Source organism: Spermophilus citellus (assembly GCF_964194105.1).
Source record: "Spermophilus citellus genome assembly, chromosome: X".
NCBI classification, from domain to species: Eukaryota; Metazoa; Chordata; class Mammalia; order Rodentia; family Sciuridae; genus Spermophilus; species Spermophilus citellus.
This window is the reverse complement of record NC_138190.1, coordinates 148,297,310-148,584,384: the sequence shown is the minus strand read 5'-3', so window position 1 is coordinate 148,584,384 and position 287,075 is coordinate 148,297,310. Positions and strand designations below refer to the sequence as shown.

Here is a 287,075-nt window from a genome sequence, read left to right as displayed (position 1 = left end):
TAGACCGAGGAGAGGGATAGTTGGGTCAAATGGTGGTTCCATTCCCAGTTTTCCAAAGAATCTCCAACCTGCTTTCCATATTGGCTGCACCGATTTGCAGTCCCACCAGCAGTGTATGAGTGTGCCTTTTTCCCCACATCCTCACCAACATTATTGTTGTTTGTCTTCATAAGAGCTGCAATTCTGACTGGAGTGAGATGAAGTCTTAGAGTAGTTTTGATTTGTATTTCTATAATTGTGAGAGATGATGAACATTTTTTCATATATTTTTTAATTGATTGTATGTCCTCTTCTGATAAGTGTCTGTTCAGGTCCTTGGCCCATTGGTTGATTGTTTGTTATTTTGGTGCTTAGCTTTTTGAGTTCTTTATATATCCAAGAGATTAGAGCTCTATCTGATGAGAGGGGTAAAAATTTGCTCCCAAGATGTAAACTCTCTATTTAACTCACAGATTGTTTCTTTTGTGGAGAAGAAACTTTTTAGTTTGAATCCATCCCATTTATTGATTCTTGGTTTTAATTCTTGCACTGTAGGAGTCTTATTAAGGATGTTGGGGCCTAATTCCACATGATGAAGATTAGGGCCTACTTTTTCTTCTATTAGACACAGAGTCTCTGGTTTAATTCCTAGGTCCTTGATCCACTTTGAGTTGAGTTTTGTGCATGGTGAGAGATAGAGGTTTAATTCCATTTTGTTGCATATGGATTTCCAGTTTTCCCAGCACTGTTTGTTGAAGAGGCTATCTTTTCTCCAATGCATTTTTTGGCATCTTTGTCTAATATAAGATAATTGTAATTTTGTGGGTTAGTCTCTGTGTCCTCTATTTTGTACCATTGGTCTACCATTCTGTTTTGGTGACAATACCATGCTTTTTTTGTTACTATTGCTCTGTAGTATAGTTTAAGGTCTGGTATAATGATGCCACCTGCTTCACTCTTCCTGCTAAGGATTGATTTAGCTATTCTGGGTCTCTTATTTTTCCAGATGAATTTCATGATTGCTTTTTCTATTTCTATGAGAAATGCCACTGGGATTTTGATTTTGAAATTGCATTAAATCTGTATAGTGTTCTTGGTAGTATGGTCATTTTGATAATATTAATTCTGCCTATCCAAGAGCAAGATAGATCTTTCCATCTTCTAAGGTCTTCTTTGATTTCTTTCTTCAGGGTTCTGTAGTTTTCATTGTATATTCTTTCACCTCTTTCATTAAGTTGATTCCCAAGAATCTTATTTTATTTTTTTTTTTGAGGCTATTGTAAATGGGGTAGTTTTCTTCATTTCCTTCTCAGAGGATTTCTCACTGATGTATAGAAATGCCTTTGATTTATGGGTGTTGATTTTATATCCTGCTATTTTGCTAAATTCATTTACTAGTTCTAGAGTTTTCTGGTGGAGCATTTTGGGTCTTCTAGGTATAGAATCATATCTTCAGTAAATAGTGCTAACTTAAGTTCTTCTTTTCCTATACAAATCCCTTTAATTTCTTTCATCTAATTTTTCTGGCCAGTGTTTCAAGATCTATGTTAAACAGAAGTGTGAAAGAGAGTATCCCTGCCTTGTTCCAGGTTTTAGAGGGCATGCTTTCAATTTTTCTCCATTTAAAATGATGTTGGCTTGGACTGCGGAAGCAAGCAGGGGTTTCCATCCTTGTATCAAATAAAGTAGACTTCACACCAAAGTTAATCAAAAGGAATAAAGAGGGACATTACATACTGCTCAAGGAAACCAGACACCAACAAGACATAAAAATCATAAATATATATGCCCCAAACAATGGTGTAGCTATGTTCATCAAACAAACTCTTCTCAAGTTCAAGAGTCAAATTGACCACCACACAATAATCTTGGGTGACTTTAACACCTCTCTCACCACTGGACAGATCTTCCAAACAAAAGTTGAATAAGGAATCTATAGAACTCAACAATACAATCAATAACATAGAATTAATGGAAATATATAGAATATTTCAACCTGCATCAAGCGGATACACTTTCTTCTCAGCAGCACATGGATCCTTCTCTAAAATAGACCATATACTATTCCACAAAGCAACTGTTAGCAAATATAAAAAAGTACAGATACTACCATGCATTTTATCAGATCATAATGGAATGAAATTGGAAATCAACAACAAAATAAAGAATAAAAATTTCTGCATCACATGGAGACTAAACAATATGCTACTGAATGAATAATGGGTTGCAGAAGACATCAAGGAGGAGATTAAAAGTTCTTAGAGGTAAATGAAAACTCAGACACAACATATCAAAATCTCTGGGACACTATGAAAGCAGTTATAAGAGGAAAGTTCATTGCATAGAGATCATTCCTTAAAAGAAGAAAAAGTCAACAAATAAATGACCTCACACTACATCTCAGAGCCCTAGAAGAAGAAGAACAAATCAACAGCAAAAGCAGGAGAAGACAAGAAATAATTAAAATTAGAGCTGAAATCAATGAAATCGAAACAAAAGAAACAATTGAAAAAGTAGACAAAACAAAAAATAAATAAATAAAATTGACAGACCCTTAGCTACGCTAATGAAGAGAAGGAAAGAGAGAACTCAAATTATCAGCATCCGTGATGAAAAAGGTAATATCACAACAGACACTACAGAAATAGAGGATAATCAGAAATTGTTTTGAAAACTTATACTCTAATAAATAGAAGACAGTGAAGGCATTGATAAATTCCTTAGTCATACGATCTCCCCAGATTGAGTCAGGAAGATACACACAATTTAAACAGACCAATATCAAGTGAGGAAATAGAAGAAGCCAACAAAAGACTATCAACCAAGAAAAGCCCAGGACCAGATGGATACACAGCCGAGTCCTACAAGACCTTTAAAGAAGAACTAGTACCAATACTCTCCAATTTATTTCATGAAATAGAAAAAGAGGCAGCACTTCCAAACTCATTCTATGAGGCCAATATCACCCTGATTCCTAAACTAGACAAGATACTTCAAAGAAAGAAAACTTCAGACCAATATCTCTAATCTATGCAAAAATTCTCAATGAAAATCTGACAAATCAAATACAAAAACATATCAAAAAGATTGTGCACCATGATCAAGTGGGATTCATCCCAGGGATGCAAGGTTGGTTCAACATACGGAAATCAATAAATGTAATTCATCACATCAATAGACTTAAAGATAAGAATCATATGACCGGGCTGAGGTTGTGGCTCATTGGTAGAGCACTCACCTAGCATGTTCGAGGCCCTGGGTTTGATCCTCATCACCACATAAAATAAATAAATAAAATAAAGTTATTGTGTCCAACTACAACTAAAAAAATAAATATTAAAAATGGTGGGGTTTTCATGATTATGTACAATTATAATGTACCAATAAAATATTACAGAAAAAGAAAAAAAAGAATCCTATGATCATCTCAATAGATGTAGAAAAAGCATTTGACAAAATACAGCACCCCTTCATGTTCAAAACATTAGAAAAACTAGGGATAACAGGAACTTACCTCAACATTATAAAGGACTAATATCTTAAACACAAATATTTCTCAGTTTACTATGTGGTTATTTACCCCATAAGATTGTTTCTTCTTGTGATTACTTGGCTGAGTGGGAGATGTGGCTCTCTGTCACTGCTTGATATCATCAGAGACTATCGTACCATGTATCACTAGCCTGGGGAAATACAAAAATTCTAAATTTGAAGTAGCTTCTATTGAATTAATATCACTTTCACTCCATTATAAAAAGTAAAAATATCATAAGTCAAACTATAATAAGTTGGGGATCATCTCCATATAAGGAGCTCTCAAAACTCAACCACTAAAAAAAAAAGAATAAGAATTGAAATAGAAAGTGAGCAAAAGACATGAAGGGTACTTTCACCAAAGATGATATACAAATAACAAATAAAAACATGAAAATATGTTCAATATCATTAGTTATCAGGGAAATGTAAATTAAAAACACACTAAAATGTTAGTATAGACCCTTCAGAAAAGCTGAAATTTAAAAATATACAACACAAAACACTAGAAAAATTGCATAAAAATTGATGGTGAGAATATAAAATGATACAGTTACTCTGAAAGAGAGCTTGGAAGTTTCTCACAAGATTAAACATTAAACTATAACATAACCCAGCAAGTGTACTTAGGCATTTATGCCAAAAAATCAAAGCTTGCAATCCCTCAAAAAAACTGTACATGAATGTTTACATAAGCTTTATTTACAATAGCACAATCCTAAAAACTACTCAAATATTCAATAGGTGAATGATTAGATAAACTTTGATAAATACCATGGAGTATCATTCAACAATAAAAATATAATCAATATAACTATTGATGCACATAATTTAGATTGACCTCAAGGGTATTGAGAAAAAGGTCAATTTCAAAAGGCTACGATTCCATTAACATAACATTCTTAAAATGACAAAGTTATATAAAAGGAGAACAGATTAACTGTTGCCAGGTATTAGGGGAAGATAAAGGATGGGAAATAGGAGGGCTATATGAGAAAACTTGCAATAATGGAAATGTCCTGTAGGTTAATTGTGGTAATCATCATATGAAATTACACCTATGACAATATTTAATAAAACTATATATATTACAATCTGAATGTATTCTGTAGATTGTACCAATGTCAATGTCAATATTCTAGATTGATATTATAGTAAAATTATAAAATTTTATCATTGGGAGGAACCTCATGAATTATACATGAGATTTTTCTGCATTTTTGCAACTTGATATGAATTCATAATTATTTCAAAATAAAAACCTAAAACCAAAAATTTTGCTAGAAACCTCAACATATGCACAGCTTTCTTGTCTCTCCTTCCTCCACAGACTTAAGCTGCCTCAGGTATCCTGAACTCTGATCTTTGCCTGCTCAACTGAATGATCCTTGGAGGGTTAATTTTTTGGTTTCTCTTCTCCTGGGGATGATAGTCATGTGCTAACTATTGTTCAATATTTGCAAGTTTCTTTTTTACAGATATGTATATTTTATTTATTTTTTTATATATACATGAGAGTAGAGTGTATAATATGTATTTGACATATTATGCCTACATGGAGTATAACTCATTCTAATTAGGATCCCATTCTTGTGGTTGTACATGATGTGGAGTTTCACTGTGATGTATTCATATATGAACATAGGGAAGTTATGTCCAATGCATTCTACTGTCTTTCCTACTCCCACTCCCCCTCCCTTCCCTTCATTCCTCTTTGTCTAATCCAATGAACTTTTATTCTTCACTCCCCGTTATTGTGTGTTAGCATCCACATATCAGAGAGAGCATTCAGCCTTTGGTTGTTTGGGACTGGTTTATTTCACTTAGCATGATAGTCTCCAGATCCAAACATTTACTGGCAAAAGTCATAAAGTCATTCTTCTTTATGGCTGAGTAATATTCCATTGCATATATTATACCCAAGTCATATATATATATATATATATATATATATATATATATATATATATCTTACATTTCCTTATCCATTCATCTATTGAAGGGTATCTAGGTTGGTTCCATACTTTAGCTATTGTGAGTTGAGCTGCTATAAATATTAATGTGGCTGAGTCACTGAAGTATGCTGATTTTAAATCCTTTAAGTATACACCCCAAGGAGAGAGAAAAGTGGATCAAATGGTGATTCCATTCCATGTTTTCTGAGGAATCTATATATTGCTTTTCAGCGCAGTTTTTACTAATTTGCAGTCCCACTAGCAATGTATGAGTGAACCTTTTTCTCCACATCCTCACCAATATTTATTGTCACTTGTATTCTTGATAATTGCCAAGAAATGATAGAGTCTTGATGGGATTTGAATTCTTGATTTTGACCATTCTTACAGAATGACTATACTTTGTCCTTTAAAAGTTTTCACTCCTTCTTGAGTTCTGTGAGACAACTCACACTTTTTATCTTTTAATAAATCTTTGTCCATCAGTAGATGTGGAAACTTTTGTATGACTTAGATAATGTTGTGAAAGTTTTAGCATTTATTTGTTTACTAGATAGCATAATTGTCACAGAGCAAAGACATAGCCAAATTCATTATAACACTCTGTCCAGAAAGTTTATTCTTAATTTGAATCATCATTCTTTTCTTTCCTTCATTTTTAAAATATCTTTGTTTATTTATTTTTTATGTGGTGCTGAGAATTGAACCCAGTGCCTCACATGTACAAGGGAAACACTCTGCCACTGAGCCACAACCCAGCCCTTTCTTTCCTTCATTTTTAACTCTTTAAAATATCACTAGCAATTGGTTCTGTTAAATTAAGTTTGATATAAAGCTGTTTTCATATGTAATATACTGTAAAATAACTAATACATAAACAAACAGCAACCTGAGAGTATACTCTTGTGGCAAGTACCCAAGTCATAGCCAATCACAGTAGCTAAGCTTCAGCCAAACACAGGGTACAAAAAGCTCAGATATGTCCAAATTACACAAACACATATCAGTCTATTTTCATGTGTCAGTTCCATATTGTGTCTATAATTACTGCCTGCCCAGGTTGCTGGATAGAACTCTCTGAACCTCTTCTGGTTCAAGATGTTGCCTAATTCACAAACTGTTTCTTTATTCAAATAAAGTACATGTAATTTGTCTAAAGTTTTTTTTTAACAGATTGACATGAGAAGTAGGATCCAAAGTGGACCTCTAGCAACAGCCACAGATACACAGCACCAGGGGCAAAAAGTAACTAAGTGAAGTTATCATAACTAAGTGAGGGCTCATTTAGTCCATAGATCTCTCACAGTGACTGGGGTCATGGATGAGATCCCTCTTGAATTCAAGCTCTACAGACTTGTGTTTCGAACTCTCCAACTATATTTAAGCAATTTTTACTGGACTGAGTCCAGAATTGGATTGGATCCAATAATTAAGTGGACTGGATCCAATTAGAGGCCTCAGATAGGCACCTTTTGAAAGTGTGTTTCACTTTTCAGGGGACAAGAGTCAGAGCAAGATGGTGGAATAAGACCTTCCAGCAATCATCTCCTCACAGAAATATCAATTAGAATAGCTATTTATACACAAAAGTACTTTAACAAGAGCTAAGGAGATCTGTGAGAGATATTAGTACCTGGTTTTAGCAAAGTTATATGAAAAGATGCATTGAAAAAGGCAGGAAGGAAAGAGTTGCCAATGTCATCGGTCTCTCAACTTCAAGCAGTACAGCATGGAGAAAGATGCCTCACATTTGAAAACAGAAGAGAGAAAATTAGACTTTGAATCCAGTACAAGGCTTGCCTCAATGAAACCCAGTATTAGGAAGAGCCCCATGGCATCTACCCCGACACCTGTGTCCCTGAACAGAGCCTCTTCACCTGAATTGGCCTTGGAGGCCAAAATACTTCCTTCCCCAACCATGGGCAGCACAGCATTGAGAAAGACTGCACCTACGGGGCAGGGGGCGGGGATCAGGGGAGGGTGGAGGCAGGGACAGGGAGGTAGGACAGGGAAGTAAGCAAAGATACTGCCTTGGAACTCAGTGCCAGGGTTAACACATGAATTTCAACACTGAATAGAACCAAATAGCCCCTGTCTCCTGGTCATTGTTTGTGGATGGAGCCTCTGAACCTGGTCCACCACTATATGGAGGCCCACAGCCCCAGTGGACTTGTATTTACAGCCCATATCATGTGCTAGCTGCAGAGGACTTGCTCCATGAATAGATCACAGCAGGGGCTAGGCCATAGCAGTGTGGAACTTGGCTCTGCCCCTGTGCTATGCTTAGTGGGCACCAGGTGTGATCTAGTATTGTGGCAGTGGTGGTGGCTGTGGGACTGCCAACCCCATTTATCCTTTAATCCTAGGCATCACAACACCGGGAAATTGTCCACTTGGGGAAAGAAAAGTAGGCATATGTCACTTTGGAGCAGAGGGCTAGACACTACCTAGTCCAGTGCTGTGCAGGATTCTGTGGTGCCTGACCACAGGACAGTTAACTGTGGATGAGAGATCTGGGTCCATCCCATGCCCAGAAGGAAGCTCACAGGAGCACAGTACCCTTTTTATACACCTCCATAGTCCTTCCTGAACAGAATTTAACTGCAAATTCTTAAGGAACTTGGCCCATGGGGCGCACTCTAGTGGTGAAACAGTGGCAATACATCAACAATGACCTCACTGAGAATTTGGACTTTAGGGCACCATCTAGTAGTGCTAAAGTAGTGGCAGAAACCACAAGGTTAGAGAAAATTATAGAGTGCTTAGAATTTCTGGAAGGAAGACACATACAAAGCCAGTTATGAAGAATGAAATAAATACTTAATCCTTTGATTTGCAGATGTTGTCATACATCAACAAGCATCAAAAACTTTCAAGAAACCATGATCTCTCTGAACAGACAAAATAAGGCACCAAAATTGGACCATATGGCAACCAACTGTGCAAATTCGCAGAGAATTCAAAATAGGTTCTAAACTAAAAGTAGATAATATATGCTCAAAAAATTGCACTACTGGGTATATATCAAAAGGAAATGAGCCAGGCATGGTGGCACATGCCTATAATCTCAGTGGCTTGGGAGGCTGAGGCAGGAGGATCACGAGTTCAAAGCCAGTCTCTCCAAAGGTGAGGCCCTAAGCAACTGAGTAAGACCCTGTCTCTAAATAAAATACAAAATAGGGCTGGGATGTGGCTCAGTGGTTGAGTTCCCAAGTTCAATCCCTGGTACCTCACCCCCAAAAAAGGAAATGAAATCAGTACAACAAAGAGTTAATTGCACTCTCATGTGTATTGTAGCACTATCCACACCTAGCTAAGTTATAAAATCAACTGAGGTGTCCATCAGTTGATAATGCACATGGAATAGATGGATAAATAAGGTATGGTATACATGCACAGTAGAATACTACTTAACATAAGAAAACATAGGGCTAGGGTTGTGGCTCAGCAGCAGAGCACTCGCCTAGCATGCGCAGGGCCCTGAGTTCGATCCTCAGCACCACATAAAAATAAATGAATGGAATAAAGTTATTGTGTCCAACTACAACTAAGAAATAAATATTTAAAAAAAAAAAAGCATAGAATCCTGTTATTTTTAACAACATGGCTGGAACTGGAAGACATTATGTTAAGTGAAATAAAAACCAACACAAAAAGACAAATGCAACATGATCTCACTTATAGGTGGAATCTAAAGAAGTTGCTATCATAGAAATCAAAAGTAGAATATTAGCTTCCAAAGTCTGGGGAGAATAAGAGAGGAATGGGGAGAGGTTGGTCAATGAGTACTAACTTACAGTTATAGATAGGATAAGTAAATTCTAGAGTGCTTTTGCATAACCAGATAACTGTAGATAATGGTAGTGTATTGTATAGTTCAAAAAGCTAGAAGAAATGAATTTGAGTGTTTTCACCACAAAGAAATAATAAATATTTGAAGAAATAGAAATTCTGAATTTTATCACTGCACAATGTATACATTCAGGGAAACATCATATAGTACCTCATAAATATGTATAATTTTATATGTGAATTTAACAATGAAAAAGAAATACACTTCTCCAAATCTAAGAAATTTGGTGCTCTACTTTCTAGGATACTGGATAATTTCATGTACAAAAACCATGTGCCCAGAATCTATGCACTTTAGGAAAAATGGGTCAACCTTACTAACAACAACTTAAGATTCACAGTGGCTAAAGTGGAAAACTTTTAACCTTGATCAAATTTTTCACTTGCAAGGTACATTAGAAAAGAAAAAATCCAAAATGATTCAAAAGCAAAGGAATGTGTTTTTATTGGTACACAAGGCTTCCAAAAGACTAAATGAATCCAAAATTGCCTAAGACTCCTAACAAAAGGCAAACAGATTCATATCTTTACAGATAAATGCTACAAGAAACGAGATGGCTTCCTTGTACATATTTTAAACCAAAGCCAACAGGCCCCAAACTGAATAATCCTGGGACATAAGATCACTTTCTTTATTGTAAATAGCCAGATTATTGAAAAAGAAGTTGTCCATTTTTACACCAGCCATTTGATGGACCCATTTCTTTTGGCCTAGACTAGTTCCATAATAGAGGAAGCCCCTGAAGGCTTCACTCCAGGGTCAATAATCAACAAATCCTTCAGAGAAAAAAAAAAGATTTCTGTGGTAAGGATTTAAAATCATCAAGTCTGAAAGGTTCTCATGGCTGAACTGTCCAATTGACATCTGGACCATTTTCAGAAAAACATTTGTAATAATGAGTCACTTATGTTTTCTTCATTCAATCCTGATTCTCCCATGAGAATCTCTGTCTACTTCTCAAACTCCTGCTGATTATATACTCTGTGTACTCTGTCCACCTCTTTCTTGTTGTCATGAATTTTGTTATACACCAAAACTCTCTTTCTTGAGAAAACCCCAATTAATTGTTTTGTTATTCAATCTTGAAAAGAAACAAAAATGGATGAACCAGTCTCTGACTATAATACAAGTTTAAAAGTGGCCATGATGAGTCCAGGAGTACATTTGGTACATGGCAAAAATGTTAGAATACTAGCTGTACGATCTATTTCGGTCTATATGTTTATGTATGCCTATATTTATGATATATGGGTGATATTACATAACTCCTCATGATTTTGCCAAATTGTTGTAAGACTTCTATTAAATTCATTTGAAGAAAATACCCTTATGTAATTATTCTCTCAGAAAAAAAACAGGATTAACCCAAATACTTTTCAACTTCATATGACTTGTATAATCTTTGGTAAATAAGAATATTATCGATTGTATTAAAATAGAGATAGCTTCAGAGTTCTTAGCATTAAATATGATGACAATATGACCAGCCACCCGTCTTACCTATGTTTACTAGTAAAATAAGCTTATATTATCTCTATATTAAAAAAAGTCAACAAAAAAAGATGGTGACTAGCTGTTTAATATCTCATCTTTACAAACAATCAAAGAATAATTATTAAAAATATGTATGTTAAATATATGTAAAATATTTCCTTCCTATATCAGAAGGTTTTAACATTTTTATCATTAGGAATGTAAATTTGAGGTTGAGAGAAATCTCTACAAACAATAATTTAATTCTTAGATGTAGCCAACACAGAAAAAATCTGTAAGAATAGAGATAAAGTTTTATCTCCTCTACAGTTTCTTGTCATAGGGAAACTAAACACATTTGGGACTATTGGCAAACATATTCTGTACCATTCCGACAAACTATACCATGAGAAAGCACATGCTTCTAGAAATTGATTCATAGATTTGCCAATGTATGGATTGGTTGTGTTATGGACAGTTCACAATAATTTCCTTCCCCTAGTGTTCACTGGAAATTAAGGCCACTTGGGGTTAAGAATTTTAATTAATATATGTTACTAAAATTATTAGAAATATTAAGGTAAATGGCTTTCTATGCAAGCAAACAAGAAAGATAAGATGTGATTTTGGTAAGGAAAAGCTATAAGGTATGAGAATGTTTTGTGAAAAGAAAAAGAGTATTTTTTTTTTTTTTTGCCCTGAAGTCAGATGACTGGTTATTCTTAAATGGGAAGAAAAGTTAAGAACAAAAATCGAATAGATGAACAAGATTCATAAGATTTATGGAAGAAAAGTAAATCTGGTTACCACCCTTTCACCATGCTATAAAGGAACCATAAAAACGGGAAGTTTCCCACTGTACCAAGTTCAGGAGCTATGCAAACAGCAGGTGTACAACTTTAACTGATCTTTACTCAAACACCACTAGGTGGCCCTCTTTTCCAGCCGCCAGTGGCCTACGTTGGGTCTTTGGAGAATTTGCCCGCTCTCTCTGTTCTGCCTCTTCCTTGATTCAGATCTATTTGGTCTGGCTCACTCCAAGTAGCTCTCCCGAAAAGTTTCCATACCTCCCATATTCAGAAGCCAAAGCATTTGGTAGTTGAAATTCATGCCAAACTTGAAACAGATGAAACCAAGTTAGTTTCCACTGAAGAAAGCTTCCAGTGGGGTTCCTGAAGGCTCACTATTGGTGGTAGTAGTATGCCAGCTGCATGGAATTTGAAGATAACCCATAAGTTTGGGGAAAATATTGAATTCTGTAGTGAACTAGCCAATCCAGGAATTTACACAGGTGGAGGCTACTCTCCAAAAGGTGGATGAGAACATTCATGTTCAACAAAAACATTTAGACGAACACCATGGAGCTTTAGATTTCCTCCTGCTTATGGTGGAGGCATGTGCATGCTGCTAAATAGAACTGCATGTTGCACTTAACTTTCCCCTGATTTTACCAAAAAGGTACCGGAAGGCTGAGAGTGTAGCTCAGTGATAGAGTGCTTGCTTACAATGTGAGGCCCTGGATTCTGATTCAATCTTCAGCACCACAAATATAAAAGAAGGTGGCAGAACCAGGTATGGTGCCTGTATTCCCAATTACCCTGAAGGCTAAGATGGGAGGATAACTGGAGTCCCGGTGTCAAATATGAGCCTGGGCAACAATGAGATGGGACCCCTTTAAAAAATAATGATACAAAAATTAAAAGGGTGGCTAATATGGCTGTCTCCCTAGATACAGTCACTGAATACAGTAAGAAATTTCTGAGGGTAAGGGAAAACATAATATGTTCTCAGATGACAGTTACCTGGCAGGTTACTTCACAGCGAACTGAACAAAGACTATAGACAATTGAACTAAAATACTGTCAAACTGTATTTATTGCCTGAACTTTAAATTTTTTTTATTTTGGTCATTTTGTTCATTTCATTTGACACTCCTATTAAGGAGTATACTTCAGTTTCTCCTGATACTCTTCATAAAAGTCTCCTTTGTGTGTGATACTTCCTCAAGGAGTCCTAAATGCTCATATTGCAGTCACCCTTCATACATTTAACTGGTCTCATTATAATTAGAATAATAAAATGATGAATAAAGCATAATAATCCAAATAATTTGAGATTGTGAACTGTGAATTCCATACTGACAATAAACAAGTCCCATCATAATGGCAATAGAAAGTGGTATCAGTGCCCAAGATTTTGGTCGATCTCTCAAAATTGAAAGGCTGACCAAAAGAGAAAGAAATTGCTAAATTAAATTAAATTTGTCCTAAAGCTATCTCTGTGCTTACTGAAGTGTAATGTAACTTAATATGTAAACAAACTATAACCTAATTTGAGAATAAAGTCATTCCTCCATCTCCACAGTTTTGCTTTCCATGGTTTCAGTTAACTGCAGTCAACTGTGATCCAAAAATGTAAAATGAGAAATTCCAAAACCAAACAATTTTATTACAGTATGCCATTATAATAGTTCTATTTATTGTTAATTATTCTTGTTAGTAGTTGAATGTGCCCACATTTATAAATTAAACTTTATCATAGGTGTATATGTATAGAAAAATAGTAGCATATATAAGGTTTGATGCTATCTGTGGTTTCAGGCATCTACTGAAAACTGCTCAGACATGTTTAAATAACACAGGCAACAAGCCTATCCAATCCGGCTCTTTTATGTCAGTTCCATTTTCTGTCTATAAATACTGCCTGCCCATGTAGAGCTTTCTCAGCCTCTTCTAATTCTGAGGGTTGCCTGATTCATGAATCGTTCTTTGTTCAAATAAACTCTTCTAAATTCAACTTGTCTAATATTTTTCTTTTAATCATTTTTAAGGACAATTTTTGATGAATGAAAATCAAGATCATAATTAATTCAGAATTTTAACCACTCTTTAAGACCTCTTAAATCTATAGACAGGATTAGAGAGCATTAAAGTTTCAATAAGATGCTGATAAAACTACGATGTAGGTGTTAACAAAAGATGATGGCTCTCACATAATCCAATACAGAATTCCATGCAAGACATGGCTATTATTTAGCCTAGAGTGAAAGTTGGCAAATTATAGTCCCTAGCCAAATCCTTCTTCATGTTTGCTTTTGCAAATAAACTTATTGGAACACTTCCATATACATTCATTTATGTATTGTCTGTGATCTATGACTGCTTTTGCTATATGAAGGTAGAATTACTCAGCTGTAGACAGAGACTATATGTGTCTCATAAAGATCAAAATATTTATTATCTGACACATTACAGAAAAAAAAAATTACCAACCCCTTACTGGAGTATTAGCAGTGCTGGAAGTGTTAAACGAATGAGCATATTATATTTTGGAAACAAAATAGGAATAATCTTGGTGTGTCTTAGAAGAAACAGTAGTGTGGCAGGAACATAAAATATACCATATTTATTGCTTTTTCTATTTTATTTCCTAGCACATTTGTATATACCTTTTTATTCAGCCATTAATTCATTCATTCCACAAATATTGAAGTTCCACTCTGTACCAGACATTGTGTGAGCTGCTACACACATACAAACACACACACTCACATACGCATGTGCACACATACGCATACTCATCATCATCATCATAATGGATACCAAGAAGTAAATGCATACAATGCTTAGTTACTAACAATAAGTGCTAACTAAAATTGAGTAATAAATGGAGGGCAACTAATGCAAAAAGGGAAACAAACTTTTGTTACACTACCCATTTGGTATTTATCTGAAATTGCATGTCACTTTCCTCAAATTGTAAGTGAACCACATTTTTCATGGTTGCTCATACCTCTTCTTCAATCACTAAAATAACGCTATCATTATAGCAGCTACTAGTCACTCATATACTGTATTCAAGACATGTCCAGGTGCTTTACATATTATCATCACAATCATGTGAGATAGATACTACTGTTATATCCGTTTGTGGAATAAGAAACTGAGAATCAGTGATGTTCTTTATCTGAAGTTTCATAGATACTCCATCAAGTAGAAGTCAGGAAAACTATCTTTTTCTTCCTCCTCTGCTCTGCCTTGCTGCTGTATGGTATCATCCACCAAAGGTATCACTACCATTGTTATTATCAACCAATATCTAGGCCAAAGTCTTCTGTCTAGAGCATTAGTGGTAGAGTACAGGGTATTGTTTCTTTAAGCTCTTAGTATAGTTTATTATACACATCAACTATATAGGACCAACAAACAAATTTTGTGAAAGAGCTCTTTGTAGGTTTTATTTGTGCTTTCCTTATAGCTTCTGACCTATGTCTAGGGCAGAAGATTACCTATCTTAGCTCTGAAAGTTAACTTGTTGTGTAATGCTGGTGAAATTGCTTAACCTATCTGTGCCTTAGTTGCCTTATTGTTAAGGTAGGGATAAAAATATTATCTGCTTTAAATATTTGTAATGAAACACTTAGCCTGATGTTTGCCATGTAGTGCAGGTTTAATAAATACTGGTTCCTATTATTTAAGGCAACTGTCTTCTTTTAACTCATAAACAAGCATGTTTTGACTATCAACTTCTTGTCTCTTTCTCTCTACTTTGCTGATTTCACCTTACTTTTATTGATTTCATTTGCTCTAATGGCTACTGTCATGCTCTTTCCTGTTACTGGACTTTGGATCATGCTGTTCCCTCTGCTTAGAATGTTCTTCCTTTTCCTATTTGCCTGGCCAAGTCCTGTTTGTTCTTTAAACATAAGGGCATAGAATATATCTAGGTTTTATTTATCATTTTATACCCAGAGTTTAGTACAATGTCCTGCATTCACTAATGTTTGCTCTGGGATGAATACAATGCAGACTAAATGTAGCCTGTCAACTTATTCAGTTTGTACTGTTAATATATATTGTGTCTATAGTTTTGTTTGTCTACTCACTGGTTCTAGGCAATTCTCAACAAAGATTCATCAAAGCATAGACACATGATCTGTTTGGAAAAGAAATATAAGCAGTACAAGTTTTCTGCTCTGAAGAAGTTACTGCTTCACTGGAGGACAGAGATGTAAAAGGAGAAATTACCATCCAGAATTAGTCATATACATGAGGTCTATACTAGATCCATTGGGCATATTGGACACATGGAAAAGGAGAATATAAAGTAACTTTGAAAAGACAGTGAAAGAACCATAGAGAAGGTAATCTCTCAATTGAGTAAGAAGTGATATCAGCTTCCTAAATAAATGTGGGTAGAGCTTCCATGGAGGAATGAATTCCAGGATAGAAGTGTGGAGTATTATTAAAAGGCTCTTTGGAGTGGAGACTTTTTCTTCTGTATATCTTTTTTTTTTTTAAGAAACTGGTGTCTATTTTAACTTGTACAAGACATTTCCTTTCTTACTTTTTGTCCTTAGACCAATATTCTTCATCTCTAATAGTATGATAATGTATAATACTCCAGAATCGCTTACTTTTCAATGTATATGCATTGAATTTTCTTCTTTTTTTTTCAGTATTTTTCCTCTGTCCTGTATTTTTATTGAAGATATTATTTCACTACACTTTTTAGTCTTTCCTTCTAATATGTACTGTTCTTAAATTTTTAAAAATTTTTTTGGTGTACCTTTATTTTATTCATTTATTTTTATGTGGTGCTTTGGATAGAACTCAGTGCCTCACACATGCTAGGCAAGTGGTCCTTGCCTGGCTACAACCGCAGCCCCGGTTCTTAAATTTTTACTTGCGTAAAGTGTTTATTCTTAATGTTTGTTCCCCTCTAGTGTTCACTGTATTTAGCATCGTATCTGAACTTGGATTGAAACTATTCAAGTTAACTCACAGGAGTGCAGCAATGACTGGTTGTGAAGTAGGCAAGTTCAAGAAAGTGGCCAAAGGGTGATGGAAGAATTTTAGTGCTAGTTCAGTTCAATAAGAAGCACCGTGAGGGGCTGGGGATGTAGCTCAGTTGGTAGAGTGCCTTGCATGCACAAGGCCCTGGGTTCAATCCCCAGCACTAGAAACGGCAGGCAGGCAGGCAGGCGACCTAAGTTTGACAGCCGCAGTAGCGTTGCGGTTTGTGTGTTCTCCTTCCCGAAACTATGCCCCCAAATCTATTCAATGAAGGCAATTGAGTAGCGCGTCCAGGCCCAGGCCCAATCCCTCTGGATGTAGGTCTTTAAGGCGCCTCTGCAGCGGGTTAGTTAAGCGGCGCGCAGACACAGCACCCGCCGGAAGGAGTGAGGCGGAGCCTCAAGGCTCTCAGCAAGGCCCGAGCGGACTGGGGGAGGGGAGCGCGGGCCACAATCTGGGGGGGGAGCAAACGGCCTTGCAACTGTGCATTCCAAGGCCCTCCTTGTTTGCATTTCTACCCATTCTGCGGAGTTGGGAGTCGCGACCTCCAGCACAGGTAGGTCCAGCCGCGTGGGTCGGAAAAGGGGTATCTTTGGCTGCGGGTTTGCCTAGGCTCTGGCTTTGGAGCCTGGTGCAGTGGGCCGCGGCGGCTCTCCCCTGCTGCTCCACCTCAGAGTGGTGGTACTCACCTTAACTCTGGTGGAAGAGAAGGACACTCCCGCCTTGCCTTCAGGGCTGGCGTCACAGTTTGTGCCAGTTGCGCGACAGACTATCAGCGTGGGGCTAAATGGGCCTAGCGCTCGGGAAGAGCTGCAACAACTGGAGCGAGCTGGCGTTGGGACTGACGCTTTGCGTACATTGTTTTCAACCTCAGTCAAACCTTGCAGCCCTGGATCTGTCACTCACTTGGTGTCTAGACTTCAGCAAGTCCCTACCTCTCCGTACCTCACTTGCCCTTCCCTTGCAATAGAAGGAGAAACTCAACTTTTGCAAGACCTTCCAGCGCTGCCTTCTTTAGTGCTCATATCAATTAATGTTCTCTGCCCAGATTTTACCCTTTGTCTGTCCCTCCAAAACAAGGTTGCCTAAGGGGTGGCCCAGTAGGGTATTGGGGAAGTTACCTGAGAAGTTCACTGTTCGGAAAACAACCCTGAAGAGCCCTTTAATAATACTGGAAACGGAATTCATGTTATGCATAATTTGAATGTCAACTCTGAATAAGCTCTTCTGGATGTTTTACCTTTTAGGATTTTAGCTACGTGATTGCATACTATTATATGTCGTATATTACATTGCTAGCAAAACTTTCTTGAAACAGTTGAGTGAGTTAACTCCCTAAGTAAGCACTGAAAGAAAACCTTGAGCTCTCAGATTTAGAAATACTTCCATAATCCCCTCATACAAAACTCTCTTACAATTGCTTCTTTTTAAAAATATTTTTAGTTGTAAATAAACACACAGTATCTTTATTTATATTTTTATGTGATGCTGAGGATCAAACCCAGGGCCTCACACATGAGAGGCATGCACTTTACCACTGAGCTACGACCCAGCTGTACAATTGCTTCTTAACTTGATATTATACACAGTTGATTTTACATTCGTTAACTGTAAAAACATACAAGAAATATAAATACTATAGATCAACATCCTGATGTCAACTTTCAATTCTTCCTCATAAGGAGCAGGTTTGATAATCATAGTGGAAACTATTAATTATGCAAAATACTTTTCACAACAACTACAAAAATATACTAATTTATCTATCACATGCTTAAAAATATACTTTGCATCATAATCAGTAAGATGAAAGAAATGCACAGTGGACTGGTAGAGTCTGGGGGCTTCTTTAGTATGCCCCTCCCATTTCTTCATTTCTTGGCAGTGTAAACTGACACCAATCACTTCCTCGTTTTGGTGTATGTACCAAGAATGATAAGTATTTCTGCATTTGTGCTTGTCAACTCTGAGAAGGCAGTAAAATATCCAAACCAATAACTCCATGTTTAAGATGTTTCTGACAGCTGTATTTTCTATCTGCCAAAGCTGGGGGGGTGGTGAGTTAATAAACTCTTTGGTGGATGCTTGGAGCCAAACCAAACAGATCAACTGACTGGCTACCGCTGTGACCCTCTGTCTACAAGGCCAAATGTCCCTCATGCTCATATGGTCTGGGCATGAACCTGCCATTGAACCACACATAAATTTGTGGGATAAGACTCTTGGGGAAGCCCAGCCTGTGCCACACATGCAGGTTCTAGCAAGGAGGACCTGATATATAGTGAATGTTTTTCTGGGTGAGGGAGAGGCCTGATAATTTCTCAAACGGTCTGATGGAAATCGTGCAGGACATCTGTTGACCAGCCTTCAGGGTGAGTTTAGGACTGGCCATTTGGCAAGAATGGGTGACTGCTTGGTTTAGCCATGTTTTTTATTCTGCTCATCTATTTTTACCCTATTCATCATACCCTATTTGTTTACTCCAAAGACAATCAACAAATGTCTGCTCTGTGCCAGGAATGAAACTTCAAGCATACTCAGTATTAGGCATCTTCATTCACCTTCACTGTCTATATGTAATCAGTATAAAATCTTGTCACTTCCACATGCTGAATATTTTTCAAATCTATCTGTTTCCCCACCCCACTACTCCAAATTTCAAACCAGCAATATTATTTTTAAAGTTTTAAATTTTAAAATACAAAATCACTGCTTCACTCTCAGACCTCAGAAGAAAACCACTTACCCAATCACAGTCAGTAGTGCCACAACAGACGGTAGCCTAAGGAGCTCTGCATGGTCTCTCACAAATCATCAAAGAGATGACCTGTTTTTTTCTTTGCTTCCTAGGATGTTCTTAGTTTTTTTTTTTTCTTTTTTTCCCTTTTGGTACCAGGGATTGAACTCAGGGGCACTTGACCACTGAGCCACATCCCCAGCTCTATTTTGTATTTTATTTAGAGACAGGATCTCACTGAGTTGCTTAGGGCCTCATCTTTGCTGAGGCTGGCTTTGAACTCAAGATGCTCCTAGTCAGCCTCCCAAGCCACTGGGATTAGAGGCGTACACCACTGCCCCCGGCTCAATTTTTTCTGAGATATCTTTTACATACCATAAAATTGGCCTGTTTTGACTGTACACTTCAAGGATTCTTAGCAAACTTATCAAGAGGTGTAGCCATCATTAAAATCTGACTTTAGACATTTCCATCAACTGAATGATATCTCATTTTCGTACTTGTAAGCCATCCTGTGACTACCAGCAGAACCAGGCAACCCCTAAGCTACTTTGTCTCTATGGATTTACCTATTACAGTCATTTCACATGACAGGAATCATAGAATGAGTGGCCTTTTGTGTCTGTGTTCTTATTCTTCTCATAGTGTTTCCAGGGCTCATCCTTATTGTAACATGAATCAGTACTTAATTCATTTTCATGACTGAATCATATTCCATGGTATGGAGAAGCCTCATTTTTATAGTTTCTTTTAATTAGTGCATGTTTTAGTCAGTTTTTTCGCTGCTGTGACCTAAAGACCTGACAAGAACAATTGTAGAGAAGGAAATGTTTATTTGGTACCCATGGTTTTAGAGGTCTCATCCATAATGTGGAGTCCAATTGCTGTGGACCTGAGGAGAGGCAGATGATGGCAGAAGGAAGTGGAGTTGGAAAGCACCTCAGGACATAGAAATCAGGAAATCAGAGGGACCTCCACTCACCAGGGACAAACAATATAGACCCCAAAGGCTCACTCTCAGGGATCTACCTCCACCTGCCTACAGTTACTACCCAGTTAATCCTTCTCAGTGGATTATGTCATTGATTAGATCACAACTCTCATAATCTGATCATTTTACCTCTGAACATTCTTTTGTTTTACAGCTTTTGGGGGACAGTGCATATCTAAATCATAACAGTGCATATGGATATACATAAAGGTCAGGTTCACTGTGGTGTATTCATATCTATATACATAGGAAAGTTTGGTCAGATTCATTCTACCATTCTTCTCTTTTCCCATTCTTCCCTCCTCCCCCTCAACTCCCTCTACTCCACTGATCTCTTTTCTGTTTTCTTGGAATTTCCCCCAACTTTTTATTCCTTTTTGCCCCCTTATTTTGGTCAAGCTTCTGTATCTCAGAGAAAACATTCAACCCATGACTTTCTGGATTTGGCTTATTTCGCTTAGCTGATGCTCTCCAGTTCTATCCATGTATCAGCAAATGACCCAGCCATCTGCTTCTTGGTATATTCCAAAAGATTGAAAATCAGCACACTATAGTGATGCAGCCACACAATTCTTTAATTGTATGATTCTTTAATGTTTAATTATGTTCAAGAATAATATAATTCTTCTGTATGGCTGAGTAAAACTCCATTGTGTATCCATACCACATTTTGCGTATTCATTCATGTGCTAATGGGTACCTGGGCTGCTTCCATAGCTTGGCTACTGTGAATTGTGCTGCTATAAACATTGGTATGGTTGCATCATTATATATGCTGATTTTAAATCTTTTGAATATATACCAAGGGGCAGAGTAGCTAGGTCATTTGATGATTCCATTCCTAGTCATTTAGGAATGGAATAGAACCCAGGGGCACATAACCACTGAGCCACGTCCCAAGCCATATATATATATATTATTTAGAGACAGAGTTTTACTGAGTTACTTTGAGCCTCGCTAAGTTGCTAAAGCTGGCTTTGAACTTGTGATCATCCTGCCTCAGCCTTCCAAGCTGCTAGGATTACAGGAGTGTGCTATCACACCTGGCCATTTTTAAAATCTTTTGAGGAATCTCCATAATGCTTTCCAGAGTGTTTGTACTAATTTGCCATCTCACACACTATGTAAGAATGTACCTTTTCCCCACATCCTTGCAAATGTTTATTATTATTTGTATTCTTTTTTAATATTTATTTTTTAGTTGTAGTTGGACACAATACCTTTATTTTATCTATTTATTTATATGTGGTACTGAGGATCGAACCCAGGGCCTCGCAAGTGATAGATGAGTGCTCTACTGCTGAGCCACAACCTCAGCCCTATTATTTGTATTCTTGGTAATTGCCATTCTGACTGGAGTAAGATGAAATCTCAGTGTAGTTTTGCTTTGCGTTTCCCTAATTGCTAGAGATACTGAACATTTTTTCATGTTTTTATTTGCCACCCATATTTCTTATTTTGAGAAGTATCTGTTTAGTTCTTTTGCCATTTATTAACTGGATTATTTGTTTTTTGGTATTAAGTTTTTTGAGTTCTTTATATAGTCTGAATATTAATCTCCTATCTGAGGAGCAGGTGGCAAAGATCTCCTGTAGGCTCTCTCTTCGTGCTATTAATCATTTCCTTTGCTATACAGAAGCTTTTTAATTTTATGTTGTCCCACTTATTGATTCTTGGTTTTATTTCTTGAACTTTAGGAGTCTTGTTAAAGAAGTCAATGCCTGCACCACTATGTTGCAGTGTTTGATCTACATTTTCTTCTAGTAGTTGCAGAGTTTCTGGTCTAATCCTAGGCCTTTGATTCACTGAATTGACTTTCTTGCCAGGTGAGTGGGGTAGAGGGGAGAAATCTAGTTGCATTCTTGTACATATGGATATCCAGTTTTCCCAACACCATTTGTTAAAAAAGCTTGTCATATCACCAACATGTTTTTGGCACCTTTGGCGTTTTTCTCTGCCTTCTGTTCTGTCCCATTGGTCTTCATGTCTGTTTTGGTGCCAATACCATGCTGTTTTTGTTATTATAGCTCTGTAGTATAATTTGAGGACCAGTGTTATGATACCTCCAGCATTGCTCTTCTTGCTCAGTATTACTTTACCTATTCTGTATCTCTTATTCTTCCAAATAAATTTTAGAACTGCTTTTTTTCTAGTTCTGTGAATAATGTCATTGGTATATAATGGGGATTGCATTGAATCTGTATAATGCTTTTGGGAACATGACCATTTTAACAATATTAATTATGCCTATGCAAGAACATGGGAGGTTTTTCCATCTTCTGGGTTCTTCAATTTCTTTCTTTGATGTTCTATAGTTTTCATTGTAGAGGTCTTTCCCAAGATGTTCTTTTTGTGTTTTGTTTTTTTTTGTGTGTGTGTGGGGGGGCATTATGAATGGGGTAGTTATCCTAATTTCTTTTTCAGGAGATTCATTATTTAAGTATAGGAACACAAATGATTTATGTATGTTGATCTTATATCCTGCTACTTGACTGAATTTATTTTTCTGCTCCAGCAATCTTCTGGTGGAGTTTTGGGGGTCTTATAAATACAAGATAGTGTCATTGGCAAATATAGTTTGACTTCTTCTTTTCCTATTTGTATCCCTTTAATTTTCTCTCTTTGATTGCTCTGGCTAGAGTTTCAATGGCTATGTTGAATAGGATTGGTGAGAGTGGACATCCTTCTCTTATTCCTGATTTTAGAGGAAATGCTTCAGTTTTTCTCCATTCAGTATGATGTTAGATTTGAGTTTATCATATATAGGCTTTACAATGTTCAGGTAAGTTTCTTCTCTTCCTAGTTTTAAGAATGAATGAGTACTGGACTTTCTCAAATATCTTCTCTGTATCTATTGAAATTATCATGTGATTCTTGTCCTTAGCTCTATTTATGTGGTGAATTACATTTATTGATTTCCATATATTGAACCAACTGAATCCCTGGGATGAACCCCGCTTGATCATGGTGTACTATCTTCTTTAATTTTGTTTTGAATGTAGTTTACCAATATTTTATTAAGAATTTCTACATCTAATTTTGGATATTCCTCTGATGTTTTCTTTCTTTGATGTGTTTTTGTCTGGTTTTGGTATCATGGTGATACTGGCTTCATAGAATGAATTTGGCAGTGTTCGCTCCTTTTCTATTTCATGGAATAATTTGAGAAGGACTGGTGTGTGTGTGTTCTTCTTAAAGGTCTGGTAGAACTTGACTAAGAATCCATCAAGTCCTGGACTTTTCTTGTTGGAAGGATTTTGATAGCTGCTTCAATTTTATTACTTCATATTAATCTGTTTATGTTTTCTATTTCATGATTCAGTTTGGATAGCTCATATGTCTGAAGGAATTTGTCAATATCTTCAAGATTTTTTAGCTTATTGGTATATAGCTTTTCAAAATAGTTTCTAATGATCCTCTGGATTTCATAGTGTCTGTAGTGATATCTAATTTTGTTAATTTGGTTTTTCTCTTTCTTTTGGTTAGTTTGGCTAAAGATTTATCAATATTTTAAAAAATATTTTTAGTTGTAGATGGACACAATACCTTTATTTATTTATTTTTTTAATGTGGTGCTGAGGATCGAACCCAGAGCTTCACACATGGAAGGCAAGTGATCTACTGCTGAGCAACAACCCCAGCCCAAGGTTTATCAATATCATTTATCCTTTCAAAGAACCAACTCTTTGTTGCATTAATCCTTTGTATTGTTTTTTTATCCTCAATTTCATCTCCAATCTTAATTATATCCCATCTTATACTGATTTGAGTAGTAGTTTGTTCTTTTGTTGCAATGTTAGATTATTTATTAAATAACTTTCTACTTTCTTAATGTAGGAACTTAATGCTATAAACTTTAATCTTAGAACTACCTTTATACTGTCCCAGAGGTTTTGATATGTTGTATCTCTATTTTATGAGATGTTTCTTCTATGAAACATTCTTCATTCAAAACTGCATTATTTAATCTTCGGGTATTAGAGTGGCTTCTGGTTTTTGTATTGCCCTTGATTTCTAAATTCATTCCATTATGATCTGCTAGGATGCAAGGAATCATTTATGTTTTTTGTATTTGCTAAAATTTGCTTTGTTCCACAAAATATGATTCATTTCAGAGAATTTTCCATGTGCTCTTGAGATGAAAGTGAATTCAGTTTTTGATGAATGAAATAATTCTATAGAAGTCTGGCAAGTCCATGTGATTAATAGTATTTTTTAGCTCTGTAGAATCTTTATTCGGTGTATATCTGAATAACCTATCTAGAGGTGAGGGGGTATGTTGAAATCACCCAATATTGTGGTATTGTTAGACTACATTTTTTAAAATCCACTACATGTTAGACTAAATTTTTTTAAATCAGTGGACAGACATGTAGATTGTTTTTTATCTTTTCATTGTTGTGAATAAGACTACTATAAACATTTGTGTATGAATTTTGGGGATGGACATTTGTTTTCAGTTCTCTTGGGTAGATAACTAGTAATACAATTGCTTGGTCATTTTATAATTAATATTTTGCTAAACCATTTTCTAAAGGATAGTACTATTTTATATTCATTTACATGAGCCATCAGCAATGTCTGTGGTTCTAAATTTTCCATATCCTCATCAATCCTTGTTATTTTCCCTTTAAAAACATTGTAGCCATTTCCCTAATGACTAATGGAACACATTTCCATGTGCTTTCTTGACATTTGTATATGTTCTTCAGAGAAATTTCTACTTAATATTTTGCCCATTTTTAAATTGGGCTATTTGTCTCATTATTGAAATGTAATTTGTATACAAGTAATTGATCACAGATGGCTTGTCTTTTCATTGTCCCGTTCTTATCTTTAGAAGAGCAAAGGTTTTGAATTTTTATAAATTCAATTTTTTATAAATTCAATACAAATTTCCAATTTATGATTTTTTTCCTTTTGCATATTGTATTTCTTTTTTCATTTTCTTTTCTTTTTTCCTTTCCTTTCCTTTTATTTTCTTTTTGGTATTTTATCTAAGAAATCTTTGCCTAATCTGAGATAAGGAGGGTTTTCTCCTAAAATTTTTATAGTTTTACTGTTTCTGATCCATTTTTAGTTACTTTTACATATGGTAAGTTAAGCGTCTTAATTTGTTGTTTTGCATTTGGATATTGGATATCCAATTTTTCCATCACCATTTGTTGAAATATTCTTTTTGGTGTTGAATTGACCTGGAACTTTTTTGAAAACTAGTGTACCATAAATATAAGGATTTATATGTAAACTCACATTATCTGGGCTATTCTGAGTTCTTTACATTTCCATATAAATATTAGGGTCAACTTCTGAATTTCAATACATAATCCTGCTTTGACTTTTTTTTTGAGAGAGAGAGAGAGAAGAGAGAGAATTTTTTTAATATTTATTTTTCAGTTTTCAGTGGACACAACATCTTTATTTTATTTGTATGTGGTGCTGAGGTTCGAACCCAGTGCCCTGCGCATGCCAGGCGAGAGCACTACTGCTTGAGCCACATCCCCAGCCCCTGCTTTGATTTTGATGGAGATCACCTTGAATATATATATTAATCATGGGAAATCTGCCATTTTTAAAACATTGAATTTTTTGATCCATGAATGTGAAATGTCTCTCTTTATTTACATCTTTAATTGCCCTCAGCAGTGTTTCATATTTTTCAATGTAAAAAGGATTTCACTTTTTTATAAAATGTATTCATGTTTTATTCTTTTTGATGCTATTGTGAATTATCTTCATAATATCACTTTCTGATTTTTCTTTCCAAGTATATAGAAGAACAAATGACTTTTTGGGGGGTGAATACTGGGGATTGAACTCATGGAGGAGCTCTACCACTGAGTCACACCCCCAGCCCTTTTTATTTTATTTTTTAATTATGAGACAGGGTCTCACTAAGTTGTTTAGGGTCTCACTAAGTTGCTGAGGCTGGCCTTGAACTTGGGATCTCTTGCCTCAGTCTCCTGAGCCAGTGAGACAAATGATCTTTGTGTATTGATTTTATATTATCCTATACTATTGTTGAGTAGAATTATTAGTGTGTATCTGTTTATGCATATATGCTGTATTTCTTAGAATTTTTCTCATACAGGATTAATTAAAGACAGTTTTGCTTTTTACCCCCATCTGGATAACTTTTCTTTTTCTTGCCTACTTCCTCCAGCTAGAATATCCAGTACACTCTTGGATATAAGTAGCAAGAGTGAGCATCTTTGTTTTATTCCTGATCTTAGTGTAAAGCATTCATACTTTCATCATTAAATATGATATTGGCTGTGTGGTTTTTGTTGATATTCTTTATTAGGTTAATGAAATTTTTTTAATCATGAATGGATGTAGGATCTTGTCAGATATTTATTTTTTCTGCCTCTATTGAAATGATCATGTAGTAATATAATATGAGGTATTACATTGATTTTGACATATCAAATCAATATTTCATTCCTGGAATCAATCCTACTTGGTCATGGTGTATAATTCTTTTCTGTTTCATACTGGTGGATTTGATTTTCTATCATTTGAGTATTTTTGCTTATTCATAAGAAATATAGGATTATAGTTTTCTTATGAGGTATTTGTCTTATTTGATGATAGGCACTAACCTATAAAATGAGTTGGAGATAGTTTTGTTTTCAGATGCATTCATTATTATTATCAGTAGTAGTTGTAATAGTAGTAGTAGTAGTAGTAGTAGTAGTAGTAGTAGTATATCTTTTTGATGAATTGGCACTTCCATTCTCATAAAATGTCCTTACTCTAGTAACATTTTTTCTTAAAATCTATTTTGTCTGATATTAGATATCAGTCTAGCCACTCCAGTTGTATTATGGTTGTACTTTGTACATTTTTATCCTTTTATTCTTTTAAAAATATTTTTTACTTGTAGGTGGACACAATACCTTTATTTATTTATTTTTTGTAGTGCTGAGGATCGAACCCAGCTCCTCACACATGCCAAGGAAGTGCTCTATCAGTGAGCCACATGCAACCCCAGCCCTCCTTTTATTCTTTTTATCCACTTATGTCTTCATATATGAAGTAATTCTTGATTGACAGTTTGAGTTTTTACTTTCAGCATTTTTTCATTCTACTGCCTTCCAGCCTCCCCAATAATGTGTGGTTGCTTATGCCTCTACTTAGTTTTTTAATTGTTTTGTTTTTCTTACCTTTATTTTTAATGCCAACTTCCTAGGGAACACCCCTAGGCCATACCATGGTGATCTTCCAGTGATTGTTCAGATATTGTGCTTAACATATCTACGTGTGGATTGGGACACACATTCAACATTCAGAAAAATTAAGAATTCTATCCTGGCTATTACACTGCCTATATAACACCTCACATTTGGCCAGGGACTAGAAAATAACTGAAATAATTTCCAATTTCTCCTGAACTTGTGTAAAAACATGCAGAACTCCAGGAATATGTGGGGCCTTATCAAAGCCTAATATAGCTTTCTCGTTATATAGCTTTCTCTGTTAAATTTTTGGCTGGTCTCTCACTTGCTTCAAACAATACTCCAACTTCTGGCAGCCATGACATTTGTCTTCCCCCATTGATTGCTACAAGAATGCTATAGTTTTGACAAATGGGCATTTTTTCCCCTCAGAACTCAAAAAACAGGTCAGCTGCATTCACTCTTGGTCCTTATGGCTTCCATGGAATGGAGCTAGGGGTAAGGTAGGAGATCAGAGTGGAGTTCATTTTAACTGCTATGTAATATTCCATTGTAGCAACAAACTGCAATTTATCTACTCTCCATTTGACATTATGCTTATTTTTTTTGCCATTGCTGCAGTGTCTCTACATGAGAACTGTCTTCAAGTTAAATCCTATAAGACCCAATTCTTCCTCTTCATAATAAATATTTTAAACCAACTTCTTTACAAACCAGAAGTGAAATACATAGATAATTAATGCAAACTACCTGTACATATAATCTTAAAATATGAGCACAATGCCTTAACTATAATTAAAAGAAAAAGTAAATATGATTTACAATAAAATAACAGACTTGCATATATTAATACTGGAGCATGACAACTTGAAGTAGCCAAATGTTTACAACTATACATAGATTACAATGAATAAAACTGCTGCAAATACATGCTTGTCTCACAGTTATCACTGGTGATAATTTTCTAAAATAATGAATAATTTTAGATAAAATTTTTAATTTTGGGGGGGATTGAACTCAGAGCACTTAACCACTGAGCCACATTCCCAGACCTATTTTGTATTTTATTTAGAAACAGGGTCTCACTGAGTTGCTTAGGGCCTCGCTTTTTTACTGAGACTTACTTTGAATTCACAATCCTCCTGTCTCAGCCTCCTGAGCCACTGGAATTACAGGTGTGTGCCACCGCTCCTAGCAAGATACATTTTTTAACAAAAGAAAACACATATTTCTCTCAGTGTACTTGATACATACATTCAAATGCACATTAAATGTGTGCAAAATATCATACTTACATGTAAAAAGGAAGTTATGTTCTGGATTCTAATAATTATAAACATGGTTTTCATCTGTACACATATTCAAGGCAATATTTTTAAAAATAGGCATGATTCTCCATTGTCTGGGACTGTCCCAAGCATTTCAGGATGCCTAAAACCCTGAACCCACTAAATGTCAATAATGCTCCTGCACTCATTGTAATCACCCACTTACCCATTCCTATACATTTCCAACATAATTGTAAAGGTGGCAAGACCTCCAATAAGAACCTAGCATAGAAGTAGTATTACAACGCAAAAGTGCATGCATATCTTCAATTCTGGTAGATGAAAAACGCCAAAATGTTTTTCAAAATAACTGTACCAACTTTTGTCTTATCATCAATATATAATGGTAACTCTTAATATTTTAGTGTTAAATATGTTTGCTATTTTTTTCTCTACCCTTCAACAGGCTAATATAATTTCATTCTATACATGATTACCTAAAAGCATTTTACAAACATTTTTATCAGTGAATTATAATTACATAATAGTTGGTTTCATCATTACATATTCGTACATGCACACAGCATAATTTGGTCAATTTTATTCCCTAGTACCTCCTGTTTCCCTCCTCTCTTCCCTCCCCCATACCCTTTTTCTACTCTATTCATCTCTGTTCTATTTATATGAGATCTTTTTTTCCCCTTTCTTCTTTCTGGTTTCCCCATATGAGAGAAAACATACAACCCTTGACTTTCTGAGTTTGACCTCTTTTGCTTAACATCCATTTTCCTGCAAATGACATATAATTTCACACTTCATTATGGCTGAGGAAAATTCCATTGTGTATATATAGCACATTTTCTTTTTTTTTAAGAGAGAGAGAGAATTTTTTAATATTTATTTTTTAGTTTTTGGCGGACACAACATCTTTGTTTGTATGTGGTGCTGAGGATGGAACCTGGGCCACACACATGCCAGGCGAGCGCGCTACCACTTGAGCCACATCCCCAGCCCCTACAACATTTTCTTTATCCATTCATCTACTGACAGGCACCTGGGCTGGTTCCATAATGTGGCTATTGTGAATTGTGCTGCTGTAAACATAGGTATGTTTATATCACTGTAGTATGCTGATTTTAGTTCTTTTGAATAAATACCAAGGAGTGGGACAGCTGGGTCATATGGCAATTCCATTCCTAGACTTTTGCAGAATCTCCATACTGCTTTCCAGAGTGGTTGTACTAATTTAAAGTCCCACCAATGGTGTATAAGTATTTGTTTTCCCCTACATCCTCATCAGCATTCATTATCATTTGTATTCTTGATAACTGCCATTCTAACTGGAATGAGATGAAATAATATACTGTATGATTTGCATTTCCCTTATTGCTAAGGATGTTGAACAGTTTTTCATTTGTTGACCATTTGTATTGTTATTTTGAGAAATGTCTATTTAGTTCGTTTGCCTATTTATTGATTAGGTTATTTGCTGTTTGATGTTAATTTTTTGAGTTCTTTATTGGCATTGCATTGCATCTGTATAACCATTTGGTAGTATAACCATTTTGATATTAATTCTGACTATTTGTGAACAAGGGAGGTCTTTCCATATTCTAGTGTCTTCTTCAATTTCTTTCTTCAGTGTACTGTACTTTTTATTGAAGAGATCTTTCACCTGCTTGGTTAGATTTGTTTCTAGGTATTTTATTTTTTAAGGCTACTGTGAATGGGATTGTTTTCTTGATTTTTTCAGTAGATTCACTATTGTTACATAAGAAAGCTATTGATTTTGTATTTTGATTTGTATCCTTGAAATTTGCTGAATATTTTTTACTAGCTCTAGAAGTCGTCCAATGGAGTTTTTAAAAATCTTCTAACTATTGAATCATGTTATTAGCAAACAGCAATAATTTGGCTTCTTCCTTTCTAATTTCTATCCCTTTTATTTTCTTCTCTTGCTTAATTTTTCTGTCTAAAATTTCTTTTTTTTTAAGAGAGAGTGAGAGAGGAGAGAGAGAGAGAGAGAGAAAGAGAGAGAGAGAGAGAGAGAGAATTTTTTTTTAATATTTATTTTTTAGTTCTCGGCGGACACAACATCTTTGTTGGTATGTGGTGCTGAGGATCGAACCCGGGCCGCACGCATCCCAGGCGAGCGCGCTAACCGCTTGAGCCACATCCCCAGCCCATAAATTTTCAAATACTATATTGAATAGGAGTGCTGAGAGTGGACATCTTTGTGTTGTTTCTGATTTTAGAGGAAATGCTTTCAGTTTTTCTCCAAGAATCATGATGTTGCATTTGGGCTTGTCATATATAGCCTTTATAGTGTTGAGGAAAGTTCCTTCTATTCCTAGTTTCTTCAGAGTTTATAAATCATGAATTGGTGCTGAATTAATTTTCCACATATATGAATAATACCCCAGTGAATCTCAATATCATATACATCCACAAGAATGGGGTCCTAATTAGAATAAGCTATATTCCATGTTTGTATAACCATATCAAAATAGATTCTACTGTCATGTATAACTAAAAAGAATGAATAAAAGTTTTTTAAAAACTAAACTGAGATTTTATCTCACTCCAGTCAGAATGGCAATTATTAAGAATACAAGCAACAATAAGTGTTCGTGAGGATATGGGGAAAGAGGTACACTCATACATTGCTGGTAGGACTGCAAATTGGTGCAACCATTCTGGAAAGCACTTTGAAGATTCCTTGGAAAACTGGGAATGAAACCACCATTTGACCCAGCTATCCCACTCTTCAGTTTATACCCACAGGACTTAAAATCAGCATACTACAAGAGACACAGCCACATCAATGTTTATAGCAGTTCAGCTCACAATGGGAAAGCTATAGAACTAACCTAGGTGCCCTTCAACAGATAAATAAAGAAAATGTGATACACAAAAGATTATTAATCAGCCCATAAAAATTAAATTATGGAATTTGCCAATAAATGGATAGAACAGGAGATTATCATGCTAAGTCAAATAAGCCAGACCCCCCAAAATCAAAGGTCTAATGTTTTCTCTGAGATGTGGAAGCTAACCCACAATAAGGTAGGTGGGAAGAATAGAAATTCAGTAGATTACACAAAGGGAATGAAGGGAAGGAAAGGAGGGATAGGAAAAGGAAAGCGAATGGAATGAATCTGACATAACTTTCCTATGTACACATATGAATACACCACAGTGAATCTCCACATCATGTACATCTGAAAGATTGGGGTCCTCATTAGAATAAGATATATTACATGCTTGTGTAATTATATCAAAATGGATTCTACTGTCATGTATAACTAAAAAGAACCAATAAAAAATAATAAAGACAATTTATCTTGCAAAATAAATAAATAACATTATTCCTAATATCTTTTTATTATATGTTTAATATCTATAGAGCATCCAATTATATTCCCTCTTTAATTGCTTAGGAAAAACATTAATTTTTGTGCCTTTATTGTTTTTCTCTTGGTTAGTCTTGCCAGAGGTGCACTGATTAAATAAAGGAAGAAACCTGTGAAAAGACTAATCAAGAAAAAAAGATAAAGGCACAAAGAATGAACGTGTGTTTCTTCCACCATGTTTTTTTTTTTCATGCTTTTCAAAAGATTTTCTGATTTCTGAGCTTGTAAGCATTTAAGGATGTAGGTAGCAACTAAAGCATATAAACTACATGTTTTTCTACTTGCTATCTTTTAAATAGATATTTGATACAAACATAAGACTATCTGATAGGTATATATCAGCTATGAAGCATACTCACATAAAAAACACATATGGATCTAAAACCCAATTCAAGAACTGTATGATGCCACTATTTTGAAACGTGTAAAAAGTTTATAGCTGGGGCTGAAGTTGTGGCTCAGAGGTAGAGTGCTTGTCTGACATGCGTGAGGCACTGGGTTCAATCCTCAGCACCACATAAATAAATAAAGATATATTTTTTAAAAAGTCTATAGCCTAACCTTGTCAACAGTATTTTAGTTTATCTTAATTATTCTTCATTTGTTATGTGCACTAACTTCTTTATGTCCACTAGGTAAGCACATTAACTATTTTTATATCTGTTTTTGTATTTAACATTTTCTTCTTATGTCCAATTACTGAGATATGTTTGTTAAATTCATCCCTATGATAGTGGGCTTATTAATTTTTCCTTGTAGCTATGCCAGTTTTTGCTTAATATATTTTGAAGCTATGTTGTTAGGTGCATAAAATTCATTTTTTAAATATTGTTCTCTGATGAAAAATCCTTTCATCATTATGCAATGATTATCTTTATTTCTGATAATGCTCTTTGCCTTAGAATCCATTTGTTCCCTATAAAATATAGCTACCCATATTTCTTTTGGTTAGTTTTTGGTGGGTTTGTAATTTCCTTTCTCACTACTTAACAGTTCTTTGTTTTATTGTTAATGTCATTTGTAGACAGTGAATAGATTTTTTAAAAGTAAGTCTATATATCATATAATTCAGCAATCATGCTCCTTGATATTTCCTCAGATGAGTTCAAGACATGAACACAAAAACATGCACATAGAAATTTATATCAGCTTTATTTATAATTGCCAATACATGGAAGCAACCAAGATGTCTTTCAATAAGTGAATGAATAAATAAGGTAGAGTGTAGTGGTACCCCCTCCTCCACAAAAAGTCTTAACTGGGCCTCTCCAGAAATCTTCACCATGGCTGATTTTAGAACTGTCAACAAAAGAGTCTCTACAAAAGAGTTCAGTGTAGATAAACTTCCTATTTTCGTGTTGCCCTGTTTTACTTGGCCACTGGCCGGGAAGATACCAGCATTCCAGGTGCTGGACACCCTCTTACTAGTTTTTCACAAACATGTATCCTGTGTAGTACTTTGTAGAAATGCGTAATCAAAGCCTCTGGCCTTGAGCTGGGCTTCATAGAGAGGTCTACATTTTTAAGATAAGTTACCAATTGGGCTCCATGGTAACAGCTGGCAGGGAGAGGAAAGAAAGGGGAGAAGACGCTCTCCCCTTCTTAGGTGCTGTCCTTGAAGAGTTAACTTACCCAGAACAGTGAAAGAAAAAGCTGCTTTTATGTGAACTTCTGCAGACTGTGAACTTCTGAGCTCCTCCCCTTACATGCTGGGTATAAAACTTTGAAACTCCCTGAACTCGGGGTTCATGGGATTGGTTGATTACAGCAAAGGCTGTACCCTCTGAACCTGGCTGCAGCCAAATAAAACTGTTTCCTGCTGTCTTTGGTGCCTTGCCTTGTCTGTTTCCACAACAATAGTACATCCAGACAACAGAGTATTATTATTCAATGCTAAAAAAGAAATAAGTTATCAAGTCATGAAAAAACATGGAGGAACCTTAAATTCATATTACTAAGGGAAGGGAGCTAATCTGAAAAGGCTACATACTTATGATTCCAAATTATATGACATTTTGAAAAAGGCAAAACTGTGGAGACAGTAAGTGGTCTCCAGGGGAAAGATGGGTATGGATGGATGAATATGCAGAGCACAGGTTATTTTTAGGGCAGTGAAACTATTCTTGATAGTACTGTTCTATGATTACTCAAATGATGGATACTGTCATTTTACATTTATCAAAACTTACAGAATATACACCAAGAGTGAACCCTAATGTAAAATATGGACTTTGGGTTATAATAATCTGTCAGTGAAGGTTCAGTAATTTTAACAAAGGTAACACTCTTGATGGGTATATGGGAACTTTGTATACTTTATGCTTGATATTGTCGTGAACCTAAGTTCTAAAATATAAAGTCTGAAATATAGTTCTTTTCAGTAAAGGAAAAACAAAACCTGAGGGAAGCCTGAGAATCCATCACCAACCAGAGGAGCCCAATGAACATGATGTCCAAATGTAATGTAGTATCCTGAATGTGATTCTGAAACAGAAAATGGACATTATGTAAAAGCTAAAGACATCTAAATAAAGTGTGGAATTTGTAATGTATCAATATTGATTTTTTGATTGTGACAAATGTATCATGTTAAAATAAGATAATAATAGGGGAAACAGTATATGGTATATGAGAATTTTTTACTATCTTCACAATTTTTCTATGAATCTAAAATTGTTCTAAAACAAAAATTTTATTTAGAAATCTAAAATAAAAATTAAGTTTATATAGAAAATGTCAGTTTTCTCTTAAGATGTCTAGAATTCCCAAATTTGGTAAGATCACAGTTACAAAGAAAATATACAAAAATTAATTGTATTTATATGTAGTAGCAATAAAAATTGGAAATAGAAGTTATTTATGCACCATTTAAAATAGCAAAATGAAAATGAAATGCTTAGGGATGAATTTAACAAAGAATTTGCAGTACCTTTACACTGAAAACTATAAGACCTCCCTGAGAGAATCCAAATGGTCTAAATGATGGAGAGATGCACTGCATTCATGAATCAGAAGTCTTAGTATTGTTGAGATGTGTTTTCCCCAATTGATCAGTAGATCCAATGCAATACTCATTAATGTCTTAGCAGCCTTTTTGTAGAAATTAACAAATCAATATTAAATTTTCTATAGAAAACAAAAGGAACTAAAACAATTTTGAAAAATGAGAACAAAGTTGAAGGGGTTTAAGTGTCAAATCCATTTTGAGTTGATTCTTGTATAAGGGGTAAGATAATGGTCCAGTTTTATTCTTCTGTATGCCAATATACATTTTTCCCAGCATCACTAATTAAAGAGAATGTCCTCTTCCTGGTGAGCATTCTTTGCATGTTCATTGAAAAATCACTTAACATAGCATGTGTGGGTTTATTTCTATGTTCTGTATCCTATTCCACTGGTTGATGTGTCTGTTTTTATGACAGTGCCATGCTGTTAAATTATTACAGCTTTGTAATGTATCTTGAAATCAGGGAGGGTGATGCCTCTTGAATTGTTCTTTTTGCTCAAGTTTGCTTTAGCTATTCAGGATCTTTCATGGTTCCATGTGAATTGCTTTTTGTTTGTTTGTGTTTGTTTTTGTTTTTTTGTATTTCTGTGAACATTGAAAGTTTGATAAGGATTGCATGATCTTTTAAAGAGGAAAAAAAGCTGAAGAGATGTCCTGTGTGATTTCAAGATACACTGTAAAATTATAGTAATCAACAACACAGTGTAGTTTTAATGTAAGGGTAAACATATAAGTCAGTGGGTCAGAATATAGTCCAAACATTATCTGAAACTATAGGGTCAACTGATTTTCATCAAAAGCGTCATGGTAATTTCAATGAGGTAAAATACATATTTTCAATAAATAGTACTGGAATGACTGGATATCAGTGTGGAAAGGAAAAAGAAACCCATGAACTTCAGCATTTGTATCACATCGTAGGATGAAATACAACCTCTAAATCTGTAAAGTTTCTGGAAGTTTGGGTTTGATGAAGATTTCTTTTTTTTTTTATGTTGGAAAAAAGAAAGTATATTTAGAATTAGACAGCTGGACTTTGTTTAGATGATCCCAATTTTGTTGGCAACGTCCAAAGCATCATAATCAGGAGCCAGTCGAACATATGCCTTTTTCTCTCCATCAGGCCTGATCAGGGTGTTAACCTTGGCCACATCGATGTCATAGAGCTTCTTTACAGCTTGTTTGATCTGGTGTTTGTTTGCCTTGACATCCACAATAAACACAAGTGTGTTGTTGTCTTCAATCTTCTTCATGGCTGACTCAGTGGTCAGAGGGAATTTGATGATGGCATAGTGGTCAAGCTTGTTTCTCCTGGGGGCGCTCTTCCGAGGATATTTGGGCTGCCTCCGGAGCCTCAATGTCTTGGGTCGACGGAAGGTAGGTGACGTGCGGATCTTCTTCTTTTTATGACTGTGGACACCCTTCAACACTGCTTTCTTGGCTTTCAAAGCTTTTGCTTTGGCTTCAGCTTTGGGAGGGGCAGGAGCTTCCTTCTTAGCTTTCGGCGCCATCTTGGTGAAAAGGCAGAAGAGGATTTCTTAGGACACAAAGAACAAAAACCAAAAAAGAAAGAAATGAAGTTATAAAATAGACCTCATAATAATGTTAAAATTTGCTTTTTGATAGATACAGTTAAGAAAAGGCAAGCCACAGACTAGGAGGTTATATATATATGAACTCAGGCCATTTTTGCATTTTTGGTTTTTTGATTATTTCCAATTTTCTGTCTATGTGTAAACATGTTTTCTCTTGTGTAATTATAGCAAAACAAAATTGCTGATTTACATGGTAATTTCAGGTTTAACTTTAAAATGAATATATAGTGAAATTATTAAATCCTGTTAAGTAACATAATTACACTTGTCCACTTGGGGAAAGAAAAGTAGGCATATGTCACTTTGGAGCAGAGGGCTAGACACTACCTAGTCCAGTGCTGTGCAGGATTCTGTGGTGCCTGACCACAGGACAGTTAACTGTGGATGAGAGATCTGGGTCCATCCCATGCCCAGAAGGAAGCTCACAGGAGCACAGTACCCTTTTTATACACCTCCATAGTCCTTCCTGAACAGAATTTAACTGCAAATTCTTAAGGAACTTGGCCCATGGGGCGCACTCTAGTGGTGAAACAGTGGCAATACATCAACAATGACCTCACTGAGAATTTGGACTTTAGGGCACCATCTAGTAGTGCTAAAGTAGTGGCAGAAACCACAAGGTTAGAGAAAATTATAGAGTGCTTAGAATTTCTGGAAGGAAGACACATACAAAGCCAGTTATGAAGAATGAAATAAATACTTAATCCTTTGATTTGCAGATGTTGTCATACATCAACAAGCATCAAAAACTTTCAAGAAACCATGATCTCTCTGAACAGACAAAATAAGGCACCAAAATTGGACCATATGGCAACCAACTGTGCAAATTCGCAGAGAATTCAAAATAGGTTCTAAACTAAAAGTAGATAATATATGCTCAAAAAATTGCACTACTGGGTATATATCAAAAGGAAATGAGCCAGGCATGGTGGCACATGCCTATAATCTCAGTGGCTTGGGAGGCTGAGGCAGGAGGATCACGAGTTCAAAGCCAGTCTCTCCAAAGGTGAGGCCCTAAGCAACTGAGTAAGACCCTGTCTCTAAATAAAATACAAAATAGGGCTGGGATGTGGCTCAGTGGTTGAGTTCCCAAGTTCAATCCCTGGTACCTCACCCCCAAAAAAGGAAATGAAATCAGTACAACAAAGAGTTAATTGCACTCTCATGTGTATTGTAGCACTATCCACACCTAGCTAAGTTATAAAATCAACTGAGGTGTCCATCAGTTGATAATGCACATGGAATAGATGGATAAATAAGGTATGGTATACATGCACAGTAGAATACTACTTAACATAAGAAAACATAGGGCTAGGGTTGTGGCTCAGCAGCAGAGCACTCGCCTAGCATGCGCAGGGCCCTGAGTTCGATCCTCAGCACCACATAAAAATAAATGAATGGAATAAAGTTATTGTGTCCAACTACAACTAAGAAATAAATATTTTAAAAAAAAAAAGCATAGAATCCTGTTATTTTTAACAACATGGCTGGAACTGGAAGACATTATGTTAAGTGAAATAAAAACCAACACAAAAAGACAAATGCAACATGATCTCACTTATAGGTGGAATCTAAAGAAGTTGCTATCATAGAAATCAAAAGTAGAATATTAGCTTCCAAAGTCTGGGGAGAATAAGAGAGGAATGGGGAGAGGTTGGTCAATGAGTACTAACTTACAGTTATAGATAGGATAAGTAAATTCTAGAGTGCTTTTGCATAACCAGATAACTGTAGATAATGGTAGTGTATTGTATAGTTCAAAAAGCTAGAAGAAATGAATTTGAGTGTTTTCACCACAAAGAAATAATAAATATTTGAAGAAATAGAAATTCTGAATTTTATCACTGCACAATGTATACATTCAGGGAAACATCATATAGTACCTCATAAATATGTATAATTTTATATGTGAATTTAACAATGAAAAAGAAATACACTTCTCCAAATCTAAGAAATTTGGTGCTCTACTTTCTAGGATACTGGATAATTTCATGTACAAAAACCATGTGCCCAGAATCTATGCACTTTAGGAAAAATGGGTCAACCTTACTAACAACAACTTAAGATTCACAGTGGCTAAAGTGGAAAACTTTTAACCTTGATCAAATTTTTCACTTGCAAGGTACATTAGAAAAGAAAAAATCCAAAATGATTCAAAAGCAAAGGAATGTGTTTTTATTGGTACACAAGGCTTCCAAAAGACTAAATGAATCCAAAATTGCCTAAGACTCCTAACAAAAGGCAAACAGATTCATATCTTTACAGATAAATGCTACAAGAAACGAGATGGCTTCCTTGTACATATTTTAAACCAAAGCCAACAGGCCCCAAACTGAATAATCCTGGGACATAAGATCACTTTCTTTATTGTAAATAGCCAGATTATTGAAAAAGAAGTTGTCCATTTTTACACCAGCCATTTGATGGACCCATTTCTTTTGGCCTAGACTAGTTCCATAATAGAGGAAGCCCCTGAAGGCTTCACTCCAGGGTCAATAATCAACAAATCCTTCAGAGAAAAAAAAAAGATTTCTGTGGTAAGGATTTAAAATCATCAAGTCTGAAAGGTTCTCATGGCTGAACTGTCCAATTGACATCTGGACCATTTTCAGAAAAACATTTGTAATAATGAGTCACTTATGTTTTCTTCATTCAATCCTGATTCTCCCATGAGAATCTCTGTCTACTTCTCAAACTCCTGCTGATTATATACTCTGTGTACTCTGTCCACCTCTTTCTTGTTGTCATGAATTTTGTTATACACCAAAACTCTCTTTCTTGAGAAAACCCCAATTAATTGTTTTGTTATTCAATCTTGAAAAGAAACAAAAATGGATGAACCAGTCTCTGACTATAATACAAGTTTAAAAGTGGCCATGATGAGTCCAGGAGTACATTTGGTACATGGCAAAAATGTTAGAATACTAGCTGTACGATCTATTTCGGTCTATATGTTTATGTATGCCTATATTTATGATATATGGGTGATATTACATAACTCCTCATGATTTTGCCAAATTGTTGTAAGACTTCTATTAAATTCATTTGAAGAAAATACCCTTATGTAATTATTCTCTCAGAAAAAAAACAGGATTAACCCAAATACTTTTCAACTTCATATGACTTGTATAATCTTTGGTAAATAAGAATATTATCGATTGTATTAAAATAGAGATAGCTTCAGAGTTCTTAGCATTAAATATGATGACAATATGACCAGCCACCCGTCTTACCTATGTTTACTAGTAAAATAAGCTTATATTATCTCTATATTAAAAAAAGTCAACAAAAAAAGATGGTGACTAGCTGTTTAATATCTCATCTTTACAAACAATCAAAGAATAATTATTAAAAATATGTATGTTAAATATATGTAAAATATTTCCTTCCTATATCAGAAGGTTTTAACATTTTTATCATTAGGAATGTAAATTTGAGGTTGAGAGAAATCTCTACAAACAATAATTTAATTCTTAGATGTAGCCAACACAGAAAAAATCTGTAAGAATAGAGATAAAGTTTTATCTCCTCTACAGTTTCTTGTCATAGGGAAACTAAACACATTTGGGACTATTGGCAAACATATTCTGTACCATTCCGACAAACTATACCATGAGAAAGCACATGCTTCTAGAAATTGATTCATAGATTTGCCAATGTATGGATTGGTTGTGTTATGGACAGTTCACAATAATTTCCTTCCCCTAGTGTTCACTGGAAATTAAGGCCACTTGGGGTTAAGAATTTTAATTAATATATGTTACTAAAATTATTAGAAATATTAAGGTAAATGGCTTTCTATGCAAGCAAACAAGAAAGATAAGATGTGATTTTGGTAAGGAAAAGCTATAAGGTATGAGAATGTTTTGTGAAAAGAAAAAGAGTATTTTTTTTTTTTTTTGCCCTGAAGTCAGATGACTGGTTATTCTTAAATGGGAAGAAAAGTTAAGAACAAAAATCGAATAGATGAACAAGATTCATAAGATTTATGGAAGAAAAGTAAATCTGGTTACCACCCTTTCACCATGCTATAAAGGAACCATAAAAACGGGAAGTTTCCCACTGTACCAAGTTCAGGAGCTATGCAAACAGCAGGTGTACAACTTTAACTGATCTTTACTCAAACACCACTAGGTGGCCCTCTTTTCCAGCCGCCAGTGGCCTACGTTGGGTCTTTGGAGAATTTGCCCGCTCTCTCTGTTCTGCCTCTTCCTTGATTCAGATCTATTTGGTCTGGCTCACTCCAAGTAGCTCTCCCGAAAAGTTTCCATACCTCCCATATTCAGAAGCCAAAGCATTTGGTAGTTGAAATTCATGCCAAACTTGAAACAGATGAAACCAAGTTAGTTTCCACTGAAGAAAGCTTCCAGTGGGGTTCCTGAAGGCTCACTATTGGTGGTAGTAGTATGCCAGCTGCATGGAATTTGAAGATAACCCATAAGTTTGGGGAAAATATTGAATTCTGTAGTGAACTAGCCAATCCAGGAATTTACACAGGTGGAGGCTACTCTCCAAAAGGTGGATGAGAACATTCATGTTCAACAAAAACATTTAGACGAACACCATGGAGCTTTAGATTTCCTCCTGCTTATGGTGGAGGCATGTGCATGCTGCTAAATAGAACTGCATGTTGCACTTAACTTTCCCCTGATTTTACCAAAAAGGTACCGGAAGGCTGAGAGTGTAGCTCAGTGATAGAGTGCTTGCTTACAATGTGAGGCCCTGGATTCTGATTCAATCTTCAGCACCACAAATATAAAAGAAGGTGGCAGAACCAGGTATGGTGCCTGTATTCCCAATTACCCTGAAGGCTAAGATGGGAGGATAACTGGAGTCCCGGTGTCAAATATGAGCCTGGGCAACAATGAGATGGGACCCCTTTAAAAAATAATGATACAAAAATTAAAAGGGTGGCTAATATGGCTGTCTCCCTAGATACAGTCACTGAATACAGTAAGAAATTTCTGAGGGTAAGGGAAAACATAATATGTTCTCAGATGACAGTTACCTGGCAGGTTACTTCACAGCGAACTGAACAAAGACTATAGACAATTGAACTAAAATACTGTCAAACTGTATTTATTGCCTGAACTTTAAATTTTTTTTATTTTGGTCATTTTGTTCATTTCATTTGACACTCCTATTAAGGAGTATACTTCAGTTTCTCCTGATACTCTTCATAAAAGTCTCCTTTGTGTGTGATACTTCCTCAAGGAGTCCTAAATGCTCATATTGCAGTCACCCTTCATACATTTAACTGGTCTCATTATAATTAGAATAATAAAATGATGAATAAAGCATAATAATCCAAATAATTTGAGATTGTGAACTGTGAATTCCATACTGACAATAAACAAGTCCCATCATAATGGCAATAGAAAGTGGTATCAGTGCCCAAGATTTTGGTCGATCTCTCAAAATTGAAAGGCTGACCAAAAGAGAAAGAAATTGCTAAATTAAATTAAATTTGTCCTAAAGCTATCTCTGTGCTTACTGAAGTGTAATGTAACTTAATATGTAAACAAACTATAACCTAATTTGAGAATAAAGTCATTCCTCCATCTCCACAGTTTTGCTTTCCATGGTTTCAGTTAACTGCAGTCAACTGTGATCCAAAAATGTAAAATGAGAAATTCCAAAACCAAACAATTTTATTACAGTATGCCATTATAATAGTTCTATTTATTGTTAATTATTCTTGTTAGTAGTTGAATGTGCCCACATTTATAAATTAAACTTTATCATAGGTGTATATGTATAGAAAAATAGTAGCATATATAAGGTTTGATGCTATCTGTGGTTTCAGGCATCTACTGAAAACTGCTCAGACATGTTTAAATAACACAGGCAACAAGCCTATCCAATCCGGCTCTTTTATGTCAGTTCCATTTTCTGTCTATAAATACTGCCTGCCCATGTAGAGCTTTCTCAGCCTCTTCTAATTCTGAGGGTTGCCTGATTCATGAATCGTTCTTTGTTCAAATAAACTCTTCTAAATTCAACTTGTCTAATATTTTTCTTTTAATCATTTTTAAGGACAATTTTTGATGAATGAAAATCAAGATCATAATTAATTCAGAATTTTAACCACTCTTTAAGACCTCTTAAATCTATAGACAGGATTAGAGAGCATTAAAGTTTCAATAAGATGCTGATAAAACTACGATGTAGGTGTTAACAAAAGATGATGGCTCTCACATAATCCAATACAGAATTCCATGCAAGACATGGCTATTATTTAGCCTAGAGTGAAAGTTGGCAAATTATAGTCCCTAGCCAAATCCTTCTTCATGTTTGCTTTTGCAAATAAACTTATTGGAACACTTCCATATACATTCATTTATGTATTGTCTGTGATCTATGACTGCTTTTGCTATATGAAGGTAGAATTACTCAGCTGTAGACAGAGACTATATGTGTCTCATAAAGATCAAAATATTTATTATCTGACACATTACAGAAAAAAAAAATTACCAACCCCTTACTGGAGTATTAGCAGTGCTGGAAGTGTTAAACGAATGAGCATATTATATTTTGGAAACAAAATAGGAATAATCTTGGTGTGTCTTAGAAGAAACAGTAGTGTGGCAGGAACATAAAATATACCATATTTATTGCTTTTTCTATTTTATTTCCTAGCACATTTGTATATACCTTTTTATTCAGCCATTAATTCATTCATTCCACAAATATTGAAGTTCCACTCTGTACCAGACATTGTGTGAGCTGCTACACACATACAAACACACACACTCACATACGCATGTGCACACATACGCATACTCATCATCATCATCATAATGGATACCAAGAAGTAAATGCATACAATGCTTAGTTACTAACAATAAGTGCTAACTAAAATTGAGTAATAAATGGAGGGCAACTAATGCAAAAAGGGAAACAAACTTTTGTTACACTACCCATTTGGTATTTATCTGAAATTGCATGTCACTTTCCTCAAATTGTAAGTGAACCACATTTTTCATGGTTGCTCATACCTCTTCTTCAATCACTAAAATAACGCTATCATTATAGCAGCTACTAGTCACTCATATACTGTATTCAAGACATGTCCAGGTGCTTTACATATTATCATCACAATCATGTGAGATAGATACTACTGTTATATCCGTTTGTGGAATAAGAAACTGAGAATCAGTGATGTTCTTTATCTGAAGTTTCATAGATACTCCATCAAGTAGAAGTCAGGAAAACTATCTTTTTCTTCCTCCTCTGCTCTGCCTTGCTGCTGTATGGTATCATCCACCAAAGGTATCACTACCATTGTTATTATCAACCAATATCTAGGCCAAAGTCTTCTGTCTAGAGCATTAGTGGTAGAGTACAGGGTATTGTTTCTTTAAGCTCTTAGTATAGTTTATTATACACATCAACTATATAGGACCAACAAACAAATTTTGTGAAAGAGCTCTTTGTAGGTTTTATTTGTGCTTTCCTTATAGCTTCTGACCTATGTCTAGGGCAGAAGATTACCTATCTTAGCTCTGAAAGTTAACTTGTTGTGTAATGCTGGTGAAATTGCTTAACCTATCTGTGCCTTAGTTGCCTTATTGTTAAGGTAGGGATAAAAATATTATCTGCTTTAAATATTTGTAATGAAACACTTAGCCTGATGTTTGCCATGTAGTGCAGGTTTAATAAATACTGGTTCCTATTATTTAAGGCAACTGTCTTCTTTTAACTCATAAACAAGCATGTTTTGACTATCAACTTCTTGTCTCTTTCTCTCTACTTTGCTGATTTCACCTTACTTTTATTGATTTCATTTGCTCTAATGGCTACTGTCATGCTCTTTCCTGTTACTGGACTTTGGATCATGCTGTTCCCTCTGCTTAGAATGTTCTTCCTTTTCCTATTTGCCTGGCCAAGTCCTGTTTGTTCTTTAAACATAAGGGCATAGAATATATCTAGGTTTTATTTATCATTTTATACCCAGAGTTTAGTACAATGTCCTGCATTCACTAATGTTTGCTCTGGGATGAATACAATGCAGACTAAATGTAGCCTGTCAACTTATTCAGTTTGTACTGTTAATATATATTGTGTCTATAGTTTTGTTTGTCTACTCACTGGTTCTAGGCAATTCTCAACAAAGATTCATCAAAGCATAGACACATGATCTGTTTGGAAAAGAAATATAAGCAGTACAAGTTTTCTGCTCTGAAGAAGTTACTGCTTCACTGGAGGACAGAGATGTAAAAGGAGAAATTACCATCCAGAATTAGTCATATACATGAGGTCTATACTAGATCCATTGGGCATATTGGACACATGGAAAAGGAGAATATAAAGTAACTTTGAAAAGACAGTGAAAGAACCATAGAGAAGGTAATCTCTCAATTGAGTAAGAAGTGATATCAGCTTCCTAAATAAATGTGGGTAGAGCTTCCATGGAGGAATGAATTCCAGGATAGAAGTGTGGAGTATTATTAAAAGGCTCTTTGGAGTGGAGACTTTTTCTTCTGTATATCTTTTTTTTTTTTAAGAAACTGGTGTCTATTTTAACTTGTACAAGACATTTCCTTTCTTACTTTTTGTCCTTAGACCAATATTCTTCATCTCTAATAGTATGATAATGTATAATACTCCAGAATCGCTTACTTTTCAATGTATATGCATTGAATTTTCTTCTTTTTTTTTCAGTATTTTTCCTCTGTCCTGTATTTTTATTGAAGATATTATTTCACTACACTTTTTAGTCTTTCCTTCTAATATGTACTGTTCTTAAATTTTTAAAAATTTTTTTGGTGTACCTTTATTTTATTCATTTATTTTTATGTGGTGCTTTGGATAGAACTCAGTGCCTCACACATGCTAGGCAAGTGGTCCTTGCCTGGCTACAACCGCAGCCCCGGTTCTTAAATTTTTACTTGCGTAAAGTGTTTATTCTTAATGTTTGTTCCCCTCTAGTGTTCACTGTATTTAGCATCGTATCTGAACTTGGATTGAAACTATTCAAGTTAACTCACAGGAGTGCAGCAATGACTGGTTGTGAAGTAGGCAAGTTCAAGAAAGTGGCCAAAGGGTGATGGAAGAATTTTAGTGCTAGTTCAGTTCAATAAGAAGCACCGTGAGGGGCTGGGGATGTAGCTCAGTTGGTAGAGTGCCTTGCATGCACAAGGCCCTGGGTTCAATCCCCAGCACTAGAAACGGCAGGCAGGCAGGCAGGCGACCTAAGTTTGACAGCCGCAGTAGCGTTGCGGTTTGTGTGTTCTCCTTCCCGAAACTATGCCCCCAAATCTATTCAATGAAGGCAATTGAGTAGCGCGTCCAGGCCCAGGCCCAATCCCTCTGGATGTAGGTCTTTAAGGCGCCTCTGCAGCGGGTTAGTTAAGCGGCGCGCAGACACAGCACCCGCCGGAAGGAGTGAGGCGGAGCCTCAAGGCTCTCAGCAAGGCCCGAGCGGACTGGGGGAGGGGAGCGCGGGCCACAATCTGGGGGGGGAGCAAACGGCCTTGCAACTGTGCATTCCAAGGCCCTCCTTGTTTGCATTTCTACCCATTCTGCGGAGTTGGGAGTCGCGACCTCCAGCACAGGTAGGTCCAGCCGCGTGGGTCGGAAAAGGGGTATCTTTGGCTGCGGGTTTGCCTAGGCTCTGGCTTTGGAGCCTGGTGCAGTGGGCCGCGGCGGCTCTCCCCTGCTGCTCCACCTCAGAGTGGTGGTACTCACCTTAACTCTGGTGGAAGAGAAGGACACTCCCGCCTTGCCTTCAGGGCTGGCGTCACAGTTTGTGCCAGTTGCGCGACAGACTATCAGCGTGGGGCTAAATGGGCCTAGCGCTCGGGAAGAGCTGCAACAACTGGAGCGAGCTGGCGTTGGGACTGACGCTTTGCGTACATTGTTTTCAACCTCAGTCAAACCTTGCAGCCCTGGATCTGTCACTCACTTGGTGTCTAGACTTCAGCAAGTCCCTACCTCTCCGTACCTCACTTGCCCTTCCCTTGCAATAGAAGGAGAAACTCAACTTTTGCAAGACCTTCCAGCGCTGCCTTCTTTAGTGCTCATATCAATTAATGTTCTCTGCCCAGATTTTACCCTTTGTCTGTCCCTCCAAAACAAGGTTGCCTAAGGGGTGGCCCAGTAGGGTATTGGGGAAGTTACCTGAGAAGTTCACTGTTCGGAAAACAACCCTGAAGAGCCCTTTAATAATACTGGAAACGGAATTCATGTTATGCATAATTTGAATGTCAACTCTGAATAAGCTCTTCTGGATGTTTTACCTTTTAGGATTTTAGCTACGTGATTGCATACTATTATATGTCGTATATTACATTGCTAGCAAAACTTTCTTGAAACAGTTGAGTGAGTTAACTCCCTAAGTAAGCACTGAAAGAAAACCTTGAGCTCTCAGATTTAGAAATACTTCCATAATCCCCTCATACAAAACTCTCTTACAATTGCTTCTTTTTAAAAATATTTTTAGTTGTAAATAAACACACAGTATCTTTATTTATATTTTTATGTGATGCTGAGGATCAAACCCAGGGCCTCACACATGAGAGGCATGCACTTTACCACTGAGCTACGACCCAGCTGTACAATTGCTTCTTAACTTGATATTATACACAGTTGATTTTACATTCGTTAACTGTAAAAACATACAAGAAATATAAATACTATAGATCAACATCCTGATGTCAACTTTCAATTCTTCCTCATAAGGAGCAGGTTTGATAATCATAGTGGAAACTATTAATTATGCAAAATACTTTTCACAACAACTACAAAAATATACTAATTTATCTATCACATGCTTAAAAATATACTTTGCATCATAATCAGTAAGATGAAAGAAATGCACAGTGGACTGGTAGAGTCTGGGGGCTTCTTTAGTATGCCCCTCCCATTTCTTCATTTCTTGGCAGTGTAAACTGACACCAATCACTTCCTCGTTTTGGTGTATGTACCAAGAATGATAAGTATTTCTGCATTTGTGCTTGTCAACTCTGAGAAGGCAGTAAAATATCCAAACCAATAACTCCATGTTTAAGATGTTTCTGACAGCTGTATTTTCTATCTGCCAAAGCTGGGGGGGTGGTGAGTTAATAAACTCTTTGGTGGATGCTTGGAGCCAAACCAAACAGATCAACTGACTGGCTACCGCTGTGACCCTCTGTCTACAAGGCCAAATGTCCCTCATGCTCATATGGTCTGGGCATGAACCTGCCATTGAACCACACATAAATTTGTGGGATAAGACTCTTGGGGAAGCCCAGCCTGTGCCACACATGCAGGTTCTAGCAAGGAGGACCTGATATATAGTGAATGTTTTTCTGGGTGAGGGAGAGGCCTGATAATTTCTCAAACGGTCTGATGGAAATCGTGCAGGACATCTGTTGACCAGCCTTCAGGGTGAGTTTAGGACTGGCCATTTGGCAAGAATGGGTGACTGCTTGGTTTAGCCATGTTTTTTATTCTGCTCATCTATTTTTACCCTATTCATCATACCCTATTTGTTTACTCCAAAGACAATCAACAAATGTCTGCTCTGTGCCAGGAATGAAACTTCAAGCATACTCAGTATTAGGCATCTTCATTCACCTTCACTGTCTATATGTAATCAGTATAAAATCTTGTCACTTCCACATGCTGAATATTTTTCAAATCTATCTGTTTCCCCACCCCACTACTCCAAATTTCAAACCAGCAATATTATTTTTAAAGTTTTAAATTTTAAAATACAAAATCACTGCTTCACTCTCAGACCTCAGAAGAAAACCACTTACCCAATCACAGTCAGTAGTGCCACAACAGACGGTAGCCTAAGGAGCTCTGCATGGTCTCTCACAAATCATCAAAGAGATGACCTGTTTTTTTCTTTGCTTCCTAGGATGTTCTTAGTTTTTTTTTTTTCTTTTTTTCCCTTTTGGTACCAGGGATTGAACTCAGGGGCACTTGACCACTGAGCCACATCCCCAGCTCTATTTTGTATTTTATTTAGAGACAGGATCTCACTGAGTTGCTTAGGGCCTCATCTTTGCTGAGGCTGGCTTTGAACTCAAGATGCTCCTAGTCAGCCTCCCAAGCCACTGGGATTAGAGGCGTACACCACTGCCCCCGGCTCAATTTTTTCTGAGATATCTTTTACATACCATAAAATTGGCCTGTTTTGACTGTACACTTCAAGGATTCTTAGCAAACTTATCAAGAGGTGTAGCCATCATTAAAATCTGACTTTAGACATTTCCATCAACTGAATGATATCTCATTTTCGTACTTGTAAGCCATCCTGTGACTACCAGCAGAACCAGGCAACCCCTAAGCTACTTTGTCTCTATGGATTTACCTATTACAGTCATTTCACATGACAGGAATCATAGAATGAGTGGCCTTTTGTGTCTGTGTTCTTATTCTTCTCATAGTGTTTCCAGGGCTCATCCTTATTGTAACATGAATCAGTACTTAATTCATTTTCATGACTGAATCATATTCCATGGTATGGAGAAGCCTCATTTTTATAGTTTCTTTTAATTAGTGCATGTTTTAGTCAGTTTTTTCGCTGCTGTGACCTAAAGACCTGACAAGAACAATTGTAGAGAAGGAAATGTTTATTTGGTACCCATGGTTTTAGAGGTCTCATCCATAATGTGGAGTCCAATTGCTGTGGACCTGAGGAGAGGCAGATGATGGCAGAAGGAAGTGGAGTTGGAAAGCACCTCAGGACATAGAAATCAGGAAATCAGAGGGACCTCCACTCACCAGGGACAAACAATATAGACCCCAAAGGCTCACTCTCAGGGATCTACCTCCACCTGCCTACAGTTACTACCCAGTTAATCCTTCTCAGTGGATTATGTCATTGATTAGATCACAACTCTCATAATCTGATCATTTTACCTCTGAACATTCTTTTGTTTTACAGCTTTTGGGGGACAGTGCATATCTAAATCATAACAGTGCATATGGATATACATAAAGGTCAGGTTCACTGTGGTGTATTCATATCTATATACATAGGAAAGTTTGGTCAGATTCATTCTACCATTCTTCTCTTTTCCCATTCTTCCCTCCTCCCCCTCAACTCCCTCTACTCCACTGATCTCTTTTCTGTTTTCTTGGAATTTCCCCCAACTTTTTATTCCTTTTTGCCCCCTTATTTTGGTCAAGCTTCTGTATCTCAGAGAAAACATTCAACCCATGACTTTCTGGATTTGGCTTATTTCGCTTAGCTGATGCTCTCCAGTTCTATCCATGTATCAGCAAATGACCCAGCCATCTGCTTCTTGGTATATTCCAAAAGATTGAAAATCAGCACACTATAGTGATGCAGCCACACAATTCTTTAATTGTATGATTCTTTAATGTTTAATTATGTTCAAGAATAATATAATTCTTCTGTATGGCTGAGTAAAACTCCATTGTGTATCCATACCACATTTTGCGTATTCATTCATGTGCTAATGGGTACCTGGGCTGCTTCCATAGCTTGGCTACTGTGAATTGTGCTGCTATAAACATTGGTATGGTTGCATCATTATATATGCTGATTTTAAATCTTTTGAATATATACCAAGGGGCAGAGTAGCTAGGTCATTTGATGATTCCATTCCTAGTCATTTAGGAATGGAATAGAACCCAGGGGCACATAACCACTGAGCCACGTCCCAAGCCATATATATATATATTATTTAGAGACAGAGTTTTACTGAGTTACTTTGAGCCTCGCTAAGTTGCTAAAGCTGGCTTTGAACTTGTGATCATCCTGCCTCAGCCTTCCAAGCTGCTAGGATTACAGGAGTGTGCTATCACACCTGGCCATTTTTAAAATCTTTTGAGGAATCTCCATAATGCTTTCCAGAGTGTTTGTACTAATTTGCCATCTCACACACTATGTAAGAATGTACCTTTTCCCCACATCCTTGCAAATGTTTATTATTATTTGTATTCTTTTTTAATATTTATTTTTTAGTTGTAGTTGGACACAATACCTTTATTTTATCTATTTATTTATATGTGGTACTGAGGATCGAACCCAGGGCCTCGCAAGTGATAGATGAGTGCTCTACTGCTGAGCCACAACCTCAGCCCTATTATTTGTATTCTTGGTAATTGCCATTCTGACTGGAGTAAGATGAAATCTCAGTGTAGTTTTGCTTTGCGTTTCCCTAATTGCTAGAGATACTGAACATTTTTTCATGTTTTTATTTGCCACCCATATTTCTTATTTTGAGAAGTATCTGTTTAGTTCTTTTGCCATTTATTAACTGGATTATTTGTTTTTTGGTATTAAGTTTTTTGAGTTCTTTATATAGTCTGAATATTAATCTCCTATCTGAGGAGCAGGTGGCAAAGATCTCCTGTAGGCTCTCTCTTCGTGCTATTAATCATTTCCTTTGCTATACAGAAGCTTTTTAATTTTATGTTGTCCCACTTATTGATTCTTGGTTTTATTTCTTGAACTTTAGGAGTCTTGTTAAAGAAGTCAATGCCTGCACCACTATGTTGCAGTGTTTGATCTACATTTTCTTCTAGTAGTTGCAGAGTTTCTGGTCTAATCCTAGGCCTTTGATTCACTGAATTGACTTTCTTGCCAGGTGAGTGGGGTAGAGGGGAGAAATCTAGTTGCATTCTTGTACATATGGATATCCAGTTTTCCCAACACCATTTGTTAAAAAAGCTTGTCATATCACCAACATGTTTTTGGCACCTTTGGCGTTTTTCTCTGCCTTCTGTTCTGTCCCATTGGTCTTCATGTCTGTTTTGGTGCCAATACCATGCTGTTTTTGTTATTATAGCTCTGTAGTATAATTTGAGGACCAGTGTTATGATACCTCCAGCATTGCTCTTCTTGCTCAGTATTACTTTACCTATTCTGTATCTCTTATTCTTCCAAATAAATTTTAGAACTGCTTTTTTTCTAGTTCTGTGAATAATGTCATTGGTATATAATGGGGATTGCATTGAATCTGTATAATGCTTTTGGGAACATGACCATTTTAACAATATTAATTATGCCTATGCAAGAACATGGGAGGTTTTTCCATCTTCTGGGTTCTTCAATTTCTTTCTTTGATGTTCTATAGTTTTCATTGTAGAGGTCTTTCCCAAGATGTTCTTTTTGTGTTTTGTTTTTTTTTGTGTGTGTGTGGGGGGGCATTATGAATGGGGTAGTTATCCTAATTTCTTTTTCAGGAGATTCATTATTTAAGTATAGGAACACAAATGATTTATGTATGTTGATCTTATATCCTGCTACTTGACTGAATTTATTTTTCTGCTCCAGCAATCTTCTGGTGGAGTTTTGGGGGTCTTATAAATACAAGATAGTGTCATTGGCAAATATAGTTTGACTTCTTCTTTTCCTATTTGTATCCCTTTAATTTTCTCTCTTTGATTGCTCTGGCTAGAGTTTCAATGGCTATGTTGAATAGGATTGGTGAGAGTGGACATCCTTCTCTTATTCCTGATTTTAGAGGAAATGCTTCAGTTTTTCTCCATTCAGTATGATGTTAGATTTGAGTTTATCATATATAGGCTTTACAATGTTCAGGTAAGTTTCTTCTCTTCCTAGTTTTAAGAATGAATGAGTACTGGACTTTCTCAAATATCTTCTCTGTATCTATTGAAATTATCATGTGATTCTTGTCCTTAGCTCTATTTATGTGGTGAATTACATTTATTGATTTCCATATATTGAACCAACTGAATCCCTGGGATGAACCCCGCTTGATCATGGTGTACTATCTTCTTTAATTTTGTTTTGAATGTAGTTTACCAATATTTTATTAAGAATTTCTACATCTAATTTTGGATATTCCTCTGATGTTTTCTTTCTTTGATGTGTTTTTGTCTGGTTTTGGTATCATGGTGATACTGGCTTCATAGAATGAATTTGGCAGTGTTCGCTCCTTTTCTATTTCATGGAATAATTTGAGAAGGACTGGTGTGTGTGTGTTCTTCTTAAAGGTCTGGTAGAACTTGACTAAGAATCCATCAAGTCCTGGACTTTTCTTGTTGGAAGGATTTTGATAGCTGCTTCAATTTTATTACTTCATATTAATCTGTTTATGTTTTCTATTTCATGATTCAGTTTGGATAGCTCATATGTCTGAAGGAATTTGTCAATATCTTCAAGATTTTTTAGCTTATTGGTATATAGCTTTTCAAAATAGTTTCTAATGATCCTCTGGATTTCATAGTGTCTGTAGTGATATCTAATTTTGTTAATTTGGTTTTTCTCTTTCTTTTGGTTAGTTTGGCTAAAGATTTATCAATATTTTAAAAAATATTTTTAGTTGTAGATGGACACAATACCTTTATTTATTTATTTTTTTAATGTGGTGCTGAGGATCGAACCCAGAGCTTCACACATGGAAGGCAAGTGATCTACTGCTGAGCAACAACCCCAGCCCAAGGTTTATCAATATCATTTATCCTTTCAAAGAACCAACTCTTTGTTGCATTAATCCTTTGTATTGTTTTTTTATCCTCAATTTCATCTCCAATCTTAATTATATCCCATCTTATACTGATTTGAGTAGTAGTTTGTTCTTTTGTTGCAATGTTAGATTATTTATTAAATAACTTTCTACTTTCTTAATGTAGGAACTTAATGCTATAAACTTTAATCTTAGAACTACCTTTATACTGTCCCAGAGGTTTTGATATGTTGTATCTCTATTTTATGAGATGTTTCTTCTATGAAACATTCTTCATTCAAAACTGCATTATTTAATCTTCGGGTATTAGAGTGGCTTCTGGTTTTTGTATTGCCCTTGATTTCTAAATTCATTCCATTATGATCTGCTAGGATGCAAGGAATCATTTATGTTTTTTGTATTTGCTAAAATTTGCTTTGTTCCACAAAATATGATTCATTTCAGAGAATTTTCCATGTGCTCTTGAGATGAAAGTGAATTCAGTTTTTGATGAATGAAATAATTCTATAGAAGTCTGGCAAGTCCATGTGATTAATAGTATTTTTTAGCTCTGTAGAATCTTTATTCGGTGTATATCTGAATAACCTATCTAGAGGTGAGGGGGTATGTTGAAATCACCCAATATTGTGGTATTGTTAGACTACATTTTTTAAAATCCACTACATGTTAGACTAAATTTTTTTAAATCAGTGGACAGACATGTAGATTGTTTTTTATCTTTTCATTGTTGTGAATAAGACTACTATAAACATTTGTGTATGAATTTTGGGGATGGACATTTGTTTTCAGTTCTCTTGGGTAGATAACTAGTAATACAATTGCTTGGTCATTTTATAATTAATATTTTGCTAAACCATTTTCTAAAGGATAGTACTATTTTATATTCATTTACATGAGCCATCAGCAATGTCTGTGGTTCTAAATTTTCCATATCCTCATCAATCCTTGTTATTTTCCCTTTAAAAACATTGTAGCCATTTCCCTAATGACTAATGGAACACATTTCCATGTGCTTTCTTGACATTTGTATATGTTCTTCAGAGAAATTTCTACTTAATATTTTGCCCATTTTTAAATTGGGCTATTTGTCTCATTATTGAAATGTAATTTGTATACAAGTAATTGATCACAGATGGCTTGTCTTTTCATTGTCCCGTTCTTATCTTTAGAAGAGCAAAGGTTTTGAATTTTTATAAATTCAATTTTTTATAAATTCAATACAAATTTCCAATTTATGATTTTTTTCCTTTTGCATATTGTATTTCTTTTTTCATTTTCTTTTCTTTTTTCCTTTCCTTTCCTTTTATTTTCTTTTTGGTATTTTATCTAAGAAATCTTTGCCTAATCTGAGATAAGGAGGGTTTTCTCCTAAAATTTTTATAGTTTTACTGTTTCTGATCCATTTTTAGTTACTTTTACATATGGTAAGTTAAGCGTCTTAATTTGTTGTTTTGCATTTGGATATTGGATATCCAATTTTTCCATCACCATTTGTTGAAATATTCTTTTTGGTGTTGAATTGACCTGGAACTTTTTTGAAAACTAGTGTACCATAAATATAAGGATTTATATGTAAACTCACATTATCTGGGCTATTCTGAGTTCTTTACATTTCCATATAAATATTAGGGTCAACTTCTGAATTTCAATACATAATCCTGCTTTGACTTTTTTTTTGAGAGAGAGAGAGAGAAGAGAGAGAATTTTTTTAATATTTATTTTTCAGTTTTCAGTGGACACAACATCTTTATTTTATTTGTATGTGGTGCTGAGGTTCGAACCCAGTGCCCTGCGCATGCCAGGCGAGAGCACTACTGCTTGAGCCACATCCCCAGCCCCTGCTTTGATTTTGATGGAGATCACCTTGAATATATATATTAATCATGGGAAATCTGCCATTTTTAAAACATTGAATTTTTTGATCCATGAATGTGAAATGTCTCTCTTTATTTACATCTTTAATTGCCCTCAGCAGTGTTTCATATTTTTCAATGTAAAAAGGATTTCACTTTTTTATAAAATGTATTCATGTTTTATTCTTTTTGATGCTATTGTGAATTATCTTCATAATATCACTTTCTGATTTTTCTTTCCAAGTATATAGAAGAACAAATGACTTTTTGGGGGGTGAATACTGGGGATTGAACTCATGGAGGAGCTCTACCACTGAGTCACACCCCCAGCCCTTTTTATTTTATTTTTTAATTATGAGACAGGGTCTCACTAAGTTGTTTAGGGTCTCACTAAGTTGCTGAGGCTGGCCTTGAACTTGGGATCTCTTGCCTCAGTCTCCTGAGCCAGTGAGACAAATGATCTTTGTGTATTGATTTTATATTATCCTATACTATTGTTGAGTAGAATTATTAGTGTGTATCTGTTTATGCATATATGCTGTATTTCTTAGAATTTTTCTCATACAGGATTAATTAAAGACAGTTTTGCTTTTTACCCCCATCTGGATAACTTTTCTTTTTCTTGCCTACTTCCTCCAGCTAGAATATCCAGTACACTCTTGGATATAAGTAGCAAGAGTGAGCATCTTTGTTTTATTCCTGATCTTAGTGTAAAGCATTCATACTTTCATCATTAAATATGATATTGGCTGTGTGGTTTTTGTTGATATTCTTTATTAGGTTAATGAAATTTTTTTAATCATGAATGGATGTAGGATCTTGTCAGATATTTATTTTTTCTGCCTCTATTGAAATGATCATGTAGTAATATAATATGAGGTATTACATTGATTTTGACATATCAAATCAATATTTCATTCCTGGAATCAATCCTACTTGGTCATGGTGTATAATTCTTTTCTGTTTCATACTGGTGGATTTGATTTTCTATCATTTGAGTATTTTTGCTTATTCATAAGAAATATAGGATTATAGTTTTCTTATGAGGTATTTGTCTTATTTGATGATAGGCACTAACCTATAAAATGAGTTGGAGATAGTTTTGTTTTCAGATGCATTCATTATTATTATCAGTAGTAGTTGTAATAGTAGTAGTAGTAGTAGTAGTAGTAGTAGTAGTAGTAGTATATCTTTTTGATGAATTGGCACTTCCATTCTCATAAAATGTCCTTACTCTAGTAACATTTTTTCTTAAAATCTATTTTGTCTGATATTAGATATCAGTCTAGCCACTCCAGTTGTATTATGGTTGTACTTTGTACATTTTTATCCTTTTATTCTTTTAAAAATATTTTTTACTTGTAGGTGGACACAATACCTTTATTTATTTATTTTTTGTAGTGCTGAGGATCGAACCCAGCTCCTCACACATGCCAAGGAAGTGCTCTATCAGTGAGCCACATGCAACCCCAGCCCTCCTTTTATTCTTTTTATCCACTTATGTCTTCATATATGAAGTAATTCTTGATTGACAGTTTGAGTTTTTACTTTCAGCATTTTTTCATTCTACTGCCTTCCAGCCTCCCCAATAATGTGTGGTTGCTTATGCCTCTACTTAGTTTTTTAATTGTTTTGTTTTTCTTACCTTTATTTTTAATGCCAACTTCCTAGGGAACACCCCTAGGCCATACCATGGTGATCTTCCAGTGATTGTTCAGATATTGTGCTTAACATATCTACGTGTGGATTGGGACACACATTCAACATTCAGAAAAATTAAGAATTCTATCCTGGCTATTACACTGCCTATATAACACCTCACATTTGGCCAGGGACTAGAAAATAACTGAAATAATTTCCAATTTCTCCTGAACTTGTGTAAAAACATGCAGAACTCCAGGAATATGTGGGGCCTTATCAAAGCCTAATATAGCTTTCTCGTTATATAGCTTTCTCTGTTAAATTTTTGGCTGGTCTCTCACTTGCTTCAAACAATACTCCAACTTCTGGCAGCCATGACATTTGTCTTCCCCCATTGATTGCTACAAGAATGCTATAGTTTTGACAAATGGGCATTTTTTCCCCTCAGAACTCAAAAAACAGGTCAGCTGCATTCACTCTTGGTCCTTATGGCTTCCATGGAATGGAGCTAGGGGTAAGGTAGGAGATCAGAGTGGAGTTCATTTTAACTGCTATGTAATATTCCATTGTAGCAACAAACTGCAATTTATCTACTCTCCATTTGACATTATGCTTATTTTTTTTGCCATTGCTGCAGTGTCTCTACATGAGAACTGTCTTCAAGTTAAATCCTATAAGACCCAATTCTTCCTCTTCATAATAAATATTTTAAACCAACTTCTTTACAAACCAGAAGTGAAATACATAGATAATTAATGCAAACTACCTGTACATATAATCTTAAAATATGAGCACAATGCCTTAACTATAATTAAAAGAAAAAGTAAATATGATTTACAATAAAATAACAGACTTGCATATATTAATACTGGAGCATGACAACTTGAAGTAGCCAAATGTTTACAACTATACATAGATTACAATGAATAAAACTGCTGCAAATACATGCTTGTCTCACAGTTATCACTGGTGATAATTTTCTAAAATAATGAATAATTTTAGATAAAATTTTTAATTTTGGGGGGGATTGAACTCAGAGCACTTAACCACTGAGCCACATTCCCAGACCTATTTTGTATTTTATTTAGAAACAGGGTCTCACTGAGTTGCTTAGGGCCTCGCTTTTTTACTGAGACTTACTTTGAATTCACAATCCTCCTGTCTCAGCCTCCTGAGCCACTGGAATTACAGGTGTGTGCCACCGCTCCTAGCAAGATACATTTTTTAACAAAAGAAAACACATATTTCTCTCAGTGTACTTGATACATACATTCAAATGCACATTAAATGTGTGCAAAATATCATACTTACATGTAAAAAGGAAGTTATGTTCTGGATTCTAATAATTATAAACATGGTTTTCATCTGTACACATATTCAAGGCAATATTTTTAAAAATAGGCATGATTCTCCATTGTCTGGGACTGTCCCAAGCATTTCAGGATGCCTAAAACCCTGAACCCACTAAATGTCAATAATGCTCCTGCACTCATTGTAATCACCCACTTACCCATTCCTATACATTTCCAACATAATTGTAAAGGTGGCAAGACCTCCAATAAGAACCTAGCATAGAAGTAGTATTACAACGCAAAAGTGCATGCATATCTTCAATTCTGGTAGATGAAAAACGCCAAAATGTTTTTCAAAATAACTGTACCAACTTTTGTCTTATCATCAATATATAATGGTAACTCTTAATATTTTAGTGTTAAATATGTTTGCTATTTTTTTCTCTACCCTTCAACAGGCTAATATAATTTCATTCTATACATGATTACCTAAAAGCATTTTACAAACATTTTTATCAGTGAATTATAATTACATAATAGTTGGTTTCATCATTACATATTCGTACATGCACACAGCATAATTTGGTCAATTTTATTCCCTAGTACCTCCTGTTTCCCTCCTCTCTTCCCTCCCCCATACCCTTTTTCTACTCTATTCATCTCTGTTCTATTTATATGAGATCTTTTTTTCCCCTTTCTTCTTTCTGGTTTCCCCATATGAGAGAAAACATACAACCCTTGACTTTCTGAGTTTGACCTCTTTTGCTTAACATCCATTTTCCTGCAAATGACATATAATTTCACACTTCATTATGGCTGAGGAAAATTCCATTGTGTATATATAGCACATTTTCTTTTTTTTTAAGAGAGAGAGAGAATTTTTTAATATTTATTTTTTAGTTTTTGGCGGACACAACATCTTTGTTTGTATGTGGTGCTGAGGATGGAACCTGGGCCACACACATGCCAGGCGAGCGCGCTACCACTTGAGCCACATCCCCAGCCCCTACAACATTTTCTTTATCCATTCATCTACTGACAGGCACCTGGGCTGGTTCCATAATGTGGCTATTGTGAATTGTGCTGCTGTAAACATAGGTATGTTTATATCACTGTAGTATGCTGATTTTAGTTCTTTTGAATAAATACCAAGGAGTGGGACAGCTGGGTCATATGGCAATTCCATTCCTAGACTTTTGCAGAATCTCCATACTGCTTTCCAGAGTGGTTGTACTAATTTAAAGTCCCACCAATGGTGTATAAGTATTTGTTTTCCCCTACATCCTCATCAGCATTCATTATCATTTGTATTCTTGATAACTGCCATTCTAACTGGAATGAGATGAAATAATATACTGTATGATTTGCATTTCCCTTATTGCTAAGGATGTTGAACAGTTTTTCATTTGTTGACCATTTGTATTGTTATTTTGAGAAATGTCTATTTAGTTCGTTTGCCTATTTATTGATTAGGTTATTTGCTGTTTGATGTTAATTTTTTGAGTTCTTTATTGGCATTGCATTGCATCTGTATAACCATTTGGTAGTATAACCATTTTGATATTAATTCTGACTATTTGTGAACAAGGGAGGTCTTTCCATATTCTAGTGTCTTCTTCAATTTCTTTCTTCAGTGTACTGTACTTTTTATTGAAGAGATCTTTCACCTGCTTGGTTAGATTTGTTTCTAGGTATTTTATTTTTTAAGGCTACTGTGAATGGGATTGTTTTCTTGATTTTTTCAGTAGATTCACTATTGTTACATAAGAAAGCTATTGATTTTGTATTTTGATTTGTATCCTTGAAATTTGCTGAATATTTTTTACTAGCTCTAGAAGTCGTCCAATGGAGTTTTTAAAAATCTTCTAACTATTGAATCATGTTATTAGCAAACAGCAATAATTTGGCTTCTTCCTTTCTAATTTCTATCCCTTTTATTTTCTTCTCTTGCTTAATTTTTCTGTCTAAAATTTCTTTTTTTTTAAGAGAGAGTGAGAGAGGAGAGAGAGAGAGAGAGAGAAAGAGAGAGAGAGAGAGAGAGAGAATTTTTTTTTAATATTTATTTTTTAGTTCTCGGCGGACACAACATCTTTGTTGGTATGTGGTGCTGAGGATCGAACCCGGGCCGCACGCATCCCAGGCGAGCGCGCTAACCGCTTGAGCCACATCCCCAGCCCATAAATTTTCAAATACTATATTGAATAGGAGTGCTGAGAGTGGACATCTTTGTGTTGTTTCTGATTTTAGAGGAAATGCTTTCAGTTTTTCTCCAAGAATCATGATGTTGCATTTGGGCTTGTCATATATAGCCTTTATAGTGTTGAGGAAAGTTCCTTCTATTCCTAGTTTCTTCAGAGTTTATAAATCATGAATTGGTGCTGAATTAATTTTCCACATATATGAATAATACCCCAGTGAATCTCAATATCATATACATCCACAAGAATGGGGTCCTAATTAGAATAAGCTATATTCCATGTTTGTATAACCATATCAAAATAGATTCTACTGTCATGTATAACTAAAAAGAATGAATAAAAGTTTTTTAAAAACTAAACTGAGATTTTATCTCACTCCAGTCAGAATGGCAATTATTAAGAATACAAGCAACAATAAGTGTTCGTGAGGATATGGGGAAAGAGGTACACTCATACATTGCTGGTAGGACTGCAAATTGGTGCAACCATTCTGGAAAGCACTTTGAAGATTCCTTGGAAAACTGGGAATGAAACCACCATTTGACCCAGCTATCCCACTCTTCAGTTTATACCCACAGGACTTAAAATCAGCATACTACAAGAGACACAGCCACATCAATGTTTATAGCAGTTCAGCTCACAATGGGAAAGCTATAGAACTAACCTAGGTGCCCTTCAACAGATAAATAAAGAAAATGTGATACACAAAAGATTATTAATCAGCCCATAAAAATTAAATTATGGAATTTGCCAATAAATGGATAGAACAGGAGATTATCATGCTAAGTCAAATAAGCCAGACCCCCCAAAATCAAAGGTCTAATGTTTTCTCTGAGATGTGGAAGCTAACCCACAATAAGGTAGGTGGGAAGAATAGAAATTCAGTAGATTACACAAAGGGAATGAAGGGAAGGAAAGGAGGGATAGGAAAAGGAAAGCGAATGGAATGAATCTGACATAACTTTCCTATGTACACATATGAATACACCACAGTGAATCTCCACATCATGTACATCTGAAAGATTGGGGTCCTCATTAGAATAAGATATATTACATGCTTGTGTAATTATATCAAAATGGATTCTACTGTCATGTATAACTAAAAAGAACCAATAAAAAATAATAAAGACAATTTATCTTGCAAAATAAATAAATAACATTATTCCTAATATCTTTTTATTATATGTTTAATATCTATAGAGCATCCAATTATATTCCCTCTTTAATTGCTTAGGAAAAACATTAATTTTTGTGCCTTTATTGTTTTTCTCTTGGTTAGTCTTGCCAGAGGTGCACTGATTAAATAAAGGAAGAAACCTGTGAAAAGACTAATCAAGAAAAAAAGATAAAGGCACAAAGAATGAACGTGTGTTTCTTCCACCATGTTTTTTTTTTTCATGCTTTTCAAAAGATTTTCTGATTTCTGAGCTTGTAAGCATTTAAGGATGTAGGTAGCAACTAAAGCATATAAACTACATGTTTTTCTACTTGCTATCTTTTAAATAGATATTTGATACAAACATAAGACTATCTGATAGGTATATATCAGCTATGAAGCATACTCACATAAAAAACACATATGGATCTAAAACCCAATTCAAGAACTGTATGATGCCACTATTTTGAAACGTGTAAAAAGTTTATAGCTGGGGCTGAAGTTGTGGCTCAGAGGTAGAGTGCTTGTCTGACATGCGTGAGGCACTGGGTTCAATCCTCAGCACCACATAAATAAATAAAGATATATTTTTTAAAAAGTCTATAGCCTAACCTTGTCAACAGTATTTTAGTTTATCTTAATTATTCTTCATTTGTTATGTGCACTAACTTCTTTATGTCCACTAGGTAAGCACATTAACTATTTTTATATCTGTTTTTGTATTTAACATTTTCTTCTTATGTCCAATTACTGAGATATGTTTGTTAAATTCATCCCTATGATAGTGGGCTTATTAATTTTTCCTTGTAGCTATGCCAGTTTTTGCTTAATATATTTTGAAGCTATGTTGTTAGGTGCATAAAATTCATTTTTTAAATATTGTTCTCTGATGAAAAATCCTTTCATCATTATGCAATGATTATCTTTATTTCTGATAATGCTCTTTGCCTTAGAATCCATTTGTTCCCTATAAAATATAGCTACCCATATTTCTTTTGGTTAGTTTTTGGTGGGTTTGTAATTTCCTTTCTCACTACTTAACAGTTCTTTGTTTTATTGTTAATGTCATTTGTAGACAGTGAATAGATTTTTTAAAAGTAAGTCTATATATCATATAATTCAGCAATCATGCTCCTTGATATTTCCTCAGATGAGTTCAAGACATGAACACAAAAACATGCACATAGAAATTTATATCAGCTTTATTTATAATTGCCAATACATGGAAGCAACCAAGATGTCTTTCAATAAGTGAATGAATAAATAAGGTAGAGTGTAGTGGTACCCCCTCCTCCACAAAAAGTCTTAACTGGGCCTCTCCAGAAATCTTCACCATGGCTGATTTTAGAACTGTCAACAAAAGAGTCTCTACAAAAGAGTTCAGTGTAGATAAACTTCCTATTTTCGTGTTGCCCTGTTTTACTTGGCCACTGGCCGGGAAGATACCAGCATTCCAGGTGCTGGACACCCTCTTACTAGTTTTTCACAAACATGTATCCTGTGTAGTACTTTGTAGAAATGCGTAATCAAAGCCTCTGGCCTTGAGCTGGGCTTCATAGAGAGGTCTACATTTTTAAGATAAGTTACCAATTGGGCTCCATGGTAACAGCTGGCAGGGAGAGGAAAGAAAGGGGAGAAGACGCTCTCCCCTTCTTAGGTGCTGTCCTTGAAGAGTTAACTTACCCAGAACAGTGAAAGAAAAAGCTGCTTTTATGTGAACTTCTGCAGACTGTGAACTTCTGAGCTCCTCCCCTTACATGCTGGGTATAAAACTTTGAAACTCCCTGAACTCGGGGTTCATGGGATTGGTTGATTACAGCAAAGGCTGTACCCTCTGAACCTGGCTGCAGCCAAATAAAACTGTTTCCTGCTGTCTTTGGTGCCTTGCCTTGTCTGTTTCCACAACAATAGTACATCCAGACAACAGAGTATTATTATTCAATGCTAAAAAAGAAATAAGTTATCAAGTCATGAAAAAACATGGAGGAACCTTAAATTCATATTACTAAGGGAAGGGAGCTAATCTGAAAAGGCTACATACTTATGATTCCAAATTATATGACATTTTGAAAAAGGCAAAACTGTGGAGACAGTAAGTGGTCTCCAGGGGAAAGATGGGTATGGATGGATGAATATGCAGAGCACAGGTTATTTTTAGGGCAGTGAAACTATTCTTGATAGTACTGTTCTATGATTACTCAAATGATGGATACTGTCATTTTACATTTATCAAAACTTACAGAATATACACCAAGAGTGAACCCTAATGTAAAATATGGACTTTGGGTTATAATAATCTGTCAGTGAAGGTTCAGTAATTTTAACAAAGGTAACACTCTTGATGGGTATATGGGAACTTTGTATACTTTATGCTTGATATTGTCGTGAACCTAAGTTCTAAAATATAAAGTCTGAAATATAGTTCTTTTCAGTAAAGGAAAAACAAAACCTGAGGGAAGCCTGAGAATCCATCACCAACCAGAGGAGCCCAATGAACATGATGTCCAAATGTAATGTAGTATCCTGAATGTGATTCTGAAACAGAAAATGGACATTATGTAAAAGCTAAAGACATCTAAATAAAGTGTGGAATTTGTAATGTATCAATATTGATTTTTTGATTGTGACAAATGTATCATGTTAAAATAAGATAATAATAGGGGAAACAGTATATGGTATATGAGAATTTTTTACTATCTTCACAATTTTTCTATGAATCTAAAATTGTTCTAAAACAAAAATTTTATTTAGAAATCTAAAATAAAAATTAAGTTTATATAGAAAATGTCAGTTTTCTCTTAAGATGTCTAGAATTCCCAAATTTGGTAAGATCACAGTTACAAAGAAAATATACAAAAATTAATTGTATTTATATGTAGTAGCAATAAAAATTGGAAATAGAAGTTATTTATGCACCATTTAAAATAGCAAAATGAAAATGAAATGCTTAGGGATGAATTTAACAAAGAATTTGCAGTACCTTTACACTGAAAACTATAAGACCTCCCTGAGAGAATCCAAATGGTCTAAATGATGGAGAGATGCACTGCATTCATGAATCAGAAGTCTTAGTATTGTTGAGATGTGTTTTCCCCAATTGATCAGTAGATCCAATGCAATACTCATTAATGTCTTAGCAGCCTTTTTGTAGAAATTAACAAATCAATATTAAATTTTCTATAGAAAACAAAAGGAACTAAAACAATTTTGAAAAATGAGAACAAAGTTGAAGGGGTTTAAGTGTCAAATCCATTTTGAGTTGATTCTTGTATAAGGGGTAAGATAATGGTCCAGTTTTATTCTTCTGTATGCCAATATACATTTTTCCCAGCATCACTAATTAAAGAGAATGTCCTCTTCCTGGTGAGCATTCTTTGCATGTTCATTGAAAAATCACTTAACATAGCATGTGTGGGTTTATTTCTATGTTCTGTATCCTATTCCACTGGTTGATGTGTCTGTTTTTATGACAGTGCCATGCTGTTAAATTATTACAGCTTTGTAATGTATCTTGAAATCAGGGAGGGTGATGCCTCTTGAATTGTTCTTTTTGCTCAAGTTTGCTTTAGCTATTCAGGATCTTTCATGGTTCCATGTGAATTGCTTTTTGTTTGTTTGTGTTTGTTTTTGTTTTTTTGTATTTCTGTGAACATTGAAAGTTTGATAAGGATTGCATGATCTTTTAAAGAGGAAAAAAAGCTGAAGAGATGTCCTGTGTGATTTCAAGATACACTGTAAAATTATAGTAATCAACAACACAGTGTAGTTTTAATGTAAGGGTAAACATATAAGTCAGTGGGTCAGAATATAGTCCAAACATTATCTGAAACTATAGGGTCAACTGATTTTCATCAAAAGCGTCATGGTAATTTCAATGAGGTAAAATACATATTTTCAATAAATAGTACTGGAATGACTGGATATCAGTGTGGAAAGGAAAAAGAAACCCATGAACTTCAGCATTTGTATCACATCGTAGGATGAAATACAACCTCTAAATCTGTAAAGTTTCTGGAAGTTTGGGTTTGATGAAGATTTCTTTTTTTTTTTATGTTGGAAAAAAGAAAGTATATTTAGAATTAGACAGCTGGACTTTGTTTAGATGATCCCAATTTTGTTGGCAACGTCCAAAGCATCATAATCAGGAGCCAGTCGAACATATGCCTTTTTCTCTCCATCAGGCCTGATCAGGGTGTTAACCTTGGCCACATCGATGTCATAGAGCTTCTTTACAGCTTGTTTGATCTGGTGTTTGTTTGCCTTGACATCCACAATAAACACAAGTGTGTTGTTGTCTTCAATCTTCTTCATGGCTGACTCAGTGGTCAGAGGGAATTTGATGATGGCATAGTGGTCAAGCTTGTTTCTCCTGGGGGCGCTCTTCCGAGGATATTTGGGCTGCCTCCGGAGCCTCAATGTCTTGGGTCGACGGAAGGTAGGTGACGTGCGGATCTTCTTCTTTTTATGACTGTGGACACCCTTCAACACTGCTTTCTTGGCTTTCAAAGCTTTTGCTTTGGCTTCAGCTTTGGGAGGGGCAGGAGCTTCCTTCTTAGCTTTCGGCGCCATCTTGGTGAAAAGGCAGAAGAGGATTTCTTAGGACACAAAGAACAAAAACCAAAAAAGAAAGAAATGAAGTTATAAAATAGACCTCATAATAATGTTAAAATTTGCTTTTTGATAGATACAGTTAAGAAAAGGCAAGCCACAGACTAGGAGGTTATATATATATGAACTCAGGCCATTTTTGCATTTTTGGTTTTTTGATTATTTCCAATTTTCTGTCTATGTGTAAACATGTTTTCTCTTGTGTAATTATAGCAAAACAAAATTGCTGATTTACATGGTAATTTCAGGTTTAACTTTAAAATGAATATATAGTGAAATTATTAAATCCTGTTAAGTAACATAATTACACCTCACATACTCAGCATTTTATATGGTAAGATCATTTAAGATATAATGCATTAGAAATTTCACCATAATGTACAATAGATCTTTTGACCTTATTTCACCTAATTGAAATTTTGTATCCTTTGACTAGCATCTCCCAAATTCTCCTGCCCCCAGCATCTGATAGCCCCATTATACTCTTTTTTTGTATGAATCCCACTTTTTAAAAAATATTTATTTTCTAGTTGTAGTTGGACACAATACCTTTATTTCACTTATTTATTTTTATATGGTGCTAAGGATGGAATGCAGGATCCTGCATATGCGAGGTGAGCGCTCTACTGCTGAGCCACAACCCCAGCCCATGAATTCCACTTTTTTTACACTGCACATATAAGTGCGATCATACAGTAATTTTCTTTCCATGCTGGCATATTTTACTTACTATAATACATACAGATGTTTCACCTCCCTGGTTAAATTATCTTTTAAGTCTTTTTACATTATTGTAAATAAGATTGTTTTCTTGATTTCTTTTCCAGATAGTTTGCTGTTAACATATAAAAATGCTTACTTTTGCATTTTGATTTTTTTCCCTACAACTTCCTATATTTATTAGTACTAATAGTTTTTTGGTGAAGCCTTTAGGTTTTCTATATGAAAGATCATGTTATCTGCAGAGACAGTTTTACTTCATCCTTTTCAATGTGGATACATTTTATTCCTGTCTCTTGCTTAATTGTTCTGTCTAGGATGTCCCATACTGTATTGAGTAGAAGTGGGCATAACAGTGGGCATATTTGTCTTGTTCCTGATCTTAGAGGAAAAGCTTTCAGCTTTTCACCATTAGGTATGTTGGTAGATGTGAGTTTGTCACATATGGCCTTTGTTATGTTGCTGTTCATTCCTCTTTTTTAAATATTTATTTTTTAGTTGTAATTGAACACAATACCTTTATTTTATTTTATTTTTTATGTGGTGCTGAGGATTGAACCCAGGGCCTCGCACATGCTAGATTAAAGTGCTCTACAGCTGAGCCACAACCCCAGCCCCATCTTATTTCTAATTTGTTGTGAGTTTTTTTTAATTATGAAAAGATGTTGAATCTTGTTAAATGCCTTTTCTGCAATCTATTGGAATGATCATCTGATTTTTAAAATATTTTTTAGACATAGATGGTCACAACACCTTTATTTCATTTATTTTTATGTGGTGCTGAGGATTGAACCCAGTGCTTCTCATGTGTGAGGCAAGCACTCTACCACTGAGTCACAACCCCAGCCCAACACATAATTTTTATCCTTCATTCTTAATGTAGTCTATCACATTCATTAATTTGTGTATATTGAAACATTCTTGCATCCCAGGGATAAATCTCTCTTGATCAAGTGTATATTTCTTTTAAGGCATCATTTAATTTGGTTTGCTAGTATTTTGCTGAGAACTTTTGTATCTATATTCATCAAGAATATTTGCCTGTAATTTTCTTGGCCTATAGTGTCCTTATCTGGCCTCGATAACAAGGGATTGCTGGCCTCATAAAAAGTGTTTGGAAGCTTTCCTTCCATTTTTTGAAGTTTAAGAATTTTTTTTTTTTAGGACTGGTATTATACTTTAAGTATTTGGTAGAATACTTAAGCAGTTATACTTTAAGCAGTTAAAACACAGGATCCTGGACTTTTCTTTGATAGAAGACTTTTATTACTGATTGAATCACCTTATTTGTTATCAGTCTGTTCAGATTTTCTATTTATTCATTGTTTATTCTTGGTAGGCTGTCTGTTTGTATGAATTTGTCCATTTCTTCTAGATTATCAAAATTTTTGGAATTCAATTGTTCCTAGTAGTTTCTTATGTTCCATTATACTTCTGTGGTATCATTCAAAATGACTTCTCATTTATTTCTCATAAATCTGAATCTTCTTTTTTCTTAGACTGTTGATTTTTGTTTGTCTTTTCAAGAAACAAATTCTTGATTTATCTTTTTATTTCACTTATTTCTGCTCTTTATTTTTTCCCTTCCTTATACTAAGTTTGGGCTTTGTTTAGTTCCTTGATGTATGACATTAGGTTATTTATATGCTATCTTCTTCTTTCTTGATAAAAGCATTTATTTTAAACTTTCCTAGAACTGCTTTTTGTGAGTTTTGTAAGTTTTGGTATGTTGTGTTTCCTTTCCTTTTTTTTCCTTCCTTCCTTTTTCAGTGTGTGTGTGTGTGTGTGTGTGTGTGTGTGTGTGTGTCCGCGCGCGTGTGCACCTCTGCATATGCTGGGGAAAGAACCAGGAGTGCTCTACCACTAAGTTACATCTCAGACCATGTTTCCATTTTCATTTGTCTCGAGCTGTTTTTAAATTTCCATTTTGATTTCTTCTCTGATCCATTGGTTATTGAGAAGCATGTTTACTTTCCATGTTTGTGATCCTTTAACATTTCCTTTCTATATCTATGTTCTCCAATGCTGGATGCATATATTTACAAATTTTATATCCTCTTGGGATAACTGACCCCTTTATCATTATATAATGATCTTTTCTGTCTCTTGTTGAAGTCTGTTTGATACCCTTGCTTTTTCAGTTTTTAATAGAATTTATTTTTTCATTCCTTTGCTTTTAATCTATGAATGTCCTTAAAGGCAAATTGAGTCTCTAGTAGGAAGAATACAATTGGATCTTTTAATTAGTCCATTCAGTTACTCTGTGTCTTCTGATTAGAGAATTTAATCCATTTACAATGAAAAAAAAATTAGGTAAAGACTACTTCCGCTTTGCAATTTTTGGTTGTTTTTTATATGCTATATTTCTAAATTTGTGTTCCTTCAATCAAATAATCTCTATTCATCTGTCTTCAAACTGGTTGACTGAAAATTTCTTTCTCTCTTGCTATCTTCCTATATGATTTGGTAATTTTTCTAGCAGAATGCTCTGACTCCTTTCTTTTTATGTTTTGTTCATCTGTTATAGATATTTTGCTTTGTCATTTCCACGAAGGTTACATAAAACATTTTTTAATATTATTTTTAGTTGTAGTTGGACAAAATACTTTTATTTTATTTATTTATTTTTATGTGGTGCTGAGGATCGAACCCAGGACCTTGCACATGCTACACGACTATTCTACTGCTGAGCCAAACTGCAGCCCCTTACACAAAACATTTTATACAAGATTCTTTCAAGCTGATAACTAATTAGCTTTGATCATATAACAGTAATTCCATAGTTTTACTTTCTCCTCACATTTTTTTGTTTTGATAGAAATATTTATTAGATTTTATAATCTATATTCCTTGAAATTTTATTTTGGTTATTGTTATTTTTAATAGTTATGTCTCATCATTTGTTGAAATAAAATTGCTTTACACACTACCACTGCAGTCCTAGAGTACTTTGGATATAACTGTATATACCATTGAGTTTTGTGCTTTTGTTATTAATTACCAGGCTTTTTAAAAAAAACATTTTTATTAGTTGTTGATGGATCTTTTATTTATTTATATGCGGTGCTGAGGATCAAATCCAGTGCCTCACATGTGCTAGGCAAGCGCTGAGCCACAACCTCAGCCCCTAGTTAGCAGGCTTTTATTTCAACACATAGAACTCTTTAGTAATTCCTAGTTGTGATAAACTCCATTAACTTTTGTTTTTCTGGGAAAGTTTGCATGTCTCCTTCTGTGGCTCTTTTAAATTATCTCAATTCTTTTTCCTTTTTATTTTTCTGATCAGATCATCTCTTTCATTTATCTTCAAACTTTTTGATTCATTCTTCCCAGATAAAATCTTTCATGTGGTCTCCCTAGTGAATTGTTCATTCCAGCTATTATGTTTTTCAACTTTAGAGTTCCCATATGATTCTTTTTTTATAATTTCTGTCTCTTTTTATTGATATTATCTATGTGATAACTTGTTGCAGTCATACATTAAACATGGGTTCTTTAACTCTTTGAACATATTTTAACATATGAGCCCTACACAAAAAGTCTTTATTGACTAATTCTTCTCCTCACATATGGATCACACATTCTTTTTGTTTGTCTCATTTTAAAATGAAAACTGGACACTTTAGATAATATTATCTCTATTTCACCATACCTAAGAGCTCAGTTAATGGTTGGTCAGAGATCATGATTGAAATTTTAAAACAACAAAGGTAGTCTGCTACTCTTTACCAATGCATCTGCATGTGAGACAGGAAACACATTGAAAATTCAAGCTATTTATAACCCTGTCCTAGCTCTTACTTTTCTGGGTGGAAAATGCCTTACATTGTCTCAGAGTTAAGTACATATCTGCAACCTTTTTTGACTTCTACTAAGCACAGTTTTTCACAGACATATAGTCTGGCAGATCCCCAGGAATATGTGAGAGCATTTAAGGCCTACTTTGGTTGTCTTATTCTCTGAATATCCCTGTTAAATTTCTTGGTGGTTTTAACTTCCAGGGACCAGTATCAAAACCATAGACTAGCTATGCTATTGGCTGTCTCAGTTGTTTACCACTGAGATTGCTGTTATTTTAAAAAGTGCCACTAGATATGGGCTATATTGTGTTTTGCTGAAAATCATGGCAACACCCTCCATTAATGGAGATTTCAATCCTTAGAGCTTCTACTGTGCATTTAGAATTGTCATGCCATGGATCTGGTAGGAATTAGGAAAACCCCAAGTTAAAATCCCACAGATTCCTACTATTCTTAATCAAGTTTCAGTAGTTTTTATTGAATTAATGCTTCTTGATTTGTTTTATGATTTTAGTTAATTTCCAGAGTCATGAAGGGATTGTTTCTGACAACTTTATCCATTTTATTTTCATTTTTTGGGAAGCAGTTTTACTGAACTCTTCACTAAGCCTTTCCAAAGTCCTTGTATATTTATTTTAAGCAATTATTTTGAATGATTTATTTTTTACAATTGGATAGTTTGTTTTGTATTGTATTTTAAGCTAAAACTTAGGACATTTGGGATTTCACATTCTTAGTTTGATTCTTGTGTTGCACAAAAAGTAAAGGCAAATTTGTATTTATTTCAATTCCTAATGCAAACTTTCAGATCAAATTTAACTGCCAGTCATTCAGGAAGTAAAATGCCTTTCAAGAGAGGCTGTTTTCTCTCTTTGAAAAGATTGAAGTTGGCCCTTATGTGATTGCCTACTGACTGGCATTTCCAGCTGTACCCATTCAGGCATTTCTGATTATTCTGTAACCAATGATTATTGGATCTTGATTTAATTTAATTACCACAAAATATATGACACTTTTGGAGTTACAAAGAAGTTTATTCTTTGAATTCATGGAGTTTACAGACTAGCTAAAGAGGCAAAACTTATATAATTGAATCAATTGGGGCAAAATTTCAAATCAAGACAATACTAGAATGTTTGGTTCAAATAATATGTACCATTGTCCATCAAGAAAGACAAAAATCTGTGTAATTCACAAGACATGAGGTAGGATTTTTTAATAATAGAATTTGAAGTAATATTTTAAAAATTAATAGAGATTTTATAAAGAGAGAAGACAGCATTCCAAGGTCAAGTATAATCAACACCATGGTCAGGATCATTGGTATCTTATAAGTAGAACCTAATCTGTCAGCTTGATACCTCAACTCATGAAAGAGAGAGTCCTGGCACATAACTAGCTAAGTATGGAGAAATCATGAACATTATCTCTCATTTGATTCTCTCAGAAACCAGCTTTAGCAAAGTTATTAGTTTCACCTGTTGTACTGTTGTACTTCAGCCGATTTATCCTTCATAATGAACAGTCATTGTAACCTTTTATTTCTTGTGACCACAATTCTACCTTCCCATATTAGGAAATCCTCTTTGGACTACGTCTGATGGTTTCTTTCCTTATTTTAGCAGTGCTCTTAACCTTTCTTTTTAGACACTGGTAGAAATCCTCCTTGGATTTTTATACTTGCCTCTCAAAAAAAAAATCTATCCTTGAAACAACAATTCTGGTGTCACCATGGTCTGCCCTTCAAAGAGACAATACTGTCGCAGTTGACAACACATCTGTCATGTGTGACCTGAGAAAATATACTGCTTTTGTTTTAAGTATACTAACTTATCAACCTACTGACAGAGTGCAAGAATATAATTGCTAACCTTGAATTCAGCTTGTTCTACTTAAGCTTTCTAGAAGCACATTATATGCACACAGGCCTGATAAAGACACTAAACATATACTATTACTTCTATTAGAACATTTTTTCTAGCTACTTATCATAGCTTCCAAGATTCAAAATTGTCCCTGGGCAGCAGGCTAAAGCATTCATGGTACTCTTCATTTATACTCCATTTTATCCCACAACACCTACACATTTTAGAGAGGGATCTCTCCAACAAAGCAGTGTAAGAGGGATGCCCAGATGGGTAATAAGGTTCTGTTCCCATACTCTGATTACACTCAGCAGTCAAATGTCACTCCAGAGTGCAAGTATGTTATCCCCACTCTAAAGCCAGCCTCTTAAGGGTGTAGGGGCACCCCCTCCAGTGATAACTATGGTCAGTATATTTCATGCAGAAGCAATGGTAGACCAACACCTGTACTTAACAGAGCCTAGTAAGCATTGAGAAAAACCTGACTTGGTACCCAAAGATGGAATATATGATTGAGATGTGTTTGTGCAAATTCTGACAAACTAAGTGCAAGCCAAATTTTTCTGCCTGTATCATGATGCCACCCCAGTGTTCCTCTGGTCTTTGTAAGAAGTCTCTTTAAGACCTTTGGTGGCACTGTATCTGACACGTTGTCCTATGGCACTTAGAAACAAGGTTCATGCACTTGAAACCAAGGAAAGATCAGGAAACCAAAAGGACAGCCATGCCTACTCTTGACTGCAGACAACCCTTATTTGGCATAAATTTTTCCTCAAACTATGCTGACCTGATTTCCAGTACCCACAAGCCATATTCACTATGTAGATACATTGATGAAATGATCATCCATGTCCTGCATGACATTATTTATTATCTATCACCAAGGGTTACAGTTGTCACTGCTTTTCAGACCCCCAATTTTAAACTCCTGTTTCTTTCATAGCAGACTCTTAACTCTAAAGCATATGTAACAGTGATGATTCTTCTTTCAAGTAAAATATGTCTGAAATGCTCCACTTAGTTATTATCATCTATTTCTGTTTTTCAACTTCATTATCTATTCTCCTATAATGCTTGTAGATAGTTGGCTTTAACTCACACCTTTTCTTTTTGGATTGTTCTTTTTGATATTTCATACTATGAAACCACCTTTCTATTCTGATCATGAATTTCAAATCCACCTTGGCTAAAGCTTTTCATGTTCTAACCTGGTACTTTAAACCCTACTACATAGATGCTATTGGTGATCAATTTTGGACTACCTCAGAATATGAATACACACACATATACACTAACACATTGATGGTGAAGTATATATTAGTGACTAGGGCAGAGGTTGTTAACTGTCCATATTTCAGCTGAATATAACTTGAAATGATGTGTTTTTGGTCCATAGTGTGTTGGCCAATACCAGAAAAGTGTTGAATTTAGTTCTTGTGGTGCCCACCACAAAATGCCTCTAAAATCTCCAACTGAAGGCAATATTACTGACCAAGGGCCCAGCTGCTAATGTTCTGTAATCATTGTTTTCCTGTCAAGGCCTGTGGGCTGCTTTCAATCAACTACTGAATGATCATGGCAAGAATTCTAATGAAGGTCCATTCCCTGGAGACCCAGATTCTTCTAATGGCAACCTTGTCTTGAAGACACTTAAACAGAATTGCAGTCTAAATCTTTCTTCCTTCCCTCTCTTCTCCACAGGGATGGGACCTGTATCATCATGTGACAGCTCCCCCAGTCTTTTCAGACTCACTGTATTTCTTATTCACATGTATTTTTCACCAGTAAATTACTTGCACATCTACTCCTATCATGACATCGTCTTTTTAAGAGGACTTGAGCTGATGCATTTGTAAACATTACAATTTGAAAGACTTCATGTATAATCTGTATATCTCTCTCCTCTCCAGCTTATTATTGCCAGTTAGGTCTTGTGTTGCCAGATCTTCAGTTCACCCTCTCTCCACAACCCATTCTCTCTCATACTCAACTTACTTATGCTACTTGCCCAGCCCCTTTTGGCATTTAATTTTGTGATCTTGATATAAAGGGACATTTTTTAATTCATATAATCTAATATATTATTTTTCTAGTTATTATGCTGGCAGTGGTCAGGAAAAATGGCATAAACCCTGCTCTTAGAGCTTTTGTTCAATAAGGCCTACATTAGCCAAATAATCACAGAAATTAATACAATGTAAATATGTAGTTATAAATTATAATAAGTATATTAAAGGAAAGGAAAAGGGATCCAGGAGAAATTAACAAGGATATTGATCTTTTCTTTTTCCTGTATCTACACTGATTACCTGGGTAGATTCATCCAGTCTGATGACTTTAAATACCAAGTATGGGACAACTCCCAAATTTCTATCTCCAGCTTATATCTCTTCCCTGAGCTCAAGACTCAAATATCCAGCTACCTCTCTAATATTTCCACTTAGAAGTCTAATAGATATCACAAATCTAACATCATAATTCATCCTTTTCCTGCAAAGTTACAGTATTCCCCGTCACAATTCCCCTTGACAATTACAACCTTTCACTTCTCAGTCCAAATATCTTGGACCATCATTCATTCTTATTCTCCCATCCTATATCCAGTTAATCAGCAAATCTTGTCTGTACCTTCAAAACTATGAAGACTCTTACTCCACTCCACCATCTTCACTGACACCACCCTAGGTAAGCCACTGCCATTTTTTTTTCTGCAGTAACTGTGATATCTCATAGCCTACTAATAGGTCTCCTTCCTTATTTTCTTGGCCCTTTTACAGTTTATTCTTAATAAAATAGCCAGAACAATCCATTTAAAATGTGTCATAGGGATGCTTCTTTTCTTTTTAAACCCTACAATGATCCATCACTTCTATCAGAGTGAAAAATGAAATTTGTATATATTAGCTTATAAGACCCTACATAATATGATCCACCCATACCCACCTTTCTGATTTTATCTCCTATACACTTGGCTTACTGTGTCCCAGCCATACTTATTCTTTGCTGTTCTTTGGCCACAACAGACATGATTGCACCTTACAGCCTTTACATCTAAGGCCTACTTTACCCAGATGTCATGACTAACTTCCCTCTTGATCAAATTTCATGTTTCTCAATAAGGCTTATCTTATAAGACTGCCATGGGTAAAAGTCCAACTTCCGGTGTACTTTTTTATCCCACTGCTTTTTTTTCATAGCTTTTATCACTCTCTAATATACTGTATAATTTACATATTCTGTTTATCTTTAATTATTAACCATCTCCCTCCAGAAGATAAGCTTTATGAAAGCAGAACTTTGTATCTACCTTGTCCATTGATATATTCTAAGTGCTAAGAAAGTGCCTGTCACAAAGTAGACAATCAATAAATGTTTATTAAATTGGTCAATTAATTAATACTTCATAATTTATTTTAAAATCCAATTTAATTTTAACTAATACATTAAAATACAAAAATTGTCAATCTGTTAATCAATGAGCTATTAACAGTGTGTGTGTGTGTGTGTGTGTGTGTGTTTTGGTACTGGGGATTGAACCCAGCAGCACTTTACCACTGAGCCACACCCCAACCCTTTTTATTTTTTTTATTTATCACTGAGTTACTTGGGGCCTTGCTAAGTTGCTGAGGTTGTCTTTGAATTTGCCATCCCAAACTGCTGGGATTACATCCATGTGCCACTGTGCTTAGCATCCAGGTGATATTTTGATACATGAATACATTGTGTAATCAGATGAGAAATATATATCTCCTCAAACAGTTAGCTAATAAAATTGTCAGAGAAAGTTTCTCAATGAATTGATATTTAATCTGAGACCTAGAGCATGAGTGGAAATAATGAGAGTAAGAGCAAAGTAGGTAGAGGAGATAATATATGTGATGGTCATGAGGTGGTGTGGCAAAGATAAATGGGCCCAATTATGTAAAGCCTTGCCTTGAGTGCCATTGTAAAGAGATGACAAACTTTCGCCTACCCTCAAAGAGCTCACAGCAAATGGCAAATGAAAAAATAATTATACAGACTATTACTGTAAATGTTGTGAGTGTACTACTAATAAAGATATGTACAGAGAGACCTGTAAAAATACTAACTATTCCTAAGACTGCTGAGAATATGTTATGAAGAAGGTGACATTTGAGCTAGGTCTCAGGCAGGAGAGTGACATGATGAAAGTGTTTTAAGAAGATTAATCTGGCAATAATATGGAAAATGGATTCCAATATGGGTGGACTAGATGTGAGAAACCATCTAGTTTATGGCAATAGTCCAGGTATGAGGTGATGAAGGATCTATAGGAATGGAAAGAGAAGGACAAATCTGAAAGACATTTGGAAGGAAAAATTGACAGGAGCTAAATGGACTCTTGGCTTTAAGCCTCTCAGGAGGTAATGCTTCTTCCTAAGTAATAACCATGAAAATATTCAGATTGACCTATTATGTAATTGCCTACTCTGACTAGAATTTCTAGCTATGGCTGTTCTCCAAAAGTTTCTGCTATTGTGATTGATACTTGTTGGACCTTAATTTACATTAAGATGGCTTTAGACTCTAAAGGTTGGGAAGCTCTCAAAAACATAATTTTGACTATGAAACAGCAAATCATACTATTAAAGGAAAAAAGGAAAATCATAGGGTTACATGGGAAGTTTTACAATGAGCTCATAGTTCCTCTTTAAAAATTATAATACATTAAAGATAAAAAGAAGGGCACAAAAGCAAGGATAAACATTAACAGGTGGGTGGCATGTGCCTAAAGGATTAGTATTTGGAAGGCCCAGAATTATTTGGGCTTGTAGAAATGCATATTTGTAAGATAAGAATACAATATCTATAATCTGTTGTCAGAGAAAGTACTTATCTCCTGGCATGGGTAAATTATAGCTCAGATGATACTATTGAACTGTACTCAAGTGATCAAGGGGATTGAGTAAAAATAAGAGAGGAATTTTATAACTGGATTTAATGTAAATATTATTACCACTTCTAACAAAAAAGAAGGGGAATTGTCAATCTATTAATCAATGAGCTAAAATTATCCTGGGTTAACTTATAGAACAGATCCTCAAATAAGTGAGTACTTAGAAAATTGAAAAGTTATCAATAAAATCATTCAACACAAATCTAATTTTATTTTTGATAACTAAGAGACAGTTGATGGAAATATGACAGACACAGTATATATGTTAAATGGATGAAATTTCAGCAAAACTTTTAACAAGTCTTTTCTGTGTAACAGAATATGGATTTCATTATTAATCTAGTTTTGTATTAATTAATTAAATTACTATATTCAAAGATTAACAGAATATAGGCAAGGAAGAATTTTTGATGATCTGCTAGAAAGCCTACCTTTTATTACTTAAGTGAAGATTTAGAGCAGACATCAGTTAAGTTTTAAGGAGGCTAAGAAGCTAAAAGAAGAGTAATTAAATCCAATTCTCACAAACATTTATGGAGTTCTACTAACTACTAGGAACCATGCTAGATGTTAGAGCACAAAATGAATGAGATATGTAGGTCTTCCTATTGAGGAATACCAAGTATTATTGGGGAAAAGACATATAAATGTATAATTTCAGCATAATGTATTAAGAAAAAAGAGAATGGGGCTAGGGTTGTGGCTCCGTGGTAGAGCGCTTGCCAAGCATGTGTGAAGCCCTGGGTTTGATTCTCAGCACCACATATAAATAAATAAATTAAATAAAGGTCCATCAACATCTAAAAATATATTTTAAAAAAGAAAAAAAGACATAACTAGAGTATTTTGAGAAAACAAAAGAAAGGTCTGAGTTTTTATGGAAGACTTCTTAGATGAAATGGTATCTAAGATGATTCTTGAAATATGAACAAAAGAGCCTCCAGTCTGAGGCAACAGAGAATGTTAATATAAGTTTCTTTAAACCAAGAAAGACCATGATTAATCTGACAGTAAACAATAAAGTATAAGATGGTAAATAGCAGGAAGTGGAGTTACAGGGTGCTCAGGAATAGGTAGTGTAACATAACTTATAAAACAAAGACATTGGATCATACCCGAAGGAGCTACATATGTGTCTATTTTGGTTCACTCTTCCTACACTGTGCAAAATGGTTTGAAGGGAAGGCAAAAGTGGATATGAATAAATCAGTTAGGATGCTATTTTTTTAATATTTTAATCTTTATTTTTTAGTTCTCGGCGGACACAACATCTTTGTTTGTATGTGGTGCTGAGGATCGAACCCGGGCCGCACGCATGCCAGGCGAGCGCGCCACCGCCTGAGCCACATCCCCAGCCCCTAGGACGCTATTTTAGTCTTTGAATGAGAAATAAGGATGGGCCTAGACAGGAATGGTGACAATTAGAGATATAATGCAGCATGTCGAGATTGAGATTCATTTATCAGATAAAAGGTGTTATGACTTGATAAATGGCAATCAAGAAGAAATGTTAAAAGTAAGGTATCAAGTCTGAAATACTGATTTCTGGGTTATATGCCTCGCTGAATGGTACTTGAGTTGATTTTTCTACAGAGCAAGTGGTAGTGACTTAGTTTCACTCTTCTGCATGTGGATCTTCAGTTTTGCCAGCACCATTTGTTAAAAAGGTTGTCTTTTCTCCAAGATACATTTTTAATAACTTGTCAAAGATCTGATGGCTGTATCTATGTGTATTTGTCTCTGTGTTTTCTATTATATTCCATTGGTCTTCATGTCTCTTTTAATGCCAATAGTATGCTGTTTTGTTATTATAGCTCTGTAGTATAATTTGAGATCAGGTATTATGATGTCTTCACTATTACTCTTATTGTTTCAATATTGTTTTGGCTATTCTGGGCCTTTTTATTCTTCCATATGAATTTTGAGATTTTTTTCCAATTCTGTGAAGAAAGTCATTGATATTTTTATTGGGTTACATTAACTCTGTAGATCATTTTTAGTAATATGGCCATTTTCACAATATTAATTCTGCCTATCCATGAATGTGAAAGATATTTCTATCATCTAAGATCTTCAATTTCTTTAGCATTCTAAAATTGTTTTGATAGAGGTCTTTCACCTCTTTGGTTAGATTTATTCCCAGGTAGGTTTTCTTTTGTTTTGAGGCCATCATAAACTGTCTTCCTGATTTCTTTCTCACTATAATAATTATTAGTATACAGAAAAACTACTGATTTTTGTATATTGAGTCTGTGTCCTGCTAACTTGATTGATTTATCAGCTCTAGAAGTCGTCTTGTGAAGCTTCTAGGATCTTATAAATGTAGGATCATATCATTTGCAAATAGAGACAATTAGACTTCTTTCTATCCCTATTTCTATTCCTTTCATTTTTTTTTCTCTTTCCTAATTGCTCTGGCTAAATTTTCAAGTACACTGAATAAGAATACTGAAAGTGGACATCTTTTTCTTCTTCCTGATTTTAGAGAAAATGCTTTTTCCCCCTTTCAGTATGATGTTGGCTTTGAGTTTGTCTTATATAGCTTTTAGAGTGTTGAAGTAAGTTCATTCTATTCCTAGTTTCTACAATTTTTTTTTATCATGACTTGGTGCTGAATTTTGTTTTAGGCTTTTTCTGCATCTATTGAGATGATCATGTGATTTCTGTCCTTGATTCTATTTGTGTGGTGAATCATTTAATGATTAAGGTATGTTGAACCATTTTTGCATCACTTGAATGAAACCAACTTGATCATGATATGCAATCTCCTTAATGTGTTGCTGAATATGATTTGCTAATATTTTATTGAAGGGTTTTTCCATCCATGTTCATCAAGGATATTGGTCTATAGTTGTCTTTCCTGAGTGTGTACTTATCTGGTTTTAGTGTCAGTGTGATACTGATATAATGAGTTTAGAGCAGTATCTCCTACTGATTTGTACTTCAGAGAATAATTTGAGAAACACTGGCATTAATTCTTCTTTAAAGGTTTGGTAGAATTCATCTGAGAACCCATCTCTTCCTGGGCTTTTTTTTCCCCATTGGAATGCTTTTTATTACTTCTTCAATCTCATTGCCTGTTATTATCTATTTAAGTTTTCTGTATCCTCACTGTTCAGTTTTGGTAGGTTGTATGTGTCCAGAATTTTGTCAATTCCTTCTAGATTTTGCAATTTACTATAAATGTAAGTTTTCAAACTACTCCTTTATGATCCTGTGTATTTCAGTGATGTCTGTTGTGTTACACCTTTTTCATCTGTGTTGTTGTTATTATTTTTTTAAATTTTGGTCTTTTCTCATTTTGTTTTGCTTATTTTGACTAAGGACTTATCAGTCTTGTTTACCTTTTCTGAGAACCAACTTTTGTTTCATTTATCCTTTTACTTTTTTTTCATTTTCATTAATTTTGGCTCTGATCTTTATTATTTATTTCTTTCTACTGATTTTGATATTGGTTTGTTCTTGTTTTTCTAAGGCCTCAAAACATATAATCAGGTTATTTATTTGGGATCTTTCTTTTTTTTTTAATGTAGGCACTCACAGCTTTAAACTTTCCTACTAGAACCACCTTTGTTGTGTCCTACAGATTCTGGTATGTTGTATTTCTATAATTGTTTTATTTCTTAAATGTCTCCCCTGATTTCTTCTATAATACACTCATTATCCAAAACTGTATTGTTTAATCTCCATGTGTTTATATAGTTTCTGCAATTTTTCTTAGTGTTGATTTCTAATTTCTAATCTTACTGCATTATGATCTGTAAGATGCAAAGAATTATATCAACTTCTTTGTATTTTCTGAGACATGTTTTCTGGCCTAAAATATGGTCAATTTTGGAGAAATTTCCATGACCCGCTGAGAAGAAAGTGAATATGTGTGTTATTGGAAGAAATATTCTCTCTTTCTCTCTCTCTCTTTCGTGTGTGTGTGTGTGTGTGTGTGTGTGTGTGTGTGTGTGTGTTAGGTCCATTTTATTTATAATGTGCTTTAGGTCTGAAGAGTCTTTACTGAGTTTATATCTGGATGGCCATGACCATTGGTGAGAAAGTTGTGTTGAAATCCCTCAGAATTATTGTATTGTGGTATATCCAAGTCTTTAGGTTGAATAGTGTTTATGTAATTAGGTAATGTTTATGTAATTTATGATTGGGCCATAAATATTTACTATCATTATATCTTCTTGTTATAGGTATAAAGTGACCTTTTGTCTCTTCTGATTAATTTCGACTTAAAGTCTGCTTTGTCAGTTGTAAGAGTATCTCCTTCTGCTTATTTTCAGGCTCCATTGACATGGTGTATCAATTTCCATTCTTTCACTTTCAGCTGGTGGCTGTCTTTGCCTGTAAGTGGGTCTTCTTTTTTAATCCAATCTGTCAGTGTTTTTTTTTTAATTGGAGAATTGAGACCATTTATGTTTGGACATATGCAGAGGTTATTGCTTCTTGCCATTTTTTTTCTAATGTTTGATTTGAACTTAATTCGCATTTGCTTAGCTACTCTTCTCATGAGTTACACTTTCATGAATTCTGTTGGTTGTTTTAATCTTCTTCACTGTACAGGATTTCTTTAAGTATTTTCTGCAATGCTGGCTTAGTTGTCATGAATTCTTTGAGTTTATGATTATTTTGGAAACTTTTTATTTCTTCTTTGATCTTGAAGATATGTTTGTTGGACATAGCATTCTTGCTTGGCAATCTTTCAGGGCTTGAAATACATTGTTCCAATCCCTCCTGAATTTAAGGGTTCTGCTGAGCAATTTGCTGTTATTATGATTGGTTTTCTTCTGTAGGTGACCTGATATTTCTCTCTTGCAGCTTTTTAAAAATTTCCCTGGAACTGGATTTCTGGCATTTTGACTATAATGTGTCATGGAGAGGTTGTTTTCTGGTCTTGTGTATTTGGAGTTCTAAATGCCTCCAGTATCTGTATGTCCATCTCATTCCCAACATTTGGGTTTTTTTCTATTATTCCACTGAATTGTTTATCAATGCCATTAGCTCATACCTTCTTAAATACCTATGAACCTTAAATTAGGTCTCTTGATGCTGTTCCAGAGTTCTTGGATATTCTGATTGTGTTTTCTTGCTTTTTTCTTAGATACTATCTGAATGTTCCAGAATGTCCACCTTGTCTTCAGACTCTGAGTTTCTGTCTTCTATTTGATCTAATCTATTAAAAAGACTTTCACCTTAGTTTTATTTTACTTACTGTGACTTTCATTCCCAAAGTATCTGACTGGTTCTTTTTTTTTTTCTGAATCTCAATTTCTTTATTGAAATGTTCTCTCATATCCTATATTTCTCCCTTAGTCCATTCTTTAGATCTTGTTTTAATTCATTGATCATGTTAACAATCAACTTTTGAAATTCTTTGCCCCTCATTTCATTCACTTCATTATCTCTGGATTTAGTCTTTGGAGGGATATAAACTTTTTAAAAATATTTTATTAGTTATTGATGGACCTTTATTTATTTGTTAACATGTGGTGCTGAGAATCGAACCCAGTGCCTCACACATGTGAGGCAAGCACTCTACCACTGAGCCACAATCCAAGCCCCGGGATATATATAGACATCTTGTTGGCTTGTTTCCTCATGTTTTCTGAGGTCCTATGTCTTTGCATCGGTTAAGGTCGCTTCCTCTTCCTCTATTATGTGAGAGTTTTAGTGAGCAGTTTCTTTATAATAAGCCCTGGGCTGGGGATAGATCTTAAAGTCAGCACATCCTAATTGGCATATTTAAAGTGTTAAGTTTAACCACTAGTGCCACTTTGAGACAGAGTTACCTCCAGTAACTATGGTAATTTAAGTGCAAACCATTTGTCAACATACATTTAAAACTTAATATATTTAAAAATTGCTAATGATCTCTACAACTCTACTAATAAGTGAGAAAAGTGAGTGAAAATAATTCAGACTAGGCTAAAAAGTTAAGTATCAATGATAGTGTAATTAATGCTAATTTTTATTGGAAAAGATGGTAAAAAGAAAGAAAGGGAAAGTGGGGAGACAAAGGAAAACTGAGAGGAGAAAGAAGGAAGGGAAGGGAATAAAGATGAAAAGGAAAAGATGTATCATTAATAATGCCAATTAATTAAAAATACACATAAAATTAATTGGAACCATGAAACAAAACAAATAATGAGGGAAGACACAATAAAACAGTTGACACAAGACAGCTAATGCAATGACAATCATAAAAAGATTCAGTTTTCACCATGCTGAAATATTTAAAATGGAGACATTTCTTTTACATACTCTCATAGTTACAAAAATATGTATGGGTTTGCCCTTGTAGTATTTGGAACTTTGGCTAAGGTGACTCATGGAAGAGGTATAGGGCAGCCTGGAAACGGGTATGGGGTTGCTGTCAAAAGCTGATGCTCAGGGTGGCAGTCTTGGCATGGGTTTGGGGCAAGCAAATGGGCCACAACATTTTTCTGGGTGGCAGCAGGAAGCTGGGTTATGGGTTGGTGGTTTCCAGTGGCAGAGATGTGCTCCACTCCCTAGGCTCTGTTCTCCTTGGGAGAGATGCTCAGAGAAGGCCCAGAAGGAGTGTGCACTGCTCCCTAGGAGACACATTCCTGGAAATGTCATGCTGTGTTCCACTGTACTCACAGTGCAGATGCTGGGAGTCAGGGGCTTGGCACCCTTTAGCTCCTAACCATTCAACTCTCCAGGCCCTTTCCCTTTTTCCCTTTGTTACCCCTCCTGCCCTGATGATGTAGGTGCTATAGGGTTAGCAAACTATTTCCTGTTTTCTGTTCCAGTAACTAATTTCTTAGTCCCTTCAAATCTCTGACCTTCAGATGTTGTGAATCAGTGCATTTCCACCCACCTCTCTGACCAGGTGTTTTCTCACTGCTTTGATTCCAATCTGCAAAGAAGTTGAGATCTGCAGTCTACCTCATATCCACCATGTTGTCTGTTTTAGATGATACCTATTGGTAGGAGGTTGAAAAACAAGAGACATTGGAAAAAATAAATGGAAGCAAATATCAGCAAGGGCCTTTCACTACTGTCTCCCATGCTCTCACACACAGAATCTCAATAAATTTAACATTAGCCCCCAATTTAATAGCCTGTTGTTTCAGAATACTTCTAAGTCATTAGTAAATTCTGTTGTCTTTAGCTGTGACATTCCTGTATGTGATTAGTTTCACCCCAAAATAAAATTCAGTGCATTCATCAGCAATATATACACACAAGCATCCATACATATACACAAATCCACTCAAAATAATCATTTTGAGTTTATTTTACTCTATATTTCTGGGACCATCAGGAAGTTTCACATCAGGAACCACACAGACTTTCTGCAGTTACATGGCTTCCTCCCTCTTTTCCACAGGCCAGATTAATTCTTTTTAAGATACTATGCATTTCAGAATTTCTCTTTTGTCTAATCTGTAGTTGAGATTATTAAATTGATTTTTTCCATAGTCATATCCATACTGTTATTCCTGTGGCCTCGTAAAAGTTATTTTATGTTGTTACTAAAACTCTCTTGTTATTATCCAATCTTCTAGGATGTGGTACCACAGGTTGTCCCACCTACAAAGCAGGCTCCAGAATTTGCTGAAGGGAGGAATCACATGTCAAGCCCTTCAACAGCCTAATTTCAAAAGTTTATTTCCAATAGCCATCCATTGGCACCATACAGCCTCCAAATCTCTGAATTGTGTTTGGCAGCAACTTGAAGATCATTTTGGTAAGATATGTTTGGGGACACTTTTTTGAAAGTGTGATAAAAAATAACATATACCATATTAATCATTTAATTGTACAGTTCAGTAGAGTTAGTATATTCATTTTGTTGTACAGTGCCAGATATTTTTTGTGTGGTCTGAAAATATTTTCTGTAGATTTGAAGGGACTTATAGATATTGATTTCCAAGATTATCGTGGAAGTTGCAAGTAGGACAAAAATATCACAGAGAAACAGTGAAACCCCAACCCACCTAAGGGTAGGGAACTCTGCCCTGCTCCAGCCAAACACTGTCTCCCTATATGGCCAAAGGAAAAACAAAGCCTTAATATAATACAGGGGAAAGGGTCTTAAAGACAGACTAGAAATGTTACATCCACGGATAGTATTAGGGATGGGGTGGGGGCTTCACCAGTGAACAGTTTCCTAGGGCTGTTGCAACAAATTAAACAAAGAGAGTGCTTTAAAACAACAGAAGTTTTTTTCTCTCACATTCTGGAGGTGATAAATATTAAAGTGAGGTGTTGGTGGTGCTGTACTACGTCTAAAGGCTCTAGGAAAGAATCCTTCTTTATCCCTTTCTAGTTTATCTTAGTTGCCAGCAGTTCTTCACATTGCTTTGCTTGTGGCAGCATCATTTCATCTCTGCCTTTATCTCCATATTTTCTCTTCCATGTCTTCAAATCTCTCTCCTTATTTAGAAAACCAGTCATTGGATTTAGAGCCCACCTTAATCCATTGTGACTGCATTTTAAGTTGATTAGATCTACAACAACACTATAGATGCTCTTTGATTTACAATAGGGTCACATTCTGATAAACCTATCATAAGTTGAAAACATCATAAATTGAAATGAATTTAATACATATAACCTACTATAATTAATATCTACTTGCAGCACACTGAAGAGTATTACTGTTTCCTGTTATGATCATGTGACTGATGGGAAGGTATAAACAGCATTGAGAGAGTATTGTACCACATATAGCTATGCCAGGAAAATACCAAAATTAAAATTTAAAAAAAATAGTTTCTGTTGAATGCATATACCTTTTCTACCATCATCATATCAAAAAGTCATAAGTCAGACCACTGTAAGTCATGGACTATCAGTATTACTCATGTTCACAAGTATCGGATTTAGAACTTCAACATACATTTCTTGAGGTTACAGTTCAATCCAAACCACCCTGGAAGACAGAAAAAAAATATTTATCAAATGCTTTGCTCCCAAAGTGCAGGCCCACTGTACACCCTAAAGACTGAAACTTAATCCAAAGATTACAGAATATTTTCCTTCTCCATAGACTACCACAAACTAGTAAGCTTCTAGTTAAAATAACAGTGAAATACAGCAAGGAGATCTTCAATAGACAAATTATATCTGAGCTGTAGCACAAACGGAAGGGCCAAAACCAAGAGGGCAGAAGAAAATAGGATCACTAGATGAATTTCATCCTCTGGTAACAATAGAGAAAACAAGTGGCAAACACAGCCCGACTCCTCACCAGATTAATAAACTCGTGATAATGTCCTATTTATCTCAGTATCTACTATTTAAACAGCATAAATGACTTTTAGTAATTACAGAATTACAAACCATGCTAAGGTCAGAAATAACACATTTGGAACAGACAAAGCAACATCAGAACAAGTCTTACATGTGACACTGCTGTTGAAATTATCAGTCAGAATTTTAGGATGTTTTCTATTTCTGTGAAGAATGTCAATGGATTTTGAAAGGAACTGTGTTGAATCTGAAGATCACTTTGAGTACTATGGACATTTTAACAATATTTTTAAAGTCTATGAACCAGGGTATCTTTGCATTTATTTCTGTCTTCTTCAATTTTTTTCATAAATGTTATATAGTTTATGTGTACAGATCTTTGACTTCATTGTTTAAATTTATTCATAAGTATTTTATTTTTGTGGCAATTTTGGATAAGATTGCTTTCATGATTTCTTTCTCAGCAAATTCATGATTGATATATAGAAAAGCTACTGATTTTTGTATGTTGATTTTGTATCCTGCAACCTTACTGAATCCCTTATTAGTTCTGTTATTTTGGTGGAGTCTTTCTGGGTTTCTGTATAAAGTCATGATTTTTTTTTTCTTGCTTGATTACTCTTGAATAGAAATGATAGGAGGAAATATCCTTTTATTATTTCTGATCTTAGAGGAAAAGCTTTCAACCTAACTCACCTAATAGCCAAAGCAATCTTGACAAGCAAGACAAATCTAGAGATATCATATTACCTAATTTCAAAATACATTGCAAAGCTACAGTAATCAAAACAGCATGATATTGTTGTAAAAACAGACACATTGGCCAATGAAACAGAGAGCCTACAAGAATACCTACACATTCATAGTCAATTGATTTTTGACAAAGGTGCTGAGAACATATAATGGGAAAACTGAAGAGATGGAGAAGACAGGTGCAGTAGTATATACCTGTAATCCCAGCTACTTAGGAGGCTGAGGTAGGAGGACTGCAAGTTCAAGGGCAGCCTGACCAACTTAGCAAGACTCTGTCACAAAGTAAAAAATAAAAAGGGATAGGTATGTAGCTCAGTGGTAAAGCATCCCTAAGTTCAATCCCCACATATCACACACCACAAAAAGTTAAGGGATGGAGACAGAAACACCATGCAAAGGCTGACAAAAAAAAAATAGTAATAGTCATATTAACTTTAGATAAAGCAATCTTAACAAAGAAGATTATTTAGGATAAAGAGGCACATTACATAGCAATAAAGGGGTCACATCTCCAAGAGAACATGTAGAACCTGAAAACAGACCATCAAAATAATGAAGCAAAAAAATCATAGAAATAAAGAAAAACACAATTGTAGTTAAAGAATTCCCTTCTTTCTCAGTAACTGATAAATTAAGCAGGTAGAAAATCAGTAGGAGTAAGATAACCTGAACAGCACTGTCAGCCAACTTGACCTAACTGACATTTATAGAACAATCCATCCAACAACAGCAGAATACATATTGTTCTGAAGTGCACATGAAATATCCACCAAGGTTTGCCACATTCTTTTTTTTTATTACTTTTATTTTTTTCTTTTTTTATTGGTTGTTCAAAACATTACAAAGCTCTTGACATATCATATTTCATACATTAGATTCAAGTGGGTTATGAACGCCCAATTTTACCCCAAATGCAGATTACAGAATCATGTCAGTTACACATCCACAATTTTACATAATGCCCTATTAGTAACTGTTGTATTCTGCTGCCTTTCCTATCCCCTACTATCCCCCCTCCCCTCCCCTCCCATCTTCTCTCTCTACCCCATCTACTGTAATTCATTTCTCTCCTTGTTTATTTTCCCATTCCCCTCACAACCTCTTATATGTAATTTTGTATAGCAATGAGGGTCTCCCTTCATTTCCATGCAATTTCCCTTTTCTCTCCCTTTCCCTCCCATCTCATGTCTCTGTTTAATGTTAATCTTTTCTTTCTGCTCTTCCTCCCTGCTCTGTTCATAGTTGCTCTCATTATATCAAAGAAGACATTTGGTATTTGTTTTTTAGGGATTGGCTAGCTTCACTAAACATAATCTGCTCTAGTGCCATCCATTTCCCTGCAAATTCTATGATTTTGTCATTTTTTATTGCTGCATAGTACTCCATTGTGTATAGATGCCACATTTTTTTTATCCATTCATCTATTGAAGGGCATCTGGGTTGGTTCCACAGTCTAGCTATTGTGAATTGTGCTGCTATGAACATCGATGTGGCAGTATCCCTGTAGCATGCTCTTTTAAGGTCTTCAGGGAATAGTCCGAGAAGGGCAATAGCAGGGTCAAATGGTGGTTCCATTCCCAGCTTCCCCAGGAATCTCCAAACTGCTTTCCAAATTGGCCGCACCAATTTGCAGTCCCACCAGCAATGTACAAGTGTACCCTTTTCTCCACATCCTCGCCAGCACTTGTTGTTGTTTGACTTCCTAATGGCTGCCAATCTTACTGGAGTGAGATGGTATCTTAGGGTGGTTTTGATTTGCATTTCTCTGACTGCTAGAGATGGTGAGCATTTTTTCATGTACTTGTTGATTGATTGTATGTCCTCTTCTGAGAAGTGTCTGTTCAGGTCCTTGGCCCATTTGTTGATTGGGTTATTTGTTATCTTATTGTCTAATTTTTTTGAGTTCTTTGTATACTCTGGATATTAGGGCTCTATCTGAAGTGTGAGGAGTAAAAATTTGTTCCCAGGATGTAGGCTCCCTATTTACCTCTCTTATTGTTTCTCTTGCTGAGAAAAAACTTTTAAGTTTAATTAAGTCCCATTTGTTGATTCTTGTTATTAATTCTTGTGCTATGGGTGTCCTATTAAGGAATTTGGAGCCCGACCCCACAATATGTAGATCGGAGCCAACTTTTTCTTCTATCAGACGCAGAGTTTCTGATTTGATATCAAGCTCCTTGATCCATTTTGAGTTAACTTTTGTGCATGGCGAGAGAAAGGGATTCAGTTTCATTTTGTTGCATATGGATTTCCAGTTTTCCCAACACCATTTGTTGAAGATGCTATCCTTCCTCCATTGCATGCTTTTAGCCCCTTTATCAAATATAAGATAGTTGTAACTTTGTGGATTAGTCTCTGTGTCCTCTATTCTATACCATTGGTCCACCCGCCTGTTTTGGTACCAGTACCATGCTGTTTTTGTCACTATTGCTCTGTAATATAGTTTGAAATCTGGTATCGCTATACCGCCTGATTCACACTTCCTGCTTAGCATTGTTTTTGCTATTCTGGGTCTTTTATTTTTCCATATGAATTTCATGATTGCTTTCTCTATTTCTACAAGAAATGCCATTGGGATTTTGATTGGCATTGCATTAAACCTATAGAGAACTTTTGGTAATATCGCCATTTTGATGATGTTAGTTCTGCCTATCCATGAACAGGGTATATTTTTCCATCTTCTAAGATCTTCTTCTACTTCTCTCTTTAGGGTTCTGTAGTTTTCATTGTATAAATCTTTCACGTCTTTTGTTAGGTTGATTCCCAAGTATTTTATTTTTTTTCAGGATATTGTGAATGGAGTGTTTTTCCTCATTTTCGTTTCAGAAGTTTTGTCGCTGATATACAGAAATGCCTTTGATTTATGCATGTTGATTTTATATCCTGCCACTTTGCTGAATTCATTTATTAGTTCTAGTAGTTTCTTTGTAGACCCTTTTAGGTCTTCTAGGTATAGAATCATGTCATCTGCAAATAGTGATAATTTAAGTTCTTCTTTTCCTATTTTTATGCCTTTAATTTCTTTCGTCTAATTGCTCTGGCCAGTGTTTCAAGAACTATATTGAATAGAATTGGAGATAGAGGGCATCCCTGTCTTGTTCCAGATTTTAGAGGGAATGCCTTCAACTTTTCTCCATTCAGAATGATGCTGGCCTGAGGCTTAGCATAGATAGCTTTTACAATGTCAAGGTAAGTTCCTGTTATCCCTAGTTTTTCTAATGTTTTGAACATAAAGGGATGCTGTACTTTGTCGAATGCTTTCTCTGCGTCTATCGAGATGATCATATGGTTCTTATCTTTAAGTCTATTGATGTGGTGAATAACATTTATTGATTTCCATATAATGAACCATCCTTGCATCCCAGGGATGAATCCTACTTGATCATGGTGCACAATTTTTTTGATGTGTTTTTGTATTCGATTCGCCAGAATTTTATTGAGGATTTTTGCATCTAGGTTCATTAGAGATATTGGTCTGTAGTTTTCTTTCTTTGAGGTGTCTTTGTCTGGTTTCGGAATCAGGGTGATGTTGGCCTCATAGAATGAATTTGGAAGAGCTCCCTCTTTTTCTATTTCCTGAAATAACTTGAAAAGTATTGGTATTAATTCTTCTTTAAAGGTTTTGTAAAACTCCGCTGTATACCCATCCGTTCCTGGGCTTTTCTTGGTTGGTAGTCTTTTGATGGCTTCTTCAATTTCATCCATTGATATTGGTCTGTTCAAATTGTGTGTATCCTCCTGACTCAGTCTGGGCAAATCATATGACTTAAGAAATTTATCGATGTCTTCACTATCCTCTATTTTATTGGAATATAGGTTTTCAAAATAATTTCTAATTGTCTTCTGTATTTCTGTAGCATCTGTTGTGATATTGCCTTTTTCATCCTGTATGTTAGTAATTTGAGTTCTCTCTCCTCTTCGTTAGCATGGCTAAAGGTCTGTCGATCTTATTTATTTTTTCGAAGAACCAACTTTTAGTTAATTTTTTCAATAGTTTCTTTTGTTTCAATTTCGTTGATTTCCGCTCTGATTTTAATTATTTCTTGCCTTCTGCTACATTTGCTGTTGTTTTGCTCTTCCTTTTCTAGGGCTTTGAGATGAAGTGTGAGCTCATTTATTTGTTGTTTTTTTCTTTTTTTGAGGAATGACCACCAGGCAATGAATTTTCCTCTTAAAACTGCTTTCATTGTGTCCCATTGATTCCGATATGTTGTGTCTGTATTTTCATTTATCTCTAAGAATTTTTTTATTTCCTCCTTTATGTCTTCTGTAACCCATTGATCATTCAGTAACATATTGTTCATTTTCCATGTGATGTAGGATTTTTCCTTCCTTCCTTTGTCATTGATTTCCAGTTTCATTCCATTATGATCAGATAAAATGCGTGGTATTATCTCCACCCCTTTATATTTACTGAGGGTTGCCCTATGGCATAATATATGGTCTATTTTTGAGAAGGATCCATGTGCTGCTGAGAAAAAAGTATATCCACTTGATGATGGTTGATATATTCTATATATGTCAGTTAAGTCTAGGTTATTGATTGTGATATTGAGTTCTATAGTTTCTTTATTCAACTTTCGTTTGTAGGATCTGTCCAATGGTGAGAGAGGTGTGTTGAAGTCACCCATAATTATTGTGTTGTGGTCTATTTGATTCTTGAACTTGAGGAGAATTTGTTTTATGAATGTCACAGCACCATTATTTGGTGCATAAATATTGATAATTGTTATGTCTTGTTGGTGAATGGTTCCTTTTAACAGTATATAATGTCCTTCTTTATCCCTTTTGATTAACTTAGTCTTGAAGTCGATTTTATTCGATATGAGGATGGCCACCCCTGCTTGCTTACGAGGACCGTGTGCGTGGTATATTTTTTCCCATCCTTTCACCTTCAGCCTGTGTATGTCTTTTCCAATCAAATGTGTCTCCTGGAGGCAGCATATTGTTGGATTTGTTTTTTTAATCCATGATACCAGCCTATGTCGCTTTATTGGAGAGTTTAAGCCATTAACATTCAGAGTTACTATTGATATATGGTTTGTACTTCCAGCCATGTTTGATTGTTTATCCTTTTTTAAAAAAATTTAGTTTGTTTCTCCATGATTATCTTTCCCCTCGCCCTCTGTCTTTACCGAGGCACTTCCCACTGATGGTTTTGGTTATTGTTTTTTTCATTTCTTCCTCGTGTAGTGTTTTGCTCAAAATGCTTTGCAATGCTGGTTTTCTGGCTGCAAATTCTTTTAACTTTTGTTTATCGTGAAAGATTTTTATTTCGTTGTCATACCTGAAGCTTAATGTTGCTGGATACAGAATTCTTGGTTGGCATCCATTGTCTTTCAGTGTTTGAAATACATTGTTCCATGACCTTCTTGCTTTCAGTGTCTGTGATGAAAAATCTGTTGTTAACCTTATTGGTTTACCCCTGAATGTAATCTGTCTCCTTTCTCTTGTAGCTTTTAATATTTTCTCTTTGTTCTGTATATTGGATATCTTCATAACAATGTGTCTTGGCGTTGGTCTACTGTGATTTTGTGTGCTCGGTGTCCTGTATGCATCTTCAATTTGTATATCTGTTTCCTTTTTTATTTCTGGAAAGTTTTCTGTAATTATTTCATTCAGCAGGTTACTCATTCCCTTGGTTTGAATTTCTGTACCTTCTTCTATCCCGATGACTCGTAAGTTTGGTTTTTTTATGTTATCCCATAACTCTTGGATGTTTTTCTCGTGATTTTTTACCAGCCTTCTGAGTTGGCTAGACTCTTCAAGATGATATATTTTGTCTTCATTATCTGACGTTCTGGCTTCTACTTGCTCCACTCTGTTAGTGATACTCTCAATTGAGTTTTTAATTTGGTTTATCGTTTCCTTCATTTCTAGAATTATTGTTTGATTATTTTTTATAATCTCTATCTCCTGATAAAGATGCTTAACTTCTTCTTTTATCTGTTTATGAAATTCATTCTCAATGTGTTCTTTCGCTGCTTGAATTTGCTGTCTTGTATCCTCTTTAAGGTTCCATTCCATCTGTCTAAGGTGTTCCTTGAGTTCTTTATATGACCATTTTTCTGATGACTCTAGGTCCTCCTGAATATTTAGGCTGTCCTGCATTGTTTGTACTCCTTTTCTTCCTTGTTTTTTGAAGCTGCTCATGTTGCTTCTTGTTCTGTTTGACTGCTGAGTTACTGTTTACTCCTATAAATTTATTTGATGCTTGGGAGGAAAGGTATTAGAAGGGAAGGGAAGAAGTCACTAAAGAGAATGAGAGTAAGCAGGTAGAATTCAAGGAAGGGGGGATAAGATAATTGAAAAGAAATGAAAAGACAAAAGAAGAAAAAAATAGGAAATAAAAAAAGAAAAAAAAATTTTTTTAAAAATAATTAAAAAAATTAAAATTAAAATTAGAAGAAAAAAAATTTTTAAAAATTGTAAAAAAAATTTAAAAAAAAACAAGAAAGAAAAATGAAAATGAAAGTAAAAACCCAAATCAAAAAAAAAAAGAGAAAAAAAAAAACTAATAAATGCAGTCTTAGAGTTTGATTAACTTCTCTTCCAGTAGGTGGCGCTGTGCCCACCAGGCCAAGTTTCTCCTGTCAATACGCGGGAACCAATCACTGTGCAGCAGCTCCTCCCAGACTGGGCGAGTCTCCAACCCTGAGTGCCTAGGGCCTCCTCTTGTGTCTAGTCACTTTCCACTTTTCCTCTAGCCAGGCCCCTCTCACGGGTGCCGCTCACCACAATACTGGCTACACGCCAGGTCTGGGAGCCCTGTTTTCATGAACGACTGGGCACACTCTCCCTGTTTGCCATTCCCTCAGACCCTAAGTTTGTAGAGCTTGGGGCTGAGAATCCTCAGCGAATTTTACTTGCCCTCCGGTAGTCACGCCCACGGTAGCTGGTGCAAGAGACCTCAGCTGTCAGCCCTGGTGGGAGCGGTAGTTCCGCGCCGCGGGTCCCGCACCACCTCTGATTCCCTCGGGCTGGCTATCGCGCTCACGGGAGAGCTGGGAGAGGCCCTTACGGGAGAGCTGGGAGGGGCCCTTAAGGTTTCCCCGATGTGTGGAGAGGGAAGGCTAGGGAATTACACACCTGTCGCCGCAGGTTTCAATGAAGTTATCTCCTCCGCCGCAGTCTGATGACGTCAGTTCTCTGCCATGGTGGTGTCTCTTGCAAATGGCGACAGTTCGTTTCCCTTTGCCAGGCGACCAATGCAACGGGTGGGTCCTTACTGTCTCTCCCAAGCCCCATTTCAAACCTGTGGCCACTACCTATGAAGGCTGGGTAGGCATTTACCTCCGTAGGATCAGAAGGGCTGACCAGTTGTTTCAGCCGGATGGATTAGTGCTGAGTCACAGCTGTTTGTCTGCGGAAGCAGGCAAACGGGAGCTTGAATTCAGCCGATCCGGGCTCAGTGTGTGTTCTCTTTTTATTACTTTTAGTTATTATTTTTTATTATTTATTTATATGTGGTACTCAGAATTGAACCCAGGGCCTCACACATGCTAGGCAAGCACTCTACCACTGAGCCACAACCCCAGCCCAGGTTTGCCACATTCTAAGTCAGAAAACAAAGCCCAGAAAAATTGAAAGAATCTAAAAACATACAGAGTATGTACTCTAAACACAATGTAGTCAACCTAGAAATCAATAACAGAAAAATAGAAATGTCCCAAATATTTGGAAATCAAGCTATAAGCTTCTAAATAACACATGAGTAAACAGTCTCAAGGAATAATAAAATATTTTGAAATAAATGAAAATGAATATACAACTTACCAAAATTTGTAGGAAGCAGCTGAAGCAGCAGTTAGAAAGAGATATGTGGCAATAAATGCACTTATAAGAAAAGAGAAATGGCTGAAATGAATGACCTAAGCTACTATCTTAGGAAACAAGATAAGGAATAGCAAATTAATTTAAAGCAAAGAGAAGGAATGAAATGATGAAAATTAGACCAAGAATCAATGACATTAAAAACAGAAAAAATAAAACAAGAAAATAAATGAACCCAACACAAATTTATTTGAAAGAAATCAATAAAATTGATAAACCTCTAACCAGGTTAACCAAGGAAAGAAGGAAGAAAAAACAAATTATCAACATTAAGAATGTTCACCATTGATCCTAAGGACATTAAAACTATAGTATAGCAAATACTACAAAAAATTCTATGCTCACAAATTTGTCAACTTAAAGGGATCCCTTCCTCCAAATACACTACAAAGTGGACTGAATTGTGTCACCAGAAAATTTATATGTTGAAGCCCTAACCTTCCCATGGGACTGTATTGGTTGAAATAGGATCTTTAAAGGAGATGATTAAGATTAAATGAGCTCAGAATAATGTGCTATAAAACACACAAACTATCAAAACTTATTTTAGGAGAAATAAATAACTTGAAAAGTGCTATATATATATTTCAGATTGAATTAGTACTCAAAATATTCAAGAAATGGAAAATCAGACTCAGATGGTTTCATTGGCAAACATTTAAGGATGAAATATCACTCATTCTATACATTCTCTTCCAGAAAATAAAAATAAATGACTTGTTTTATTTTACCATCATTACCCTAATAAAATCCAGACAAGACAGTGAATGACACTCATACATTGCTGGTGGGACTGCAAATTGGTGCAACCACTCTGGAAAGCAGTATGGAGATTCCTTGGAAAACTTGGAATGGAACCACCATTTGACCCAGCTATCCTCTCCTCGGACTATATCCAAAGGACTTAAAAACAGCATGTTACAGTGACGCAGCCACATCAATGTTCACAGCAGCACAATTCACAATAGCTAAATTGTACAACCAAACTATATGCCCTTTGGTAGATAAATGGATAAAGAAACTGTGGTATATATACACAATGAAATAATATTCAGCATTAAAAGAGAATAAAATCATGACATTTGCAAGTAAATAGATAGATTTGGAAAACATTATACTAAATAAGTAGGCTAATCCCAAAAAACCAAAGGCCGAATGTTTTCTCTGATAAGTGGATGCTAATCTATAATGTGGGGGGGAGCATAGGCGGAATGGAGGAACTTTGGATAGGGCAAAGGGGAGGGAAGGGAAGGAGGGGGCATGGGGGTAGGAAAGATGGTGGAATGAGATGGACATCATTACCGTAGGAACATGTATGAAGACACAAATGGTGTGACTCTACTTTGTGTACAACCAGAGACATGAAAAATTGTGCTCTATATGTGTACTATGGATTGAAATGCATTCTCCTGTCTTGTGTAACAAATAAGAATAAATATTTTTTTAAAAAAAAGGACAGTGAAAGAAAAGGAAACTACAGGCTGGTATTTGTCAACATACACTCAAAAATCCTTGTCAGAATATTAACCAATTGAATCCAACAATAATACATCAAGACCAGGTACAGTCTGTTCTAGGAATGCAAGGATGATTCAACATTTTTTAAAAACTAGCTTATCCACATTGCAAAGAATGCACTTAATTCTTTATAAAATGGTGGATAGGCCATACCATTAATATTCTTCATAACATGCTTTCCCATTCTTTGCAATATGGCTGAGCTTAGAATTTTCCAAATACTTAAGTTCTGTTTCCTTTTTCTTAACGATTTTTTCTTCTACTCATTTGTCTCATTTTCTGTTTTACTGTAAGCAGTCAGAAGGAACCAACTGCTTCTTTAATGCTTTGCTTAGAAATATCCTCAGCTAAATATCCAATTTTGTTGCTTTAAACCTCTGCCTTCCACAACAATTCAGCTAAGTTTTTTCTCTTCATAAAAAGGATCATTTAGGGGGCTGTGGTTGTGGCTCAACAGTAGAGCACTTGCCTAGCATGTGCGAGGCTCTGGGTTCAATCCTCAGCACCACATAAAAATAAATAAATAAAATAAAGGTATTGTGTCCAACTTCAATTAAAAAATAATTTAAAAAAAAAAAGAGGATCATTTAGCCAGGCACGGTGGAGCATGCTTGTAACCTCAGTGACTTGGGAGGCTGAGGCAGGAGGATCATGAGTTCAAAGCCAGCCTCAGTAAAAGCAAGGCACTAAGCAACTCAGTGAGACCCTGTCTCTAAATAAAATACAAAATAGGGCTGGGGATATGGCTCAGTGGTCGAGTGCCCCTGAGTTCAATCCCCAGTACCAAAAAAAAGGAGGGGGATCATTTTTTTTTGCATTGTCCAATAAATAGCATGTTCCTCTTTTCTGAGACCTCATTAGAATGACCTTTAGCTTCCATGCTGTCAACATTGTTTATGTTTATTTACATATTCTCTAAGAAAATGGAGATTTTCTCTCAAGCTCTTCTCTTTTTCCTTTCTGAGCCATCTCTAGAATAACTCTGGTAATTTTGGCATTTTCTAGTATGTACTTCTATAGTCATTCAGCCTCACCTATTACCCAGTTCTACAGACACTTTCATATTAGGTAATTGTTATAGTAGCACCCTACTTCTCAATACCAATTTTCATGTTAGGCAAGGTTCTACAGAGAAACAGAACAGAACCAATTGAGAATATATAAACAGAGATAGTTGTATATAATTGGCTCACTCAGTTATGGAGGCTAAGAAGTATCACAGTCTTCCATTTGCAAACTAGAGACCCAGGAAAGCTGGTGATATGGTTTCAGTTCAGTCTGAAGGCCTGAGAATCAGAACCAGTGGTCAAGCTAAGATCAGGAGAACAATGTCTCAAATCAAACAGACAGAAAAGGGAGAATTCTCCCTTCCTCTGCCTATTAATTCTGTTCAGACCCTCATTTCATTGTATAATGACTATCCACATTAGGGAGGGCACTCTTTGTAAGAGTAAAGTATTGAATCAAATACTAATCACTTCTAGAAACACAGTTACAGACATACTTAGAATTAATGTTTATCCAGATACCTGAGAACCTGGCCCAGGCATGTTGACTCAAATATTAACCATTACAGACACACAATTTTGCTTATCATTCTCACTTGGGCTCTAGGTCAAGAATTCCAACTTTAGGACCCCATAAAATAAATAATCCTATTCCATAACAGCAGTGTACAGAATCTCAATTAACTTCAATATTGAGATTTTTAAGCATGCAATTAAGATATATCTAGAAGGCACAGATGCCTTTATAAGGTATAAGTATCATCACAGACAAAGTGACTCAAAGACCAACTGTTAGCCCATAACCAAGTGATGATGCCCCAATGGTCCACTACTCTACATGTCTCCTATAAAGCCCAAAGCTGTTAGAAAAGAAAGGCATTTTCCAAAAGCAATAATTTGCCTTTTATCTGTATGCCTTACTTAAGCAATTTTGTGTAATATTATTCTCAAGAGAGTTTGTGTTTCCTACATTTTTTTTCTGCCCATCAGTCTTACTTCTGTGTGTGTGTTGCTACAACACACACATACACACATAATGTGTAGCAACTGTAAGTGCTTGTAGCAACTGAGTTCTGACCTCCTTAAGGAGATTATTGCTATGTTTTTATTTGTTTACTGACTTGCCTGGAATAATTCTGTGGAGTCTGCATCTCCGGCAGTGTGTAGTAACTGATCTCTGATCCAGATTTTATTTTTACTTTTTAGTTTTAACTGTAACTTCCTGGGTCTTGTTCTGGGGTCTTCATAAATCAGTGTTTCTTAGCTCGATATGATTTTCTCCATCCTTCCCACAGGGAACTGTTGGCAATGTATAGACATTTTGGTTGTCAAAAATGGAGAGGAAGATGCTACTGACATCTAGTGGATAGAAATCAGGGATTCTACTAAGCAGTCTATAATGCACAGGGTGGTGCCCTGTGATAAAATATATATATATATATTATATATATATATATATATATATATATATATATATATATATCTGCCTTGATATTCGCAATGCTGAGATTGAGAATTCTTTCAATAGCTTAGTGGCCAGACAACTATGGCTTAGCAATCATGCTTAGAAACCTTAATTCAATCATGTCTCTCCATTTGCCAACGGCTGTAGGTGTAGCTTGAGACTCACATTCAAAATTCATCCTGTCTACAAGTCTGCCCTGGTTTTTACTTTCTGCTACTCCATTATCTCCTTTGTGCATATATAAAGCTTCATTTTCTCCCAGGGACATGTAGATAAATAGAAGCATTTCCAGTCTCTCTTTAGTGTGCACACAGCCCTGCATGGGTACACAGGCTTTCAAATAGCAAGGGTGTATGGAAGCTGGTTCAAGGTCTTTTATAGTTGTCTCATTCTCTTGATCCACTTGTTAGATTTTCCCCTCTTCTAGTTTTTTGCTTGCCTCAACTAGTATGCCTTCCCAGATTGTTTTCAGCAACATCCAGGGCATGGTTGGTTTGTTTGTTTTCCATTCTGTTCCAAATCAAGTTAATCCCTTTGGCAGTAAAGCCACTGATTTTTCTTGAATTGCCTGTCCTTGTAGAACTGCTGTTGATGGAGCTGGTGCTAGGATACAGAGTAGGAACACCCCAGGCTAAAACATACCACATTCCCGCTGTTCTTACCCAAGGTTCAGTGGTTCTTCTCAAATAAATGCTTTCTCTAAAAATAAATTTTAATGTGTATATTTAAAGTATGTAACATGGTATTATGAGATCCATATAGATAGTTAAAAGGTCATCAATTTGAAGTAAATTAGCATATCTGGTCATGTCAAATAGTTACCGATGTTGTCTATCTGTGGAAAGAGCAGCTAAAATCTACTCATTTAGCAAACTCCAAAATACAATACATTATTGTTAGCTAAATCCTCATGTTGTACAGATTTCTAGACTTGTTCATCATACTTACGTGCTACTTTATATCCTTTGTCATCCATCTCCCATTTCCTTCTTCCACCCCACCCATCTTAACCACTGTTTTATTCTCTATATATTTTATTTTTTTATATTCCACATAGAAGTGAGATCATTACATATTTCCTTCTGTGCTAGCTTGTTTTACTTGGCATTATGTCCTCCAGATTCATCCATATTGTAGCAAATGGCAGGATCTCCTTTTTAAGGCTGAAAAATATTCCACAATTTTTTTTACCCATTTGCCATCAACAAGCACTTAAGTCATTCCCATATCATTGCTATTGTAAATAGTGCTACAATGAACATGGAAATACAGATATCTTTACAAGGTGGTGATTTCACCTCCTTTGAGTATATACCCAGAATGCAAAAGAATGAAATAAGACTTTTTAACTTGCATTATACACAAAAATCAACTCAAAATGGGTAAAAGACCTAAACATACACCTTGAAGCTATAAACTCCTAGAAGAAAACGTAGGGGGAAAGCTCCTTGATGTTGTCCTTGGAAATGATATTTTGAATACCATACCAAAAGTTCACACTACAAAAGCAAGAATAAGGCTGGATGTTGTGACATATGTCTGTAATCCCAGAGACTTGGGAGGCTGAGGCAAGAGGATCACAAGTTCAAACCAGCTGCAGCAACTTAGCAAGGTCCTAAGCAACTTACTGGGACCCTGTCTCAAAATAAAATAAAAAATATAAAAAGTGCTGGGGATGTGACTCAGTGGTTAAGTATCTCTGGGTTCAATCCCTGGTGTCAAAAAAATTTTTTTTTAAAGCTGGAATAAGTAAATTTGAGTAATTAAACTAAAAAGCTTCTGCACAAAGAGAAAAATCAAAATAAAAAGGCAACATACATACTGGGGAAAATATTTGTAAAGCACATATCAGATAAGGGGGTAGTATCCACAATGTATAAAAAACTTACCACAACTCCATTGCAACAAAATATATAGCCCTATTAAAGCATGTGCAAAGAATCTGAATAGACATTTCCCCAAAAAAGGCATACAAATGACCAACAGGCATATAAAAAGATGATCAACATCAATAATCATCAGGGAAATGCAAATCAAAACTACACTGAAGTACTAACACCCATTAGGATAGCTATTATGAAAAACACAAGAGATAACAAATGCTGGTGAGGATATGGAGAAAGAATTGTTGGTGGGAATATAAATTACTACAGTCATTACAGAGAACAGTTCCTCAAAATATTAGTACTATAATAAATGCTTATTAATTTATTGTATGCCTTTGGACAATTTCCAGAATCCTACAATGATTGTTTTGACAGATTTGTCCAGTTTTATTATTGCTTTTTTGGGGGAGAAAACTTGCCAGACTTCTCACCCTGACTTTCCAGGAGCCACATCTCCAGATTCCCAAAATTATAATTTATTTTCTTTTTCTTTCTTTCTTTCTTTCTTTCTTTCTTTCTTTCTTTCTTTCTTTCTTTCTTTCTTTCTTTCTTTCCTTTTAATTAGGTATATAAGACAGTAGAATGCATTTTGATTCATTGTACACAATTGCAGCACAACTTTACATTTCTCTGGAAGTGTAACAATATCCATCTCATTCCACCATCTTTCCTACTCCCATTCCCTAATCCCACCCCTTCTTCCCCTTTGCCCAATCAAAGTTGCTCCATTTTTCCCATGCCTCCCCATTATGAATCAGCATCCATTTATCAGAGAAAACATTCAGCCTTTGATTTGGGGGGATTAGCTTTACTTCACTTAGCATGATATTCTCCAACTCCATCCATTTACCTGAAAATGCCATGATTTTATTCTCTTTTAATGCTGATATCACAGTTTCTTTATCCATTCATCTACTGAAGGACATCTGAGTTGGTTCCACAGTTTAGCTATGGTGAATTAAGCTTCTACAAATATTGATGTGGCTGCGTTACTAGTATGATATTTTTAAGTAAGTCCTTTGGGTATAGTCTAAGGAGTGGGATAGCTGGGTCAAATGCTGGTTCCATTCCCAAGTTTTCTGAAGTATCTTTATACTGCTTTCCTAAGTGGTAGCACCAATTTGCAGTCTCGCTAGCAATGTATGAGTGTGCCTTTTCCCCGCATCCTTGCCAACACTTATTATTGCTTATATTCTTGATAATTGCTATTCTGACAGGAGTGAGATGAAATCTTTAAGTAGTTTTGATTTGCATTTCTCTAATTGCTAGAGATAATGAACATTTTTTAATATATTTGTAGATCAATTTTATATCTTCTTCTGAGAAGTGTCTGTTCAGTTCTTTGGCCCATTTATTGATTGGGTTATTTGGGGTTTTTTGGTGTTAAGTTTTTTGAGATCTTTATATATCCTAGAGATTAGTGCTGTATCTGAGGTACATGTGGTAAATATATATTGTCTCCCATTCTGTAGGCTCTCCCTTCATGTTACTGATTGTTTTCTTTGCTGAGAAGAATCTTTTTAGTTTGAATCCATCCCATTTATTGATTTTTTTTTAAAGAGAGAGTGAGAGAGGAGGGAGAGAGAGAGAGAGAGAGAGAGAGAGAGAGAGAGAGAGAGAGAGAGAGAATTTTTAATATTTATTTTTTAGTTCTCGGCGGACACAACATCCTTGTTGGTGTGTGGTGCTGAGGATCGAACCCGGGCCGCACGCATGCCAGGCGAGTGCGCTACCGCTTGAGCCACATCCCCAGCCCCCATTTATTGATTCTTAATCTTACTTCTTGCACTTTAGGAATCTTGTTAAGGAAGTCATGTCCTAATTTGACATGATGAAGATTTGGTCCTACTTTTTCTTCTATTTACGCACAGGGTCTCTGTTCTAGTGCCTAGGTCCTTGATCCACTTTGAGTTGAGTTTTGTGCAGGGTGAGAGATAGGGGTTTAATTCCATTTTGCTACATATGGATTTCCAGTTTTCCCAGCAATTTTCTCCAATGTATGTTTTTGGTGCCTATGTGTAGTATGAGATAACTGTATTTATGTGGGTTTGTCTCTGTGCCAAGACTATAATTTGAAAAACAGTAGTGTAGTTGTATATGAGGCTGAACAACTCATGTTCATGTCCTAACTGTACTACCTAATTATTATATTATTTTAAAAGTTACTGAACATCTCTAACCTTTAATCTCCTTGTCTTTAAAATGAGAATAATAATATAATGAAAGTCAGTGTGAGCAGTAAAGGTATTATCCCACTGTTGTAAAATGCCACTTCTTTCATGTATCATATTTTAATGTATATGTGAGTCTACTTTGGGATTCTATTCTATTCCCTTGATCTATGCATTTATTTTGTAATGATATCAGACTTCTAAAGTTTTGGTTTTATAATCTGGTATCTCATCCAATCTCCTTTTTCAAAATTATTGCTTTGTTACTTCTCAATATGAATTTTGAAATTATCTCATTCAGTACATGAAAATTTCTACTAGACTATGGATTAGAATTACTTGTAATTTGTGGGAGAATTTATTTCTTTTCATTATTGAAATTGCCCATCTGTGAGCACTGCATGTCTTCATTTAGGTTTACTTCAAATCCTTCAGGGAAATTTTATAAGATTTCTCTATAATATTCCTCCATATTTTTTATTCCCACTTTATCATTTTTATTTCTTTTATAAACTTGATTTCATTTTTATTTACTTTTTAATTGAGCAAATTGGTACATAGTAAAGTCTTTGATTTTTTGAAATTTTAACCTTGGTATTACTTCAAACTAACAGAAACGTTGCTAAACTTGTTCAAGTATCTCTTTTATACCCTCTACATATTTGGCCATATTTCTGGGCTTTTTGTATTCTTCCATTGTTTTACCTATTTCTATACCAACATAACACTATGTTAATTATGGAAATTCTGTAGTATATTTTAATAACTTGGCAAGGAGTTAATCTCCTCCTTATTACTCATTTGTTTCTTTGGAGAAGTCTTTTCGAAGGAAGGTTTTTAGCTACTGATTTTGTTTAGCTTCCCTAAATAAATACTTCTGATAAATGTGATCTTTTTCTTAGAATTGCAATATGCTGACACTGTGATGCGCTTTGATTATGTCTGGCTTCGAGACCACTGCCGCTCAGCATCTTGCTACAACTCTAAGACTCACCAGCGCAGCCTGGACACTGCCAGTGTGGATTTATGTATCAAGCCAAAGATCATTCGTCAGGAAGAGACCACACTCTTTTTCACTTGTAAGTGGTGAGGAAACCTCCTTGGAATATTCTTTTTAAAAATAATTATTTTTATTGTTGTATTATAATTATACATAATAGTGGGATTCATTTTGACATATTATATGTATATAACATAATTTGATCAGTCTCATTTCCCAGTATCTTCCCTTTCCCTCCACTCCACCCTCCTTCTTGATCTTCTTCTACTCTGTTGGTCTTCCTTCTATGTTCTTGAGATCCCCCTTTATATTCCTTTCACCCTTCTCTCCCTCTGGCCTCCAATATGAGAGAAAACATTTGACCCTTGACTTTCTGAGTCTGGTTTATTTCACTTTAAACAATGTTCTCCAGTTCCATCTATTTACCAGCAAATGATATCATTTCATTCTTTTTTGTAGCTGAGTAAAACTCCATTGTGTATATACACACCACAATTTCTTTATTCATTTGTCTGTATATGGACATACGGGCTGATTCCATAAGTTGGCAACTGAACTGTGCTGCTATAAACATTGGTATGCATGTATCACTATAGTATGCTGATTTTAGTTTTTTTGGACTGGGATAGCTGGGTCATGTGGTGGTTCCATTCCTCGTCTTTTGGCGAATCCCCATACTGACTTTCAAAATGATTTGTAGTCTCACCAACAGTTTATAAGTGTACCTTTTCCTCCACATCCTCACCAGCATTTGTTATTTGTATTCTTGATGACTGCCATTCTAACTTGGGTGAGATGAAATTGTAATTTCACTGTAGTGTGGTTTTTATTTGCATTGCCCTGATTGTTAAGGATGTTGAACACTTTTAAATATATTTGTTGGCCATTTGTATTTTTTCTTTTGAGAAATGTCTTTTTAGTTTATTTTCCTATTTATTGATTTGTTCATTTATCTTGTGGAATTAAATTTTAAGTTCTTTATATGATCTTGATATTAATCCCTGTCAGAAGAGCAGCTGTCAAAGGTTTTCACCCATTCATTAGGCTCTCTATTCATGATCTTGTTTCCTTTGCTGTGCAGAAGCTTTTTAATGTGATGCCTGTTCTAGTTTGGATGTGAGGTGTTCCTCAAAAGCTCCTGTGTTAATGAAGGAATATTTGGAGCTAAAATGATTGGATTATGAGAGCTATAACCTTAGTCTGTCCTAGTTTGAATGAACCGACTAGGTGGTAACAACTTCAGGCAGATGGGCTACAGCTAGAGGAGGTGGAAGGGTGCATCTTTCCTGTGTCCCCTTCCCACCTCTCTTTCTACTACCTGACCTCACCATGAGCTGAAAATTTTTTCTTTGATGGGGACTTATCCCATGTTGTACTGCTTCACTTTGGGCCCAGAGCAATGGAATTAGCCATTTATAGACTGAGACCTCTGCAACCCTAGCTCTGAATAAACTTTTGCTCCTCTAACTTTTCTTGTCAGGTCTTACGGTCACAGCAACAAAAGTTGACTACACAGAAATTGGTACCAGTACTTGGAGTGGTGCTGCTGCTGTGACTAACCTAACCATGTGGTTCAAAAGTCTTTGGAGCTGGTTTGTAGGAGGAATTTTGAAGTTTAGAGGTGCAAGTTAGAAAATCTTTAGAATGGTATAAGCAGAGCTTAATCAGTGATTCTGCTGGGAGCTCAGAAGACCAGAATGGCAATAGGAATGTGGGCTATGCTTATGAGGTTTCAGAGGGAAGTGAAGATTCTGTTGGAAATTGGACTATAGGCCATTTGTGTTATCTTCTGGGAAGGAACTTGGCTACATTTTTCCATATCCTCAGACTTTATGTGAGGTTGAATTTAAAGGTAATGGACTAATTAATCCAGTGAAAATAATTTCAAGGCAATGCATTATTTGATCAGTGGTATGGATGGTTTGGATATTGTTGATAGCTTTTAGCCAGGTTTACTGTGAGAATTTGGAGAGAAAACAGAGCTAAAGGATTTTAAAAACTTGCAGTTAGACCATAAAATATTTATAAAATGGACCCAGGAAAGTGTCCTTGTTAAAGAGATTACAGATCTTAAATTGATACAGAGTACTTTGGACAGAGATAATAGAAAAGATGCCTTGAGGGCATCTCACAAATTTTCAAAATCACACCTACTATAAGCTCCAGTGTACAAAAGAGAAAATCCCTTTGAGAAGACATCAGGGCACATCTGGTTTCACAGTGGGACTTAGGAAGTTCTTTTACCATTCTGATCCACAAAGGTACTTAGAAGTCATTGCAGCCAGGATTCCAGGGGTCCTGGTATTGTGCAAACTTGCAGTAGACAACATGTCATCCATGTGGTGCTGGTTCTGCAGGAATGTAAGATGCTATAGAGTTAAGGTATCATGGAGGTTTCCACCAAGATTTCAAAAGAAAGCCTGGGAGGCCAGACACAGTGCAGCAGGATCAGAGTCCCTGTAGGTTGCCCCTCAGAGGACCATGCATGAGCTGTGAAAGTGAGGACAAAGCTGGAATGGAGACCCCAGTAATTAAGAGATGCCAACTGTGTGGACTGTCAACCAAGAAAAGCTGCTAACTGTGGAGACAGCCAGGCTAAAAGAGATACCAGAGGTACTTCAACCAGCAAGGCCAAAAAGTTAGGGCTACCCAACCTCTTTGGAGAGCACATCTCAGTCTTGTGTCCTAAATATTGTATGCAAAGTTTCAGGCAGAGTTCTGGATCTTTTTTTCTATTTTTGTAAAGAATGTCATTGGTATTTTGATAGGGATTGCATTTAATATGTATATTGTTTCACATAATATAGACATTTTAACAAAATTATTTATTCCAATCCATGAACATGGAATAAAGCAGGAAGAATCACTTCCTTAAATAAAACTACAGAAATCAAAGCACATGTATGAAGACTCAAATTGGGTGTCAACATACTTTATATACAAACAGAGATATGAAAAATTGTGGTATATATATGTAATAAGAATTGTAATGCGGGGCTGGGGTTGTGGCTCAGTGGTAAAGCGCTTGCCTAGCATGTGTGAGGCACTGGGTTCAATTCTCAGCACCGCATATAAATAAATAAATAAAACAAAGGTCCATCAACATCTAAGAAAATTTTAAAAAAAGAATTGTAATGCAAAAAAAAAAAGTACATGAGTACATGTATAAAGGTATGAATTAGCATGAACATACTTTATATACAAAGATATGAAAAAATATGCTCTATATGTGTAATAAGAATTGTAATGCATTCTGCTGTCATGTATTTAAAAAATAAAATCAATAAAACTAAAAAAAATAAAAAGAAAAAAGAAAAAACAAGAATTCCAAATCAGAAACACTTCTGGTCCCCAGGTATTTCAGATAAAGGATACTCAACACTAAATGACCTTTTCACCATCTGTAAAATAAAGATTAGTCCCATCTACCTCAAATATTCTGAGTTTGTAAGGTGGGAAATGGAGATTGGGAACAAGGGGAGACAGTGCAGAGTAGACTAACAACCTACTGGGATTATCATTCTTTGATGACTTAATAAATGTTCCAAAGGTCCTTTACTATGTAGCTAGAATTCCATAAACTTATTTGCCTTCTGGGAAGGTCTATTTGTTTATTCATTAATGTATTCATGCATACTACTCCACCCCAAAATATTTCTATCTGAAACACATTATAGCTGCTCATTTTACTTTGGTTTGATAAACAGTGCAATACTAGGTAATTGGTTGCTAAAAATTAACATCCTGCGCTAAGAGATATAGCTCAGTTGGTAGACTGCTTGCCATGCACAAGGCCCTGGATTCAATACCCTTGATAGAGTGCTTGCCATGCACAAGGATCTGGGTTCAATCCCCAGCACCATAAAAAAGAATTAATATCATTAACTAGTAAATTATTGGCAGTATTTAAAACTATTATTGTAATGTCTTTTTTCCCTAAAAGGGCCAGATGGTCATGTGACTAGATACGAATTGGATTGGCTAATGAAAAATAGCTATGAAGGACAGAAACAAAAGGTTATCCAGCCTAGAATATTATGGAATGCTGAAATCTACCAGCAAGCCCATGTTCCATCTATAGATTTCCAGAGTTTCTTAGAAACCAATGAGGGACTGAAGAACTTTCTACAAAACTTTCTGCTCTATGGAATTGCATTTGTAGAAAATGTTCCTGCCACTCAAGAACACACAGAGAAGTTGGCAGAAAGGATCAGCTTAATCAGGTAATTTATTAGTTTCCTGAAATCCACAATAATTAATTTCCAGAGTATGAACACTAATAAAAATATAAATGGTCTGGTCACCCTTGTTTTGAGTCCAGAATATTTTGTGTCCTGAATAAGGGGACTCCCACTTGCAGTGATTTACTTAAGGACTAGATATCTAATCTCTAAAGACACTTATGTGGTAAATATAATGAAGACTTTCAAATCACTGGAATAGTTTCTTGCCCTCTAGTCCTCAAAGTGATAGTTATCATTGTACACTAGAAAGAAAAATGTGAATAAAAAGAACTTGCTAGTAGTTTAAGTTCTACCATCAAGTACTTATATGACCATAGGCAAATTCATTCCAAAACACATAAATACCCTCTCATGTCCCCCACCATCCTCTGTTTTAACTTCTGTTCAAAATCAGTTTGAGCAACATGGTATCACAAGATAATCCAGTTTTGACCTTCTGTGATTCCTAGGGCTTGATTTAGAGATTGATTGTTAAAACACTATATAGCATTTAACCAGCACAATAATAACATCTATTATTTTAGTAATTCTTTTTTTTTAAAGAGAGAGAGAGAATTTTTTAATATTTATTTTTCAGTTTTCGGTGGACACAACATCTTTATTTTATTTTTATGTGGTGCTGAGGATTGAACCCAGCGCCCCGCGCATGCCAAGCAATTGCGTTACTGCTTGAGCCACATCCTCAGCCCAGTAATTCTTTTTTTTTAATATATTTTTAGTTGTAGTTGGACACAATATCTTTTATTTTTATGTGGTGCTGAGGATCGAACCCAGTGCCTCACACGTGCGAGGCGGGCGCTCTACCACTGAACTACAGCCCCAGCCCAATAGTAATTTTTATAATTGCATGCTTTATCTTCTTCTCTACTGTTGAGGCACCTGATGCTAAGATATATTGACTCGCCTGGGATTGCTCTGATACTAAGCAATAAAGCTAGGGTTTAAATACCTCAGGTTTCCTGATCCTAAATACAGTGATCTTTTCATTTCCCTTCTACATTTCTACCTGACATAGAGAATGATCTTACATAGTATTAAATGTGATATAAACCTACTTCATTATAATTAATACTCCTCTTTTATTTGATAAGACCCAGATGTAGTTCATTGCGTAGTAAATAATGCTGGATCATTTGCCTTATGCTAGTAGAACATAAATCAATAGCATTTATGAGCTATTCATTTGGAAACAGTTTGAGAACTTTCGAGTAAAAGAAACTATTCAGGTAAGCAGTAAATTGAGAAGGCTTTAGAACTTTTATAATCAAAAGGAAAAACATTTCCTGATGAGACTTGGAGAGTTTAGATAATGATGAACTCTGAGTGCTGAAGAATTAAAGTGACCTTTATTCATATCTGAGCCTACTAAGAAAATAATTACAAAAATCAAAATCTGTGATACATCCCTCAGAGAGAAATACAACACAAACAATATAGCATGTCTCACTAAATACTGATAACAAATTATCCTTTTTTTCCTTATTCCTCCATGATCAAAAGATCACTTCTACATCATATGAAGAATATGGAAACTCTTCAGTCAACCTTGAAAACTGAATTATCCAAGATATTAGAAAATTAACACTATTATTGAAAACTAAGAATATTAATAAAACACAACATTTATAAAAATTAACTTAAATAAATCACTTCTAGAAGCAGCTACATCTTCTTTTTCTATGAAAGGAAGGTAAGCACAGGGAATAACCTTGAATATGAAGGCTATTAAAAGTAGGCAGATAAACAAAGTGGATGACTCTCTAAGCTTTCAGAGTACATTATACTTCCACAGTTTCTCCTTCAACTTCCTAGAATATAAATCAGTGACAGAATTGTCAAGACTGGTGATGTATTTAACTGTCAATCTCACCTCATGGATGGCAATTTTGAACCAAAAATCATATTATTATTTGTGAGTAAAGTATTGGAAACAGTTTTAAAGACAAATAGAAAAATTTCAAATAGCTAATAAGTCTTCTTTTATTTCATTTCACAGAGAAACCATCTATGGGAGGATGTGGTATTTCACTTCAGACTTCTCGAGAGGTGACACTGCATACACCAAGCTAGCTCTGGATCGGCACACTGACACTACCTATTTTCAAGAGCCCTGTGGGTAGGTGTATTTAATTCTTACACAGTAGGATCTTTGATATCTGATGGTCTTAAGTAATTTCTTAATCATTTTCTATTCTATTTTAACCACCATCACATCTACTGCCTCGAATTTGCATAGCTTTCTTTCTCTTTCCATGGAAATAATCATTTTGAAATACACTAGCTTAGTCTTCTTTAGACTCATAGGAATAAAATTTTAGAGATTGCAATTCTACCTTATCACACAAATAGAGTCCTAATTTTGTTAAATTTATATTTTTAGTCAAAATAATTATAAATTATCAAAAAAGTATTGGCTAACCATTAGTTTTGTAATTTGTACAATTCTCTTGAATTCAAATCATGTTACAAGGGATCAGTCCTGTAAACAGTGATGTTTTGAGGATAGTATTAAGAAGAATTTGAATCTGCACTTGATCTTAATCAAGAGTTTAGGAAGCAATAAGAATTTGAACCTGATTTACAAGTCGGAGAGGATGAATGGCTAACAGTTTTTCCACATCAAATCAGTAGCTATTGAGACAAAGATGATAAATAGCATACTTAACTTTCCTACCATTTGCTACTTACTAGAGTCAACTCTGTGGTTTGTTATTTTGATATTATTTATCTTGCTTCTGCATTAGATGAACCTGAGACACAAAGGTATTTGTAAAGTGAGTATACATGTGACTTTATAATGATAGCATGAGAGGGTGATACTATTCAACTGATTATGGTTACATTGATTTGCTTTAAGGGTTTGAAAGTTGAAAATGTTTGGTTCAGGGAAAGAAGAATAAATCATCTTTTAGACATTCTGATCATTGTTATAAATATATCAAGAGACCAACAGCCCTGCATCTTCATTCTAGGAGATGTATAAGGAAGAAAGAGGAGTTGGAATGAGAAGCAGTTAGGCAGGGATTGAGATTCTAATACCGACTAACTCTTCCCTCTATGACTAACACCAGTAATAAGCAATTGTTTGTGCCTTTAATTTTACCTTTTTCAATTATCAGCAAAGATGAAGTAAATTAGCAATGTAGTAATGGTGGATAAGAGGTAAGGCTATGGTACTGACCAAACCTGGGTTTGCATACCAGCTTAAATATGTATCATTAGCTTTGTGATTGTACATAAGTAAGTTAATATCTCTATGTTTCAGTAATAAAACTTATCCATTAGTATTGCTAAGAGATTATATTTTATAATTAATTTAAAGCATTTAGCATACTTGTCAACATGTTAAGTGTTCAATAGATTAATTAGCTATTATCAATCAATCAATCAATCAATAATCAGTATCTTTGGTCATGCTTTGTCTCTGTCTTGAATGCTCTCTCCTCACTTCAATCTCATTCCAATAAAATTCTTCAATAAATAAATTTGCTATTATCATTATCATTTTAGTCATATTGTTATCATCTTTATCATTTGCATTGTTACATGCCTTGTCCTTTCTAAAGCTTATCTTTGCTCTGGATATCACTCTCTCCAGCATCCTTGAGAATTTCTCTTTCTTCAATCATAGCCTTTCCATACCTACTGACTTCTTCCTGATATCTTCTCTTCTTAAATATCCCTGCTTTTCTGGTCTTCCTCATGTGTATCTGACCATTTTTCCTCAGCCTCCTTTGCTGGCTGATTTTCCAGTATTCATACCCTAAATATTATTGTTCTTCAAGGATTTCTCTTTGTCCCTTTTTTCTTACTTGAAATGATCTCTCCAAATGACTTCTTTCATCTTCTTGCCTTTGTCACCTACAGACTACACAGTCTACCTCTGTTTACCTCTACTCTCGCCTTTAACTGGATACTAAATATTCCTGACCTATATGTTTCACAGAACGTTCAACATGGCAAGAACTGATATTTCTTATTTTAATTGTACTTCTGTTCATTTTCACTTTATTTTATTCTCTCCATTTTTCTTATTTTGCTTTGCAGTTTACTTTTTCTTATTTTTACCTATTTAATTATCATTGATTTTATTTCCCCTCATTAATTTGAAAATTCTACTTAGTGTAATAGTCACTTTCCCTTTCCCTGTTAAATGTTCAACCGAACTTCTTCAACCCTTCATACCTCCTCATTATCATGCAATTGTACATCTGCTTGCACTCTCTGTCTTAGTAAATACCATTATGATCTTGAAAGCTGCACAAGTGATAAACTAGGAGTCATTCTGTATTCTTGGTTGTCCTTCATCCTCCAAATGTTTTCCAAGTTTTTGTCATCTGCTTCCTGCCAGTCCATTTTTCATACCATCATCATAATGGTCTTTTAAAAATATTTTTAGTTGTAAATTGACATGATAACTTTATTTTATTTATCTATTTCTATGTGGTGCTGAGGATTGAACCCAGTGCCTCACACATGGGAGGCAAGTACTGTACCACTGAGCCACAACCCTAGCCCCATAATAGTCTTTTTAAAATGTTGATATGACCATAGAATTTCATAGCTTAAAATCACTCTGTTTCTCTGTTTGCCAATAGGAGCTTCTTACTATCTTTGTTGAATATACTTTGTTACTTTACATCAATATCTTTGTTCATGCTTTCTCTTTATCTGGAATGCTCTCTTTACTTCAATCTTATTCCGTATAATTCTTCCTCATTTTTAAGCCTAAGCAAACTCATCCATTTACTCCTTTCAAACATTTCATTGTACAATACTCCACTAAAGTAAATAATTATTTTTGATGGGTCTTGTATTTTATCATATACAACTTTAGTATAGTGTATTACTCATGCTTGTATTGTTATCAATATATCAAGATATATAGAGGCTTCAATATATGTTAGATATATTTAAAAGAAATCTGTAGCAACATTGTTTCACAACTCATTAATGATTAATATTACAAAAAAGTACAACTGGATGTGATGAAAAAACAACTAGGAATTCTGATTTCTTTCTTCAGGAAAAGAAAATGACACAAATGGGCTCAGTTATCATTTCTTATATAATGTTCTAGAATTTTGATGTGTTCTCTTCTATCCCACTGAATAGAAGAATTTTCTTTTCTCTCCTTAGCATTCAAGTATTTCACTGTCTTAAGCATGAAGGAACAGGTGGCAGGACACTGTTAGTAGATGGATTCTATGCAGCAGAACAGGTACTTCAAAAGGCACCTGAGCAATTTGAACTCCTCAGCAAAGTGCCATTGAAGCATGAATATATTGAAAATGTTGGAGAATGCCACAACCACATGATTGGAGTTGGGCCTGTCTTAAATATCTACCCATGGAATAAAGAACTTTATTTGATCAGGTGAGTACCAAATAACTATTCTCCAGTGTAATATATTTACCAAATATCAATGTTACAATGTAATGATAATTCCTAAATTCTTTCTATCTGCCATATTTTAATATCATTCTTCTATAGCTTTTCATTATACAACAATTTATATTCTTGTTATAATTCCCATGTAATAATAAAAAAGCCAACAGCATTTTGGGAAGGGGCAGGTATTAAAGGCTGAATTTTAAAAATGAAAATATCTATTGAAATAAAAAGTATCCCACTCATTTAATTGACCTCAGTAACCATGCAGATAGGGTACCCAAAGCCACGATGACAACATTTTTGTCTCTAGCCCAGATTTATGAAAGATCCTAACCAAAGTATCCAATTGTCTTCTGGATATCACCACTTAGGTATCTTGTAGAATCATAAATATGTCATATTCAAAACCGAACTCATCATCTCCATTCATTTTAATCCTTCCCTTCCACTTATTTCACACATTTCATTAAATGGCACCACCATCCACCAAGCTGCATAAACCAGAAGACAAAAGTCACCTTTAGTTTTTCCCTCTCCTTCACAGTATACAACCATCATCAACTCTGCCTCCTATTTTTTTCTCAAACATCCACTGTTTTGTATCCACAATGCCATGTTTTCTTGTGGGGCCACTGTTATCACTCTTCTATACCACTGCTAAAGTCTTGACTGGTCTCCTTGCTTCCACATGAGTTGCCTTCTATTAATTATTTGATCTATAACTAAAACAATTTTTCTAAAATATAACACTTATCTTTTCATTCCTGTGTTAAGTTCTGCTATTTCTCCTCAGTATCTTTCAGAGAAATACCAGGGTCATCCTCATGACTTATAGCGTTCTACATCATCTGATGCTTTTTTACTCTTTTAACATCATGCCATACAAGTCAGGTTTTACACATGTATTCTTCCCTGTGTATAGGTTTCTGTAGCCAATTATTTTCCATCTTACAACAAAGGTTTTTCTTATTCTGTTATACATTTGAATTGCCCTTCTTATCTTACGTATTACAAGCTAACTTCTATTGTGCATTAATTCACTTTACTCAACAAATATTTCTTGAGCATCTACCAAGACACAGGCACAATTCTTAACCCCAGACATGCAACTGTGATCAAAACACACAAAAACTGTGGCCCTCATAAACTTCTAATTCTTATAGCAGATAATTAATAAGTAAGCAAATATATGGTATATCCAATAATAAAGAATGTATAGAGTGCAAAGGCAAGGTCTGGGGACAAACTCAGTGGTAGAATGCTTTCCTACTATGTGCAAAGCCTTGGATTTAATCTCTAGTGGTGAAAAAAAATTCTTAGACTACAGAGGCAGTGTGGAGATAACTACAAAACTTGATACACATGACAAAGAGTACAGACTTGGTCATCAGAAAAACTTATGTGAAATGTTTTGTTTATTCAAATAACGTAATTCAAATCAAATAATTAAATAATATTTTTTTCTTATTACACATATACAGCACATATTTTCATATCTCTGGTTATATATAAAGTATGTCTTTTCAATGGCATGCTTATCCTGTATTCATCAGTTTCTAATTGCAATAATAACACCAGAAAAATTTTTTAAAAAAAAGTTGTTTCCCCTGCCTTTTGTCCTGGATTACAGAAGGAGCTATATTGATAATAATTCATTTTTTATCTTAAATACCTCTAGGAAATTCTCCCTCAATCATTTCTTGTGTACACACTGAGTAAAACAGTGAGTAGTTCTCAATAGTTTTTTACAACATTATTAATATTTTCAAACTTACAGAAAGGTTAAAAACATTTAATAGTGAAAAACCATATACCTACCACTTACATCCCACAATCAAGATATTACTATGCTAATTTTATCAACTGTCTCTCCATTTAGCCATTCGTCTATTCATCAATGTTAATCACATTAATGCATCTTAAAGTATGTTGCACATATGAGTACATATACCCCTAAGATACTTTAACATTTATATCAATTAGAGTTCAATATTTGTATACAATTTTGAGTTAAAATCTCTATGCAGTGATGGTTAAAATGTTAAGTATATACTTAAGACTGAAAGATGCATAAACCTATGTGACCCAAACTACTATCAATACATAAAATAATTTATCAGCTGGGCACAGAGGTACACACCTATAATCCCAGGAGCTAGAGAGGCTGAAGCACAAGGACGTTGACTTAAAAACCAGCTACAGCTAATCAACTCAGTGAGACCCTGTCTCTAAATAAAATATAAAATAGGGCTGGGGATGGGGCTCAGTAGTCAAGTGCCCCTGAGTTCAATCCCCCATGCCCCCCACAAAAAAACTTGAAATAATATATCACTACAGGAAGTACCTATACACTCCTTCTCAGTCAAACCCTGCACATATACATAAGGAAACCACAGTTTAACCATTTCACGATCATATATTAGTATTGCCTCTTCTGAACTAAATTGAATATTTGTGAATAAACATCTGATCTGTTTCCAGTCTGGTGATATTATGAATAAAAACTGCTATAAACAAACATCATGAAAAACTGATTTTGTGAATATATATTTTCAGTTCACTCAAGATAATTAATTACCTGGGAGTGGAACTGGTGGGTTACAGAACCTACAAGTGTTTCATTTCATAAGCAATTGCAACAAGTTTTACCAAAGCAGCTTTACCGTGTTACCACTGTCCCCAACAATGTATGAGAATTGTATCTGCTCCATGTCCTTGCCAATACTTGATGTTCTCAGCCTTTCAATTTCAGCCCTTATGAGGGGTACCTTCTTGGGGTATTGATTTGAATTTCTCTTGGTGACTAATGACGTTGAGCATCTTTTCATGTACTTATTGGCCACTCAAACATCTTTTTTTCCCAATTCTTTATTTTTAAATTGACAAATAGAAATTGTAAATATTGGTCATGTACAACGTGTTGTTTTGAAATGTGTTTACATTGTACAATGGCTAGATTGAGCTCACTGACAGATGCATTACCTCCCATAGTTATCATTTTCCTGTGGTGAGAATATGTAAAATCTACACTCATAGCAATTTTCAAATATGTAATACATTGGTGTTAGCTACACTTCCCATGTTACACAATAGAACTCCTCAGCGTCTTCCAGTCTCACTCAGATTTTGCATTCTTTGATCAACGTCTCTCCAAACCCTGCCCCTAAGCTTCTATTGCCATCTCCCACCTACTTTTATGAGTTAAAACATTTTTAGATTCCATGTATAAGTGAGATCATGTGGTATTTGTCTTTCTGTGCTGGCTTGTTTCACATAATGTTTTTCAGCAGTTCCATCCATGTTGTGTCAAGTGTAGAATTTCATTTGTGTGTGTGCGTGTGTGTGTGTGTGTGTGTGTGTGTGTGTGTGTGTGTGTGTGTCTGAATAGCATTCCATTGTGGATATGTACCATGTTTTCTTTATCCATTCATCCATTCTTTGGTATCCAGCTTGACTCCATATCTAAGCTACTGTGAGCAATTCAACAATAGACAAGAGCATACAGGTATCTCTTTGGTATGCTAATATCATCTCCTTTGGAAATATAACCAGAAGTGGGATAGCTGGATCATAGGGTAGATTTGTTTTTAATTTTTAGAGGAATCTCCATATTGTTCTACATAATTGCTGTAAATAATTTACACCAGCCAACAGTAATATAGAGGTTCCTTTTTTTTTCCCCCCTGTGGTACTGAGGATTGAACCCAGGGCCTTGCACATGCTAGACAAGCGCTCTATCATTGAGCCACAACCCCAGCCCAGGAGTCCCTTTCTCTGCATGTCCTCACCAGCATTTGTCCCCTTTTGTCTTTTTGCTAATAGCCATTCTAACTGGAGCAAGATGGTATCTCACTGTGGTTTTGATTTTCACTTCCCTGATGATTAGTGGTGCTAAGCCTTTCCTATACCTGTTGGCCATTTGTGTATCTTCCTTTGAGGAATGTCCATGCAGGTCTATTACCCATTCTTTAATCCATTACTTGCTGTTTTGCTAATGAGTTGTTTGAGTTCCTTATATATTATGGGTATTAACCCTTTGTCAGGTATATAGTTTGCAAATATTTTTTTCTCCATTCTGTAGGTTGTCTCTTTACTCTGTTGATTGTTTCCCTTGCTGCCTGTACTTTTCTTTGATACATGATTTTTAAAAATTATTGATTCAATCTCAATGCTCATTATTGATCTCTTCAGGTTTTTTATTTATTCATGATCAAATCTTGGTAAGGTGTGTGTGTCCAGGAATTTACCAATTGGTTCCAGATTATCAAATTTCTGGCATATAATTGTTCATAATACTTGCTAATATAAATCCTTTGTATTTCTTCGGTGTCAGTTCTAATTTCTCCTGTTTCATCTCTAACTTTATTTGAGTCTTCTTTTTCCCTAATTAGTCCAGCTGAGAGCTTGCCAATTTTGTTTACCTTGTCAGAGAATCAGCTCTTCATTTTGTTGATCTTTTGTAATTTTATCTCTATTTCATTTATTCCTGCTCTGATCTTTATTATTTCTATCCTTTTACTAATTTTGGGTTTGTCTTGTTTTTCTAGTTCTTTGAGGTGTGTGATAGGTCATTTGTATGAGGTCTTTTCTGCTTTTCTAAAAAAAAAAATTAGTTGTAGATGGACACAATACCTTTATTTTATCCACTTATTTTTTACGTGGTGCTGAGAATCGAACCCAGTGCCTCACATGTGCTAAGGGGCTGCTTCACCACTGAGCCCCAGCCCCAGCCCCAGACCACCTTTCTGATTTTTTGATGTAGGTGTCAACTGCAATACACTTCTCTCTTAGTAGTGCTTTTGTCATATCTCATAGATTTTGGTATTTGTGTTTCCATTTTTATTTCTTTGAAGAAATTTTAAAATTTCCTTTTTAATTCCTTCCTTGACCCATTGGTTGTTCAGGAGTGAGTCGTTTAATTTCTGTGTTTGTACAGTTTCCAAAGTCTTCCTTGTTATTGGTTTCTAATTTTGTTGCCCTGTAATCAGAAAAGATGCTTGATATGATATCAATGTTTCAGCAGTACAGGGTGCCCCATGTCCAGGTTTGTCCCAAATCCACAGTTGGTTTGTTGTCTGTCATGAACTTGCAGAGTGTCTGAGAAGAATAGTCTGAACTTGCTAGCATCCACCTGTGACAAAGTTAGGCTCACATACCTCATTCACATTCACTGTACTTTGTTAAAGTACCATGTGATTCTGCCAGGATTTGGGCCTCACTGTGAAGTCAATAACCCCAGGCTCCTATGCCAAAACTTGGCACCTACCTCCCTTTTCTTTCCCCCAGCAGACAATTACTCTCTCCATGTTGTGCTTCCTGGGGTTGAGGGAGGAAAGGGTGGACAGTCCCATGCTCACCAACGCTACAATGCTGGATAACATCTGGAGCCCACAACCTGCTGAGACCAACCCAACATTGGGGTAGGACCAAGACTCACTCTGCTATGCGCTTTCTACTGCTGTGGCATACTCATGGCCCAAGACCACTGCAACAGGTCACAGGTGATGTTGGCCAAAATAGAGGTCTGATTAGTAGGGGCTGAGTCTACGCTGGCATTGGGGTGGGTCCAGAGGCTCTGTTTTCAGGCAGTGGCCTGGGGGTGGATGCTCTTAGGATCTTCTCAGTGTCGGTTTCACAAGCCTGGCACTGAGTTCCAAGACACGGTCCTGTGCTCCCTTTCCTGCCCTGTCTTTCAGAGGAAGTGGTTTTGCTTCTCACTCTGCTGCCCAAGGTTGGGGTAGTGTTGGTGGGGCAGTCCCTTGGATGTCCAAGCTGATCCTAAGCTGGACCACACTTGGGTTATTTTAGTCAGCTTTTTCACTGCTGTGACTAAAGGGCCCAACAAGAACAACTGTAGAAGAGGAAAAGTTTATTTGGGGGCTCACGGTTTCAGAGGTCTTAGTCGACAGAAGGCCGGCTGCATTCCCCGGGGCTCAAGGTGAGGTAAGGCATCATGGCAGAAGAGAGTGGGAGAGGGAAGCAGCTCACATGGTGATCAGGAAGCAGAGAGAGAGAGAGTCCACTCTCCAGATACAAAATATATACCCCACAGCTATACCTCAATTCCCGCCTCCTCCAGCCTCACCCTACCACTTCAGTTACCACTCAGTTAATCCGGATCAGGGGATTAATTCACTGGTTGGGTTAAGGTTCTCACAACCCAACCATTTCTCCTCTGAACCTTCGTGCACTGTCTCACACCTGAGCTTTTGGGAGACACCTCACTTCCAAACCAAAACATGGGTCTTTCAGATGCAGGGATCTGCACTGTTTAAGGGGTGCAACAACTATCATGCCACAGATGACAGTGATGTGGGCTGAAACGAGTTTGTCCCGAAGATGCCAGGGTTCCGGTCTAGAGCTCCATCTGAGAGCTCTGGCCTGGGTATAGGAGGCCTCTGTTTTCTCCCTGGTGCTGGGTCTCATGGCTGTGGACCAGCCACTGAGTTCAAAGTCTTGTGCTAGTTGCTCTGTCCTGTTCTCCAGGAGGTGGAGTCTTGGTACTTTTTCTGCTGCCTAAGGCTGGAGGAGCGGTAGTGGAAACAATCCCTTGGCCTCTTTGGCTAACCCAATTCCAGCAACTCAGTTTATGGGGACTGCTAGCCTTGGGACAGGAATCATGGGGCTCTGCCAGGTTTCACCTTGGCAGGACTAGTAGTAGGTTTCAAGTCTAAGATCTGGACTTAAGTCCCTCTCCCTCCTCCAAGTGGGAGGCTTCTCTCCCTATGTTGCACTGTTTGAAGTTGGGGTAGGAGTGATGCAGGCAACTCTTTCCTTCCTGCCTTCTTTGACACATCTTCTTATAACTAAACCTAGCACTGTGGTTTTATGGTGTCTCAGCTGGCTTCCTTAGCTCTTGTGAAGGTAGTTTGGTGCATAAACAGCTGTTTAAATTTGTGGCTCCTTTAGGGAGATGATCACTGGACATCTTACTCAGCTACCAACCTTGCACTCCTGGCATAAGCCCTACTTGCATATATTAACACGCGCACACGCACACAACATGTGCGCGCACACACACACACGTTGTATATTGATGGTGTCAGTCCAGTTAGGAGATACGTACTACACGGTAACTTAAACAGGGAATATTAATATAAAGAATTGGGGGTGCTGAGGTTGTGGCTCAGCGGTAGAGCGCTCGCCTAGCACTTGCGAGGCCCTGGGTTCGATCCTCAGCACCACATAAAAATAAATAAATAAATAAATAAATAAATACACGCATTATGTCAAACTACAACTAAAAAATAAATATTTTTTAAAAAGGGGGCTGGGGATGTGCCTCAAGCGGTAACGGGCTCGCCTGGCATACACGGGGCGCTGGGTTCGACCCTCAGCACCACATAAAAATAAAATAAAGATGTTGTGTCCACCGAAAACTGAAAAATAAATATTAAAATAAAATTCTCTCTCTTCTCTTTATTTATTTGTTTTTTAGGTGTAGATGGACACAACACATTGCCTTTATTTTTATGTGGTGCTGAGGATCGAACCCGGGTCCTGCCCGTGCTAGGTGAGCGCTCTACCGCTGAGCCACAATCCCAGCCCCGTCTCTCTTCTCTCTCTCTCCCTCCCTCTCTTTAAAAAATGGGGGGGGGGGCTGGGGATGTGGCTCAAGTGGTAGCGTGCTCACCTAGCATGTGTGAGGGGCACTGGGTTCAATTCTTAGCACCCCATAAAAATTAAAAAAAGATATTGTGTCCACCTAAAACTAAAAAAAATATATTAAAAAAAAGAATTGGGAACTGTGGCAAAATAGTGAGTGTGCAAAATAGAAATAGTGAGCACAAAAGGAAAATCAGTATAGTGCCCTAGGGCTGAGGCCAAATAGGTAAGGAAGGATAAACCTGGATAAACTTGGAAGGGGTTCAGACCTTCAAGAATGAGTGGCGTGCTTCAGCCACCTGGTAGCAGAGCCGTTTCCTTGTTTGGCCAGGCCGAATCTGACCTGGAGTTTCTGAGCAAACAACAGACCACCCTCTGGAACGGAGGGAGGGAGGCAGGCAATTAGCAACTGATAGCCTGAGTGCGTCATGGAAGTCCGGGTGTCCATGAGAGCAGGAAGACTTCAGAGCACATGGGTTGCACGAGGTGGGTGTGAGGAGTGAGAACTTGCAGAAAGAATGTCTTCTCAGTGTGTATCACTGCAGATGTAGGAGGCTAGTGTGCAGGTCAAGAAGGGGCTTGCCCAGAGAGTCTGAGCAGGTAAGGTTACACACAGCAGTTGTAGATAGGCAGCTGCATGCAGGATATGATGTGGGCTCTGGTTTATCATGTCAAGAGGCCTATGGAAAGGTTATCACCACACTGAAGCTACAAAGTGGCAGAGGGACCAAATTCTGACTGAGAGGCTGAAGTTGCCTCTACCAGACGTCTTCACACTCACAGTACAGAACCCAGCCAGGGCCAGAAACAGCAGGAAAAGGTCTTCCTCTTTCAGCATCCTTGCGGCACTCTCTTCAGAGAAAGCTTAACATTGTGCTTACTATAAAGGAAGGGGGATTCTTATATATCAAGAGCATACAGAAAGGTACATTGGGAACTGAGAGGCAATGAATTGGTAACTTGACGTATACATAGCTGGTTTGAGTTTAATAAGTGATAACTTCACATCCAGATTCCAGGGGATATTGGTCTCCAGTTTTCTTATAATGAGTTTTGTCACATTTTGGTATCATCCTGACCTGGCAAAATTCAGTTTCCCAAAGAGTTTGTGCAATAATGCTGCATTCTTAAATTGTAAGGGTGCTCCATCTGATTACAGTGCCCATCATCTTTTGTTTATACCATAATTCTCAAATATTTGTTAGAGTTTACCAGGGAAATTCTCTAAAAATGGAGTTTACTTCTGGGGAGAGTTTTGGATATTAAATTTAACCTTTCTTCATCTATAGAGAGCTAGTAAGATTTTTGTTTTACCTTTAGTTGGTGGCTCTTTCCAGAAATTTGTACATTTTATCTAAGTTTTCAAATTTGTAGTCATAAATTCATTCATGATATTTTTCTTATTATTTTCACATCTATAGATTCTTTAGTAATTCCAGATTCTTTATATTGGTAAATCTCACTCTATGTTTTTCTTTTTCCTGTTCAGACTAAGAATTTTTCAATTTGTTTGGTCACTTCAAATAGCCATCTTTTTGTTCTAATCCATCAAATACATCTTCTATTCAATCACTGAGCTCTCTTTACTTGGAAAATATATCAACTAATAAGAGGGATGGCTTTTTGTATCAAATAAATTATTGCTTTGTTTTCTTTCCCTCACTCCCAGGCCTCTATTGCCTCACATCAAAACAGGAAAAAGAAAAGAAAAGTTACACAATAATATGATGGCATCACTTTGTGCAAAAGCCCAGGAATAGTCTTATTTTAATCAAAAGAACATTACACAGCTATTTGCTAGTTTGTAATAGACTTTACTGGATGCTTCCTGCTAGTGGCCTTAGAAAACAACATCATCTAATATAAAAAGTTTAATACTAGATTCCATGTGGCCTTGAGCAAATCACAGAGCTTTGTCACTATTTTTTCTTATTTATAAAGTAAGATAATAATAGCTGTACTACTTGCCTCATAGGAATATAACATAGAGGGTCAATAAGATATTACATATGAAAATGTTCATAAACTATATATCTCCGTTTGAAGCCAAGAGATTGCAGTTGTGATCCATTAAAAAAGTTATCTTTAGGAAAAAATGTACACAGAAATTACATTGGATTTCTGTTCTCAGGTACAAACAATGAGTCAAACTATTAGGGAAACCTGATTTTAAAACCTCTCTGCTACTTATGAGCCCTGTGGCACATTTAATTTAACTTTCAAGTTTCCTTGCATGTAAAAGGAAGTTAATGACACCTTCCCTTCTGAAATGTCAAAAGGAGTGAATGAAATATTTGTGGAAGTACCTAGCACAGCACTGGAAGCTTCTGGAAGTAAAAATGGGGGATCAAGACTCTGGTGGAGACTATGCTTCCACACCCTATTCTCCCTCTGGGCATAGCTCTTCCAAGCCTGGGAGGAAGCACTGTTACATTCTTTCATTTGATTTTCATAGTATCCCTATGGGATCCACTAAGCAGGTGTTACTATGCTCATTTTACATATGAGAAAACTAAGAATACTGGCTTTGATTGTGCTCTGTACTAAAACCAATAAACACTGTCTGATACCCAAGAAGAGAACCATTGGATGTTTATTTCTCTTTGCAAAGAACATCTTTGGCAGTGTCTGCTAAAGCTGAGCATACCCATACTTATGACCCAGAAATTCCATTCTTAAGATTATATCAAACAGAAGTGAATATAGATGTTCACCAAAAGACAATGGAATAGAATGTTCAAAGCAGTAGTATTTGTAGTGCTTCCAAACTGGAAATTACTCAAATATTCACCAACAGTACAATGGATAAATAAATTGTGCTGTGCTCACAAAATCAAATGCTATACAGCACCAAGGATGAATAAACGACTGCTGAACAATGCTGTCCTTTAATATTAAATGAAAGAAACAAGACACAAAAGACTAGATATGTAGAAATGTGTGAAGATGCATGTAGAAACATATAGATGTCAATGTGTGTGTAGTAGATATGATGATTCCATTTATATAAAGTTTTGTTTTTCATAAACAGCAAATACTTATCTTTGGCAACAGAAGTTGGGATAGTAGTTACCCTTGGGTAGGAGAAAGAGTGTGACTGGAGAGGGCCATGAGGAAAGGTTATGGGCTTCTAGTTAATTACTTATTTATATGGATGGTAGCGATAGAGATATGATCCCATCATGAAATTCATCATTATTTGTCTGCTTTTGTGTGTTTGTGTGTGTGTGTGTGTGTGTGTGTATGTGTGTGTATTATACTTCAATAAAAAGTTAATTTGCCTTAGCCAAAACAGAAATCCATTATCTCAGCTAGGGTTTTCCACTGGCTTCCCATGGTGCTCACAAAAAATCCAAAGTCCTTACTGTGGCCTGCATGGTTACACATCATCTGACCCCTGGCAATTTCCTTTGTATCACTTCCTCCACTGTTATTCCCCTTGCTTACTCACCACCAGCCATGTGACCTTCTTGCTGATCTGCAAACACAATAAAATGCCTTTCCACCCCAAGGCTTTGTACTTGCTATTCCCTCTGCCTGGAATGTTCTTCCCTTAGCTGGTTGAATTGCTGGTCTCTCATCATTCAGGTACCAGCTCCAATGTCACTTCAAAAAATCCTTCACTCAGCACTCCATCTGAAATAGATTTCCCAGGCATGCTTAAACATATAACACCAATTTTTCTTCCTACCATCTGCAACTAGCTGAAATTATTTATATATTTATTTCTAGTTTATCGTTTATCTTCCTCGAGAGAACATAAGGGGATCATGTCTGCCATGTTCATCATTGTGTGTTTAGTGCCTAACACACTTTCTAGCTTGTAGCACATGCTCATATAAATGTTAGTATTTAATGAATTAATTAAGATCTTTGGGTGAACTGTCCAGTAGCTACTATAGCTGGCATCTCTCTCACAAAGGGAGACACATGAGAAGTTATAAGTCATTGAAAAGAAAGCTTTGTTAATACAGCCTACCATGCCTATCTCAGCTTGACGAGGGGCAAGCTCAAATCTTTCCCCAATGCTTCCATGAGCTTTGACCAATAAGGACGTACTCTATGAAATATGCTTTAGATAAAACATCATATCTTAAGATGGGGAAAAACCAACTGGAACTTAACTTCTATCCCCTATCCCCAGGTTCTCCAGAGAGAAACAAAATATGATCAGCAGGCAGAAGAGCTCCTCTCTCCAATCCTGTGCATCTAAGAGAATGTTGACATATTGTCAGCTCATCTGCAGAACAAGTAGTGAATGCAGAGAAAACCATTATATAAAGTAGTTCAATAAACAACAGATGTCTTTATTGTGTGTTTGAGATCTTTCTTTCTCACAATTCCACGTTAGGTACAACAACTATGACCGAGCTGTCATCAATACTGTGCCTTATGATGTCGTTCATCGTTGGTATACAGCACACCGGACTCTAACAATTGAGTTGAGGAGACCTGAGAATGAGCTTTGGGTCAAACTAAAGCCTGGGAGGGTATGTCCTAAACTCTAAAGATATCAAATAAGCTTGTTACACAGAAGCAGTGAAGAAAGCCAGGCATGGTGGCACAAACCTGTAATCCCAGTGACTCTGGAGGCTGAGGCAGGAGGACTGTAAGTTCAAGGCCAGCCTCAGGAAGTTAGTGAGACCCTGTCTCAAAAATTTAAAAACTGGTGGGCTAGGGTTTAGCACAGTGGTAGAGTGCTTGCCTAGCATGTGTGAGGCACTGAATTCAATCCTCAGCACCACATAAAAATAAGTAAAACAAAGGTAAAAAAAAAATCCTTTAAAAAAATGAAAAGGGCTGGGGATGGAGCTCAGTGGTAAAGCAGCCCGGGTTCAATCCCTAGTACCAAAAAAATTTAAAAAATGGAAATAAAAATAAACAAATCAATCAATAATGGTACTTGTTTAGTATGTGTCGTGTTGTTGCAAAGGAAACAGAGGGGGGAAAAAAAAGTCCTAGGTGCTGGCTGTGGTCCTGCCACTCACTCACTGAATGACCTGGGAGCAGGCCCCACCCCATCTCTGACATCTGTGACTCTATGTGAATGACGATGGGTTTTAACTGCATGATCCCTGAGTCCCTCCACCTTCATGATTCCATTTTTTTTCATCTTTATTTCCTCTGGATGGAGAATATCTTCATAAAACATAATAAAATAGCTTAACCCTTTGAGAAAGTATAGAGTGAGAAGTAGAAAAGAAAACGAAAGAATCGAATTACATGATTTGCTTTGAAAAGAGGACAATTATTCAAGAAACACAAACCCCTCAAGTGCAGAGCCCATTTATTACCTACTATTGCCTTTGCAACTTCCATTTATCCTGCTACAGGGTTACACCCGTCTGGGCTTCCAAAAGTCTGCTTAATTTAAAAATAAAAATATCGCACAAAATATAACCATAGAACCACCTAACGCTTTGTTTTTTAAATGATCTCTTCTGATTTAGGGTTCTTTGGGTTTACGCTTGTTCTGATGATGTTTTCTCTTTTTATTCATTCACAGGTCCTATTTATAGACAACTGGAGAGTCCTACATGGCAGGGAATCCTTCACTGGCTACCGCCAACTGTGTGGCTGCTACTTAACAAGAGATGATGTCTTAAATACTGCTCGTCGCTTGGGGCTCCAGGCTTAAATTTGACAGCATTGGGATTAAGAACATACCTGCCACCTTGGCTACCAGAATTTCATATCAGCAGAATAATATTGTGTGAAAATCTACTTCATATTGTCTCTCTATCCCATCCCATGAAACAGAAGCGGCCCCTTTCTCTAGCATGGGAACATGTTACAGAGAGGGGGGCTTCTGTCAACCATCTAGTGGGATAGATCTTTCCCCCAAGCTATAACATGAGCTCACATTTTCTAAACCTTTTTAGATAATTTTGGTAACTATACTTCAGAAACATAGAGAATTCCTTTGATTCTCCATATTGAAATCAAAGCAATACTGAGTAGGTAAATTTTCCTTCTGACTAGGACAGTTAGAATGAAATCCATTCTAGAAATAACACTGATAAATCAACAATTCACCTAAATTTTGGTCTTAATATCCACAAGGGAGAACATGTGGTACTTGTTTTTCTATCTGATCCACTTCCCTTAACATAATGTCCTCTAATCCCATCTATTTTTATACGAATGATAGGATTCTTTTATGACTGGATAGTATTCCATTGCACATATGTATGGCATTCCCTTTACCCATTCATCTGTTCATGGGCATCTAGGTTGATTCCATATCTTGGCTATTGTGAATAATGCAGCAATAAACGAGACCATGCTAGGATCTCTTTGGTGTGCTCATAATAATTTCCTTTGGATACATGCCCAGAAGTGAGGTAGCTGCATCATATGGGAGATCTACCTTTAATTGCGTAAAGATCCTCCATACCGTCTTTCATAATCACTGTACCAACTTACATTTCCATCAGCAATGTATGAGAGTTCCTTTTCCTCCACATCCTCACCAACATTTGTTTTTTTTCTTTTTCTTTGACAACTGACCTCTTAGAGGGGTCAGGCGTAGCGCTGCCTGGCATTTCTGATATGATTGGTGTTGCTCAGCATATTTTCACATCTCTGTTGGCCATCTGAATGTCTTCCTTTGAGTCACATTGACCTAGGTCTATTGCCCTTTTTTTTTAAGAGAGAGAGAGAGAATTTTTTAAAAATATTTATTTATTTATTTATTTAAGTTTTCGGTGGACACAACATCTTTGTTTGTATGTGGTGCTGAGGATCGAACCTGGGCCACACGCATGACAGGCGAGCGCGCTACCGCTTGAGCCACATCCCCAGCCCTATTGCCCATTTTTAATCAGGTTATTTGTTTTGGGGCAACCGAGTTATTGGGGTTCTTTATATATGATGGATATCAACCCCATGCCACGTGTATTGTTTGGAAATAATCACTTCTCCCGCTCAGTAGGTTGTCTCTTTACTCAAGAGGGTTTACTCTGCTCTTCAGAAAGAAGCACCTTAACACCCTGAAAAACTATTGAGGATCCCAAAGAGTTTTGGAGTTTAGGTTGTATCTACTGATAATAATTATCTTAGATATTGAGAGTCAGAAATATTTAAAATTCAAGAATACAGAAGCACACATCCCTCAGCTATCAGAGACAACATCACATGTCATGTCACCTCTGTAAAAGATGAGATGATGGGAGTGAAAAAAGAAAGTATCACCTTACTGTTATTGTAAAATAGTTTCATCCCTGTATTGCTACAGTATGACAAATACAATTCTTTAGGGTAAATACTGAGGAGCGCGGATTAGCTGGATGCCATTCCTCCAAACTCAGAAAGTCAAGGTTCATATGTTTTCTCTCATGTCAAAGCTAGAAAGGAGAAAAGGAAAAGGAATGGTGGCGGAGATATCTCATGAAAGTTAAAGGGAGACAGTAGAGAAGAGGAAAGGTACCAGAAGGAGAGGAGGAGGGGAGGGAAAGGACAATACTGGGCAACAATACTGGCCAAATTATGTTGTTGTATTGTGTCCATGTATGAATATGTAATGAATCCTACCATTATATATAATGTACCAGTAAAAATGTGGAAAAACAGTTTTATCCCACAGACCCACTAAAAGGGCTTCAGAAACTCCCAAGAATCTTTGCTGGCGGGGAGGGAGCATACTAGAGATTGAACCCAGGGGTGCTTAACCACGGAACCACATCCCCAGCCCTTTTTATTTTGAAACAAGGTCTAAGTTGCTTAGGGCCTCACTAAGTTGCTGAGGCTTGCTTTGAATTATCGATCCTTCTGCTTCAGCCCCCAAGTCACTGGGATTACCCAGCCCCCCAAGACTCTTTAGACCATACTTTGAGAACCAATGGGCTAGATGATTGGTTCCTTGGGACAGCCCTTTACATGGGCCTATGGATTGAAGGGTTTGGCTGAAACCCCAGATTTTGCTTTGTAGTGTCCTAGAACTGTAGACATTGTAGGAATTGTTTGGTAACCCAAGCTCAGTGATAACCTGGGAACTGAATTCAAATATAGTGTTTTAATTTCTTTGAAGAATCATCTCTATCTAACTCACCTCTGAAGAACTTAAACTCCTAAGTCACAACAGTTCTTGTGGAGCAAACCCGTCACTTTGGTAGTTATATGGGGGAAATTTGTAGGGTTTTCAGAGACTGCTGAGGTTCCACATGATAATATTCCCTCCCTCCCCCGCCACCCCCCCCTCCACCACCATCACTAACAAACTTGTATTTTGGCAATTTGGTGGCATTTTAGGAGGTAATGTGTTTTCCTCCATTTATGATATTTTTCCTTCTCTTAAAATATTATGTTAATGGCCAAGATGTGACTGGGTCATATTTAATGCTTTCTTTCCTTTATTTCTTGAATGACTGATGTGTGAAAGTGGGATGGGTGGGGAATGTATGGGGCTTCTGTTCCCGTGGCTTTCACTGAAAATGAAGCTGTACAATAACCACATTGAGCACTGCAGAATGATGAAAGAACATGTAGGCCAGGGTGCACCCTACAGAAAAAAATATATATATTATTAAGAAATATAGGAGTCATAAAGGAAAGAAAACTTACAGAGAATAGAGCCTAATATGAATTTTTCAGTGAGTTCCCAGGAAACACTTGGTAGTCTATGCATTATTTTATTGATCCATCCAGTGCTCCAACATGTGTTCTCAAAATATTTCTGCATTTTATTTTTACCATGAATCTTTAGGAGTCTTCCCTGAAATCTTTATTCCTGTCAGGTCAAAGGATTGAGAATTAATTTGGGGTCTTAAAGAGTTCTCTTTGCTATTATGCACTCCTCTAAAATACGTCGCCATTAGTCTTCCCCAGGACATTTGCCTTTTTTGAAGTTTTGTATAAATTAGCCTTGAAGATTACACCATAACTGAGGTTAGCACTGATTTATGACAAGTGAAGGACATACTCATGGGTCTGTAAAGACAAGGACAAAAATTTCAACTCACCGCCCTTACTAAAGGACTCCCCTTACCTTGACTCTCCTGAATTATTAATGAAATAGTTCACTACCACACCCTCCTTTTCCTAAATGTTTAATCAGTCCTTCTCAATGATGTGCTCCCTTCAGAGGAAGAAAGGGAGGAAGGGAATTATTGGACTGCTGATCATGTATTGAAACATGGTTGAAAAGTTTCCATGTGGGGTGTTCCCTTCCCACTCCTATTCCAGGTGTTTCTGAATATATAAGCCTGGGCCTGTGTCTACCAAGCTCACTGTAGACTCACTTTTACCTTTCTTCTCTGGTGGGATGGGATCAATAGTGTCAGGAGCACAGCACCTAACATGGTGCCTTACAAAGAGTAGTTTCATAATACAGATTTGTTGGGAGAGGAAGAAATGAATGAGTCCTTTTCAGACAAACTCATCAGAAATTACCTCATTTCTCTGTATGTCCTTTTCTGTTTGGCAGCTGACTGGCACCAAATTTTGTTTGCCTTTGTCTACAATGGCCAACCCTCTCAGAGTGCCTGGGACTGAGGAGTTTCCTGTACTGTACAACTTTCCCCATCTTAAAATTGGAAAAGTCCCACACAAACCCAGGACTCTTGGTCAGTCACCTTGCCTTCTTGCTGGGAGCTATTTATTTTTCTTTAGTTTTCATCACTGGTTTCCCTTTCTTTGTAAGTGTTTATAGATCACAGACTGTGGAGTCCGTGGTGAGAAGGAAAAAAGAATGTATGAACTATGGTGTGCTGTGGAGGTTCCCAACGTGTGGTCCCCAGACCAGCAGCATCAGCATCATTTGACAATTTCTTTAGAAATGCAACTGTTCACATCCCACCCTGACCTACTAAATCAGGAACTCTGGGAGTGGAGACCACCACTTTGTTTGAGCAAGCCCTCCAGGGGATTCTGATGCACACCAAAGTTTGAGAACTACTTGAAGGGAAGAGGCCTGTTGCTGAATTTCTAAGCCCAGTTCTGGCACTAAATGACTTGAGGCATGCCCTTCTATTTTGAACTTCAGTTTGTTCTTCTGTGAAGTGAAAGCCTTGGACTAGGCAGCATCTAAAGGTTCTGCCATTCTGTAGTTATGCGACTTCAGTCATTTTGTCTGGCTTTTCATTGCTTAAGTTCTCTCATACAGGTACAGAACAGAAAATACCTACCTCATAGAGTTTTTTAAACAACTTTGTGGTTATTATACTAAGATGTTCACAGCACACATTGTTGCCCAACAATAACAGCTATCTCTTACATAGTGCTGTCTATGTGCTGGACACTGTTCTAAGTGCTCTTAATCTCCACAACAACCCTGTCACCATTTTACAGATGGAAACAACAACAAAAAAAATAGAGGCAAAGAGAGATTAAGTGGCTTACCCAAGGTCACAAGGCTAAAATAAGTGTCAGCCTTTAAATTAGAAACCTGAAGACAGTGGCTCCAGCGACAGTTCTTTTAACTAATCTGCCATATTGCTCAATAGATTTTGTTAACTCCCTCACCCTTTCCATGCTTACAGTCTAACCAACCATTCATAGACAATAATCATCATTCCCACTTTCACAGTTCTTCCAGCAAGATCTTGAAAGAACCATGAGCATATATAGATTAGTTTTGCAAGTAGTTTGAAAAAAAAAAAAAAACACAAAGACCTCAAAAACATTTTCTAGAAACATTGTCTGTGTCCTCATCCCCACACACCTTTAGCTCGTCAGAGCCAAAGACCCTGGCAGAGTTTGGTAGATGTTCTTTTTTGTTGTTGTCATTGTTGTTCAGACTTATAGCCAGGGGTTGGCAAGTTTGTGGGTAGCCACATTCTAGTCCTTGGCTTTACACAGTGAATGTGGCTTTTGCCCTCCATCTTGCTCAGAGTACTTTCGGACCACTATTCCTTGTAGGAGCTTAACTTCTGTCCACCATGCTTTGCTTCCAGACAAGCAAGCCTGACACTTCAATATGGAGACAAGCATCTGATCACATTCGTGTGTTTTTGTCTTGGCCATGCCTTTTTGAGTTTACTTTGTTAAATTCAGTATATCACTGCCAAGTGTTCCATAGCATGAACTAATTGTACCATCTTGGATGAGAAGTCAATGGAAATCTTTCCCATGTGGATTTTACTCTTCCCCGATTTCCTGAGTCGAGTTCGCAAACTACAGAGTGCACTATCTGTTTTTGTGCCAGGCAATAATGCAGTATAAAGTCTTAGCTTGATTAATGGAATCCAACCTTCCTTTCTAGAAAAAAAAAAAATTGGGCATCTTTTGCAATTGTGATAAATCATCTTAAGCCATGTTGGTGTATAGCATACAGATTTGTAGTAGTGTTCTAACTTACTTTCTGTGTGGGTAGATAAACACGGTCATTTATCCTGTGCACAACAGAGGATCACAAGTGTGGATGCTGTGTAAACTTGTGAAGTTAGTAAAGGTTTTCTCTGCTAGATCCATCTTTATCCACAGTTTACCCATTGGGTGGTGGGCACTCTCTCCAATTCAGGTATTTAGTATACATTTGGATTATGCTTTCTAGCTCCCTCTCTGATGCCTTGACTCAGGCAGGATAGTGTTATAAGAAGAACACAGACTTCAGAATGACCTGGGCTTAAATTCCATCTTATTAGCCTGACGAATTTTGGGAAATCAGCTTTCCTTCCCTGAGGCACTGTTTCTTCATATGCAATGTCAACTACCTAAAAAGGGGATGGGTACAAAAAAATTAAAAGCCGTGATGCAGAATGAACTGAGATCTTGGGTAGAAAGCATCCACCAGAGTGAGCAGCACATAATTTACAGTCAGTACACACTAGCCGTTTATCACTGTTGCCAATATCATTACTTGGGAAAAGAGGAGAGATTGGGGCTAGCCTATGAAATCAACAGCCTTCTTAGAAGCAGCAAAGTTAGGAGACTCAGAACTGGAAAGGTGCAGGAAAATGCTAGGGGTCATGAAGTGCAGGTCTACTGACAAGGTATCTGACCTTTAAGGCCTGAGGGTTTATGGATAGGAAGTTGTTTGGGGGCTTGGGTGATCTGGGGATTCAGAGATGAAACAGAAGAATGGTCAGAGAGCCTGATGAGACAAATTAGGTCTGCAGAGTTTTAGGAAGAGTGGCTTGGGAAACAGGTGTGGAAAATGAATGAAATAGGCAGGTGGACACCCATGTCCATGGTGATGTATATGTGGGACCCATAGTTCTACATATAGCTTAATTGCCTCTCAGAACCCTCTTCATTTGAGAGGCTTCATTGACTCTCAGAACCCCCACTGAAACTACTATAAAATGATTTTTGAAAGGATTAGAGGAACAGGATTTGGAGGATATGATGGGGAGAACAGGAAAGGAAGCAGCAACTAAAGTTGGAATGCTGAAAAGCACGTGGATGACTAGCAGTTGACGTAGCAGATCCAAGAAGACCACAAAGTAGGAATCCTGAGACCTTAGTGGGAAAAGCCAAAAGCCAACGTGTATCATCACCTGCCCCCAAGGATCTTCAAAAACTGCCACAGGTAACTTTGGAAGTGGAGGTGAAGGTGGCTAGGCACCAAAATAATGAGTGTTTCTGTAAACTGGTTTAAGACATAAATTCATTCCCAAATCCCCTCTAGCAGCCAAAGCCAGTGAGGGGCTGGCCTCTCCCTTCCCAGAGAGAAATCTGGAGTGCCGTTCTCCGGAGAGTGTAAAGGAAAGAGCCTCTGGACTAGAAATTCCTAAACCTGGTTGAGGGCTGGGTTCTCATATTGAAAACAGGGGGCTTAAGTGGATGCATGCATCCTGAAAGCTGTGAACCTCCAGTCTTCTTCCCTGACTCTACCCCTAAAATCTGGCATCTGAAAGAGTCTTCTGTGGGCCATCTGACCAACCCAATAGAAAATATCTAAGGACAGTGACACTGAAGATTACCCAGTAAAAGGTCCAGCCAGGTTACTCTATCATGAGATGCATGGTTTATAATGTGAGGGACAGGCGAAGGAAGACACCCATCCAGTTGAGGGCACTTACTTTTAGACCAGAGCATGTTAGTTACTGCAAGGAAGGGAGTCAGACAGAGAAGAGGAAGCGAGTAGATACCCTGGCGAGAGGAGGTCATTGAATGAGTGAATGAGGTAGCTGGGGAGGCAGGGTGCACTAGAATCCAGAGCGGGAGTAGAAGAGACAGCCTGAGACAAGACAAAGAACCTTTATCCCCCACTAGGATAGGATGAAAATAGTGAGATTTGGTTGAAAACTGAGTTTAATCCATTATTATTTTGCAACTTGAATATCCATGGCGTCGTGCTAAGTAGTATTCATTCATCCATCCACTCATTCACACGATATATTTCTTTCTTTTTTTTTTTTTTTTTTTTGGAGCAACTACTGTGTTCCAAGCACTGTGCACAGTGCTGGAGATACCAAGAAGAATCAAAGTTCCAGGCCTCATGGAGGTTACAGTCATAGGGCACAAGCAGACTCACAACATTGGGAGATAAGTGCTTTGAAAACTGAGTAATAGGGGCTGTGGGGACACAGACAAGGGATGTGAGAGACTACAGGGAATTAAACAGGTATGGAAATCCCTTCAAAACAAGACAGATTGCTCTGTGAGTTCAAGGGTAGGGAGATCTCATCCAGCAGGGCTAATCTGCAAAGGTATCATAGGCTAGGTGGCCTTTGAGGTGAAATTAAGAGGATTCCTTGGGTTTCTCTCAACTTGCAGTGATATTGGGGTTAGGGTGTCCTCCAAGATGTGGAAACACATGCAAAGATCCAGAGACAGGAAATCGCAAGAGGATGTGTTTGGAAAAGAGGGAGAGGCCCTGGTTGAGCACAGAGAATGCCATGGCAAATACTGGATGGTGCAGTTGAGAAGCAGGAATAGGGTGAGATGCAAAAATGTCATTGAGGCAACATCACAAAATGCAACAGTGTTGAACTAATGAGTGGTATAAAGAACACCAGACTGGTATTAGAAACCTGCTTACATTCTAGGCCCAGCTCTGCCACAAAATTGCCCTAGGTATGGTACGTGGCAACACAAGTAATGTCTGAACCTTTGTTTCTTCATCTGTCAACTGGTACTAAGAATACCTTCCCTGCCTATTTCATGGTGTTATTAAGAGTCTATGAGTCAGTGAACATGAAAACGGACCTTTTAACAAATCTTTAAAGCAGTGGTACACACATGTAAAGGGTTATTATTGAGGAAATGCAATGTGCTGGGGACACTTTGGCAACTGAATAACCAGGGTGCGGGGGCGAGCCTACTGAAATATTCTCCTATGAGAATTTTAACAGGCTTTTGAATGTAGTTGTTAGGGCTGGGGATATAGCTCAGCTGGTAGAGTGCTTGCTTTGCATGCACCACAAAGCCCTGGGTTCTAATCCCCAGTACCACACACACACACACACACACACACACACACACACACGCACACACACAAAAGACAAATGTAGTTGTAAGGTAACATGGTGAGTGACTCAACTCCTGATCATTTGGATCGTCCATACATCAAATTCACACAGAATGAAAGTAGATTTGCCCTATCTGGTAGCCCACCTATGAGGACCATAAAGCAGTAGCTATTCTTTTAGAAACATATCAGCTTAACAGGAAAGACAAAAATGGACAAGTTTCCAGTTGTTCTTCGTTTGCACAATCAAAATTCACTGACCACTCTGCTGAGTACTGAAGGCAGGGCACAGTAGGGGAGAGACATACAATTTCTGCCTTCAAGCAGATCTCCTTCTGCCATGGGAGGCAGGCATATTAACAGTCAGTGTCAATAGCAGGTAAGCACAAGGGGTCTGTGATAACTCAGAACAAGGGTACCTAAACCAGTGTTTTGCAGCTGAGTTTATATGAAGTAATATGAAGTAATACCATTCCTCTGGCTTTACAGGTGAGGAAACAGACTCCAGAGAACAAGTGGCAGAGGCAGTACTTTAACCTGGGCCTTTGAACTCTTGGTCCAGGGCTTTTTCTTCCTCACCACAGCTGCCTGTTTTGCTTTGTAAGTATGTTTAGGCCTAATGCAATGGCAGAAGATAATGTTCTTTTGTGTGTCCCTGCACGTCCTAGACTGCTCACTCCTTTCCAAGAGATGGATAGGAAACTGGGGGCTGGAGTACCTCCATGTGTCCAAAATGTTGTATTTCAGACATCTTTTTAAAAAGTAATGGGCTGAGGTTGTGGCTCAGTGGTAGAATGCTTGCCTAGCACACGTGAGGCACTGGGTTCCATCCCAGCACCACATAAAAAAACTAAATAAACAAAGTAAATGTATTGTGACCATCTACAACTAATTTTTTTTTAAAGTAATGAAAGTTTTCACAATATAAGTTCCTGTTGAAAGTTCCTCAAGAACCCAGGAGTGTGTGCTTCGTGTGTGTGTGTGTGTGTGTGTGTGTGCGTGTGTGCACATGCTCACCTGTACACAGGTGCGTATGCATCAGAGTTTGGAGCAGGGACGGTTGGGAACATTGGCTCCTACATTTTCAACAAGCCTGTGTGGAGAGAAAATGGAAGGTGAGTCCCAACAAAACTGGCAGAAGACGACAGATGAAAACCAGTCAGAGCAGAGATCTCAGGAGACACCAGGAGAGTGGTGTCTTCTGCCCATATCTACTGCTTCACTGGCAGTTCCATACAAAGTATACATAGGGAAAGTGGTTTTCCTTCACCATACTCCTCTTATGGGAATTTTATGGGAATTCCCAGGTGTTGTGTGGGTCATTAGAGGAAAAAGGAATGATTTCTATTTCTGGAAATATTGCAGACTACATAGTCTGAAATCCCTCCTTGCTACAAAACACCTAGAAAACCCAGATAACTGATGGTCCATTGTTGCCAAAAGTGACATCCCATGAATATCTGGGAGCCTCCTTCCATTTCAACACTAAGGCAACTGAAAAAAATGAAGGGACCATACTTACTCCTAAGCTATCCTCCATCCATTTCTTTGGACCCTATCATTCTTCAGCTCTTGTATCCACTGGTTCACTTGACCATTTACTGAGCACGGACTGTATATCAGGCATTGGTTGTATTTAATGAATACAAAGTTGAAGGGCATGGTCCTTACACTCAAATATCTCAGGGTGTTGGGCAGGGGCTCTTAACCAGAGCTGTACCTCAGAATCACTGGAGAAGGTTTGCAATAATGCATTCGCCTGTCCTTCCCACCTCCCTCAAGATTAGAATTTCATTCTGGAGGGAAACAAATGACCTGAAATTCTTTCTGTGTTGAACTCTTAAAACCTGGAGTCTGAACAGAATCTAAAGCTTTACATGGCCCTCTATAGAAATACGAAGGGAAGGGGGCTGGAGCTGTAGCTTAGTGGTAGAGCACTTGCCTAGCATGTGTGAGGCACTGGGTTTGATTTTCAGCACCACATAAAAATAAATAAAATAAAGCACCACTAACAACTAAAAATATATATATAAAAAATGAAAAAAAAAAAAACAAAAAATGAAATACAAAGGGAAGGAGAATTTCCTCCAGACAAGATAGATGCTCAAGCTCAGGGGAAGGAGCCCAAGAGGTGAGATCTCTTCAGCAGCAATATCAAGAAATGGGTAGATTTGAGAGGCATTTTGCAGGTTGAGTCGAAGGGACTTGGTGCCTGCTTAACTGTGAGAGAGGGGTTGAAGGAGAGGAAGATGTCAAAGTGACTCTTGGGTTACTGATGTGAAAAACTGGGCACAACGTGCTTAAACAGGGAATATTAGAAGACGACAGAACTTGGAGAGAAGATGATATTTTTGGTCGTGGATGTGTCTGAGCAGAAAGCCTTAGCTGGGCATGATGTGTTCTTCAATCTCCTCTACCACAGGCAATGTGCCATGCTGGTCAATACTGGGAGGAATATGTCTAAGAATTCCCCATGAGCTCCTAGTACAAATCCAGATCATTTTTTTACCCCCAATCCCTCCGCCAAAATTGCTCTTGCCCAAGGCCCCTAGCAGCCCTTACACAGTGACTCACAGTGACTATGTCTTAATGTTTGTCATTCACAAACTCAGCAAATGTTCCTGAGTTTGTCACTTCTTGCTCAGTTCTCCTTCTGAACATTTGCTCCCTTCTCCTTCTGGTTCAATTCTCTCCCAGATCTGTCTCTCATTCTCACTCTTGATCTCACTCTCTCCTCTTTTCCTGTGAAGACACTCCTCCAGTCTCCTTCCAACTAGTTTCTTCTTTTGCCTGTCCCTTAAAGGAAGTTGTCCTTGATTCCCTTATGTGTCCTTTAACACTCCCTACATGATCTGAACTGCATCCATGGCCTCAAGAACTACCCTGATGACTCCCAAATCTATATTTCCAGTCCTGATCTCACTCCTTCATCTCCACCTGGTTATCCCACAGGTGTCTCCAATTTCATATATTCCAAACCATACTCACCTTCCAACCAATACCTGCAAGTTCTCCTTCACCCCTTATCTCCAATAATGGCTCCAAAGTCCACAATCACCACACTCTACCCTCAGGCAGTCATTCCAGAGCTTCAGCCACGGCAGCCACCGCCAATGCCACCGCCGCGCTGCAGCTGCCGGGTGCAGCCGCCGTGGCCGCCACTGCCTCCTCCTCCTCCTCCTCCTCCTCCTCCTCCACCCCCCCCAACCCCTTTCCCTGCCAACCCATGCCCTACTTTTCTTCTAGGCTAATTTCTACTCATTCTTTAATTTCTCCAGGAACATTTCCCAACCCCACAAGTCTGTATGAGGTACTCCTTCCATGTGTTCCCACAGCATTTGAACTTACCTTCACATAGCACTCACCGCAGTATAGTGTTGTAATTGTCAAGTTCCATGTCTATATCTTCTGCTAGTCTGTAAGAAGGAATGTGATCCATATTTGCTCATTGGAATTTCCTCAATTCCTAACACAGTCCCAGGCATACAGCAGGTACTCAGTGCATATCTGTTGAAGGAATGAGAAATGAATCATCATGTCTCCAGCTAGGTTCACCATTATGAGAAATATGTAGTAAAGTACCTATTATGTGCATTTTAGTACCTAAACTTTTCTTTAAAAAACTGAATCTGTCCCCTGGTCTTATCTACCAATGCCATCATCCTAGTTGAGATATATATTATTTCCTGACTGGGATACTACAGCAACTTCAATCTCAATCCTCTTTGCTCTGTTCTGCACACAGCTACCACAATGATCTTTCTAGAAGCAAATCAGTTCATGTCACTACCAAGATTAGATTAGTTGGTTCACTATAACCTATAGGACATTCCAAGACCTGAGCATGGCAAAACAGAGCCTCCATGACCTGGCTCCTATCAACCTCTTCTCCAGCTACATCAACCGCCACTGGCCCACCAGCACTTACTCTCCAGCCTTAAGGAACTAATTGCTGCTCCCCCCAATCCCGCCAAATGCCTTGGCTTCTCATCATGCTACAAATTCCTTCACACACACACTTTGTCTCCAAGTAGCTTACCTGATTCACTCCTATTCTTTCAACAAAATGTTCATTGACTATTTATTATACATCATGACCAAGTACCATCTAACCCACAAATATAAGGTTGGCTCAACATATAAAAAAATCGATTTATGTAGGATGGCATATTAACAGAACGGGGGGGGGGGGAGGCGGGGAGGGGTTCAACCATCATCTTAATCACACAGAAAAAGGATCATCTGACAAAAATCCAATGCACTTTCACAAAAATAAATTCAATAAAGTAGAAGTACAAGGAAACTTCCTCATCCTGGTACAGTGCATCTATGAAAAACCCAGATATATAGAAACACTAAAGCATCCACCAAAATGTGTGTTGGGGAAGGGACTAAACTGAACCCTATTTGAATATCCAATAAGTGGGCTCAGCAAAGTTACAGGATCCAAGATCAACATGCAAAAATCAGTTGCATTTCTATACACTGGCAGCTAACAAACTGAAAAGGAGGTTAAGAAAATAATTCCTGGGCTGGGGATGAGGCTCAAGCGGTAGCATGCTCGCCTGGCATGCGTGCGGCCCGGGTTCGATCCTCAGCACCACATGCAAACAAAGATGTTGTGTCCGCTGAAAACTAAAAATAAATAAATATTAAAATTCTCTCTCCTCCCCCCCCCCTCTAAAAAAAAAAGAAAAGAATTCCTTTTATGATAGCATCAGAAAGAATAAAATTCTGAGGAATAAATTTAACAAACACGTGTAAGACGTGTACTCTGAAAACTATAAGACATTGCTGAAAGTTATTAAGAAGACCTAGATAAATGTAAAGTATTCCATGGTGATGGGCTGGGACACTTAGTGTTGATAAGGTGGCCATAATCTCCAAGGCAATATACAGATTCAGGGTGAAGCCTGGTGGAATCCAACCTGCCTTCTTTGTAAAAAACTGACAAGCTGATCCTAAAATTCATGTGGAAATACTGAGGACCTGGATGCCTCAAACATGCTCAAAACAGAAGAACAAATTCGGAGCACTCACACTTCTCAACTTCAAAACTTACCAGAGAGTTACAGTAATACAAAAATCGTGGTATTAGCATCATAATAGACATATATGTTCATGTTATAGAACTTAAAAGTCAGAAACAAACCCACATATTTATGTATAGTTGATTTTAAGTAAGGGTGACAGGCACACGTAGTGGGAAAAAAATAATCCCTTCAACAAATGATTCTGGGATGATTGTACAGACACGTGAAAAAGAATGAACATGGACCCCTGTGTCACACCATATAAAATACTAACTCAAAATGGATGGATCACAGATCTAAATGTAAGGACTAAAACTTTTTTAAACTCTCTCTCTCTTGAGTTAGTTCAACAGGATTTATTTGTACAGAATACCCTTGGCCTCAGTTCCCATCCTTGATAAGAATGGTGCTTTTTAAAATATCTTTGTTTATTCATTTTTATGTGGTGCTGAGGACCGAACCCAGTGCCCTACACGGGCAAGGCAAGCACTCTGCCACTGAGCCACAACCCTGGCCCATCTCTTTTAAACTCTTAGGGGAAAAACAAAACAAAACAAAACAAAAAACCATAGATGTAAATCTCTGTGAACCTTGGATTAGGCAACAGTTCCTTCACCATGACACCAAAAGCACAACCACAAAAGCATTTTCTTTTTGCAAATTGGACTTCATCCAAATGGAAATCTTTTGGACACCAAAGGACTCTTATGTAGAGAGTGAAAGGACAACCTGCAGAATGGGGAAAATATTTACAAATCACATAACATATCTGAAAAGGGTCGGGTTTCCACAATACACAAAGAACTCTATAGCAAAATGGCATTCAACCCAATTTCTAAAAATCGGCAAAGAGCTTAAATGGACATTCCTACAAAGCAAATGCACAAAGGGCCAAGAAACTCAGGGAAAAATGCGCAACATCATTAGCCATTTGGGAAATGCAAATCAAAAGGACCATGAAGAAGCACTTCACACCCGCTTGGATGGTTATTATACAGAAAACAAAGCAAAGAGAAAACAGCAAGTTTTCAAATAGAGGATGTTCAGAAATTAGGATGCTGACACACTGATGTTGGGAATGCTGCTGTGGAAATCAGTTTGGCAGTTAGTCAATAAGTTCAGCATTGAATTACCATATGGCCCAGGAATCCCACTCCTAGATATAGACACCAAAGAATTCTAAACAGGTGTTCAAACAAAAACCCAAACAGGAATGCTCATGGAAGTACTATTCACAATTGCCAAAAGGTGTACGTCATCACCTGTCCATCAACTGATGAGTGGATACACAAAATGTGGTGTATGCATACAATGGAGTATTATTCAGGTGTGAAAAGGTACAAAGTGCTGATTCGTGCTGCAACGTGGATGAACCCTCATGCTAAGCGAATGCAGTCAGACACGAAAGGTCACACATTTAACTCTGATTGCACGTATAGTTTCCGTCCAGCATAGGCAATTCTCTATGGTAAGAAAGCACGTTAGTGGCTGCCAGGGGCCCTCAGGAGCAATGTGTGTGTGTGTGTGTGTGCGCGCGCACGCGCGCGCAGGTGTGCACACGCAAGAGCAAGGGGGGGTGGGGGGAGGGGAAGACAGCTTAAGGGGTACCGGGTGTTTCTGGGGGGCGGTGTAAGTTTCTTGGAAGTAGATGGTCCTGGCGGTGGTACAGCACTGTGATGGGACATACTTGACGCCTCTGACTCGCACCCCCCAGTCCTCCTCTTCTTCCCTAGACTGCTCCCCTCCAGCAGAAAGTGAGAGCTCCTGTGCCAAGATGGGAGGGCCCTGGCCAGTGAGGAGGCTAGGAGGCCAGGAGGCCTGGAGGCCATCTGGCCGCCCCGTCTAGGCCTAGGCCCAGGCCCAGGCCCAGGCCCAGGCCCACACACTGCGGACCAGCCGGGGAGTGCTGACATCACCAGAGCGCGTCATCGCCGACCAATGAGGGGGCAGCCGAGGGTCGCTAGGATACGGGGCCCTGGAGCACTGGACCCAGACTACCTGCCGCACCCACTGAGCACCCACCGTTGGCGTCCTAACCGGCATCACATCGAGCCAGGCAAAGCCCAGTCCAGCTGAGCTGAGCAGAGGGAGCCCAGTCCAGCCGAGTCAAGCTGAGCAGAGCAGAGCTGAGCAGAGCTGAGCAGAGGGAGCCCAGTCCACCTGAGCTGAGCCCAGCATGCCAAGGCAGAGGAGCCGTGGAGGAGGAGGAGGAGGAGGAGGAGGAGGAGGAGGAGGAGGAGGAGGAGTAACAGGAGGAGGAGGAGCAGGAGCAGCAGCAACAGGAGGAGGAGGAGGAGGAGGAGCAGCAGCAACAGCAGGAGGAGGAGGAGCAGGAGCAGCAGCAACAGGAGGAGGAGGAGGAGGGTCGTCGTCGGGGTCATCCCGTCCCCGGAGGCAGGCCCGCTCCCGCACCGCCCGAGCCGAGCTGACCTTCTCCGTGAGCCAGGTGGAGCGCCGTCTGCGGGAGGGCCGCTATGCCCAGCGCCTGAGTTGGTCTGCGTCCGTGTTCCTTGCCGCCACCCTCGAGTGCCTGACGGCCAAGGTGCTGGAGCTGGCGGGCAACGAGGCCCACCACAGCGCCAGGAGGCGCATCACCCCAGAGCTCCTGGACATGGCCGTCCACAACAATGCACTGCTCAGCGGTCTCTTCGGGACTACGACCATCTCCCAGGTCGCCCAGCCCCAGCGCTAGCTGCTGTTGCTGGCTCGGGGGGCCCTCACCCAAACACCGGCCCACCTGTCCACCAGGCCCCAGGCCCCCTCGCTCTCGGGCCAGCCTTGCCCGGCCGGGCTTGTGCCTTCAGCCAGCCCTTTCATTAAAGCGTTTCAAGAAACCCTCCGCCTGCCTCAGTCACTTTGTGTTTGGGGGGGGGGGGGGTCTCCAGGCCTCTGGAGTTGGGGAGACAGCCAGGCCAGGCGCTGGGAGTGCTGCGGGGTGGGCTTCAGGCCTGTGGTGTTAGGTACCTGGGATGGCAGGAGGAGTAAAGGGAGGAAGAGGAGAGAGAGGGGGAGGGAGGAAGGGGGGGGAGAGAGAGAGAGAGAGAGAGAGAGAGAGAGAAAGAAGAAGAAGAAGGAGGAGGAGGAGGAGGAGGAGGAACAGGCGGCAGCAGCGGAGGCCTTCTTCCTGGGGGTGGGAGGGGCAGTGCAGGGGGTGACCCTGGGTGGCAAGGGCAGGCCAGCGTGGGCATTGTGGGGTGGGCGTCGAGGTACAGAAGATGCTTCCCCATGGCCCTGAATGACTCAGGGCCTGCCTGCTTGCCTGCCTGCCTGCCTGACTGCCTGACTGCCTGCCTGCCCACCCACCCAAGTCGCCAGAAAGGGGGTGGCCACGACACTAGGGCCGTGGGTCGTGACAGGACCCATGTCTGAAGGCGACCGGCCGCAGTGGGGTGGACAGGTGGCCACAGTGGCGGGGCTGGGCGCCCACGGGGCAAGGAGCTTCGACGGCAAGATGGAGACGTGAGGGGGGAGCATCCAGGGAGGAAAAAAAACAAACAGGGAACTCGGGTCAAGCAGGGTCATGGATTGAGCTTTGGTCACGTTCAGATGGAGAAGCTGCTAGGCGCCCTTAGCAACCGAGGGCCACTAGCTGCAACCTAGCAACAGCTGGCGCCTGCAGAGGCCCCACAAGCCCAGGGACCCCGCCTTGGTGCAGAGGCCCTCGTCTGGACCGCCCCATAATCCGTCATTGGTGTAAGTACATCGCGGGCAGCCGGCCGGCCCCGCCCCGCCCCGCCGCCACTATTTGCATATGCCCGGACCGGGGACTCGGCATTTGCCTGGGGGGGGGGCTACGGGAGGACAGGCCCCGCCCCCTCGCCCTCGATTTGCGGGAGCAGCTCCCCGGATGGCCAGGCCACGCCTGCCCGGGACCCTCGATTTGCGTAGGAACCCGGCGCCAGGCCAAGCCCCGCCTCCTGGCCCGCGCTTCGCAAAGGCAGCTGGCTTCACGCCTCTCCCGGTCGCGTCGGTTACTGAAACCAGCCCCGGACCCGCCCGCGTCCCTGATTGGCATACGCGCCTCCCAGCCAGGCCCTGCCTCTCACCTTTGCACATCACCAGGGCGACGGGGGACTGCGGGGGCGCCGCAGCCAGACGTGTGCTTCGAGGCGCGCGGTCGCGGTAGGCCGCTGCAGGCCGCTGCAGCGTGACGCACGGCACGTCGCGGCCCGCCGGCGGCGTGGCCGGGACCTTTGCCCACGTAGGCGTGTCCGCAAGTTGTAGTATCCCGGCCCCGCCCCTCCATGCTTGGTTGGTTTGAGCAACTAATGGCGGGTTCAGGATGTAGGGTTTGCAAAGGAAGTTGGCTCCTAGCTAAGTTGCACTTCACATTGTTCTTCAAAATACTCTTGGCGTATCATGGTTTGCATTTAAAAAAGAAAAATATACGGAATGCTTGTATAAATGTGGGAAGGATGACTATTTAGGATGTGAGCATAAATACAAGTGTACTGGTATTTTGCAGTGGGGGAAAGTGGACTCAACTCAAAATACAGCATGCGTACATTGGATTTTATAGTCCTTTTGTTGTTGTGGATGTTACTAAGAGGAAACATCAGGGGTAAATGGAATTCTATCAAAGACTCAACGAATTCTTGCTGAAAGCAAGCCAGAGTGATTAGAGGTTACCTGGAGGTAGGCTGAGGGATAAGAATCCTGATCATGTGTGGAGGGTGATCAGATATGGAGGGGGATTCTTGGTAAATTTAGCAAGGTTTTTTGCTAAAACTAAATGTCTAAGGAATTGCACAGATGGCCCTAGGAGAAGTTTCAAAAGTTTGATTAAAATTTGCCAAGCAGAATCTGTAAATATCACCAAGGAAATGCCATAGTAAGCTTGGGGAGCCTGATTTATACTTGAGTGTGAGGCCACTTTTTTTTAAGTATTTCTTTAATTTTTGATAGACCTTTGTTTTATTTATTTATTTATTTATTTATTTATTTATGGTGCTGAGAATCAAACCTGTGCCTCACACATGTCAGGTAAGTGTGCTACTGCTGAGCCCCAGCGCCTGTGATGCCACTTTTTAAATTAAACGTATATCTGTGTTCATTCTGTGATTTCAATTGATTGGAAAGAAATTTCATGCCTACTGTTTGTCTTCCAGGCACTAATCTCTAACTGACCCCATGAACATCAAAGGGGAGGAATGAACACTCTACCAAGAGAGAATCTAAGCACAGTCTAGGCTTTATTTCAGGACTTATGCTGGATCCTAAAGGGAGTCACAGCTCTGACAGTGCGTGAGCTTGACTCAAGCAAACAACAAAATGGTGTAGCTTTTATAGCATCTGAGGAGTAGTTGAGAACTGAGCCTCCTGTTATTTTTACATCTAGAGGTGGGGTTTTAGCTGGAATGACAACCATTAGGGAGAAAGAAGACAGTATGATCCAGGAGGAGAGAGTGGGGAAGAAGGCAAACATTCATCCCTTCCCAGTGACAATGGGTCCTGAAGAGAGGAGGCAAATACTGACACTCGGTCCTGGACTTTCACCCTTTCCCATTGCTCATAAGTCCTGGAAGAAGAAAAGCAAATAGGGAAGTTCTAGGTAACAATGCACCAAGCTCTGTTTTTTTTTTTTTTTTTAAGAGAAAGAGATAATTTTTTTAGTTTTTGGTGAACACAACATATTTATCTTATTTTTATGTGGTGCTGATGATCAAACCCAGTGCCCTGCACATGCCAGGTGAGAGCTCTACCACTGAGCCACATCCCCAGCCCCAAGCTCTGGGTTTTTATCCTTTCCCAGTAACCCTGAGTCCTGAAGGGAAAGGCAAACAAATGAACTCTGGGCTCTAAATTTTTATCCCACTAACAATAAATTTCAAGATTTTACAACTGTTTCCCTGAGTTAGAATAAATTTTGAGCTTTTACAGCTGTTTTCCTGAGTTAGATTTTTAACCTGCACAACTACTTTTCTGACTGTATAGGGGATGTTGGGGAGTTAAATTAGATAACACTTGCAATAAAGCTTAGTATAGTAGGTTTTCTACATCTTTAGTCAGGATTGGATCAGAAATTCAAAAAGGGTAGATTTTGAAGGTATAGGGTTGGGGAAATGAAAGAATATCAGTAAATTCACTTGGAGGGAAGAGGGGGCAAGAACAAAAGAGAATTTCAAGAAATCATGCAGTTTTCATGGTTTGGATGTGAGGTTTCCCCCAAAACCTCATGTGTGAAGCAATACAAGGTTTAAAGGAGAAAGATTGGGTTATGAGAGTCTTAACCTAATCTGTACATTAATCCCCTGAAGGAATTAATAAGTGACCGCTGAAGACAGGAAAGGTATGGCTGAAGGAGGCAGGTCATTGGGGCTATGCCTTTGGGGTATATATTTTGTATCTGGTGAACAGAGCTTTCTGCTTCCTGGTACCATGTTCTGGGCTGCTATCTTTCTCTATACTCTTCTGCCATGATGTTCTTCCTAACTTCAGGCCCATAACAATGGAGTTGGCCATCAATCAACTGAGACCTCTGAAACTGTGAGCCCCAAATAAAGTTGTCTTCCTCTGAAATTGTTCTTGTCAGGTCTTTTGGTTGCAACAGTGAAAACGCTTCCCTATTATTGAAAGTGCTTAAGCAGAGCTAGAAATCCTTTGGGAATTATATGTAATTTTGATCCATTATCTATTATTCCCTAGAACTATACAACTCATGAATGTGATGGAGAACAACTGAGAGTCCCCTGCCCACAAAACATTATCATCATATCTGCTTTTTATAGTTACAGATACCCCATTGAAAACTTTTGCCTAACTTCAGTGAAATTGGTAGGACCAGTGAAAATGCCACTTGTGTGTCAGCCACAGCTAGACAGGTAAGATGCAAATTTCATGAGAGTAAGCGTCCAAGTAGTTTTATATTACAGGGAAGTTTTTCTAATTTTATCTGAGAAAGAAAATGATTGGATAAGAAATTACCAGAGAAAGGTGAGTAAAATGGGCTGGGGTTATGGCTCAGTGGTAGAGCGCTCACCTAGCACACACGAGGCCCTGGGTTTAATCCTCAGCACCACATAAAATAAATAAATAAAGTTATTGTGTCCAACTATAACTAAAAAATAAATATTTTATAAAAAGGTGAGTAAAATGGAAAAGAAAGAAAGTCGTATATGGCTTTACTACATCATTTAGGTTAGAAGAACTTTGATTTTAGTTACATAATCTTAATTTAGCCAATTTCTTTCCTCTCTTATAATCATAGCTAACATTTCTTGATCATTTACTATGTGTGAGGCATGCTGCTTGGCACAGTGCTTGCATCTTTTCTTTAATCTACATAACAACCCTGTGAAGCAGGTACTGCTTTTTTACCACTTAATAGATGAGCAAACTGATATAAGGTGAACTGATTCTCTTGAAGTTATACAGCTAAGTAGCAGGGCCCATTGGTGACTTACATGGGACCTGGACTAAGGGATTTTTTAGTTGGGAAGTCCATAAGAGTTCAGCCTCTAATATAAGCTAAAATATATGTGGAATAAATTGTAAACATTACAATAAATTGTAAACATTTTCCTTAGGGACTACTTTATAGGCAGATTCCTGACTGACCTATCATTTAATCTTATTCATTTAAAAAGGCTACTCTACCCATATTTACTTTCTTAGTAATAATTTAGTCATATTTCTGATACCACCAACTCCACAGAGGTTATTAAAAGATCTCCATGTTGTTAAATTTGATGGATACTTTGATGTCCTTACCTGACCTGAGACAGTCTACCATGCTACTTTTTATTTTATTTCCTTTTATGTGGTGCTGAGGGTCAAATCCAGTGTCTCACACATGCTAGGCAAGCTTCACCAATGAGCTACAACCCCAGTCTCCATGCTACTTTTTTAAACATTCAGTTTTCTTGGTTTCCATGATGCCATTATCTCTTGGTTTTCTTGTTCCATTCAGCTCTTCCTCTCTCATTTCAACTAGCCACAAGTATTACCTGGTCATGGTTCTTACCATTTACAGAACCAGACAACTCAGTTTCTCCATATGTTAAAAGCTTTCATTTTTGTAGTGATTGAATTAAAAAATAGTCTTGCCTAACTTTTGCCAGGAATTAGTATCTCTATTTAATATACAGAGAAATAAAATTTTATGAATATAATTTGTCAACAGTTACAGAGCAAGGAAGTGACAGAGTTGCAATTCAAGGCCTTAGTTTTTACATCTAATCCATCACTGTACAGTCAGCCCTCCGTATCTATGGATTCAACCAACTAAAGATCAAAAATATTCTAAAAATCATGTCTAAACTGAACATGTACAGACTTTCATCTTGTCCTGATTCCTTAAACTATACAGGATAACAACTACTTATATAGCATTTACGTTGTATTAAATATTATAAATGATCTACAGATGGCTTAAAGTACATGGGACGATGTGCATAGGTTATATGCAAATACTGAAATAGTTTATATAAGGGATTTGAGCATCCATCAATTTTGCTATCCCTGGGTGGGCAGTTCTGGAACCAATACTCCCAGTTACTGAGAGATGACTACATATTCATTCTTTTTTCATATTTCAGTGAATAGAACTTCTAGGTGTCAGGGTAAAAAGAAAGATTCTACTGGAAGATAAAATAATTGTAAAATTCACTGGTGAAAATGATAACACATTGATGTGCAAATTTTCATTCAGTAATTTCTCTTTTTTCCTTCATCACAAGAAAGTTCTAGGTGTATGTCAGGACCAACGCTGATGTCAGATAACTGTGAATCATCAGATATTCAGACAAGATCTATGTCCTGGGACATAGAAGTAACCAGGCAAGTTTCACAGAGGTATTTAAAATTACAAAAGAGTTTAACAAAAAGGATATTAGCCCTACATAGTTTGTGGACTCATTTCTAGGTACTATGTGTGAGTTTCATGTTTGATAATTTAAAAATCACTACATAATATCTTAAGCTGTATAACCTACATACACAAAATACCTCTTGGTTACAGAGGCTCACTTTTATTCTATAATTAAAGAAAGATCTTAAATCTATCTGACAGTTACTTTCACTTTAATGCCTCTCTTATTATAGAACGTTTTTTGTATTCCAAATTTGGATTATAATCTTTCTGAAAGTTAATGCCTGCAAGTTCATTGGACTCTGAAATACAGTTTTCCTCCTCTTAAGGAGACTTTAATGATCGGTCCTTCTAGATAGCTTAAATATATGAATGTTGGAGTATAGTGTTGAATTTAAAAGGGAAAAGTATCAACCATCTTTCCTAGAGAACTACCAAATAAAGACAGTGTCTGAGAAGGCCATGCTATGACTTTCTGCAAGTAATGGAAAATTTATGAAAGGAAAACAGAAATGTGATGTATAAATAGTTTTTTAAGTATGTTGGAAATGGGACATATGTAAGACCTGCAACAGACTTTTTAAAATGATTCATCCAATATTAATTATGCATTGAGCTTTCAATAATGGACTAATATAGTCCAGATCACTGTGATACTCAGTATATGAGCAACATTATGAGACTAACATTGTCTCAGTATATAATGATATATGCATTCTCAACTAGTTGAAAATTATATTATGGACAAGTGTATAATCAGTCAGCTAGCTAATGGCCAAAGAAATTTTTGGGTTTTTTTACCATATTTTTTTATTTGTTTTAATTAGTTACACATGACAGTACAATGACCTTGACATATCATGTATTTGAATCAGATGGGATATAATTTCTCATTTCTCTGAGTGTACAGTTTGCAGAATCATATTGGTCATGCAGTCTCATACATGTGTTTTGTATAACCATGAGGGTTTCCTTCGACCATCCATGCAATTTCCCTTCTCCCTCCCTTTCTTTCCCACCCCTCTTCCCTATGTAGAGATAATATTCTTCCCCTGCGCTTCCTCCCTACCCCATTTTGAGTTACCCCCTTATATCAAAGAAGACATTCAGCATTTGTTTTTTTGGGGGGGGGATTGGCTAGCTTCACTTAGCATAATCTGCTCTCATGCCATCCATTTCCCTGCAAATGCCATGATCTTATTATTTTTTAGTGCTGAGTAATACTCCATTGTATATATATGCCACATTTTTTTTATCCATTCATCCATTGAAGGGCATCTAGGTTGGCTCCACAGTCTAGCTATTGTGAATTGTGCTGCTATAAACATTGACAAAGAAATGTTTTTGAAAGTCACATCTGATATGTATTTCTGGACTATTTCTCAGGGACTGTGGTTAGAGAATATTTTGTGAATGTGCAAACTCTGCCTAGTCCATTTATCCTAAAGTATGTTCCACAAAAAAAGTAACATTCCTAAGTATTTCACTGGAAAACCCAGTTATATTGACATATTCTCAGTTAATGCAACATACTAACAATGTCATAGTGTTATTGCTGCAACATTATCTGTGAATTACAGAGTCTTTATGGAATTTTTAGTGTCATAATTTCTGTGGCCTACATTTTCTTATTTTCAGTGATGCTGTCCTGTTATTACTGTAGCACTGGATTTGCTCTTGCCTCCTGGTATATAATGCTCTGAAGAACATGAATTTCTTAATCACTTAGGTAACAAAGCTTTGAGTATTCTTTATTGATTGCCTCAACCTCAGGGTAGATAAAGGGGATATCTTCATAAATATTTTTCTTAATACGCAGTGTTTTGTAGTTTTACCTCTATCTCAGTGGTTCATACCCAGTGGTGACTTTATCCCCAACTCCAAGATGTTTGGTGATATCTGGAATCATGTTTGATTGTTACCACTAGAGGTCAGGGAATGCTATTGATCTCTAAGAAGTAGAGGCTAGGAATGCTACTATAAACACTCTATGATGTACATGATAGCCCCCTGCAACTAAGAAATATCTGACCCCAAAGTCAATAGTCCTGAGGTTGAAAGAATATGCTTTAGTGATAGAACATAGAAGAACCTATTAAGATGTGTCTTGCCTGGCTAGCTCATCTACATTTCAATTCCTATTTCCATAATGAACAAAAGGAATTTAGTACTAAAACTCAAATATTCCCTTGTCATCAGTATTTTTTAACTTCTTATTATTTTAGTTTTTTGTTCATCAGTATTTTTTAAGTTACTTGATGGTACTAATATCTATTTACATATTTATAGCTATATATTTTGTATATTTACTGAGAATTCAACACAATACATTGTAAATTCTATATTGAGAGCAAAAAAGGAAATGGTATAATTGGACTAAGCCCTCCCCTAGCCAAGGAGTTGTCATGCTAGCCAAGTCAGGCCAATCCAGTAGATATTTCTTACATTATATTTGCATCTCAAGAAAAGTAATAAGTACATTGTCAGTAGTTACATGTATTCACTCCAATGATTGCAGCCTAGATAGACTGTTTTATGACAAGATCTTCTTCTTAGTTTTGTTTCCTTGAGACTTCAAAGTATTTTGCATCAGTTTCCTTTTTTATGTCTATGAAGTCTACATTGTAGAAATATCTATTTTTATTTGGCTGCCCATTCCACCTCCTTTTTCTTTTCCCAACTCTCAAATTATTTTTGTTTGTTCAAATTATTCAATAGAGTATGCCTGTGCTGTACAAAGAGTTTTGAGGCAATATCCCAAAAAAGAGAAAATTATATATTGCTGGCAGATTCAGCTACATTTGGTAAACTTTGTTTTCCAGGGATGAAGAAGTAGTTGCAAGTTACTTTTTATATGTGGTAAAAAAAAAACAAAACAAAACAGGGTGCCCCCATCATTCAATAATAAATCACTATAAAATAAGTTATAATATTATGAATTCTGTTTTACAATAAAACAACAATAATAACTAAAATCTATATTGCATTTTCAGCTTATGATATTTCGACATCCATGTTTCTCACTTTGTCATTATAGTAATCTTATGAAGTAGGTATTAATATTTTCCCATTTTTATAGAAAACCAAACAGAGTCAGAAAGAATGAAGCTACTCAAGGTTATAGAGCTAGTTCATAGTTTGATTCCATACCTGTGAGATTACCAAGAGGAAATGTAAGGCATGTGTATATGTAAGCATGGATCTCAGGGTTAGGTCGGGGCTGGAGGTATTACCAGCATTATTAGTTGGGTGCATACAGTCTTAAGTGTACATATGAGAAGACATCTTTAGCTGATGGAGCAGAAAGGGAGTTTATTAAAAGGAAAATAAGGGGCTACAAGGTGGCAGAATGGAACTAGGCAGAAAATTTTGACTCTTCTGTAGACTGGATTCAAAGCAATGAGAGAATATCTGGTCAGAGAGGTGGGTGTTAAATAGAATACACTAAAACACAATATCTGATAGTCAGGAACTCGGTGGGGACTCATAAATTGTTGTTGCTGGAACAAAAAATAGGAAAGAAATCATTAACCCCAAACCTTGACCAGAGTGGGTCAGGGGAGTGACAGGAAAGGGAAAAATAAGGGGTGAAAAACTAACAAGCTTACTTCAGAAACTAGAAAAAGAAAGCCAGACTGAGTTAATACAGTGAAGGAGCTGCAAAGCCACTTAGTGAGGGAGAAGTGCACAGCTTATCTGAAATTGTTGGTAGAAAACTGGCAGGCAGTCATTTTGTAGGGACCATATCCAAGCCTGCCTCCTCAAAATTAATTAAATTTATAGTTTCATCCCTTCTAGAAATAGCAGCAAATACTATCATAGGCAATCCCTTTGAAATAGGCTATCCCAGTAATCTGTGTAGAGAGATTGCTATTAGTTCAAGGTGGCTAAATACCCCTCCCACCACTGCTGACAAGAAGAATAAGGTAGAGCGGAACAGAGAACAAGTCACTCTTAGGGAGTATAGCACCTGGAGAGCAGCAAGTGCCTTAGGTGTTGGCCATAGCTGCACAAGCTACAGAAGGTGGCAGAACCCATCCAGGTCCCAGTAGTGCCACATGTACCACAGATGCTAGCTACCACTGAGTATACCCAAGGAGTCCCCAGTAGCTGAAAGAAGCTGCCTACACCCCAGCAGTGCCATATGTACCACAGAGGCAACAGCAAACTTACATCCAATAGACACTGTCCACTGCCTAGCACACCTAGACACAGGATCACTCTCAGCAAAAGTTGTGTGAATCCTAGTAGACAACAGAAGCAGCCCATGTCCATCAGCACTGCACATGCCACAAGGAATCCACAAAAGACAACTACCACCACCAACTGTGCCTAGATGCAGGCACACCAAATCACATGTCCCAGCCAAGAACAACTGTCCCACACCTCCCACAGGTCACCAGCATCATTATCACTGGACCGTCATACCTCTACTGTCGGCCACCACACCTCACACACCCTGAAATCTATATGGATTACGTCAAGACTGTTTTGACAACTCCAGGTACATGAAGCATTTCTATAGGGAGAAACCTGGCCATTAAGCCTCAGACAATTAACGATTGTTTCTTCCAACCATACAGAAAGCTATTAGGTGCCTAGAAACGCCAAAGAAAGGACAGAGCCTCCTACATTTGTGTTATAGGTGGGCTGGTGAGGTTGCTACCAAGAGAAATGTAGAGGTAAAGCCATGGAGGTGTGGGTATGTATTAACCATCCCAAAACCTGATGAAACCCAAATATGGAATAATGTGAAACTTTCTAATGTTTATTTCACATATACTATCTTCTGTACTGATATGATAGATTCCCCCTATAATTTGTCATTACAGTCCTTAATCTAGTTTTATTTATTTTACTTTTAATTTTTTAAAGCATTGGTTGGATTTATTCTGTTTTCCTTTCTCATGTTCATATGCTGTCTTCTTTTGCCTCTTTTTCTTCTTGCATTATCTGATCCTATCTCTGTCTCCCAATTTTATTTTTATTTTTCATGCCCTATATAGCATAGTAGTAACTTTTTTTCTTTAATACCTAATTTCTCAGCCTATTCTACAGCATTATCCCCATTTTCACTTTTGGATTTCTGGAGTCATAGAAGTCATTTTCAATAGGTTTTCCAAATTTTATTAGAATATAGCTTTGGTCTAAAGTAGTCACAGTTATTAGTGATTATTATTTCCTCTGAAAACAGAGCTAGGGACTGAATCATGATCATGTTGACACATAGCTACATGCCCAGTCCAGGGAACATAGTAAAGAGAAAGCAGCTTATTAAAAAGTCCCTCACATAACCATAGAGAGAAAATCACCACACAGATGTGTCAGGAGCTGTCCATGGGTTGTATGTGGATCACCATACATGGAAGCCTAGTAGATAGAGACATCTGGTGTCTTGGAATGACCAGTGGACATTTTCTCTGGTCAATTGCCCAGGGACAATGTGAATTTCTATCCCACTCTGCCATGGACCACACAGCACCTGAGTGACCTACCAAGATGTACATCAACCTGCTAACTGCAAGACATCACAAAGCAAGAGTTTGCCCTCCGTATCTATGGATTCAACCAACTGAAGATCAAAAATATTTAAAAAATCATGTCTCTACATTTAAAACTATTTTTCTGACTCTGTGTCTTATGTCTTCACTAATTATTTCTGACTTATCTTCTCCCATGGCTTATACCATCTTGGGCAGGAAAGGCAAGGTGCTAGCCACCTCGCAATAATCAACAAAGTAATTGTGGTGGCAGACATGGAAGTTATACACAAGCTCAACAAAACCCATGTATCATAGGCTGATGTGACTATTCTTAACACACATTTGCCTAACTTGCCAACAGTAGAGGCTAACACCTCTTACTTTACTTATTCACATATTTCACTCAGCATGATGTTCTCCTTTTCAATTCATTTACCAGCAAATACCATAATTCAATCCTTCTTTATGACTGACTAAGACTCCACTGGGCATATGTACCTCATTTTCTTAATCCATTTGTCTATTGATTGTCATCTGGGCTAGTTCCATAATTTGGTATTGTGAATTGTACTGCTTTTATAGCAGTACAATTTTTATAGCAGTATTATAGTGTGCTGATTTTAGTTCTTTTGGATAAATACTAAGGTGTGGGATAGCTGGGTCATATGGTGGTTCCATTCCTAGTTTTTCGAGGAATCTCCATACTGCTTTCAAGTGGTTGTACTAATTTGCAGTCCCACCAACAATGTATGAGTATACCTTTCCCCCCACATTCTCACCAGCATTTATTATTATTTTTATTATTTGTATTCCTGATAATTGCCATTCTGACTGGAGTGAGATGAATTCTCAGTGTAGTTTTGTTTTGCATTTCCCAGATATTGAACATTTTTTCATGTATTTGTTGCTCAATTGTATTTCTTGTTTTGAGAAGTATCTGTTCTTTCAGCACCATTATTTGATTTTTTTCCCTGTACTGGGGATTGAACTCAGGGGCACTCAACCACTGAGCCACATCCCCAGGAGACAGGGTCTCACCGAGTTGCTTAGGGCCTTGCAGTTGCTGAGGCTGGCTTTGAACTCACAATTCTCCTGACTCAGCCTCCCAAGCCACTGGGATGACAGGTGTGCACCACCACACCCGGCCAGCACCATTATTTGCAACAGGATACTTTATCCTTCACAATGGCACATGATATTGCTTCTGAACATGCATGTTAATTGGCTTTTTATTACTGACACAATACCTGATAAAAGTCAACTCACAATTCTCCTGTCTCAGCCTAAGACAGCAAGGAATTTACTAATTGCACCATATTCCCCATCAATAATTAGCAGCTGGCTTCACAGAATGGTGGAGTGACTTGTTGAAGGCTTGATTAGGATAACAACTTGGAGAAAAGATGGGTAGATATGCTGTGCTACAGGATATAATTTAAACTAATGGCTAATGTTACACTATCTCCCTACAGTAAGGATGCATGATTCCAAGAACCAAAACAAATGACTGGCCCTTCTCACCATTTCATCTAATAAATTGGAAGCATTTTTTTGCTACTTGCTTCCTGTATATTGGGTTTAATAGGTTTAGTGGTTCTAGCCCCCAGAGAATGCTTCTCCAGGGAATGCAATCATAGTTCTGGTGAATCAGACTTATGCCACTGAACCCAAAGATAGAAAGGGGCTCCTGGTGCTGGTCAGGAAGATCATAATTACCAAGGGGAAATTTGGTTACTGTTTACAAAGGGAGCAAGCAGGACAACTCTTTGGAAACTAGAAGATCCATTATTAAACCTCTGATACTCTCTTTTCCAACAGTTCTGGAGAATGGAAACTTGTAGCAACTCAACAGGATCACCAAGAATTTGATTACAAACATAGGTCTCATGCCCAGATACACAGGGAGATTATCACAACCGTTTTCTTCTTCACCTCTTTACCTGATACTTTACATAAAAAGCACCAGGGCTACTGTTTTAGGTGTAGAGCAGGTTTATCTCCAAATTGCAATATTCCCATAGTGCTGGAAACACAAATATTTCATTTCTTTCATAAATGATTATTGATGAAATAAACCACTACTGTGAAAAGAAAATCACTGAGAAACAGGCATCTGTTTTACCAAGTTTCTTGAAGCATTATTTACAATTGCCATGAAATTGAATCAACTAACTATGCATCAACTGATGATTGGATAAACTGCAGTGTGTATATATATATATATATATATATATATATATATATATACACATATATATATACACATACATACACACACACACAATGAAATACCGTCCATCCTTTAAAAAATGAAACTGTCATTTGTGGCAATATGGGTGAATCTTGGGGACATTACGTTAAGTGAAATAACCTAGGCAAAGAAAGACAAACACCATAGTGGCAATATGAGTAACAGGAGATGCAGAACCTGGATCAAAGCCTTTTATTTCCCCCTAAATGCAAAGGTGGATGAATGAGGTTGACTACCAGGCAAAAAGGTCTTTGGTTAAAGCGATTATCAGACCCCCTGTCCTGAGGGGAAGATGGTTTCTTGCAGAACGAGGTGAAGGAGGTGGTTCTGCTCAGCAGTCAACAGAGGCCACATCTCCACCTGCAGTGACTTGACGGCTTCTATGTCCTTTTCGTGGGTAGCCATGACCAAGGATTGCAGCAGCAGAAAGAGCTCCTCAGGAAGCTGGCCGCTGCTCTCCTGCCCGTGGCTGTCAAAAGCTTCCCAGGAGTACTTCTCCAGAGTCTGGGCGTGCTCGGGCAGAAGCTTGGCCGGAGGTGGCTGTAGGAGCAGCAGCAGCAGCACACGGGACACCTCGCAGCGCACCAGCACCTCCGAGAAGGCGCCCAGGGCGACAGGAGAGGGCAAGGCAGAGCCAGGGTTTGGGGGGAGCGGTGCGGCGGGCACCAAGGGGGTCGCGCCAGGTCCGGGTTGGGGCCCCGGCGGCTGGGGCTGAGACTGCGCCGGGGCCAGCAGGGTCTGCGGTGGTGGAGGCTGGAGCTGCTGCACGGGATGGCTGCCATGCTCCTGCGCTAGGAGCTGCATGCGCGTGAACACCGCCAGGGCGCCATTGTAGTCGCGCGCCAGGAGCTGGCAGGAGGCGGCGTCGCCCAGCGCCTGCAGAGCGGCCAAGGGCAGAAGGGGCAGCTGCAGCTGGGCGGCGCGCTGGAAGTGGCCGGCGGCGGCGGCGGGCTGGCCCAAGTCGCGCAAGGCGGCGGCCAGCTCCAGACACAGGGCGGCGGCGGCGGCCGGCTGCCCCAGCTCCAGGTGCAGGCGCACAGCGGCGCCCAAGGCGCTGGCAGCCGCCTGCAGCGGCTCGCCATAGGCGGCGGGGCAGACCAGGCGCTGACGAGCGTCGCACTCCTGCCGCAGAAAGAGGCGTGCGGCCTCCGTGAGGGCCAGCGCCTCCCCAGGCCCATGGAAGAGCGCCTGCTGGCACCGCGCCACTGCCAGCTGGCACCAGGCTGCGTAAGGCAAGCACTCCTGGGCGCGCAGTTCGCGGCCCAACTGACCGAACTGCTCGCCGGCTTCCGCAACGTTCGGCTTCCGCAGGAACCGCTTCTTCAGCTTGTTCGACACCAGCCGGTACCGGGCCAGGAAGTCCCCGGCTTCGGGACCAGGGACGACGCCACCGCCGAGGCCGGACGTGGAAGCCGCCATGTTGCCAGGCCCGGGAACTTGCGGACACGCCTACGTGGGCAAAGGTCCCGGCCACGCCGCCGGCGGGCCGCGACGTGCCGTGCGTCACGCTGCAGCGGCCTGCAGCGGCCTACCGCGACCGCGCGCCTCGAAGCACACGTCTGGCTGCGGCGCCCCCGCAGTCCCCCGTCGCCCTGGTGATGTGCAAAGGTGAGAGGCAGGGCCTGGCTGGGAGGCGCGTATGCCAATCAGGGACGCGGGCGGGTCCGGGGCTGGTTTCAGTAACCGACGCGACCGGGAGAGGCGTGAAGCCAGCTGCCTTTGCGAAGCGCGGGCCAGGAGGCGGGGCTTGGCCTGGCGCCGGGTTCCTACGCAAATCGAGGGTCCCGGGCAGGCGTGGCCTGGCCATCCGGGGAGCTGCTCCCGCAAATCGAGGGCGAGGGGGCGGGGCCTGTCCTCCCGTAGCCCCCCCCCCAGGCAAATGCCGAGTCCCCGGTCCGGGCATATGCAAATAGTGGCGGCGGGGCGGGGCGGGGCCGGCCGGCTGCCCGCGATGTACTTACACCAATGACGGATTATGGGGCGGTCCAGACGAGGGCCTCTGCACCAAGGCGGGGTCCCTGGGCTTGTGGGGCCTCTGCAGGCGCCAGCTGTTGCTAGGTTGCAGCTAGTGGCCCTCGGTTGCTAAGGGCGCCTAGCAGCTTCTCCATCTGAACGTGACCAAAGCTCAATCCATGACCCTGCTTGACCCGAGTTCCCTGTTTGTTTTTTTTCCTCCCTGGATGCTCCCCCCTCACGTCTCCATCTTGCCGTCGAAGCTCCTTGCCCCGTGGGCGCCCAGCCCCGCCACTGTGGCCACCTGTCCACCCCACTGCGGCCGGTCGCCTTCAGACATGGGTCCTGTCACGACCCACGGCCCTAGTGTCGTGGCCACCCCCTTTCTGGCGACTTGGGTGGGTGGGCAGGCAGGCAGTCAGGCAGTCAGGCAGGCAGGCAGGCAAGCAGGCAGGCCCTGAGTCATTCAGGGCCATGGGGAAGCATCTTCTGTACCTCGACGCCCACCCCACAATGCCCACGCTGGCCTGCCCTTGCCACCCAGGGTCACCCCCTGCACTGCCCCTCCCACCCCCAGGAAGAAGGCCTCCGCTGCTGCCGCCTGTTCCTCCTCCTCCTCCTCCTCCTCCTTCTTCTTCTTCTTTCTCTCTCTCTCTCTCTCTCTCTCTCTCTCTCCCCCCCCTTCCTCCCTCCCCCTCTCTCTCCTCTTCCTCCCTTTACTCCTCCTGCCATCCCAGGTACCTAACACCACAGGCCTGAAGCCCACCCCGCAGCACTCCCAGCGCCTGGCCTGGCTGTCTCCCCAACTCCAGAGGCCTGGAGACCCCCCCCCCCCCCAAACACAAAGTGACTGAGGCAGGCGGAGGGTTTCTTGAAACGCTTTAATGAAAGGGCTGGCTGAAGGCACAAGCCCGGCCGGGCAAGGCTGGCCCGAGAGCGAGGGGGCCTGGGGCCTGGTGGACAGGTGGGCCGGTGTTTGGGTGAGGGCCCCCCGAGCCAGCAACAGCAGCTAGCGCTGGGGCTGGGCGACCTGGGAGATGGTCGTAGTCCCGAAGAGACCGCTGAGCAGTGCATTGTTGTGGACGGCCATGTCCAGGAGCTCTGGGGTGATGCGCCTCCTGGCGCTGTGGTGGGCCTCGTTGCCCGCCAGCTCCAGCACCTTGGCCGTCAGGCACTCGAGGGTGGCGGCAAGGAACACGGACGCAGACCAACTCAGGCGCTGGGCATAGCGGCCCTCCCGCAGACGGCGCTCCACCTGGCTCACGGAGAAGGTCAGCTCGGCTCGGGCGGTGCGGGAGCGGGCCTGCCTCCGGGGACGGGATGACCCCGACGACGACCCTCCTCCTCCTCCTCCTGTTGCTGCTGCTCCTGCTCCTCCTCCTCCTGCTGTTGCTGCTGCTCCTCCTCCTCCTCCTCCTCCTGTTGCTGCTGCTCCTGCTCCTCCTCCTCCTGTTACTCCTCCTCCTCCTCCTCCTCCTCCTCCTCCTCCTCCTCCTCCTCCTCCACGGCTCCTCTGCCTTGGCATGCTGGGCTCAGCTCAGGTGGACTGGGCTCCCTCTGCTCAGCTCTGCTCAGCTCTGCTCTGCTCAGCTTGACTCGGCTGGACTGGGCTCCCTCTGCTCAGCTCAGCTGGACTGGGCTTTGCCTGGCTCGATGTGATGCCGGTTAGGACGCCAACGGTGGGTGCTCAGTGGGTGCGGCAGGTAGTCTGGGTCCAGTGCTCCAGGGCCCCGTATCCTAGCGACCCTCGGCTGCCCCCTCATTGGTCGGCGATGACGCGCTCTGGTGATGTCAGCACTCCCCGGCTGGTCCGCAGTGTGTGGGCCTGGGCCTGGGCCTGGGCCTGGGCCTAGGCCTAGACGGGGCGGCCAGATGGCCTCCAGGCCTCCTGGCCTCCTAGCCTCCTCACTGGCCAGGGCCCTCCCATCTTGGCACAGGAGCTCTCACTTTCTGCTGGAGGGGAGCAGTCTAGGGAAGAAGAGGAGGACTGGGGGGTGCGAGTCAGAGGCGTCAAGTATGTCCCATCACAGTGCTGTACCACCGCCAGGACCATCTACTTCCAAGAAACTTACACCGCCCCCCAGAAACACCCGGTACCCCTTAAGCTGTCTTCCCCTCCCCCCACCCCCCCTTGCTCTTGCGTGTGCACACCTGCGCGCGCGTGCGCGCGCACACACACACACACACACATTGCTCCTGAGGGCCCCTGGCAGCCACTAACGTGCTTTCTTACCATAGAGAATTGCCTATGCTGGACGGAAACTATACGTGCAATCAGAGTTAAATGTGTGACCTTTCGTGTCTGACTGCATTCGCTTAGCATGAGGGTTCATCCACGTTGCAGCACGAATCAGCACTTTGTACCTTTTCACACCTGAATAATACTCCATTGTATGCATACACCACATTTTGTGTATCCACTCATCAGTTGATGGACAGGTGATGACGTACACCTTTTGGCAATTGTGAATAGTACTTCCATGAGCATTCCTGTTTGGGTTTTTGTTTGAACACCTGTTTAGAATTCTTTGGTGTCTATATCTAGGAGTGGGATTCCTGGGCCATATGGTAATTCAATGCTGAACTTATTGACTAACTGCCAAACTGATTTCCACAGCAGCATTCCCAACATCAGTGTGTCAGCATCCTAATTTCTGAACATCCTCTATTTGAAAACTTGCTGTTTTCTCTTTGCTTTGTTTTCTGTATAATAACCATCCAAGCGGGTGTGAAGTGCTTCTTCATGGTCCTTTTGATTTGCATTTCCCAAATGGCTAATGATGTTGCGCATTTTTCCCTGAGTTTCTTGGCCCTTTGTGCATTTGCTTTGTAGGAATGTCCATTTAAGCTCTTTGCCGATTTTTAGAAATTGGGTTGAATGCCATTTTGCTATAGAGTTCTTTGTGTATTGTGGAAACCCGACCCTTTTCAGATATGTTATGTGATTTGTAAATATTTTCCCCATTCTGCAGGTTGTCCTTTCACTCTCTACATAAGAGTCCTTTGGTGTCCAAAAGATTTCCATTTGGATGAAGTCCAATTTGCAAAAAGAAAATGCTTTTGTGGTTGTGCTTTTGGTGTCATGGTGAAGGAACTGTTGCCTAATCCAAGGTTCACAGAGATTTACATCTATGGTTTTTTGTTTTGTTTTGTTTTGTTTTTCCCCTAAGAGTTTAAAAGAGATGGGCCAGGGTTGTGGCTCAGTGGCAGAGTGCTTGCCTTGCCCGTGTAGGGCACTGGGTTCGGTCCTCAGCACCACATAAAAATGAATAAACAAAGATATTTTAAAAAGCACCATTCTTATCAAGGATGGGAACTGAGGCCAAGGGTATTCTGTACAAATAAATCCTGTTGAACTAACTCAAGAGAGAGAGAGTTTAAAAAAGTTTTAGTCCTTACATTTAGATCTGTGATCCATCCATTTTGAGTTAGTATTTTATATGGTGTGACACAGGGGTCCATGTTCATTCTTTTTCACGTGTCTGTACAATCATCCCAGAATCATTTGTTGAAGGGATTATTTTTTTCCCACTACGTGTGCCTGTCACCCTTACTTAAAATCAACTATACATAAATATGTGGGTTTGTTTCTGACTTTTAAGTTCTATAACATGAACATATATGTCTATTATGATGCTAATACCACGATTTTTGTATTACTGTAACTCTCTGGTAAGTTTTGAAGTTGAGAAGTGTGAGTGCTCCGAATTTGTTCTTCTGTTTTGAGCATGTTTGAGGCATCCAGGTCCTCAGTATTTCCACATGAATTTTAGGATCAGCTTGTCAGTTTTTTACAAAGAAGGCAGGTTGGATTCCACCAGGCTTCACCCTGAATCTGTATATTGCCTTGGAGATTATGGCCACCTTATCAACACTAAGTGTCCCAGCCCATCACCATGGAATACTTTACATTTATCTAGGTCTTCTTAATAACTTTCAGCAATGTCTTATAGTTTTCAGAGTACACGTCTTACACGTGTTTGTTAAATTTATTCCTCAGAATTTTATTCTTTCTGATGCTATCATAAAAGGAATTCTTTTCTTTTTTTTTTAGAGGGGGGGGGGAGGAGAGAGAATTTTAATATTTATTTATTTTTAGTTTTCAGCGGACACAACATCTTTGTTTGCATGTGGTGCTGAGGATCGAACCCGGGCCGCACGCATGCCAGGCGAGCATGCTACCGCTTGAGCCTCATCCCCAGCCCAGGAATTATTTTCTTAACCTCCTTTTCAGTTTGTTAGCTGCCAGTGTATAGAAATGCAACTGATTTTTGCATGTTGATCTTGGATCCTGTAACTTTGCTGAGCCCACTTATTGGATATTCAAATAGGGTTCAGTTTAGTCCCTTCCCCAACACACATTTTGGTGGATGCTTTAGTGTTTCTATATATCTGGGTTTTTCATAGATGCACTGTACCAGGATGAGGAAGTTTCCTTGTACTTCTACTTTATTGAATTTATTTTTGTGAAAGTGCATTGGATTTTTGTCAGATGATCCTTTTTCTGTGTGATTAAGATGATGGTTGAACCCCTCCCCGCCTCCCCCCCCCCCCGTTCTGTTAATATGCCATCCTACATAAATCGATTTTTTTATATGTTGAGCCAACCTTATATTTGTGGGTTAGATGGTACTTGGTCATGATGTATAATAAATAGTCAATGAACATTTTGTTGAAAGAATAGGAGTGAATCAGGTAAGCTACTTGGAGACAAAGTGTGTGTGTGAAGGAATTTGTAGCATGATGAGAAGCCAAGGCATTTGGCGGGATTGGGGGGAGCAGCAATTAGTTCCTTAAGGCTGGAGAGTAAGTGCTGGTGGGCCAGTGGCGGTTGATGTAGCTGGAGAAGAGGTTGATAGGAGCCAGGTCATGGAGGCTCTGTTTTGCCATGCTCAGGTCTTGGAATGTCCTATAGGTTATAGTGAACCAACTAATCTAATCTTGGTAGTGACATGAACTGATTTGCTTCTAGAAAGATCATTGTGGTAGCTGTGTGCAGAACAGAGCAAAGAGGATTGAGATTGAAGTTGCTGTAGTATCCCAGTCAGGAAATAATATATATCTCAACTAGGATGATGGCATTGGTAGATAAGACCAGGGGACAGATTCAGTTTTTTAAAGAAAAGTTTAGGTACTAAAATGCACATAATAGGTACTTTACTACATATTTCTCATAATGGTGAACCTAGCTGGAGACATGATGATTCATTTCTCATTCCTTCAACAGATATGCACTGAGTACCTGCTGTATGCCTGGGACTGTGTTAGGAATTGAGGAAATTCCAATGAGCAAATATGGATCACATTCCTTCTTACAGACTAGCAGAAGATATAGACATGGAACTTGACAATTACAACACTATACTGCGGTGAGTGCTATGTGAAGGTAAGTTCAAATGCTGTGGGAACACATGGAAGGAGTACCTCATACAGACTTGTGGGGTTGGGAAATGTTCCTGGAGAAATTAAAGAATGAGTAGAAATTAGCCTAGAAGAAAAGTAGGGCATGGGTTGGCAGGGAAAGGGGTTGGGGGGGGTGGAGGAGGAGGAGGAGGAGGAGGAGGAGGAGGCAGTGGCGGCCACGGCGGCTGCACCCGGCAGCTGCAGCGCGGCGGTGGCATTGGCGGTGGCTGCCGTGGCTGAAGCTCTGGAATGACTGCCTGAGGGTAGAGTGTGGTGATTGTGGACTTTGGAGCCATTATTGGAGATAAGGGGTGAAGGAGAACTTGCAGGTATTGGTTGGAAGGTGAGTATGGTTTGGAATATATGAAATTGGAGACACCTGTGGGATAACCAGGTGGAGATGAAGGAGTGAGATCAGGACTGGAAATATAGATTTGGGAGTCATCAGGGTAGTTCTTGAGGCCATGGATGCAGTTCAGATCATGTAGGGAGTGTTAAAGGACACATAAGGGAATCAAGGACAACTTCCTTTAAGGGACAGGCAAAAGAAGAAACTAGTTGGAAGGAGACTGGAGGAGTGTCTTCACAGGAAAAGAGGAGAGAGTGAGATCAAGAGTGAGAATGAGAGACAGATCTGGGAGAGAATTGAACCAGAAGGAGAAGGGAGCAAATGTTCAGAAGGAGAACTGAGCAAGAAGTGACAAACTCAGGAACATTTGCTGAGTTTGTGAATGACAAACATTAAGACATAGTCACTGTGAGTCACTGTGTAAGGGCTGCTAGGGGCCTTGGGCAAGAGCAATTTTGGCGGAGGGATTGGGGGTAAAAAAATGATCTGGATTTGTACTAGGAGCTCATGGGGAATTCTTAGACATATTCCTCCCAGTATTGACCAGCATGGCACATTGCCTGTGGTAGAGGAGATTGAAGAACACATCATGCCCAGCTAAGGCTTTCTGCTCAGACACATCCACGACCAAAAATATCATCTTCTCTCCAAGTTCTGTCGTCTTCTAATATTCCCTGTTTAAGCACGTTGTGCCCAGTTTTTCACATCAGTAACCCAAGAGTCACTTTGACATCTTCCTCTCCTTCAACCCCTCTCTCACAGTTAAGCAGGCACCAAGTCCCTTCGACTCAACCTGCAAAATGCCTCTCAAATCTACCCATTTCTTGATATTGCTGCTGAAGAGATCTCACCTCTTGGGCTCCTTCCCCTGAGCTTGAGCATCTATCTTGTCTGGAGGAAATTCTCCTTCCCTTTGTATTTCATTTTTTGTTTTTTTTTTTTCATTTTTTATATATATATTTTTAGTTGTTAGTGGTGCTTTATTTTATTTATTTTTATGTGGTGCTGAAAATCAAACCCAGTGCCTCACACATGCTAGGCAAGTGCTCTACCACTAAGCTACAGCTCCAGCCCCCTTCCCTTCGTATTTCTATAGAGGGCCATGTAAAGCTTTAGATTCTGTTCAGACTCCAGGTTTTAAGAGTTCAACACAGAAAGAATTTCAGGTCATTTGTTTCCCTCCAGAATGAAATTCTAATCTTGAGGGAGGTGGGAAGGACAGGCGAATGCATTATTGCAAACCTTCTCCAGTGATTCTGAGGTACAGCTCTGGTTAAGAGCCCCTGCCCAACACCCTGAGATATTTGAGTGTAAGGACCATGCCCTTCAACTTTGTATTCATTAAATACAACCAATGCCTGATATACAGTCCGTGCTCAGTAAATGGTCAAGTGAACCAGTGGATACAAGAGCTGAAGAATGATAGGGTCCAAAGAAATGGATGGAGGATAGCTTAGGAGTAAGTATGGTCCCTTCATTTTTTTCAGTTGCCTTAGTGTTGAAATGGAAGGAGGCTCCCAGATATTCATGGGATGTCACTTTTGGCAACAATGGACCATCAGTTATCTGGGTTTTCTAGGTGTTTTGTAGCAAGGAGGGATTTCAGACTATGTAGTCTGCAATATTTCCAGAAATAGAAATCATTCCTTTTTCCTCTAATGACCCACACAACACCTGGGAATTCCCATAAAATTCCCATAAGAGGAGTATGGTGAAGGAAAACCACTTTCCCTATGTATACTTTGTATGGAACTGCCAGTGAAGCAGTAGATATGGGCAGAAGACACCACTCTCCTGGTGTCTCCTGAGATCTCTGCTCTGACTGGTTTTCATCTGTCGTCTTCTGCCAGTTTTGTTGGGACTCACCTTCCATTTTCTCTCCACACAGGCTTGTTGAAAATGTAGGAGCCAATGTTCCCAACCGTCCCTGCTCCAAACTCTGATGCATACGCACCTGTGTACAGGTGAGCATGTGCACACACGCACACACACACACACACACACACACACGAAGCACACACTCCTGGGTTCTTGAGGAACTTTCAACAGGAACTTATATTGTGAAAACTTTCATTACTTTAAAAAAAAATTAGTTGTAGATGGTCACAATACATTTACTTTGTTTATTTAGTTTTTTTATGTGGTGCTGGGATGGAACCCAGTGCCTCACGTGTGCTAGGCAAGCATTCTACCACTGAGCCACAACCTCAGCCCATTACTTTTTAAAAAGATGTCTGAAATACAACATTTTGGACACATGGAGGTACTCCAGCCCCCAGTTTCCTATCCATCTCTTGGAAAGGAGTGAGCAGTCTAGGACGTGCAGGGACACACAAAAGAACATTATCTTCTGCCATTGCATTAGGCCTAAACATACTTACAAAGCAAAACAGGCAGCTGTGGTGAGGAAGAAAAAGCCCTGGACCAAGAGTTCAAAGGCCCAGGTTAAAGTACTGCCTCTGCCACTTGTTCTCTGGAGTCTGTTTCCTCACCTGTAAAGCCAGAGGAATGGTATTACTTCATATTACTTCATATAAACTCAGCTGCAAAACACTGGTTTAGGTACCCTTGTTCTGAGTTATCACAGACCCCTTGTGCTTACCTGCTATTGACACTGACTGTTAATATGCCTGCCTCCCATGGCAGAAGGAGATCTGCTTGAAGGCAGAAATTGTATGTCTCTCCCCTACTGTGCCCTGCCTTCAGTACTCAGCAGAGTGGTCAGTGAATTTTGATTGTGCAAACGAAGAACAACTGGAAACTTGTCCATTTTTGTCTTTCCTGTTAAGCTGATATGTTTCTAAAAGAATAGCTACTGCTTTATGGTCCTCATAGGTGGGCTACCAGATAGGGCAAATCTACTTTCATTCTGTGTGAATTTGATGTATGGACGATCCAAATGATCAGGAGTTGAGTCACTCACCATGTTACCTTACAACTACATTTGTCTTTTGTGTGTGTGCGTGTGTGTGTGTGTGTGTGTGTGTGTGTGTGTGTGTGGTACTGGGGATTAGAACCCAGGGCTTTGTGGTGCATGCAAAGCAAGCACTCTACCAGCTGAGCTATATCCCCAGCCCTAACAACTACATTCAAAAGCCTGTTAAAATTCTCATAGGAGAATATTTCAGTAGGCTCGCCCCCGCACCCTGGTTATTCAGTTGCCAAAGTGTCCCCAGCACATTGCATTTCCTCAATAATAACCCTTTACATGTGTGTACCACTGCTTTAAAGATTTGTTAAAAGGTCCGTTTTCATGTTCACTGACTCATAGACTCTTAATAACACCATGAAATAGGCAGGGAAGGTATTCTTAGTACCAGTTGACAGATGAAGAAACAAAGGTTCAGACATTACTTGTGTTGCCACGTACCATACCTAGGGCAATTTTGTGGCAGAGCTGGGCCTAGAATGTAAGCAGGTTTCTAATACCAGTCTGGTGTTCTTTATACCACTCATTAGTTCAACACTGTTGCATTTTGTGATGTTGCCTCAATGACATTTTTGCATCTCACCCTATTCCTGCTTCTCAACTGCACCATCCAGTATTTGCCATGGCATTCTCTGTGCTCAACCAGGGCCTCTCCCTCTTTTCCAAACACATCCTCTTGCGATTTCCTGTCTCTGGATCTTTGCATGTGTTTCCACATCTTGGAGGACACCCTAACCCCAATATCACTGCAAGTTGAGAGAAACCCAAGGAATCCTCTTAATTTCACCTCAAAGGCCACCTAGCCTATGATACCTTTGCAGATTAGCCCTGCTGGATGAGATCTCCCTACCCTTGAACTCACAGAGCAATCTGTCTTGTTTTGAAGGGATTTCCATACCTGTTTAATTCCCTGTAGTCTCTCACATCCCTTGTCTGTGTCCCCACAGCCCCTATTACTCAGTTTTCAAAGCACTTATCTCCCAATGTTGTGAGTCTGCTTGTGCCCTATGACTGTAACCTCCATGAGGCCTGGAACTTTGATTCTTCTTGGTATCTCCAGCACTGTGCACAGTGCTTGGAACACAGTAGTTGCTCCAAAAAAAAAAAAAAAAAAAAAGAAAGAAATATATCGTGTGAATGAGTGGATGGATGAATGAATACTACTTAGCACGACGCCATGGATATTCAAGTTGCAAAATAATAATGGATTAAACTCAGTTTTCAACCAAATCTCACTATTTTCATCCTATCCTAGTGGGGGATAAAGGTTCTTTGTCTTGTCTCAGGCTGTCTCTTCTACTCCCGCTCTGGATTCTAGTGCACCCTGCCTCCCCAGCTACCTCATTCACTCATTCAATGACCTCCTCTCGCCAGGGTATCTACTCGCTTCCTCTTCTCTGTCTGACTCCCTTCCTTGCAGTAACTAACATGCTCTGGTCTAAAAGTAAGTGCCCTCAACTGGATGGGTGTCTTCCTTCGCCTGTCCCTCACATTATAAACCATGCATCTCATGATAGAGTAACCTGGCTGGACCTTTTACTGGGTAATCTTCAGTGTCACTGTCCTTAGATATTTTCTATTGGGTTGGTCAGATGGCCCACAGAAGACTCTTTCAGATGCCAGATTTTAGGGGTAGAGTCAGGGAAGAAGACTGGAGGTTCACAGCTTTCAGGATGCATGCATCCACTTAAGCCCCCTGTTTTCAATATGAGAACCCAGCCCTCAACCAGGTTTAGGAATTTCTAGTCCAGAGGCTCTTTCCTTTACACTCTCCGGAGAACGGCACTCCAGATTTCTCTCTGGGAAGGGAGAGGCCAGCCCCTCACTGGCTTTGGCTGCTAGAGGGGATTTGGGAATGAATTTATGTCTTAAACCAGTTTACAGAAACACTCATTATTTTGGTGCCTAGCCACCTTCACCTCCACTTCCAAAGTTACCTGTGGCAGTTTTTGAAGATCCTTGGGGGCAGGTGATGATACACGTTGGCTTTTGGCTTTTCCCACTAAGGTCTCAGGATTCCTACTTTGTGGTCTTCTTGGATCTGCTACGTCAACTGCTAGTCATCCACGTGCTTTTCAGCATTCCAACTTTAGTTGCTGCTTCCTTTCCTGTTCTCCCCATCATATCCTCCAAATCCTGTTCCTCTAATCCTTTCAAAAATCATTTTATAGTAGTTTCAGTGGGGGTTCTGAGAGTCAATGAAGCCTCTCAAATGAAGAGGGTTCTGAGAGGCAATTAAGCTATATGTAGAACTATGGGTCCCACATATACATCACCATGGACATGGGTGTCCACCTGCCTATTTCATTCATTTTCCACACCTGTTTCCCAAGCCACTCTTCCTAAAACTCTGCAGACCTAATTTGTCTCATCAGGCTCTCTGACCATTCTTCTGTTTCATCTCTGAATCCCCAGATCACCCAAGCCCCCAAACAACTTCCTATCCATAAACCCTCAGGCCTTAAAGGTCAGATACCTTGTCAGTAGACCTGCACTTCATGACCCCTAGCATTTTCCTGCACCTTTCCAGTTCTGAGTCTCCTAACTTTGCTGCTTCTAAGAAGGCTGTTGATTTCATAGGCTAGCCCCAATCTCTCCTCTTTTCCCAAGTAATGATATTGGCAACAGTGATAAACGGCTAGTGTGTACTGACTGTAAATTATGTGCTGCTCACTCTGGTGGATGCTTTCTACCCAAGATCTCAGTTCATTCTGCATCACGGCTTTTAATTTTTTTGTACCCATCCCCTTTTTAGGTAGTTGACATTGCATATGAAGAAACAGTGCCTCAGGGAAGGAAAGCTGATTTCCCAAAATTCGTCAGGCTAATAAGATGGAATTTAAGCCCAGGTCATTCTGAAGTCTGTGTTCTTCTTATAACACTATCCTGCCTGAGTCAAGGCATCAGAGAGGGAGCTAGAAAGCATAATCCAAATGTATACTAAATACCTGAATTGGAGAGAGTGCCCACCACCCAATGGGTAAACTGTGGATAAAGATGGATCTAGCAGAGAAAACCTTTACTAACTTCACAAGTTTACACAGCATCCACACTTGTGATCCTCTGTTGTGCACAGGATAAATGACCGTGTTTATCTACCCACACAGAAAGTAAGTTAGAACACTACTACAAATCTGTATGCTATACACCAACATGGCTTAAGATGATTTATCACAATTGCAAAAGATGCCCAATTTTTTTTTTTTCTAGAAAGGAAGGTTGGATTCCATTAATCAAGCTAAGACTTTATACTGCATTATTGCCTGGCACAAAAACAGATAGTGCACTCTGTAGTTTGCGAACTCGACTCAGGAAATCGGGGAAGAGTAAAATCCACATGGGAAAGATTTCCATTGACTTCTCATCCAAGATGGTACAATTAGTTCATGCTATGGAACACTTGGCAGTGATATACTGAATTTAACAAAGTAAACTCAAAAAGGCATGGCCAAGACAAAAACACACGAATGTGATCAGATGCTTGTCTCCATATTGAAGTGTCAGGCTTGCTTGTCTGGAAGCAAAGCATGGTGGACAGAAGTTAAGCTCCTACAAGGAATAGTGGTCCGAAAGTACTCTGAGCAAGATGGAGGGCAAAAGCCACATTCACTGTGTAAAGCCAAGGACTAGAATGTGGCTACCCACAAACTTGCCAACCCCTGGCTATAAGTCTGAACAACAATGACAACAACAAAAAAGAACATCTACCAAACTCTGCCAGGGTCTTTGGCTCTGACGAGCTAAAGGTGTGTGGGGATGAGGACACAGACAATGTTTCTAGAAAATGTTTTTGAGGTCTTTGTGTTTTTTTTTTTTTTTCAAACTACTTGCAAAACTAATCTATATATGCTCATGGTTCTTTCAAGATCTTGCTGGAAGAACTGTGAAAGTGGGAATGATGATTATTGTCTATGAATGGTTGGTTAGACTGTAAGCATGGAAAGGGTGAGGGAGTTAACAAAATCTATTGAGCAATATGGCAGATTAGTTAAAAGAACTGTCGCTGGAGCCACTGTCTTCAGGTTTCTAATTTAAAGGCTGACACTTATTTTAGCCTTGTGACCTTGGGTAAGCCACTTAATCTCTCTTTGCCTCTATTTTTTTTGTTGTTGTTTCCATCTGTAAAATGGTGACAGGGTTGTTGTGGAGATTAAGAGCACTTAGAACAGTGTCCAGCACATAGACAGCACTATGTAAGAGATAGCTGTTATTGTTGGGCAACAATGTGTGCTGTGAACATCTTAGTATAATAACCACAAAGTTGTTTAAAAAACTCTATGAGGTAGGTATTTTCTGTTCTGTACCTGTATGAGAGAACTTAAGCAATGAAAAGCCAGACAAAATGACTGAAGTCGCATAACTACAGAATGGCAGAACCTTTAGATGCTGCCTAGTCCAAGGCTTTCACTTCACAGAAGAACAAACTGAAGTTCAAAATAGAAGGGCATGCCTCAAGTCATTTAGTGCCAGAACTGGGCTTAGAAATTCAGCAACAGGCCTCTTCCCTTCAAGTAGTTCTCAAACTTTGGTGTGCATCAGAATCCCCTGGAGGGCTTGCTCAAACAAAGTGGTGGTCTCCACTCCCAGAGTTCCTGATTTAGTAGGTCAGGGTGGGATGTGAACAGTTGCATTTCTAAAGAAATTGTCAAATGATGCTGATGCTGCTGGTCTGGGGACCACACGTTGGGAACCTCCACAGCACACCATAGTTCATACATTCTTTTTTCCTTCTCACCACGGACTCCACAGTCTGTGATCTATAAACACTTACAAAGAAAGGGAAACCAGTGATGAAAACTAAAGAAAAATAAATAGCTCCCAGCAAGAAGGCAAGGTGACTGACCAAGAGTCCTGGGTTTGTGTGGGACTTTTCCAATTTTAAGATGGGGAAAGTTGTACAGTACAGGAAACTCCTCAGTCCCAGGCACTCTGAGAGGGTTGGCCATTGTAGACAAAGGCAAACAAAATTTGGTGCCAGTCAGCTGCCAAACAGAAAAGGACATACAGAGAAATGAGGTAATTTCTGATGAGTTTGTCTGAAAAGGACTCATTCATTTCTTCCTCTCCCAACAAATCTGTATTATGAAACTACTCTTTGTAAGGCACCATGTTAGGTGCTGTGCTCCTGACACTATTGATCCCATCCCACCAGAGAAGAAAGGTAAAAGTGAGTCTACAGTGAGCTTGGTAGACACAGGCCCAGGCTTATATATTCAGAAACACCTGGAATAGGAGTGGGAAGGGAACACCCCACATGGAAACTTTTCAACCATGTTTCAATACATGATCAGCAGTCCAATAATTCCCTTCCTCCCTTTCTTCCTCTGAAGGGAGCACATCATTGAGAAGGACTGATTAAACATTTAGGAAAAGGAGGGTGTGGTAGTGAACTATTTCATTAATAATTCAGGAGAGTCAAGGTAAGGGGAGTCCTTTAGTAAGGGCGGTGAGTTGAAATTTTTGTCCTTGTCTTTACAGACCCATGAGTATGTCCTTCACTTGTCATAAATCAGTGCTAACCTCAGTTATGGTGTAATCTTCAAGGCTAATTTATACAAAACTTCAAAAAAGGCAAATGTCCTGGGGAAGACTAATGGCGACGTATTTTAGAGGAGTGCATAATAGCAAAGAGAACTCTTTAAGACCCCAAATTAATTCTCAATCCTTTGACCTGACAGGAATAAAGATTTCAGGGAAGACTCCTAAAGATTCATGGTAAAAATAAAATGCAGAAATATTTTGAGAACACATGTTGGAGCACTGGATGGATCAATAAAATAATGCATAGACTACCAAGTGTTTCCTGGGAACTCACTGAAAAATTCATATTAGGCTCTATTCTCTGTAAGTTTTCTTTCCTTTATGACTCCTATATTTCTTAATAATATATATATTTTTTTCTGTAGGGTGCACCCTGGCCTACATGTTCTTTCATCATTCTGCAGTGCTCAATGTGGTTATTGTACAGCTTCATTTTCAGTGAAAGCCACGGGAACAGAAGCCCCATACATTCCCCACCCATCCCACTTTCACACATCAGTCATTCAAGAAATAAAGGAAAGAAAGCATTAAATATGACCCAGTCACATCTTGGCCATTAACATAATATTTTAAGAGAAGGAAAAATATCATAAATGGAGGAAAACACATTACCTCCTAAAATGCCACCAAATTGCCAAAATACAAGTTTGTTAGTGATGGTGGTGGAGGGGGGGGTGGCGGGGGAGGGAGGGAATATTATCATGTGGAACCTCAGCAGTCTCTGAAAACCCTACAAATTTCCCCCATATAACTACCAAAGTGACGGGTTTGCTCCACAAGAACTGTTGTGACTTAGGAGTTTAAGTTCTTCAGAGGTGAGTTAGATAGAGATGATTCTTCAAAGAAATTAAAACACTATATTTGAATTCAGTTCCCAGGTTATCACTGAGCTTGGGTTACCAAACAATTCCTACAATGTCTACAGTTCTAGGACACTACAAAGCAAAATCTGGGGTTTCAGCCAAACCCTTCAATCCATAGGCCCATGTAAAGGGCTGTCCCAAGGAACCAATCATCTAGCCCATTGGTTCTCAAAGTATGGTCTAAAGAGTCTTGGGGGGCTGGGTAATCCCAGTGACTTGGGGGCTGAAGCAGAAGGATCGATAATTCAAAGCAAGCCTCAGCAACTTAGTGAGGCCCTAAGCAACTTAGACCTTGTTTCAAAATAAAAAGGGCTGGGGATGTGGTTCCGTGGTTAAGCACCCCTGGGTTCAATCTCTAGTATGCTCCCTCCCCGCCAGCAAAGATTCTTGGGAGTTTCTGAAGCCCTTTTAGTGGGTCTGTGGGATAAAACTGTTTTTCCACATTTTTACTGGTACATTATATATAATGGTAGGATTCATTACATATTCATACATGGACACAATACAACAACATAATTTGGCCAGTATTGTTGCCCAGTATTGTCCTTTCCCTCCCCTCCTCCTCTCCTTCTGGTACCTTTCCTCTTCTCTACTGTCTCCCTTTAACTTTCATGAGATATCTCCGCCACCATTCCTTTTCCTTTTCTCCTTTCTAGCTTTGACATGAGAGAAAACATATGAACCTTGACTTTCTGAGTTTGGAGGAATGGCATCCAGCTAATCCGCGCTCCTCAGTATTTACCCTAAAGAATTGTATTTGTCATACTGTAGCAATACAGGGATGAAACTATTTTACAATAACAGTAAGGTGATACTTTCTTTTTTCACTCCCATCATCTCATCTTTTACAGAGGTGACATGACATGTGATGTTGTCTCTGATAGCTGAGGGATGTGTGCTTCTGTATTCTTGAATTTTAAATATTTCTGACTCTCAATATCTAAGATAATTATTATCAGTAGATACAACCTAAACTCCAAAACTCTTTGGGATCCTCAATAGTTTTTCAGGGTGTTAAGGTGCTTCTTTCTGAAGAGCAGAGTAAACCCTCTTGAGTAAAGAGACAACCTACTGAGCGGGAGAAGTGATTATTTCCAAACAATACACGTGGCATGGGGTTGATATCCATCATATATAAAGAACCCCAATAACTCGGTTGCCCCAAAACAAATAACCTGATTAAAAATGGGCAATAGGGCTGGGGATGTGGCTCAAGCGGTAGCGCGCTCGCCTGTCATGCGTGTGGCCCGGGTTCGATCCTCAGCACCACATACAAACAAAGATGTTGTGTCCACCGAAAACTTAAATAAATAAATAAATAAATATTTTTAAAAAATTCTCTCTCTCTCTCTTAAAAAAAAAGGGCAATAGACCTAGGTCAATGTGACTCAAAGGAAGACATTCAGATGGCCAACAGAGATGTGAAAATATGCTGAGCAACACCAATCATATCAGAAATGCCAGGCAGCGCTACGCCTGACCCCTCTAAGAGGTCAGTTGTCAAAGAAAAAGAAAAAAAACAAATGTTGGTGAGGATGTGGAGGAAAAGGAACTCTCATACATTGCTGATGGAAATGTAAGTTGGTACAGTGATTATGAAAGACGGTATGGAGGATCTTTACGCAATTAAAGGTAGATCTCCCATATGATGCAGCTACCTCACTTCTGGGCATGTATCCAAAGGAAATTATTATGAGCACACCAAAGAGATCCTAGCATGGTCTCGTTTATTGCTGCATTATTCACAATAGCCAAGATATGGAATCAACCTAGATGCCCATGAACAGATGAATGGGTAAAGGGAATGCCATACATATGTGCAATGGAATACTATCCAGTCATAAAAGAATCCTATCATTCGTATAAAAATAGATGGGATTAGAGGACATTATGTTAAGGGAAGTGGATCAGATAGAAAAACAAGTACCACATGTTCTCCCTTGTGGATATTAAGACCAAAATTTAGGTGAATTGTTGATTTATCAGTGTTATTTCTAGAATGGATTTCATTCTAACTGTCCTAGTCAGAAGGAAAATTTACCTACTCAGTATTGCTTTGATTTCAATATGGAGAATCAAAGGAATTCTCTATGTTTCTGAAGTATAGTTACCAAAATTATCTAAAAAGGTTTAGAAAATGTGAGCTCATGTTATAGCTTGGGGGAAAGATCTATCCCACTAGATGGTTGACAGAAGCCCCCCTCTCTGTAACATGTTCCCATGCTAGAGAAAGGGGCCGCTTCTGTTTCATGGGATGGGATAGAGAGACAATATGAAGTAGATTTTCACACAATATTATTCTGCTGATATGAAATTCTGGTAGCCAAGGTGGCAGGTATGTTCTTAATCCCAATGCTGTCAAATTTAAGCCTGGAGCCCCAAGCGACGAGCAGTATTTAAGACATCATCTCTTGTTAAGTAGCAGCCACACAGTTGGCGGTAGCCAGTGAAGGATTCCCTGCCATGTAGGACTCTCCAGTTGTCTATAAATAGGACCTGTGAATGAATAAAAAGAGAAAACATCATCAGAACAAGCGTAAACCCAAAGAACCCTAAATCAGAAGAGATCATTTAAAAAACAAAGCGTTAGGTGGTTCTATGGTTATATTTTGTGCGATATTTTTATTTTTAAATTAAGCAGACTTTTGGAAGCCCAGACGGGTGTAACCCTGTAGCAGGATAAATGGAAGTTGCAAAGGCAATAGTAGGTAATAAATGGGCTCTGCACTTGAGGGGTTTGTGTTTCTTGAATAATTGTCCTCTTTTCAAAGCAAATCATGTAATTCGATTCTTTCGTTTTCTTTTCTACTTCTCACTCTATACTTTCTCAAAGGGTTAAGCTATTTTATTATGTTTTATGAAGATATTCTCCATCCAGAGGAAATAAAGATGAAAAAAAATGGAATCATGAAGGTGGAGGGACTCAGGGATCATGCAGTTAAAACCCATCGTCATTCACATAGAGTCACAGATGTCAGAGATGGGGTGGGGCCTGCTCCCAGGTCATTCAGTGAGTGAGTGGCAGGACCACAGCCAGCACCTAGGACTTTTTTTTCCCCCCTCTGTTTCCTTTGCAACAACACGACACATACTAAACAAGTACCATTATTGATTGATTTGTTTATTTTTATTTCCATTTTTTAAATTTTTTTGGTACTAGGGATTGAACCCGGGCTGCTTTACCACTGAGCTCCATCCCCAGCCCTTTTCATTTTTTTAAAGGATTTTTTTTTTACCTTTGTTTTACTTATTTTTATGTGGTGCTGAGGATTGAATTCAGTGCCTCACACATGCTAGGCAAGCACTCTACCACTGTGCTAAACCCTAGCCCACCAGTTTTTAAATTTTTGAGACAGGGTCTCACTAACTTCCTGAGGCTGGCCTTGAACTTACAGTCCTCCTGCCTCAGCCTCCAGAGTCACTGGGATTACAGGTTTGTGCCACCATGCCTGGCTTTCTTCACTGCTTCTGTGTAACAAGCTTATTTGATATCTTTAGAGTTTAGGACATACCCTCCCAGGCTTTAGTTTGACCCAAAGCTCATTCTCAGGTCTCCTCAACTCAATTGTTAGAGTCCGGTGTGCTGTATACCAACGATGAACGACATCATAAGGCACAGTATTGATGACAGCTCGGTCATAGTTGTTGTACCTAACGTGGAATTGTGAGAAAGAAAGATCTCAAACACACAATAAAGACATCTGTTGTTTATTGAACTACTTTATATAATGGTTTTCTCTGCATTCACTACTTGTTCTGCAGATGAGCTGACAATATGTCAACATTCTCTTAGATGCACAGGATTGGAGAGAGGAGCTCTTCTGCCTGCTGATCATATTTTGTTTCTCTCTGGAGAACCTGGGGATAGGGGATAGAAGTTAAGTTCCAGTTGGTTTTTCCCCATCTTAAGATATGATGTTTTATCTAAAGCATATTTCATAGAGTACGTCCTTATTGGTCAAAGCTCATGGAAGCATTGGGGAAAGATTTGAGCTTGCCCCTCGTCAAGCTGAGATAGGCATGGTAGGCTGTATTAACAAAGCTTTCTTTTCAATGACTTATAACTTCTCATGTGTCTCCCTTTGTGAGAGAGATGCCAGCTATAGTAGCTACTGGACAGTTCACCCAAAGATCTTAATTAATTCATTAAATACTAACATTTATATGAGCATGTGCTACAAGCTAGAAAGTGTGTTAGGCACTAAACACACAATGATGAACATGGCAGACATGATCCCCTTATGTTCTCTCGAGGAAGATAAACGATAAACTAGAAATAAATATATAAATAATTTCAGCTAGTTGCAGATGGTAGGAAGAAAAATTGGTGTTATATGTTTAAGCATGCCTGGGAAATCTATTTCAGATGGAGTGCTGAGTGAAGGATTTTTTGAAGTGACATTGGAGCTGGTACCTGAATGATGAGAGACCAGCAATTCAACCAGCTAAGGGAAGAACATTCCAGGCAGAGGGAATAGCAAGTACAAAGCCTTGGGGTGGAAAGGCATTTTATTGTGTTTGCAGATCAGCAAGAAGGTCACATGGCTGGTGGTGAGTAAGCAAGGGGAATAACAGTGGAGGAAGTGATACAAAGGAAATTGCCAGGGGTCAGATGATGTGTAACCATGCAGGCCACAGTAAGGACTTTGGATTTTTTGTGAGCACCATGGGAAGCCAGTGGAAAACCCTAGCTGAGATAATGGATTTCTGTTTTGGCTAAGGCAAATTAACTTTTTATTGAAGTATAATACACACACATACACACACACACACACACACACACAAACACACAAAAGCAGACAAATAATGATGAATTTCATGATGGGATCATATCTCTATCGCTACCATCCATATAAATAAGTAATTAACTAGAAGCCCATAACCTTTCCTCATGGCCCTCTCCAGTCACACTCTTTCTCCTACCCAAGGGTAACTACTATCCCAACTTCTGTTGCCAAAGATAAGTATTTGCTGTTTATGAAAAACAAAACTTTATATAAATGGAATCATCATATCTACTACACACACATTGACATCTATATGTTTCTACATGCATCTTCACACATTTCTACATATCTAGTCTTTTGTGTCTTGTTTCTTTCATTTAATATTAAAGGACAGCATTGTTCAGCAGTCGTTTATTCATCCTTGGTGCTGTATAGCATTTGATTTTGTGAGCACAGCACAATTTATTTATCCATTGTACTGTTGGTGAATATTTGAGTAATTTCCAGTTTGGAAGCACTACAAATACTACTGCTTTGAACATTCTATTCCATTGTCTTTTGGTGAACATCTATATTCACTTCTGTTTGATATAATCTTAAGAATGGAATTTCTGGGTCATAAGTATGGGTATGCTCAGCTTTAGCAGACACTGCCAAAGATGTTCTTTGCAAAGAGAAATAAACATCCAATGGTTCTCTTCTTGGGTATCAGACAGTGTTTATTGGTTTTAGTACAGAGCACAATCAAAGCCAGTATTCTTAGTTTTCTCATATGTAAAATGAGCATAGTAACACCTGCTTAGTGGATCCCATAGGGATACTATGAAAATCAAATGAAAGAATGTAACAGTGCTTCCTCCCAGGCTTGGAAGAGCTATGCCCAGAGGGAGAATAGGGTGTGGAAGCATAGTCTCCACCAGAGTCTTGATCCCCCATTTTTACTTCCAGAAGCTTCCAGTGCTGTGCTAGGTACTTCCACAAATATTTCATTCACTCCTTTTGACATTTCAGAAGGGAAGGTGTCATTAACTTCCTTTTACATGCAAGGAAACTTGAAAGTTAAATTAAATGTGCCACAGGGCTCATAAGTAGCAGAGAGGTTTTAAAATCAGGTTTCCCTAATAGTTTGACTCATTGTTTGTACCTGAGAACAGAAATCCAATGTAATTTCTGTGTACATTTTTTCCTAAAGATAACTTTTTTAATGGATCACAACTGCAATCTCTTGGCTTCAAACGGAGATATATAGTTTATGAACATTTTCATATGTAATATCTTATTGACCCTCTATGTTATATTCCTATGAGGCAAGTAGTACAGCTATTATTATCTTACTTTATAAATAAGAAAAAATAGTGACAAAGCTCTGTGATTTGCTCAAGGCCACATGGAATCTAGTATTAAACTTTTTATATTAGATGATGTTGTTTTCTAAGGCCACTAGCAGGAAGCATCCAGTAAAGTCTATTACAAACTAGCAAATAGCTGTGTAATGTTCTTTTGATTAAAATAAGACTATTCCTGGGCTTTTGCACAAAGTGATGCCATCATATTATTGTGTAACTTTTCTTTTCTTTTTCCTGTTTTGATGTGAGGCAATAGAGGCCTGGGAGTGAGGGAAAGAAAACAAAGCAATAATTTATTTGATACAAAAAGCCATCCCTCTTATTAGTTGATATATTTTCCAAGTAAAGAGAGCTCAGTGATTGAATAGAAGATGTATTTGATGGATTAGAACAAAAAGATGGCTATTTGAAGTGACCAAACAAATTGAAAAATTCTTAGTCTGAACAGGAAAAAGAAAAACATAGAGTGAGATTTACCAATATAAAGAATCTGGAATTACTAAAGAATCTATAGATGTGAAAATAATAAGAAAAATATCATGAATGAATTTATGACTACAAATTTGAAAACTTAGATAAAATGTACAAATTTCTGGAAAGAGCCACCAACTAAAGGTAAAACAAAAATCTTACTAGCTCTCTATAGATGAAGAAAGGTTAAATTTAATATCCAAAACTCTCCCCAGAAGTAAACTCCATTTTTAGAGAATTTCCCTGGTAAACTCTAACAAATATTTGAGAATTATGGTATAAACAAAAGATGATGGGCACTGTAATCAGATGGAGCACCCTTACAATTTAAGAATGCAGCATTATTGCACAAACTCTTTGGGAAACTGAATTTTGCCAGGTCAGGATGATACCAAAATGTGACAAAACTCATTATAAGAAAACTGGAGACCAATATCCCCTGGAATCTGGATGTGAAGTTATCACTTATTAAACTCAAACCAGCTATGTATACGTCAAGTTACCAATTCATTGCCTCTCAGTTCCCAATGTACCTTTCTGTATGCTCTTGATATATAAGAATCCCCCTTCCTTTATAGTAAGCACAATGTTAAGCTTTCTCTGAAGAGAGTGCCGCAAGGATGCTGAAAGAGGAAGACCTTTTCCTGCTGTTTCTGGCCCTGGCTGGGTTCTGTACTGTGAGTGTGAAGACGTCTGGTAGAGGCAACTTCAGCCTCTCAGTCAGAATTTGGTCCCTCTGCCACTTTGTAGCTTCAGTGTGGTGATAACCTTTCCATAGGCCTCTTGACATGATAAACCAGAGCCCACATCATATCCTGCATGCAGCTGCCTATCTACAACTGCTGTGTGTAACCTTACCTGCTCAGACTCTCTGGGCAAGCCCCTTCTTGACCTGCACACTAGCCTCCTACATCTGCAGTGATACACACTGAGAAGACATTCTTTCTGCAAGTTCTCACTCCTCACACCCACCTCGTGCAACCCATGTGCTCTGAAGTCTTCCTGCTCTCATGGACACCCGGACTTCCATGACGCACTCAGGCTATCAGTTGCTAATTGCCTGCCTCCCTCCCTCCGTTCCAGAGGGTGGTCTGTTGTTTGCTCAGAAACTCCAGGTCAGATTCGGCCTGGCCAAACAAGGAAACGGCTCTGCTACCAGGTGGCTGAAGCACGCCACTCATTCTTGAAGGTCTGAACCCCTTCCAAGTTTATCCAGGTTTATCCTTCCTTACCTATTTGGCCTCAGCCCTAGGGCACTATACTGATTTTCCTTTTGTGCTCACTATTTCTATTTTGCACACTCACTATTTTGCCACAGTTCCCAATTCTTTTTTTTAATATATTTTTTTTAGTTTTAGGTGGACACAATATCTTTTTTTAATTTTTATGGGGTGCTAAGAATTGAACCCAGTGCCCCTCACACATGCTAGGTGAGCACGCTACCACTTGAGCCACATCCCCAGCCCCCCCCCCATTTTTTAAAGAGAGGGAGGGAGAGAGAGAGAAGAGAGACGGGGCTGGGATTGTGGCTCAGCGGTAGAGCGCTCACCTAGCACGGGCAGGACCCGGGTTCGATCCTCAGCACCACATAAAAATAAAGGCAATGTGTTGTGTCCATCTACACCTAAAAAACAAATAAATAAAGAGAAGAGAGAGAATTTTATTTTAATATTTATTTTTCAGTTTTCGGTGGACACAACATCTTTATTTTATTTTTATGTGGTGCTGAGGGTCGAACCCAGAGCCCCGTGTATGCCAGGCGAGCCCGTTACCGCTTGAGGCACATCCCCAGCCCCCTTTTTAAAAAATATTTATTTTTTAGTTGTAGTTTGACATAATGCGTGTATTTATTTATTTATTTATTTATTTATTTATTTTTATGTGGTGCTGAGGATCGAACCCAGGGCCTCGCAAGTGCTAGGCGAGCGCTCTACCGCTGAGCCACAACCTCAGCACCCCCAATTCTTTATATTAATATTCCCTGTTTAAGTTACCGTGTAGTACGTATCTCCTAACTGGACTGACACCATCAATATACAACGTGTGTGTGTGTGCGCGCACATGTTGTGTGCGTGTGCGCGTGTTAATATATGCAAGTAGGGCTTATGCCAGGAGTGCAAGGTTGGTAGCTGAGTAAGATGTCCAGTGATCATCTCCCTAAAGGAGCCACAAATTTAAACAGCTGTTTATGCACCAAACTACCTTCACAAGAGCTAAGGAAGCCAGCTGAGACACCATAAAACCACAGTGCTAGGTTTAGTTATAAGAAGATGTGTCAAAGAAGGCAGGAAGGAAAGAGTTGCCTGCATCACTCCTACCCCAACTTCAAACAGTGCAACATAGGGAGAGAAGCCTCCCACTTGGAGGAGGGAGAGGGACTTAAGTCCAGATCTTAGACTTGAAACCTACTACTAGTCCTGCCAAGGTGAAACCTGGCAGAGCCCCATGATTCCTGTCCCAAGGCTAGCAGTCCCCATAAACTGAGTTGCTGGAATTGGGTTAGCCAAAGAGGCCAAGGGATTGTTTCCACTACCGCTCCTCCAGCCTTAGGCAGCAGAAAAAGTACCAAGACTCCACCTCCTGGAGAACAGGACAGAGCAACTAGCACAAGACTTTGAACTCAGTGGCTGGTCCACAGCCATGAGACCCAGCACCAGGGAGAAAACAGAGGCCTCCTATACCCAGGCCAGAGCTCTCAGATGGAGCTCTAGACCGGAACCCTGGCATCTTCGGGACAAACTCGTTTCAGCCCACATCACTGTCATCTGTGGCATGATAGTTGTTGCACCCCTTAAACAGTGCAGATCCCTGCATCTGAAAGACCCATGTTTTGGTTTGGAAGTGAGGTGTCTCCCAAAAGCTCAGGTGTGAGACAGTGCACGAAGGTTCAGAGGAGAAATGGTTGGGTTGTGAGAACCTTAACCCAACCAGTGAATTAATCCCCTGATCCGGATTAACTGAGTGGTAACTGAAGTGGTAGGGTGAGGCTGGAGGAGGCGGGAATTGAGGTATAGCTGTGGGGTATATATTTTGTATCTGGAGAGTGGACTCTCTCTCTCTCTGCTTCCTGATCACCATGTGAGCTGCTTCCCTCTCCCACTCTCTTCTGCCATGATGCCTTACCTCACCTTGAGCCCCGGGGAATGCAGCCGGCCTTCTGTCGACTAAGACCTCTGAAACCGTGAGCCCCCAAATAAACTTTTCCTCTTCTACAGTTGTTCTTGTTGGGCCCTTTAGTCACAGCAGTGAAAAAGCTGACTAAAATAACCCAAGTGTGGTCCAGCTTAGGATCAGCTTGGACATCCAAGGGACTGCCCCACCAACACTACCCCAACCTTGGGCAGCAGAGTGAGAAGCAAAACCACTTCCTCTGAAAGACAGGGCAGGAAAGGGAGCACAGGACCGTGTCTTGGAACTCAGTGCCAGGCTTGTGAAACCGACACTGAGAAGATCCTAAGAGCATCCACCCCCAGGCCACTGCCTGAAAACAGAGCCTCTGGACCCACCCCAATGCCAGCGTAGACTCAGCCCCTACTAATCAGACCTCTATTTTGGCCAACATCACCTGTGACCTGTTGCAGTGGTCTTGGGCCATGAGTATGCCACAGCAGTAGAAAGCGCATAGCAGAGTGAGTCTTGGTCCTACCCCAATGTTGGGTTGGTCTCAGCAGGTTGTGGGCTCCAGATGTTATCCAGCATTGTAGCGTTGGTGAGCATGGGACTGTCCACCCTTTCCTCCCTCAACCCCAGGAAGCACAACATGGAGAGAGTAATTGTCTGCTGGGGGAAAGAAAAGGGAGGTAGGTGCCAAGTTTTGGCATAGGAGCCTGGGGTTATTGACTTCACAGTGAGGCCCAAATCCTGGCAGAATCACATGGTACTTTAACAAAGTACAGTGAATGTGAATGAGGTATGTGAGCCTAACTTTGTCACAGGTGGATGCTAGCAAGTTCAGACTATTCTTCTCAGACACTCTGCAAGTTCATGACAGACAACAAACCAACTGTGGATTTGGGACAAACCTGGACATGGGGCACCCTGTACTGCTGAAACATTGATATCATATCAAGCATCTTTTCTGATTACAGGGCAACAAAATTAGAAACCAATAACAAGGAAGACTTTGGAAACTGTACAAACACAGAAATTAAACGACTCACTCCTGAACAACCAATGGGTCAAGGAAGGAATTAAAAAGGAAATTTTAAAATTTCTTCAAAGAAATAAAAATGGAAACACAAATACCAAAATCTATGAGATATGACAAAAGCACTACTAAGAGAGAAGTGTATTGCAGTTGACACCTACATCAAAAAATCAGAAAGGTGGTCTGGGGCTGGGGCTGGGGCTCAGTGGTGAAGCAGCCCCTTAGCACATGTGAGGCACTGGGTTCGATTCTCAGCACCACGTAAAAAATAAGTGGATAAAATAAAGGTATTGTGTCCATCTACAACTAATTTTTTTTTTTAGAAAAGCAGAAAAGACCTCATACAAATGACCTATCACACACCTCAAAGAACTAGAAAAACAAGACAAACCCAAAATTAGTAAAAGGATAGAAATAATAAAGATCAGAGCAGGAATAAATGAAATAGAGATAAAATTACAAAAGATCAACAAAATGAAGAGCTGATTCTCTGACAAGGTAAACAAAATTGGCAAGCTCTCAGCTGGACTAATTAGGGAAAAAGAAGACTCAAATAAAGTTAGAGATGAAACAGGAGAAATTAGAACTGACACCGAAGAAATACAAAGGATTTATATTAGCAAGTATTATGAACAATTATATGCCAGAAATTTGATAATCTGGAACCAATTGGTAAATTCCTGGACACACACACCTTACCAAGATTTGATCATGAATAAATAAAAAACCTGAAGAGATCAATAATGAGCATTGAGATTGAATCAATAATTTTTAAAAATCATGTATCAAAGAAAAGTACAGGCAGCAAGGGAAACAATCAACAGAGTAAAGAGACAACCTACAGAATGGAGAAAAAAATATTTGCAAACTATATACCTGACAAAGGGTTAATACCCATAATATATAAGGAACTCAAACAACTCATTAGCAAAACAGCAAGTAATGGATTAAAGAATGGGTAATAGACCTGCATGGACATTCCTCAAAGGAAGATACACAAATGGCCAACAGGTATAGGAAAGGCTTAGCACCACTAATCATCAGGGAAGTGAAAATCAAAACCACAGTGAGATACCATCTTGCTCCAGTTAGAATGGCTATTAGCAAAAAGACAAAAGGGGACAAATGCTGGTGAGGACATGCAGAGAAAGGGACTCCTGGGCTGGGGTTGTGGCTCAATGATAGAGCGCTTGTCTAGCATGTGCAAGGCCCTGGGTTCAATCCTCAGTACCACAGGGGGGAAAAAAAAAGGAACCTCTATATTACTGTTGGCTGGTGTAAATTATTTACAGCAATTATGTAGAACAATATGGAGATTCCTCTAAAAATTAAAAACAAATCTACCCTATGATCCAGCTATCCCACTTCTGGTTATATTTCCAAAGGAGATGATATTAGCATACCAAAGAGATACCTGTATGCTCTTGTCTATTGTTGAATTGCTCACAGTAGCTTAGATATGGAGTCAAGCTGGATACCAAAGAATGGATGAATGGATAAAGAAAACATGGTACATATCCACAATGGAATGCTATTCAGACACACACACACACACACACACACACACACACACACACACACACGCACACACACAAATGAAATTCTACACTTGACACAACATGGATGGAACTGCTGAAAAACATTATGTGAAACAAGCCAGCACAGAAAGACAAATACCACATGATCTCACTTATACATGGAATCTAAAAATGTTTTAACTCATAAAAGTAGGTGGGAGATGGCAATAGAAGCTTAGGGGCAGGGTTTGGAGAGACGTTGATCAAAGAATGCAAAATCTGAGTGAGACTGGAAGACGCTGAGGAGTTCTATTGTGTAACATGGGAAGTGTAGCTAACACCAATGTATTACATATTTGAAAATTGCTATGAGTGTAGATTTTACATATTCTCACCACAGGAAAATGATAACTATGGGAGGTAATGCATCTGTCAGTGAGCTCAATCTAGCCATTGTACAATGTAAACACATTTCAAAACAACACGTTGTACATGACCAATATTTACAATTTCTATTTGTCAATTTAAAAATAAAGAATTGGGAAAAAAAGATGTTTGAGTGGCCAATAAGTACATGAAAAGATGCTCAACGTCATTAGTCACCAAGAGAAATTCAAATCAATACCCCAAGAAGGTACCCCTCATAAGGGCTGAAATTGAAAGGCTGAGAACATCAAGTATTGGCAAGGACATGGAGCAGATACAATTCTCATACATTGTTGGGGACAGTGGTAACACGGTAAAGCTGCTTTGGTAAAACTTGTTGCAATTGCTTATGAAATGAAACACTTGTAGGTTCTGTAACCCACCAGTTCCACTCCCAGGTAATTAATTATCTTGAGTGAACTGAAAATATATATTCACAAAATCAGTTTTTCATGATGTTTGTTTATAGCAGTTTTTATTCATAATATCACCAGACTGGAAACAGATCAGGCTTGTTCAAATATAATTTCACTGTATATCTGACAGCCGTCTAATATCCAAAAGAGAAAGTTACAACACACCAAAAAGCACTTACAACACAACAAAAACACGACATTTCAATAAGAATGGTGGGGTTGTGGCTCAGTGGTCGAGTTCTTCCCTATCATGTTTGAGGCACTGGGTTCGATATTTAGCACCACATAAAAATAAATAAATAAATATAAATGTCCATCAACAACTAAAATCACATTAAAAAGTCAGCTTTTAAAAAAAATGGGTAAAGTATTTTAATAGATATTTCTCCAAATCACAAATACAAGTATCCAAGAAGTACATGAAATGATGTTCAACTTCATTATGGAAAATAAAATGTAAACATCAGTGGTACCACTTCATACTGATAAAGATGGGTATTATAAAATAAAACAAAGCCAGTCAATAATGAGTTTTATTGAGAATGTGGAGACCTTTGGATCCTTGTATCCTGCTGTTGAGAATGCAAAATTGTAGAACTGTATGGCAGTTTCCAATAAGGTCAATATATATTTACTATATGGCTCAGGCTTTCTATTTCTAAAAATATGTTCACCCAAATACTTATACACAAATATACATAATAGCCTTATTCACAGCTGTGAAAAGATGGAAACAATCAAAAAACAGTCTGTCTATTGATGAGTAGTTTTTAAAAATGTGGAATATGTTTCAGTCATGAAAATGAATTAAGTACTGATTCATGTTACAATAAGGATGAGCCCTGGAAACACTATGAGAAGAATAAGAACACAGACACAAAAGGCCACTCATTCTATGATTCCTGTCATGTGAAATGACTGTAATAGGTAAATCCATAGAGACAAAGTAGCTTAGGGGTTGCCTGGTTCTGCTGGTAGTCACAGGATGGCTTACAAGTACGAAAATGAGATATCATTCAGTTGATGGAAATGTCTAAAGTCAGATTTTAATGATGGCTACACCTCTTGATAAGTTTGCTAAGAATCCTTGAAGTGTACAGTCAAAACAGGCCAATTTTATGGTATGTAAAAGATATCTCAGAAAAAATTGAGCCGGGGGCGGTGGTGTACTGTCGCTGTCTGGCTGGGCACAATTCAGGAGCCACTTGTCAAAAGAAACTAACTTTATTTTTAGAACTACAAATGCCAAACAAAACAGCTCCTCAGGAAAAAACCCTCAGAGCCCAACTGCCACCACCAGCTTCCCACAAGCCTCTCACCCCCACACAAACCTCACCACCTCCCACAATCCTCCTGCTCTTGAGGCTGATTGGCTGGGTCGTGTGGGCGGAGCCAAAGAAGTCCCCCAATGAGCAGCTCCGTGGAGGAGCCAATCAGCTAGATGTTGCTGGGGCCGCTGTGATCCAATCATCAGCTGGCAGTCTGAAGGGCAGGGAAACAGCCCAATGAACATCACCGCAGAGGAGCCAATCAGCTAGATGTTGCTGGGGCCGCTGTGAGCCAATCATCAGCTGGCAGTCTCAAGGGCAGGGAAACAGCCCAATGAACATCACCGCAGAGGAGCCAATCAGCTAGATGTTGCTGGGGCCACTGTGAGCCAATCATCAGCTGGCAGTCTGAAGGGCAGGGAAACAGCCCAATGAACATCACCGCAGAGGAGCCAATCAGCTAGATGTTGCTGGGGCTGCTGTGAGCCAACCATCAGCCGGCAGCTGGAAGTTTGCTGGCAGCTGGAAGTTTGCTGGGGCCCCTTTGGCTGTGGCTCTCAACATCTCCCCCTCTCTGTTTAAACAACAAGCATGTGGCTTAGGGACCATGCCTGCCTTAGGTTGTCCAATACTACATATGGTCCTTACCCATCTTCGGATGAGCTGACCTCAGGGCATCAGCCTCCTGTCTTAGGTTGGTACCATTGTAATTGGATCTTACCCGTCATTGACTACCAGTCCAGTATACAGCCACACCTGTGGAGAGGTCTTTGTCATGACAAGCAGAAGGGAGGAAGATACACCAAGCCAATTGACGGCTCTTGTTGGAAAAATTGTACAACCGATGACATCATCAGTATAAATACTCCAACACTACCACAAGTCGCTGCACCAACAGATAGTTCACAATGCATAGTCTAGGCAAGTCTAGGCAAGTTCTGCAAGTTCTGCACATAGTCTAGGCAAGTTCTGCAAGCAGTTCAGTGATGGCTATTGCAGAAGCTGTAGATTAGTTTTATCTTTGTCTTCACCGGCACTGGGATGAAGATAGGAATTCTGGCAATAATGGCTAAAGAAAAAATTATGTAACATTCCAGAAGGCACTAAAAGAAAACAATTTTCTTAACAATTTACATTGTCTTCACCGGCACTGGGATGAAGATAGGAATTCTGGCAATAATGGCTAAAGAAAAAATTATGTAACATTCCAGAAGACACTAAAAGAAAACAATTTTCTTAACAATTTACGTTATCTTGAAGAGAATTATTAAATATAATGAAAAGGTAAGGTGAGAATTATTAAATATAATGAAAAGGAAAGGTGAAAGTAAACAAACAGATCTGTTAACCTCCTTTTTTGTTTACATATTAAAACAATCCTTAATAGTTATTTACCCAATTTAAATTAAACCATTTAAATCACGTGAATAAAAAAAATATTTGGATCCATTTTTTCATGAGCGCTCATCATATATGATATATGGACATATGTACATTCAAACATATAACACAAAACACAAGTGTGCACACATAATATAATACATATAAAACATAACATAATAGTAAAGGCCTTATAACTTTTTACAGGTGAAATCTCCATTGCAATGTTTAAAAACTCTATAGTCAAAAAAAAAAATAGAACTGATCAGCAAAACATTAACCTAGGTCTGTATGAGCTCAAAAAACAAAATAGAACTTCATGATATGGGAAAGGGCAATAATAAAATAGATATTGAAAAAAGCATCCTGGTTCTGTCGCAGATGTAAGGATAGCCAAATTGGAGTTTTGGATATCAGCTGTTATGGATTTGAGCCAAATCATCTTCTCTTTGGTCTGTAGAAATCGCTTTAGTTAATCTCTCTGGAATCCAAATCGGCTGCTGTTCTCCCTGTGGAAATACACAAACAGGCCCCCGACTCCAGACAATCACTGGGTCAGGATTTTAGTTAGTCTTTCCGGAATCCAAATCGGCTGCTGTTCTTCCTGTGGAAACACACAAACAGACCCCCGACTCCAGACAATTACTGGGTCAGGACCTTTCCATTGTCCTGTTAGAATATCTTTCCAAAGTACCTTGGGCTTATGTACATTTTTTGGACACATATGCCTTTCTGCAGCACTAAGTCCTGATGAATCCAAATTTAAAAAGTTTAGAGTAAAAAGGGTTATTTTAAGTTTATCTTTGGGGAATATATACCCCTTCCCAATTCCGTCTTTTTGCTTTAATAAGTACATTTTAATAGTTTGATGAGCTCTTTCAACTATGCCTTGTCCCTGTGGATTGTATGGGATTCCTGTTATATGAGTATGCCAAATGATGAGCAAAATTGTTTAAAAGAGGTAGAAGTATAACCAGGGGCATTATCTGTTTTTAACTGTTTTGGAATGCCCACAGTGGCAAAATTTTGTAAGCAATGAGCTATAACATCTTTAGTTTTTTCTCCGGCATGAAGGGAGCCCATCAAAAATCCAGAAGATGTATCAACTGTAATATGCAAATATTTTAATTTTCCAAATTCTGGCAAGTGTGTGACGTCCATCTGCCAAATATGGTTAGGTATCAATCCTCTAGGATTGACTCCAAGATTAACTTGTGGTAAAAAGGTCACACAGTTTTCACATTATTTTATTATTTGTCTAGCTTGTTCCTTAGTTATTTTAAAACACTTTTTAAAGCATTTGCATTGACATGGAACCTTTTATGAAAATTTATAGCTTCTTCTAGTGTAGAGAAAATATGTATGTCATGTGTAGTTTTATCTGCTAAATCATTGCCCAAACTAAGGGCTCCAGGCAATCCTGTATGTGCCCTGATATGTCCTATAAAGAATGGATCTTTTCTGTCCCAGATTAAACTTTGTATAGTGGAAAACAAAGAGAAAACAGTAGAAGAAGGGGAAATCCTACCAGCATCTTCAAGGGATACTATAGCATTAACTATATACTGACCATCAGAAAATAAATTAAATACAGAATCTTTAAACATCACAAAAGCTTGTAATACTGCATTAAGCTCTACCTTTTGAGATGATTGTTTGGGTACTAAAAATGTAAAAGTTTGATCAGGTGTAACTATTGCTGCTGTACCATTATTTGACCCATCAGTGAATATATTTGGAGCATTCATGATAGGTGTTTTCCTTGTCATTTTTGGAAAAATTACAGGATGCAATGACCAAAAAGACAATAAAGGATTAGATGGTAAGTGGTTATCAAATGAAACATTAGATTTGCACATGATTATTGCCCAAGTATTTAACTCATTAGCTAATTCATCAATTTGATTCATAGTATATGGAGTAATAATTTTATTGGGAGAAATTCCATATACTCCCTTTGCTGTTTTTATTCCTTTGAGTATTAATTGTCCTACAGCCTCAGGATACCTAGTAAGAATAGTGTTAGGAGAATAAGATAAATGTATCCATAATAATGGACCTTCTTGCCAAAATACTCCTGTAGGAATATCTTTTGTTGGTAGTACAATAAATAATAAAGGCAAACTTATATCAATTCTATCCAAATGCATATTTTCCATATATGTTTCAATGATTTTTAATGCCTTTCTTGCTTCAGGCGTTAACATTCGGGGTGAATTTGGATCTGATGGACCTTTTAGGATATCAAATAAAGGTCCCAATTCTCCTGTTGGAATACCTAGATAAGCCCTTATCCAATTTATGTCTCCTAATAACTTTTGAAAGTCATTAAGTGATTTGAGTTGATCTACTCGTATTTGAATTTTTGGTGGACGGACCATGGTTGAGGATAATAGAACTCCTAAATAATTAATTGGAAAATTTAATTGTACTTTATCTATTGCTATCTCTAGATTATAATTTTTTAATAAATTTGTAAGTGCGGCATAACATTCTAGCAATGTGTTTTTAGCTTTGTGTGCTAATAATACATCATCCATATAGTGAAATATTTGTAGTTCAGGATTTTGATTTCTAAGTGGCTGGATTACTTTGTTAACATAAATTTGACACATAGTTGGGCTGTTAGCCATCCCTTGAGGGAGTACTTTCCATTCATATCTCTGATCGGGACCTTCATGATTCAGTGCAGGGATAGTAAATGCAAAACGTGGACTATCCTCAGGATGAATTGGAATTGAAAAGAAACAATCTTTAATATCTATAGCTAAAACATACCAAGTTTTTGGCAAAGCAGACAATTGAGGAATCCCCGATTGAGCAGGTCCCATAATGACCATTTCATTATTAATGGCTCTTAAGTCTTGAAATAATCTCCATTTACCAGATTTCTTTTTGATGACAAAAATGGGAGTATTATGGGGAGATACAGAAGGTTGTATATGTCCTTCCGCTAATTGTTGTTTGACCAGATCATGGCTACTTGTATCTTTTCTTTAGTCAAGGGCCACTGGTCTTTCTGATTTCCATGTAATTTTTATTGTCTCAGTGGCCCTTTGTGAAAATCCAACCCATGTCTGTCTGTTCCTTGATCTATTTGTATTGGTGCTGCTATACCTTGTTCTTGTTTTTCTAATCTTTTTCCTTTCCTAAAACCTTGTCTAGCCATAATAGTGGGTGCATTTTGATTGATATTATTTGTTAATGTCAAACCTAATTGATCTAAGACATCTCGTCCCCATAAATTTATGGGAAGATGATCCAATACATATGGTTGTATAGTTCCTTCACATCCTTCAGGATCCTTCCAATCTAATACCATTGCGCTTCTATCGGGATTAGTCGCCACTCCTAGGCCTCGAAGCGTTTGAGTGGCTTGTTGTAATGGCCAATGTTTTGGCCATTCTTGACGAGAGATGATGCTAAGGTCTGCACCTGTATCCAGTAACCCATTAAATTCATGTCCTTGAATATTTAGTTTTAGCACGGGGCGAGAATCTAAATTTAAAGAAAGCATAGCCCAATCTACACCTGTGGAGCCTAATCCCTTGGAACCTCTTTCTACAGCATGACTGGAAAATTTATCATGTAAGCTTGGTATTATTAGTAACTGTGCTATTCTGTCTCCTGGTGAAATTACTGGTATACCCTTTGGAGAACTGGCTATAATTTTTATTTCACCTTCATAATCGGGATCAATTACCCCAGGACTTATCAAAAGTCCTTTTAGAGTAGAAGAGCTGCGTCCCAATAATAAGCCTACTGTTCCTTTGGGAAGAGGTCCTTTTACCCCTGTGGGAATGATTTGAACTCCCATCTCTGGAGTTAGTACTGATCTGGCGGAGGCACAGATGTTCAACCCTGCGCTCCCTCTGGTTTGTCTGATGAGGGATCTGATGGACAATGTGTCCTGGTCACTACCCTCATGGGGTTGCTGGGTTCCTCCAGTGCTCCGTATATTTGTGGTTTGGGGCCCCGGAGCATTGGGGCCCCCTGTCCATTTTTTGGCAACGGAGCCCGATGCCTTTGTCCACGATATTGTGGATAAATGCCTTGTCCTTGTTCGTTTTTTGATAATGGAGTACCCTCTATGGTGGTTTGAGAACGGCATTCATTAGCCCAATGTAATGGAGTACCCTCTATGGTGGTTTGAGAACGGCATTCATTAGCCCAATGTCTCCCTCTACGGCATCGTGGGCAAATACCCGGTATTCTACTCCTTTGATACCTAGTTTTGTTAAACCCTCCTCCTATGGGGCAATTCCTTTTAAAATGTCCTGTTTGTTGACAATTGTAGCATGTTCTTGGCCTGGTATATAAAGCCTGTTTTACTGCAGCTGCCACAATTTGCCCTTGTTCATTAATGTCTCTGGCATCTAAAGCCTGTTTTACTGCAGCTGCCATGACTTGCTCTTGTTCATTAATGTCTCTACATAATTTAATATATGTGTTTAAATCTTCCTGTTTCCATGGTCTAATGATATCTCTGCACCAACGATTCGCTTGGTCATAAGCCAGTTGTTTTATTAATGGCATTGCTTGTTCTGTATTCCCAAAAACTCTGGTAGCTGTTTGAATAAGCCTATCTACAAATTCAGCGTAAGGTTCATTAGCTCCTTGTATTATCTTAGATAATTGACCTTGTAAACCTCCATGTCCTTGTAAAGTCTTCCATGCCTTAACTGCATCTACAGCAATTTGTAAATATACACCAGGATCATATGCAATTTGTTGCTGCTGATCCTCATAAGGTCCCTTTCCTAACAACATATCTAGATTTCTCTGAGAATAACCAGCTGCTGCATTTCACCTAGCCGTCTCCTTGCAAAATTCCTGATTGGCAACCTTCCATAACAGGTATTGTCCTCCATTTAGCACAGCTTTACACATTTTAGCCCAATCTGCTGGCGTCATGTTTAAGTTGGTAATGGATTCGACCAAGCTTACAGTGAAGGGTGCTTGAGGACCATAGGTTGTTACAGCCTCTTTTAGCTCCTTCACTGTTTTGAAATTTAAACCCTGGTAAATTTGGTGCCCTCCTACCTCAAATACAGGGCATATTTGAGATCCTGTCTCAGGATCCCAACTATCAACTGCGGGGGTTGGGAGCCTCCCAGCATATGGAGGTGGCGCTGTTGGTTGGACACTTATGCCCTCTGGTGATAGAATGCTGTTAGTAGCAGTCTCCTGTAGAGGTGGTGCTGTTGGTTGGACACTTACGCTCTCTGATAGAAAGGTGTTATTAGCAGTCTCCTGTTGTAACTTTTCCCCTGATGGCTTTTTCTGCTCTAAACTTCCTTCCTCTGTCTCACTAGCTCGAAAGACCTTCTCTTTTACTTGAATCTTTTCCTCTTTCTGACTAACTTGAGAGACCTTCTCTTTTACTTGAATCAGTATGTCTTCTCCTTCCTCTACCTTTGTCTGAACTGAAGGCTTTGGACTAAGCAAACCAGATACGAGTGTCCACAATGGCAATGTGCCAACTGGCAGAGTCCCTGGGTTGTTCTTTTCTATTCTTTTTAACTCTTCACCATGATGGTTCCATTGTGATATATCTAACAACTCCTCCTTAAAAAGCCATGGGCTACATTGTTGTATTGTATCAACGTATGCCCTGACTGCTCTTGATTTTACTGGGAAGCCTCCTTCCTCTAACAATTTACTTAACAGTCTTTCGGTTTGTTTTTTACTAATTTCTGATCCCATATTTCTACTATAATACAACCCAACAAGATGACACCAAACAAAACCGAGACAGAATGCAATAAAAATGGAACAACACAGAATCATTATATCAACCTTTCTATCCTCCTGAAATGTGTATCCGTCCTTCCTCCCTATCTGTTCCTCAGACGCAAATAGTTTTTCCTCAGATGTGAGCGGTTTTTCTTCCGTCTCACTCATCTCCAGGGACAGGCAAGTTAAAACAAAAATGAAGCAAAACAAAAGAGGAAACTTAGAATGGCTACCCATCCTCTCGCCCTGCCCTCAGGGGCGAGCAGTTTACTTACCCTCAGTCACTCCCTGTGTGAGCCACCAAATGCCACAATCTGGCTGGGCACAATTCAGGAGCCACTTGTCAAAAGAAATGAACTTTATTTTTAGAACTACAAACGCCAAACAAAACCGCTCCTCAGGAAAAAACCCTCAGAGCCCAACTGCCACCACCGGCTTCCCACAAGCCTCTCACCCACACACAAACCTCACCACCTCCCACAATTCTCCTGCTCTTAAGGCTGATTGGCTGGGTCGTGTGGGCGGAGCCAAAGAAGTCCCCCAATGAGCAGCTCCGTGGTCTCAAAGGGCAGGGAAACAGCCCAATGAGCATCACCGCAGAGGAGCCAATCAGCTAGATGTTGCAGTGGCCGCTGTGAGCCAATCATCAGCTGGCAGTCTGAAGGGCAGGGAAACAGCCCAATGAACATCACCGCAGAGGAGCCAATCAGCTAGATGTTGCTGAGGCTGCTGTGAGCCAATCATCAGCCGGCAGCTGGAAGTTTGCTGGCAGCTGGAAGTTTGCTGGGGCCCCTTTGGCTGTGGCTCTCAACAGCGTACGCCTCTAATCCCAGTGGTTTGGGAGGCTGACTAGGAGCATCTTGAGTTCAAAGCCAGCCTCAGCAAAGATGAGGCCCTAAGCAACTCAGTGAGATCCTGTCTCTAAATAAAATACAAAATAGAGCTGGGGATGTGGCTCAGTGGTCAAGTGCCCCTGAGTTCAATCCCTGGTACCAAAAGGGAAAAAAAGAAAAAAAAAAACTAAGAACATCCTAGGAAGCAAAGAAAAAAACAGGTCATCTCTTTGATGATTTGTGAGAGACCATGCAGAGCTCCTTAGGCTACCGTCTGTTGTGGCACTACTGACTGTGATTGGGTAAGTGGTTTTCTTCTGAGGTCTGAGAGTTAAGCAGTGATTTTGTATTTTAAAATTTAAAACTTTAAAAATAATATTGCTGGTTTGAAATTTGGAGTAGTGGGGTGGGGAAACAGATAGATTTGAAAAATATTCAGCATGTGGAAGTGACAAGATTTTATACTGATTACATATAGACAGTGAAGGTGAATGAAGATGCCTAATACTGAGTATGCTTGAAGTTTCATTCCTGGCACAGAGCAGACATTTGTTGATTGTCTTTGGAGTAAACAAATAGGGTATGATGAATAGGGTAAAAATAGATGAGCAGAATAAAAAACATGGCTAAACCAAGCAGTCACCCATTCTTGCCAAATGGCCAGTCCTAAACTCACCCTGAAGGCTGGTCAACAGATGTCCTGCACGATTTCCATCAGACCGTTTGAGAAATTATCAGGCCTCTCCCTCACCCAGAAAAACATTCACTATATATCAGGTCCTCCTTGCTAGAACCTGCATGTGTGGCACAGGCTGGGCTTCCCCAAGAGTCTTATCCCACAAATTTATGTGTGGTTCAATGGCAGGTTCATGCCCAGACCATATGAGCATGAGGGACATTTGGCCTTGTAGACAGAGGGTCACAGCGGTAGCCAGTCAGTTGATCTGTTTGGTTTGGCTCCAAGCATCCACCAAAGAGTTTATTAACTCACCACCCCCCCAGCTTTGGCAGATAGAAAATACAGCTGTCAGAAACATCTTAAACATGGAGTTATTGGTTTGGATATTTTACTGCCTTCTCAGAGTTGACAAGCACAAATGCAGAAATACTTATCATTCTTGGTACATACACCAAAACGAGGAAGTGATTGGTGTCAGTTTACACTGCCAAGAAATGAAGAAATGGGAGGGGCATACTAAAGAAGCCCCCAGACTCTACCACTCCAGTGTGCATTCCCAGGTTACAGAAGAGAAGTGAAATTTGCAAGCCAGAACTGAAATCTGGCTGTGTGGCCGAAGAATTATGGGTGTATACATTTGATGAAGTACAGTTTTTTTTAAACCCTGTTTTAGTTGGTATCATTGGATAAACATCCTTTTCAATGATAAAAATTCAAGTCATTTCTGGCCCTTTTCCTGGAAAAGCTGTGAGGTTACAGGAACAGCCATAAGAGGCCCTTTTCTGGGCATGGAGCCCAGAACTCTAAAGAACATCTGGCTGGCTTGATACATAGAAGCCAGCTCTGCATGCATGTATTTGTGTGTATGTGTTTCTCTTGTGCTGACTCATGGCATTGAAGCCTTTCTGGAAACACCCCCACACTTCTGGCCATCCACCCCTTGAGCTCCTCCTTGATTCAAATGTTAGATCAAGAGGAAGAAGGAAAACAAATTGAAGAGCTGCTCTTAGAAATTTCTGTGTTCCACCTCTTTAAGAGGAGAGACTAGTCCCAAGTCTGACTCAGTTCACTGAAAGTAACTCTCTTCTTAAAGCATCTACATTCTTCTAGCCTTTGGATAAAACTGGAAGAAGAGTGCACTCAAATTTTTGGTTCTGAAAACTGGAAGTAAAACAGAAAGATGGCAAGCCTGAGGATCAACACTCAAACAGACCCTGAAATTGAGCTTTTTGTGAAGGTAAGTTTTTTAGCTATAATAACAGCATACAGAATGTATTATTGACATAGTGCCTAAGGTTCTAAAAACAAGCTCAATATTTGGGCTAGAGATGGAAAAGAACTTTGTAATTTTTTCCTACTCTTAGTTTTAGAAGAATGCCTGGATATTTGGCTGTTCTTAGATGACAACCAAAAATAGATCTTATCTTAAAAACAGAAGATGATATGGTGGAAAGAGCACTAGACTAGTTGGTAGTCAGAGTAACTAAATTCTATTTTCAGCAGATTCCTATGTAATCTTCAGAAAAATATCTCTTCCTGAAGACCTTTTTTTCCTACATCTATATGATGAAGGAACCTGACAAAATGATCCTGAAGGGCTTTCCAGCTCTCAGAATCTGGATTTTATGAGATAGGTTTTGGAAGGTTCAAATGAGTGGAAGAAAGGACCAAGAACGACTTGAGAACGCAATTTCCACACAACCCAGAGAAAACTTTCTAAAATTCTTTCACAATGGGAAAACATCATAGCAGAGTCACATAGACACTGTGGAAGAAAAAAGACAGTAGTCTGTGTGCCTGTTATGTGAAGAGCATGAGGAGGGTTCATTTTAGAATCCTGTACTTCCTCTTTTTGGTCAGCCTTGGAGGTTTTGAAAAATATGTCTTAACTTTTCTTAAAATTACTTTGGAAAACCCCTAAAGCAGGAAAAAGAAACATGCATTTCCAAATTATTCATCAAGCAAAAACATTTTTATATGGGTTATTCCAAGTAGAAATGAAATATTTTCCTAAATCTTCAAGTACATTAACTGTTTAGTTTTACAATTTGTTTTTATTGAGTATTGGAAGTATTCAGAGTAATAATAATATAATAATAACAACAACTTGGTCCTTTTCTAAATACTTCCAAATATTTTATGTATGTTACCTCATTTATCCTAAAATCAAGTTAGGAGGTAGGTTGCTATTAATAGTAGTAATTATACAGTACCATCAGTAAGTAGTAATAATAGTAGTTACTACTTTATTAAAAGTTTTGTTATTACAATGTTGTAATAATATTGTACCTCCCATTGTAAGTAAAGTAAAACATTAAATTTTAAGTAACTTGTTTCTAAAACTATACACCCTGTTTATGACTTTACAAAGACATAAAATAAGGTATCCTTATCAGATGTTAAGTTAAACACCTGTTGGCCAAAGTAGTTTTTTTAAAAGTATTTGAGGTTATTTCTCAATTGATCACATATATACAATAAGGACATTATCAACCTGTCTTTTCAAAGACCAGTGAATTCCTACACAGCAAAGTCATATAAATAAGTTTTTGCTGGGCTATGGGGCATAAGAGTTACTTTTTGTATCTCTGGATTGTAGCAAAACATGTGACTATTCAGGCAGGATAAAAATTAGCCTTGGTTTTCCAACTAGCCTTTTACATCTACCAATTCCAAACAAGAGGTAATGTTTCTTCATAGGGCAACTAAATTGTTCCTTTAGTCTAACCTGTTTATTCATTCAATTAAGTCATATTTCTCAAATCAGCTGTTAGCATTGATCTGCATTTAATCCTCATAGACTTCCTATATTTTAGTGATAATCTGGAGAGGAGAGGTTAGCAAATCATACACTGCATTAAATAACAACGACTTACATTTAAACTAACCTATCATTTATTGAGTACTTTCTGTATGGGAAGCAATATGCTAAGTGCTTTATTACTAACCCCATTTTATGGATACATAAATGTACAGAAAGTCAAGCAATATATAGTAACTTTGTCCAAGGTTACCTAACTAGTGAATAAAAAAGTTAGAATTCTAACCCTTTAAAATAGTATGTATGATCTTATTCAGTTATTTTCAATTATGTGAATACTTTAGTTAAAAACTTCCAGAATTTCACCAAATGGAATTCTTTAGGTGTCATTTATCTAATGGCATTGAAACATATTACAGATTTTCTGGAAGAAATTTGAGCTATATGTGGTCCAGGTTTTTTGTTTTGCTTTGCTTGAAGATGTGGTCCTCAGATCTTGTACATATAAGAATATACCACCGTGAATCTAAATGTTGTTTATACCCACAAGATTGGGATCCTAATTAGAATAAGATATGCATACTCATGTTTGTATAAATATGTTGGAATAGTCTCTGTTGTCATGTATAAATAAAATGAACAAATAAAAAAATTTTTAAAAGATCTCTAGAAATTTCATGGAAAATGCTGAGAGGGGACATAAGAATCAAGAAGGGAAAAATGCTAAATTTTAAAAATATTGTTCAATATTTATCAATGGTAAAATTTAAATGAATCTATGATTTCCAATGCAGCTATCTCTGGCTATGGTTTTAAAAACTCTACCATGACTTCTTCCCCTTCTGCTGATGGGATTCTTAGAAGAGATTAAGACTTTCCTGTCACAATTAAGAATCTATATCATACAATGTTTATATTCCATGTAGTCAATGAAAACTTTGTCCTTCAACTCTGAATGATATGTACAAGCTTTATATCCAGGAACTAAGAACAGTGAATTTTATAATCCATATTTTATTTTCTCTAAATGCATAGCCCATCATGTTGGTTTGTTGTCAATTGTTAAATGAATGTTTGCACTCTCTACCAAACACTCTAAAATTAGGGTTTTGTGATCTGTACAGAAAATTGTGGAATGAAATCTTTGGGTAAAGATTGTGAATGTAATTCTTTTGTCAAAAACATTGTTTAATGTGTTTAAAAAACAAGGAAGAGATTATACTCTTCCCTGAATATTCAGACCATTTTCAAACTCTCTTAAAACTATTATAAAAATTGATTGAATTAAAAATCCAAGAAAACTATTAGGCAGGAGAAAGCAGTGTTTAATAGTGTGGGTTCTAGAGGTGACAGTCCTGGGTTTGCTGAGTGAGAAGAATATGTTATCAACTCTTGACTAGATAAGTGTACTGAAGAAAGTCAGTCTCTGAGCCTCACCATCCTCACTGCTAAAAGAAGAGTAATGACACAATCCACCTTGAAGGATCATCCTCATGAAAATTAAATACAACAATGATGAAAATCACAGTAGTCAGTTACATAGTAAATGTCAATAAATGTTGGCTATTGTTGCTATTATTATTTTTCTAGTTTAGAAACTTAGGTCACAAACACAGATAAATAGTTGTTTTACAAAGGTTCACATGCTGTCTTTGAGCTAAAGACATTTAAAGAGGTAAGTACTTGGTCAGTTAAACTAGGGAATTTTTATCTTCAAATTTTATGTGATGGCACTTTAAATCAGGATAACATAAACAACAACAACAAAAAAAAAACTTGAGTTTTCCTGTGAAACTTTGTTGCATTTCCCCCCACACATCAGTGTTTTGACTGTCCTTTTGCTAAAGGAGAGCCACCCTTCCTGCCATATCTATTATCAGACTTTATTCCTCTTCCTGCCTCCCACCCTTAATCATGTTTCCACTCACTAAGCCAAATTCTGATTGTATCCTTTCTCTAACTTTTGTTAAAAAAGAAATGCAGTTGGCAAGGTTGGTTGCCTCTTCCCATATCTGTTCACTCCCTGACATCAGAAGTGAATCACAATAAATATCATTTCCTCAGTCATGCCTGCTGCTGAGGAAAAGGAAAATTTGCCAAAACCCCGAAATTATCCCCAGGGTTCCTGGGACCTTAATATTTCTACAAATAACAGATCACAGAATCTTTAAGACAAAGTGACTTTTATATTCTTCTACAGGCTACACCCTAGTAGCTAAGCAAGACAAAACAGAAAAAAAAATGGGTCTAACATATAAGAGATTCCGATAACCAGAAGTTCAAGATCAGGGTACAAACATGATCAGGTTTAGGTAAGGGCTATCTTTCTGGTTTGTAAATGGTCATCTTCTAAGTGTGTCCTCACATGATAGAGAGCAACTTTCATCTCTTCTTAATAAGGACACTAATCTCAACATTAAGTCCCAACCCTCAGAACTCAACTAACTATAATCACCCCCATCTCCAAATAATGATCACATTAGGGGTTAAGGCTTCAACATATTGATTTGAAGGCAGGACACAGTACAATCCATAGCAGATGGCAGTGCCATTCAAAGAATTAGAAGCCCTAAAGAAAGAGTAGGTTTCGGTATGGAGTGAAGAAAATGGATTGAAATTCAGTTTGAGATATGTTGAAACTGGAGTGTCTCAAAAACCTAGGTCTCTCATGAGAAGACTACATCAGCTGTAGCCCTCTGAAATGGCTTACATTTGTTCCTCATTCCTCTTACTTTTGCCCTTGAGGTATCCCCATTTCTGTTTCCAGATAATATACAGAGAAATCTCTAGTCTCAAAACATCAAACTAACCACCCACTGTCCCTCATAATTTGTAGTTTTTCAATCTCCACATCACTCTCCCTTATTTCCTGAACATCATTGTCACTCTTTCCAATACTGCTTCTATCATAATTCTTGGTGATTTTGATATCTATCCAGATAAAACAACACTGACTTCTCAGATCCTTGACTTCATCATCTCTCAGACAGTCCTTTCCCATGGTCATACCATTACCTTTGTCATTGCAATGTGTGCAATCCCCAAATAACATCATTATTTGAATTTTTGTTCTGTTCCTTTTCAGCTTTGCTATTTTAACATAGTTTATCAAATTGTAATTTACATAAAATGCACTCATTTTTAGTATACAATTCAATGAATTTAACATATATGTACATATATACATGTAACCACTATTCCAATCAAAATATAGAACATTGTCATCACCTCAGAAAGTTCTTTTTAAGCTTTTTGCAGTCAGTCCTTCTCACCCCACTCCATAACACCACCCACCTACAATCAACCACTGATCTGCTTTCTATCAAGATAGATTGGCTTGCCATGTTTTACAATTTTTCTATAGGTGGAATCATATCGTAGTATGTATTCTTCCTGCATGGCTTCTTTGACTTAGCATAATAATTTTGGGATTCTCCCATGTTTTGTTCATCAGTAGCTCATTCCATTTTATTGCTAAAGTATTCTATTGTATGTATTTGCCATCATTTGTTCATCCATTCACACATCAAAGAACATTTGTATTATTGCCAGGTTTTGGATATTGTGAATAAAGTTGCTATAAACATTCATGTACTAGTCATTCTATACATATATGCTTTTATTTCTATTCAGTTAATACCTAGAATTGGAATTGCTGGGTCATACAATAGACATGTTTAACTTTGACAAATGTTTATAAAGCAGTTAGACCATTTTATACTCCAAACAGCAGTATATGAGAATTCTGGTTGCTCCGTATCCCTGCCAAAACTTGGTATGATCAATCTTTTCCATTTTAGTTATTCTAATGTGTTCATAGTGGTGATTTTAATTTACATTTCCCTCATGAACTAGTGATGTTAAAAATCTTTTTGCATCTTTATTTATTATCTGTGTATATTCCTTTGTAAAGTGTCTAAATCTCTTGCCCATTTTTAAAGTCAGGTAGTTTGTTATTGAGTGTTATGAGTTTTTCATTCATATTTTATTTCAATGCAAAATGTTTTTCATTGTTAGGAAAATCATTTTCCTAACAATTCTTTTGAAGATTTTATCTTTGATGTATTATTAAATTTTGTCTTCTCTCACTCACTCACTGAATCACAGTCACATTGACCTTCTTTCAGTTCCTTATACATGTCATATGCAAGACTACTGCAAGACCTTTGCATATGCTATTTCCTCTGTTTAAAATGCCTTCTCCATGACTATTTACATAGTTAATTCATTTTTAAAAAATATTTTTAGTTGTAGATGGACACAATATCTTTATTTTATTTATTTTTATGTGGTGCTGAGAATTGAACCCAGTGCCTCACATGTGCTAGGCAAGTGCTCTACCATTGAGCCACAACCCAAGCCCCTATGTAGTTAATTCTTATTCCTCCTTCTTAAAATTTATTTTTTAGTTTTAGGTGGATACAATATCTTTATTTTATTTTTATGTGGCTACCCAGGGCCTCACACATGCTAGGTGAGTGCTCTACCACTTGAGCCACAACCCCAGCCCTCTTATTCCTCCTTTTAACTCAATTTAAATGCCACTTCCTCAATAATGACCTTCCTTAATGGATTTCACATAGTTTTCTCTGGGTTATTCTGTTACACACTCATAAAATGCACTTCCTTATTTCACAGAACTTATCTCTATTTAAAACTGAGAGTTAATTTGGGGGAATATTTACATTTTAATATCTAGTTCATATATATATATATATATATATATATATATATATATATATACACACACACACACACACACACATTATATATACACATAGTCTAGTATATGTTAAATATAATTATTTGTTAAGTGAGTACATATTGGGTAAGTAAATGAATAGTCGAATGAATGAGAGTGAATAAAAGTTCTACAGATTTAACTCAATATGTACAAAATTTTAAAGCAGAAAAATGGTTGCTATATCAATCCATTGGATAAAATGGTGGGTTTTTTAATTGAATGGTATGAGGAAACTATTAACTATTTGTAAAAAAAAATTAAAAATACTAAAGTAGGATTCCCAATACACCTCTCAATCCAAAATACATTACAAATAGATGAAACAAATGCAAAAAAAAATGAAACCATAAAAATACTAGAAGAAAACATGACAGTAGCTCTTTTTTGTTGTTGTTTGTTTGTACCAGGGATTGAATTAAGGAGCACTGAACCACATCCCCAGCCCTATTTTGTATTTTATTTAGAGACAGGGTCTCACTGAGTTGCTTAGCATCTCACTTTTGCTGAGGCTGGCTTTGAACTTGTGATCCTCCCGTCTCAGGCTTCTGAGCCACTGGGATCACAAGCATACACCACCGTGCCCGTGACAGAAGCTCTTTATAGTAAAATACAATAAGAAATAAATAGGTGGGTTTTTGTTTTGTTCTGTTTTGTTTTTAAGAGTGGAAAGTAGAGGCTTTATTAAAGGATAGTAGAAAAGACTTCTCCCAGAGGAAGAAGGGGACCCAAGAGGTGGAATCCATGGAAGTGCGGTTGTCTTCCCTTTTTATAGTTCTTTCAGTGATGGAATGTAGGTGGGAAGGCCTGAAGGGTGGGGCACAGGTGGGGCAAAGAAGTAATCTTCATTAACATTTCTTTGGGATGGACTCTGGGCCTTGGGCTTTTCCCAGACTTCATTAACATTCCAAGAGTTGTTCTGCTTTTCCCGGAATTCATTCTTAACATGGCCTCCATTTTAGATCTCACTCTACATTAGACCCGATTTACCTAACTACACTGACTACCTAACTTTAAATCTGGCTTCACTAGGACCACACTTGGATAAGCAAAGTGTTGTCTGAAGTCCTCCTGGGGGAAAAAGGTATGTAACACTCATATGAAACCTGTCCTCAGTATCAGATGGAAAAAGTCCTTATACAGGCTTCCTAGCCAAGAGATATCATGGAGCTAGTTTCCCACATAAACTGTGTACACAGAGAATAAATGTTTTCAAACACATTCTTATAAAAACAATAACAACTATGAATCATCGAAATTCAACTTAAGGATGTCTCACTTGAAAAAAATTATAAGTGGACCTACAAACTTTCAGAAATAGGACAAAGAAACAAAAATAACCCATATTTCATAAATTTTGCTTGTGTTATCTGAACAACTTAACCTCCAACACATTAACTGCCCGCCATGTGCACTCCATGGAAAAGTACCAAGAAGTTTGTTTCCCTCAAACCCTTTTCAAAAAAATTGTACTCATATTTGTGAACACTGGTCTTCCATTTGTTTTACATGAGGAGAAAGATCTCTGCAGGAATCTTCTGAATAAAGAATTCTAGTTTAGCAGAGCGCAGCCCGTACACCTGGATGGTGGGCAGCCTCAGAGCAGCGTCGGCAGCAGCTTCAACCCAAGCTCCCCCAAGCCCTCCTAGAGCCCCTGAGCTGCCCGGAACCCCTGCCCCGGCCCGATCACGCTCGGCCAGCCTGGCCCCAACCCTGTTGCCAGGCCCGGCCATGGCCGCTCCTTCCTGGAGGCCCCCGCCCTGAGCCTTCCTCTTCCCAGGGCGACCCCCCTGCTTCTGCATGCCACCCGCCACCAAACCCATAAATAGGTGTTTGTAATCTTGATATATATACAGACTCTATAGAGGAGAAGAATGATATATATTATGTAAATTTTTTTAACCAGGGATTGAACCCATGGGCATTTAACCAGTGAGCCACATCTTCAGCTCTTTTTATTTTTTGAGACAGGGACTCTCTAAGTTGCTTGGAGCCATGCAAAGTTATTGAGGCTGACTTTGAATTTGTGATCCAACTTAGCCTCCTGAGCCACTTGGATTATAAATTTAATTTTTAAATAACATGTTTTTAAAATTACATGTAACATGCATCACAAAGAGTTAATGTCTTTAATATACAAATAATTTTCCAACTCAGGGAAAATTTATCCCCTTGATAGAAAAATGGAAAACTGTCATGAACAATCAATCCACAAAAAAGTCAAATGGCCAATGTACAAATGGAAAGATACTTTTCAGGAAGAAAATTTGGCAGGGTATATCAAAATATAAAATGTGTGTACTTCTACCCAGCATTCTTATTTTAAAGATTAAGCCTAAAGACACAATCTCAGATGTAAGACAAGTTATATGTTCAAGAATGTATGTTGCTAAAGTCTTTAGGAAAATTTTTGTAATATTCTAAATGTCTATCAACAAAATATGGTTATATAAATTCTTGTAATATAAAAAGTTTATCATTTATTCATCACACTTACAATTTTATATATAATGAGATTATTTGATTCATTATCTCTCTTAGCTCACAGATAGTAGAATCCATGATGTTAAAGAATTCTAACTTTTTTTCAGCAACTAGTTAATTTACCAGTAACCACTCAATACATACTTGTTGAACAAACAAATGAATGAACTGAGGCTTTTTTTTTTTAATCTTAATAGGCTGGAAGTGATGGGGAGAGTATTGGAAACTGTCCATTTTGCCAACGCCTCTTCATGATTCTCTGGCTTAAAGGAGTTAAATTTAATGTGACTACTGTTGATATGACCAGGTAAGAGAAATCAGGACATGTTAAATTCTGGAGATTGAAATTGGTAGACACTTGTGTAATTGTGTTTTTATAATGTGTACTTTATATAGAGACCTAACTCTACTTATTTTAAATAATCACAGAAAGCCTGAAGAGTTGAAGCACTTAGCCCCAGGTACCAATCCTCCCTTCTTGATATATAACAAGGAGTTGAAAACGGACTTTATTAAAATCGAAGAGTTTCTAGAGCAAACATTGGCTCCTCCAAGGTACAACATTTTATAGGATATTGTTATATTATTATATAATACATAATCTATTCAATTGGCATATCTATTATGAGGATTATTGCTAATTTAAAAGTGCTTTGGGATTTCTGGGCCTACATGTCAAATAAGACACAGTTATAAACCTCCCTCCAACTTCAAATACATGAAGATGAGAAATACATTATTTTAAATTATTTTTAAATGTGTAACATACTTTAAAACAAGAAAGTAAATTCTCTGTGGTCTTAAGATAGAGAAAACATATGTGAGTAGAAATTAGGGGGTAAAATATTACCTGATGTCTTAAAATAACATTTATTATCTTACAGTTTTCCTTGGTCAGCAGGCTGGGCATGACCCACAGGGTTCTCTGCTCAGGGTCTCACAAAACTGCAATTAAGTTATTGGTCAGGGATACAGTTATCATCTGGGGCCCAGGGTCCCCTTCCATGTTCCTCCATTTTTTGGTCAAATTTAATTTTTTACAGCTAATATATGGTAGGTCTTGGATTACTAGTTCACTGTTGGTTGGAGTAAGCTTTCAGATCCTAGAGGCTACCCGGTTGCATTGGCAGTTCACAACATGACTGTTTACTCTCTTCCTCTGAAACCAGCAAAATAAATATTTTTCTAATATTTCTCCCTTTTAAAGGCTTACATGGTTAAGTCATGCCCACCCAAGATAATCTCCGATTTGATTAACACCAAGTCAGCTGATTATCTACCTAATTATAAATGTGATATCCTATCATGTTCAAAGTGCTCATCCATGATGAAGGGTAGGGCGTTTTGCAAGGCATGTATGTATACCAGGAGATGGGAATCTTTGAGGCCATTTTAGAATTCTGTCTACTGTAGCTGTCTAGAACCAGGAACCAAGTAAGACACAATTTCCATTTTTGCTTTTTTTTTTTTTTGCTACATGAATTATCTTACTTATTTTATATTCATGAAGTTTTTCATTGTCTTTTTTTATTCCAGATGCCTGGAGGGATGTCTATATCTTTGGATTTGATTTCTGATTCTCTAAAGTAAATTAGATAACCCTATTTTGACTAAACTTATACTACTATAATTTTTTTTACTTAGAGTTTGCTTAGTATATAATATTCTGGACTTTTATTTTCAGTCTTCCTAAAACACCTTTTAAAATCTTTGTCTTTCATGCCTAGCATATAGCAACATAGAACTGTGGTGGGGGACAGAGAAACCAGCAGGATGTGCAGACTTTTTGAGGTCCTTAAGCACAAAACCACTTTGCTCAACACAACATTTGCCAGATTCTGAAGCTGCTCAGGTTGAATGGAAAAAAAAGACTAAAGAGAAAAACTTTGAAATGAACAAGTCCCCTGAGACAAAAATTTGATTTTGGTACCTTCCAGCATGAGTATTCCCTGAAGTATATTCTAGGCAATCATATAAAAAATCCTAGAGGAAGAGGACCAGATATAAACCCATTTTTTCTAGGGCCCTAACACAACCTTGACTCACTATCTGTGATTCAGTTAGCATTATCAGCCACCACTCTTCCTGGAAAATGACTAGGTGCACCCCCTCTAGAAAAGGATAATTTTGAGCCATTAAAATTTTATGCACATCTATCAATCAGTCAATAAAAATTACTGGAAATAACAAGTGAGTCTTTTAAAGAATAGAGTTCTTAAATTTTTTACAAAGTCTAGTTCATTAAATTTTTTTTTAAAGAGAGAGTGAGAGAGGGGAGAGAGAGAGAGAGAGAGAGAGAGAGAGAGAGAGAGAATTTTTTAATATTTATTTTTTAGTTCTTGGCGGACACAACATCTTTGTTGGTATGTGGTGCTGAGGATCCAACCCGGGCCGCACGCATGCCAGGCGAGCATGCTACCACTTGAGCCACATCCCCAGCCCCAATTTTTTTTTTCTTTTATGATTTATGCTTTTTATGCCTTATCTAACAAAGTTTTGTTTACTTCCAGATCACAAAGACTTTCTCCTATTTTTTTTTCTAGAAGTTTTATGTTTGTCTATTATATTTAAGTCCATGATCCATTTTGGACTTAATTCTTATATAAGGTGTAAGATTTACATTGAGGTTATTTTTTTTTCCTATGGAGGTGCAATATATGCAGCCCCATTAGCTGAAAAGATTATTTATCCTATTAAATTACCTTAACAATTTTGGTCAATAACACACTGTTTTGGTAAACTATAACTTTATAGTAAGACTAAGATATGTAGTACAATTCTTTCAACTTTCTTCATTTGCAAGAATGATGCTTAGTCTATGTCTTTCCATTCCCATATGAACTTTTAGATTCAGATTGTTAATTTCTACCAAATTTCAAAATTTTAATTTGTATTTTATTAAATCTATAGATCAATGTATGAATAATTTATTTTAATAATACTGAGTGCTTTGATTCATGAATATAGTATATATCAATTTAAACCTTCTTTAATATGAGTCAGCATTGTTTATAGTTTCAGAGTACAAATCTTTCACATGTCTAGTTAATTAAGTTTCATTACTTGGATTGCTTTTTAATTTTTTTTTTTAGTTATTGATGGACCTTTATTTATTCATTTATTTATATGTGGTGCTGAGAATTGAACCCAGTGCCTCACACATGCTAGGCAAACTCTACCACTGAGCCACAACCCCAGCGCATAAATTTATTTTTCAATATTTGGGATTGATCCCAAAGCCTTGTACATGGTAGGCAAGTGCTCTACCACTGAGCTACAACTCCAGACCCCTGTTTGGTAGTTTAAAAAAAAAATCATTTGAAATTTTCCATCTGTTCTTTATTAGAATATTGGAATAATATTTTTAATTTTATTTTTATCTTTATTGGTAGATAATAATTGTATATATTTATGGGATACAAAGTGATACTTCAGTGAATTTTACATTCTGGAATAATTGAACCAGAGTAATTAGCACATACATCACTTCAAGTATTTATCATTTCTTTATAGTGAGGACATTTAAAATCCTTACTTAGCTATTTTGAAATATACAATATATTATTATGTACTATAGTCACCTCACCACACAATAGCACACCCAAATTTAATCCTCTTATCCACTAGAACCCATTGACTAATGTCTCCCTTTTCCCTATCCACCCAACAGCCTCTGTTAACCACCATTCTATTTTCTGCTTCTGAGTTTGACTTTGTTAGATTCCACATATAAGTGAGACCCTATGTGATGTGTAACTCTGCCCAACTTATTTCACTTAACACAATGTCCTCTAGCTTTGTCAATATTGTCACAAATGACAGAATTTCTCATTTCTTAAAGGCTGAATAAATCCACTATGTGTATATGCCATATATTTTATAGTTTTAAAAGAATTTATTAATGGGCTGGGGATGTGGCTCAAGTGGTAGCGCGCTCGCCTGGCATGCGTGCGGCCCAGGTTCGAACCTCAGTACCACATACCAACAAAGATGTTGTGTCCGCCAAAAACTAAAAAATAAAAATAAAAATAAAAAAAAGAATTTATTAAACTGCTATAGCAGGATACATTTTAAAAATAAAAGTACAAAATATTTCTGGAAAGGATTGTCACCAGAAATGTTATCAACCAGTTTATTTTCCCTCTCAGTCCTCTGATTTTCTTATAACATGCATGTTTTTAAAACTTAAGCAAATTCTATTTGCATTCCCCTTTCCACTAATTTTACCAAACAGTCTATCAGCTAGAATCTTGAGCAACTGCTGACAGTAATCTAATTTCCTGGGTTCTATTTCATACTATCCCAAGCTTCTACTACAGTAGAAGTAATTACTTTTTGTTAAATTTCTAACAAAAATATTCTTGTTAAATGTTAGTAAAGGTTGGCAATTTTCATTAAAGGCATTTCCTATTAACCATGGTTAAAATGGGACCTTAGATAAACCTGATTTTAGATGAAAACTATGAAAAAAAAACAACTTACAATTAGGTCTTTATGTAAGAAATACTCTATGCAGCATGAGACAAACCATAGCTCTTACCTTTCAATTCCTGGCTTAACAAGAAATAGCAAATTTATTTTGGGGAGGGATGTGTACCAGGGATTGAACTCAGGGACACTCAACCACTGAGCCATATCCCAACCCTATTTTGTATTTTATTTAGAGACAGGGTCTCACTGAGTTGCTTAGTACCTCATGGTTGCTGAGGCTGGATTTGAACTCACAATCCTCCTGCCTCAGCCTCCTGGGCCACTAGGATTACAGGTATGTGCCACCACACCCAGTGCAAATTCATTTTTAAAAGGGTATATGTATACATTTTTAGTTTGATGATTCCATTTGCAATAAGAATCAATTCAGATTTTAATTACCATGGAACTTTGACAATTCTAGCAATTGCAAAGCTGAATTTTATCTAACTAAAAGCAAATAACATTCTAAGATTTCATATGTTTAACCTGTTAAAAATTCAATTAAGGGTTTGTGGCTTAGTGGTAGAGTGTTCACCTAGTACATGCAAGGCCCTGGGTTCAATCCTCAGCACCACATAAAAATAAATAAAATAAAGGTATTGTGTTCAACTACAACTAAAAAATAATTTTTAAATATTTTAATTAAATATTTCAATCAAGGGCATACTATCTAAAACTAGTATTGTTATCTAGTCATGAGTTTCTCATTACATTTTGCAGCCCCTAAATGTTCAGAATAAATGTAACATTCACATAATACTACAATCCATAAAAAGAGTATGTTCTTTTCCTGGGTTTGCCATATTTTTTATATCCATGAAAATGTTGATGGACATTTTGGTTGTTTCCATAGCTGGATATTGTGAACAATGCTACAATGAAGATGGAAGTGCAGATATATCTTTAGCAAAATGATTTCATTTCTTTGGGTATATATCTAATAGTGTGATTGCTTTAATCCATGGGTTGTTTATAAGCACGGTTTTGATAGCAGCCAAAAACCTAAAAGGTGTGGTTTTAATTTTCATTTCTCCAATGATTAATGATAGTGAAGTATTAGAGTTCCCTACTATTATTATGTTGCAGTCTATATCTCCCACCAGATAATATTTGATTTATATATTTAGACACTCTTAACATTCGATGCATGCTATAGTTTGAATATAGATTTTCCCCCAAAGATTCATGGGCTAGATCCTTGGTCCCCAATTTGGTATTGTTCAAGTGGTGGAACTTTTAAGAGGTGGTGCCTAGTGGAAGGTAATTAGATCACAGGGGCACCACACTTGGAAGGAATCAATACAGGTCTCATGGAACTGGATTACTTCCCCCCAGAGTGGGTTGTCATAAGGAAACCTGAACTATCCAAATTTCTCTTCTGTATGTGGTGATTTTCTCTCCCATATACACTCCTACTATTGTGATACCTTCTTTCATGAGGTCTTCTCCAGAGCTGAGCAGATGCCAGTGCCATGGAACCTCTATAAGTGTAAGCTAAATAAACGATTTTTTTCTTTATAAAATACCTAGATTTGGGTATTTTGCTATAGCAACACAAAATGGACTAAGGCAACGCATATATACTTATAATTGTTAAATATTCTTGATGAATATTTGACATCTCTATGTAATCACCATCTTTGTTTCCTTTAACAGTTTTGCCTTAAATTCTGTTTTACCTCATGTGAGTATAACTATGGCTATTCTCTTTTGTTTCCATTTGCATGAAATATCATTTTCTTTTTTTATTTATTTTTTTTGAGAGAGAGAGAATTTTAATATTTATTTTTTTAGTTTTTGGCAGACACAACATCTTTGTTTGTATGTGGTGCTGAGGATCGAACCCAGGCCGCATGCATGCCAGGCGAGCGCACTACCGCTTAAGCCACATCCCCAGCCTGAAATATCTTTTTCTATCTCTTTGTTTTCAGTCTATGCATGCTAAAGGTAAAGTGAGCTTCTTGTAAGGAGCATATATGTGATTCTTGTTTTTAAGTCCACTCGCCACTCTATGCTTTTTGATTGCAGAATTTAATCAATAGACATTTTGGTTGTTTAGTTTGAATTTAATCAATTTGCATTCAAGGTACTTATTGATATGTAGGGATTTACAACTGCCATTTTGTTAATTGTTTTCTGGTTGTTTTGTAACTCCTTTGATCCTCTCTGTCTTGCTGTCTTCCTTTGTGATTAGATAATTTTATCTAGTGGTATGCTTTTTTTACTTTTTTAAAAATATCTACCATAGGTTTTCACTTTGTGGTTTTCTTGAGGCTTACATAAAACATATTACAGTTATTAGCAGACTATTTAAGCTCTTAACAACTTAACTTCAATCTCATACAAAAATTTTAAATTTTTGTCCTTGCCTCGTGCATTTTGTGTTTGATATTAAAATTTATATATTGTATATTAGCTATCCCTCAATGAACTATTACAGCTATAATTAATTGAATAATTTTTTCTTTACCTTCATACTAACTACATAAATAACTTATATAACACCTTTACATTGTTAGAGTTCTATGGATTTGATTATGTACTAGCTTTTCTACTTTATAAACAACAGAGGTTTCCTTAGCTTATAGTTCTAGAGGCTAAAAAGTCCAAGTGGCACCATTATCTGATCAGCAGCTGGTGAAGACCTTATTGCTGGGAGATCAGGGAGAAGGCATGAAATGGCAAGACAAAGTAGATACTCAGGTATCTTCTTATCTTCTAATATAACCATAGTCCTGTTGGACTAGGGTCCTACCTTATGACCCAATTTAACATTAATTGCCTCCCAAAAGTCCCACCTCCAAATGCCATGGTTGGATCAAGTTTCTACCCATTGTAATACCTCATAATGGGATTAAATTTCAACCTGAGTTTAGTGGGAACATGGAAACCATAGCAAACTCCCTCAACTTTTATTTTTCTGGGAAAGTCGTGATCTCTTCTTCATTTCTGAAGGGTACATTTTCTGACTATTTTTCATTGGTAGGGTTTTTTGTTTGTATTCTATTTTTGTTTGTTTGTTTTTGTTTTGCTTTCAGCACTTTGGATGTATCATTCTGTTCTCTCTGGTTTGCTGAGAATCCTGTTTACAGTTAGTTACATTTGAGTTCCCTTGTATGTGGCATGTTACTTTTCTCTTGCTGCTTTCAGAATCCTCTCTTCATCTTTGATTTTTGACAGTTTCATTATATGTCTTGATGTAATCTTCTTTGGATTTAATCTAATTGGACATTTTTAATAATCTTATACCTGGATATTTATCTTCCCCTGGATTCAGTCATTATATTGTTTTTTTTTAACATTTTTTTTTCTTGGACATGTTATCTTTCTTTACTGCTTTTCAGAGTGGTTGTGCTAATTTGCAGTCCCACTGACAATGTATCAGTGTATCTTTCCCTCTCAATTTCTGCCAGCATTTATTATTCTTTTTTTAAATATCTTTATTTTGTTTATTTATTTATTTTTTTATGTGGTGCTAAGGATCAAACCCAGAGTCTCACATGTGTGAGGCGAGCGCTCTACCGCTGAGCCACACCACAGCCCCAACATTTATTATTCTTGTTCTTGCTAACAGCCATTCAAACTGGAGTGAGATGGAATCTTAGTGTAGTTTTGATTTGCATTTTCCTGGTTGCTAGAGATGTTGAACATTTTTTTTCATATATTTTTTACCATATGTTTCTTTTGAAATGTCTATTTAGTTCTTTAGCTTACTTATTGATTTGGGTTATTTGTGTATTTGTGTTGAGTTTTCTGAGTTCTTTTTATATCCTGGATATTGGTCCCCTGTTAGAGGAGGAGCTGGCAAAGATTTTCTCCCATTCTGTAGGCTCTTTCTTCACTCTCTTAATCCTTTCTTTTGATGTACAGAGGCTTTTTAATTTTATGGCATCCAACTTATTGAGTGTTGGTTTTATTTAGGGTCTTGTTAAGGAAATTGGTGCCTGTACCTATATGATGGAGTGTGAACGCTATGTTTTCTTCAAGCACTTGTAAGGTTTCTGGTATAATTCCAAGTCTGATCCAATTTAATTTGAAATTTGTGCAGAGTAAGAGATAGGAATCTATTTTCATTTTTCTACATATGCATACCCAGTTTTCCCAGCACCATTTGTGTAAAAGGCTCTTTTCTCCAACATATATTTTTGGTACTTTTGTCAAGTATCAGTTGACTCTATCTCTGTGGGTTTGTTTCTATGTCTTCTATTCTATTTCACTGTACTTCATGTCTGTTATTGTGCCAGTACCATGCTGGTTTTTTTTTAATTGGTTGTTCACAACATTACAAAGCTCTTGACATATCATATTTCATACATTAGATTGAAGTGGGTTATGAACCCCCAATTTTACCCCAAATGCAGATTGCAGAATCACGTCGGTTACACATCCACAATTTTACATAATGCCCTATTAGTAATTGTTGTATTCTGCTACCTTTCCTATCCCCTACTATCCCCCCTCCCCTCCCCTCCCATCTTCTCTCTCTACCCCATCTACTGTAATTCATTTCTCTCCTTGTTTATTTTCCCATTCCCCTCACAACCTCTTATATGTAATTTTGTATAGCAATGAGGGTCTCCCTTCATTTCCATGCAATTTCCCTTTTCTCTCACTTTCCCTCCCATCTCATGTCTCTGTTTAATGTTACTCTTTTCTTCCTACTCTTCCTCCCTGCTCTGTTCACAGTTGGTCTCATTATATCAAAGAAGACATTTGGTATTTGTTTTTTAGGGATTGGCTAGCTTCACTAAGCATAATCTGCTCTAGTGCCATCCATTTCCCTGCAAATTCCATGATTTTGTCATTTTTTACTGCTGCATAGTACTCCATTGTGTATAGATGCCACATTTTTTTTATCCATTCATCTATTGAAGGGCATCTGGGTTGGTTCCACAGTCTAGCTATTGTGAATTGTGCTGCTATGAACATCGATGTGGCAGTATCCCTGTAGCATGCTCTTTTAAGGTCTTCAGGGAATAGTCCGAGAAGGGCAATAGCAGGGTCAAATGGTGGTTCCATTCCCAGCTTTCCCAGGAATCTCCAAACTGCTTTCCAAATTGGCCGCACCAATTTGCAGTCCCACCAGCAATGTACAAGTGTAGCCTTTTCTCCACATCCTCGCCAGCACTTGTTGTTGTTGGACTTCATAGTGGCTGCCAGTCTTACTGGAGTGAGATGGTATCTTAGGGTGGTTTTGATTTGCATTTCTCTGACTGCTAGCGATGGTGAGCATTTTTTCATGTACTTGTTGATTGATTGTATGTCCTCCTCTGAGAAGTGTCTGTTGAGGTCCTTGGCCCATTTGTTGATTGGGTTATTTGTTATCTTATTGTCTAATTTTTTGAGTTCTTTGTATACTCTGGATATTAGGGCTCTATCTGAAGTGTGAGGAGTAAAAATTTGTTCTCAGGATGTAGGTTCCCTATTTACCTCTCTTATTGTTTCTCTTGCTGAGAAAAAAACTTTTAAGTTTAATTAAGTCCCATTTGTTGATTCTTGTTATTAATTCTTGTGCTATGGGTGTCCTATTAAGGAATTTGGAGCCCGACCCCACAATATGTAGATCGGAGCCAACTTTTTCTTCTATCAGACGCAGAGTCTCTGATTTGATACCAAGCTCCTTGATCCATTTTGAGTTAACTTTTGTGCATGGCGAGAGAAAGGGATTCAGTTTCATTTTGTTGCATATGGATTTCCAGTTTTCCCAACACCATTTGTTGAAGATGCTATCCTTCCTCCATATCATGCTTTTAGCCCCTTTATCAAATATAAGATAATTGTAGTTTTGTGGATTAGTCTCTGTGTCCTCTATTTTATACCATTGATCCACCCGCCTGTTTTGGTACCAGTACCATGCTGTTTTTGTTACTGTTGCTCTGTAGTATAGTTTGAAGTCTGGTATCGCTATACTGCCTGATTCACACTTCCTGCTTAGGGTTGTTTTTGATATTCTGGGTCTTTTATTTTTCCTTATGAATTTCATAATTGCTTTATCTATTTCTACAAGAAATGCCGTTGGGATTTTGATTGGCATTGCATTAAACCTATAGAGAACTTTTGGTAATATCGCCATTTTGATAATGTTAGTTCTGCCTATCCATGAACAGGGTATATTTTTCCATCTTCTAAGATCTTCTACTTCTCTCTTTAGGGTTCTGTAGTTTTCATTGTATAAATCTTTCACCTCTTTTGTTAGGTTGATTCCCAAGTATTTTATTTTTTTTGAGGATATTGTGAATGGAGTGTTTTTCCTCATTTCCGTTTCAGGGGATTTGTTGCTGATATACAGAAATGCCTTTGATTTATGCATGTTGATTTTATATCCTGCCACTTTGCTGAATTCATTTATTAGTTCTAGTAGTTTCTTTGTAGACCCTTTTGGGTCTTCTAGGTATAGAATCATGTCATCTGCAAATAGTGATAATTTAAGTTCTTCTTTTCCAATTTTTATGCCTTTAATTTCTTTCGTCTGTCTAATTGCTCTGGCCAGTGTTTCAAGAACTATGTTGAATAGAAGTGGTGATAGAGGGCATCCCTGTCTTGTTCCGGATTTTAGAGGGAATGCCTTCAACTTTTGTCCATTCAGAATGATGCTAGCCTGAGGCATAGCATAGATAGCGTTTACAATGTCAAGGTAAGTTCCTGTTATCCCTAGTTTTTCTAATGTTTTGAACATAAAGGGATGCTGTACTTTGTCAAATGCTTTCTCTGCATATATCTAGATGATCATATGGTTCTTATCTTTAAGTCTATTGATGTGGTGAATAACATTTATTGATTTCCGTATGTTGAACCATCCTTGCATCCCAGGGATGAATCCTACTTGATCATGGTGCACTATTTTTTTGATGTGTTTTTGTATTCGATTCGCCAGAATTTTATTGAGGATTTTTGCATCTAGGTTCATCAGAGATATTGGTCTGTAGTTTTCTTTCTTTGAGGTGTCTATGTCTGGTTTTGGAATCAGGGTGATGTTGGCCTCATAGAATGAATTTGGAAGAGCTCCCTCTTTTTCTATTTCCTGAAATAGCTTGAAAAGTATTGGTATTAATTCTTCTTTAAAGGTTTTGTAAAACTCCGCTGTACACCCATCCGGTCCTGGGCTTTTCTTGGTTGGTAGTCTTTTGATGGCTTCTTCAATTTCATCCATTGATATTGGTCTGTTCAGATTGTGTGTATCCTCCTGACTCAGTCTGGGCAAATCATATGACTTAAGAAATTTATCGATGTCTTCACTATCCTCTATTTTATTGGAATATAGGTTTTCAAAATAATTTCTAATTGTCTTCTGTATTTCTGTAGCATCTGTTGTGATATTGCCTTTTTCATCCTGTATGTTAGTAATTTGAGTTCTCTCTCCTCTTCGTTAGCATGGCTAAAGGTCTGTCGATCTTATTGATTTTTTCGAAGAACCAACTTTTAGTTTTGTCAATTTTTTCAATAGTTTCTTTTGTTTCAATTTCATTGATTTCCGCTCTGATTTTAATTATTTCTTGCCTTCTGTTACATTTGCTGTTGTTTTGCTCTTCCTTTTCTAGGGCTTTCAGATGAAGTGTGAGCTCATTTATTTGTTGGTTTTTCCTTTTTTTGAGGAATGACCACCAGGCAATGAATTTTCCTCTTAAAACTGCTTTCATTGTGTCCCATAGATTCCGATATGTTCTGTCTCTGTATTTTCATTTATCTCTAAGAATTTTTTGATTTCCTCCTTTATGTCTTCTGTAACCCATTGATCATTCAGTAACATATTGTTCATTTTCCATGTGATGTAGGATTTTTCCTTCCTTCCTTTGTCATGGATTTCCAGTTTCATTCTATTATGATCAGATAAAATGCGTGGTATTATCTCCACCCCTTTATATTTACTGAGGGTTGCCCTATGGCATAATATATGGTCTATTTTTGAGAAGGATCCATGTGCTGCTGAGAAAAAAGTATATCCATTTGATGATGGTTGATATATTCTATATATGTCAGTTAAGTCTAAGTTATTGATTGTGATATTGAGTTCTATAGTTTCTTTATTCAACTTTTATTTGGAGGATCTGTCCAATGGTGAGAGAGGTGTGTTGAAGTCACCCATAATTATTGTGTTGTGGTCTATTTGATTCTTGAACTTGAGGAGAATTTGTTTTATGAATGTCACAGCACCATTATTTGGTGCATAAATATTGATAATTGTTATGTCTTGTTGGTGAATGGTTCCTTTTAACAGTATATAATGTCCTTCCTTATCCCTTTTGATTAACTTAGTCTTGAAGTCGATTTCATTCGATATGAGGATGGCCACCCCTGCTTGCTTACGAGGACCATGTGCATGGTATATTTTTTCCCATCCTTTCACCTTCAGCCTGTGTATGTCTTTTCCAATCAGATGTGTCTCCTGGAGGCAGCATATTGTTGGATTTGTTTTTTTAATCCATGATACCAGCCTATGTCGCTTTATTGGAGAGTTTAAGCCATTAACATTCAGAGTTACTATTGATATATGGTTTGTACTTCCATCCATGTTTGATTGTTTATCCTTTTTTAAAAAAATTTAGTTTGTTTCTCCATGATTATCTTTCCCCTCGCCCTCTGTCTTTACTGAGGCACTTCCCACTGATGGTTTTGGTTATTGTTTTTCATTTCTTCCTCGTGTAGTGTTTTGCTCAAAATGCTTTGCAATGCTGGTTTTATGGCTGCAAATTCTTTTAACTTTTGTTTATCATGAAAGATTTTTATTTCGTTGTCATACCTGAAGCTTAATTTTGCTGGATACAGAATTCTTGGTTGGCATCCATTGTCTTTCAGTGTTTGAAATACATTGTTCCATGACCTTCTTGCTTTCAGCGTCTGTGATGAAAAATCCGTTGTTAACCTTATTGGTTTACCCCTGAATGTAATCTGTCTCCTTTCTCTTGTAGCTTTTAATATTTTCTCTTTGTTCTGTATATTGGATATCTTCATAACAATGTGTCTTGGCGTTGGTCTACTCTGATTTTGTATGCTCGGTGTCCTGTATGCATCTTCAATTTGTATATCTGTTTCCTTTTTTATTTCTGGAAAGTTTTCTGTAATTATTTCATTCAGCAGGTTACTCATTCCCTTGGTTTGAATCTCTGTACCTTCTTCTATCCCGATGACTCGTAAGTTTGGTTTTTTTATGTTATCCCATAACTCTTGGATGTTTTTCTCGTGATTTTTTACCAGCCTTTCTGAGTTGGCTAGACTCTTTTCAAGATGATATATTTTGTCTTCATTATCTGACGTTCTGGCTTCTACTTGCTCCACTCTGTTAGTGATACTCTCAATTGAGTTTTTAATTTGGTTTATCGTTTCCTTCATTTCTAGAATTATTGTTTGATTATTTTTTATAATCTCTATCTCCTGATAAAGATGCTTAACTTCTTCTTTTATCTGTTTATGTAATTCATTCTCAATGTGTTCTTTTGCTGCTTGAATTTGCTGTCTTGTATCCTCTTTAAGGTTCCATTCCATCTGTCTAAGGTGTTCCTTGAGTTCTTTATATGACCATTTTTCTGATGACTCTAGGTCCTCCTGAATATTTAGGCTGTCCTGCATTGTTTGTACTCCTTTTCTTCCTTGCTTTTTGAAGCTGCTCATGTTACTTCTTGTTCTGTTTGACTGCTGAGTTACTGTTTACTGCTATAAATTTATTAGATGCTTGGGAGGAAAGGTATTAGAAGGGAAGGGAACAAGTCACTGTAGCCGCAGGTTTCAATGAAGTTATCTCCTCTGCCGCAGTCTGGAGACGTCAGTTCTCTGCCATGGTGGTGTCTCTTGCAAATGGTGACAGTTCGCTTCCCTTTGTCAGGTGACCAATGCAACGGGTGGGTCCTTACTGTCTCTCCCAAGCCCCGTTTCAAACCTGTGGCCACTACTTATGAAGGCTCGGTAGGCATTTACCTCCGTAGGATGAGAAGGGCTGACCAGTTGTTTTAGCCGGATGGATTAATGCTGAGTCACAGCTGTTTGTCTGCGGGAAGCAGGTGAACGGGAGATTGAATTCAGCCCATCCGGGCTCAGTGTGTGTTTTGAGAGGCCCAGAGTGTTCGCCCCAGATCCACATCAGCTCAGCATTGCCTAGTGATCCTGAGCAAACAGATTTAGGTTGTTTACGACTCCCTATGCCTGCACAGCTGAAGAGGTCAGAGACTTGATCTCTCCACACCCGCCGCCATGTTGGAATCCCCCATGCTGTTTTTGTTACTATACCTCTGCAGTATAATTTGAGATCAGGTATTGTGATGCTTCCTGCTTCATTCTTCTTACTCACTATTACTTTGGTTATTCTGTGTCTCTTATTTTTCCAAATGAATTTAGAGCTGTATTTTCTATTTCTGTGAAGAATGCCATTGGTGTTTTGAAGGGGATTGCATTGAATCTGTATATTGCTTTTGGTAGTATGACCATTTTGACAATATTAATTCTTCTGTCCAAGAACATGAGAGGTATTTCCAACTTCTAACATCTTCAGTTTCTTTATCCAGTGTTCTATAGTTGTTATTGTATAGATCTTTTGCCCCATAGTTAGATTAATTACCAGGGTTTTTTTTTTAGGTTATTTGAAATGGATGGTTTTCCTGATTACTTTCTCAGTAGAATTACTATTGGAGTATAAAGTATACAAAAGATATTGATTTGAGTGTTGATCTTGTATCTGCTACTTTGCTTAATTCATTTATCAGCTTTATAAGCCTTCTTCTGAAATTCTTTTGAGTTTTCTAGATATAGAATTATGTCTCAGCAAATAAAGCTAATTTTACTTCTTATTTTTGTATTCCTTTAATTTTCTTCTCTTGCCTGATTGCTCTGGGTAGAGTTTTGAGAACTATATTGAATATAAGTGATGACAGTGGACCTCCTTGTCTTGTTCCTGATTTTAGAGGAAATGATTTCAGTTTTTCTCCATTCAGTATGATGTTGGCTTTGGGTTTGTCATGCATAGCCTTTATAATATTGAAGTAAGTTCTTTCTATCCCTGGGTCCTTCACCATTTTTATAATGAATGGGTGAGATGATCATATGTTTCTTGTCCTTAACTGTATGTGGTGAATAACATTTATTGATTTGCACATGTCAAACCAATCTTGCATCCCTGGGATGAAGCCCTCTTTGTCATGGTGTACTATTTTCTTGATGTGTTTTTAATGTAGTTTGCTAATATTTTATTAAAGGTTTTTGCATCTGTGTTCATCAGAGATATTGTTGTGTAGCTTTCTTTCCTTGATATATCTATCTATTTTGTTATCAAGGTTATACTGACTTCATAGAATGTATTTGGGAGTGTTCCCTCTTTCAGTTTCATAGAATAATTTAAGAGTGGTGGTAGTTCTTTTTTATAGGTCTGGAAGAACTTAACTGAGAATCTATCTGGTCCTGGGCTTTCTTTGTTTGTAGGCTTTTACTTGCTGTTTCAATTTCTTTACTTGAAATTGATCTGTTTAGGTTTCCTATATCTTCCTAGTTCAATTTGGGCAGGTCATATGTGTCTGGAAATTTGTCAAGTCTTCTAGATTTTTAAGTTTATTGGAATATAAATTTTCAAAATACTTTATGATCCCTTGAATTTCATAAGAGTCTGTGGTATTACCTCCTTTTTCATCTCTAATTTTGTTAATTTGGGTCTTCTCTCTCTTTCTTTTGGTTAGTTTGGCTAAGGGTTTATCAATCTTATTTGTCTTTTCAAAGAACTAACTCTTTGTTGCATTGATCCTGGGTATTTTTTTTATTTTCAATGTCATTAATTTCAATTCTGATCTTAATTATTTCCTGTCTTCTACTGATTTTTGGATTAGTTATTACTTTTATAAGGCCTTGAGGCAGAATATATTTATTTGGAATCTATTTTTTTGAGGGAGTACTGGAGATTGAACCACTGAGCCACATCCCAGCCCCCCCCCTTTTTTTTGAGAGAGAGAGAGGATAGAGAGAGAGAGAGAGAGAATTTTTTTAATATTTATTTTTTAGTTATTGGCAGGCAGACACAACATCTTTGTTTGTATGTGGTGCTGAGTATCGAACCCGGGCAACATGCATGCCAGGTGAGCGTGCTACCGCTTAAGCCACATCCCCAGCCCCCTTCTTTAAAAAAAAAATTAGATGTTGATGGACCTTTATTTTATTCATTTATTTATATATGGTGCTGAACCAAGTGCCTCACACATACTAGGTAAAAGCACTCTACCACTGAGCCACAACCCCAGCCCCCCTAGCCTTTCTTTTTTATTTTGAGACAGGGTCTCTCTAAGTTGCTTAAGACCTCACGAACTTGCTGAGCCTGGCTTTGAACTTGTGATTCCCCTTCCTCAGCCTCCTGAGTTGCTGGTATTACAAATGTGTGCCATCACACCCAACTCTATTTTTTTGGTGGGGGAGGGTACTGGGGATTGAACTCAGGGGCACTTGACCACTGAGTCCCATCCCCAGCCCTATTTTGTATTTTATTTAGAGACAGGGTCTCACTGAGTTGCTTAGCTCCTTGCGGTTGCTGAGGCTGGCTTTGAACTAATAATCCTTCTTTTTCAGCCTCCCAAACTGCTGGGATTATAGGCATGTACCACTACGCCAGGCTTTCTTTCTTTGTAATGTAGGCAATCAGCATTATAAAATTTCCTCTTAGAACTGCTTTCATACTGATATATTGTAGATCTGTTCTCAGTTTTTTCCAAGAATTAATTTCTTTCTTTATTTCTTTTTTCTTTTCTTTTTTTTTTTTTTTTTGGTACCAGGGATTGAACTCAGGGGGCATTCAACCACTGATCCACATCCCCAATCCCATTTTGTATTTTATTTAGAGACAGGTTCTCACTGAGTTGCTTAGTACCTCACTATTGCTGAGGCTGGCTTTGAACTGGCAATCCTCTCCCTCAGTCTTCCAAGCCACTGGGATTACAGGTGTGCTGCACCGCGCCCAGCTTCCAAGAATTTCTTTTCCCATTTCTTCTTTGATCCATTCTTCATTTAAAAGATTATTGCTCGATCTCCATATGTTTGTGGCTTCTATTATATTTCTTGCTGTTCATTTTTAGCTTCATTCCATTATGATCTGATAGAATACACAGAATTATATAGATTATGCTCTATTTTGAAAAAGATTCCATGAGGTGACAAGGTAAATTTGGCTGTTTGTGGGCAAAATATTCTGTAGATGTTTTTTAGGTCTATTTGATTTATAGTATTTAGGTCAGAAATATCTTTATTGATTTAATGCTTTCATGACATGTCTTTGGTAATAAGAGTGGGTTGAAATCACCCAGTAATATTGTATTGGATCTAACTGAGATCTAATGTTAAGGAGCTTTTTATGTAATTGGGTGCTCTGACATTTGGGCCATATATATTTACTATGGTCATATCTTCTTCTTGGACTGTTCACTTTATCAGGATTTATCTGTCTTTCCTGATTCATTTTTGCTTGAAATTTAATTTGACAGATATGAGAATAACTATTCCTGCTTGTTTTTTAACTCTTTTTGAATTGGAATATTCTTTCCATCCTTCTGCCTTCAGACTGTGAGTGTCTTTGCCTATGAGTCTTGCAAAGAGCATAGAGTTGGATCTTGTTTTTTGATTCTTTGTGCTAATCTGTGTCTTTTAATTGGGGAACAAAGACCACTTACATTCAGTGTTGTTATGGATAGGTGTTTATTTCTTGTCATTTTAGTTTCTTTGCTTATTTAATTCTATCTTGATTTTTATTTAGTTATTTTTTCTTCTAGTGAGCTTCATCTATTTGAGAGCTTTTGTTTCTGAATTCTTCTGTTTGCCTTTAAATATTCTTTTTTTTTTAAAGAGAGAGTGAGAGAGAGAGATAGAGAGAGAGAGAGAGAGAGAGAGAGAGAGAGAGAGAGAGAGAGAGAGAATTTTTAATATTTATTTTTTAGTTCTCGGCGGACACAACATCTTTGTTGGTATGTGGTGCTGAGGATCGAACCCGGGCCGCACGCATGTGAGGCGAGCGCGCTACCGCTTGAGCCACATCCCCAGCCCTGCCTTTAAATATTCTTTGTATTTCTGGATTAGTGGTGAATTCTTCTTAGTGAATTATTTTAGTTTATCCTTATCCTGCAAAGTTTTTATTTTTACATCAATTTGAAAGATAGCTTTGCTAGATATAGTAAGCTTGCCTGACAATTTTTTTAAATATTTGTTAGTTGTTGATAGATCTTTATTTTATTTATTTATATGCAGTGCTGAGAATCAAACCCAGTGCCTCACACATGCCAGTCAAGTGCACTACCACTGAGCCACAGCCACAGCCCCCCGGCAATATTTTTAGAACTTGTAATACCTCATTCCAGGTCCTCCTTAATTTTAGAGTCTGAGTTGAGAAATCAGAAGTGAGCCTTATTGATTTGCCTCTAAATGTAACCTGGTGTTTCTCTCTTATAGCTTTTGATATTCTATGTTAGGTGTAATGGTCAATCTGAATTGTCAACTTGATTGGATTAAGAGATGCCAAGGATTAAGAGGCTTATGGTGTATTGATGAGGGTGTGTGTAGGAATGACTGGCATGTGGGATAGCCAACTGAAATGGAGACTCTCCCTAAGAGTGGGCAGAACCATCCAATAGGATGATGGCTTGGATAGAATAAAGGTTGGAAGAATAAGGAAACAGCAGCAAATGCAAGCTTGATTGCTGCTGAGACCCTCTGAAGATATCAGACACTCGTTCCTTCACTCTTCCAAAGCAGACTCTGCCAGTGATTCCCCAGAAGCCTTTGTTCTTGGACTAGGGTAGCACCATTAATCCCTCTTGTTCTGAGGCTTCAGCCTCTTGGACTGTGCAGCTAGCGACTGGTTCCTCCAGCTCTCCAGCCTGCAGATGGCCATGGTGGACTATCCAGCTTCTGGTCGCTTGAGCCAACCTAAGAAGTCCCCTTTTTGTAATTATACTTCCTGTCGATTCTGTTCCTCTAGAGGACCCTGACTAATATATTAGGCATTTTGATTATGGTGTGTTTTGGAAAGATTTATTTCCTGATCTGGCCTATTTTGGTTTTGTATTCATCTTATATGTGGATGTCTATCTCATTTCTATTATGGGGATTTTTTTCTGATAACATCTCATTGTAAATATTCTTAATGCCTTTGACCTGTATCTCTATATTCTCTTTTTTCCCAGTGAGTCTTAGGTATGGTTTCTTGATGTTGTCCGAGAGTTCTTTTATATTCTGATCATATTGTATCTTTTTCCTTTGTTGCATATTATATACTCAAGTTGATATATGTTGTCTTCAAGGACTGAAGTTCTGTTTTCTAAAGAATATAATCTGTTAGTGATGCTTTTAAGTTGATTTTTAATTTGATCTATTGTATCTTTCATTTCCAAAAATATGTTAGAGATCTTTTCCTCTGAGCTGCCACCACTGCTGCTACTGGTAGCCAAGCCGGCACATCTCTAACATGTTATTTCTTATATTATGCTCAAGTTTCTGACTTTCTGTGTCTGTTTTCTTTTACAGTTCAGTATTAAGTTTCAGTGAGTTCCCTTAGTACACACCTTGCTGAGAAGCAGTTTTACTGCTTTGCAAATTGGGTGTTAAGGAACTGCAAGGAAGTTTATCCTTCTTCTAATCTGCCATCTTCTATCTCCAATATGTAAACTGTTTTAGATGATGATAAATACCAAAGACAAAAATAAAGCAAAGGAAGGAAGTAGTGGGTGTTAGGAACAGAAGAAGGATTTCAGCATTACAAGGAATGTCCATAGAAAGCCTTCAATTAGAAGGAGATATCAGATAAAACAACCCAACAGAAGAATGGGAGCAAGGCAAACAACAGAAAAGGTCCTGGAGTAGGAGTTTGTAAGGTCTATTTGAAGAAGGTCAGTGTCACAGGTGTGTGAGTGATAGAGATAAGAACAGATAAGTACAATGGGATCCAATCACTGTAAGGAACTGGGCTGTGAATCTGAGTGAGATGAGGTTACTGCAGAGTAATGAATATAGAAGAGACATGATATGATTTACATTTTATTTTAACATGATTGCTCTGGCTACAGTTGGAGGATATTCCAGAGGTATGGCAGACAAGCATGGGAATAGGATAAGAATGGTCATGTAGCTATTACAGTAATACAGGGTTACTAGACAGGGACAATGGAGTTGATGAGAAGTGAACAGATTCTGGGTAAATTTTGAAAGGTGAGCTGACTGCAGTTGCTGATAGGTTAAATATAATCTTGAAGGGAAATAGATAATCAAGGAAGATACCTAAGTTTCATCCTGACCATTTCTAGTTGCCAATAAGAGTTTTTACTTTAAAAAAAAAAAACAGGAATTGATTTTTTTAAAACTTTATTTTTTATTGTGTACATTTAAGTTGTGCAACATGATGTTTTTTGGGTTTTGTGTTTTTAGGGGAGTGGGGTACCGGGGATTGAACTCAGGGGCACTCGACCACTGAGCCACATCTCCAAGCCCTATTTTGTATTTTATTTAGAGACAGGGTCTCACTGAGTTGCTTAGCAGCTCACTAACTTGCTGAGGCTGGCTTTGAACTCACAATCCTTCTGCCTCAGCTTCTCAAGTGCCTTGGATTACAGGTGTGCGCAACTGGGCTCAGACAACATGTTTTCATATACATAATGAAGTGATTACTACTGTAAAATTTAACATATCAACCACCTCACATAGTTACATTTTTTTTTTTTTTGGTACCAGGGATTAAACCAGAGACACTATATTTTCTACTACTACTTATCTTTGGAAACATGTTGTTTCTTTTCTACATCTTGTAACAAATGAGCTTTTAGGAACATGTATGGGAAATTAAGACCATTTTTAACATTGTTGCTACAGGTAAATAAAATTATAGTCACCAATTTCCTAATAAACTTTAATGAACATAAAGTGAATTATAATTCACTTGTGTTTCTTTTTAAGGTATCCTCACCTGAGTCCCAAGTACAAGGAATCCTTTGATGTGGGCTGCAATCTCTTTGCCAAGTTCTCTGCATACATTAAGAATACACAAAAGGAGGCAAATAAGAGTAAGATTTTTTTCTTGAAGTCTCTATTTTTCTCCTTCTCACTTCTCACTCAGCTAAAATAGGATTTTCCTGAATATATAGTATATATATTGGGTAATAGTTTATTCTTCTGCTCAGTTTTATTCTCTCCTCTGATATTCCCTTGCATTGTTTTATTAGATTTAAAATCTGAGATTTAATATTGCAATTACCAAAAGATCTCAATTAAATCATTTATATGTCAAATATGAATTAGCTACATCTTTAAGAATCCATAAACTGTAGCATCTACCATTTCCCACAAGCATTTTTTAATAAATTTACTATCCTCTGAGTCAGGAAAACTATATCTCTTTCTTCCACTTCCTGATTCACCTGTTGGATAACATATATTGCTTTTCTTTGTTTGACTCTCCTACCACTTCTCTTCCACAAAGAAAATCCAATCTATTGCTACTCACCATTTGATCTATGTCTTACCAGTGAATAGTTGAGCATTCTGTATAATTAAGTAGATGTTCAAGAGCCAGTATAAGCTATGTATATAAACAGAAATGTCTAAATTGTGAAAAGCATATTTAGAATTATATATGAGGATAATATATTTATAAATAACGTAATGACTTAATTGCCTCAGATTTTGAAAAATCTCTGCTCAGAGAGTTTAAGCGTCTGGATGACTACTTAAACACCCCACTTCTGGATGAATTTGATCCAGACAATGCTGAGGAACTCAGAGTTTCCAGAAGATTGTTCTTGGATGGGGATCAGCTAACACTGGCTGACTGCAGCTTGTTACCCAAACTGAACATTATTAAAGTAAGTCTTTATACAGCAGGTTGCTATAGTATGGGAGGTGTTTGTAAGTTGCCAGCATGAAGCATCCTTTCTCTCTTCAGATAAAAGTTCTTGTTTCTTCCTAAATCAAAAGTATTTTTCACTATCTTGTCTACAGAATAAGAATAATAATACCATTCTTTTCACAGAATGATCAAGAGAAAATTCAATAAATTAAAGTATAAAAATGCTTGGAATGGTGCTCTAGATAATACCAAGTGGAAGAAGATGGTCATCATTATACAAAATTCATGTATTTGTATATGAAGATGTGAATTTGGTATCAACATACCTTATATACAAACAGAGATTTGATAAATTTGTGGTATAAATGTGTATTAAGAATTGTAATAAAAAAGAGAGCTCATATATAATGGCATAATTTGGTGTGAACATACTTTATATACAGAGTTACAAAAAATCGTGCTGTGAGTGGTTAATTATGAATGTAATTCATTCCACTATTGTCATGTATGTAAGAAGTAAAAAAAAAAAAAAACGACAAATAAGTGATTATAGCAGGATTGCAGGATGCAAAGTTAATCAACAATTGGGATGAACCAAACTACTAGGTATAATTAAAGCTGTAATTCAAAAAAAGTTAATCAATAAAAATTAATCACTTTTCTGTAAAAAAACATATTATAATATGATGATTTAATTATTAATTTATTAAATATTTATTGAACAGAAATTTCACAGAATTTACTGTGTTCTATTCCTGACAAAGAGAGTTTATGAAAATGACATAATAAGGACCCTACTAAACTCTCAGTCCAGTGAGGGTAAAATGCTCTTCTTTTCTGTGTTCCCTTCTTGTAAATGTATTCATAATTAAATATAGCCTCAAAATAAACATGATCCGATCATTCAGTGTTGCCTACATTTATAGACAAAATGTTAAAATAGTAAATTCATGATTCTTTAAGTTTATAATACTTGATTTTTGAAATGTCTTTCTACATAATAGTCATATTACTGATGCCTTTTACTATTATCTTCTTTTTCCACTTTTTTTCTAAAATTGTAGGTTGCTGCCAAGAAATACCGTGACTTTGACATTCCAGCAGAATTCTCAGGAGTCTGGCGCTATCTCCACAATGCCTATGCACGTGAAGAATTTACCCACACATGCCCTGAAGACAAAGAAATTGAAAACACCTATGCAAGTGTGGCTATACAGAAGAGTTAGAATAGTTCTTTCAGGAGAAAAAGCTATATTTGTTATTACATTTCACTTTCTGCTTTATTAGGAAAATTTTTTGAAATAAGAATATGAAAAACAATATTTTCTCTATCCAACCAACTTATGAAAAATAACTGTATTTTCTGTATATGAGTAACCATAAAAAATCTGTTCATTCTATATCTTACAGATCTTCACATTTTCAGTTCATTTTTATTTATTCCCATGATAAACCACTGCAATATTGAATGACATGGAAAGTATCAAGATAATTTTACATTTTTTATTAGTTTATTGTGCACATAAGTTTATTTCTGACATGGATAATGAAATCAGAGAGTTAACGTATCAAAGAAGCAAATTTTAAAAGAATTATTTTTTTAAATTACTAAAAAGACCAAGACCAATTGGTCTTAGAACAGCATTCAAAACCTAAAAATATGACCACCTCAGAGATCAGACTGTTTATATTATTGTTAAATGAGCAAGTATTTATTTGATAAAACATAATTTTAAAAAACAAGATCAGAAGCAAATAAATAGAAAATCTGCAAAGTCAACTGGATCTTTTAGTCATAGAAATAAGGAAACTAAGAGAGTTGGATGACCAAAAAGTCTTGTTGCTATTTGTGAAAAGACAAAATACTCAGTCCTTAAAGGATGATCACAAAATTTTCTATAGAATTTTAAATGTATTGTTATTTAGATTCATGTTCTATACATCACATATTAAAGTACTCTCAAGTCATTCAAGTCTGGAAACAAAAAAGCTGAACTTAACTCTTTCTCCTTTAAAGGAGTAACACAAGCAAAAGTATATCTCCCAAAAAGGAAACCACAGGTTGGGAACAATGATACACATGTGAAACCCTAGAGACTTGGGAAGCTGAGGCAGGATGATAACAAGTTTGAGGGCAGTCTCAACAATTTAGCAAGACATGTCTCTAAATAAAAAATGAAAAGGGCTGGGGATGTAGCTCAGTGGTAGAGTACCCCAGGTTTGATCTCTGGTAAGAAAGGACAGGGGGACACAGGGTTATATTCTAGGTTTTGAGTAAATAATAGAGTTTAGACAAAATTTACATGAAGTAGTATTTTAATAGGTTTCAAGAAAAATAAGACAATGAGTGAAGAGTTAACACCAGGCATAGGGTTAGAAATGACCCAAAATGCTGTCCTTGAAAAATAGAGTCAAGATAAATGTGTGCCATATGACCTCTTTGCTGAAAGACTTCTGATCTGACAGATTGTACCTCGTCTGGATGTGGGGTTTTAGCTTTCCCGAACAGCTCACATCTTTCTATTTTCATTAACATAATTTTTAAAAGTAAAGTTTAAGATCTATGATCCTAAAGAACAAAGCCTCTCAGTACCACACCCTGAAATTTATTAATCAAAGCCATGAGCACATATTTAAAGTATGCCTCAACTAAGCTCCAGCATATAACAAGGTAAATATTTGTGACAAGTGGTTACTCAATTCCATAAGTACTAATACATCTCAGAATTACCCTCTTAGACAAAGGTATTGTTATCTTTTTTGAAGGCTGAATGGGGCTGACAGGACCAGAGGAAATGGACCTCACTTCCTATTATCTTCTTAGATGACATCAATAAAATTTAATTCAGTAATTATTAGTTGAATGGTGTTATTAATTATTATATTGTTTTTATTGCAACAACTCTATTAACTTTGTAAAATCACAATTCTCAAACAATGTCATTTACTAAGGACAGAACCAGTAGGAAGAAATTCTCTATTGGGCTATAAAATCACAAGAACATATTCTTTCTGCATATTTACATTTCTAACCTTATATGTCTCTAAATCATCTGTAATTTTATCTGTTTTGGATTTTTAGTCAAAAACACTGGGAAAGCAAAGTTCCATTCTCTAATGATAGTCTGATAAGTTCAGTCAAGCTTATTAGAAAATACTCTAGTATGACTTCAAAATGACAAGCACACATTAATTTATATTTTTCTAAATCCAGGATAACTGTTTTTATTACAAACATAGTTTCAAAAATTATTCCAAGTTTAGATATAAGAAAACACAGACCCAGAGTGGTTCAGTCATTATTTTTATTTTTGCTAGTGAAAAAACTAAACTTTAAAGAATTCACATATACATCCTAATTTCACTCATTTAGTTAACAGTAGAGTTATAATTATTATAATTATTCCATGACTTTTAGTCACATAGAATATTCTGCCTCATAAAATAACCAGTTTGATAATGGAGACAGGCAGTTACAATATATGTATTATGAAAAGTGTTAGTACATCCTTACGTGTTCATTTCTGTTCTCTCTCCTCCCCCCCCCCCCGCCCCCGCTTCATACATTGAGATCTCCACACTCTCCCTTCTCTTTTTTTCACTGCTATTCTGTCTTTGGACTTATCCTATGCTTCAGACTCCTCTTCACTACTTTCTTTTGTACGGTCTTCAGTGATAGCTCTCACCCTCATCCCTCCTTAACAACATTATATCCCTAGGACTCTAAAAGGCTTTCTCTTCTTATGGCATGGGGGTCATTTCTTCTTCCAAATTTTAAAACCCTCCCTTCAAACTCTCTCTAATTTCCTGACATTTTGTTGAATCTGCTACTTGAACATGTCCAGGGTCAAAAAGGTGTTACTTGTGTGCCACAGGGATAGGAGACCATATTCAATGCTTGCCTTGTCTTTTCATCTTTTCTGTCAGTTGCCTCAGGACCCTATTCATCAGTCTAAGCAAGTCGACTAACTATTACTCTGATCATTTATAATGGATTCTAAATTTTGTAAATGGTGGAGAAAAATCAGGCACTCTCAGGGTAAGGCCTCCCACAGCTTCCATTTTTTGGCAGCATTCTGTCCTTAATTGCATTGAGGGTTTAAGACTATCATGAGGAAAGTAATCATGCTTTGGGGAAAATGTTAAAGACCTCCTCTGGCATGTGGAAGCCCAACAGGTTACAGTGCTCACAGAGGTACATTAAGACCATAGGGTAAGGAATCTCCAGTGGAGACCCAATGGAAGATAGAGTGCCAATAACAATGCTTAAGGCCAGAACACCACCAGGTCACATGCTGAGAGGGATAGAGGGACACCTCACCCTCTAATATACTCTGGACTTGTCTTCCAGATGGGTAACTAGATAGATGTCCATACCACAAGAATCAGCCCTCCACTACATCTTTAGAAATTGGGATAAGTTTAACCCCAAACCCATAAAAAAGATGTTCTTTGTCTCATTTCCTTTGTCTTCCTTGTGAAATACTTTCTTTTCTGCTTCTTGTGACTTTGGTTTCTTTCTTCAGTGTTCTATAGTTTTCATTGTAGAGGTCTTTCACCTCCTTGGTTAGATTTAGTCCTAGGGTTTGTTTTTGAGGCTATTGTGAATGGAATTGTTTTCCTGATTTCTTCCTCAGCAAATTCATTGTTGGCATATAGGAAAATATTGATTTTTGTATGTTGATTTTGTTAGATGCTCCTTTGCCAAATTTGTTTACTAGCTCTAGCAGTGTTTTGGTGGAGATTTTTTTTAATCTAGGTATAGGATCATATCATCTGCAAAAGTGATAATTTGATTTCTTCCTTCCTATTTTTATCCCTTTATTTCCTTCTCTTTCCTAATTGTTCTGGCTAGAACTTCTAACACTGTAGGTGTGGTGAGAGTGGACATCCTTGTCTTGTCCCAAATTTTAAGGAAAAAGCTTTCAGTTTTTCCCCATTCACTATGTTGTTGGCTTTGAGTTTGTCATATATAGCCATTTTTATGTTTAAGTAGATTCCTTCTATCCCCTGTTTCTTGTGCTTTTATCATGAGTGGGTGCTAAATTATGTCTTCTTAATATGTTGTTGGATGTGATTTACTAATATTTGATTAAGGATTTTTTAAGTATTTATTTTTTAGTTTTTTTTAGGTAGACATAATATCTTTATTTTATTTTTATGTGGTGCTGAGGATCAAAATCAGTGCCTCACGCATGCCAGGCAAGCGCTACCACTTGAGCCACATCCCCAACCCAAGGATTTTTGTTTCTAAGTTCATCAGGGATATTGGTCTGTACTTTTCTTTCCTTAATGTGTCCTTATCTGATTTTGGTATAACATGATACTGGCTTTGTAGCAATAATTTATTTATTTAATTTATTTCCATTTCATACAATAATTCAAGGACCATTGGGATTAGTTCTTTAAAGGTCCGGTAGAATTCCATCTATAATCCATCTGGTCCTGGACTTTTCTTTGTTGGAAGGCTTTTAATTGGTGTTTCAATTTCATTACTTGATATTATTCTATTTAGGTTTTCTATATTTTCCTGATTGAATTTGGGCTGGTTCGATATGTCTAAAATTGTGTCCATTTATTCTAGGCTTTCCAACTTGTTGGAGTATAAATTTTCAAAATATTCTCTAATGATCCTCTGGATTTCTGTGATGTCTATGATTATTTTTCCTTTGTTATCTCTCATTTTATTAATTTGGGCCTTATCTCTTTCTTTTGGTTAGTTGTGCCAAGGGTTTATCAATCTTGATTATCTTTTCATAGACCCATCTTATTTCAGTGATCCTTTTTATTGCTTTTTTATTCTCCATTTCATTGATTTAAGTTCTGATCTTATTTACTTCTACTAGTTTTGGTTTACTTTTTTTCTTATTTTTCAAGGATGTTGAGATACATCATTAGGTTGTTTAATTGGGATCTTTCTGATTTCCTTATGTAGGCACTCAAAAGCTTTCCTCTTAGAACCACCATTATAGTGTCCAAGAGGTTCTCTTATGTTGCATTGCCATTATCATCTAATTCTAAGAACTTCTAAAATTTCTACTGGGATTTCCTCTAGCATCAACTCATCATTCAAAAATGTATTGTTCAATCTCCATCAGTTTACACAGTTTCTGTAGTTTTTGTGTGTATGTGTTGATTTCTAATTTCATTTATTTTGATCAGATAATATGCAAGAAATTATATCCTTTTTTGTATTTGCTAAGAGTTGTTTTGTGGCCTTAAATATTGTATAGTTCAGAGAAAGTTCCATGAAATTCTATAGATATCTGTTAAGTCTATTTTATTTATAATATTTTTAAGACTGAACAGTCTGTATTGAGTTATGTCTGGATGAGCTATCTGTTGGTGAGACAGTTGTATGAAATCACCCAATATTGTAGTACTGGAGTCTGAGTCTGATTGGAGGAGTTTCTGTTTTATGTATTCATGTGCACCAATGTCTGAGGCATAAATATTTACTATAGCTGTATCTTCTTGTTTGGTTGTTCCCTTTGCCAGTGTGACATGACCTTCTTTGTCTCTTCTGATTAATTTTGGCTTGAAGTTGACTTTGTTGAATATGATAGTCACTACTTCTGCTGGTTTTCTGGCTCCATTTGCCAGGGATATCCATTTTTATCCTTTCGCTTTCAGCCTGTGGCTGTCTTTGCCTGTAAGGTGAGCCTCTTACAAATAACATATAGTTTGGTCTTATATTTTAGTCCATTCTTTCAGCCTGTGTCTTTTAATTGGAAAGTTGAGAACATTTGCATTCAATGTTATTATAGAGAGATGTTTATCAATTCCTGCCCTCTTGGTTTACTTATGTTTAATTTGGTCCTCTATTCATTTGATTAGATACTCTTCAAATGAAATTTGTCCATTTGCAAGCTAAGGGTTTGTTTTTTATTTCTTCTTTGTTTTATTTCTTTAAGTATTTTTTGTGGTACCTGCTTAGTAGTCATGACTTTTTTTAGTTTCTGCTTATCTTGAAAGGTTTTTATTTCATCTTTAATTCTTTGTTTGTGGGGGTGGGGTACCAGGGATTGAAATCAGGGACACTTGGCCACTGAGCCACATCCCCAGACCAGACAAAGTCTCACTGAGTTGCTTAGTGCCTCACTTTTGCTAAGGCTGGCTTTGAACTTGTGATCCTTCTGCCTCAGCCTCCAAAGCCACTGGGATTACAGGTGTGCACCACCACACCTGGCTCATCTTTAATTCTGAAGGATAGCTTTGCTTGATATATCAATCTTGATAGTTATTTTCTGAAAGGACTTAGAACACATCATCCAAGACTGCCTGGATTTTAAAAGTTTTGCTAAGAAATCAGAAGTAATTCTAATTGGCTTCTCTCCAAATGTGACCTGGTATTTTCTTTTGAAGCTTTCAAAATCCTATCATTGATTCAGTTTGGGTTGATTATATGCCTCTAGAAATTTGTTGGTGTCTTCAAGGTTTTCTATTTTACTAGAGTATACATTTTCAAAATAGTTTCTAATTATCTTCTGTATTTCTTTTTTTTTATATATTTTTTAGTTTCAGTCGGACACAATATCTTCATTTTATTTACTTTTTTTTAAAAAGAGAGAATTTTTAATATTTATTTTTTAGTTTTCAGTGGACACAACATCTTTATTTTTATGTGGTGCTGAGGATTGAACCCAGGGCCTTGCACATGCTAGGCGAGTGCTCCACTACTGAGTCATAACCCCAGCCCTGTCTTCTGTATTTCAATAGTGTCTGTCATGATATTTCTTTTTCATCATGAATTTTAGTAATTTGAGGTTTATCTCTCCTTCTTTTCATTAGGGTGGCTTATCACTTATCAAAATCTTATAATCTATGTTTTTAATCTATAACCTATAAATTACTCTCTTATGTGTCTTTAACATGCACCTCAGAGCACTAATCTAAAGGATATATAAAGTTTTACGGGGAGATGACTCAGAAAGCACTCTAAGTTCAAGTTCAAATGAAAAGAGAGCTTTATTTACCTGGCCAGGGACTGTCACCCACCACAGAGACTCAAGCTCTGTGGGAGGACAGCAGCTTTTTGGTTCATCCAAAGAGAATATAAGCACTAAAACCACAACTCAGTGTCTTGCTTATCATCATGTAAGCTAGCCAATCATAGAAATTAAAACATTAATAAGAGGGACCTGTGGGCTCTAGGAAGGACTGGAATTTTCCAGTTAGCAAGCAAGGAATAAACAGAAGCAAAAAAAAAAAAAAAAGCATTAGCTTTGCTGTTCAGTTGACCACAATCCTGGCTAGACAGTCGCATCCTGAATTGGATCAGGGGTCAGTGGGACAAGAATCTATTTCAAAGTCACGTAGACCCACAAGGGTGTTCAAACCTGGGATGTAGCTCACAATGACCACGCTACATCATGAGTAGGGTACAATTTGTGGGGTACAAAGTACAGAAAGACAATTTTTATAGGAAAACAGCTTTCATTTCAGTTTCTCAGAAACAGCTCTTGTTACATTTTTTTTATAGAAGGCAGCAAAATGGAGTCTTAGACCTGTGACAGTTCTTGCTTTATAATTGTCTTACCTCACTTATCAAAATCTTTTTTTATATTTTTTAAATTGTAGATGGACACAATGTCTTTATTTTTATGTGGTGCTGAGGATTGAACCCAGTGCCTTACATATGTAAGGCGGGCACTCTACCACTGAGCTACAGCCTCAGCCCCTCACTTTTCAAAATCTTATAATCTATGTTTTTAACTAATCTATAACCTATAGATTACTCTTTTTTTTAAAGAGAGAGGAGAGAGAGAGAAAGAGAGAGAGAGAGAGAGAGAGAGAGAGAGAGAGAGAGAATTTTTAATATTTATTTTTTAGTTCTCGGCAGACACAACATCTTTGTTGGTATGTGGTGCTGAGGATCGAACCCGGGCCGCACGCATGCCAGGCGAGCGCGCTACCGCTTGAGCCACATCCCCAGCCCAGATTACTCTCTTATTGATTATATTTATCAGTTCACACCACAACAAAAGAACTAAACAAACAAACAAACAAACAATCCAATCAATAAATGGGCCAAGCCAGTTAGAATGGGGCAGTCATCAAGAATACAAACAATGGGCTGGGGATGTGGCTCAAGCGGTAGCGCGCTCGCCTGGCATGCGTGCGGCCCGGGTTCGATCCCCAGCACCACATACAAAACAAAGATGTTGTGTCGGCCGATAACTAAAAAATAAATATTAAAAATTCTCTCTCTCTCTCTCCCTCTCTCACTCTCTCTTTAAAAAAAAAAAAAAAGAATACAAACAATAATAAGTGTTGGTGAAGGGGTGGGAAAAAAGGCACACTCACAGATTGCTGTGGAAATGCAAATTGGTACAACCACTCTGGAAAGCAGTATGAAGATTCCTCAGAAAACTTGGAATAGAACCACTATTTGATCCAGCTAACCCACTCCTTGGTCTATACCCAAAGGACTTAAAATCAGCATACCACAGTGACACAGCCACATCAATGTTTATAGCAGCTCAATTCACAATAGCTAAACTGTGGAACCAACCTAGATGTCCTTCAGTAGATGAATGGATAAAGAAACTGTGATATATATACATAATGGAATATTGCTCAGCATTAAAAGAAAATAAAATCATGGCATTTGCAGGTAAATGGATGGAGTTGGAGAATATCATGCCAAGCAAAGTAAACCAATCCCCAAAAATCAAAGGCCAAATGTTATCTCTAATAAGTGGATGCTGATCCATAATGGGGGGGCATGGGAAGAATGGAGGAACTTTGGGCAAAGGGGAGGGAGGGAACGGGAGGGGGCTTTGGGGTAGGAAAGATGGTGGAATGAGATGGACATTGTTACCCTAGGTAAGTGTATGATTGCACATATGGTGCTACACTACATCATGTACAACCAGAGAAATGAAAAGTTGTGCTGCAATTGTGTACAATGAATCAAAATGCATTCTGCTGTCTTATATACCTAATTAGAATAAATATATCATTTTTTTAAAAAATCCTATCATTATTCTTTGTTAGGCATTTCAGTTAAAATGTGTAGTAGAGAGGGTCTTTTTATCTTGTGTATTTGGGGTTTTGAATGCATACTGAATATGGATGTCCATCTCATTCTCAGGATTTGGAAATTTTCTGTTATTATTTCCTTGAAGAGGTTATTCATTTCTTCAGTCTGCTTGTGGCATCCCTTGAAATTCCAATGATTTTTAAATTTGTTTTCTTTTTTTTTTAACTTTTTACTATTTATTTTTTAGTTTTCAGCGGACACAACATCTTTGTTGGTATGTGGTGCTGAGGATCGAACCTGGGCCGCACGCATGCCAGGCGAGCGTGCCACCGCTTGAGCCATATCCCCAGCCCCAAAATTTGTTTTCTTTTCTTTTCTTTTTTTTTAAGAGAGAGGAGAGAGAGAGAGAGAGAGAGAGAGAGAGAATTTTTAATATTTATTTATTTTTTTAGTTTTCGGCTGACACAACATCTTTGTTTGTATGTGGTGCTGAGGATCGAACCCGGGCCGCACGCATGCCAGGCGAGCGCGCTACCACTTGAGCCACATCCCCAGCCCCAAAATTTGTTTTCTTAATGTCATCCCAAATTCATGTATATTCTGGTCATGATTATTTGTTTTCTTTTCTTTAATTCTATCTGAATGTTCAACTCTGCCACTTGTCTTTCAACTCTGAGATTCTTTCTTCAGTATGGTGTACTCTATTAGAGACACTTTCAATTGAACATTTTATTTGATTTACTGTGTCTTTAATTTCTGAGATTTTTGCTTGGTTCTTTTTCAATATGTCTATCTCCTATTATATTTGTCATTCATGGCCTGCATTGACTTCCTTAATTCATTCAGTTGTTTTTCTGTGCACTTGTGGAATGCATTGATCATTTTTATTATCATTCTTTTTAATTGTTTATCTGGTATTTCATTCACTTCAATATCTTTGAAGTCAGTTGTTGGTGAACTGTGAACTTTAGTAGGTGTCATATTGCCTTGTATTTTTATATTGGGTTGGGTTTTATGCATGTGTTGGGATGTATTGGTTTTCCTGTCTTATCTGTGGGCCTTTTAGGCACAGCCTTTTCTTGCCAATGTGTTCTGGGATATCCAGTAGTTGTGAATTTTTCAATATATTTCTGAATGGGTTTTGCAGTATAATTTCCTTGCTAGTTTTTGGTGATGATTAGTGCCTTTTGATACAGTGCATATTGTGTCAGAGTTTGAGGATTCAACTTTTTCTATATATCTCAAAAGAGTGGGGTCCTTCTTGTGGATCTGGCAATTGTATTTTTTTTTTTTAAAGAGAGAGAGAGGAGAGAGAGAGAGAGAGAGAGAGAGAATTTTTTAATATTTATTTTTTTAGTTCTCGGCGGACACAACATCTTTGTTGGTATGTGGTGCTGAGGATCGAACCCGGGCCGCACGCATGCCAGGCGAGCGCGCTACCGCTTGAGCCACATCCCCAGCCCTGGCAATTGTATTTTATACTGCATGGTATGTGGGGGTATGTGCTCTGTGATTGCTCTTCTTCACTAAACAACTCAGTATATTCTAAAGGCACGTGGGAATGATGTATATTGAAATCCCTCATAAGTATGGCATCCACAGCCTTTGTATTTATTCTCTGTGTTTTTGCTGTAGGATTGGATACCTGTGAGTAGGACTTGAGGGTCCCCCTAGATGTTATTACTTGGAGTCTGGTCATTAGTTTGGAGATTTTCTTGCCTCTTTTTTTGTGTTAAAGTGTGAAGTTTGTGGTAGATTTGTGTGTGGAGCAAGGTGCACTGTCTCTTGGCTGGATTTAGCTCAGCAGCAGAGTCTCTGCCCTATGAGTGGTAGTTCCCCAGTGGATTCCCAGCACTTCATGGAAAAGACAATAGCAACAACAAAAGCAAACTATATCCAGAATTAAAATAAGTACCTGGTGCCTACTGTGACATCTACAACACAAATTACCCAAAAAGCGGGGGGGGGGGATAGTGGGGCCAGCAATTGTCAACAGCAAAAATAATAAAAATCTGTGAATTAGATGTGGCATTAAAGTAAACAGCAGGTCCATTATACCATCTACAGTACTAATAACTGCAAAAGCATAAATGGTGGAGAAAATAATTATATAAACTAAATAGTTCTAGAAAATGACAAAATACAGTTGATTGACAAAAGAAATGTGATAAGAAGTTAGAACAGAATTTACAATGTTCAAAATATTAACAGAATGCATAATAGATGTAGCTAGGTGATGGCTATAAAGAAGGAGGAGAAAATAAATTACAAAGTAAACAGAGCAAGAAAGAGAGGATATGAGAATTTGGCTATTAAGAGAAGAAAGAAAAGAAGGAAAAGTGAGAGAAGCAATGAAAAATAAAATAAAAAAAAAAAACAACACTTGGGGCTGGGATTGTGGCTCAGCGGTAGAGCACTCGCCTAGCATATGCAAAGCCCTGGGTTCAATCCTCAGCACCACATAAAAATAAATAAATAAAATAAACTACAACTAAAAAATAAATGTTTTTTAAAAAAACACCCCAACACTTAAATGACAAGACAAATAACAATCATAAAAATGTTAAAATGAGAATAAAGAAACATTTGTGTATGTGTGTGTGTGTGTGTGTGTGTATTCAGGATACAATAGCAACAACAAAAGCAAACTATATACAGAATTAAAATAAGTACCTGGTGCTCTCTGCCGCTGAGCCCCAGTCCATGATTTCCAAATCTTATTGTTGGATTTATTATGCCATTTTGGAGGCGGTGGCTTTTGACCCAGTGCATGTTTGGGCTCCAGGACGGCCTAGGCCTCCAGGTAGGCAGGAGTACCCGCCACCACTGCCGTTGCCTCTGAAGCTGTCCTGCATCTTTCACGACCCCTTCCTCTTTTTGAGATACTACTGAGCTATCACCTGCAATGACCTCAAACTCAAGTAGGTTAAAATAGTTTTCAACGTGTCTTTTCATCAGTACAAAGTAGGATCGGATGGGAACTACTGTCAGTTGGAGTTTAGTCCACACAGACTGGATTGGTGCACTCCCAGGGTGGGGCTCATTCAGAGTTCTATAAGAGGAGTTCTGGTGGGTGACTGGGGCTTAGCTCTAATCAGGCCTTAGGGACTTTGTTGGGTAGTATCTGCTCTGCAGAAATTAGATCAACACACCACTAGGGCTGGTTAGATAGATGCCAGCCAGTCTTTACTAGAAGTTTGGATCTCAGGAGCCTCCCTAGAATTCTACACATAGGCCTGGGGAACCAGCCCTTCACAGCTCTCTCACAGTTTATTACCTACATATTTGACCTTCCCCAGCTCACTCCTTGACTGTAATCACACCCAACTTTTCAGTTTCCCAAACCCAATTCAGCTGGTCATGTGAATCACCAGACTAAAAGGGAATCTGAGTGGCACCATTCTTCATATCACTAACTTCAACATCCCTAGGTACAATCTTCTCTATGCCCGTTTCACTCACATTCTGCTACTATGTCCAAAGCCACACAGTATGTTCTTGCTGGGACACTATGACAATGTTTACCAGGCTTCCATAGCAGCAAGCTGTAGCATGATCTCCTTAAGATGGCTCCTGCCTCAGGTCTTCACTTGCCAGTCAATAAACATAGAACACTTTTCAAACACCAGTTTACAGTGTAGTTTCTGGGTTATCTAATTTCAAGCTCCTTTCACATTCTACAGATATTTTTCTGTGCCAAATTTATCTATTGTTTCTCTCTGTGTTTGTGTTATCCCTACCCTCTGTGGTGAACTAGTGTCACTACTGTAATCAGCTTGATTACAAGTTATTCTTTCTTGTTATTCATTCAATTTTTGAGTCTCCAAGACACTCACTGTCCAATACTAGATTTCAGAAAATTCCCTCTTTCACCCACCACACTAAGAAGCCATCCTCCTGCTGCTTGAATCCTGAACCATGAAGGAACTGGAAATACAGCCTTCCTCTAATCCACCATCTTATCATCTTCAATCCCTTATAAATGTATGTTAGAGAAAACCTCTGAGTCATTTTTACAGTAAAATACTAAAGCTACAGTGATTAATCATAACTTCAATACTCTGGTTCTAATAAACGTGTTTTCTTAAACAATTGGTATACAAAAAGTTTAAGATTGCTTTCTTCTGGTTCTTCACTAAAAACCAAGTTAGTCTGAGTTAATTTTTAATAATGTGTAATTCCATTTGAAAGGAATATAAAAAACCTAAGCTATGTTTTGATGAGAAAAAATATTTTAAAATATTTCATTTCATTGAGGAAAACAGTCATTTTATCTAAAGTCAGAAATTTTGTAAGAACTGTTTCAACATGTAAATTTAAAGAAAGAAACAAAGCAGAAACAAACCAGTAAGAAGAAGTAAAAGAGATATGAAGAAAGTAGTTCACTGGTGAGGTACTGGGTTCAATCCTCAACACCACATAAAAATAAAAAACAAATAAATAAAAAATAAACATTAAATTCTTTTTAAAAAGTATCTTGTATGGTAAAATAGATTTTGTCCTAAACTGAAATTACTAGATTGTTCCAAAATGAAAAGAAGGATATGGGCAAAATTAGAAAGTTAAAGCAAGTCACAGAAGGTTTGTGGAGGCTGAGCTTATAAAAGAAATTTTGTGTGGGTGTTAGTTGATTATAATTGAGAAAAAAGTATTTAATGGGTTTTCTAAAACAAAAAATAATAATTAATTGATATAAAACAAACTAATTTTCTGTGTTTAAAGCAATTTAGATTTTTTAAGATATGGATCTGCTCTTGGTGAAGTTTACAAAAACTGGCCTATAAAGCAAAGATTTTGTTCTTTATTAAGATGATTTCTCAAGTTTTCTGTTGTTGTTAGGTCTTTGTTTTGTTTTGGAGAGCTTTGTTTTTCATCTTCTGTTTGTTAGATGGTTTTTGTGGTACTGGGTATTGAACCCAGAGCATTGTACCACTGATCTACATCCCCAGCCCTTATATCTTTTTATTTTGTGACAGGGTCTTGCTAAATTTCAGAGGCTGGCTTCTAACAACTCGCAATCCTACTGCCTCAGCTCCAGAATCACTAGGATTACAAGCATGCACCACTTCACGTGGCTTTTATTAGGGTTTTCATTAGTTAAGAAAGCTAAGTAATCTTCATTTAATTTTACCTGGGTTTATCCCATTCAAGCACACTCCCAAGTAAAAAAAAAAAAATCTTGGCTAGGTGTAATGGTGCACAGCTGTAATCCCAGCTGCTCAGAGGTCTAGGCGGGAGGATCTTGAGTTCAAAGCCAGCCTCAGCAACTATGAGGGGCTAAGCAACTCAGTGAGACCCTGTCTCTAAATAAAATACAAAATGGGGGGGGGGGGGCTGGAGATGTGGCTCAAGCAGTAGCGCGCTCGCCTGGCATGCGTGCGGCCCGGGTTCGATCTTCAGCACCACATACCAACAAAGATGTTGTGTCCGCCGAGAACTAAAAAATAAATATTAAAAAAAATTATCTCTCTCTCTCTCCTCTCTCACTCTCTCTTAAAAAAAAATACAAAATGGGGCTGAGAATGTGGCTCAGTGATCAAATGTCCCTGAATTCAATCCCTGGTACTAAATAATAATAATAATAATAAGGTCTTTACATCCTCACTATTAGAATTACCTCAAGACTTTAAGGCAGAGGACTTAAAGAAAAATCGATCTTTTCTTTAACACAGCTCATCCCTAATGTAAGTTAGACTGGATAAACATGGCCTGAAATAAAACCTCAAATTCTCATTAACCAATTTTTAAATTTGACCTTTGGGGTTTTTAAAAACAGGGACAAGACTGAGAAAAACCAAAAAGCCCAAAGGGGACAAACACAGGCTCAAGGAAAAGTCCAAATACTTGTTCTAACATTGGCCAATAGGCCTCTGCTACCTCAGAGATACCCAAAGGCTCCATATCATACTAGTTCAAAAGAACCAATTTAAATCCTATCCTTGGTTATACAGGAAGACTTCTTATTAGACCTGTATTTGCAAAGGTTCTCCTCAAAGTTTAGGCTCCCTTATGCATACAGTCCTTTTCCCTGTCCAGAAACTTATTGGATAACCTCACATCAAGTCACTACAACCTGATGATCAAATTCACCCATAAGCACAAGCATTGATATTTCATGGATAGGATAACAGGTGTGTCCCTTAACAGCTCTTTCCACAGTACTCACAGTTACAATAGCCAATTCTGCTACACCCTTGTTTAGTCAGCTCTTTTATGTCCCCACCTGCACAAATCAATATGATTGCAGACCTCTTTCCAGACCATCCCAACCATACTCTCATTGACACCTTTCATTAGAAGCTCCCTGGCACCCAAAAAGAACAGACAAACTAATATTCCTTGCCTGGCCCTCTTGCCTGCCACCATTCTCAGCACTTCTTACTATCATGAGTACCAACACCCCCAAGTCCAGTGAATATATATACACACCTAGCTTATGAATAGAAGTCTCTCCAGCTCCTCAGGCCCTATTTCCTCTTCAGGACAAATGCATACCTCTGCCTTTCCTCCAAATAAAGAAGAGTCTGTACCTGGCTTTTGTTGTTCCCAAAGTAGACACAGCCACTTCCTCTACTCCCATTCTCTTATCTACATCACCCCTACTCCGTACCAAGTGGTATCTTATCCTCATCCCCTTATTAGTAGTAAGGAGAAATACTGGAGAAGGATATTGGCCAAAATATTGTTATATAATGTGCATGAATGAATACATAACAACAAAACCCAGAATTATCTGCAATTATAATGCACCTATAAAAATATGGGAAAAATACATTTTTTTTTTTTTGGTTCTGAGGACTGAACCCAGGGGCACTTAACCACTGAGCAACATCCCAGCCCTTTTTTTTTTTTTTTTTAGAGACACAGTCTTGCTGAGTTGCTTAGGGTTCTTGCTAAGTTGCTGAGCTTGGTTTTGAAATCACGATCCTCCTGCCTCAGCCTCCTGAGCTGCTGGGATTACAGACATGCACCACCACACCCAACAACAAATAAACTTATAAATGTTTATCCCATATATAGCAAACCTATTTACTCATTTTAACAGTTATTCTCAGATTATGCATGAAAACCAAGATATCATACAAGCATAGTTAATGTTTAAACCCATGTTTTCTTGTCAAAGGAAAACCATAAAAGCAACAGACATTGTTATTTCTTGTTGAATTGATTCTTTTATCATTATAAAGTGATGGTCTTTGTCTGTTTTTACAGCTTTTTATTAAAAGTCTATTTCCTCTGATATAAGTATAGTGCCTCCTGCTCACTTTTAGTGTGTTTTATTGTCATTGTCATTTATTTTTTTGAACATTTATTATTTAGGTGTAGGTGGAAACACCTCAATGCCTTTATTTTTATGTGATGCTGGAATCGAACCTGGGTCCCGCACATGCAAGGCAAGGGCTCTACCACTGAGCCACAATCCCCCCCATTGTCATTTATTTTAAGAAATTTTTAATATCTTTTTTATTTCATCATTGACTTATTGGTCATTCAAGTCTGTGTGGTTTAATTTCCATACAGTTGTACCATTTTTAAAGTTCTTATCGTTTTTATAGTTTTATTTCATTGTAGTCAAAGAAGATAAATTACATGATTTTGAGTTTTTAATTGGTTAAGGCTGGTTCTGTTGCTTAACATATGATGTATTCTGCACATTCAGCATTGCTTCAGGATAAAGATCCTCAAAATTTTAACAATGGAAAGAGTGGGCCTCAACATAATAGTGTTCCATGGGCTTGTTAGAAAAAAATGTGTATTCTGAAGCTCCTGGCTAAAATGTTCTCTAGATGTCTATTAAATTCCCTTGTCCATAGTATATAGAGCAAAACTTCCTAATTTAAGGGAGCTGTATCCCTGCTGGCCATATAATCTCATAACCCTTGAAGCCTGGAGCACTGTTTTAGTCAGCTTTTTTGCTGCTGCGACCAAAGGACCGGATAAGAACAATTTGAGGAGGAAATGTTTATTGTCTCTCATGGTTTCAGAGGTCTAAGTCCATATACAGCTGACTCCATTCCTCAGGGCCTGAGATGAGACAGAACATTATGGCAGAAGAGTGTGATAGACAAAAGCATCTCAGTACATGGCACCCAGAATCAGGGGTGGGGGAGGGAGCTGTGCTCACCAGATACAAAACATATACCCTAAAGGCATGCCTTCAATGACCCACCTCTTCCAGCTGAACTCCACCTGCATACAGTTACCATCCAGTTAATCCCTGTCAGTGGATTAATGCACTGATTAGGTTAAGGCTCTCATACCCCAATCGTTTCACCTGTAAACCTTCTTGCGTTGTCTTACATGTGAGATTTTGGGGGCATCTAATATCTGAACCATAACAGTCACTATTGGTATTACAGAAAGAGAAGAGAAAGAGGAAAGTATAAAAAAGCCATCAAATGAAATAATTGCTAAAATCTTTCCAAAAATGATGTGGACATTCAAGTTCAGGAAGGTTAAAGTATCTCAAATACTTTTGACCAAAAAAAAAAAAAAAAAGCAAAAAAACACTATGATTCATGTTGCATTCAAACTATGAGAAGACAAAAGAGAGAATTTTTAAAACAGCAATAGAAAAGCAATGAGTCATTTATAAGTGACTGCCTTCACCACTGCTCTCCCAAACAAAGGCAGCACAGTGTGAAGCAAGCTTCCACCCATTCAGAGGTAGGACAGGGAAGTAAGCAGAGGAACTGTGTACCAAGAAAGTAAAACTCAACACTGGAAAGATAACCTATGGCCTCTGCATCCTGGCCACTATTCACAGACTGAGCCTCTGGACACCCTAGTACCAGAGATCTGAGGTTCTAGTTATATGGACTTTTGTTTTAACCAGCATTACCTGTGGCTGGTTTCCCCTTTTCTCCTGCCCTTTAAGCTTCCCCCCCCCTGAAAAGCCTACTGTTAGGCTAATGGGAAGACTCTATCCTAAACAGGGAAAGGGGTTATATTACAAAGGAACAGGTGAGTGTAACGTCACCCATGGGGCTGTAAGGAAGAGAAGCCTGGGCAGGAAGACACAAGTCACTCGAACCCTAGAAGAGTGGGGCAGTCTAGCAGCTTGGGTGTCTGATGCCACATCGTCCAGCAGGGGAGTTAACTCAGTCACGTGGGAGGTTGGTGTCCCACACAGAACCACATAAAATAAATAAATATAATAACGGTATAAAATTAATTTTTTAAAAAAGTAACTTTGGAAAATAAACAGTGTTTTCACCCAAAACATGACTAAGACAAACACAACTGTACATAAACAATATTCTGATTGAAAAAGTTGTTTCTCAAGGAGATATGGGTAAATAATTCTGAAACAATCACAGGTATATGCTAAGACTGAAAAATATGTAAACATACAGTGGATGAGAGGAGTCAGCTTTTTCATTATTGGAAAAGTTCCAGATATATATGACAGAGCCTCAGTATCAACAGCATACCCATGCCAAGATCTTCTCCAAAAAAAAAGGAGCAAGGGCTACTTGGAGAAATGGCTGTTTCTAGGACTAGGGTATGGAAAATACAAGATGAGGAAGTACTAAAAATACAAATCAGAGAGAAGAATCATTCTGAAAGACCTCCCAATGACCAAAGCTGGAACAGTTTGAGAAATAAAATACATACTACATATTGGATTACAACCCAATGTATAAAACCTTTAGAAACTGTCACAAACCAGAGGAGGCTACAGAGACATGAAGAATAAGTATGATATTGTATGTATATGGGGTCTCAGTAAAAAAAGATCTTAGGTAAAAATTCATGAAATCTGAATAAAATGGGGATTTTAGTTAATATTAATGTATCAATGTTGCTTTCTTAATTTTTACAAATGTGCCAGGGTCACATAAGATGTTTAAAAAATAGAACAAGGTCTGGGGTTGTGGCTCAGTGGTAGAGTGCTTGCCTCACATGTGTGAGGCACTGGGTTCAATCCTCAGCACCACATATAAATAAATACATAAATAAAGATGCTGTGTCCATCTACAACTAAAAAATATTTTAAAAAGAAAACAGAACAAAACCTGGGTGAGAAGGACACAATACTGTCTGTGCTACATTTATGACTCTGTTGTAAGATTATTCCAAGTTTAAAAGTTCATTTTAATAAAAAACTATGCGTTCATGGATTGATATCAGTATTTGACAGTATCTATTTAAAATATATTTGCAAAAATTAGATGTATAATATCTTATAACAGATCAACAGATGAACATTTGAATTGATTTTGATGGTAGTAAACACTAATTGACCAAAATGTTACAGAGGAGTTGTAATCTTCTCAGTAGTAGACCTGTAGCACCAAAAACTTGTATTCCCTTAATGTATTTTGAATTAATTTTACTAATCAGCTTTCTGTTACTGTAACACAAATGAGATAATTTACTTTAAAAGACTAAAGGTTTATTGTAGCACACAATTTGGGAGGTTTGCGTCATGTCTGATTGACCCCATTGCTTTTGGACCTGTGCCAATGCAGCAGATCATGATGGGGAACAGAGAAAACAGCTCACCTCACAGCCAACATGTGAAAAAGAGAAAGAATATATGGTGAGGTTCCACTATCTCTTTCAAGGCGTTCCTCCAATAACTGGAAGATCTCCCACTAAGTCCCACCACCTCCTAATAGTGCCAAACTGGAGATTAACCTTTAATGCTTGGGTCTTTGGGGGACATTCCAGATCCAAACTATAGTATTCACCATTAAAAATTTTGTTCAGGGGCTGGGGCTGTGGCTCAAGTGGTAGCGTGCTCGCCTGGCATGCGTGCGGCCCAGGTTCGATCCTCAGCACCACATACCAACAAAGATGTTGTGTCTGCTGATAACTAAAAAATAAATATTAAAATTCTCTCTCTCTCTTTAAAAAAATTTTTGTTCATCTACAAGACTGGAATCCTAATTAAAATAAGTTATACTCCATGCATGTATAATATGTCAAAGTACACTCTACTGTCATGTGTATCTAAATAAATAAAAAATGAACAAGCTAAAAAATTGTGGTCATTGTTTTATTCTTTTATATGAATTTACATAATCTCAATTTAGCCTCTTAATCCATCAAATTTAAAATACTTACTCTCTAGTTCTTTTAAGAAGATTGTCGTAGGAGACCTTCAATGATACATAGAATTATAAGAGGTTATGAGGGGCAAGGGGGAGGGAAAAAAAAGGGAGAGAATTGAACAACAGCAGGGGAGGTAGAGAGGGAAGATGGGAGGGAAGGGGAGGGGAGGGGGGATAGTAGGGGATAGGAAAGGTAGCAGAATACAACAGTCACTAATATGGCATTATGTAAAAATGTGAATATGTAACAGATGTGATTCTGCAATCTGTATTTGGGGTGAAAATGGGAGTTCAAAACACAATTTGAGTCAAATGTATGAAAGATGATATATCATGAGCTATGTAATGCTTTAAATAATTAATAAAAAAATACAATTAAAAAAATAAAATAAAAATATTAGAACTACAAAAAAAAAAAGAATAAACATCAATTCAAGAATTCTAAAAAAAAAAAAAAGATTGTCAACTCCTGGAGAATTGCCAACCCTTAGGGAGTTGGTGATAAAATAACATTTTTTTAAAATGTATATATATTTTAGTTATACTTGGACACAATACCTTTATTTTATTTATTTTATGTGGTGCTGATGATTGAACCCAGCACTTCGCTAGGCAAGTGCTCTACTACTGAGCCACAACCCCAGCCCCGATAAAACAACATTTTTAAAAACACTTTTCTGAGGGTTTACTTGGAGTACTTCTCTGAATGGTAACTACCTGCCTTCTTTTTCCAGTCCCTGGGAAGACAAGGAACTCAGTTGATGGACCTTTCTAACTGGGTGAGCTCTATTTCAATGTCATTTGTGCCTACGGCTGGTTGGTTCCATAACAGTGTAGATATTAACAGCTTTTTAAAAAAATTTTTTTAGATGATGATGGACCTTTATTTTATTTATTTATTTATTTTCTTTTTTTTTAAAGAGAGAGTGAGAGAGGGGAGAGAGAGAGAGAGAGAGAATTTTTAATATTTATTTTTTAGTTTTTGGCAGACACAATATCTTTGTTTGTATGTGGTGCTGAGGATCGAACCCGGGCCGCACGCATGCCAGGCAAGCGCTCTACCACTGAGCTACAGCCCCAGCCCATATTAACAGTTTTTTGATGGCAAAAGCATTTATGTATTCAGAGTTCACATTCTACAAATAATTCTCTAAGATCCATAATAGTAAATGTAAAAGATTCATTTGGGCTAGGAGCATTGGCGCAGGCCTGTAATCCTAGCACCTCAGGAGGCTGAGGCAGGAGGATCACGAGTTCAAAGCCAGTCTCAGCAATGGTGAGGCCCTAAGCAACTGAGTGAGACCCTGTCTCTAAATAAAATACAAAATAGGGCTGGGGTGTGGCTCAGTGGTTGAGTGCCCCTGAGTTCAATCCCCAGTATCCCCTTACAAAAAAGATTCATTTTGGATCACTATATTCGGATAAAGAATATTAGCATTCATCTTTCCATTAGTAGGCTGAACCAAATAGGAAATTCCTCCCTTGTGGGCACTCCTGAGATTTTATTTGGAAAATTAAAAAAAATAATATTTTTTTTAGTTGTTGATGGACCTTTATTTATTTATATATAGTGCTGAGAATTGAACCCAGTGCCTCACACATACTAGGCAAGTGCTCTACCACTGAGCTACAGCTGCAGTCCTGAAAAAATTTTTTTTACCATGTCAAAAAAATAGAATAAAATCACTATATAGAAATCGATACCCTTTTTATCTTTAAAGAATAACCAGTTAGAGCACATGATAATAGAGAAAACACAATTTACAATGGTAGTAAAGAAGATGAAATATTTAGGAATGAACAACAGGAAAGCTTAAACACTACTACTGAAAGACAAAAGTGAAGAGTTCAATATATGGAAAGGTTTCCTTTTTCCTTAGATAAGATGAATTCATAAAGATGTCATTTCTCTCTGAGAATGTAAATGTGCCACAGATTAAGGGTTGATATTTCTAATAGAAAAAAACCTCTTAAAATGAGAGACAAAGGATCAAAAATCCAAATCAAAATTATATATCTTTCTATTTTCAGTATCTTTAAAAAATTTTTTTTAGTTGTAGATGGACACAATATCTTTATGTTATTTATTTATTTTTTTATGTGGTGCTAAGGATCAAACCCAGTGCCTCGCATGTGCCATGCAAGCGCTCTACCACTGAGCCACAACCCCAGCCCAATTTTTCAGTATCTTTTTTTTTTTTTTTAGTACTAGGGATTGAACTCAAAGGTGCTTAGCCACTGAGCCACATCCTCAGCCCTTTTTTATATTTTATTTAGAGACAGGGTCTCACTGAGTTGCTGAGACTGGGTTTGAACTCAGGATCCTCCTGCCTCAGCCTCCCAAGCCATGGGGATTACAGTAGTGCGCCACCATGTTCAACTCAGTATAACTTTATTAAGTCAAAAAACATAACTCAGAAGAGTTCATACCACACTACCTTCTTGTAAAAAAAATAAAGGAAAACAAGTGAACACAAGCATGGTTGTTTGTACAGAAAGAAACACAGAAGAGATAAACAAAACAATGTGCTTACCTACAAGAGATGAATGAAAGGAATGGAGAAGAGAATGAGTTTTAGCCTCTTAATATACACCTTTTAGTAGTATTGACTTTTATAATCATGTTAATGTTATACATATCAAAAAGATAACATAAAATCAAGAAGGGTACGAGAAAAATTATCCTAAAACTACATGAAAATGAATAAGTCCAACTGTATTTCAAATGATTACCAATCATACTCAGAGGGGAAAAACTAATCCCAGTATTTTTATTTTATTTCCTTCCAGGTTTAATTGTTTGTTTGGTATTGGAGATTTAACCCAGGGGGCTTACTCCCTTAACCACATCCTTTTTACTTTTTTACTTAGAGACAAGTTCTCCCTAAGTTACTTAGGGCCTCACTAAGTTCCTGAAACTGGCTTTGAACTTGTGACCCTCCTGCCTCAGCCTCCCAAGCTGCTGGGATTACAGTGTGCACCACCACACCCACCACTTCACCACTCCCAGTGTTTTTTAAATACAGTCCAGTTGTCTATCTAGTTTCAATGTAAAGAATAAAGCAACAGCAAAATGCTTTGAATTCTTATAACTAGGCTTGGATTTTAAAAAGATATAAGACTATCAATTCTGAAATTATTTTGTGAGACTTTTTTTAATTGTTAAGAAAAAAGACTACTTGTACTGATGAACATGTTTGAAACTGATCACAGTATTTGCCAAAGAAAAATAACAAAAATCTATAAAGCAGTCACAGTATATTAACCAAGGGAATAAAACATTCAATATTTCTTTGTTCAGATTCTTGAGTTTTAGAATATTTGACATGAAGATCTATTGATTATGGAAGGGAAGTTTCCTCAATAACTACTGATTATAGAGTGGATAATTTCCTCATTAAAAGACACACATAGAATTCTAGGCCCATAAAGGCAGAGAACATACCAGACACAGAGTGGGTGCTCCAGGAATACTTGTTAGATGAGTGAATGAATAATACAAAATAATACTTGAGTAAATGGAAGTCGCTAATGTAATAAAATGAGGACAGTATAATTGGCTATTCACCTGAAAAAACATAAAGCTAAAATCCCTCCTCAAATGCAAAAATAAAATACATTTCCAAATGGATGAAAGATTTTAACTGTAAAAATATATTTATAAATAAAGATAATAGAGGAAAATACTTTTATTAAGATAAAATGGGGTTAAGGCCAGTGGTGTAGCTAACTGTAAGAGTGCTTGCTTAGCTTGTGGAAGACCTTAGGTTCCATCTTCAGAACCACACAAAAAAAGTTTTTAATTGAGTTTAGGAAGTTCTTCCTCAACAAGATAAAAAATAGTAATGATAAGCAGAGCATAAATTTCACATTTAAGCAAAATTTGAAGAATCTTTAATATTTAAACAACTACTATTATTTAAGATTCAAAATGTAATTCATGGACTTGGAGAAAATATTTTCAGCCCATGGAACAGACAAATAGATAATATTCCTTCTATACAAACAGCTACTACAAATGAGAAAGGCAGGATGGACTTCTAGCATGAGAGCTTTGCTGATCCAATTCCATTTAAACTCATGAAAGTTAATTTTTACACAATCATTGAAGGGCTGGGAATGTAGCTAAGTGGTAGAGTACTGCCTAGCATGTGCAGGGCCCTGGATTCAATCATCAGCCTTATAAATAAATAAACAAACAAACCATTTAAAACCTTTGGAAATGGTACTAAGAAAAAAAAAGGAAATAAAAAAATACCCAGGCAGGGGTTGTGACTCAGTGGTAGAGCACTTGCCTAGCACGTGTGAGTCATTGGATTTGATCCTCAGCACCAAATAAAAATAAATATATAAAATAAAGTTATGAAAAATTAAATGCCCATTCAAAAAATCTTGGAAAAAAAAGAAAACAAGAAAAATCTGCAGTATTTGAAGCAAGACTATTCTCACAGTTTTCCATTCAGCAAGATGAAGATGAGATTCAAGACATTATATATAATGTGTGTGTGTGTGTGTGTGTGTATAGTAGAGCACTTGCCTAGCATGTGCCAGTCCCAGAGTTCAATCCCTAGTACCACAAAATGAGCAAACAAAATTCAATGAATGTAATGCATCATATTGATATGATGAAAAACAAAAATCATATGATAAGCTCATGTGCACAAAAGCACTTGACAGAATCATAAGTAACACACTAAAAATAATCATTAAGGGTGGAAGATATAAAGATATAAAATCAATATAAAAAAACAATAGTATTTTATACACTTGCAATAAGCAACTTAAAAGTGAAATTAAGAAGATGATTTCATTCATAATAACATCAAAAGTAAAATACATAGGAATAACTTAGCCAAAGAAATACAAGTTTTATATATCTAAACTACAAAAACATTGTCAAAAGACTTAAATAAATGTAAAGATATACCATGTTCATGGATTGGAAGATTTAATTTGGGGAAAGACAGCAATAATCCCCAAATTAGTGTGAAGAGTTAATGCAATTTCTATCAACATTCTAGCTGCTTTAATTGTGGAATTTGACAAGCTGTTCTTAAAATTCATGTGGAATTGCAATGGGGCTCCAAATAGCCAAAACAACCTTGTAAAGGAAGAACACAGTAGGAGGTCTTACACTTTCAATTTCAAAATTAATATAAGGTACAATGGTCAAGATCGTGTTGTACTGGCATCAGGGTAGACATCTAGATGAATGGAATAAATTAAGAATCCAGAAATAAACTTTCAATAAGAGTGTCAAAATCACTCAATGGAGAGGAATTGTCCCTCCAAGAAAGGGTGCTGGGACAACTGGATATCCACATGCTAAAGAATGAAGCTGGAACTCTATCTCACACCATATATTAAAAAAAGTAATTTGGCCCCTTCCTACCAGCAGACCACCGCAGGAGGTCAAGCCCAGCGGCACAGATCCAATACTCCAACTTATGCAGGTCCCAGATCCAGGATGCAGTAGCATCAATTGAGGGACACCATCAGGGTCTGGAAGCCCAACATCAAGGTGAGGTACAGACAATCTGCATGGGAACTACAAGAATATAGGGAAGAAACTGTAATACCGCAGATCCACAGTGCAAGAAAGGAAAATGCCGCAGTCTGGCTGGGCACAATTCAGGAGCCACTTGTCAAAAGAAACTAACTTTATTTTTAGAACTACAAACACCAAACAAAACAGCTCCTCAGGAAAAAACCCTCAGAGCCCAACTGCCACCACCGGCTTCCCACAAGCCTCTCACCCCCACACCAGCCTCTCCACCTCCCACAATCCTGCTGCTCTTGAGGCTGATTGGCTGGGTCATGTGGGCGGAGCCAAAGAAGTCCCCCAATGAGCAGCTCCGTGGAGGAGCCAATCAGCTAGATGTTGCTGGGGCCGCTGTGAGCCAATCATCAGCTGGCAGTCTGAAGGGCAGGGAAACAGCCCAATGAACATCACCGCAGAGGAGCCAATCAGCTAGATGTTGCTGGGGCCGCTGTGAGCCAATCATCAGCTGGCAGTCTGAAGGGCAGGGAAACAGCCCAATGAGCATCACCGCAGAGGAGCCAATCAGCTAGATGTTGCTGGGGCCGCTGTGAGCCAATCATCAGCCGGCAGCTGGAAGTTTGCTGGCAGCTGGAAGTTTGCTGGGGCCCCTTTGGCTGTGGCTCTCAACAGGAAGACACATAGACCACATGAAAAAACAAGGGAGGACAGTGCCCCAAACAAACCAGGACACTATAACAACAGGACCCATGGACAGCGAAGTTGATGAAATGTCAGAGAAGGAGTTCAGAAGGTTCATAGTTAAGGTGATCTGTGAAATAAAGATGACTTAAATGAGCAAATACAGGTAAAAATTGATCACTCCAACAAAGAGATAAGAGAGCAGATACAGGTAACAAAAGATTACTCCAAGAGAGAGATAGATACTCTGTAAAAAAAAAAAAAAAAAAAAAAAAAAAAAAAAAAACATTGAAATGAAGGATACAATAAACCAAATAAAAAAACTCAATAGAAAGCATAACCAACAGACTAGATCACTTGGAAGAAAGAATGTCAGATAATGAAGACAAAGTATACAACCTGGAAAATAAAGTTAACCACACAGTGAAGATAGTAAGAAACCATGAACAGAACATCCAAGAATTATGGGATAGCATCAAAAGACCAAATCTAAGAGTTATTGGGATCAAGGAATGCACAGAGTTTCAACCAAAGGAATGCACAATCTCTTCAATGAGATAATATCTGAAAATTTCCCAAGCATGAAGAACAAATTGGAAAACCAAATACAAGAGCCTTACAGGACACCAAATGTACAAAATTACAACAGATCTATACCAAGTCACATTATAATGAAAATGCCTAGCATACAGAATAAGGGTAAAATCTTAAAGGCTGCAATCTTAAAGGCTCCCACATATAGTGGGAGACCAATTCGTATCTCAGCAGATTTTTCAACCCAGACCCTCAAAGCCAGGAGATCCTGGAACAACATACACCAAGCTCTGAAAGAAAATGGATGCCAACCAAGAATCTTATATCCAGCAAAAGTAAGCTTTAGATTTGATGATGAAATAAAAACCTTCCATGATAAACAAAAGTTAAAAGAATTTACAACTAGAAAGTCTTCACTACAGAACACTCTCAGAAAAATATTCTAAGAAGAGGAAATAAAAAACAATGATGAAAATTGGGCTGGAGATGTGGCTCAGCGGTAGCGCACTTGCCTGGCATGCGTGCGACCTGGGTTCGATCCTCAGCACCACATACAAACAAAGATGTTGTGCCTGCCAAAAACTAAAAAATAAAATATTAAAAAAAATTCTCTCTCTCTCTCTCTCTTTAAAAAAATGTTTAAAAAAAACAATGATGAAATGTGGAGAGCCATTCTGACACGTGATTGGGTGACTCCCGTTAAGGGCCTGAGGCGCTCTGGCTGTGTCGGAGCTTTCCCGACCCTTTCCTGATGAGAGAGCCCATCCGTGTGGGGCTGTGCCTGACCACTGACCCCGGAGACCCAATCACTGACCCTGACCTTGGAGTGCAGCCCCCCCTCAACCTTCATTGGATGGAATTCTCCCCTAAATCTCTAGTTCCCCAAAATAAAAGGCTACTCCCAGGCGTGTTCGCTCTCTCTCTCTCCTGCTAGCCCAGAGTAATCCTCGCTACCCTGCTGGGCGGCTAGAGGCAGGAACCAGAGAGGGGAGCCGTCTCGGACCTAGCAATATAAATAAGGTAACTGGTTTGTGTGTTTTATTTCGATCTCTTCTAACTAACTTTATGCCTAGAACCTCATTAATGAAACCACTGCGCAGGCCACGTGGTAGAATGAAAATCAGCAGAGGGAGGGATTACACTAAAGGAAATTCTAATCAGAGGAGAAACCAAGTCACGTTAAATAACAAAAATGGCTGGGAATACAAATCATGTCTCAATAATAACCCTGAATGTTAATGACCTAAACTCACCAATCAAAAGACATAGACTAGCAGATTGGATAAACAACAACAATATGCTGCCTCCAAGACTCATCTCATAGGAAAAAACATTCACAGACTGAAGGTGAAAGGTTGGGAAAAATCATACCATTCACGTGGACTGTGGAAACAATCAGGGGTTTCCACTCTCATATCAAATAAAGTAGACTTCAAGCTAAATTTAATCAAAAAGGATAAAAAAGGACACTACAGACTGCTCAAGGGAACCATACACCAATAAGACTTAACATTTATAAATATATATGCCCCAAACAATGGAGCATCTATGTTCAACAAACAAACTCTTCTCAAGTTCAAGACTCAAATAGACCACAACACAAAAATTTGAGGTGACTATAACAACCTCCCCCACCACTGGATATATCTTCCAAACAAAAGTTGAATAAAGAAACTATAGAGCTCAATAATACAATTAATAACTTACACTTAACTGACATATATAGAATATACCACCCAACATCAAGCGGATACACTTTCTTCTCAGCAGCACATGGATCCTTCTCTAAAATAGACCATATACTATGCCACAAAGCAACTCTTAGCAAATACAAAAAAGTAGAGATACTACCATGCATTTTATCAGATCATAATGGAATGAAATTGGAAATCAACAACAAAATAAAGAATAACAAATTCTACATCACATGGAGACTAAACAATATGCTACTGAATGAATAATGGGTTGCAGAAGACATCAAGGAGGAGATTAAAAGTTCTTAGAGGTAAATGAAAACTCAGACACAACATATCAAAATCTCTGGGACACTATGAAAGCAGTTGTAAGAGGAAAGTTCATTGCATGGAGATCATTCCTTAAAAGAAGAAAAAGTCAACAAATAAATGACCTCACACTACATCTCAAAGCCCTAGAAGAAGAACAACAACAAATCAACAGCAAAAGCAGGAGAAGACAAGAAATAATTAAAATTAGAGCTGAAATCAATGAAATCAAAACAAAAGAAACAATTGAAAAAGTAGACAAAACAAAAAAATAAATAAATAAAATTGACAGACCCTTAGCTACGCTAATGAAGAGAAGGAGAAAGAGAACTCAAATTACCAGCATCCGTGATGAAAAAGGCAATATCACAACAGACACTACAGAAATACAGAGGATAATTAGAAATTATTTTGAAACCTTATACTCTAATAAATAGAAGACAGTGAAGGCATCGATAAATTCCTTAGTCATACGATCTCCCCAGATTGAGTCAGGAAGATATACACAATTTAAACAGACCAATATCAGAAGAAGCCAACAAAAGACTATCAACCAAGAAAAGCCCAGGACCAGATAGATACACAGTCGAGTTCTACAAGACCTTTAAAGATGAACTAATACCAATACTCTCCAATTTATTTCAGGAAACAGAAAAAGAGGCAGCACTTCCAAGCTCATTCTATGAGGCCAATATCACCCTGATTCCTAAACTAGACAAGATACTTCAAAGAAAGAAAACTTCAGACCAATATCTCTAATGAACATAGATGTAAAAATCCTCATTAAAATTCTGGCAAATCAAATACAAAAACATATCAAAAAGATTGTGCACCACGATCAAGTGGGATTCATCCCAGGGTTTCAAGGTTGGTTCAACATACGGAAATCAATAAATGTAATTCATCACATCAATAGACTTAAAGATAAGAATCATATGATCATCTCGATAGACACAGAAAAACCATTTGACAAAACACAGCACCCCTTTATGTTCAAAACACTAGAGAAACTAGGAATAACAGGAACTTATCTCAACATTATAAAGGCTATCTACGCTAAGCCTCAGGCCAACATCATTGTAAATGGAGAAAAATTGAAGGCGTTCCCTCTAAAATATGGAGCAAGACAGGCATGCCCTCTCTCACTACTTCTATTCAACATAGTTCTTGAAACACTGGCCAGAGCAATTAGACAGACGAAAGAAATTAAAGGGATACACATAGGAAAAGAAGAACTCAAATTAGCACTATTTGCTGATGATTCTATACCTAGAAGACCATAAAAGTTCCACCAGAAAACTCCTAAAACTAGTAAATGAATTCATCAAAGTAGCAGGATATAAAATCAACACCCATAAATCAAAGGCATTTCTGTATATCAGTGACAAATTCTCAGAAAGGGAAATGAGGAAAACTACCTCCATTCTCAATAGCCTCAAAAAACAAATACTTGGGAATCAACTTAACAAAAGAGGTGAAAGATCTATACAATAAAAGTCCTTAGAAGATGGAAAGATCTACCTTGATCTTGGATAGGCAGAATTAATATTATCAAAATAACCATACTTCCAAAAGCACTATACAGATTTAATGCAATTCTAATCAAAATCCCAATGGAATTCCTCATAGAAATAGAAAAGGCAATCATGAAATTCATCTGGAAAAATAAGAGACCCAGAACAGCTAAATCAATCCTTAGCAGAAAGGGTGAAGCAGGTAGCATCATTATACCAGATCTTAAACTATACTACAGAACAACAGTAACAAAAACAGCATGGTATTGGCACCAAAACAGAATGGTAGACTAATGGTACAGAATAGAGGACACAGAGACTAACCCACAAAACTATAAACTAATATAAAATTATCTTATATTAGACAAAGGTGCCAAAAACGTGCATAAAAGATGGCCTCTTCAACAAATGGTGCTAGGAAAACTATAAATCCCTATGCAACTAAATGAAATTGAACCCCTATCTCTCACCATGCACAAAGCTCAACTCAAAGTGGATCAAGGACCTAGGAATTAAACCATAGACTCTGCACCTAATAGAATGAAAAAGTAGGCCCTAGTCTTCATCATGTGGGATTAGGCCCCAACTTCTTCAATAACACTCCTGTGTTCACAAGAATTAAAACCAAGAATCAATAAATGGGATGGACTCAAACTAAAAAGTTTCTTCTCGGCAAAAGAAACAATCTGTGAGGTAAATAGAGAGCCTATAGCTTGGGAGCAAATTTTTACCCCCCACACATCAGATAGAGCTCTAATCTCTAGAGTATATAAAGAACTGAAAAAGCTAAGCACCAAAATAACAAATAACCCCATCAATAAATGGACCAAAGACCTGAACAGACACTTCTCAGAAGATGATACACAATCAATCAGCAAATATATGAAAAAGTGTTCATCATCTCTAGCAATTAGAGAAATGCAAATCAAAATTACTCTAAGATTTTATCTCACTCCTGTCAGAATGGCAGCTATCAAGAATACAAACAACAATAATGCTGGTGACGATGTGGGGAAAAAGGCACACTCACACACTGCTGGTGGGACTGCAAATTGGTGCAGCCTATATGGAAAGCAGGTTGGAGATTCCTTGAAAAACTTAGAATAGGACCACCATTTGACCCAGCTATCCCTCTCCTTGGTCTATACCCAAAGGACTTAAAAACAGCCTACTACATGGACACAGCCACATCAACGTTTATAGCAGCACAATTCCCAATAGCTAAACTGTGGAGCCAACCTAGATTACCTTCAGTAGATGAATGGATTAAAAATGTGCCATATATATATATATATATATATATATATATATATATATATATTAGAATATTACTCAGTAATAAAAGAGAGTAAGATCATGGCATCTGCAGGTAAATGGATGGAGTTGGAGAAGATAATGCTAAGTGAAGTCAGCCAATCCCCCTCCCCCCCAAAAAATGCCAAATGTTTTCTCTGATATAAGGGGGGTGACTCATAGTGGGGTGGGGAGAGGGAGCATGGGAGGAAAAGATGAACTCTAGATAGGGCAGAGGGATGGGAGGGGAAGGAAGGGGAGGGGGTAATTTATGATGGTGGAATGTGATGATCATTATTATCCAAAGTACAGGTATGAAGACAAGAATTGGTGTGAATACACTTTGTATACAACCGGAGATATGAAAAATTGTGCTCTATAAATGTAATAAGAATTGTAATGCATTCTGCTGTCATATATAAATAAAAAAAGTAACTCAAAATAGACCATACACCTAAATGTATGAGCTAAAATGAAAGACTTCTTAAAACAAAGCATTGGAGTAAATTTTCATGACATAGGACAAATACTTAGATATAACCCAAGAAGCAAAAGCAACAAAAGGAAAATGACAGGTGGTCCTCAAGTTACAATGGAGTTATGTCCGAATAGGCCCATCATAAATTGAAAGTAACCTGTCAAAAATTCACCTATCAAGTGAATGTCATAGATTAGTAACACAGAAGACTGTAGAGAATCACTGTTTCCTCTCATGATCACATGGTTGACTGGAATCTATGGCTCACTGTCCCTGCCCAGCATTGAAGATACTCTCTTGAATATCTATATTACATTTTTCTAGCTCATGAAAATATCAAAATACAAAATTTGAAGTATAGTTTGTACTTCTGAAGAAAATCTGAAGTATGGTGTCATTTTTGCACCATCATAAATTTTTAAAAAATGTAAGTTGGGGACCAAATGTAAAGAAATTGTTCTTCAGCAAAATTTAAAGCTTTGTGTTTCAAGACACAACATCAAGAAAGTGAAAAAAATACTCAATGGAAGAAAATATTTGCAATAATATATCTGACAAGGGAGTTTTATTGAAAGTACCTAAAGAATACTTACAACTCAGTAATAGAAAGACTAACACTCCAGTTTAAAATGGTTATGATATCTAAATCAACATTTTTCCAAGAAATAATATAATGACCAATAAGAATGTAAAAATATGTTTGACATCATCAGTCATTAGGAAAATGCAAATTAAACCAGAATGAGATAGCATTTCATACACTGTAGAATGGTTAGACTGAAAAAGTCAGGTAATAACAAGTGTTGAAAAGGATACTATTGCAAATGGAAATGTAAAATGGTGCATTTACTGTATACAACAAAGAATTGAAAGAAATTGAAAACAGGTGTTCAAAGTATAATTTGTTCATGAATGTTCAGAAAAGACTAATTCACAAAAGGTGGAAAAATTCCAAATGTGTACTGATAGATGGGTGGATAAACAAAATGTGGTCTGTCTTGTGCATGGTTTGTCTGTACAATGGAATATCATTGAGGCCTAAATAGTAATGAAATATAGTTGTACGTCTGTATCCTCAATGGGATTTTTTCCAGGATTCCCTTCAGATATCAAAATCAGTGATGTTCAAATCTCTTATATAAAATGACATAGTATTTGCATATAATGTATATTCATTGTCCCATAGAGGTGAAATCATTTCTAGATTATTTATAATACTGAATAAAATGTAAATGGTATGTAAATTGTGTGGTATAATATATTGTTTAGGGAATAATGACTGTACTAATATTTAAGTTGTTCATTTTAAGTGGTAAATTGTTGACGTACACATTAGTAAAAGTGATCTGAGAAAAAAAGTAAGTGATAAAGCATTGCACATAAAAAATATAAAGGAAAGGAAGAGACAATTTCCAGAAAAGAAATGCAAAAGACATGATATTGACCTAATGGTAGTCAAGGAAATGTAAAATAACTACTGATGTAACATATTGACAAGAATTAAGAAGGGAAAGGATTGGGGATATAGGTCAGTTGATAGAGTGCTTTCCTTGCATGCACATACACTCTGGGTTCAATCTCCAGCAGCACAAAAATAAAAAATACAATAGAATATATAATGTTTGATATATTGCAGAAAAATGGTCTATTCGTGCATCACTAGTAAAAATTTATATTACTAAGTATTTTTGGAAAGTGTGATGGTCATATTCATTAAGGTTAAAAAAAATCGCAGTCTTTGAGTTCCTGATCTCTCTTTTAAGACTTTAGCTCAAATGAAAAACATGTGAGTGATTGTATTTAAAAGAATCTTTATAGTCAGCTGTGGTGTTGGAGTCCTGTAATTCCAGCAACTCGGGAGACTGAGGTAGAAGGATATCAAGTTCGAGATTAGTCTTGGAAACGTAACAAGACCCCACGCAAGTTAGCAACATCCTGTCTCGAAATTAAACAAAAATTAAAGGGGCCGGGGGTGTGGCTCAGTGTAAAACACTGCTAGATTCGATCCCAGTACCCCTGTCCTCACCCCCCGCCCCCCCCAACCCCGCGCGCGCGCGCGCGCACACACACACACACAGAGAAAAGAATCTTTATTGCAGCATTGTTATGGCAAAAAGAAAATGAGTTGGAAAGACATGTCTATAAGCTTTATTAATTGCAAAAATAGAGTTTTAGAATAAAAAATCAGTTGTCCCAATATTTTAAAAAACAAACAGCAATCAATGTTCTTGTGTGTGTTAGCATGTTTATGTGAGCATGGAAACATGTGTAAACAAATCTATAATCCTAGACCTTTGCGTCCCTTTTTGTAATGTTTCACGAGTTTCAATAAAAGGGAATTACATTGGCAATCGGAACGGTAGACGAATTTATAAATTAAGAAGAGAGTGAATGAGGCAATTAGAAAGGAAGTAAACACGCTATTCTCCAGTCCGTTTTGTGTGCGCTCCTCTTACAGACAGTACGGTGACCGAAGCGTCGCGTTTACGTGGGGTATTACAGTAACCCGGTTGTCAGTGATGAGTCAGAGTGCGTGGTGCTGATGCTGCTGCCATTTCATCACCTTTGCGAGCGCAGCATCCATCCTCCACTCTCCTGGCTCCTGGGCCTACCTCTCATCGGGCTCCCAGGCCAGCGATGAGCTCGTGGCCAAGCTAGATCCGGACCAAGCCCTCCTCTCCGAGGCCTCGGCGGGACACCACGTCCCGCCGACCCCAGGCCTGGACCAAGGAGATTTGCCAAGTCGCGGCCATGGAAGCCATCTGGCTGTACCAGTTCCGGCTCATTGTCATCGGGGATTCCACAGTGGGCAAGTCCTGTCTAATCCGCCGCTTCACCGAGGGCCGCTTTGCCCAAGTTTCAGACCCCACCGTCGGGGTGGATTTTTTCTCCCGCTTGGTGGAGATCGAGCCAGGAAAACGCATCAAGCTCCAGATCTGGGATACCGCGGGTCAAGAGAGGTTCAGGTGGGAGCTCAGTCTGGGCCCGTGAGCAGTGGGAGGGTCTTCGGAGCTTGCAAAGCCCCTGGGGAGAGAGGACTTCCTGATTCTAATCGCGGTGCAGGAGGTAACAAACAAGGGATTGGGGAATTCTGCTGAAATCCACTTATGGCTAGTCAGGAATTCAGTGCAGGGAAGCCCAGTCAATAACACATATTGCTTGCACCACAACTCCATCAACCTGCCCTATGTAACAGACTTTCAAAATTGTTCTACATCAAGCTAACATAACTAACAGCCATAGATAGAAGACAGACAACAGATAGATGATACATACATAGATATAGATGGATGCATATTACCTTATTTCTCTATTTCTGTGTACATATGTATGTGTTTGTGTATATGTATGCTGACATATGTCCTAACATAAAGGAAATAGGAGATACTTACTGATAATTGATTCTTGCAACCAGCATACAGTGATCATCAACTATGTACCAGTTACTGAGCTTGCTTCTGAAGAACAGTGTGAAGACACTCTATGTAATCAAGAGAATATCATGTAATCAAATCACACAGAGCCCCTTCCCTCTTAGAATATCAGTGCTACCATTGTCGGGAGAAAATCACCAATCACACAAAAGAATGTCTTGTTTGTATTTGTATGCCACTCCCCATGTAATGCTTGACACTTAATGAGTAATCAATGAACGTGTTTGATTTTCTCTCACAACTCTTTGCTTTCCCTTTGTAGTATGTATTATTTATAATAATATGTATGACTACACAGAAAGTGTAGTCGAAAACACAAAGTCCAAGCAAAAACAGGAAATGCCCAGGGATAGGAAGCAGAATGAATAGAGAGAGGTGAGAGAACACAAAAATGTACACAGAGAACTTTGCAGAAGATAGTATGAACTAAAGTCACATACAGCAACAAAAACCAAATCAAAAAGACTCAATAGCCCCTGTTTGTGATCATTTATTCATTCTCTATTGAACACTAATTGAGCACAGAAGATAGTGGTTTAATAATTAAAAAGGGTTAGAGAAAAGAATCACAAACTTATCTCTAACTCCTCACTCCTACAAACAACACTGCAACAAATATTGCATTCAAGTTCACTTTAAACTTGCAATTGCATTTCTCCTAAGTGAAGAGATTATTTCTGTATATTGTTTTGGAATTTCTGTATAAACAGCCTGTTAATATTGCCTGCTTCTTCTTTATTGGGCAATACTGATTTGTAAGAGTTCATTACAGATTAAGAATATTAACCGTTTTCTGTCATGCATGTTGTAAGATATTTCCCAGTTTGTCATTTATCTTTTCACTTTAAGGTTTTTAAGGGAAGATTTTAAGTTTTATGTAGCCTTATGTTGTGCTTAGAAAGGGCTTCATAATTTTCTTTGCTAAATATTCAAAAACCACAAATAATATATTGTAGAGTTTGACAGGCCTCTACAGCTTGCTTGTTGATTTCTTGAATCGATATTTTTACAAATCGGAATCTTCATGTATGCCTAATTTCCTGGTATACCTACCATGCTTCATGAATCTTCAAACATAAGGGAGTTAAAAATGTTTTCATTCCCTAGGGCTGATTTGCCAATTATGGACACTTGAAGTTGTTTGTAAGCTCTGATCTTACCACCATCTATGGGGGATGTTTGCTCTATTAGCATTGGGCCATTTCCCCTAAGCTATTAAGTCTTTCATTGTTTATCTTCTTCATCCAAGAAGACAGAAAACCTACAAATACACATAGATCAAAGATCAAAGTATTCTAAAGCAAAGTACTATAATATACATTTATAATGAGGTTCATCAAATCTAGAAGTTAAAATATGGAAACTTTCTTCTGTTTAAGAAGTATAGCAAATGAATAATAGATTTTAGAAATATTCTGATTACAATGATTAAACTAATATGATTTAAGGGTAATTTTTGACTATTTATTTAGGCAGTTTTTCTCATCCATAAAATATACCCATATAGTTATAATAACTTCTGTTAACCGTCCTAATTTTTTTATTCTTAGAAAAATCCTCTTTCAACTACTAGCATGTATAATGAATTTTCCATATTACAGATCACTCTAACACTCATTATTTCATTTTGCTTCAAGATAACCCTGTGATTTAGGTATCATATTTTGCAGAACAGCAAGTCTCTGTCACTTATTCATATTTGGAAGTGGAAGAGTTAGTTGTATATCTGCCTAAAGGTAGGACACAGATCCGTCATCCCCAGGGTCACTTTCCAATACTGAACCAAGAGAAATGTCTGAAAATCATTTCTAGAAAATACTATCAAAACTTCACCCAATTAAAGGTTCCATATCATTATTATTATGGAATGGCACTTGTATTCTGTTGTTTTAAAAAAGAAAACACTTATACTAAAGTACTGTATCAGTTAACAAGAACACTAGAAAACACTGAATTCAATGGAGTGCGGACAATTGGGCACAACCTTTATTCTTTACTTCTTTCTTGTGTTTTAGATCCATCACTCGAGCCTACTACAGGAACTCAGTAGGTGGTCTTCTCTTATTTGACATTACCAACCGCAGGTCCTTCCAGAATGTCCATGAGTGGTTAGAAGAGACCAAAGTACACGTTCAGCCCTACCAAATTGTATTTGTTCTGGTGGGTCACAAGTGTGACCTGGATACACAGAGGCAAGTGACTCGCCACGAGGCCGAGAAACTGGCTGCTGCATACGGCATGAAGTACATTGAGACGTCAGCCCGAGATGCCATTAATGTGGAGAAAGCCTTCACAGACCTGACCAGAGACATATATGAACTGGTTAAAAGGGGGGAGATTACAATCCAGGAGGGTTGGGAAGGGGTGAAGAGTGGATTTGTACCAAATGTGGTCCACTCTTCAGAAGAAGTTGTCAAATCAGAAAGGAGATGTTTGTGCTAGTCAGCCCTTTTACTTCCAAAACATGCTCTCCCACTGGAACTTAAAAGTGATTGAAACAAATAGAATTCTTATGTGACTGAAGAGAACTGAACCTTTCAATACCAACTGAGCCTCCTTCCTGAGAGTTGGGAGGGTGACAACAGGCCCACATGTGGATAGATGGGGGAGCTTGGGTACTGTGGTTGAGATTAAATTGCTGACATGAGTTGGGCCAGACACTGTTTTGTAGCCAATACTTGGTAATGGCTACTTGTGTGCCCTTTGTGGACCACATGTTAAGGGCCTGGAGTTTGGGAAGCTAGGTCCTAGGAAAACATACCTTCAGACAGGACAACTGTTCCTTGGTATTTAAGCTTATTCTTAGGTCCTGAACAAAGAAATATATAAAGGGGAAAAAAGTATCACATTGGGAATAACAACTAAAAAAGAGTAAGAGATAAAGTTACTCAATAAGAATATCTTATGCCAAATGTGTGTGCTGGATTTGATTAAATATTACCAATTAGCTTCTAGAAGCTCACTTGCAAAATTAGGGACAGGGACCAGCTATTTGCCAAGACCCTTTGAAGATATGATATCCTAGTACAAATGATGTGAATATGAAAAAGGAGACCATTTGAAAAAATGTACACCCTTATGATAGAGTTACCAGCTGTGTCAAAGAAGTTGTCCTATGCAAGTAGAAAAGAAAACACCATAATCCAATTGCCCTTTCACCTCTGACCACACATGGGGTTTCACTGCATTGGCAACTGCAGTCTGGAAGTAAACAGCATGCCTGCTTCTTCAGTTATCAGAAAGTGACAATATAGGGATTGTCTATGAAAAGAACCTGAGGCAAACCCTAGCTCATCAATCCTGTTTAATAGGAGGCACTGTTAACCCTTACAAACACATCATAATCACATAATTTATTTGATCATCACAACAGGTCTGTGAGGTTTTGGTCCCCATTTTATGGAATAATAATCTAATAGCCAGGATACTCACTTGGCCAAAGTTAAGGACTCCTGATTCATAGTTCATCTGTCTGATGATTAAATTATTAATTTGTTTACTTTGGAAGACATAATGACTGTAAATAAACGTTCTTTACGTGTTAGGATATATTTTCCTTATTAATTACAACACAGCTAGAATCATGAGGGAACCTGGGAATGAATGAAAGGTAAAGTCCATTCAGGTATTATTGACAAGAGGGCTTTAAACGAGTGATTAATTGCACAATGAAAATACATTATAACTGTATGGACTATACCACTGAAACACAATGGATATTTTATTGAAAGGAACCAAATACAGCAATGGGAAGTGGGATGGGGAGAAAAAATACTCACCCCACAATGACCTTGGCCACCTGTCTGCCATATACCTACACTGCGTTCCTATCTATCCTAGAGAGTCAACTCTTAATTCTCAGGTGAACAGACAGCTAAGTGCAAATTGGAATGGCTGGCTTAAAGGTTCCATTATCTTCTTGAAGACAGGTGATGTTTTAAATTACTTTGGGGATTGTTGCCAGTTCAGCCAGGCAAAAAGCCATACTTTTAACATTAAGAACACTATTCTGATTAGAGTTAGGATTCTTATAATCATTGTGGTACGAAAGCCTAAGGATGGCAAATTGCTTTCAGTTATCATAATGAACTTCAGTATCAATGTGAATAAACCTGAGAGTTTGGGAATTTGCTTCATCCAGAATAAAGAAGCCAAATAATGAAAATTATAAAACACTATTCTGCTATCTATATCCCAACTTGGATGAGCAAACCACTTTGACCAATTCACAGTGAACCAAACATTTTCGCTGTATTCATTTCACACAACCAGGCTTGGGTAGAGTAGATTGTCAATTTCTTTTTTAGAAGGCAAATAAAAGACAGTTAGTTGGTTCAATAAAAATTTCAACTACTAATGTCTACAAGATTCTGAAAGCAAGATCATCCAATGGATAGATAAGAGTTGATTAGGTTCTTGACAGTTCAATAAAAAGGATAGAAACAAAACTTCTCTGCAGTTTTCCTGATTAAAATACATTAACTATACACTTTTCAATTCCTGGTATTTTATAAGCATATTTTAAAAATGCTCAGCATAGATCCAGCAGAAGTGGCTGAACTTAATTGCTTAAATGAGTTCTAGAAATTTTAAAATCATTTTAGTAGAATTCAGTGCTGTTGTCACTGCAATAAGTGGGTTTTAGAAAATAAGTGTGAAAAATCAGGTGTTACTATAATACTAAGGATAAAGCTTTAGGAGCTATTTTACTACATAGGTAAAGAAAAGATTAACTTGTAACAAAGACCACAACTGCATGTTGGATTAGATTGTCTTATATTCCAAAATAAAATGTACTGTATACTTTTCTTCACTTTGTTGTGCACTGTAATGAAATGTGAAAAAATCTTTATTTAGTTGTATGTGAATGAAAACATGCCTGTATTTAGTAAAATTATTGATTATGTGACTCTGAGATTCTAAGTGTGTGTTGTAACTATTTCCAGAATTTTGTCATTTCAGTGCAGCAACCACTACCAAGGATATCAGTAAGGTATGACACGTATTTTGCACAATAGTATTCACCAGTATCTCAAAGCCAGAAAGAGAATATGATTTTTGGAAGTTTTATTATGATGATATCAAGTCATATAAACTTCATGGTCAGCCCTTGCCAATATGGGAAAAAGTTGATTCTGTTAAGCCTAAATCTTCATTATCACAATTTTTAATCAAGAAACTTAATTATGTCACCAGGTAATTGATGACCACTATGTTCTTCCCTGGAAAGTGTTTTCGATTGCTAAATTGCTTTGGATTTTTCAAATCCTACTATGGCACACTTTTCATGTCAGGATCACTTGGAGTATAGGTCCGAGATTGAAACACAATCATTTAGGGCATTTCCTATACTGGGTTGATAGTATATATGTTGGGGAGGATATAAAAGGGAAAGATGTTTGACTCTTCAATAAATGGCAAGTTTTTCCCGCCATTTATTCCAAAAACCTTGTAGTCATTCATCCTTAACTCCTTTTTTTATTTTCATAGCCTACATCTAATCTATCTGGAAATTATGCTATCTTTACCTTAAAAGTATAACCAGAATCTTTTCATCCATTGTCATTGCTAACCCACTTATTACTGAGTTATTGTGATAGCTGGTGTCCCTGCAGCCACTCTTGTCCCCTCAACTCACTACCAGTTTATTCTCTACACAGCAGCCAGATGGAACCTGATAAAACATTAGTTATAAGAAACAATCTGGGGCTGGGGTTGTGGCTCAGCACTTGCCTCACACGTGTGAGGCACTGGGTTCAATCCTCAGCACCACATAAACATAAATAAATAAACAAACAAAATAAAGATTTTTTTTTAAAAAAGAAACAATCTACTCATAATTCTCCTATGGTTATCCATTTTACTCAGCTTAAAATGCAAATGGTCTACAGAAGAACCAACCCTTAAAAATGAATTCCATCTTCATCCCACCACCTCTGTAATCTCATTTCTTACTGCTTATCCCTTATTCATTTTTACTCCAGCTACATAGTTTCCTTTCCTGTCCTTCAAACACACTAACCACATTACCCACCTTAAGGCTTTTATACTTGCTCTTTCCTGGAATGTCTGCATGAATTGCTCCCTCATACCTATCAAGTTCTAGAACTAGCAGCTTCCAGATCCTAGGGAAGATGTGGCTCCAGAAGTCATTACTGACAGCTCAACCCAGAGTCTTACTCTTTAGACTTTCCTGGAGAACAACAAATTTAGTGTATACAAAAAAGGGAAAGGCAAATTTAGAAAATAATGGAGATCTTAGACATTACAGTTTCACAGGAAGGAGTGAACAGTAGCATCGTAATACAGCAGTGAATTCAGGAGGATAAAAACTACAATGTACCCAAAGGATTTGAAGGAGCAGGAAGTCATGATCATATTATTGTTGGTGGAATGATTTATTGCCTTAACCAAACCTCTCAGGAATTTGTTCTTATTTCTGTCAGAGGCCAGTTGTGGTTTTTTTTTCTCTCCATCCTTTCTTCAATTACTGCTTTTGCATTGCTGACTCTCAAATGAAGGACTTCAGCCCACAGTTTGAACATTATACCAATACAGCCAATGTGCTTACTATACACAAACCACAAATTTCTCAAAAGGCAAAATATCCAATGCTAAAATCAAGATCTATCAAAATGTGCTCCATCTACATGTCATCCTCATCTCTATTCCTTTCTTTCACTATTCACAACCATGCTTAACACAGAAACTTAGAAGTTATCCTTAATTCTTTTTTTAAATTTTTTTAGTTGTAGATGGACACAACACAATGCCTTTATTTTCATGTGGTGCTGAGGATCAAACCCAGGTCCTGCCCATGCTAGGTGAGCGCTCTACCACTGAGCCACAATCCCAGCCCATCCTTAATTCTTTACTTCCACTCACCTCTCATCAAATTAATCATCATATTCTATGTACATATATGATACACCACAATGAATATCACCACCATGATCTCTCCACAAGACACTAATTAAAAAGGAAAACTATGGGTGAATGGCACAAAGATCAATAGAGGGAAGGGAGCAGGGGGTGGGGAGGGGAGGGGCAGGAGAGGTACTGGGGTCTGAATTAGAACAAGATATATTCCATGCTCTTATAATTATGTCAAAATGGATTCTACTGTCATGTGTAACTAAAAAGAACCAATTTTTTAGAAAGAACTGTTAAGTCTATCTTCAAAATACACCTATCAAAAAAAATCCATCCACCATTTTTCTCCGTACTCATTGCTATCACCTTTGTCCAAGCCACCATCAACTCTTATCCAATATCATAATTGCTCGTCTCCCTATTTCTGATCTTGTTCCCACACCCATGATACTCTCCCAGCATAACAGCCAGAGTGATCTTTTCACAATGTAAGGTAGATGAAGTCTACTGATGTTTTCTCACCAATTTTTTAAGCATAAGTTTGCATACCCTTTAAATATTAAACATAGCTAGAGGACTCTGCATTATTTTGCCTCAACAGCTATGAGTTCTATAAGGGTAAAAATCTCACTCATTTTGTTCAACAGTATTTATCCAACCTGTAGCATAGATATGTGCTTGAATAATCAATAAATACATGAATGAATAATTTTATTGCCCTCCAATGACCTTGAGACTTTATTTCAATAAAGGACACTTATTGCTCTGTCCCAAAGTATTATTAAATTGTATATAGCCTCTGGAATTCTTCCATAATTCTAAATTCTTCTATGATTTCAAGCTCTTTTTGTCCACTGTCTTCCATAAGCCCCGTTTTAAACTTCTTTAGAACCTTCAGGTAATGAACCACTGCTCATTGTCAGTGTACCAAGGCAGCCCTTGACTTTGTTTCCCTCTATCCTTCTCTTGGCCTCTGTAATCAACTGCATTCAAAGGAAATGATTATTAAAATTCAGTCTATTTTCTAGATCTTTATACTTCATTTTTCAAAAGTTTGCTTAACAGAGTGAATAAGAGTATAGATTTAGTAAAACATGGGTTCACATTCTGACTCTCCTAGTAATTATACTAGTAGATGGTTCAAAATTTCTGAGTACCAGTTTATGTACACACACACACACACACACACACACATACATAATTGGATAATGATGGCATTTAACTTATAGATTTGTTGTGAGGATAAACTTACATAATCCATATAAATGCACTTAATAAACATCATATAATACTCACAAAATGTTAGGCATTATAATATGATTGCACCCAGAAAAAGAGAAAACAAAAAAATAAAAACAAAAAAGAAACAAATAATACATTTGCATCTAAAAATATTTTTCATAAATGAATTATTAGATAGTTAGTCACTAATGGGTGAACAGGGAAAAGAAAATGGATAGCCACAGGGAGCATTATCTGACAGAAAATCACCTGGACAATGAAGGTTTGGTATGTTAAAACCTCTCCAGCCTTAACATTTGGTGTTTCTGCCAGGTTATAATCAGTTACCCCAATTCTTTTCTGGTTACTTTCATCACCTCAGATTTTGGTGACTAGAGAAAAGATCTTTAGATAATAGATGGATTTTTGGCTAGAGTACACTCTGGTAAAGACCCAAATATCTCTTTTTTTTTTTATTGGTTGTTCACAACATTACAAAGCTCTTGACATATCATATTTCATACATTAGAATCAAGTGGGTTATGAACTCCCATTTTTACCCCAAATACAGATTGCAGAATCACGTCGGTTACACATCCACAATTTTACATAATGCCCTATTAGTAACTGTTGTATTCTGCTACCTTTCCTATCCTCTACTATCCCCCCTCCCCTCCCCTCCCATCTTCTCTCTCTACCCCATCTGCTGTAATTCATTTGATTGGAACTCAGATGCCACAGCCTTTAGAGAACATCTTAGGACTTCACTCAAGGCTCAAATCAGTGGGAACTCTAAGTAAAGATATACCCTCCATCTCTGGGTCAGGGTGCCTTATTTAATGCTCTTTGCCTCTTATGTTCAAAATGGCAGGTATCCTTGCTGCTTAGCTACCTATTATATATATATATATACACACACATACACACACATTCCAGATGCCACAGATATTGTAAGCTATGTAAGCAACTGTCCAAAATTGGTTTGATATCAGGAAAAAACAAGTGCCACTTTTAAATCCAAGTCACTGTGGAACACAAATGGCTGTTTTCTCTTGTACTCTGGGTTCTGCTTGCACAGTAAATTGCTCCCTAAATGCTAGAGAAATGGAGTGACAGGGGGTAAGAGATCTAGAAAGGCTGACTGCACCAGGTCCCAGACATTTTGAGGATGTTTAAGAAGTCTACATTTTCCTTTAGGGACAATAAAGGCATTTTCCCAAAACAAGCCCAGGAATGTCAGGGATACTGTACTACCTGTGAGATTTTCTCTTCTCTCCTGATGGGCATAGGGAAGGAGAATGGAAAGATCCTATATGTACAAGTTTTCTTTTTCTTGGAAACTTTTCCTGAGTTCCATCTTCTCCCTAGACCTTATGTGCTCCCACATTCTTTAAATATCTGGGCTTACTCCAATCTCATCCAAAAGTGCACCCCTGAGCCACAACCCCAGCCTCCTCTGTATTTTTTGAGCTCAAGGTTTTTCTTGCGAATTCACCTTTGGTTGTGCACATCTAAATTAATGTATTTTTATCATTGGTCTTGTTTTTTTTTTTTTTCAAACTGGAGTTTTTTAGCCTTCTGGTTTTTATTGCCATTTTGATTCAGAGGTCAATTATTCAAGAGTTTACTCTCAAATACACTGGAAAGAGACTGTCCCCTGTAGAAGGTCCTAAAAAGGAAAGAGATTGTCCCTTGTAGAAGGTCCTAAAAAGGAGAATAAACAGTGATAATCACTGACATGTATCTACCTTATAGATGGACAAGTGGCCACCTGAACAATTATTCAGTGTCCACACCTGATTGGTAGACTCTGCTTCAGCCATCCCCAACTGCACAGGCCTCACCCAGGTCTATGTCATCTATTCTATAATCTATTGCTCACTGTGTCACACAAGACAAATTGTGACAGGCTATTTTAATCAAAAGAGTTAATCTGATAGAGATGTTTGTAATAAACATCTGTAGCTCTTTTTAATCCTACCTTTGGGAATCTAATATCTGATATATATATATATATATATATATATATATATATATATATATATATATATATATATATATATTTGTAGATACCTGTGTATAATATGTTGTATCTCCACATATTTTATTCACATAGCACCAAAATTGGCTTATAGATGAATGAGTGATCATATTTTATTTTAGAAAAGAAAGGAAGAATGGATCCAAATGCCTTTTAGTTCACATGACTTAAACCTTTAACAAAAAGGTCAATTTAAATTGGTTAAATAGATAATAGTAAAGATATCTTTAAAATTATTAACTCACATGGTTTTCTAGGTGGTTAGTCAATTAAGAAAGTGTTGGTTTCTATAAAATGTTTAAAGTGTAATGTCCACTGCTTTTAGGATTTTTCATTGGCAGGATAAAGATGGCTTAACATGTTAACTAGGCTTGTCTGATCTTGGTTTTCATGAGTAACATAAAATTCACAGTTAAAATTGGGTAAAATAGATTTTACATAATTGAATTTGTTATGGGAGACATCTGATTAATTTGCAAAGTTAATTACTCTCTTAGCCTCTCTATTTGATTCATGTTTCCGTTGTAATGTTGTATTATGTTAACTGATATTCACATAGACTCAGGAAACAATACACAAGAACTCTGTAGATTGATATTTAAAAGGGGGCAAAAGTGAACTTCAGAAATAAAACACTTTACTTAATATTTGTCAAGAGGCCAGACTTACCTGAGATAAGACTCTGGCCCTCACCCTCCATGTCAAGATGGCTCCAAAGTGCGCTAGAATTAAAGTTACTTAAAGTTGTGTTCAAAAGATAGATCTTTTTTGTTGTAAAGATTACTATAATCTCAAAATAAACAGGGGGTATGAAATAAAAGTTAAGTAAAGGTTTTGGCAAATTGTAAAAGGTATGTAGGTTTCTTAAGAGTTTTAAAAGAAAATAAACTTATAAAGGGTTTCATATGTGATTGGGTACCTTAGTGTTATTATAGAAATTGTCTTTTAGTTTGAAGCTATTATACAAATGATGTTTTTACTCTGGTTAATTTCATTTTGAATTTTCTAAAATATTTATTTTTTAGTTTTAGGTGGACACAATATCTTTATTTTATTTTTATGCAGTGCTGAGGATTGAATCCAGTGCCTTATGTATTCTAGGCAAGCAGTCTACCACTGAACAACAACCTCAGCCCTCATTTTGTATTTTCTTTTTTTTTTTAAAGAGAGAGAGAGAGAGAGAGAATTTTTAATATTTATTTTTCAGTTTTCGGCGGACACAACATCTTTGTTTGTATGTGGTGCTGAGGATCGAACCCAGGCCACATGCATGCCAGGCGAGCCCGCTACCGCTTGAGCCACATCCCCAGCCCCCCTATTTGTATTTTCTTTGTAAAACTTTTCTTTGTAAAACATTTCCTGTTAGAGTCTGGCAGAAGTACTACTTCTAATAGGACAACCTGAGTTTATTTGAGACAATTAGCCATCACCTACAGGACAAATGAGATTACAGGAACAGTACTAATGCTGACCCCAATTAAATGGAAGGGGTTATTATAAAATTATAGCTATTGAAGTTAAAACCCAGTATCCCTACTTCAAGACTGGTGATACTGACCTGCTGGATATATTTAAAACCAAAACTTGGAGACCAAAGTTAAGGAAGTAAAAGAGCCAAGGAAAAAGCAGGCAATATTTTGCCCCTGTACCTCTAAGATCAGCCAGAATCCAGAGGAGGACAGCATCCTTCTCAGGGCCGTGAAACTCCAGTGAGTCATCTGACCTCCTGAACAGGGGGATTGAGATGACCCTAGAGAACAGGAAAACAACCAGGACACATTCTGCAAGGGGGGGCCATTGGAAAGAGAAATATCCCTGATGCTTCAAAAGGAAGCCACACGTGGTCAGCAAGACCCTGATCCATCCTGGCAGATGACAGAACAGGTAGAGGAAATAGTAAAGGAGCCAAGAGGCTTTTCACAAGTTCCCAAGAGTGATCCCTCACAAATCTCAGCTGACTCTAACAGTGGATAGAAAGAAGTCAGTTTTGACCAACTTGATCTTAAACACCTGGCAGGAGAGTATAACCAAAGCACAGCCTTACATGGACATTTAAAAGATAAAATAATGGTTCTTATAAACTTGAAATGTACACTTGTGTCAGTCCTACCAAAAGTAAGTAAAGACAGGAAGAGCCTAAAAAGGAAAGATTCTTATAGAGGAGTGCCTGAAAATGACTATCACAAAAGACACTACCAGTGTCACAAGTTTGTCCTGCATTAATTTTAAGTCCAATGTTACAGACCACAACTCTTCCTCACATCCTACCTGGGTACACTTGATCTGTTTTTCACTGGTATCATTATATAGCCCCAATATTTATACCTCATATTGGCCTAAAAGATGTAATGTGGCATATATAAGCCCTAATTTACTTTACCAAGAGAGCCCTAAGTGACACACTAAAGGGATCCCTCTATTAAACACAGTGGTAACACTAATAAGAAATCTGTTTTACAAAATTAGATAGCATTAGATATCTTAACTATAACTTAAAAGGACACCTGTACCATTATAAAAACTAAATGTGTGTTTCTAAAAACTCTGCTCATGTTTCTAAAGCCTTATATGGCTTCCACTAACAAATCATTGGCATGTTGGACCCCACCTTAAGCTTTAATGAGTTGCTGTCTTCATGGTTTTCAGAGATGGACGGGTAATACTAATTGCTTTTATGCTAATAGTTCACAAAAACAGTAATGCTTTGCTGTCTTTATTGTTGTCTTAACATGATCCCTTCTCTATGTATGCTTTGTCCAGTCACCTGCATCTGCCACTGTGGACCTCTGGACTGCTCTGAAGCTGAATGCCCTTAACTGTCCACGTCCCACCTGATATAGAACAAGGACTTTGGGTGACTTCCCTCAACTTTACCCTCCCTTAGCAGGAAGCAGCCAGATCTAGTCAATGTCCAAATATCCTAAAATAATTGAGGGACACAAGTTGTTAGGAGAGGAATGTTAGGTAACTAGTCATGAATGGGTAAGCAGGGAAAAGACAATAAATTGTGACTGAAATTTACAGGAAGCCTTATCTAACAGAAAGAGCACCTAGAAGATTGGAGCTTGGTATGTTAAAAACTATCCCAGCCCTGTAACCATATCATGTAACACACTGTGCTGTTACTTTTTTTCACATACAGTATATTTTTGTAAATATACAAGGACAGGGGCTATATCTGTTTTTGCTAATCATTATATAACCAAAGTCAATCAGTATCTTATTTTTTTTATTTATTTTTTTATTGGTTGTTCACAACATTACAAAGCTCTTGACATATCATATTTCATACATTAGATTCAAGTGGGTTATGAACTCCCAATTTTGGGGTAAAATTGGGAGTTCAATCAGTATCTTACAAATTTATTGGACATCTTCAGGAGGACAGTTAGTTGACATACTGAAGAGGAAGATGGCAGCACAGAGATGAAAGAAAATTTGATCCTTGGTGATATCATTAAGCAACAGATTTAACTACACTGAAGGCAACTTATATAACACTACTGTTTTTGTTTCTGCATCTTGAGTCTGTTGCCTCAGGTCTGGTGTCATGAAGTCTCTCTGGAATCTAGCTATAGTTCATCTCCTGTTGCTGTGACTTTGGGTACAATGCACAAATAGGCCATAAAGTCTACCATATTCTCACTTATTTCAAGTCAACTGAAAAGTGCTGACAATTGGTGATAGGTATTTGCTTCCCAATGAGATATTTCTGAGATATGGATGTCCTATAACCAATATGGGACAGTGTGTGTGTGTGTGTGTGTGTGTGTGTGTGTGAGAGAGAGAGAGAGAGAGAGAGAGAGAGAGAGAGAGAGAGAGAGAGAGAGTGTTTGTACTCCACAACTGACTATGGCATCTAAACTCAGGTTTCATAAGGGAAGATTATTTTTAAAACTTCACTAATATTTATCCTGTAAACATCCCCAAGACAAGGAATAGTGCCTATCTCATGCACTGTTGAACAAAGTAAGCCATCACAGCCTGCAGCTTTATTTATCTATCCAAGGAAGATCAAATTATTAGCTTCTACTATTTACTAAGAATACTACCTATGCCACTTCAAATACTTACAGTTGTGTCTTTATACTCCAATACTTAGATACTTCTCTATCCATCAAGATCAATGAAGTCAAGAAACGTGTAACATTCCCCATGCCTCATTTTCTTTTTAATGGGAAATGGAAATGGGCTATTTAATGATATACAGAGCAACGGCAGCTACTTGCAGACAGAGAAGCAATAGCAACTCTTTTTGAACATGTCAAAGCTCTTACCGATACCAGTTTAAATGTTCTTATTAATCTGCAATTTTAATAAAATAGACATTTCTCTTATGACTCTTCTTGAGAAAGGAGGTTTTCAAATTGTACTAGAATCAAATTCAATATTTTTTTCTAATGGGGAAAAGACTCCTCATAATATGACTTAATAAATGCCGTTAGTTTGTGATATTTTTCCACCTGTAGCTAAAAGTCTCCTAATACAATAGCATTCCAGTGTATGTATATTCAATGTTATTTAATCAATCCTCATTAGGTTGTATGCAATATTTTTGCTGTTATAAATTGCTTTAGCAATTTTATTATACATATATGTTTGTGTAAATGACTAATTATTTACTCAAGTCAAAAACCTTAATTCAAATTGAAAACTAGGCATTTATTTTTTTTTAATTTTTTTATTGATTATTTAAAGCATTACATAGCTCATGATATATCATCTTTCATACATTTGACTCAAATTGTGTTTTGAACTCCCATTTTCACCCCAAATACAGATTGCAGAATCACATCGGTTACACACTCACATTTTTACATAATGGCATATTAGTGACTGTTGTATTCTGCTACCTTACCTATCCCCTACTATCCCCCCTCCCCTCCCCTCCCCTCCCATCTTCCCTCTCTACCTCCCCTGCTGTTGTTCAATCTCTCCCCTTTTTTTCCCTCCCCCTTGCCCCTCATGACCTCTTATAATTTTATGTATCATTGAAGGTCTCCTACCATTTCCGTATGCTTTCCCTTCTCTCTCCGTTTCTCTCCCCCCATTCGTCTTTGTTTACTGTAGTCTTTTCCTCATGCTCTTCCTTCCTGTTCTGTTCTTAGTTGCTCTCTTTATATCAAAGCAGACATTTGGCATTTGTTTTTTAGGGCTTGGCTAGCTTCGCTTAGCATAATCTGCTCTAATGCCATCCATTTCCCTGCAAATTCTATGATTTTGTCATTTCTTAGTGCTGCATAATACTCCATTGTGTATAGATGCCACATTTTTTTTATCCATTCATCCATTGAGAGGCATCTAGGTTGGTTCCACAGTCTAGCTATTGTGAATTGTGCCGCTATAATCATTGATGCAGCCGTATCCCTATAGTGCGCTCTTTTAAGGTCCTCAGGGAATAGTCCGAGAAGTGCGATAGCTGGGTCAAATGGTGGATCCATTCCCAGCTTTCCCAGGAATCTCCATACTGCTTTCCAAATTGGCCTCACCATTTTGCAGCCCCACCAGCAGTGTACAAGTGTACCCTTTTCCCCACATCCCCGCCAACACTTATTGTTGTTTGACTTCATAATGGCTGCCAATCTTACTGGAGTGAGATGGTATCTTAGGGTGGTTTTGATTTGCATTTCTTTGATTGCTAGAGATGGTGAGCATTTTTTCATGTACTTGTTGATTGATTGTATGTCCTCCTCTGAGAAGTGTCTGTTCAGGTCCTTGGCCCATTTGTTGATTGGGTTATTTGTTATCTTATTGTTTAATTTTTTGAGTTCTTTGTACATTCTGGATATTAGGGCTCTATCTGAGGTGTGTAGGGTAAAAATTTGTTCCCAGGATGTAGGCTCTCTATTTACCTCTTTTATTGTTTCTCTTGCTGAGAAAAAACTTTTTAGTTTAAGTAAGTCCCATTTGTTGATTCTTGTTATTAACTCTTGTGCTATGGGTGTCCTATTAAGGAATTTGGAGCCCGACCCCACAATATGTAGATCGTAGCCAACTTTTTCTTCTATCAGATGCAGTGTCTCTGATTTGATATCAAGCTCCCTGATCCATTTTGAGTTAATTTTTGTGGATGGCGAGAGAAAGGGATTCAATTTCATTTTGTTGCATATGGATTTCCAATTTTCCCAGCACCATTTGTTGAAGATGCTATCCTTCCTCCATTGCATGCTTTTAGCCCCTTTATCAAATATAAGATAGTTGTAACTTTGTGGATTAGTCTCTGTGTCCTCTATTCTGTACCATTGGTCCACCTGCCTGTTTTGGTACCAGTACCATGCTGTTTTTGTTACTATTGCTTTGTAGTACAGTTTGACCTCTGGTATCGCTATACCTCCAGATTCACACTTCCTGCTTAGAATTGCTTTTGCTATTCTGGGTCTTTTGTTTTTCCATATGAATTTCATGATTGCTTTGTCTATTTCTACAAGAAATGCCGTTGGGATTTTGAATGGCATCGCATTAAACCTGTAGAGAACTTTGGGTAATATCGCCATTTTGATGATGTTAGTTCTGCCTATCCATGAACAGGGTACATTTTTCCATCTTCTGAGATCTTCTTCTATCTCTCTTTTTAGGGTTCTGAAGTTTTCATTGTATAAATCTTTCACCTCTTTTGTTAGGTTGATTCCCAAGTATCTTATTTTCTTTGAGGATATTGTGAATGGAGTGGTTTTCCTTATTTCCATTTCAGAGGTTTTGTTGCTGATATACAGGAATGCCTTTGATTTATGCGTGTTGATTTTATAACCTGCCACTTTGCTGAATTCATTTATTAACTCTAGCAGCTTCTTTGTAGACTCTTTTGGGTCTGTTAAGTACATTATCATGTCATCCGCAAATAGCGATAATTTAATTTCTTCTTTTCCTATTTTTATGCCTTTAATTTCTTTTGTCTGTCTAATTGCTCTGGCTAGTACTTCAAGAACTAAATTGAATAGAAGTGGTGATAGAGGGCATCCCTGTCTTGTTCCAAAAACTAGGCATTTAAATTTTGATATAATTGATTAGATTGCTCTTCAGAAAACTTTTACTGAACATCCATGAATAGTGTATGACAATGTCCACACTAGGTATTATTACCAATTTTTAACTCTTGGCAAATCTGTGGGTTTTTTTGGTACCGGGGATTGAACTCAGGGGCACTCGACCACTGAGCCACATCCCCAGCCCTATTTTGTATTTTATTTAGAGACAGGGTCTCACTGAGTTACTTAGGGCCTCACTTTGCTGAGGCTGACTTTGAACTCATGATCCTCCTGCCTCAGCCTCCCGAGCTACTGAGCTTACAGGTGTGTGCCACCATGCCTGGCTATCCTTTTTGCAAATCTGAGAGGTCAATATCAAATATTCTTAAAGGTACATATCTTTGGTTGTTTTTCTGTTGCTTGAAGCTGAAAGTAGTCCTAATAAAAGGGTGCTGACCTTTTTCTTATTTATTAGTAAGATCTTATATGTGGAAATCAGTTATTTATCCATCACATATATTACAAATATTTTTTTCAGGTTTCCCTGACTTTCTAAACTTTCTGGTGTTTGATAATGAAGAAGCCTTTAATATTTAGTGATCAAATCTTATTGTCAACAAGAAACTGAAAAGAGTCTGTCTCATAATTGGAGAACTGAGTGACTGGAGGACACTGGGTGAGGAAGGCTGAATTTTCATTGGATAAAATTTTCTATCTTTTGATTTTTGTAGCATGTACCTTATCTTTCTTGTCCAGTATGTTGTCTTGATATTTTGTGGCAATGATGTTAGGCTTAGATAGGCCTTGTCTGCCCAAAATCTAGAAACCATTTTCCTATGATTTCCTACAATGGAATTGGGATTTATGTATAGGATGTAGTGATAGGAATAATAGCTATTTTTCCCAAATGGCAATTCCCCAATTTGTCAATGTCCATCTGTAAAATACTCCATTCTTTAATTATTGGAAATTACACCCTCTTCAAATATTAAATTGTCATATATTCATTAATATTTTGGGACTCAAGTTTTTTTAGTTCATTAATCTATTTTTTCTACTAGTACCACATTATTTTACTTATGATAACTCTACAGTATGTTTCTATTTTTTTCCTCTTCAAATGTGTCTTTACTATTCTCACACAGTATATTAGAACTTGAGAATAAATGTGTCAGGTTTCCCCTGAAGTAGGGTTGGCATTTTGATTGAAATTGCACTAATACACTGACAATAATACTAGGACATGAACAAGTATCTTTACAATATTCCCATAAGAATATGTCATCCCAATATTCTAATCCTTCATATCCATCATTCACTTTTTATGGGTTTTCTCACAAGTTTAGTCATTTTCTGTTTATTTCTGGGCATTTATATCTTCTGCTATTGTTTTAATGAGTTCTTTTTCTTATGACATATCATAATCGTTCATTTCTAATGTGTAGGAAATCTGAAGGTTTGATTATATTTATATCTTATAACCAAACACCTTAATAAACTCCCTTATTATTTCAAAGTTTTCCAATTGGTCTCTTCTGCTTTGCAGGAAGACATCAAAATCTACAAATAATGACAAACTTAAATTACCTTTATTAAGCTATCAAATTTTTTACTGCCTTATGATTTTACTAAGTGGTTTTTAGAAAGAATATATGTTGAGTTTTTTCAAATATCCTTGTGGTACCCATTACAAAAATCAATTAGTTTTCTTCCTTTAATCTATTAATGTAACTAATTAATTAGTAAATCCATGTTTCTTCACATTCTTAAACTCTACTTGTTCATGGTATTTTTTAAAATAGTACACAATTTTATTTATAATATTTTGTTTGGGATATTTGCATTTATATTCATTACCATATTTCCAGAAATATATCCCATGGGCATTAAGAATAATCTGTGGGTGTGTGGCATCTATAGTCAAATAAATTTGGAAAATTTTGGACTTAACAAACAAAATAGTACTCTATACAACTGCTCTATTATATATTCAAGCACTCCATGGGGAGGCAATTTTATACATTTCCTCAATTTATGTAACAAAATAACCTATATTTTCCAGAGCATTTTAAAGGACCAACTTTCAGTGAGAAACACATTGAAAGTTGATCTTGTGTGTCTTTTGATCCAGTTTTGACACCATGGTTATGCTTGCCTCATGAAATCATGAATTATTTGGAATCAATCTTTTTGTATGTCTTAGAATAGTTTAAATAACACAAAAGTGGTGTGTTTCTTGAAAGTTTGATAAAATCCCCTCATAAGCTCTGTGGTCCAGCTTAAAATCAGCATACTATAGTGATGCGGCCACATCAGTGTTCAAAGAAGCTCAATTCACAATAGCAAAGCTATGGAACCAACCTCGGTGCTCTTCAACAGATGAATGGATAAAGAAAATGTGGTACATATACACAATGGAATATTACTCATCCATAAAGAAGAATGAAATTATAGCATTTTTCAGTAAATGGATGGAACTGGAGACTATCATGCTAAATGAAAAAAAAAAAAAAAAACAGTCCCAAACAACCAAAGTCTGAATGTTCTCTCTGATATGTGGATGCTAATACACAATGGGGGGTGGGAGTGGAGGTTCACACAATTGGACAGGGGAATGGCGGGGGGGGGGAGGGAATATGAAAGACAATAGAAAGAATCAGACATTACTTTCTTATGCTCATATATGAATACATATACATTTGCTGGGAACCAAATTTATGAATTCAGCTTTCAACCATAAGATATGAACTGTTCTGTTATTTACACATTCATTGCCCTTCCCTGGAGTAGGATTATGTTTCCCTCTCATGATGTAGACTTGAACATATAATGGACAATGTCCCAGCTAAAGACTTATTTTATTAACTTAAATTCCAGATTAATGTCAACATGGATCAGATCCACCCTTGATCTGCAGTGAATATGTGGCCACCAGGATAGAAAGTAACTAGCAGAGCATCACATGGTCTAGGTAAATTAACACATACATCCTCATGAGAAAATTTTGGTGATTTATATTTTCCTTGTAGATCTTCAAATGTATTGGCATATAGTTGCATTTCGTAGAGTTTTAACATCTCTGTATCAGTATAGAATATAGAATTTTAACATCTCTGTATCAGTATCTCATTTATCATGCTGTCCATTTACATTTTCTGTTCTTATTATTCAAAATTGTGACAGGTTTTTTTGTTTTAACCAGCTATTGGTTTTATCAATTTTACTTTTTTCTGTATTCTAATTTGTTTGTTATATACATAAAGTTACATTTTGTTCTTTTTGTTTGAATGAATTAATATTTCCTTGGTTCTTCATATGCCAAGTAATATTTTTTTTTCAGAGTTGGGGATTGAACCCAGAGTTGTTCTACCACTGAGCTACATCCCCAACCCCCCTTTTGTTTTGACTGAGACAGGACCTTGCTGTCTCAGCTAAGTTGCTTAGGGTCTCATTAAGTTGCTGAGACTAGGCTCCAACTTGTGATCCTATTGTCTCATCCTCCCTAGTCACTAGGATTACAGGTTGTAACAGAATATTATATATATTCATGTTATAAGATTATAAGTCTTGATTAAATTCTATGGATAATGTATTGATATTTTCATTTTAGCAGGCAATCAGCCTGGGTAAATTCAAGTCACACGTTCTGACCAGCTCTCTGTGGGCTATGGTTCTAGTGTCAGTTCATCTTTGAAAGCTTTCCTGTGTTCGTGCACCTACCAGTGGCTAGTTTTGGATTGAACCATGGTCTATCCTTTTGCACTTCTGAGAATCTAGGAACAACATATCCAAGGACATGCAACTTGGAGGGAGATCTGGGCGTTCATAATCAACACTATTGAGTGGCTTTCTAGAAGTCTTTCCCCTACATGTTCCCTACACCCTGGTACTTTCCATTTTCCCGGGGGCTACCCTTTTGTGTTCCAGGAAGAAACCTGGGGGCTTTCATTATTCTGCTGTGCTGCACCTTAGGAGCCATGTGGCAAGATTAGATGGAAAACAATGTCAAGCTCAC

At 37.6% G+C, this 287,075-nt stretch overlaps 9 protein-coding genes and 2 long non-coding RNA genes across 19 annotated transcripts in view; 4 read left to right on the top strand and 7 right to left on the bottom strand.

Annotated features, from left to right (window-relative positions):
• The window catches only part of SPRY3 (sprouty RTK signaling antagonist 3), a 144,682-nt gene extending 127,064 nt beyond the window's left edge, over positions 1-17,618 (bottom strand). For all 3 annotated transcript variants that reach the window (XM_081278423.1, XM_081278422.1, XM_081278421.1), the window contains exon 1: positions 17,279-17,618. The gene's annotated coding sequence lies outside the window, so the exon portion shown is untranslated. The remainder of the gene's footprint in view (positions 1-17,278) is intronic.
• Positions 17,619-36,160: 18,542 nt separating this feature from the next.
• Positions 36,161-36,719, bottom strand: LOC308639300 (large ribosomal subunit protein uL23). The gene has a single exon (XM_081277499.1). The coding sequence runs from the start codon at positions 36,692-36,694 to the stop codon at positions 36,224-36,226; it is 471 nt and encodes a 156-aa protein (XP_081133625.1). The 5' UTR covers positions 36,695-36,719; the 3' UTR covers positions 36,161-36,223.
• Positions 36,720-46,171: 9,452 nt separating this feature from the next.
• On the top strand, positions 46,172-127,616 carry TMLHE (trimethyllysine hydroxylase, epsilon). 4 transcript variants are annotated; one of them, XM_081278412.1, is made up of 9 exons: positions 46,177-46,335; positions 80,763-80,821; positions 84,759-84,940; positions 103,984-104,160; positions 108,025-108,304; positions 110,322-110,441; positions 113,465-113,701; positions 125,676-125,814; positions 126,831-127,616. In XM_081278412.1, the coding sequence occupies exons 3-9, from the start codon at positions 84,760-84,762 to the stop codon at positions 126,960-126,962; spliced, it is 1,266 nt and encodes a 421-aa protein (XP_081134538.1). In that variant the 5' UTR covers positions 46,177-46,335; positions 80,763-80,821; position 84,759; the 3' UTR covers positions 126,963-127,616. The 4 variants fall into 4 exon arrangements, with proteins under 4 accessions (XP_081134540.1, XP_081134539.1, XP_081134538.1 ...); XM_081278411.1 differs by lacking the exon at positions 80,763-80,821 and having other exon boundaries at positions 46,183-46,335; XM_081278414.1 differs by lacking the exons at positions 80,763-80,821; positions 103,984-104,160 and having other exon boundaries at positions 46,172-46,335.
• On the bottom strand, positions 65,354-65,913 carry LOC308639991 (large ribosomal subunit protein uL23). The gene has a single exon (XM_081278431.1). It carries the CDS (start codon positions 65,885-65,887, stop codon positions 65,417-65,419), a length of 471 nt encoding a protein of 156 aa, XP_081134557.1. The 5' UTR covers positions 65,888-65,913; the 3' UTR covers positions 65,354-65,416.
• Positions 127,617-129,652: 2,036 nt separating the features above from the next.
• On the bottom strand, positions 129,653-144,962 carry LOC308639994. The gene is made up of 4 exons (XR_014020145.1): positions 144,757-144,962; positions 139,043-139,184; positions 136,695-136,770; positions 129,653-129,824 (listed from the first exon to the last, which is right to left on the bottom strand). It is a non-coding gene; the product is annotated as an uncharacterized lncRNA (long non-coding RNA).
• On the top strand, positions 142,054-143,696 carry LOC308639910 (histone H2A-Bbd type 2/3-like). The gene has a single exon (XM_081278293.1). The coding sequence runs from the start codon at positions 142,887-142,889 to the stop codon at positions 143,400-143,402; it is 516 nt and encodes a 171-aa protein (XP_081134419.1). The 5' UTR covers positions 142,054-142,886; the 3' UTR covers positions 143,403-143,696.
• A 12,152-nt stretch (positions 144,963-157,114) lies between the features above and the next one.
• Positions 157,115-158,955, bottom strand: LOC308639985 (40-kDa huntingtin-associated protein). The gene has a single exon (XM_081278416.1). The coding sequence runs from the start codon at positions 158,670-158,672 to the stop codon at positions 157,521-157,523; it is 1,152 nt and encodes a 383-aa protein (XP_081134542.1). The 5' UTR covers positions 158,673-158,955; the 3' UTR covers positions 157,115-157,520.
• A 966-nt stretch (positions 158,956-159,921) lies between these two features.
• H2AB2 (H2A.B variant histone 2) lies at positions 159,922-161,564 on the bottom strand. Its single transcript, XM_081277669.1, has one exon. It carries the CDS (start codon positions 160,729-160,731, stop codon positions 160,216-160,218), a length of 516 nt encoding a protein of 171 aa, XP_081133795.1. The 5' UTR covers positions 160,732-161,564; the 3' UTR covers positions 159,922-160,215.
• Positions 161,565-164,437: 2,873 nt separating this feature from the next.
• CLIC2 (chloride intracellular channel 2) lies at positions 164,438-232,336 on the top strand. Of its 4 annotated transcripts, none has more exons than XM_081278426.1 (8): positions 164,438-164,575; positions 166,847-166,922; positions 198,331-198,474; positions 207,421-207,530; positions 207,653-207,778; positions 228,590-228,696; positions 229,313-229,494; positions 230,543-232,336. In XM_081278426.1, exons 3-8 carry the CDS (start codon positions 198,418-198,420, stop codon positions 230,702-230,704), a joined length of 744 nt encoding a protein of 247 aa, XP_081134552.1. In that variant the 5' UTR covers positions 164,438-164,575; positions 166,847-166,922; positions 198,331-198,417; the 3' UTR covers positions 230,705-232,336. The 4 variants fall into 4 exon arrangements, with proteins under 4 accessions (XP_081134552.1, XP_081134554.1, XP_081134555.1 ...); XM_081278428.1 differs by having other exon boundaries at positions 164,438-164,592; XM_081278429.1 differs by lacking the exon at positions 198,331-198,474.
• LOC308639996 lies at positions 176,002-178,540 on the bottom strand. The gene is made up of 2 exons (XR_014020146.1): positions 177,804-178,540; positions 176,002-176,787 (listed from the first exon to the last, which is right to left on the bottom strand). It is a non-coding gene; the product is annotated as an uncharacterized lncRNA (long non-coding RNA).
• Positions 232,337-265,174: 32,838 nt separating the features above from the next.
• RAB39B (RAB39B, member RAS oncogene family) lies at positions 265,175-268,402 on the top strand (the record flags this gene model as incomplete). Its single annotated transcript, XM_081277498.1, has 2 exons — positions 265,175-265,492; positions 267,976-268,402. The coding sequence occupies exons 1-2, from the start codon at positions 265,278-265,280 to the stop codon at positions 268,400-268,402; spliced, it is 642 nt and encodes a 213-aa protein (XP_081133624.1). The 5' UTR covers positions 265,175-265,277.
• Positions 268,403-287,075: the final 18,673 nt, after the last annotated feature.

What these genes read in the sequence shown, in the direction of transcription:
- LOC308639300 (XM_081277499.1), bottom strand. Translation starts at nt 36,694, where the DNA reads ATGGCGCCGAAAGCTAAGAAGGAAGCTCCTGCCCCTCCCAAAGCTGAA.
- LOC308639991 (XM_081278431.1), bottom strand. Translation starts at nt 65,887, where the DNA reads ATGGCGCCGAAAGCTAAGAAGGAAGCTCCTGCCCCTCCCAAAGCTGAA.
- TMLHE (XM_081278412.1), top strand. Translation starts at nt 84,760, where the DNA reads ATGTGGTACCACAGGTTGTCCCACCTACAAAGCAGGCTCCAGAATTTG. An exon ending in GCAACTTGAAGATCATTTTG is followed by an intron (nt 84,941 to 103,983) that starts GTAAGATATGTT and finishes TCTTTTTCTTAG; the next exon opens with AATTGCAATATGCTGACACT. An exon ending in GAAAGGATCAGCTTAATCAG is followed by an intron (nt 108,305 to 110,321) that starts GTAATTTATTAG and finishes TTCATTTCACAG; the next exon opens with AGAAACCATCTATGGGAGGA.
- LOC308639910 (XM_081278293.1), top strand. Translation starts at nt 142,887, where the DNA reads ATGCCAAGGCAGAGGAGCCGTGGAGGAGGAGGAGGAGGAGGAGGAGGA.
- LOC308639985 (XM_081278416.1), bottom strand. Translation starts at nt 158,672, where the DNA reads ATGGCGGCTTCCACGTCCGGCCTCGGCGGTGGCGTCGTCCCTGGTCCC.
- H2AB2 (XM_081277669.1), bottom strand. Translation starts at nt 160,731, where the DNA reads ATGCCAAGGCAGAGGAGCCGTGGAGGAGGAGGAGGAGGAGGAGGAGGA.
- CLIC2 (XM_081278426.1), top strand. Translation starts at nt 198,418, where the DNA reads ATGGCAAGCCTGAGGATCAACACTCAAACAGACCCTGAAATTGAGCTT. An exon ending in CAAACATTGGCTCCTCCAAG is followed by an intron (nt 207,779 to 228,589) that starts GTACAACATTTT and finishes TTTCTTTTTAAG; the next exon opens with GTATCCTCACCTGAGTCCCA. An exon ending in ACAAAAGGAGGCAAATAAGA is followed by an intron (nt 228,697 to 229,312) that starts GTAAGATTTTTT and finishes TAATTGCCTCAG; the next exon opens with ATTTTGAAAAATCTCTGCTC.